The sequence below is a fragment of the Odocoileus virginianus genome, chromosome 5 (assembly GCF_023699985.2).
Source record: "Odocoileus virginianus isolate 20LAN1187 ecotype Illinois chromosome 5, Ovbor_1.2, whole genome shotgun sequence".
NCBI lineage: Eukaryota > Metazoa > Chordata > Mammalia > Artiodactyla > Cervidae > Odocoileus > Odocoileus virginianus.
The window spans coordinates 42571929-42815579 of NC_069678.1; the positions used below are offsets into that span (position 1 = coordinate 42571929).

General features: G+C 37.3%; 1 protein-coding gene, 1 long non-coding RNA gene and 1 other non-coding gene across 13 annotated transcripts; all 3 read right to left on the minus strand.

Annotated features, from left to right (window-relative positions):
* Window positions 1–30598: 30598 nt before the first annotated feature.
* Window positions 30599–37407, minus strand: LOC139035204 (uncharacterized). The gene is made up of 2 exons (XR_011487812.1): window positions 37102–37407; window positions 30599–34230 (listed from the first exon to the last, which is right to left on the minus strand). It is a non-coding gene; the product is annotated as an uncharacterized lncRNA (long non-coding RNA).
* An 18967-nt stretch (window positions 37408–56374) lies between these two features.
* PRKACB (protein kinase cAMP-activated catalytic subunit beta) lies at window positions 56375–208751 on the minus strand. Of its 11 annotated transcripts, none has more exons than XM_070467829.1 (12): window positions 208280–208751; window positions 113327–113350; window positions 111633–111656; window positions 106330–106391; window positions 104114–104242; window positions 91326–91424; window positions 90246–90328; window positions 86929–87055; window positions 85920–86015; window positions 82517–82639; window positions 68306–68470; window positions 56375–59652 (listed from the first exon to the last, which is right to left on the minus strand). In XM_070467829.1, exons 1-12 carry the CDS (start codon window positions 208323–208325, stop codon window positions 59527–59529), a joined length of 1104 nt encoding a protein of 367 aa, XP_070323930.1. In that variant the 5' UTR covers window positions 208326–208751; the 3' UTR covers window positions 56375–59526. The 11 variants fall into 11 exon arrangements, with proteins under 11 accessions (XP_070323930.1, XP_020746932.1, XP_020746933.1 ...); XM_020891273.2 differs by lacking the exon at window positions 208280–208751 and adding an exon at window positions 121805–121921; XM_020891274.2 differs by lacking the exon at window positions 208280–208751 and adding an exon at window positions 121219–121547.
* A 20625-nt stretch (window positions 208752–229376) lies between these two features.
* On the minus strand, window positions 229377–229448 carry TRNAC-ACA (transfer RNA cysteine (anticodon ACA)). Its single transcript has one exon. It is a non-coding gene; the product is annotated as a tRNA-Cys (tRNA).
* Window positions 229449–243651: the final 14203 nt, after the last annotated feature.

The window sequence follows — 243651 nt, forward strand, 5'->3', positions numbered from 1 at the left end:
ATCAGAAAGCAACACAGATACTCGGAGGAAAACTAAAAAATGGAAGGAGTTTTTTGTATTCGCACTTCCGGAGGTTGGGGGTCCCAGCACTTTTCGTCCTCCCTCTCCCACCCTTCGCCCTCACCCCCCCCCCCCAGGCCCCCCAACACAATTCTTTTCCTCCACGCCTTTTCTTAGCAGCTGCGAAGAGAGCGTGAGGAGGGCTGTGTCGGATGTGGTGGGCGCAGTGAAACAGGGGAGCCTGCTGTGAAGGACTTCCTTGAAAGAGCTGATAATAAATCTTTACTAAATATGGAAATAAGTGAAACCAAAAGAAGAACCTACGGACTGGAAGAATGGAGGGGGAAGGAAAAGGCAAGTAGCACAGATGCAAAGACTGAAGGAGGTAACGATTAGGTTAGAGACCATATGAGAAAGTTGTATCCAAAAAATTAAAATGAAAAGAAAAAAAAAAGCAAAATCAGGGATCTTTTTTTAAAAGCCAGATAGACCTAGAATCTTGCTGTTGTCACTTTGGGGCTAGTTCTGTGACCTTAGGTGAGTTGTTTAACCTCCCCAAGCCTCTTTTTCATCTTTAAATTTTAAATAATAACAATTCTTACTATGAATAATGAATCATTCCTATCTTGTCATGTGGCTGTGCAGATTAAAAGACGTAAGAAGCATTTAGTATAATGCCTGGCATATAATGAACACTCAATTAAACATTATAATTGAACCCTTATGATATACCAGGTACTATGTGTCTGTGTGGGTGCTTAGTTGCTAGGTCGTGTCAAACTCCTTCTGTCCCCATGGACTGTAGCCGGTCAGTCTCCTCTGTCCATGGGACTTTCCAGGCAAGAATACTGGAGTGGGTTGCCATTTCCTACTCTAGGGGAGCTTCCTGACCCACATCTCCTGCATTGCAGGCTAATTCTTTACCACTGAGCCACCAGGGAAGTTCCTAAAGCTAAGTATAAATAATATTATTAATAGATTAATTAATTAAATTAATTATTAATCGTTAATTATTAATATTGTTTGGAGAAAATCCTTTTGTGTTTGTATCAAAAGATTAATTGGCGCAGAAGTACTAGCTAGGAGGCTGTGACAATATTCTAAGTTATAGGTGATGAGGGTTTGAACTAGTGATAAAAAAGGAAGCAAATATGAGACACCTCAGGGGGCAAATGGACAGAATGGTACAATCAACTGGATTCAGGAATGAGGAGGAGTAGGAGACAAAGATGGTTGTCCTTTCTAGATTAAGTGGATGATGTCATTCACATAAGTAGGTACAACTGATGGAATAACAGGTTTTGGAAGAAGATGACTGGTTTTGGACACGTATAACTGGAGGCTTTCTGTGTCTCAATGACAAAGTGGCAGTTGGATGCGTGACTTTGGACATCATGTGTAGAAACAGAACTCTGAGACTTAGTTGAAGATCATGTGGAGAGGAAAAGGGCAGCGGAGGGGGGGAGGGGGAGGGGAGGAGCGAGACTGTGACACCAGGCAGGAACTGGGGGAGGGGAAAGGGAAAGAGGCAGGAAAGAGAAGTGAGGAGGAGCTTGTCAAAGGCCACTGGACTTGCAGATCAAGATCTCTTGGGATGAAAGTACCTCCAGGATTTGGTTTGGAAATTCAGCAGAGTGATTTTGCTTGTTCCAGTGATTGTAGGTAGGGACCTACTGGATTGTAGTTGTTTGGGAAAATGACACTGGATATCTTGCAATGCCCAGGATAGTCCTGCCCAGCAAAGAACTATCCCACATCCTGTGAGAATTGACTGCCCCACTGTTCGTTCGTGTAGATGAAAAACCTGTTTATATTTATGTGAGTCTAGAATCTATTTTATATATAAACATAAACTGTTTTTCACATAGTGAAATGACAGTGCCATTCCTGGAATTAGAATCAGCAATACAGTTCATTTTGTGCTATCCATTTCATGGTGATTCTACAGATGGATGCAAGCATCTGACTGCTTCATTGGTTCTTTTAGTTTAGGGATACCTGAGCAGTTCCATATTGAATCACACGTTTACATTTTCCTTTCAGTATCTGAACTTTTAAAAAACTACCGTAGCTTATGACTTCCCCTTCACAATGTTAGACGATATTAACCCATATTTCTTGTTAAAGGGTGCATTAGGTTTGACAAGGCTGTGAACCATTTTTTCAGTTAACAGATATCTTTTGAGTGACTGCTATGTACTAGGCATCATTCTATTAATAGATACTTGAGATACATCAATAAGTAAAACATAAAAAGTTTACTGCCTTATGGAACTTACATTCTAATGTGTGTGGGGGAGAGACAGACAATAATTGATAAATGTAAACTAAATAAGTAAATTCTATATATTAGAAAGGAGAAGGCAATGGCAACCCACTCCAGTACTCTTGCCTGGGAAGTCCCATGGACGGAGGAGCCTGGTAGGCTGCAGTCCATGGGGTCGCGAAGAGTGGGACACGACTGAGCAACTTCACTTTCACTTTTCACTTTCATACATTGGAGAAGGAAATGGCAACCCACTCCAGTGTTCTTGCCTGGAGAGTCCCAGGGACAGGAGCCTGGTGGGCTGCCGTCTATGGGGTCGCACCCAGTCAGACACGACTGAAGTGACTTAGCAGAATATATTAGAAAGTGACAAATGTTATTAAAAAATAAGCAGGATAAAGGCCTTGGGGCTTCCCAGGTGGTTCTAGTGGTAAAGAACCCACCTGCCAATGCAGGAGACATAAGAGACTTGGGTTTGATCCCTGGGTCTGGAAGATCCCCGGGAGGAGGACATGGTAACCCACTCCAGTATTCTTGCTGAGAGAATCCCATGGACAGAGGAGCCCCGTGGACTACAGGCCATAGAGTCACAGTGTCAGACATGACTGAAGTGACCTAGCATGCACACACACAAAGGAGATTGAGAATACAGGAGAGAATGTGGGTTGAAATGTTAAGTATAGTAAATTTTATTGAGAAGGTGACTTTCAAAGGAAGAATGGGCACTGGTAAAAGAGAGGCCTTGTGGATTTTTGAGGGAAAAACATTTCAGGGAGAGAGAACAGTTAGGCATAAAGATAGGAATACCTGACCAACTTACCTGCCTCCTGCAAAACCTGTATACAGGTCAAGAAGCAACAGCTAGAACTGGACATGGAACAATTGACTGGTTCAAAATTGGGAAGAGTACATCAGGCTGTATACTGTCACCCTGCTTGCTTAATTTTTATGTAGAATACATCATGAGAAATGCAGGACTGGATGAAGCACAAGCTGGAATCAAGATTGCTGGGAGAACTATCAATAACTTCAGATATGCAGATGATACTAGTCTTAAGGCAGAAAGAGAAGAGGAACTAAAGAGCCTCTTGATGAAGGTGGAAGAGAAGAGTGAAAAAAAAACTGGTTTAAAAAACTAAAAATGTTTAGAAAACATTCAGAAAACTAAGATCATGGCATCTGGTCCTGTTACTTCATGCAAATAAATGGAGAAACAATGGAAACAGTGACAGACTTTATTTTCTTGGCCTCCAAAATAACTGTAGATGGTGACTGCAACCATGAAATTAAAAGACACTTGCTCCTTGGAAGAAAAACTATGACAAACCTAGACAGCATGTTAAAAAGCAGAGATATTACTTTGCCAACAAAGGTCCATCTTGTCAAACCTATGGTTTTTCCAGTAGTCATGTATTGGTGTGAGAGTTGGATCATAAAGAAAGCTGAGCACTGAATAACTGATACTTTTAAACTGTGGTGCTGGAGAAGGCTCTTGAGAGTCCATTGGACTGCAAGGGGCTCAAACCAGTCAATCCTAAAGGAATCAGTCCTAAATATTCATTGGAAGGACTGATGCTGAAGCTGAAACTCCAATACTTTGGCCACTTGATGCGAAGAGCCAACTCGTTTGAAAAGACCCTGATGCTGGGAAAGACTGAAGGCAGGAGGAGAAGGGGCAACAACAGAGGATGAGATGATTGGATGGCATCACCGACTCAATGGACATGAGTTTGAGCAAACTCCAGGAGACTGTGAGAGATAGGGAGGCCTGGCAATCTGTAGTCCATGGGGTTGCAAAGAGTCAGATACCACTGAGTGACTGAACAACAACAGGGTGTGTATGTGTCTGGAGTTTTCAAGACATAGCAAGGATGCCAGTGTGGCTGGGTTAGAGAGAGTTGAGGGTGAGAAGCAGGAACTGAGGATGACCACTGAGTTGGAACAGGGGATGTAGGGCGGAGGACTTTACAAGCCCTTTGCCTTTCATGCTGAATGAAATGGGGAGCTACTGTAGACTTTTGCGTGGAACAATAATATGGTCAGGCATATTTTTAAAGGATTGCTCTGGCTTCTCTCGCTAGGATAAATCACAGAACAATGGTGGATAGGCCAGAAGCTATTGCAGTAATGGAGGCAAGAAGTAATAGTGACTTGAACCAGAGTGGTAGCAATGAAAAGTGATGTGAGCGAGGACTCATGAATTCCAGGACACTGTAGAAGAGTTTCAGGGATAGGGGAAGTTGGAAGATGGAGACAGATTAGGGGATGTTTGGAGCCTTGTCGTAATGAGACTTCAGGTGGGAACTGGGAGTCTGCTCTAGGCTTAGGGACAGGAGACAGCTGTGTTTATAGAGTGAAGTGAAGAAGCTGCTAGAACCAGAAACATGGGAATTCAGAACAGAGGGGATAATCAATAGACTAACATTCCACAGAAGATGGAACTAAGTTGTTTATTCTTGGAAGGAAGGTGGAACATTTCTTCCCCTAAGAAAGGAAAGAAAGGACAATGGAATTATTCAGAAAGATTCTAAAGAAAGAAATGTTAAAATTTTTATTCTTTATGAAAGCAAAAATTAAAAGAATGTGGTAAAAATTAAAAGAATCAGAAATTAATAATAGAAAGTAAAAATTCCCAATAAATCCATTCCTAGAATAATTTATATTAAATGTTTGGTATGTTTTCTACATTTTTTTCTTCTAAGCATATGATTTCTCTTTTTTTGAAGGTGACCTTTTCCTCTCTGCCTGGATTACTGTAGGATTTTTTCTTCAATCCTTGAAGTTTTAGAAGAAAGCTTTTATTAAATTTTCTTGGAATGTGGTGAGCCCTTTTAAAGTGTAATTTCAAGATCTCCTTTATTTCAGAAAATTCTTCTATTATGTAAATTTTTACAGTTCCATTTATTCATTCACATCTTCAAAGACAAGAGTCATTCATATGCCAGTTCTCCACTGTCTGTTGTCCACATCTTTCATCTTTTTGGTGATTACTTTCTTTCTAAATCATATTCTGCTAAATTCTGTGTGATTTTTTTTTTCATTAACTTATCCTCCAAGTTCAATTTTCTTCAGTTTAAGTTTACTTCTTGGTTTTTTAGTGTGATTTTCAGTGACGCATCTGATGCTATTTTGGAGGGCTTTTTAAAAAAAATCTTTGAATGAAGTCAGTGAGATCTAAATTATTGCTCAAAAATAAAGTGAGTCATTGTCTTGCCCCCTCTCCCTGTTTACCTGTGAATCATCCACTTAAAAAGCAAACTAGAATATAGAATGTTGATGGCTTATAATCTTTGATTAGCCATTCAGTGATGGATCAGCTGAACAGCAAGAAAATATACTGTGGATGACAAAGAAAGAGAGGCAGAGAAAGATAAAGGGGAATTTACTTTTTTTTTTCTACCTATTACCTACATTTTTAAACAAAGTATTCAAGTGACTTGTAATAATACAAAAAGTAATTTTAAAAATTATTTAACATCCAAATGTAAATAAAACATCAACACCAAAGAAGAAACAAAAATACAGTTAGGTAGATGCAGCATCCTACAAAGTTATTAAAAATTAAGTTATGACCAAATCTTTAAGTTTTCTGGCAACCAAAGCAAGAAAAAATCATCCACATAATTAAATATATGATTCCCATTGACTCTAAAAGAAAACCAGTAAGTCAGTGAGATGGAAATATTTTGTCACACTAAGTTCTGAAAAAAAAAATCAAATGGGGCAGTGTTCCTAATGACTTTGATTAGTAAATACAACCGTGTCACTCTTTAAGACATTTCTTGTAGCATTGCTTAATGAAAACTGAAAACCTGGCATCTAAAATAGTCCAGAGAAAATAAATCCCAGTGGCTCTAAGACAACATAACCCAAGCTTGTTGAAAGATATTCCTCTTTGGAGGAATAAATGGTCTTCCTGGACTGAATTGTGTCCTTGTGAAAGGTATGTTGAAATCCTAATCCCCAGCATCACAGAATGTAATTTATTTGGAAATAGAGTAATCTCAGGTATAATTAGGTAAGATGAAGTCATCCTGGAGTAGGAGGAGGTCCCTACTTCTGTAAGACTGGTGTTCTCATAAGAAGTAAGACACAGAGAAAGGCCTTCCTGAGTGGCTCATTGGTAGAGAATCTGTCTGTCAATGCAGGAGACTTGGGCTTGATCTCTCGGTCAGAAAGATCTCCTGGAGGAGGGCATGGCAACCTACTCCAGTATTCTTCTCTGGAGAATCCCATGACAGAGGAGCCTGGTGGGCTACAGTCCATGGCGTTGCAAAGAGTCGGACATGACTGAGCGACTCAACATCCAAAGCAAGACATAGAGAAGGAGAGACTAGGTGAAGAACACAGAGACACAGAGGGAAAGGGCATGCTGAAGATGGGAGTTGTGCTGCCTCAAGCCAAGGACCATCTAGGGCTTCAAGAAGCTGGGAGGGGCAAGGCAGGAAACTCCGCTAGACCCTCCAAAGAGAACTTGACTCTGTCACAACTTGATATCAGACTCTTGGCCTCCAGATTGTTTTCATAAAGTTTGTGGTCCTTTATTATGACAGCCTTAAGAAACTAATACAGATAAACTGTATTCTTTCAACAATATCTTATTTATCTTATTGAAGTATAATTGATTTACATTGTGTTAATTTTTGCTGTACAGCAAAGTATTTGTTATACATGTATATAGATATTCTTTTTCCCATTCCTTTCCATTATGGTTTATTGTTATTGTTGTTCAGTCTCTAAGTCATGTCTGACTCTTCGCAGCACACCAGGCCTCCCTATCCATCACCAACTCCCGGAGTTCATCAATCCAACCATCTCATCCTGTGTCCCACTCTTCTCCTTTTACCAGCATCAGGGTCTTTTCCAATGAGTTGGCTATTCATATCAGGTGACCAAAGTATTGGAGCTTCATTTTCAACATCAGTCTTACCAATGAGTATTCAGGGTTGCTTCCCTTAGGATTGACTGGTTTGATATTCTTGCTGTCCAAGGGACTCTCAAGAGTCTTCTCCAGCACCATAATTTAAAAGCATTAATTCTTCAGCGCTCAGCCTTCTTTATGGTCCAACTCTCACATCCATTCATGACTACTGGAAAGACAATTGCTTTGACTATACAGACATTTTTCAGCAAAGTGATGCCTTTGCTTTTTAATAATGCAGTCTAGGTTTGTCATAGCCTTCCTTCCAAGAAGCAAGTGTCTTCTAATTTCATGGCTGCAGTCACCATCTGCAGTGATTTTGGAGCCCAAGAAGAGAAAATCTGTTGCTGCTTCCACTTTTTCCCTTTCTATTTGCCATGAAGTGATGGAACCAGATGCCATGATCTTAGTTTTTTGAATGTTGAGTTTTAAGGCAGCATTTTCACTCTCCTCTTTCACCCTCATCAAGAGGCTCTTTAGTTCCTCTTCACTTTCTGCCATTAGAATGGTAACATCTGCATATCTGAGGTTGTTGATATTTCTCCCAACAATCTTGATTCCAGTTTGTAACTCATCTAGCCTGGCATTTCACGTGATATACTCTGCATATTAAATAAGCAGGGTGACTATATACGGCCTTGTCATACTCCTTTCCCAATTTTGAACCAGTCATTTGTTCCATGTAAGGTGCTAACTGTTGCTTATTGACCCGCATACGGGATCTCAGGACACAGGTAAGATCATCTGGTATTCCTGTCTCTGTAATAATTTTTCATGGTTTTTTTTGTGATCAACACAGTCAAAGGCTTTAGCGTAGTCAATGAAACAGACATGAATATTTTTCTGGAATTCCCTTGCTTTTTCTATGATCCAACTGATGTTTACAGTTTGATTGCAAACAGATCTGGTTCCTCTGCTTTTTCTAAGCCTAGCTTGTATATCTGAAAATTTTCAATTCAAGTACTGCCGAAACCTAGCGTGAAGAATTTCTAACATAACCTTACTAGCATGGGAAGTAAGTGCAATTGCCCAGTACCTTGAACATTCTTTAGCACTGCCCTTCTTTAGAATTGGGATGAAAACTGAACTTTTCCAGACCTGTGGCCACCACTGGTTTTTCCAAGTTCCTGACATACTGAGTGCAGCATTTTAACACCATTATCTTGTAGTTTTTTAAATTGTTCAGCTGGAATTCTATCACTTCCACTAGCTTTACTGATAGTAATGCTTCCTAAGGCTCACTTGACTTCACTTCCAGGATGTCTGGTCTAGGTGAGTGACCACACCATTGTGGTTATCCAGGTCATCAACACCTGTTTTGTACAGTTCTTCTATGCATTCTTGCTGCATCTTCTCCTGCCTCTGTTAAGTCTTTACTGTTTCTGTCCTTTGTCATGTCCATCCTTGCATGAAATGTTCCTTTGATATCTCCAGTTTTCTTGAAGAGATCTCTAGTCTTTCCCATTCTATTGTTTTCTCTATTCTTTGCATTATTCATGGAAGAAGGCCTTCTTATCTCTCCTTGCTTTTCTCTGGATCTCTGCATTCATTGGGTATATCTTTCCCTTTGTCCTTTGCTTTTTTCTTCTCTTCTTTTCTCAGCTGTTTGTAGAGCCTCCTCAGACAACCGCTTTGCCTTCTTGCATTTCTTTTCTTTGGGATGGTTTGTTCACTGACTCTTGTACAATGTTCCCTCTGTCCATAGTTCTTCAGGCACTCTGTCTACCAGATCTAATCCCTTGAATCTATTCATCATCTCCACTATATAATCATGAGGGATTTGATTTAGGTCATACCTGAATGGCCTACTGGTTTCCCCACTTTCTTTACTTTTAGCCTGAATTTTGCTATAAGGGGCTGATGCTAGCTTATTATAGGATATTGAATATAGATCCATGTACTATGAAGTAGGATCTTGTTTTTTATGCATCCTGTATATAATAGTTTGCATCTGCTAATGCCGAACTCCCAGTCTATTCTTCCCTCACCCACACTCCCACCCTTGACAACCACAAATCTGTTTTCTCTGTGAATCTGATTGTTTTGTGAAAGTGGAAGTGTTAGTTACTCAGTCCCTTCTGACTCTTTGCAACCCCATGGACTGCAGCCCGACAGGCTCCTCTGTCCATGGAATTCTCTAGGCAAGAATACTGGAGTGGGTTGCCATTTCCTTATCCAGGGGATCTTCCTATCCAGGGATTGAACCTGGATCTCCCACATTGCCGGCAGACTCTTTACCAACTGAGCCATCATGGAAGCTTGTTTTGTAGATAAGTTCAACAATAATTGTTTTGTAGATAGATTGTTTTGTAGATAAGTTCAACAGTGGTTTATAAATGTTAATTCTCTCAATCAAGTTTTGGTATACGTTGTTGTGTGGCCAGACCACTCAGGATGGCTGTTCTCTTGCTCTTGTATATTCTGCTCGACAGGTTCCTACTTTACCTATGCCCTACTCACAAGACTGACCTTTCCTCTCAGTCATGGAGCCTAATCAGTACATGTTATACACTTGCTCCTGGCCCCAGATGGTAACTGTTCTAATCTTTAGATTAGAACTATCTCCACATTGATAGTTCATCAAAGTGCAGTGAAGGGTGTGTTCCTCTGCAGGTTTCCCTGGTAACCAGTGAGCCAGCCTATAATTGGTAACTTCTCTCCCCTGCCACTTCAGACATGTAAGATCCGCTATCCATGAAACCACTGACGTCTCTGTTGCTGACTCTAGGCTCTTTGTTTGGTCTTGAAGCCGGGCAAGTAGAAGAATTGCAGGCCTGCAGGGTAAAGCCCAGCAGTTGGACAGTTGAGGGTTTGATAAGGGACTAATATAGTTTTTGTGTGCTGATACTGAGAATGGATCCATATACTTTAAATGAAAACCCCTTAAATATGTGTCAGCGAAATATTCCTTGTGAACATTGCCATACCTAAGATTTACATCTGTAATGCTGGCCGTCACACCTGCAGGAAATACCCAGTGTATACATGAAAACAAGTCCAGCAGCTTTTGTTTATAACAGTGTGGGATCTGTTTTGTCACATGAAATCAAAGATGATTGCTATGATTTAGTCTAGAAAGTTTACAAAAGAGGTGATACCTGTCCCTCACTGCAAGAATTGGACTGACACATGATTACAAGCCAGAAATCAGTTTTTTTAAAATGCAGGTTAATTTCAGTACAGTTGGTAAGCCAGGATTTATAACAATGAGTAGATAGCAGCTCTGCTATCTGTTGAAACTACCCGTAATCATTGAAACTCATCACTGGCATACAGTCTCACATTCTCTATAGTAGGAAGGACATATATACAGATTTTCCAAAAATTGTCTTCCTTCCTTCCTTCATTTCTTCCCATCCAGAGAATTTTATTCCCAGGCAGATGGTATTAAGAAACCAAAGTTTGTACAATTTCACCCTTATCCAAAGGTCAAGCTTCTGGACATTCTCCAAAACACAGCAGCTGTCTAGAAATATGAAAAGGAGGAGGTAGATCTCTGAGAAATAATTACAGATCCCTGAATTAAAATTGTGATATTTGCGGTAGAACGATGGGTAACTGGAGACAGACTCAGCAACAGGGGCAAGACACACTAAACAGCAGACATAGGGTGACACTGATTTACCTGCAATAATGAGCACTGGACAGTGAGAGCTGGGTCCAGAGCGAATGGGGTATCTAGGGGCAGGGAAGGATCCAATGGTACATTTCTTACATTTGAAGGTATATGCAATTACAAATAATAAAAATATTAAGTTAAAATATGCGGAGGAGTTCTCTTACTCTGAAGTGCTGAACATGAGTGATAAAATATATGTCATTGTTTTTAAAGTGAGTGTGCTTAAAATGTTAAAATAAATTATAATGGAAATTAAAATGTGAAGATGGAGAAAGAGACTATATAAAGTATCTATCATATTTTTAAAAGAACAAAACAAAACTTCTAAAAATGAAAAATGAAATGATTAAAATTAAAAGGCTAATGGAAGAATTAACAGCAAAGGCTCCTGCAACTGAAGAGAGAATACGAGGGGGCTGGTAAGTATAGATTGGAGGACATTTCACAGAATGCAGCACAGAGAGATAATTGCTGGATAATTGCTAGGAAGAGATGTTAAGAATTATGGAGGATAGACTGAGAAAGTTCAGTATGCCTCTAACAGAATTTTCAAGAGGAGATAATAGAGGAAAAGACAAGGCAATATGTGAAGACACATCAATGAGACATTTTTACAATTGATGAAAGATAGTAACCACAGATTCTAACACCCAAAGGATCCCCAGTGAGATAAATTTAAGCAGACATATACACACCTAAACACACTGTTGTAAAACTTTAGAATGTCTAAGACAAAGTGAAGATATTAAAATTAGTTAAAGAAAAAATACAGATTACCAGTAAAGAAATGACAATAAGACAGCTGAATTCTCAGCAACAGAAGTGGAAAAGACAAGACTGTAGGAAAATATTTTAAATGTCCTGAGGGATAGCATCACTCATATAGAATTATTTCCCTAGTGGTTCAGATGATAAAGAAAGTACCCGTAATGAAGGAGACCTGAGTTCAATCCTTGGGTTGGGAAGATCCCCTGGAGAAGGGAATGGTAACCCATTCCAGTATTCTTGCCTGGAGAACTCTATGGACAGAGGAGCCTGGTGGGCTACAGTCCATGGGGTTGCAAAGAATCGGACATGACTAAGCGACTAACAGTTTCACTTTCACTTCACCCCTTAAAACTATAGGCCAGATTAAGTTAGATTATGCTATGGTAACAAACTAACTCTGAAACCTCTGTGGCTTAACACGGAAGTTTCTGGCTCACATTATGCATCCAGTATAGGTCAGAGGACTTTCTGCTCCACACTCTCAGGGCCTCAGGCATGACATATGAGATCATTCATTTCAGGAGGGAAAGAGGGACATTGAGGAGCACAGGTTCTATCTGCTTTTGTCCGGAAGTGAAACACGTCACTTCTAGTCACAGTGCTTTGGTCAGAATGAGTCTCAAAGTCCCAAAGTAACTGCAAGAGATTGATAAACGAGAATTCTGTGGATACTTGATAAATACTAATTTTCTCTGCCACAACTATTTTTCAAACTGGTGATGAAATAGAAGTGGTTTAGAAAAACAAACACTGAGAAAGTTTAACATCACTGAACTCTTAATAAAGGAATCTCTTAGGACATCTTCAAGAAGGAAAACAATCTGAAAAAGTCTGAGCCAAAAAACTGAAGTTAGTAAAGGAAAAAGTCAAATTGTTGGGTAAATATAAAGGCTAAATAAAATTTAAGGTACTCTGGAAGAAGATCAAGGGTAATAGACATTTGTCTTGTCAGATGATGAGATGTATTACAAAGGTATTGTGCTGAAGACACTGTGATATAAGCATCAGTTCAGTTCAGTTCAGTTCAGTTGCTCAGTCGTGTCTGACTCTTTGCGACCCCATGAACAGCAGCACGCCAGGCCTCCCTGTCCATCACCAACTCCCAGAGTTTACTCAAACCCATGCCCATCAAGTCGGTGATGCCATCCAGCCATCTCATCCTCTGTCATCCCCTTCTCTTCCTGCCCCCAATCCCTCCCAGCATCAGGGTCTTTTCCAATGAGTCAGCTCTTCGCATGAGGTGGCCAAAGTACTGGAGTTTCAGCTTCAGCATCAGTCCTTCCAATGAACACCCAGGACTGATCTCCTTTAGGATGGACTGGTTGGATCTCCTTGCAGTCCAAGGGACTCTCAAGAGTCTCCTCCAACACCACAGTTCAAAAGCATCAACTTTTCGACGCTCAGCTTTCTTCACAGTCCAACTCTCACATCCATACATGACCACTGGAAAAACCATAGCCTTGACCAGACGGACCTTTGTTGGCAAAGTAATGTCTCTGCTTTTTAATATGCTATCTAGGTTGGTCATCACTTTCCTTCCAAGGAGTAAGCGTCTTTTAATTTCATGGTGATATAAGCATAGGGAGAGATAAATGGACCCAAAGTATATTAGAAAGCCCTGAAACAGACCTGGCATGTGAGAGAACTTAATATATAATGGAAGTGGCCTTGCAGATAAGCGTAATTGGCATTGTGACAATTGGTTATCCACTTGGGGGAAAAATGCAATGCACTTGGATCTTTGCCTCACTTCATGTCAAAAAACATCTCCTTCAGGTGGATTGAAGACATAAATATGAAAGGAAAAAACACCTTAAAAGTTTTAATTTATAATGTAGGAGACTTTATGCCAGCAGGATAAAAATTTTCTTAGAAAAACACAAAAATATAATTTATAAAGAAAAATATTGCCTGGATGGGAGGGGAGTTTGGGGGACAATGGATATATGTATATGTATGGCTGAGTTCCTTTGCTGTCCACCTGAAACTATCACAACATTGTTAATTGGCTATACTCCAATATAAAAAGTTTTAAAAATAAAATTAAAATATTGAAGAAATTTTAATTAGTTTTATTAATTAGATACTTAGCTGTATCCGAACATACTATAAATGAGAAAATACTTGCAGCATATTTAACTGACAAAGTAGTAATATCCAGAAGAAGAAAGAATATACAAATCTCAAGAAAAAAGCTCACAGTCAAATGATAAAAACAGGCATTTCACAGAAGAGGAAACCCATATGGCCAAAAATATTAAAATATGCAGCCTCAATATTAGAAAAATAGAAATTCAAATCCTGAGTTGCAGTTTCATCCCCAATGGGTTGGCAAAATTTTAATAGTTTGAAGAAGTGTGTTGTGAAGTGTGGAACAGTCAGAACTCTTATTTTGCTGGAGTATAAATTAGTCTGATTATTTTGGAAAATAATTAGACATTATCATATAAAGTGAAAGATCCATAAACTGGTATTCAGCAGTTTAACATCTAGGCTTATATTGTGGTAGACAGAATCTAACACCCTCCACCCCAGGATATCTGTCCACATCCTCATCCCCAGAACCTGTGAATATGTTAGGTCACACGGCAAAGGAGAATTAAGTTTGCAGATACAATTAAGTTTGCCAGTCAGTTGATATTAAAATAAGGACATTATCCTAGATTATCCAGGTGAGCCCAATAATCACAAGGAAACTTAACAGTGGAAGATGAGTCAAACCAGAAGAAAGTGACCAGCCACTGTGGACTTTGAAGGGTCTGTAAGCCAAGGAATGTGAGCAGTCTCTAGAGGCTAGAAAAGTCTAGAACTTCCAGAAAGTATGTAGCCCTGCTTTTATCCCAGAGAGACCCATTTCAGATTTCTGACCTCCAGATCATTAGGGTAATACATTTCTGTTGTTCTAAGCCACTGAACATCTAAATTTGAGATAATTTATTACTATAGCAATAGGAAACTGTTACAGTAGGCTAGAGTAACTTTTGCACAATGGCAGCAGGAGATAGATGGCAAATTTTATATAGCAGCATTGTTCAAAGTCATGAATGATTGAAAATAATCCATATCTTCATGGTTAGGAGAGTAGATCCATAAATACTGTGGAGTAATATATATCAGTGAAATGAGTAAACCACAGGCATATGGATCAACATGATATTGAGTGAAAAAGCACATGACAGACAGATACATAAGTTAGAATGTCATTTATATAAAATTTAAAAAATTAAAAGTCCAATATGTTGCTTAAATATTCATAGTAAAATACGTACTGTCTAAATAAAAGCAAAGGAATTATTAAATACAATTCAGTGTTAATGGTTGACTCTGTTGGTGAAGGTGGGACTTGCAGATTGGTGAAGAACATACACTTCATCACTCAGGCTTTTGTAACAAAATACCATAAACTGGGTAGCTTATAAACAACATACATTTATTTTTCACAGTTCTGGAGGCTGGAAGTTCAAGTTCAGTGTGCTGGCAAATTTGGTATCTTGTTTATAGGCAGCCATCTTTTTGCTATGTTCTCACATGGCAGAAGAGACAGGAAGCCTCTTTACAAGTACTCTAATCCCTTCCAGGAGGGTTTACCATCATGACCTAATCACCTTCCGAAGGGCCTACCTTCCATATACCATCACTTTGGGAGTTAGGATTTCAACATATGAATTTTGCAGAAGGGACACAAACATTCAGACCATAGCAGGCACGTGGGAGCTTCAGTGGCACTGGCAGTGTTCTAGAATACTGATTTCACTGGGTTTGTCATGATGCCTTGTAACACACATTTTGTATATATTGGTTTGTAAGCACTGAGTATTTACTATATTAAGAAATAGACAGGAGTAAAAAATTCCTAAGTATGACAGAATGTAGATTTTGTCCTATGGTGCTTGAAATAATTAACTGAGGTGTTTGAGGCATTACAATTTGCTTGATGCTCAAGTGAGTATTAGAAATACTACTTTTACATAAACTAAGTAAGTGGGAGTTTTGTGGCTCATGTGGCTTAACTGGCAGCTGATTTTTGTCCACAGGGTCACAGCCAAGAAGTCGAGTGAAGGTGACCAGTTCACAGAGAGAACTTGGAGACCAAACAGCCTTCCTAGCACCAACCCCACCCCTAATTACTGGTCAACCCTAATGCGTGCTTGCTCTGTCCAGGCTCTGTTCTAAACACGTACAGTTCACACAGCTACTGTATTTTTTTCCACACGGCTACTCCTTGAAGTAGGTACTATTATTATTTCTATTTTACAGATGGTCAAAATGAGACCCACAGATACCCTGCTCAAGACTACCCAGCTAGGAAGTGGCAGAAACTTGTTTCAAACACAGACAGTTTGAGTCCAGAGCCTATACTCTTATTCACCACTGTATACTGCATCTCAGTTGTTCCTCAACTTTATTGTCATAAGATTTACACTGAGGCAAGATCCCCTGGAGGAGGGCATGGCAATCCACTCCAATATTCTTGCCTGGAGAATTCCATGGACAGAGGAGCCTGGTGGGCTTCAGTCCATGGGATCACAAAGAGTTGGACATGACCAAAATGATTTAGCACACACACACCATGCACTAAATTAAAATGCCACTTCTTGTGACATAGTTGCTCTGAAGTGGTCTTGAAATGAGCACTGGAATTTGCATTGTCAGATGGCGCTTAAACATTTACCACTAGTTTGACTTCTGTCCAATTTACCCTCCCACAAACACGATCATACTTCTGTACTTAAAATTCTCCCTGGCATCAGGACTCCAGTTCAACCCTCCTGGCTTAGCATACAGGCCCTTCATTCTCTGGCCCCTGACCATCCTTTTTGGGTCACAACCATTCCCTTAACCCTTTCTTTAGTTCCACAGACCCTCTTGCAAAACTGCATGTATTTCATGTGTCTGTTCCTCAGGCATGCTGCTTTGTCTGCCCAGAAACACTCTTCCAACATCTTGACCTAGCTAACTCCTACCCATCCTTCCAATTTCTGAAACTGCATTTCATACCTTTGCCGAATATCGATTTAGAAGCCTCCCCTCTCCTCTACCATAATACTCCATGGTTTCTGAAATATCCTATAAATATTTCATGGTGGTAATGGCACTACTTTGTAAACTTTAGTGTACTCAGATGTTTCTCCTTTAAGACTGTAATAATAGTAATAAATGTCACTTATGGAAGTTAGAGGCAATTCACATATTATTTCTCTTTCTTGACCCAACTCAATTTTCAGCTGCATCTGAAGGTTGAGGAACTGAGGCTTAGAGAGTAAGGTAGCAAATTGGTAGTCAGATCATGATCATGGCAGTATCACACTCACACCTGGTTCTGCAATGTCTTTGAGTCTTTCTCTCCAGGCATGAGTGCTGACACCTTCCTGGTTAGATGAAGGGGAATGGATGCATGGCCTGGGTTGCCATAGATGCAGGTTTAGAAGAAAGAAGTGAGTGAAAGTTGCTCAGTCATGTCCAATTCTTTGTAACCCCATGGACTACAGAGTCCCTGGAATTCTCTAGGCCAGAATACCAGAGTGGGCAGCCTTTCCCCTCTCCAGGAGATCCTCCCAACCCAGAGATTGAACCCAGGTCTCCCGCATTGCAGACAGGTTCTTTACCAACTGAGCCACAATGGAAGCCCTAGAAGAAAGAAAAAGGAAAGAAAAACAAAGCCAAATCTGAAGTCAGAGTGTGAAGGCTCTTGCTTAGTTTCCATGTCTGCCTCTTCCTAGATGCTAAGATAGGCGAGTTCCCAAATGCTGAGCATGTCCACAGGCTATTAGTATGGCAAGCAGGCTTCTCTGACTGGGAAGAACTTAGCGCTAGAGGCTGCAGATCAACGGGGAGGCCAGAAAGCGTCTTAACCCAGAGGCAGAGTGCCATTAGTGCTAGTTTTCTTTGCAGAAGAATTGTGATGTCATGCAGTCTTTATCTTAGTTCCTCAGATGGGGAAATAGTGATTTGCTATCTCTGCCTGCAGCTGTGACCAGAGATTGATGTGGGCTTGGTCTCAGGGCCGGAGCTTGCACATCGCCTGCCTTTTGGTTTGTGTCCAAGGCTGCTGCTATCTGAAAATAGAAGCTGACACTGCCTCTGACTCAGTCTCTTTCACCTCATGTTCTTTCTGGTTCATTTGTCCTAAAAGTATCGACCCGTCTAATTCCTTGCTATGTGTCAGATTTGCAAACTTTGAGAGTTATTACAGAGAGATTTAAACTTTCTTTAATTCATTCCTGGAAGTTGGGTGTCCTGTGAATCAAAGGAAATATGTATCTTTTTTATGTTACCTCACTAATGATAGACAAGGTCATGGGGCATTCTTCATGGTGCATCTTTTGAATAAAGTAACGGTGTTTGTTAAAGCCACTACCTTGGGGTCCATCCCACCTCAGTTAGCGGGGAGTGAGGGTCTGCCTCTGGATTAACCTTCTCAGCTCTCTGTGACTTGCTGAGCCCTCTTAAAGGCTCCTCTGTACCCTCTCTCCTTTAATGTCTTCCCTTTAAGCAACTTTAACGAGGACTTCTCCACGCCCATCTGATCAGAAGTGGTAAGGCAGCAATTTTCTCAGCACCTGCACCAGCTCCCTCTGTGTTCTAGGCAGTCGGGCCCTCTTCTCCATTCTGCACCTCTAGAGAGAAGCCATGAGTAGGCTTCTGCTTCCCCATCTCCCACCCATCTTCCTCCCCATCAGACTGTGAGACTTAAGCAGAGATGACTGCTTTCAGCTCATTTTGTATTTTCATCAACTGGTTAGGCTCTCTGCATTTAATTCCCTGTGATGCAAACTCTCTTCATTGTATGTAACTAAGTCTGTCTGTTTCTCCTGACACTTTGAGGTTTACATCATCCTAGATCTACCACCATCTACTGGCTGGGTAACCCTGAGCGCATCACTTTGCTTTCTAAACTGCAGCTCTGTCCTGTATGTGGACGCCCTTGAGCTTGCTCTCCTCAACCTCTCCCTGTGGTCCCCAGACTCATGACAGGTGTGGGAACTCGGAGTCCAGGAGCCAATGATTCCCACTGCTCTGACACAGGTCCCCGTAGTTGTAGACGGCAGTACTCCTCCTAGAGATGTTCATGACCATGTTCTTGGAGGCCACCTGAAGGCAGCCTCTTGGAGTCTGTCTCCTTTTACCTGGGCCTGGTCTTAGGGAGCTGATGCTGGGCCTTCATTTAACTGGATGTACCTTGGAGGGTAGGGGAAGAGCTACCCAGATTGTAAATCATTGATCAACTGTCTTTCTCCACAACAAGCAGGAACTCTCCCACCCCATATCTGGGACTGAGGCTGCTCTTCTTCCCAGAAGTGCTCAGGGTTATGCCTCATTATTTCAAAATTATGTTTCAGAAACCCTAACACACTGGGGCCCTTGGGTGGAATTTTCTTAAAACATTCCCGGGCTCTACCACTGAGTCTGAATCAGTAGATCCGGAGTAAGGCCTGGGAATCTATACATTTTTAAAAGCAACAAACCTAATTTTATGATCAAACAGATTTGGGAAGGACAAGCAGAGCTCTTCCTGCGTAGTTCTCTTTGTTTAACTTTTCCTTTCCGAAGGGGGTCACTGGGCAACTCCTTTTCTGCAGCATAAATGACCAGCCCTCCCCAGGTATGCTTAGCAGACAGGTGTGTCCAAGTCCCTCCCCAGCTTTTACCCAAGTCAGTTACTTTTATTTTTAACACAAGTCTATGATGGAACGGTCTTCCTAAGTATGAGAGATCTAGGTTTTGTTGGTCCTGAAGCTTATAATTTAGAGATACTCTTGAAGGAAAGAAAGATTAAAGTATGAATGCAACATTCAAGATAGCCTTGGAAGAGCCTTCTGCCTGTGAAAAACCTGAAAGTTTAAACTTTATCACCTGTACAGCCGCTCTGCCTCTGAAGGGGCTTCCTCCTTCTGGAGCAGATCAAAAGGGCACTGTTACTCGAATCGTCTATGAGTTCCACATATATTACTAGATGAATTTGTGGAAATTTAGAGGGGGGAGCCTACAGAAATAGTTTTGGCCCAGAAGAGTCTGGAACTGAGTTCTTAACCACAGCACAGTGGCCGAGGCTTAGTTGGTGTTTACTTGTTGTTATTCCGTTTCTTTGAAGTTGGAGAAACGGTAACACGGCTCCTTACCACCCACCTCCCATTACTTTTTGGCCTCCCACCATTTTCCTCCTTGCTTCTCCTCTTCAACCACACTGGTCATCCTTGAGTAAATCTGGCTCACTCTTGCCCTGGGGCCTCTGCGTTTGAGGTTCCTCTTCCTGATATGGTGTCTCCATGTTACAGAAAAAGACACGTGGGTTCAGAAAAACTCAGCACTTTGACCACGTGATTAAAGCCCATGAAAACATCCATAACATTTTTCCAAGGGTCTCATTCTTTTTTTTTTAATTGAAGGATAGTTAATTTACAACTCTTAGTTGTATGAGTATTTACAAATATTAGTTTCAGGTGTACAAATTACTGATTCAACATTTTTATAGATTACACTTGATTTAAAGGTATTATAAAATATTGGCTATGTTCCTGTGCTGTACAATATATCCTTATAGTTATTTACTTATACACAATACTTTGTACCTATCCTATATTGTCCTTCCAATTCTCTCTCCCCACTGGTAACCACTAGTTGGTTCTCTGTACCTGTGAGTCTGTTTCTATTGTTATATCATTTGTTTCTTTTTTTAGATCTGACATATAAGTGAGATCTCACATCTTTCTCTATCTGACTTACTTCACTGAAGCATTAATACCTTGTAGGTCCATCCATGTTGTTGCAAATGACAGAATTTCATTCTTTTAATGGCTGAGCGGTATTCCATAGTCACATTCCATATATGTTATGCATCTTCTTAATCCACTCATCTGTTGATAGAAACTTAGGTTGCTCCCGTATCTTGGCTACTATAAGTAATCCTCTATAAACATTGGGATCCATATATTATATATTGAAATTATAGTATTTTTAATATATTTGATAAATAAAATTTATTATTAAAATAATTTTACCAGTTTCTTTTTACTTTTTTGGTATGGCTAAGAGAAAACAAATGATGTAGGTAGCTCACATTTCTAGCTTGAATTATATTTACAGTTTATATCAGACAGCATTAGTCTACACTGTCCGGACTCTCCTTAAAAACTTTTCTTATCTTGTCTACTGCTCAGTTCAGTTCTCATTCACTCACATCCAACTCAACTGCACTGGCTTCCTTGCTATTCTTCAAACATAGGAATCTATCAGGCATCCTCCTGCCTCAGGGCCTTTGCCCTTGCTAGCTCCACTCTTAGAAAATCTTCCCTCGAATATTTGGATGATTTGTTCTTTAACCTTCTCTGGACTTTATTCAAATTTCACCTTTCCAATGAAGCCTTATCTGACCACCCTGCTGAAATTAAATTCCTCATGCACCTCCACTCCTGTATTCACTGAGCCCTTCCCCTAATTTATTTTCTTCCATAGCATTTGTCACCATGTAACCCACTTCAGTATTTTTGCTTGGAAAATCCCATGGACAGAGGAGCCTGGCAGGCTATAGTCCATGAGGTCGCACAGAGTCAGACAAGACTGAAGTGACTTAGCAAGCACGCAGCACACCATAGCATATATTTTTTTGCATGTGTTTTGTTTATTAACTAATTGACCCTCTAGAATCATGCAGGTGGGGAATCTTATTAAAGCTGTACTCCTAGCATCGAGAACTATGCTTAGAACATAGTAGGTACTCAACAAATATTTGGTGACTGAAATGCTGAATGAGTTTTAATCAACCACTTAATTATACAGGCCAAGAACTGAGGACAAGTGGCTTTCTCAGGGTCTCATGGAGAGTTAAGCGCAGAGTGGAAGCACCCTCTAGATCAAATGCTAATGACCAGAAGTGCGGGTGCCACCACCTCGATCCCAGCCCTTTCCTTGCATTTGTGTTACTTCACTGGACTCTGCCCACCATTCATGCCCACCATTCATGCCACTTTTAGGACTTGTGCTTGCGAGAAGGATCTACTCCAGAAAAAATATTTTACCTGTTAGTAAATCCAGGAGATAACCTCTGACATTCTCTTTTACTTCAAGGATAAACCTTTGAGGTTTTTTTTTTTTTCCTAGACAGGAATTATATTTCTATGTGGATCTGTGAAAACTAGTGACATTTTACCAGGAAAAAAATTGCTAGAAGGAAGTCATTACCTTTGATAATAGGGTCAGCTTTCTGAATTTGCAGATGAGGAACCTGTGGATGCAGAGGGTGGCTGTGCTGCGCTATTTTATGTGAGGAACTTGAGCATCTCAGGAAATTTTGGTGTATGCAAGCATCCTGCAACCAACCCCCTGTGGATACTGACGGGCAATTCTCTAACGATTTGTTATAACCTGAAGAGTTTAGACTGGTTCATTTATTTGACTAACCAGTGCATATTTATGGATATGTGCCAGGCATCATTTTAGGCCCTAGGTACAGATAAATGTGACATGATCTTGAAGGAGTTAATAGTCTATTGTATATGGGGGCAGGGGAGGAGGCAGAGGGCAAGATAAATGAACAAATACAGGATGTGTTAGTTTTTATAGCTGCTATAACAAATGACCACAAACTTAGAGGCTTAAAATAATACCCATTTGTTCTCTTACAGTTCTGGAGATCAGAAATCCAAAATGAATCTTGTTTGGCTAAAATCAAGGTGCCAGAAGGCTACATTCTTCTAGAGGGTCTAGGGAACTATCTGTTTTCTTGCCTTTTTTTTAGGTTTTAATGGCCGCCTGTCTTCCTGGCTTGTGGTCCCTTCCTCTATCTTCAGAGCACATCACTTCAATGTCTGCTTCCGTGGGCACATCACCTTCTCCCTTCGCTCTGACTCCTCCTAGGTCCCTCTTCTATGGTCTCTATGATGATAACCAGGTAACCCAGGAAATCTAGATAATTCAGGAAAAACTCCTCATCTCAAGATCCTTAACTTAATCACATGTGCAAAGTCCCATTTGCTGTATAAGTAACATTTATAGGCCCTTGGGATTAGGACCTTGACATTTTGGAGGTAACATTATTCAGTGTATACCACAGAGGACGATGTGACAAGGGTCACAGTGGAGTTAAGTAGAAGATTCTGTGTAAATATAAATGAGACTGCAGGCAGGATGTGGAGGAGAAGTGGGATGGCTTTATAAAGTAAGTGACGTTTTAACTGAGGCTTACATGGTGGCAACGGATGGGTGGTATGTATGATGAATAGAGGAATGCACAAGAGAAAGGAGGTTTAAATGAAGATAATTTTTGCAATAACTATCTATCACTATGTAACAAATCACTCTGAAACTTGCCAGCTTACAGTAGCAAGTGTCTGGGATCTCACATACTTTCTGAGGGTCATGAATCTGGATGCTCTGCATTATGGTGTCTCGTGAGGTTGCTCTTAAGTGTCGGCAGGGACTCTGGTCATCTGAAGGGGCTGGAGAAGTCGTCTTCAAGGTCGCTCACGTGACTGTCAGCAGGAGGTTTCAGTCCCTCAGGAGGCTGAGGCCACTCCACAGAGTTACTCACGTGACACAGCAGCTGTCTTCCTGGAGGGCAAGTAATCCAAGAGAAAAGACAGTTCAAGACAGAAGCCTTAGTCATTATAACTGAATTTCAGAAGTTGTTAGATTATCATCATTCTACCATTCTATGGATCACTCAGACCAACTCTGGTACAATGTGGGAGAAAACTACCCAAGGTCATGAACACCAGGAGGTGGGGATCATGAGGACCATCTTGAAGTCTGGATTGTGCAATCTTCTTGAGATGATAACAGCTTCTCATTGCTCGAATGTTCGACAATCATGAAGGATTGGTGGGGATGAGGCTGACGTGGGAAGGGAGGGTTAGAGCATGGCAGACCTATACCCTTGGCCAAGAGTTTGGAGATAATCCTTTTATTGATAGGGAGTTATTGCAGGGGCTTAGAGAAGTGACGTGATCAAATTGCTTTTTAGAATGATCATGTGTGTGGTAAGTATGTATGGAAGGTGAAGCAGAGAGCAAATAAATTAGAGAGTAGGAGTGGCTAAGAAGTTATTGCAATAGTGCAGGAGAGAGGAGAGGAGGCTTCATATAAGGCAAAAATATGGAAGAGCCAAGGATGATGGATTCAAGGCATATCAGGAAGTGAAATATTAGGGAGGCAGAGGGTCAGGGAAGGCCTCAGGGTGACTCTTAGGCTGCTGGTTTTCAAGATGCGTGTGAATGAAAGTGAAGTCTCTCAGTCGTGTCCGACTCTTTGTGACCCCATAGACTGTGGCCCACCAAGCTCCTCTGTCCCTGGGATTCTGCATGGTAACATATGCATAACATAGGTTATGCATAGGTAACCAAGATGCATAGGTAACATTAAAATACTATAGAAAGAAGGATATGGTTGACATGAGAGTCAAAAAGAGTTAAGATGCCTATATTTGAATGTACTGAATCCGAGCTGCCTGTAGGACTTACAGGTGTAAAGATAGCTGATGGCTGGTTAGGAGTAAACCTTGTTTAAACTAACTACAGTGAGCCCTTCTGGGCATTTTCCAAGAGAAAGTGTATTCTGGCCAGAGGAGCGCTCTTCTCACTCTGAGTTGGTGTTACATCCTAAACTAAACTGAAGGTCACTTTTTAGATACCATCCTCATAAGGTCATCATCCCTTGTAACTACCAGTGTTTTTATTGCCTGCTGTATATCACACTCTATGCTATGCACCTTGTGTTCTTTATTTTATCTTCACACCAAGATGAATGTTACGGGGATATGTAACGTTATCATGGGCTTCCCTGTTGGCTAGGCAGTGAAAATCTGCCTGTCAATGCAGGAGACACAGGTTCAATCCCTAGGTTGTGAAGATCCCCTGGAGGAGGAATTGGCAACCCACTCCAGTATTCTTGCTTGGGAAATCCCAATGGACTGGTGGGCTATAGTCCATGGGGTCACAAAAGAGTCAGACACAGCTTAGAGCCTAAACAACGACAACAATGTTATTATTTCCTTTTAATAGATGAGGAAGCAGGTGCAACTATTATCCCATTTTTTTCAGACGTGGAATGTACATTGTACAATATACAATTCATTGTGAATATGTAACATCGGTTTGAGGTTATGTAGTGAGTACTGATGGATGCAGGTCTCAAATTGAGATCTTTTGATTGCAGACCTTGTGCCTTTAATTGAACAGCCACCTACACGGTGCTTTCTAGAGTCAGCGACACTTTCAAGCAGGGTGGGGTTAGGGAGTGATGATTTACCACCCGCCATACGAGAGATAGCAAATAAGGAAAGCAGGGGCAAAGTCCACAGAGCAGTGCTGTGGAGGAAAGGTCAGATGCCCTCTTCCTGTTCAACATGGAGAGATTTTGGCCTATTGACAATGTTTGCTAGCTCTTTCTTGGGACTGTCTTCCAATTTTTTTTTTGTTTTTTGCTATATCTGAAAAAATTGTGAGGAATTGCTTTCATTCATTGTTTAAAAATTGTTCATTTTCTGGAAAGTATAGCATCCTGCGTTAGCCAGATGGCCTTTGGATGCAGAGGGAGTTTAACCACAGCACATTTTTCATTAGAAAAGAGATAGGGGAGTGGGTGGATGAAGGATGTCAGACAGATTATGTCTTTTCCTTAAAGAAGGTTCCCATAACAGCAGATAAATTGGTCTGGAAATAGCTTCCGAGCCATTTCTTTATGTAAAACTCAGATTAAAAAAGAAAAAAAAAAACGTTCTCACATCTAAGATTGTACTGTGACATTTAAGAAGAGATAAAGGGACTGGTGGTCGTGCTCAGCTTTGCAAATGGCTCCTAGACTCTTCCCTGTCCTAGAGAAGAGCTGACCCCAGACCTGCTTCTCACGGATCAGGGTGTGAGAGCACAGGCTCTCACTGACTGGCAGGAAAAGTGCCACAGCTTCTCTGCAGCCGTCTGGAATTTCCCTCGAGAAAGCAGAAGACAAGGCTAAATATAGACTTTCACCTTGAAATGCATTAAAGGTAATAAAACAGGGCATGGTGGGTTATGACAGGTTCCTTTGCCATGCTCCCACTTCACATTTTCTGTGAGTTTCCAAGCAACAAGCTTATTGAAACTAGAGAAGTAGGGAAGTGAGCAATGAGTTCAGAGAACTCAGCCACAGAAATGCCCAGACAACTCTGGACATCAGAGAACTGCTTTTCCTGTCTCCCTGACCTGACAGACCCCCCACCCCACCCCTGCACAGTATACCCAGAACCTGGTGAAGCCAGCACACAGTAGCTGTTCAGTTAGGACTCAGGCCTTTGCCTTTATTGACACCTGACCACACATCAGACCTTTCTGTGTTTATCTAGCAGGCATCAGTGTTAGTAGGAATATGGGTTCTATCCTAATTTCTTTTGATATTTGTTAGGTAAACAAAGCAACTCAGAATCTGGGGGAGCCCTAAGTCATTATTCAAACTCTAGAACACAGCTCTCCCAGTTGTATTTAGCCCATACACCTTAACAGAATTTCTAGTTCTAGTTTTGGTTTCAAAATATTAGCACTTAAGTAAAATTGATTTAATTAAAACCTAAAACGGGGACCTCTGTATTGATGGTGGTTGACTTCACCTTCCAATGCAGGGGGTGTGGGTTCGAACCCTGGGCAGGGAACTAAGATCCCACCCACATGCCTCACAGCCATAAAACCAAAACATACAACAGTAGCAATAGTGTAACAAATTCAATAAAAATGTTAAAAATGGTCCACATCCAAAAAAAATGTTTAAAAACCAACTTAAAACATCACTGAGTTTTCTAACTAATTTAACACACAATGATTTTTTCCTTCTCATTTTTATTTTTCGGTGCAATGAAATAAAACTATGTAACTTCTCTGGTCCAAGTTAAGAATTAATATGGTGTTTATGTGCCTGTCCATACACTTCTTTGCATGAACATTGTAAAGATGCACAATTTCACACAAATGGGCTAAGGAAAGTGAAAACCATGGAAAGACTGCTTAACAGGAAATGAAGCCACACCCCAGGAGGCCCACGGTAATGAAGTCAGTGCTGAATATATGAAGATTTATATGACATGTTAACAGATTATTACCACAAATTATATTACTAAGTCAGTCATGGGAAATTGGTTCAGGGCCAGAAGGAAGTCAGTCTATGAACAAATTCAGCCTTTGGGTTGAAGCTTTTCCACCTGCCACAATCACAGAAACCTTTCAGCCCTGTAGAGTCGGTGCCTACTGGACATAAGATCAGGACATTAGTCAGTGTTGACTGCGTGAGACCTTAGGAAAAATTTTATGTTCCTAAGGGGCATGACTGGCCCCTATAATTATCTTTCTAATTTTACTGTTAGAAACTATGCCTGTTGGAGAAGTAATATTACTGAAATAGACATTGTCTGAGAAGTTTCCAGAGAACTAAAATTTTGTAAATGTATTTTTGGCTGGCCTCTGACGTGTTTGATGTTCTCCTCCTTTTCAGGGACACATGCAGCTATCTATAGGGAGAGGAAGTGCCCCAGGCCCATATGTGATAGGAGGACTCAGATTGGGGCTAGGTGCTTCTGAGGTACAAATGGAACCAGCTTAGTAGCCCCAGCACCTGACTCTGACTGTAGTTTAACTTTTACCTTTGCCTCCAGTTGTCATCTTGTTAGTCTGTCCAATAATAATGATTCCAACTGATGGGCTTCCTTCTTCTTCCTTCTTCCACATCCTCTATCAGTTTTCTCAGATCTATTCCTTGATCTGGTGCTTGTGTCAAATACCATCTTTGTAACTGACTTCTGCTCAGCCCAGGATCGCTCTCACAATACACCCCTGGGTGCTGCTTCAGGGGGCTCCAGGCCCCTGCCCTGTGAGGTCCATCTCAGTGTATCAGGAAGACCTCAACCAGCTCCTGGGTTTCTTTCAAGACTTTTTTTTCAGATTAGTTTGGGTTCATAGCAAAATTGAGAGAGAGGCACAGAGATTTTTCATATACGTTCCTGACGTAGCCTCCCCCAACATCAACATCCCCTGCCAGAAGGTACTTTTGCTATGACTGGTAAATCTGCACTGACACATCATAATCACTCAAAGTCCACGGTTTCCATTAAGGTTAACTCTTCGTGTTGTACAGTCTCCAAGTTCAGAAAAATGTATAATGACATGTTTCATATAGTGTTTTCATTGCCCTAAAAATTTGCTGTGATTCACCTATTCATCCCTCTCTTTCCATTCATCCCTCCCAGCCCCTTAGCCTATTGTCTGGATGTATTTTGATTTATTTATCCATTCATCTACTGAAATAACATCTTGGTTATTTCCAAGTTTGGGCAATTATGAGAAAAGCTGCCATAAACCTCCATATGCAGCTTTTTGTGTAAATATAAGTGTTCAGTTTCCTTGGGTAAATATCAAGGAGCACAACTGCTGGATCATGTGGTAAGAGTGGGCTTCCCTGGTGGGCTCAGATGGTAAAGGATCTGCCTGAAACGTAGGAGGCCCGGGTTTGATCCCTGGGTCAGGAAGATGTCCTGGAGAAGGGAATGGCTACCCACTCCAGTATTCTTGCCTGGAGAATTCCATGGACAGAGGAGCCTGGCAGACTATGGTCCATGGGGTTGCAAAGAGTCAGACATGACTGAATGACTAACACTATGTTTAGTTTTGTAAGAAACTGCCAATCTGTGTTCCAAATGGCCATACATTTTACATTCCCACCAGCAATGTGTGAGAGTTACTGTTGCTCCATCTCATCACCAGCATTTTTTGCCAGTGTTGTGGATTTTGGTCATTTTTCTACATGTATCGTGGAATCTCATTGTGTTTTTAATTTGCACTTCGCTGATGACATGTGATATTTCCTGCAAAAATTAACTCTTTCAAGGCTTGAGATACAGAGCAAGAAACTCCCAGCCTCGTCCAAACCCTGTGGATCTGTCTTTCACCTAAGAAAATTTTGTATTCCAATAATAGACCTGTTCTCCTGAATAATGGCATTGACAGGAAGTGAGCACACATAGACCTCATCTTGTGATGGAAGCCCAGCGTGACACTCTTGGTCATGATTACAGATAGTGTGAACAGTAGCCAGTGCCTTTCTATTTCCCCACCATTTGTCAGCCTGGAGCTGCTTCTTTCCAAGGAAACAGTTCTACACTGATATGATTGACGTCCTTCTGCAGGGTTCCTCTGGGGGCCTTCATAGTAACTGTGTCACTTCAATGTGATATCAACATTTTCTGAAATGTGGACAGTCTGCTGAGAATGGTCTTCATTCTTGCAGTAGGTGTGGCAAAGGCTTCGTACGGTTAATTGCCATGTGTGTATCTTATTTGGTGAGTCTTGTTAGATCTTTGGCCCATTTTCCCTGGTTTGTTTACTTCCTTATTGTTGGGTTTTAAGGGCTCTTTGTAGATTTCGGATAACAGTTCATTATCAGATATATGTTTTATAAGATATATTCCCTGTCTTTTGGTCATCTCATTCTCTTGACATTTTCTTTCGCAGAATGGGTTTTTGATTTTTAACGAAGTCCAGCTTATCAATTATTTCTTTAATGGAGCATGATTTGTATCTGGAAAGTCATCACTTTACCCAAAGTCATCTAGATTTTCTCCTATGTTATTTTCTAGAATTTCATAGTTTTGTGTTTTACACATTTGATCTGTCTCTTCAAAGAAAGTGTGTGTGTGTGTGTGTGTGTTTAGTATGCCTTGCAGTTTTTTTTTGATACCTGGGCCTGATGTACCAGTTAAAAGAAACTTCTGTAAATGGGAGTATGGCAGTGAGGTGTGGGAAGAGATGGAGTGTTCTATAGTCTTGTCTTGTCTTTAGGACTCAGTCTCTCGGTGAGCCTGTGCCTCTGGACTTTGAACTTCACAAGTATTTTTCTCCATGCTTTGGTGGGACAGGATGGGATGGAGTTGAGTATACCCCGTCCTCAAGTCCAGTTAGGCTCATGATAAGACCTCAGCGAGTTTGCTCTGGTTAACTAGTTTCCCCTGTATCCAATCTCCTGATTGGCCTTATTAAGAACAGCTGTGCTCTGACGTAGTTCAACATGGTTCCTTTTGCCTCTCCCCTGCAGGAAGCCTGAAGAAGTTTTTCTCCAACGTTTGCTGTGAGAACCTGCTCAAGTTCTAGAAGGTAAAACTCTCAAAAGTTTGGGGCTACCCCTAAGACTTGGTCCCCTGTAGTTTTTAACTATAAGATTTGTCCACATTGAGCCTTCTTTAATTCATTGAGTACATTTCAGGTTTTCCTATCCCGTCACTGGTTCCCACGGTGGCTTCTGCTCAAGAATCTCTGCTCAGGTAAGCTGTAACTCGCTTTATTTGCTGTCTGTCTCCCCATTATTAGAAGCAGTGGTTTGTTCTGTGTTCTCCCTGTCTTATGAATCCAAGAGAGTTGCTTATTTTTCAGTCCATTCAGTTTTTTTGTTGCTGTTGCTTTTTGGCTGTGCTCTGTGGCCTGTGGAACGATTGAACTGGGGCCTCCTGCAGTAGAAGCACCGAGTCTTAACTGCTGGACCACTGGGGAAGTCCCACTTAGCTTTTAACTTGTTAGTCCTTAGTGGTGATTGTAAGGTCCTTATATTCAGGACTGAAAATGGTATTTGTGGGTTTCTTGCCCCAGCTGGAGGGATTTATGAATCTCCAGGCTACCTGGGTCCCAGCCAAGACATACTAGGTGTTATAAGCTTTTCCATTCAGGCCTAGGAGAAATATTTGCCTGCAGGAGAGTCTTCCTGCTCAGAAAATAAGATGGGATCCTGCCTGAGATAAGACCTGTGGATATACAGCAGTCTCTTGGGATCTGTTAAGGACTGGTTCTAGGACTCCCTGCAGATGTGAAAAATCTGAGGATACACAAGTTCCTTATATAAAATGGCATATAGCACACATATTAAATCATCTCTAGATTACTTATACCCGATGCAATGTAAATACTATTGTAAATAGTTGTAAATACAACGTAAATGCTGTGGAAGGCAGCTATGCTAACTATTATTACTACTAGCACCTCTGTAAATGCTACATATAAATAAATCATTGCTAGAGTGCAGAAAATTCAGGGTTTGCTTTCTGAAACTTTGTAGAATTTAATTAAAAATTTTTCTTTTGTCCTGGTTGAATTTGTGGATGTGGAACCTGTGGATAGAGAGAGCTGATTGTACAATGTAGGCCAGAGAGTGAATGCTCACATGGCCAGTCAAAAATCCCGGGAGCCTTGAGAATTAAAGTCACATTCCCAGAAATAACACCTAGAGTCCCCAGGTTTGTCATTTATATCCACTTTGCCTGCGTAGGTCCTTTTAATCCTTTTGAAATTTCACTGTAGGCTTCTTGGCTGACAGAGTAATCTGCTGCTTGGGTGTGTGGGCTCATGTTACCCACTCTGTTCAGATGCTTCCTTTATTGTCATGAATATGCTGACCAGGAGGATGTGGGCCCAATTTCACTGCCTACTCCTTTTCTATTTTTTTCCAGGAAAAAATGGAAAAATGGTTACTTATTGTGGTAAAATATGTAGAGCACAAAAGGTATCATTGTAATCATCTAATGGCATTAAGTACGTTAATTCACACTGTTGTATAATCTTCACCACTATCCATCTTCAGAATTTTTTCCTTTTCCCAAATGGAAACTCCATACGAATTAAACACTAACTTCTCATTCCTCCCACCCCCAGCTCCTGGCAACCACCATTCTGATTTCTGTCTCTGTGAATTCACTGCTATAGGTAACTCATATGGGTGGAATCATACCGTATTTGTCATTTTGTGACTGACCTATTCAACTTAGCATAATGTTTTCAAGGTTCATCCAAGTTATAGCATGTGTCAGAATTTCCTTTCTACCACATTTTGTTAAACCATTCACCCCTCATTGAACATTTAGGTCACTTCCACTTTTTAGCTACTCTACATAAAGCTCTATGAACATGGATATACAAATATGTTCACATTTATGATTTCAGTTATTTTCTGTATATACCCAGAATTGGAACTGCTGGACTGTATGGTAACTTTTATTTTTTCTGAGGAATTGTCATGCTATTTCCCTCAATGGCTATCCCATTTTACCTTGTACCCCACAGCAGTTTCTCCACATTCCTACCGATTCATTCTTTCTTTCTTTCTTTCTCTCTCTCCCTCCCTTTCTTTCTTTCTCTCTCTCTCTCCTTCCCTCCCTTCCTTAATGGTACTAGCCCTCCTAAGGGGTATCTCACTGTGGTTTTGATTTGCATTTTCCTCATGATTAGTTATATTCTGCATCCTTAATGTGCTTATTGACCATTTGTATATCTTTGGAGAAATGTCCATTCAAGTCTTTTGTCTATTTTCTAATGAGTTCGTTGGTTTTTGAGTTGGGTCAGAAGCCTGATTTTTTTTTTTTTTTTTAATGGTCTTAAAAAAAAGAAAAGAAAGTGAAGTCGCTCAGTTGTGTCTGATTCTTTGCAACTCCATGGACTGTAGCCCACCAGGCTTCTCCATCCATGGGATTTTCCAGGCAAGAGTACTGGAGTGGGGTGCCATTTCCTTCGCCAGGGGATCTTCCCAACCCAGGGATTGAACCCAGGTCTCCCGCATCGTAGGCAGATGCTTTACCATCTGAGCCAAATATTAAATAGTAGTTACCAAATAAATATTTTTTAAAATACTGTGAAAAAACTATGAAGGCCAAATTCCGTTAGCCAGGGGGCTCTTGCCCAAGTACTGCCTGGTCACTGCCTTGGCTTTAGGTGTGGATGGCTCTGAGGGGCATTGTCCAGAAAGCAAAGCCTGGTGAGAAGGACTAAATGGAGAGCATTCACTGTTTATAACATGTTGTGTTTTCCATCTGAGCCACCTGGGAAGCCCTCCCTGGGTTGGGAAGATCCCCTGGAGGATGGCATGGCAACCTACTTCAGTATTCTTGCCTGGAGAATCCCCATGGACAGAGGAACCTGGCGGGCTACAACCTGGTGGGCTGTAAAGAGTTGGACACGACTGAACAGCTAAGCACAGCACAGCACAGTGTTTTCCAAAGCCCCATGTCTTGCTTTTTATTACCAAAGCTGAAATCCATATGCCTCACCTGTGCTCACCATGGCAATGAAAGCAAATAATATATTTAACTTGATTTAATAAAGGGCTTTACCTGGTGAGGAGTCAGAGAAAGCTTCTCATCAACTGAATGGGAAGTATTAAAGATCTTTGTTCCATTGTACAACTTTCCACTGAAGAATATTCCTTTATAAAACATGTATTGATTCACTGACTGTTTACAGGAAGAGAAAATGGCACATTTATATGAAAGTATATTAAATGAGATAACTCAAGGAGACAGCAACTGACCAACACTGACCTCTTCCAGTACTGCTGGGAAAGGTGCTGTAAGTGGACTCAGCGGAACTGACCTGGACCAGAAGGTCCTAGGACTGATTTCTCTCCCTGCTACTGTCTTGCTGTCTGACCTGCCTCACTGACTTCTATTTCTTCCCAGATAAGATGGGCTTAATAACCCCTCCTTGGAGAGGTTTTTGGAAGGTATGAAAGTCCTTTTAAGTGGAAGTGCTCTTTAGACCTAATGTTCTATGCAAACTGTCCTTTTTCCACATCCTCCTAGTCCTGGGAACAAGCTTGGGAGTGGGGAATGCTTGACCTAAAATATGATCTGAGCCTCCTTGAGAGTTAACACTGAGCACCATTGCCCTGGACCTTGCCCCTTGAAGGTCAATCAGGTTTTTTTTCTGCTGTTATCATTATTGTCCTTGACATTTTCCACTTGGCAGCTAGCATGCGTCCTCCTGACCAGCTGGGAGCTACAGCCATCCCTCTGTATCACACCTTGGCAAAGGCACTGCTGGGGGCAGCCAGGGTGGCCCCAGTCATCAGCGACCTACCCCAGGACAAGTCCAGTACTTGCTCTTAAAACTCCTTCCCACCCCTGCTCAGGGCTCAGAGGTACCTCCCCACAAGCGAGCACAGTTGTCCAGGTCAGTCTTTAAAGACAGAAAGCCTTCTCACAGATCCTAAGAATACACTTGAGGACCTCCAGGAATCTTTGGGTCAGTGGAGGGAGCAGTGTTCTTGGAGACCCAGTGATGGAGGCATGGCCTTTCCACACCTCCAGACCCTCCCCGCTTCCAGGCTGTGCTAGGACAGAGCTAATGTCTGGGTCACCTTGGTTAAGTTCATCAGCATCTTGAGTTTCAATGTCCCGTTCTATAAAGTTAGAGTGGTAATATTTATCTATTCAATATGATCAGAGGGCTAAAAGAGACAGCAAACTTAAAGTGACTGGTATTTGGAGTAAGCTTAAAAGAGTTAGTTCTTCAACTTAGAGGTGAAGAAAAGTACCAGGGGCAGAGCTGAGAGGCATTTTCCAGGTACATGCCTGAGGAGCAGCCTGTCCATTCTTCATCTCCAAGGAGTTGGGGTCCAAGCACTGGGCATCCTCCTGCCACCCAGTGAGTCTCCTGTCCTTGGTGATTTCCTGGGGCGTGGGAAGGCTGTAGCAGCTAGAGTCAGTGTCCTATAGGCCCATCCTCTGTCCTCCTTCACCACTTCTCCTGGGAGGCTTAGGAGCCCTGATACAAACACAGTTCCTGGGGGTCTGCCCGATGGCCAGATTGTCCCAGAATGGGTAGGAAGATTGGGCTCCTCGCTGTGTGCTTCTCTACAAATGACCACAGCTGTCATTATTCAGGGCTGAGCCTGTGGAGAAAATCGTGTAACTGCAGATTAGGGCCATGACAAATTCATGGTTTTCAAAATCCACCCTTAACAATCCTTTTGTCACAGGTCAGCTCCTTCTCCTGTGTTCCCTCAGCTGCTCTTCCAAACCTTAATCCTTGCCCACAGGTCTCCTGACTTACCTCTGCCCTCACCCTCTTTGCACATGCACTGGCCTCCGCTATTCCAGGAAAACCAGTGTGATAGATGCCACCTTCGCGTTCTCAGCCTGCATCTTCAAAGTTGTCCATCTGGCAGCAGTCCCTCCCTCCTCCTCTCCAGCCTAAAGAGACAGGAGGCCTTGCCTTCTACTCAAGGGCACTCCTTCTGTAGTGAACTTGTGGTCTTTCTTTTCTCTGTGTCCCTTCTTCTGGCCAAGAAGCCCAGTTACCTTTTGGAACCCTCCTCTTCCTTTCTTTGTTCACGTGGTTGAGTTGGCATTGACCCCACCTCAATTCCAGAGAGGACATGTAACTAATTTAGAGCCAATCAAAACACTCCAACTTTTTGGCCACAGAAATAGGTCAGAGTGAGCACATAAATGAAACCTGGGCCCCTCAGAATCAGTCCAGAGCCACTGAGATGTAGTTTATTTTACTGAGCCCATCAAGCTTATGGGTCATATAATGATGGAGATAGGGCACCATATTTGCTACTACTTGGGTGCAGACTGCTTGAGAAAAGTGGAACTGGGAAGGGGAGAGGGAGGGAGAGGGAGATGCCTGACAACATTTTGTTGAGTCTTTGGAGGCAGCCATGCCTGGATTTTTTTCAGTTACATGAATTAGTTCTCTTTTTTTCTTAAGTGGGTCGAGTTACTGGCACTTTCAACTAAAGAGGCCTGAAAGAAAACACCCTCCCTTTTAAACCCTAATGTCACTAGAAAAGGATCATATCTCTGTGTTGTTCATTCCAGCACTTAGGGTAGTGCCTGGCACATAAATCAGTACTCAGTAAATATTTTATTAAATAATATTAACTAACACTACCTGTAACTAGGGTTGACGATCCCTTCTCTTCACCTCACCTCAATCTTTCTTTATCATTTCCCTTCCTGTGTTTGGAGCCTCTCCCTTCCTCAGACATTGTAAATGTTCATGTCCCCTTAATCCTAAAAATAAAACCAAGCACATAACAACAAAATAAAAAAATCTTCCTTCCTTATGGCATTTCTTTCTAGCACCCTGACCTACTTTTCCATCTCATCTGAGCTCTTCAGAAACATATTCTTAACTCACAGCAACCTGGCTTCTGTCCGAACTCTTTCAACAATGTCATGCTTATCAGTGACATGAGAGAATGTAGTCAAGACTCTGTAGCCCCTCATATCTGCATAGCCGGCTGATCCCCCTTCTTTCTAGGAGGCAGGGTGTCCCTCAGAATCCCACTCTTCCCACTGAATCTCAGCTCACGGCTCTTCCTTTTGCCTGAAAGCTCTGCTTGAATTCTGGCCTTCCGTCACAGCATCTGAAATTTCCTTCCTGCCTTGGAATTGCCATGGCACAAGCTTTCTCCTTGGCCTTTGTATTTTCCCCCAGGTGGCAAAGTAGGTCAGGCCTCAGTTGTCCAGTGTGTTCGAGGCCCACACTCATGTCACATACTGACCCTCAGACTTATGCCAAGTCTTATACAACAGCTGGCACTCTCAGCTCAATCATTTTCAGGGGCCAGTCTTCTAGGTCAGCCCTTTAGGTATTGAACTGGGAGTGTTCTTTGCCACCTCTTGGATTAGGTTAGAGCAAAGTTTCATTTTATTCAGGTTATTGTACTATTACCTAAGGCAATAGCCAGAACAACAACCACCAAAGGCCATTTCAGGAGTGAAAGGAAGTGCCTTGTCTCCCTGATCCAGGAATCCCTCTGAAGGTTAATCCTGGCTGATTCTGATGACCTAACAGATAGTGGAGGAGTCCAGGTGTCTAAGTCAAAAAGCGTGACTTTGTCTATACAACAAGTAAATGTGCACAAATGAATAATTTATAAAGGCTTAAGAGGTAAATGATCTCTGTTCATCCTGCTGGCTTTGGAAAACCACCACATCCTCCCGTGGCTCCATCTCTTTCATTTATCCATTCAGCAAATATTTGGCAAGAGTCTACCGCCTGCAAGGGGTTTATTACCCATATAAAGACAAAAATCATGCAGATAAATAGCTTTAATAAAATGTGCTATTAAATTTCCAATAGGTCTCCTTCTGTTAAAGGCCACATGGAGACTTAAGTCAACAAGCGTGAAGTACTCATTTAAACTGGTAAACCAGGTCATCTCATTCCATGATGACTAAACTTGGTTCCATATCAGAGTCTAGAGTCATAGTTTGGGGTGGACCCTGGAGTTTTGAACAATGCTCCAGAGTGATACTAATGCGCCCCTAAGTTTATCATGGATCCATTTCACCCTTTGCCTTCAGAACTGGACTTGATATCTAGGGGGTCATTTAATGGTATCTCCTTCTTGAAAATGGGTCATTTCTTGATTCTCTGGGCTTCCCAGGTGGTGTGGTGGTAAAGAATCCGCTTCCCAATGCAGGAGGCATAAGAGATGGAGGTTTGAGTCCTAGGTAGGGAAGATTCCCTGGAGTAGGAAATAGGAACTCACTCCAGTATTCTTGCCTGGAAAAGCCCATGGACAAGGAGCCTGGTGGGCTACAGACCACGGGGTCACAAAGGGGTTGGACACAACACTCACACTCCCTCACTTGATTCTCGAACCGTACTTCCTTTGGCTCTCTCCTGTCCCCTTTTCTCAGCCTTTTCCCCTGCTATTTCCTTTCTACGAGCCACATGTTAGCTTTCTATGACTGTCAAAACCTCGAACTTAGTGTTTTGAAATAAAACAGATTCATTATTTTACCGTTCTGTAGGTTAGAAGGCCGATGTGGGTTTCTGTGGGCTGAGACCAAAATAGCAGCAGGGCTGCGTTTCTCTCTGGAGATTCTAGGAGAGGATCCACTTCCTTGCCTTTTGAGCTTCTAGCCGGCTGGTGGCCCTTCTCCATCTTCAAAGTCTGTAATGGCTGGTGGAGCCTTTCTCACGACATGTTGTTCTGACCATGCATCTGTAGTCACATCTCTGTTTCCGGTTCTCCTCCTTCCTTCCTGTTCCACTTTAAGGGGCTCCTCCCTTCCTCTGTCTTCAAAGCCAGCCACTTCTCACACTGTGTCACTCTGACCTCCTCTTCTGTTTCCTGCTTCCACTTTGAGAGATTTCTGTTATTATGTTGGGCCCACATGGGTAATCTACAGTACTCTATTTTAAGGTCTGCGGGTGTGCAGCCTTCTGAGGGTTTGGATGTGGATGTCTTTGGGGGAGGGCATCACTCTGCGGCTGCAGGGCCCTTCGTTGTTGTTGTTTATCCTCTCTTTGCAACTTTCAGAGGCTAAACAGGCCACGTGAGTGAGTGAGGCAGGACAGAGAGACAGAGTGAACTGGATGTCCCTTTTAAATGGGCAGCAGCTAATCCACTCAGGCCATTTGTTGCTATGTGATAATGTGGTCCCAGAGTTGCCAGATCTTCTGATTTTTTTTTAATCTGGAATTTTAGATTTCCTTTCTTTGTTATATCCTCCAACCTTTAAATGTTGGCTAAGAGTTTAAATATTTAAAGGTATCATACAAGCCAAACCAAACACATCTGCTGATGTATGCAGCCTCGAGCTGTCCATCTGTAGCCTCTGCCCTGTGCGTTATCACCGGAAACAATCTCACTGAGCCCAAGGATTCACCGCCCCCCACACTATGTGAATGACCCCCAAACCTCTGAGTCCATCCAGACCTCTCTGGTAGGCTGAGAACAGCATCTACGACTGCACTCCCCAGGGCCATACCCGCTCATGAGCTCCCTGGAAAAATCTGCTTCTCAAGCTTGAAACCTAGGGGTCCCTTACTTTCTGATTCAATGGCCCCATAATTCATTCCACCTTTGCACTTTACAGGGGTCCTTGACTGTCCCTTTGCTGGATATTGTCACACTCTTTATACTAATTCTGTAGGTTTCATTCTTCATCCTGACCTGATTGCAGCCTAAGCTCTAAAAGGCAACAGGCCACCTGAACTTTCACATCTACTTAATATCCTCAGTGCTTTCCAGTATCCCACAGGATGTAGTCCAGAGTCCTCAGTATGGTCTTCCATGCCTGTCATGATAAGAGCCTGCATTATCTCTCCAACCTCCTCTCTCACCGCTTCCTCATTTCTGGCTGGGATTCCTGTATTACAGAACAGTCACTGTAGCCCTTCTGTACTTGACGTGGTATAACATCTGCTCATCCCTTGGCCTGAGGTGCCCTTCCCCACTGATAGACCTGGAAAGCTACTCATCCTTAAACCCAAGCTCAGGTCTTGCTCTGTGAGATGTTCCCTCTTCCCCCTCTGCCTTTTCACAGCCCTTCCTTGCAGCTCTCACTGCTTTGCTTATGCATTTTTTATTGAACTTGTCTCATGTGACTTCAAGAATTTATTCACACATACGTCTCCCATCTTTGTGTCATATCATCTTTGTGTCACGAGTACTTAACCCCGGGCCTCACAACAGAGGTGCCTAATAATATTTCTGAATGAACGAATGAATGAAGGAGCCATGCTAGACAGATGGCATCTGTCCTATTTATAATCAAAATTACCCCCAAGGAGTTGTAATTCTTTGATGAGTTTCTCATTTCTCCCTTCAAATAAGTTTCTATCTTCCGCCAGCTGCAGAAGCTCTTTGAATGATTTAAAATGCAGAATTCAAAATTGGCTGCCAAGAAATGCCACTTCATTTCCTTTCTAAAATAACATTTTCCCCCGTGACCCAGACGTAACAACAACCCTTGGCTAATGTTTCATATAAAGGGGATTTTTCTGGTAAAAGGAGGGTTAAGGGGAGTGAATTTTAGTTTTTCTCATTTCCTTGGTCTTCTGTAGGTATTCCTATCCAGGTGTGAAGACTCTTTCCTGTCTAGATGTGCAGGGGAAAGCCACGCCAGGTCAGGTATTTAATCCTGCAGTGATGCCACCTCAGGAAGTGCCAGGGACCTGTGAACCTTACAGCCTCCTGCAATATAGTCATAGATCTGGGCAAGAATGACAATTTACAAGGTGTTTCTCTATCAGACAGGGAGCAGATTAGTTTTCTAAAAATGGAAGGAGCAGGCACAAAGTGGCACTTGTCGTCTCGGGGAGCCTGGCCAGCAAACCTTGTAGACTGACTGGAAGAGCTGGGTTGAATCAGCCTTAAGGGCAGTCTCACAGTCACTTACCATTGGCCCAAGTGTAGCAGGGCAGACTCCAGGGGCAAAAGTGAACATTCAGCTCCTGGACCCACATCGCTTTTCAGTTAGTTACCAGACAGATTGCCTGGTAAAGACTGCAGGGAGAAATATCAATAACCTCAGATATGCAGATGACAACACCCTTATGACAGAAAGTGAAGAGAAACTAAAGAGCCTCTTGATGAAAGTGAAAGAGGAGAGTGAAAAAGTTGGCTTAAAACTCAACATTCAAAAAACTAAGATCATGACATCTGGTCCCATCACTTCAGGGCAAATAGAAAGTGAAAAACAATGGAAACAGTGACAGTCTTTATTTTGGGGCTCTCCAAAATCACTGTAGATGGTGAGTGCAGCCATGAAATTAAAAGATGCTTGCTCCTTGGAAGAAAAACTATGACCAACCTAGACAGCAAATTAAAAGCAGAGACATTGCTGACAAAGGTCCGTCTAGTCCAAGCTGTGGTTTTTCCAGTAGTCATGTATGGATGTGAGAGTTGGACCATAAAGAAAGCTGAGCACCGAAGAATTGTTGCTTTTGCACTGTGGTGTTAGGGAAGACTCTTGAGAGTCCCTTGAACAGCAAGGAGATCCAACCAGTCCATCCTTAAGGAAATCAGTCCTGACTATTCATTGGAAGGAGTGATGCTGAAGCTGACACTCCAATACCTTGACCACCTGATGCAAAGAACTGACTCACTGGAAAAGACCCTGATGCTGGGAAAGATTGAAGGCAGGAGGAGAAGGGGTCGACAGAGGTTGTGTTGGTTGGATGGCATCACCGACTTGATGGACATGAGTTTGAGTAAGCTCTGGGGCTTGGTGATGGACAGGGAAGCCTGGAATGTTGCAGTCCTTGGGGTCGCAAAGAGTTGGACATGACTGAGCAACTGAACTGAACCAGAGAGCACTCACTGTTTTGTTGTTTGAGGTTTTCCTCTTCTTCTGTCTCCCTGGTGTATCAGGGCCCCCTGCTCCTTGAGGGAAAGGCACAAGAGGAAAAAGAATTAACAGCCACTGCACACCTAACGCAAACTAAGAAGTGCATTAGATGCTTTAGAGGCTTTCTTCTTTTAACATATTTTAATTTTATTTGTATTGTTAAATCTCCATTTTACAAGTGAGGAGACAGGACAGGTGAGGCCTAGCAACTTGCTCAATTCTACACAACCAGGAGATGGTAGGGCTGAGGTTTATTCCCAGTAGGTGTTAAAGCCCATACTCATTCCACTTATGATACTGCTGATACAGGAAAATAGTTGTAAAGTCTAATTTTTGTGCTTATGTACCAGAAACTGCAGCTTATGTTAGCTCATCCAGTTTCTGGTCTTAACGGACTAATATGTCCAAAGTATTCTCAGGCCAATATTCGGGCAATCAATCAACACACGTTCTGTAAAGAGGCTACCCTATTGATCCAAAGAGGCTTAAGACTCAACCCTAACCTGTCAGTACTTACAGGCTGTCTGAAGAGATGAAGAAAGTAAAGAGTAACACAAGAGCACTGTCGTAGCATAGGAACTGTGGCAAGTAAGCATGTCAGCAACTCTGGATCTTTCTACTGTGACACTCACAATGTGTGATACATTCCCCTGGGTGTTTGTGGGGTCATAGCTGTCACATCTCCTCTTTTGCCCACTTAAACTGTGTTCAGTTGCTCAGTCATGTCTGACTCTTTGCGACCCCAAGGACTGCAGCACCTCAGGCTTTCCTGTCCATCACCAAGCCCTGGAGCTTGCTCAAACTCATGTCCATCAAGTTGGCAATGCCATCCAACCATCTCATCCTCTGTTGTCCCCTTCTCCTCCTGCCTTCACTATTTCCTAGCATCAGGGTCTTTTCCAGTGAGTCAGTTCTTTACATCAGGTGGCCAAAGTATTGGAGTGTCAGCTTCAGCATCAGTCCTTTCAATGAATATTTAGGACTGATTTCCTTTAGGATGGACTGGTTGGATCTCCTTGCAGTCCAAGGGACTCTCAAGAGTCTTCTCCAACACCACAATTCAAAAGCATCAATTCTTCAGTGCTCAGCGTTCTTTATGGTCCAACTCTCACATCCATACATGACTACTGGAAAAACCACATCTTTGACTAGATGGATATTTGTCAGCAAAGTAATGTCTCTGCTTTTTAATATGCTGTCTAGGTTGGTCATAGTTTTTCTTCCAAGGAGCAAGTGTCTTTTAATTTCATGGTTGCAGTCACCATCTGCAGTGATTTTGGAGGCCAAGAAAATAAAGTCTGTCACTGTTTCCATTGTTTCCCCATCTATTTGGCATGAAGTGTTGGGAGCAGATGCCACAATCTTAGTTTTTTGAATGTTAAATTCAATGTAATGTAAAGTGTGTTAGACTGCATATAATTGCAAGGATTTTGTCAAAGAGATCACTGCAATCAAAAGGGATCTTTGACATTTTAATTATTAGTAACTAAATATCAGTTGCCATCTCACAACGAATGACAGGACAGCCTTGTGTGTGGAGCTACTGAGCTCAAGCATCACTGCAAGTATTGCCAACTGTCTCATGTGGACCAAACACACTGTGAGATGAGAGGAGGGGGCCCTTGATGGGGCTGAAGCAGACTAGGGTGTCTTGTAGGAAATTGCAGATGCTATAGACTCAAGTCTATCATTGTTCCTGACATGTGGAGACTCACAAATGAGCTGAACTGAAAAATGCAGGGCAACAATGCCAAAGACCTGCAAATGCTGGCCAGTCACACCCAAGGTCCAGCACAAGGCACGACCTCCTTCCTTCAATGCAGACACACAGGTAACCCCCTGCCTCCCTCCCTGTAGCTTCATTAACTCAGTGAATCAGGCAGACTGAATTTTCTAAAGGAACTGCATGACTTATCAGACTGGACTATGTTTTTAATTGAATAACATGAAAACTCATTTCTCCCTTAGCTAGAGAATAGGGGCCAGAGGCAGGGTGGAGTGGCAGGAGGTCATATTAAAAAGGGATAAAGTAAAGGAGCTACATATTCTCTGCCCTGAGTGGAGTGTGAAATAAATTTTGTGACTTTGTAGCACTTATATTGATTGCTATTTGCTGGTTTTTCAATTTTAGATATTCTCTTATACTACCCCATGGCCGTTTTCTCCCTTTTCATTGTAATTTCTGAGAGTTAATAACACTATCTTTAGTTTTTCTATCAGTACCTTTATGCAACTTCAGATCACATGCTTAAATCTCCCTCTCTTGTCCCATCTACTTTCAGTGATGCCCCACGTTTCTATCATATAAGGTAAGGGCACTTCACATCTTCCACATTCTAATTTCTGTCATTTGGATAATTAACGTTTATCTTCTGTAACTGTATTTGAGTCTTATTATACATTATATATGTGCTTTCCTGGTGGCTCAGATGGTAAAGCGTCTGCCTGCAATGCGGGAGACCTGGGTTCGATCCCTGGGTTGGGAAGATCTCCTGGAGAAGGCAATGGCAGCCCACTCCAGTATTCTTGCCTGGAGAATCCCATGGACAGAGGAGCCTGGTAGGCTGTAGTCCACGGGGTCGCAAAGAGTCAGACATGACTGAGCGACTTCACTCACTCACTTCACTATACATTATATATAGGTTGATCAAAATAGTCAAGAATCAAAAATAAAGTTGTTACTTTGAGTATGAAATACATTCCACTCCAGGGCCATGTCAATATCATGATGCCAGCACCTTCAGGGTCACAGCTGCCATTGTAACAAATTAAGTTTAGCACCTACTACACACCACGGTTGCATAATGGCTTTCTAAATAACACAGATTTATAGCTTTGGGAGTCAGAAGTCCTCCGTGAGTCTCCTTGGGCTAAAATCAAGGTGTCAGCAATGCTGGTTTCTCCTGGAGGCTCTAAGGGAGAAAATTTGTTTCCCTACCTTTTCTAGCTACTAAAGGTCACTGAAATTCCTTGGCTGGTGGTACCTTCCTCCATTTTCAAAGCAGTATTTCTCTGGTCCTTCTTCATTCACCACATTTCTCTCTGACCATAGCCCATAAAAGTCCTCTGTTACTAAAGACTTATATGATTTGATTGGGCTTACCTGGATAATCCAGAATAATCTGCCCATCTCAAATTCCATAATTTTAATCACATGTGCACAATCCCTTCTGCTCTGTAAGGTAAGATGAGCACAGCTTCCAGAGATTAGAGCATGGACATAATTGAGGAGTTCCTGTCCTGCCTACCACCCAAAATGAAGTGTTCCTGATGTTGAGAAAAAATGGATTCTATCTTTTAGACCTCATCAGTTGCTCAAAATTCACACCACATTTTTAATGTGCTTCATTTGTGGATTGCAATTTTCTTACTTAGGTTTTTTATTATTTTTAGTAGAGACTTTATTAGAAGAAGTACATTTTCTCCTTACCAAATCCTTAATAATACCTACCTATTTTTTTCTGTTTTATGTATTATTAATTATCTGAGTCTTTAATTTTTTTTTTAAGATTGAAGTGTGATTGAATCTTTTTTTCCCTTTTTTAAAAACCAGTTATTTTTTGAGCTCACCTGATTCTTGTTCTAGTTTGGACCAGTTGCTCTCTAGGCCTACTGTTTTGTCTTCACCTTGGGTTTCTTGTCCTTGAATTCTTGGTGAAGCCCACTACTTCTTATACTCTACATCTTCATTTTTGTTGTTTTTCACTCTAATTCCCAAGGAACTTCTCATGAAACAATGAATGGAAGAGAACGTCTCTGAGTTCTTATACGTGAAAAATGACCTCTCTGAATCTTTTACATTGCTTTGTTGTATTCACTTGTATTCTCTTGATTCTGATTTCTAATATAATTTGGCTTTCTAAAAAAAAAATTATCATTTATATTTTTTCTGTGAATTATTTGTATTTTTTCTTCAAAATTTTAGTTGGATTATCTTTTGCTAGAGCTCTATGTATATGTAGTGAAGATTAATCCTTTGTAATAAATACTGCAAAATTTTCTTCCAGAATAAGTTATTAAAAATATTTATGTGGATTTTTTTATTTCATATATTTAGAATTTATCTTTTAAATTTATAGTGTTCAATCTCTCATGGCTTCAGCATTTGGGGTTTTGTTTAGGAAGACTTATGTATTCCAAGTTATACAAATTTTCTGATTTTTTTCTAATAAATATGTACTTTTATTGTTTATATTTACTTTTAATCCATCTTGAATTTGATTCTGTTTCTAATAATTTGTTAAAAATTTCAAACAAATCAATACCATTTAGATATTCAGTTTATCATTTTCCCCCACTGTTTTGAAATACAATCTGCATTAGATTATTAGCTTGTATGTTTTTAGGACTAGTTTCTGAACTCTTCTTTTGTGTTGATCTGGTCCCTCAGCTGTACTGTGTTAATTTCGATAGTTTTAAATTCTAGATACTCAGGACAACTTAACCTCTCCTGTTATTTTACTGAATCATCTTAATGAATTGTATGTGTGTAATCTTATAAAATCTTGAGAATAAGGTTGGCAAACCCCATAAAAATTATCTAGGATTTTGATTGGATAACATTGAATTTATAGATTAACTTGAAGAAATCTCACAATATTGACTTTAAAACTTTTTTTTTAATTGGAGGAAATTTGCTTTACAATGTCGTGTTGGTTTTGGCAGTGGTCTTGAGGAACCTATTTGCGGGGAGATGCAGATATAGAGAATGGACTTGTGGACACAGTGGGGGAAGGAAAGAGTGAATGGAGTGAACGGAGAAAGTAACATTGACAAATATACACTACCATATGTAAAATACAATATTGACTTCTGCTAAAAAATCATTCTGACACTTGTTAAAATGGTAATGAAGACTTTATTCAGGACTACTGCAATAGGTGTCAAGACTATCACAAAACGGGAGAGAGATCAGGTTCAATTCTAAGTACAACAAAGACAAGTGAAGATAAAAGTCAATGAGCAGAGCGAGGGATGTCAGCGGATGAAAAATTATTAAGAAGAAACACTGAGGGAGAAGGGGTTCTTGTAAACTGGTTTAACAGGATTCTTGCTCCAGGAAGGTAATAGTGATAAGATATCAAGCATTGGTTGGGGGGAGTTTCTCTAAACTGACTTTGCAAGTTTCATCTAAAGCAGGGCAAAGCAGGTTGAAGACAGGTACCAACTATAAGGCTGAGTGAAAAAGGGCACAGAGGAGAAGGTCTAAAATTTGATCAGAGAGGGAGTTTTTGTCACTTGTTCTCTCCAGAAGCATAATGGTTCTCTATATTACTCAAATTACATACTATGTACTTCTAAAAAGATTCAGCTTTCTTTAATCAGATCTCACTCATTTTTTGTTATATTTATTCTTTAGTATGATATAGTTTTTGTTAATATTGTGAGGTTTTAAAAATTACATTTCCTAATTTTTATTTGAGTCATTTGGGAAAACCTGATTTCTGTAGGTTGATTCTGTGTTTAGTCATTTTACACTTCTCTTTTATTGAGTTTAGTCATTTTTCAATTCATTGTCTTAAATTTTAAGCATGTTTTTCCACTCACAGTTCAGTTCAGTCTGACTCAGTCGTGTCTGACTCTTTGCGACCCCATGGACAGCACCCCGCCAGGCCTCCCCATCCATCACCAACTCCCGGAGCCTACACAGTCTCCTGTCCACTGAGTCAGTGATACTATTCAACCATCTTATTCTCTGTTGTCCCCTTCTCCTCCCGCCATCAGTCTTTCCCAGCATCAGGTCAGAAATAAAGGACAATAAAGGACAGAAATGGTGTGGACCTCACAGAAGCAGAAGATAAAAAGAGGTGGCAAGAATACACAGAACTATACAAAAAAGATCTTCATTGATATCTTTTAGGATGGACTGGTTTGATCTCCTTGCAGTCCAAGAGAATCTCAAGAGGCTTTTCCAACACCATAGTTCAAAAGCATTAATTCTTCGGTGTTCAGCTTTCTTTATAATCCAGCTCTCACATCCAAACATGACTACTGGAGAACCATAGCTTTGACTAGATGGCCCTTTGTTGGCAAAGTAATGTCTACTTTTTAATATGCTGTCTAGGTTGGCTATAGTTTTTCTTCTAAGGAGCAAGCATCTTTTAATTTCATGGCTGCAGTCACCAGCTACAGTGATTTTGGAGCCCCCCAAAAATAAAGTCTGTCACTGTTGCCATTGTTTTCCCATCTGTTTGCCATGACATGATGGGACAAGATGCCATGATCTTAGTTTTCTGAATATTTGAGTTTTAAGCCAACTTTTTCACTCTCCTCTTTCACTTTCATCAAGAGGCTCTTTAGTTCTTCTTCACTTTCTGCCATAAGGGTGGTGTCATCTGCATATCTGAGGTTATTGATATTTCTCCCGGCATTCTTGGTTCCAGCTTGTGCTTTATTCAGCCCAGCATTTTGCATGATGTACTCTGCATGTAAGTTAAATAAGCAGGGTGACAATATAGAGCCTTGACATACTCCTTCTCTATTTGGAATCAGTCTGTTGTTCCATGTCCAGTTCTAACTATTGCTTCTTGACCTGCATGCATATTTCTCAGGAGGCAGGTAAGGTGTTGTGGTATTCCCATCTCTTTAAGAATTTTCCACAGTTTGTTGTGATCCACACAGTCAAAGGCTTTGGCATAGTCAATAAAGCAGAAGTAGATATTTTTCTGGAACTCTCTTGCTTTTTCAATGATCCAATGGATGTTGGCAATTTGATCTCTGGTTCCTCTGCCTTTTCTAAATCCAGCTTGAACATCTGGAAGTTCATTGTTCACATAATGTTGAAGCCTGGCTTGGAGAATTTTGAGCGTTACTTTGCTGGCGTGTGAGATGAGTGCAATTTTGCTGTAGTTTGAGCATTCTTTGGGATTGCCTTTCTTAGGGATTGGAGTGAAAACTGACCTTTTCCAGTCCTGTAGCCACTGCTGAGTTTTTCAGATTTGCTGGCATGTTGAGTGCAGCACTTTCACAGCATCATCTGTTAGGATTTGAAATAGCTCAACTGGAATTCCATCACCTCCACTAGCTTTGTTCGTAGTGATGCTTCCTAAGGTCCACTTGACTTTGCATTCTAGAATGTCTGGCTCTAGGTGAGTAATCACACCACTGTGATTATCTGCGTCATGAATTTCAACTTTAGTGTCAATAGTTAAACCTCTGTTTATTTTTTTGGTATTGTTTTGTTAAGGTCTCAAGAAAAGGTTGAATAATATAATAATAAGGTTGTTCTTCACTTAAATGTAAGTGCTTCCACTATTTCACTGTTAACTAAATTGTTTTGTGATAGGTTTTTTGTAGTTACACTATCATGCCACTACAGCTTCCTTCTGTTCATAATTTATTAATACTAAGATTTTTTTTTAAATTTTAAAATTAGGTGTGAATGCTAATGTAGTGAATTATAATAATAGAATAATTGATTTACTGAGGTTGATCTTCCTTTGAATTATTGGAGAAAAACCTATTTGAGTGTTTTTCAAAGTGTACTTAGAAATTGCTTGTGGCTTAAAAGGAAAGATCTATGATATCTGATTCATATTCATTTCACAAATTTTCCTTTTATCTATTAATGCTTACTAAGATATTTGCTAATTTCTTTGCTCATTATTGCTTCTTATACCCATCCACTCCTCCTGGATTTACTTTCTTTCTTACTGAAGTACTTAAAAAATACTTGTCAGTGAGGGACTGAGTGGTTAGTTCTGACTTTGAAGATGTCTTCTCTGTTTTTCCTTCTCTTCAAGGATAGCTTAGCTTGAAATGGAAGTCTAGACTGACAGATACTTATTCTCAGCTCTTGAAGATATTACTCTGTGATCTTCCAGCATGTATACTGGCTAATAAAAAAAAGTCTGTCTAATTGCCTTTTTTGTAGGTTATTTTTCTTTCTGTTTACTCTGAAGATTTTCTCCTATGCTTTGATGCCCTATGGTTTTCTCTGTTGCTTAGCGTCAATTTGCTTTTATTTACCTTTCTTGATGTACTTATCAATCTAAAAACTCATGTTTCTTCAATTGTAGAAAATTCTGTCACTGTTGCTATGACAATTGAATCTTTATTACTTTCCCTTTGATGTATTTTGGATCTTTTCATTTTAATCCTATAATTCCTTTAAACTTTTATGTACTTTTATCTCTCTGTGCCACATTCTGAGTTATTCATTCAGTTTTACCTTCCTGTTTTCAAATTCTTTCTTCAGCAGTGTGTAGATTACTATGTAATGATCTTCTGTTCCTCTCCTCAATGGAGATACATATATATATATTTTAATGAAAGTTTTTCTTTATTTAGGTATATTTATGTTGCACAATATTTTATAAGTTATAGATGTCCAACATAGTGATTCCCAATTTTAAAGGTAATACTTCATTTATTGCTACAAAATATTGTGTGTTTTAAAATATGTCCTTAAGGTATTTATTTTGTACATAATAGTTTGTACCTCTTATCCCCTACATTTTCCCCTCCCGTCTTTCCACTGGTAAACACTACGTTTGTTCTCTATGAGTCTGTTTCTTTTTTTTATATTCACTACGTTGTTGTAGATTCCATGTAAGTATGCTGTGTTAGGTCACTTCAGGGGTGTTCTGCTTTGTGTGACCCCATGGACTGCAGCCCTCCCGGCTCCTCCGCCCATGAGGACTCTCCAGGCAAGAACACTGGGGTGGGTTCCATGCCCTCCTCCAGGGGATCTTCACAACCAAGGGGTCTAACCTCTGTCTCCTGTGTCTCCTGCATTGTGTGCAGGTTCCTTACCTGCTGAACCATTGAAGAAGCCCTTTTGTATTACAGTTTTTTTTTTCTTCTGGATACACACCCAGGAGTAGAATTGCTAGATCATATGGCAGCCTTGCTTTTAGTTTTTTAAGGAACGTCCATACTATTTTTCATGATGGCTGCATCAGTTTAGATTCCCACCAACTGTGTATGAGTGTTCCCTTTTCTCCACATCCCCTCCAGCATTTGTTGTTTATAGACTTTTTGAGGTTAGCCATTCTGCCTGGTATGAGGTGATACTTCACTGTGGTTCTAATTTGTATTTCTCTAATAATTTGTGATATTGAGCATCTTTTCTTGTGCCTGTATTTGTATGCCTTCTTTGGAAAAATGTCTGTTTAGGTCCTTTGCCCAGTTTTGATTGGGTTGTTTGTTTTTTTAATGTGGCCTAAGGCTGCATACTCTCTGCTGACCCTAGTGGGCAATAAAACTCCATCGGCCATCCTAGAGCTTCAGGCTAGTCTAATGTTCCCATGAGCCACCCTGACATTAGCTCCTTCTCATACCAGGTTTTGAGCTTCCTCTTTTTTTCTAGCACCGTGTTGTTTCCTTTATTTTTTTTTTTTTGAAATTGTCTCTAGTTTTACATTTCTGAGGTTCATCCACATTAAGGTTTATAGCTCTAGTTTATTCATTTTATCTCCTGTATAGAACTCAACCCTGTGGAGTTATGTCTATTTATTTGTTCATTCTCATTTTGGTGGATACTTGGATTATTTTCAAATTTTTGCTGTCACAAGTATTGTTGCAATGATTTTTTAAATACATATCTCCTACAGGACAAATGAGTTTCTCTAGGCTCTATTGTATGAGTGAAACGGGCTCACAGAGCACGCGTATGGGCAATTTTACTAGATTTTTCTGGGTTTGCTATCCAAAATGGTTGACTAGTTCATATCTCCAATGGCAGTGTATGAGAATTTTGATTGCTCCACATCTTTGCTACAATTATATGTTAAGCTTTCTAGTTTTTGCCCAACTGATATGCATGTGGTAGTCTTACTGTGGTTTTAGCCATTACATTCTTAACACTTTATGACAGTATGCCTGCTACATGTATCTTTTCCTGCATAACAAATTATCTTAAGATTTAGCCTCTTATTTAGAGTTTTTTTTTTTTTTTTAAAGCAACCCGCTTATTAAGTACAGATGTTTCATGGGTCACAAATTCAAACAGATAAGAGCAGAAATGGTTTGTCTAGCCATTAAGATGTCTGGGGCATTAACTGGGAATATTATACAGCTGGAAGCATTTCCACAGAGGTGCTGGTACCACCTGAAAGCATCTTTGCTGGGAAGGGACACAGACCTCGCTTCTCAATGGAAAGAATGTCAAAGGGTTTTTGACCATGTTTAGAATAGCTGTCACCCAATACAGGTGCTGTTTGGTCATTTTCTCTAAAATAACATTCAGTTAACAGGGTGTAGTTTGTTTTAAATAATACTTTATGTGTTATTGTTAAATTTCATGTTTTTATAGAAAGATATTAATGTTTCCAAAAAGCTTATTGAAGGATAAAAATAGTGATGAAAATAACAAAATAAGTACTTTGTATTACTTTTAATATCTTAAATGATGAGGTAGATTTCAGTGAGAATATTAATTGTGTATTGGAACAAGTAGATCTTTGAGTATGATGGTTTCCTAAATTATAATTGTGGCAAAGCTGTGGGACAATCAAAATGAGAAGAGGGAAGACTCATATATCTCTGAAAATAGAATTTTGTGGGATTGGTCAGTTCTTTGCCCCTAGCCAGTGATGTTGTTCACTAGGATAATTTCTTAAGTGGTATGGTACCAGTGAAATTTTTATGCCTGTCATTCTGGTAGACCTATAAAGTTTTTCCACAATGCACAATATAATTATTTTCCATACAAATTTTTTGGTTTTTGTGGTGAAGGTGTAGAACAGATTTTAGTGAATATCAGCTTTTTTCCCTTTCTGACCCATACGTCTTTCTTCTGAGCACTACACCTCCCCCAACCCATGTAATTCTAGTGAGGCTGTTGTCATGTATATCCCCTTACTTGGGCACAGAGGCAGGTTCTGACCCAGGCAGGGCCACTAGCCCCATTCAGGTATTGACGTAATTCACGAGAGACCTTCTCCTTCATCAAGGACTATGGACTCTTCTGAAAGTGCAAGCCTAGAGTGCTGGTGGTTTTATTTTCTGCCGCATGGAGAGTGTCTCCTGAAACTGAAGTCAGTTCTCAGGGAAGCAGGGTTAAGAGGTGGAGTGAGAGAGAGGCGAGTTGCAATGATATATAGTTTGATCTTATATTGTGACAAAAACCCATCCTTGGACTTCCTGGTTCTGTGAGTCCACTGCTTCCCTTTTTTGTTGAAGCTACTTTGCATTGAGTGGTGTGTCACTTGCTGAGAGAGCCTTGACTAGTATCAATTCCCAAAGTATAAAAGCAAGATTCAGTCTTCCCCCTTATAGCAAAAATTGTACTAAGCATACTAAATTAAGAATTGTGCAAAATCAGCCCCAAATAAATGACAAGTATGTAGTATGAAGGGAAAGCAAGAGAAAACAATTGGTGGCATACTATCTAGAACAATGTAGGTAAAGCCACTGACGAGAGATTTTACACTGGGCTTTCAGTGTTGAATTGTACGGGAAGGAAAAAGGTTCAGCAGCCTTTTCATTTATCCCAGAGAAGAAAACTTTTATTTGGTTAGTGATTATTTTCTTAGCCACAGTATAGATAGATATGAGGTTATCTGCAGATCAGTAAGTGACAAAGAAGAACATTGCTACTTGAATGAAAAAGGCTTTTTTCTAGATGCTGGTAACCATGTTTATTCATGGAGAATGTTCTGCACTTGACTATGTGTTTCTTGACTTTGACAGTTATTGCAGAAAATAGTGAAAAATTTAACAACGGAGCTTATGGTCACCGAGTATGAGTTTTTAGCATACTGTATGAAGAAACGGGCAGCAAAGACAAGAGTTTTTTTCTCCACATGACAATGATGTTGGCTGTTAAAAGGAAGGGTGCTTCTTGGCTTGGGAAATGAGGAATGAGATGAAGACATTTCTTCATGACAATGATACTGCTGCTGATGCCATTTCAGTGACATCAGATGGCTTGCTCAAAAGTATTATTTTCAGTCCTAAAAGGAATGGATCAGGATTTCTTAAGAAAGCTGAACTCTGATGGAACTGGCTTAATTGCTAGGAGTAAGTGTCATAATATTTGAATTTTTAAAATGGATAAAGATATTAATGCTCTGACATGGGGCATGCTATTTTTGAAGAATTACTCCATCATTATAAAGAATGCAAGCAATTCAGTGAAGTGCAAAGGAGAAGTTATAAAATCACCCCAGATTCCACACCATTAGTACCATGCTAGGCTTTCCTCTATGTGCAAACAGAAATAGAAGCCTAGAGACCCACTGAGGTACTAACTAGACAGCACTTATTTAATAAAAATTATATCATACTTTTTAATAGAACATCTCCAATTTAATTTTACTTATATTATAAAATCCAATTTAGTAGAAGAAACTGAAATGAAAATAAACGTTACTGGATTCAACACAAGAAGTTGAAGTAAAAATGAAAGCTGCTGATAAATGTTCTTTCCCCACAAAATAATTACAAAATTATAAAAAGAATCATTGAGAAGTTAGAGTCATTATCTTATATTACCACATGCACTAGTTTTAGACTATTAGTTGACTTCCTGCCGTAAAAGATAAGGAAATGACCAGTCTTACTTCCTTTTCCTACCTTCCAATTTTGTTAGCTATCTTTTTCTAATTTTGCTAAGGTTTAAAGCATTTACATCTGGTTCTGTAACTTTAATTCCCATTCTTGTGTGTGTGGTTAGTATGACAAATAGATTCAGTGTTCACCATGGGTTTTGTCTCTCTGCTTCCTCATTACTGAGTTCTTTTTCAAAGACCCAGTTGGATGTGAAGGGGCCATAGGTTTTCTTTTAATTACTCAAAGAGACTTACCTTGTGCCTTTAAATTAAATGCAACTTGGTTGGGTATACTACTATTGGCTCACATTGTCTTTCACTTAGAACTTCATACCATTGCTGTCTTTTGGCACCAAGTAATACTAAGGAGATATCTGAGATAGTCAGATTCTGCCATCACCTTGAGGGTCTTAATTTTATGCATAAAAATTTTAATCCTTGTAGTTCAAAACCTTCACTGGACTATGGTTTGGTGTTGAAAGCTGTGTGTCAATTTTTCCTGGAAAGACATTTTTTTTCACACACTATTTCATTTATAGTTTCTTAATTCAAGGATGCCAATTGTGGATTATCTTTGTTCACAGTGTCCATGACCACCTGTGAATTTTAATATCATTTACATTTAGTATCATTATCTCACTGTAATAGAAATCTTACCTATTAGTACATCTGTGGCTTTATCCCCCTTACCACTGTGTATTTTCATCTTTTTTGTCTGTGGAGATGTTTGAGTGCAATCTATTAATGTATCTTCAAAGATATTTGAAAATGTATTCTATCATTTATATGTGGAAAGTAAGCAAGCAATCATTTATAAGCTGGAAAAGGCAAGGAAACTTAGAGCCTCTAGAAAGGAATACAAGCCTGCCAATGCTTTGATTTTTCATCTAGAGAGACTCACTTCGTATGTCAGCTGTAAGATAATAAATTTGTGTCATTTTAAATCACAAATTTTGCGGTAATTTGTTACAGGAGCCAAGGAAAAACTAACATGTTAAAGTAATCACTGGTTGTGAGTATTACTACCCCATCAATAATCAGACAATGAACCAACTGGGTTTCTCTCACCAACTCTTTATCCCCATCCCACTTTCCTTTTGGCTGTTGCATTAACATCAGCATTAAGAGATAAGCAAAGAGGAGAGAGAAAAAGTTCACTTAAAACTCAACACTCAGAAAACTAAGATCATGGCACCTGGTCCTATCACTTGATGAGATGGGGAAACAATGGAAACAGTGACAGACTTTATTTTCTTGGCCTCCAAAATCACTGGGGATAGTAACTGCAGCCATGAACTTAAAAGACGCTTGCTCCTTGGAAGAAAAGCTATGACAAATCTGGATAGTGTATGAAAAAGCAGAGACATTACTTTGATGACATAGGTCCGTTTAGTCAAAGCTATGGTTTTTCCAGTAGTCATGTATGGATGTGAGTTGGACTATAAAGAAAGCTTAGCACTGAAGAATTGATGCTCTTGAACTGTGGTGTTGGAAAAGACTCTTGAGAGTCCCTTGGACTGCAAGGAGATCCAACGAGTCCATCCTAAAGGAAATCAGTCCTGAATATTCATTGGAAGGACTGATGCTGAAGCTGAAACTCCAATACTTTGGCCACCTGATGTGAAGAACTGACTCTGAAAAGACCCTGATGCTGGAAAAGATTGAAGGTGGGAGAAGGGGACGACAGATGATGAGAGGGTTGGATGGCATCACGAACTCAATGGACAGAAGTTTAAGTAAACTCCGGGAGTTGGTGATGGACAGGGAGGCCTGGTGTGCTGCAGTCCTGGGGTTGCAGAGTCGGATATGACTGAGAGACTGAACTGAACTGAAATACTCTAAACTCAATGAGTCTGGTGTGTTCAACTTTATGTTGTATCATTAAGAGGATAGTTTGATGCCAAGGGTAAGTCAGACCAGGAGTTATGGTTTCAGTCACCACCCTCACTCTACCTACTGTTTCCTAATATCCTAGGGAATAATAGAAACAAGCAGCAGGTGAAGTGAGGTCTGTGACCAGTGTTTGTTTTTTTCTTTTTGGTTTATGGTGAGTCTTGATGTTATTTAGTCACTCAGCTGTGTCTGACTCCTTGCGACCCCATGGACTGTAGCCTGCCAGGCCCCTCTGTCCATGGGATTCTTCAGGCTAGAATACTGGAGTGGGTTGCCATTTCCTTCTCCACAGGATCTTCCCAACCCAGAAACTGAACTTGCTCCGTGGCGTCTCCTGCGTTGCAGATGGCTTCTTTACCACTGAGCCCTGGGGGAAGCCAGTATTAGCCAAGTATAAAGCATTATGAAGGGAGACGACCGGAAGCCATTCACCGAGGGAGTACACTCACTGGGTGTACTCATTTGTTAGGACTGCTTTTACAAAGTACTACAGACTGGGTGGTTAAACAACAGAAATTTATTGCCTCACATTCTTGGAGGCTAGAAATCCAAGACCAAGGTGTCAGCAGGGTTGGCTTCTTTTGAGGCCTTTCTCTCTGACTTGTAGATGGTCCTCTTCCTCTTATGTTCTCACATGGTCTTCCCTCAGTTTGTGTGTTCTCTCTGTCCTAACCTACTCTCATAAAGACACAGTCTTATTGGATTAGGGCCCAACCATGTGACCTAATTTTACCTTAATTATCCCTATAAAGGGCCTACCTTCAAATATGATATTCTGAGGTACTGTGGGTTAGGACTTCAACATAGGAATTCTGGTAGGACACAATTCAGCCCTTGTCAGAAGGCATATAGAAAATGTTCAGCAAAGCTAAACTGAAAGTATTTAACTTCATATCCAATATTTGCAAGAGAAAAGTTGAGGGAATTTCAAATGATGATAGCTCTGGAGTGAAGATATGCCCAGATCTTTAGAACCAGTTACATACAGAAATGAGGAAACTAGAATTTACACAAGCTTAACAATGATAAAATGAAGAAGTCACTGGTTATAAAATGCATCAATGTTTATAAACTTTTGTAGTAACAAAACAAAAAATGGTAAGTTATTAATTACCTAAAAAGGTATTTCTTGAGGTAAATGACAACTATAGTAATACACATTAATCAACCTGGCTTAAACCAGAAGAGGTAATGGTGAAGCTCAAAAACACCTCTAAAGAAAAAAAAATATAAATTCATAGTTCACTATTACAAAGTTAGGATGAGGGCTCTTCTAGTGTTAATCTTTAAAATATGAATATTTTCAAACATTATTTTATAAGTAATTTAGACTAATAGTATCAGGAAAAAGTAGAAACACTTTAGAGACTATGGAATAAATCTAGCAGTTTCTCAGTAAACACCCAGTTAGAATAGGCTAGTGGCCATTTGACCGTCTATTGCTCTGTTCTCAACCAAATACATAAGAACTAGGAATCCATAAGCATCTGAAGTATACACAGAAAATAAATCAGGAAATAAGGGTACTAAATAGAATCCAAGACTCAAATTGTTTAATCCTTTCAAGATATTTTAATTTTGCAGTTATTAATTAAAAAACACAGTTGTTTTCAGCATTTCCTAGCTACAGGAGTGCATAGGAAATTCCATTCTAAATAAAGAAGTAATTAATTAATGAAATAACAACACACCTTAACATTTTACATTGATAGGTTACAGTTTACAAGGTGCTTTCACATACATTATTTCATTTGATTCTTCAACAAGCAGAAAAAACAGTAGGAAAGAAAAATGATTTTTTCAGGTTTACAATGAGTATTTTCAGGCCAATGGGCACTCACCACAGGAACGTATCAGAACAAGACAGCAATGCCCACAAGCCACAATATCATTTTGGTAGGCTGACAGTTTGATATCAATTGGATATTTAGCATCAGTGAAGGAGGAAGGAATCAGAACAGAGATGAGGTTCTCATGATATTCAAAGAACTGTAAGAACACTGTAAGAATTAAGGAGAAGAAAGATGCCCTAGAATATCACCTTACTGAGACTTACTTCAAAGCATGTTATCCCCTCAGAATGTCAAATAAAAAGAGTCTCATCACAACATGGGGAAGTTAGAAGGGACCTTAGAAACTGCCTACTGGAACTCGTCCATTTCACAGATAAGAGAACTGAGGCCAAGATCACTGCTGATAGTGACAGACAAGGCTTGACACTCAGGTGCCTTGACTTCAGTCTATGGCTCCTTTCCCAGCAATGTCATCTCCTTATTATTTCTTCGGTTTCAAATAATGTAATCTGAGATTAAATACTGATTCATTCCACTTATTTCTTATTCAAGTTTTTTAAATCTTATTTTTGGCTAAATTGTGGCTGAAACTGGGAGTTTTATATAATTCTAAGATATTCTATTCAGTGTATTTGAGTGGTTGGAAATAGACTCCCTTGATGGACTGGGACAAAGCTTGCTGATGTCCTTCAGATGGGAAGTTAAACGGAATGGCTAAATAGCCCTCAAAGCCAATGCATGCCTAGGGTCATCCACCCAGGCAGATTTTATGGCAAACTGTGCCAGGCAGTAGTAATTTCATGATTTTCTTTTTTCTTTTTTTTTTAGAATTCATAGAACTCTTTTTAATTACTGAAAACTAAAAATGCAGTAATCAAATTGTCACCCTTATGATTTACCTAAATTATGTAATAATTTTACAATAATATACAACATAGGTACCATAGCATTTATAGCATACATAGTGAATACATGATCAGCATGTTCTTGGGTCTAAATGAAATACAAAAAACCTAAAATATTTTATACAAATGATGTTTTAGATTTATTAACATGATATACTGTTACATAAAATTTGCTACAGCAAAGTATTTCATATTTTCCTTGCACATTTTAAATATAAGTGGACCAACAAATCAGTATCAGCCTTAAGTGACATGACCATGCAGAAACGCTTGACAACCAAAAGATGCACAGACTGACGCAGAGAACATCTCAGAGAGATTTCTTCAGCATCTTCAAAGGTCTCACAAAGGTGTGGTACACACGAAGATAAGTAGAATCAGTGACCTACCTGCACCGGTAATGAAGCTGAGTGTTTATACACATTAAGATCAGTTTGATTAAACACAACTCATATGCATGTAAATTGATCATAAAAATGAACACAGTTTATTTTCAACAATTTTGGTGTGTTGTTTTAAGATAGGTCACTGACACACAGAAATAAAACCAAAGAAATTTAAAAGCAAAGAAAAAAATATTAAAAAATTGAGTTAAGCCATGGATTCTCAACAAACAGTGAACGAAATGGACAAAAGTGTTTGAAATTTCCACATGATAGCAATGTTATTAAGTCAGCTGGCAAGAAAAAAAAGTATATTAAAAAAACAAGTACTAAAATTGTATTTGCATGATCATAATTCCATTTACTGAAAGAAGCTAGAAATGATGACATATCTAAAAATACCACACCTCAAAATTAAAATACAGTTGTGGCAGTTTTATAAACTTGTCCCCTTTCCTCATTGCTGAGGTGCAGGACGGAAGCTGAAGTCGCAGCAGTGCCTCCATCTCAGGCTGACACATACAGTTCACCGGCATAGTTACCTGGCAACAAATTTTGTTCTTAACTGTGACAAAACAAAGCAAAGCAAACAAACCAAATACCTCTACACAAAAGCGCCTCTATGTCGTTTACAAGAGTCAAGCCATTTGTTTGGCTTAGATGAGTATTTGTTCACATCAACGTTCTTTTTAGTTCATTTCTCTTCCTTTAAAAAGTTAATAATGGGGACTTTTTGAGAAACTTAAAAATTTGTCTTTTTCATTTAGTAATGTTCTATTAAAATACTGTCTAAAATCCTTATGGAAAGTTAAAGTTTATAAATCTTAGAACTCTACTCTTGATACCTACATAAATGCTGGTACCAAGTGAGAGAATCTGGATGATTATGATCCATGTTATTAGCTTTTCCTGCAAGTGAGACACAATTGTCACACTGCACAGGTTGGTCACTTATTTACTCAAGGGGAGGATGACAGAAAAGGCAGTGAAGTGAGAAAGAGCTTCTGATCTGTATGAATCCAAACTGCTGGGTCTAGCTACTCTGCATTAGTGAGTTCTAGGAAAGTTAATGTTTTATTTGTGTAAATATCCTCGGTGAAAAGACATTCTATCTTTAAAAACTGTCCAGCATTTTGGCAACAACTGAGTATGAGCTATTCAAAGTAAAAATAATTATTAGAAAGCATATCCTCAAGCAACTGACCAACACAAATGTTGGTTAAGAGTTACTAAAAGCAACATTTATCCTTCCCTTCCAAAGTCACATAGCCGTAACACTGCCCATTTGAAACACCAAGAAAATAAAATGAGCACTATTTGCAGAAAAATTAATGGAAATGAAACAGGACGGAATGGATGTGGAAGAAGAGAAGAATGATGACCCAAAGGGAAGCGGGAGGGTGTCTAGTTCTGTGTTATGGCACAGACAATGCTCGCTTAGCGGTGCCTTGTTACAGAGGTGGATGCAGAGTGCACACATGGATGACGGGAACAGAGACCTCACTCAGTCGCTGGAATGAAGGAACTCGGTAACTGCTTTGACAAGGACGGTCTCGGCTCTGCCTTATCTCTTAACAGAGTGCAAAGACTGAGTGTGAGCTCCCATGTCATCTTGTTGCTCTAAAATTCACAAAATTCTTTCCCACATTTTTCTGTTATAGAGACACGGATATCTTCTTCTTCATAGTCATCAAAGTTGCTGGTATCTCCAGAGCCTCTGAACTTTGGTATGAATGGAGCTTCAACCTGTAATTGAGAAACAGAGAAAACAAGAGTGATATTATGATTTATTATAAAAAATATATATTTGGCCTTAGTGTCAGTTCCTGGCACAAAGCCTTTGGATCTCCTGAGTTGAGCATGGCAAATGTGTCTTTTGTTATGTTAATGAGGTGTCTTTGGGAAAGCCCATAGGTAACTTAAGTAGGGTGGCTGGTTGCCAGGGTACCCAACACTGTGATTAGAAGGTTGGAAATTTCAGTTCACTACCTGACCTGGGGAAGGAAAACATCAAGGTTGTATATTGTCACCCTACTTATTTAACTTATATGCAGAGTACATCATGCAAATGCCAGGCTGGATGAAGCATAAGCTGGAATCAAGATTGCTGGGAGAAATATCAACAACTTCAGATATGCAGATGACACCACCCTTATGGAAGAAAGGGAAGAGGAACTAAAAAGCCTCTTGATGAAGATGAAAGAGGAGAGTGAAAAAGCTGGCTTAAAACTCAACATTCAGGAAACTAAGATCATGGCATCTGGTCCCATCACTTCATGGCAAGTAGATGGGGAAGCAGTGGAAACAGTGACAGACTTCATTTTCTTGGGCTTCAAAATCACTGTGTATGCTGACTGCAGCCATGAAATTAAAAGATGCTTGCTCCTTGGAAGAAAAGCTATGACAAACCTGGATAGCATATGAAAAAGCAGAGACATTACTTTGATGACATAGGTCTGTCTAGTCAAAGCTATGGTTTTTCCAGTAGTCACGTATTGATGTGAGAGCTGGACCATAAAGAAGGCTGAGTGCTTGAAGAACGGATGCTTTCAAACTGTGGTGCTGGAGAAGGCTCTTGAGAGTCCCTTGGACAGCAAGGAGATCAAACCAGTTAATTCTAGAAGAAATCAACCCTGAATATTCATTGGAAGGACTGATGCTGATTGCAGTCCTTGGGGTTGTAAACAGTCGGACACGACTGGGCGACTAATACCACAACCTGATCTCAGAGGGAAGAAGGGCTGGAGACTGAGTTCAATCAGACTCCCCTGGTGGCTCAGTGGTCAACAATTTGTCTGCCAATACATGGGACACAGGACACACTGGTTCGATCCATGGGTTGAAAGGATCTACTGGAGGAGGAAATGGCAACCCCTTCCAGTGTTCTTGCCTGGGAAATCTCATGGACAGAGGAGTCTGGAGGGCTATAGTCTTTGGGGTCGCAAAGAGTCAGACATGACTGAGCAACTGAACATTCACACCAAAGGGTAGTAATTGAGTCAATCATGCCTATATAATGAGGCCTTCATGAAACCCCAAAAGGAAAGAGTTTGGGTTTTGGAGAGCTTCTGGGGTGGTGAATCAGTGGGGATTTGGGGAGAATGGCATGCCTGGAGAGAGCAGGAAACTAGGATCCCCTTTCTACACACCTTGCCCTAGGCCTCTCTTCCATCTGGCTATTCTTGAATTACACCATTTATAATAAACTGGTCAATCCAGTAAGCAATGTTTTCTCAGTTCTGTGAGCCAGTTTAGCAAGTTAATCGAACCCCAAGGTTTTGGGGGGAATCTTGATCTATAGCTTGTTAGTCAGAAGCACAAACTGGACTTGCAGTTGGTATCTCCAGACAGGAAGTGTCAGAAGTGAGTTAATTGCTCGGTTGCATGGAAAAAGAGGAAAAAGAAATGCCTGAGAATTTCCAGACACTAAGGAAAATAAATCCTTATTATTACTAACGCAGTGGCAATCTTTAAATGCCTTTAAGTCCCTAAATGATAACAACATTAAAAGAAGAAACAAACTATAGGTTTGCTATTAATCTCAACATCTTCATTCAAAGTATGGTACAGGCCAACAAACTTGAGATTTCTAGGATAATTCACTGCTGCCATCAAAATGCTGGTAATTAAGGTTACAAAAGATGAGATGGTTGGATGGCATCACCGACTTGATGGACGTGAGTTTGAGCAAGCTCTGGGAGTTGGTGATGGACAGGGAGGCCTGGCATGTTGCAGTTAATGGGGTTGCAAAGAGTCGGACATGATTGAGCAACTGAAATGAACTGAAAGTTACAGAACTCCAGCTTTCCTTTATCAGTTTATTTCTGAAGTCTATTTTTCGGTTCTCCTTTCCTTAATTCCTCCCTGTCTAGGTTATTTTTTTTTTATTCCCAAGATTATTTTGTTTAAAATATCTGGCTATCAAAACTTTCTGGGAAATTTGAAAAAAAAAAAAAGTCTTTTAGAATTACAAAATTGTTAAATTCTGAACATTTTTTCCAGTCCAGAGCTGTTTCTAATATTTATACCAGTGATTTACAACGAGTTTTGATTAATATGCCTTTACTAAAACATCTTTGAGTATATATCACCAATAAATGTAGTTTTTTATTTATAAATAATTTACACACATGGCTAAATTATTACAAGATACACACAAACAAGACATCTAAAAAAATAAGGTAAAAAATAAGTAGGAATAGGAAGTCTAATTGGTTGCCTTGTGTGCCCTGTATGGGGGCCTGCAGGTCTGCACCACACAGAACAATGAGCTAGGCAGACAGTAGCTTCATGTCTAGCCAGGCAGTAATTTAGGATTACAGCTATTGAGCCAATCATCTCTAGAAAATGACTGTACAGTGTGAGCTGTCCAGGCCATTTTCTTCCATTTCTGTCTTTCTGCCAGATGACTTTGACTATTTTGTTGTTCATGAGCACTTGGTCAAAGAATAAAGACTATGAAAACTATTCAAATTTACTATCATTTTTGCACTTATCTACACACTTATCAGGGACATGATACTAAAACAAATGGCTATTTTTAAAGTACTGAATTATTTCTATTCGTAAATTATCCAGAGATTCCCAAGTTCATTTCTGTTAATCATCAAGATTTACTATCAATCAATTTGCCCAATACAATAACCTGTTATACTGTGCTACTTCTCAGCAGATAAGCTGTTTAACCTAGATAAATTAAGCTCTTTGGAAAGGGCTCATCATTTAGATGAGCAGTAGCAATTCTACCCATTTTAAGAGTAACTGTTTAAAATACATGATATGCATAGAATAGTAAATATTGGCTAAGTAACAGGAGAAATGTTTATTTCTAAATATGTTTTAAAATATTCAAAATACATCATAAATTTTTAAAATATTAATAAGGACAAACCTCAAGGAAATCTAATTAATTCATCTAAATATAGCATTAATTAACAATACTATAACAATAAAGATAGTATAGTGATAATTACAAAGGGATATAAATGATTTTACAGGAAAATATAAAATTCAAATATTAATAAGAGGCAAAAATTTAAGAGGCCAATATCCACAGAATTAATTTGTTTTCATTTCCAAGGTATAAATATAATTCCTATCTTTCTTAAATTTCCCGAAGAAACATGGAAAATTTCCAACCTAATTTTATGAATCTATATAATTTCAACTCCAGAAAAACAAAAACTACAGGTTGATAAAATTTAAGACTATAGAAGTAAAAATCCTAAATGAAGCTTTAGCAAATTAATTTCAGGCAGATATTAAAATAATAATACCCTATGATTGAAGGATATTCATTTCAGGAATGTTAGGATATCTCACCAATATAACTCTTTACACTAACATGTCAAAGAAGATAAAATACAATATACTGGCAGTCTGGGATATTTCCTTAACCTGATCAAGAATACTTATCCAAGACAAATGGCTATATCTTATCTGGTGGTAAAGCATAAAAAGCATTCCCATTCAAAAGAGAACAAGATAACAGTGTTCAGCAGGCCCACTATTTTAAAATGTTATTCTAGACATTCTGGCATACACAAATAAAACAAAATGGAAATAAAAGATACTAAAAAGAAGACAAATGACAAATGACACCTTTACCCATTGTGATGATCTTCCAGTAAAATCTAAGGAAACCAATAGCAGAATTTACTTATTAAGGTGGCCAATCATAATAAACATAGAAATGTTTTCTCCCCCATACTCTTAATGGGAAAGAAACATACTCACAGTAGCAACCAAAATATAAATTTAAGGAAAAACTTTAAGAAAGAAATTGGACTTGTATGAGGTAAGGGATTTCTAAAACTACCAATTAACAGAAAATATTTGAATAACTGCACAAATATAACATGTTCATTATGAAGAATTTTCAAGATTTTGGTTTTCTTTTAATTAATACACATAATCCCAATTAAGATCCCCCAATACAACATAAACATTTGGGAAGACCAACAAAACAGAGGAATTACTGCTTACTGGGTACATAGTTTCAGTTCTAGAGGAGCAGGTTCTGGAGATGGATGGTGGTGATGGTGGCACAACAGCATGAATGTACTTAACGTCCCTGAACAGAACACTTGCATTTGGTTAACATATTAAATCTTATGTTATGTGTACTTTACTACAATAAAACTGGAGAAAACTGAGATATGTGTTTTTTATAAATATTTATACAAATTCCACAAATTAAATATATAAGTATTTTGAAATTGAAAAAAATCACATTTTAAACCTACATAAAATGATGTGGTGGTTCCCTGATGGCTCAATGAGTAAAGCATCTTCCTGCAATGCAGGAGCAGCAGGAGACTCGGGTTTGATCCCTGTGTGGGGAAGATCCCCTGGAGGAGGGAATGGCAACCCACTCCAGTGTGCCTAAAAAGTCCCATGGACAGAGAAGCCTGGCAGGCTACATAGTTCATAGGGTTGCAAAGAGTTGGACGTGACTAAGTATGCATGTACAGTCTGAAGTTGAGAGGAAAATGAAGGCCTGGAGGAAGCAGATTTACTATTGAAGGTAGTTACTAAAGTCATGGGAATGGACTATAGTGAGGAAAAGCACAGAAATAAAAGGAAGAAATATGCCAACTGTTAATAGAGGTACTGTCTGAATGATGGGATTATGATGATTTAAAATCTATTTACTTAACAAATTACCTCATGACAACTGAATGAAACACACCTCAACCAGCAAGAAAAATAGAGCCAATCTATTTAATTTTTCTCTCCAAACTATTTTCTTTTGCATTCACTATTTTAACCTAAATGTTGAGGATGAGAAATCTGATGCTTTAAAGCAGTTAAGTAATTTGCTTGAGATCTCACTCTTAATGGTTGGCTGATCTGGGATTCAAATCAATGTCCACCTAACCTGAGTTCACACACTTTCTACTGCCTTCTGAGGCAGTCTTCCTACTCTGAAAATGCTCAAAGTATAAAATTTAAGCAGAGAATATGTAAAAATCTATGAATATCTTAAGAAGCAATGTACTGATTTCTGGTTTGGGCTTTATTTTAATCTCTCTCTTTAGTGGCTAAGTCATGTCCAATTCTTGCGTCCCCATGGACTGTAGCCTGCCAGGCTCCTCTGTCCATGGGATTCTCCAGGCAGGAATACTGGAGTGGGTTGCCATGTTAAAAGGTCTTTAACGAACAAAGCTAGTGGAAGTGATGGAATTCCAGTTGAGCTATTTCAAATCCTAAAACATGATGCTGTGAAAGTGCTACACTCAATATGTCAGCAAATTTGGAAAACTCTGCAATGGACACAGGACTGGAAAAGGTCAGTTTTCATTCCAATCCCTAAGAAAGGCAATGCCAAAGAATGCTCAAACTACTGCACAATTGCACTCATCTGCCACACTAGTAAAGTAATGCTCAAAATTCTCCAAGCCAGGCTTCAGCAATATGTGAACTGAGAACATACAGATGTTCAAGCTGGTTTTAGAAAAGGCAGAGGAACCAGAGATCAAATTGCCAACATCTGCTGGATCATCAGAAAAGCAACAGAGTTCCAGAAAAACATCTGTTTCTGCTTTATTGACTATGCCAAAGCCTTTGTGTGGATCACAATAAACTGTGGAAAATTCTTCAAGAGGTGGGAATACCAGACCACCTGACCTGCCTCTTGAGAAACCTGTTTGCAGGTCAGGAAGCAACATTAGAACTGGACATGGAACAACAGACTGGTTCCAAATAGGAAAAGGAGGATGTCAAGGCTGTATATTGTCACCCTGCTTATTTAACTTATATGCAGAGTACATCATGAGAAATGCTGGGCTGGATGAAGCACAAGCTGGAATCGAGACTGCTGGGAGAAACATAAATAATCTCAGATATGCAGATGACACCACCCTTATGGCAGAAAGTGAAGAGGAACTGAAAAGCCTCTTGATGAAAGTGAAAGAGGAGAGTGAAAAAGTTGGCTTAAAGCTCAACATTCAGAAAAATAAGATCATGGCATCTGGTCCCATCACTTCATGGCAAATAGATGGGGAAACAGTGGCTGACTTTATTTTTTTGCTCCAAAATCACTGCAGATGGTGACTGCAGCCATGAATTTAAAAGACGCTTACTCCTTGGAAGGAAGGTTATGACCAATCTAGACAGCATATTACAAAGCAGACACATTCCTTTGCCAACAAAGGTCCGTCTAGTCAAGATTATGGTTTTTCCAGTGGTCATGTATGGATGTGAGAGTTGGACTATAAAGAAAGCTGAGTGCCGAAGAATTGATGTTATTTGAACTGTGGTGTTGGAGAAGACTCTTGAGAGTCCATTAGACTGCAAGGGGTCCAACCAGTCCATCCTAAAGGAGATCAGTCCTGAGTATTCATTGGAAGGAGTGATGTTGAAGCTGAAACTCCAATACTTAGGCCACCTGATGCAAAGAACTGACTCATCTGTAAAGACCCTGATGCTGGGAAAGATTAAGGGCAGGAGGAGAAGGGGACAACAGAGGATGAGATGGTTGGATGGCATTACCAACTCAATGGACATGAATGTGGGTAAACTCCAGGAGTTGGTGATGGACAGGGAGGCCTGGTGTGCTATGGTTCACATGGGGTCGCAGAGTCGGACACGACTGAGTGACTGAACTAAACTGAACTGAAAGGGCTAATGTGATCCTGGAACTGGGAATTTGAAGAACCCAGAATTAAATACGTTGTTGTTATTTAGTCACTAAGTCCAGTCCAACTTTTTTCAATCCCAAGGACTGTGGCCCCCCGAGGGTCAATAGTCCATGGGATTTCCCAGGCAAGAATACTGAAGTGAGCTGCCATTTTCTTCTCCAGGGGATGTTCCCAACCCAGGGATTAAACCTGTGTCTTCTGCATTGACAGGTGGATTCTTTTACCCCTGAGCCACCATGGAAGCTAATATAGATGTGATTTAACAGCTCAAACAATTTAAAGCATTTAACCTTTCTAAGCTGATTTTCTTATCAGTAAATTGGGGAAAATGGCATCACCTATCCCATAAAATTACTTCAAAGATTAAAATGAGACATTACAGTGTTGCTTTTATAAATGTTAAAGCACTACATTGGTGCTAGGAAATTTAGGGGAAATATGGTATGTCTATTTATTCCTGGAGGAGGAAATGGCAACTTACTCCAGTATCCTTGCCTGGAAAATCCCAGGGACAGAGGAGACTGGAGTCCATGAGGTGGTAAAGAGTCAGACATGACAGAGCATGAAAACACAATATTTATTCACTACATCTAAAATCTATTTTAAGTTGCTCTGGACTGTGTTCTTGACTACATAACACATTCAGTTGAGATAATAATGCTAACAGCAATGTTTCATGAATTTAATGGTTAGAGAGTATCTGAATCCCTCTTTGAGATACAAAGGCTGTACTGGATTCACATTGCTTTGGTCTTGCTATGTTTTCTATCTGCTGAATTAAAAATTTTTTTAAGTGTTAAAAAAAACCTTTTATAAGACTATAAATTAGAAAAATGACTATTTACAATTAGAGCATTTACATTTTTTTCCCATGGAAATTCACTCATATGGCTTCATAGCATTATTAGATATGGTAAATTTTGGAGACATTAGATGTTTTGGTTTTATAGGGAAAAAAAGAAAAAATTAACATATTCAAGATGAAAACACTTCATATGAATTATCTTTAACTGGGCATTTAAGAAGGAAAAGGAGAGATAAAGGTAATTCAGCATAGCAAAAGTTTTTCTTAAATGTCTAAATTTATCCCAAAGGTAAAGTAGTGATGATTGAAAAATATCTTAATGAATCCAACAATTAAATGTTACTAAATCTGGCTGTGTGCCAATTCTGGGTAGGTGAGTATATTTGTTTACATATTGTCTTACTAATGTGATTTTACATCATTTTGAAGTGCAAATTATTAGGACACTAATATGTACTTGCCATGGCATTATGAAAAATAAAAGGTATGGGTAGGAAAAATTTAACAAAGAAAATATTTCCAATTTATGATCTATACAGACATACACTTTCCCTTGTATGAAGGAGAAAACTCATTTAAATTGTGAGCTATAAGGTTCTTTGTTGTTTAGTCGCTAAGTCATATCTGACTCTTTTGCAACCCCAATGGACCGTACTTGGCTAATTTCCTTTATCCATGGGATTTCCCAGGCAAGAACATTGGAGTGGACTGCCATTTCCTTCTCCAGGGATCTTCCTGACCCAGGGATCAAACCCACGTCTCCTGCATTAGCAGGCATATTTTTTACCACTGAGCCACCAAGGAAGCCCTAAAAGGTTCTTTAAGTCTTGCGCAAGATTAATTCAAAAGGTAAAAAACATTAAAAGTTTGTGCCAAGTTGAAGATACCTCTACTACATATAATTTAAATAGTAACTTGAAAAGCTTTTAAATTAAAGAAAGAACAGGCTCACCTTTCTCTGGTAAATAGCAATCCAATCTGTTGTGGCAAACCACTTGTGAGTTTTTATATCACTCACACCATTCTTTAGATTTCCAAACCGCTTTGTTAAGTCTACCTGCAGTAGGTTCCTTAGAAGGTCCTTGAGATCTGAACTGAAGTGAGAAGGGAATCGAACCTGCAAAACAGAGCATGTGATAAGACACACATTCTAAGATTCAAGACATCTCTGAAAGGTATTTTTTTAAATGTGATAGATCATTATATAAACATAAATATGCAGTGCTGACTTTCAAATACTTTTAACTACATACTTCAGTCTCCACAGTAGTCTTTAAAAAAGATAATTATTTAAGTGAATGAATTAAAACTGTTCTCTTAAGATCTTGCTTTGGTCATAAACTTTGGAGCTACTATTGATGTGGCAGAGAATTGGACTTGACGAAGTGACTAACACTTTCACCTTCACTCCAGAAAAATGGACCCCTCTCCAGAAAAATGTGCATAATTATAGAACTTTTCCAGCAATGTCAGGTTTACCCATCTTCAAGAGAGACCCCTTGGATCCCATATTATAAACTTTTGCCTTAGAAACAAATTTAAACGTGTAATTTAAATAGAAAAAGCAGCATATGAAAGATATCAGTATGCACATTTTTTAAAGAGATGATCAAAAAAGCAGTCTAAAAATGATTATAAAAACCCACACTGCCTTTCATAGCATAGGAAACCACTTTTCTTTCACTAGTGGGTGACTTTTAAGTATAATTCTGCTATTATGCAATAGTACAAAAATGATTTAGGTTGGTTTAAAAGAAGTTTCCACTTTCTATATTGTGAAGATTTTATAATTAGTTGATTGGCCTCCAGCCTTAAAAACAAAGAAAAAAACTCCAAATAAGTTAAGATGTTATATACCAGGTAATCAATAAAACAAAGTACCAGTCATTGGAGACCTAGGTCTACTTTCTGTTTTGTTTAAACACTCTTCTCTAACTCTCTATTCCAACCTAACTCCCAGTTCTCACCCTATTAATATGAGTACTGAAAAATTAAAATGGGCACTATTAAGGGATGATTTTAGAATGAATAGCTACATCTATGCCTCCTTACTATTTTCTTTCATTATTACCTTTTCTCCATTGTCCTATGAAACTGTGTTCACTCATTTCCACTGCCCTCTTCCCCATCAAACACACAGGTATGTATGCATATAGCTACATGTGTGTGAGCACGTGCACTTTCATTTTAATCCCATTTTCCTGTTGTGTGCCCAATTTCATGCTCCCACCTTCACTAAACATGAACACCATTCTCTGGATTATCATGGCCTTAACTTCAAACTGACCATAAACCTTGAAGAAATGCTTTAAAGGGTTAATAGATACATCTCTGAACCAGCATTCTTTCTTTGGTTCTCTACAAGTGCCACCGGCACCTGCAATTTGCATTGTGTACCATGACATAACCTCAGGTGATCTTCACCATGCACTCATTCATTTAACTCTGCTGCAGTATTCGTGCATGTATGTCTCACTCAGACTGAATTTCCGGAGGGAAGATACTGTGTCATTTTTGTGTTTGTAGTTCTAGGATTTATTAGATCACTTCAAATAAGACAGTTCACCCATCTGACAATAGTGTATTGAGTACTTACTATGTGCCAGGTACTATTCTAGGTGCTGGATGCACAAACAGTGAATGAAAACAAGTCTCTGATTTCTTGGCACTTACATCCTAGTTCAATATGACATTCTTGATAAATACAGTATTAACTATATTCTATTAATAAATACAGAGACCACAAGTCTTTTCTATACATCTGAGAACAGACTTGTGGACTCTGGGAGAAGGCGAGGGTGGGATGTTTCAAGAGAACAGCATTGAAACATGTATATTATCTAGGGTGAAACAGATCACCAGCCCAGGTTGGGTGCATGAGACAAGTGCTCGGGCCTGGTGCACTGGGAAGACCCAGAGGGATCGGGTGGAGAGGGAGGTGGGAGGGGGGACCGGGATGGGGAATACATGTAAATCCATGGCTAATTCATTTCAATGTATGACAAAAACTACTGTAATGATGTAAAGTAATTAGTCTCCAACTAATAAAAATAAATGGAAAAAAAAAAGAATTATAATTTTCTCCAGAAAAAAAATAAATAAATAAAATAAATAAATAAATACAGAGAAACTAAGATTCAGAGACATTATATACCTTACCCAGTCATCGCACCAGAAAGCAGCAGAACTAGACTCGAAATGTAGTCTTACAATTCCCAGCCACATGAATTTTACTCTTTATTACACTTCAAACGTATAGAACTTCTTAATTTATATTCTGACTTTGAAAAAGTTCAACGTACTTGACATAGATTCTTATGTTTTCAAAGCAGAAGTTAAAACAGGATGCAGAGCTAGAAATTTATGGCAACACTAGGCTCATCATCATAGTCTTTTGACTGCTACTCACAGCTATTCTGTAAATAAACGTTTCTCAAAGTGTGGTTCCAGGGATCACTTTCATCCACTAGGAAGCAGAGGAAAACAATGCAGATGCCTGGGGCTTACTTCAAAGGTGATAATGGTACTGACCTGAAAATCTGAGCTGCTGTCTCTAAACAATCCATCTACACATGAAAGTTTGGGAAACACTATTTGCAATGCTATTTACTACGTTAAGCAGAAGTTGCTTTTTTTTTTTTTTCCTGCTAGTGACAGATCAAAAAACAATTTTAGTATAAATAATAAACTAAAATCACCATCATAACAGAGGAAAACTAGTACTTGTCTCAAGTAACCAAAGACTATTTGAAAGTTGAAGGTTTGGCGTCAACTCATATTAGCGACTAAAAACCTCATTTCTGCAAAGCTTGTATTAGTACAGATTATAAGAGGTTATATGTTCAAAAAAAAAAAAAAAAAGACATGTGAACTACCACCCTCTCTAGTTCCTACTTTTGACACAACGGCTTCTTAGGCACTGTGCCAAATACTTTACACGCACTGGCTCATAAAATCCAAAATATAACAGCTAAGTAAGTATGATTGCCCCCATTTTATACCTGATGCAATTAAGACCTATAAGGATTAAGCAATTTGCTCCAGATTACAGAGATAGTAAGTGGGGGAGCTATAATAGCAAACCAGGACTCTGACTTCAGGATATATACTTTAACTTCAGGTTACTGTCAGGAACCTTATAAAAGACTGAAATTTTATCTTAAAAGTATGCACATTTCTTTATCCTACTTGGAGCAAACTAGAGAATACAAGGTATTCAAAGACACATCATCCACTTTAAAAATACCACAATTATTTATAAAATGATTATATTCTAATTTTGTTTTGATTCTTAAGAAATAACTTATTTGAAGTAGACTTCCAGGACTTCCCTGGTGGCTCAGACGGTAAAACATCTGTCTACAATGCGGGAGACCTGGGTTCGATCCCTGCGTCGGGAAGATTCCCTGGAGAAGGAAATGGCAACCCACTCCAGTACTCTTGCCTAGAAAATCCCATGGACGGAGGAGCCTGGTGTCCATGGGGCCGCAAGGAGTTAGGCAGGACTGAGCGACTTCACTTTCTTTCACTATCTTCATTTAGAATAGAGGTTTCATGAACTGTTTAATGTAATGTGTCAGTTATTCTCCCCTTCATGAAGTTCAGAATGATAGTGATGTACTACAAATAAACCTTTTGAATTCAGGTAATATGCAATGAAGTGGATAAAGAATACAGACACCTAAATAAAATAGTTCCTTACTTGGAATGCAAATACAGTGATGGTCTTGAATTAGTTAATGAATATGTTTGTTTGTTTAATCCTCAGAACAGTGTTTCTCAAGTGGGAAGTAGTGGTAGAGGGTTGTGATGGTAGATATCAGAATCATTTGGGAAACTGAAATTCTATACGTGTCCTCCTCACTTCCACATCACACCTTCTTTTCCCCCAGAGATTATGATAGGTAGCCCACACTCCCATAGTAAGCCATATTAATGATGGGTATTTGTCATATCCTTAAAATATACTAGATGGGAAATAATGAGAATGATTGTGAAAATATTGTTTTCTATGATTGTTCTGAAATGTAATCAGAAATGTAGGTACTTTGTTTACTGAACGTTCCAAAGAGCTATGTTGATTTACTAGCTGAAATTAGCAAAAAACAGAAAATAAATGAAACATCCAGTCCCATCACTTCATGGCAAATAGATGGAGAAACAGTGGAAAACAGTGGCTGCCTTTATATTTTTGGGCTCCAAAATCACTGCAGATGGTGACTGCAGCCATGAAATTAAAAATGCTTACTCCTTGGAAAGTTATGACCAACCTAGACAGCATATTAAGAAGCAGAGACATTACTTTGCCAACAAAGGCCCGACAAGCCAAGGCTATGGTTTTTCCAGTGGTCATGTATACATGTGAGAGTTGGACTATAAAGAAAGCTGAGCATCAAAGAATTGATGCTTTTGAACTGTGGTGTTGGAGAAGACTCTTGAGAGTCCCTTGGACTGCAAGGACATCCAACCAGTCCATCCTAAAGGAGAAGGACTGATCTGATTGGAAGGACTGATGTTGAAGTTGAAACTTAAAGACTTTGGCCACCTGATGCAAAGAGCTGACTGATATGAAAAGACCCTGATGCTCGGAAAAATGGAGGGTAGGAGAAGGGGACGACAGAGGATGAGATAGTTGGATGGCATCACCGACTCGAGGAACATGGGTTTGGGTGAACGCTGGGAGTTGGTGATGGACAATGGAGGCCTGGCATGCTGTGGTTCATGGGGTCGCAAAGAGTCGGACACGACTGAGTGACTGAATTGAACTGACTGATGTTTTAAATGGAAGACTTTTATTTATAGTATGTTAACCTGGAAACAGCAAAGACTTCTATAATGGGAAAAACAATGAACTCTTCCTTCAAAACTTTATCAAATTCTAATATGCATTGTTTCTTTAACTATTATCAATTCTAACATATGTAGATATAGAAAGTAAAGTCAGAACTCTAGAATACTGCAGCTAGATGGAGTTTAATTTAGTCTAAACCTTCATTTTAAAGATAAGGAACCTGTTTTTTAAAAAAATAAAAATAAGGAACCTGAGCTCCAGTGAGACTATCAACTCAGCTTCATTGTTGGGAAAATAACTTCATTCTCCTGACTCCTACATCTTTCTTCAGGCCAGAATAGCACAAAATATGTGATAGGGCAAATAATGTGAAAGCAGCTGTAAAGATTTGGAAAAGAGACAGTCTAACCCCATTAAACCAGTAGATCTAAGTGATAAGGTTATTGGAAACTGGGATTATTTAACACGAAAGAGGGCTTTGTGCAGTATGTGCTCCTTAAAGTGTTTGTTGGATGTTTATCCTCTAATATTTCCTGTTTAGGATTCTTTTTCAACCTTTAGAGACCAAGTTCAGAGAAGGTAATGGCACCCCACTCCAGTACTCTTGCCTGGAGAATCCCATAGATGGAGAAGCCTGGTAGGCTGCAGTCCATGGGGTCGCTAAGAGTCGGACACGACTGAGCAACTTCACTTTCACTTTTCACTTTCATGCATTGGAGAAGGAAATGGCAACCCACTCCAGTGTTCTTGCCTGGAGAATCCCAGGGAAGGGGGAGCCTGGTGGGCTGCCATCTATGGGGTCGCACAGAGTTGGACACGACTGAAGTGACTTAGCAGCAGCAGCAGAGACCAAGTTACTTCTGAGTTTCCTAATGATATATTCTTAAGAATAAATCTACTTCTGTAGTGAGGTATACACACATAAGCTTTCAATACATGATGTGCATGAAAAACATCTGAAATAATTTTAAAAATATACATATAATTGGAATACACAGAAGACCAACTGAAATGGTATCTTTCAGAGTGGGCATCTATTTCATGAAAGCTTCATGAAGGCAGAGGCCATAACTGATTTGCTGTATCTAGCACTGGTCATATATGATGAGGTTAATAAATATACAACAAATACATGGACTTAAATTCAACGAACACTGATTCAATATCTATATGCTAGGCACAGATGCGCTTGGGATATAGTAGAAAAACCAAAGTAAGACAAAGATTCCTGCCTCCACAATGTTCACATTCTAGTGAGAAAGAAACTTAGCAACAAACGTGACCCTCTAAAAATGTTGTCATCCATCATTCCTGGCAAAATCTTTCTTCGTAAGGTCTTTAATTTTTTACTCTGAAGAAAATGGGGGTCACTGCAAGGTTCTGAAAGGAGTAACAAGATCTGACAATGTTTTTTAAAGTACTCTAGTGACTCAAAAGACAGCAGTATCAGTGGAGGTGGTAAGAAGTAGCTGAATTCTGTGCATATTCTAAAGATAGAGGCAATATGGTTTTCCTATGCATCAAATATGGTTTGAGAACGTTGGGGTGTTTTGGTCTGTGTAGCTGAAATTAACTGCAAGGATGATGCTGCCATCAAATGAGATGGGAAAGATGGTGGGAGGAACAGATTTGCTAAGGAAAACAAAAATCTGTCAGTTTTAGACAGGTTGAATTTGATATATTTATTAGACCTCTGAGTGGAGATCTCAGGAAGTTGGATGCAAAACTATGCAACTTATGAGTCACGTATAGCTAGTATTAAGCTTCCCCGGTGGCTCAGATGGTCTGCCTGCAATGTGGGAGACCTGGGTTCGATCCCTGCATTGGGAAGATCCCCTGGAGAAGGAAATGGCAACCCACTCCAGTATTCTTGCCTGGAAAATTCCATGGATGCAGGAGCCTGGTAGGCTACAGTTCATGGGGTTGCAAAAGAGTCAGACACGACTGAGCAACTTCACTATCTTTCTTATAGCTAGTATTAAAAGTTATACAGAGGATGTGACCACCAATGAAAGATGTGCAAAAAAAGAAGATCAAGCTAAAGAGATTTAGAAGGAAAGATGAGTAGGGGTAGTGATATATGTACACATACAGCTGATTCAGGTTGTTGTACAGCAGAAAGTAACACATTGTAAAGCAATTATACTCCCATTAAAATAAATTTAAAAAATTAAAAGAATGAGGATATAAATCCAAGCATTCTAGTATCTCCTTTTTAAAGAGTTTCATGAGAATTATATGTTTTTTAAGCCAATTTAAAAAAAAAGGAAACATGAGTAATTCAGGAAGAAAGCTAAGATCATGAAGAGTCACTGAAGCCAAATGAAGGAGTAATGAAAAAACCACTGAACTAGATTCTATTTCCTGCTTTGCCACTAACTAGCTTTTATCTTGGAGAAGGAAATGGCAACCCACTCCAGTATTCTTGCCTAGAGAATCCTGTGGATGGAGGACCCTGGTGGGCTGCTGTCCATAGGGTCGCACAGAGTCGGACACGACTGAAGCAAGTTAGCAGCAGCAGCAGCTTTTATCTTTGGGCTATTCGGAGCCCTGATTTACCTACATATAGGATAAGGGAGTTAAACTAAATAAAATGGAACATTCTTGTCATCTCAAGAATTCTACTAAGCTATTTCTTTTGTAGAAAGAATACCTGGGTTCCAATCCCAACTCCAGTTCTTTATACTTTAGGCAAACTTCTACCTTTCTGATAAGTGAGATAACCTCACTTATCTCATCTGTAAAATGATAAAAGTATATTTCATCTGGCAGGTGCGAAAAGAAAATAGGTAACTTTTATGAAACTTCCGGCCATTCTGTACATCTTGTGAGATCTTAGTTCCCTGAACAGGAATTGAACCTGGGTCTACGGCAGTGATGGAGAAGGACATGGCAACCCACTCCAGTATTCTTGCCTAGGAAATGCCATGGACAGAGGAGCGTGGTGGGCTACAGTCCATGTGATCACAGAGTCAGAATGAGTGAGAGACTGAGACTACGGCAGTGAAATACCAAGTCCTACCCAGCGGACTGCCAGGGAATTCCCTATGAAACTGGCCTAGTATCTTAGAGGCACTAATTCAATACATGTTTCATTTTAGAATAATATCTTAATGATCTGAAGCTGAATTTCCAATTCAAAAAAGGAACCTAGAAGTCAGCAATATTTATCATTATGTTTCCAGACTACTCAAGGACAAAGTGTACTAGAAAAGTCACTGCAGAGAAAAATAAGTTCCTCTTTTCTTTTCTCATGCTCCACCTTTTAAAATTGTACAACAAACAAATTCTCTTCTTAAGGCACTTAAATTTGATAGAGTGAGGAAGAAAATAGACAACTAAAGCATTGTTTTATAAGGACAAAATTGTGAATATAGCTGATACCTTCTTAAACAACTTTGTAAATTTATATTACACAATATGTTAAAATAACTATGAAATTAAGTTTGAACTGAGCAAACAACTGAATATTTGTTCAGTTGTAACATCAATTATAAAGTCTTGTGCATTTTGGTTTTAGGAATAACTATTACCTTCTAAAAATTTAGGAGGAAGTTATATCTAAGAAGAAAATCAGTGCATGTTGTTATAGTATCCATCCAATCTGGATGATTTAAATTCACTCTTTTTTAATTTTAGAAACAAAGAAAGACAAGAGTCAAATTTGTCTACTTTTAGCTTAATCACAGAAATTACAAAGTTGATCTCTGATTGAAGAGGAGAAAATTTTTACTGCTATTCTTCTGCAGTTATGGAGGAAAAGACTGTTCAACTAGTAACATTTTATCCTGCATCAGGATAAATTTACTGGGCTTAAATGACTCAAAAGAGTTTGTACACAGTCAATAATCTGTCAACTTCTGTCCACATTGCACACCGGGATAAATTTTAAGAAATTCTCTCTCTAAATTAGTATAGCTCTAAGAAATCTATGATCCTAGTTAAAAAATTATCTACAAACACTGAGCATTAGTTAACTTAGTTAACATTAATTAACTTTTCAGAACACATAACTTTTCATACATACTTTCTAGCAGATATGGTGCTAAGGTCCACACTATCTCATAGGACTCAGTCTCATAGGACTGGATCTATATATATAAGAAGAAACATCTAGGATATTAACAAAATACTTATATCAGTACCATGATTGTGGGCTCTCTGATCTGTTCTCACCTATGCAGAAACAGTGCATAGATATAATGAATTCAGATGGTTGCAGAAGGCTATTATCCACCCCATCCTCAATCCATGTTCTGCAAAACAAGTTGCAATCATTTGCCCATTGCCATAGGACTCTTAAGGTAAGGACTATCTCACAGCAGGTATTAAGAAGAATTTTAAATGTCCACAGCAAGGTGTTAAAAAACTGCCCTGGATTTTATGCATATAGTATAACTGCTTTTGTATTTTATGAAAATGACTATTGAGTACTATAAGTGTCTTTGACTGTAGCCATGGCCAAATAGAAAATGGCATTTTAATTTCTCAAAAAAGTATTAGCAGTGGGGCCTTTGAAAAAGTGTAGTGGTATATCTGCACATGTGTATTTTATTTAGGAATATACAGAAAAGAGATAATATAGCAGGCTTGAGACTACCCTTGAGGAAGGCCTGGCAGCAAGTTTGGCCCTTGGCAGGTATCTGGGAATTGGAATGGTCACAGTTTCAGAAACTGAAAAGAAACTTCCCTAAGTGACACGAGTGGCTCACTGCACCTAGATTTACTACAAACAACATGGCTTATGCTGAACATTTGCTTTTGTTGTGGGTATCTCAGATTCTGGTATGTGCCAGATAGAAGATGTATATCTGATCCCAATAAAATCCTTGGGCCTTGAGTTTTTACTGTACTTCCCTGGTAGACAACATTTTATCTGTGTTGCCAAAATTCATTGCTGGAGAAATAAAGTTTGCCTTTTGACCCCTTTGGACAAGGACTCCTGAAAGTTTACGCTGGTTTCCTCTGGACATTACTGTAAATGCCTTCTCCCTTTGCTGATTTCACTTTATAAACTTTCTTGTGAGACACCTTACAATGGAGGTACTTACTACAATGTAAGGTATTCATTCCCTGAGTATCACAATATGCTGAACTTTGTGAATCTTCCTAGTCAATCACCTAACCTGGGGGTCTTGGGGACCCTAGGCACAAAAGGGAATAGTCATTTGGCTGCTAATCAATCATACTTCACTTCATGTGAATGTGGAAGGCCCTTCATGAAAAAACATTAACTGATTCTTTTTGATCATTCTGTGTATACTTAGGTTTATAACTTGATATTTTGTATAGTGTCTTCTTGTACATATTTGGTGGTCATTAAAAATGGAGTAAAATTTCAGGAGCTAAAAATTTCTTTTTAATTACATAAATCAAAAATTCTTGGTTTCCACACAGCTATTACTTGCTTGCCACCTTATTTGCAAATATCATTTTTCAGTACAATGTTAACCTTTGCATTTCTAAGAGTAATGAAGCCAGATAGAGTTGCTGTGGAAACCATTACTGATTCTTGTTATAGAGTATATAGCACTGAGGTATTAAATTTAAAGACTATATACAGAAACTCAGCATATGTATTGCTAGGATGAGGCATAGTCAATGTGGGAATTATAAGAGTTTTCTGTTAACTAGGCATTTCTAAACCTGAATCTTAATACGGTATGAATAATTTGACATTTAAATACCACCTACTCTGTTTTTTATTAAAGGCAAAATATGTGTAGGAGAGAATCTAACAAGCTGATTGATCATCTTTCTGTGCATTGAAAAGTATCAGTTTGAGCTAAAATACTGTAAATAGAGAAAGAATGTAACAATCTAATGCTCAAATGTACACATGTTAATGAACTAATCACTTTATTAAACTTATTTATTTGAACTTTGATAAGTCAATGATACCTATAATCTTTATATTAATAACATGGTTTCAGAAGATATACTCAACATAAAATACTGTTGCATAAAATAACACGTTTTTGAAAAAATCAGAAAAATTCTGAATGAAAAGTATGTTTTTAAATATTTGACTACACTAAAACCATTAAGAAATTTTAAATACAAATATACGATCTGTAAGACCAAAACTGGATTATCAAAGACATGAACAATTAAAAAATTTGAAAACAAGTTAGTCTCCAATTTGACTTGTAGCTGCTAAACAGAGAGACAATAATGCTTTATAATGTGGATGGAGACAACTTCTAGTTTGAATCTGAGTGCCTTAACAGGTGGTTTTAGTGGAAAATGTGAACATGATTTCATATTTACATAATACAGATCCTAGGGATCACTCAATAATAATGTTTTATTTTCATGAATTCTACTTTAGATGAGAAAAGATAATAAGAAATGAAAACAACTCTATATCCATTATGGGGAGAGATAATCTGGCACCTTTAGTTAAAAACAGCAGTATTAAAAAAAAAAAACAGCAGTATACCAAACACCTTATCATATCTAATAAAAAAGAAAAAAGAGTCAGATATTGTGATATAAAATTTTATGTTCCTATTCTTCTAAGATGACCAGGATTTAAACTGTTATAATTTTAGAATATATGCAGATTTAAATTTTACGCTAACATTGGATCCTAAATGTTAAAGTTTGATGTGAACATATTCACAAATAGCCAAAAAAAATTTTACACAGTGTACAATGTTTGACAAATAGAGGCCTATTTACATAGATGAAGATACACTTGTTTTAATGAAAGTAGTTTTCCTAAGTGAATAAAATTTAGTTATGACAATAGCATCCTGTCAGAAAATTTGACTCCTCCTATGAAGTTTCCCTGGAGGCTCCGATGGTAAAAAATCTGCCTGCAATGCAGGAGACCTGGGTTCGATCTCTGGGTTGGGAAGATCCCCTGGAGAAGGGAATGGCTACCCACTCCAATATTCTTGCCTAGAGAATTCCATGGACAAAGGAGCCTGACAGGCTACAGTCCATGGGGTTGCAGAGTCAGACACGACTGAGCCACTTTCACTATGAAGCTAAGGATGTTTAAGCAATATAGTAAAGATTCAGGAACTTTGTAATTAACTATAATTAAATTATTTGGAAATATTACTATAATTTCTGCACTCTTAGTCTTTGTATTAGTAAAATACACTTCTCCCATTCAGTTATTTAAAAGTATTTTAGTATATGGCCGTTGGTCTTTATTTTTTCTTGAGATGTTACATAATTACTTCTCAAATTCTTAAAAAAATAAATCACTGCTTTTTGTCTATTAATTTTTCTTGACTTTTTGTTTGTTAATCTCAAAAGTTCTTTTGACTTTTAGTTTTCTGTTGGGTAAAAGCAATTACAAAGATAAGAAATCGGAAGCCTAGAGATCTACAAGTGTAGCAAGGACAGCAGTAACACGTAATTACCTAAATATTTCATTCTGCCTTTCTGTATTACTTTAGTGTAAATCTTTCAATACCTAGCTTAAATATCTCTAAGAGGTATTCATTTTTCACCTTTGACATAGTTTAAGTATGTGCTCTTTAGTACGTCCCCTAGTTTGTGAACACTGCCACAACGTAGAACTTTCCCTCTTAAAATGCAGTAAAACAGAACTGAAAATCTTGTGATCTCTGTAGACTGCATATACACTATGACATATGGAACAATACTGTGTTGAGATGTGGGTTCTAGGTGACTGGAGAGACTCATTCTATTTGTGTCTTATCCCTAAAGCCTAGCTATACAGTATCCATAATTTAAATTTGAGACTTGGTAAAATAAGATAAATTACATTATGAATAATCAGGGTACCTTTTGAATAGCTGATATTATGAATTTTAAGTTCATGAATAATAAGGGTCAACTTTCATATTAAATATAGAGGATGAATCTGGTTGAGATACAAAGTAACAGATTTTTTTTTCCTATCACTTTTCAGATTCTTTAAGAGTTTGATCAGATTTATTTCTGCTTTGATGTTGTTGTTATTTAGTCACTTAGATATGTCTAACTCTTTGAAACCCCATGGACTGTAGCCCACCAGGCTCCTCTGTCCATGTGATTTCCCAGGAAAGAATACTGGAGTGGGTAGCCATCCCCTTCTCCAGGGGATCTTCCCGGCCCAGGGATTAGAACCAGGGTCTCCAGCACTGCAGGCAGATTCTTTACCATCTAAGCCACCAGGGAAGTTTAGAAAGCCACAACATACAAAACAGTCAATTGAATCACATCTCAAGGTAATGTCATGTCAAGATTGATGTTATGTGATCAAAAGCAAGCAAGCAAACGAACAAAAACTAATAGAGCATACCACATGGAGGAATAAGAAAAAGGAGGAAACTCTTCCTTCCCATGAATTCTGTCATAAATGTATAGAAGGTCTTCCAGGAATTTTTGAAAGTCTAGTTTCTTTTCTTCATGATGAGAAGAATCAGGCTCATCTCTACTTAAACTGACAGCAGTATTTTTAAAAAGGACCAGAGGTATGAGTTAAGAGTCTATGGCTGACTTTAAACAAAATATTCTTGAAAAACAAAATTAGGAATTATAAATGCAAAAGAAGAAAGGTTAGTATAGTTTTTCAAAATGTAAGATACTCCAACTTATATCTACTCATATTCAAGAAAAACTAATGTCATTTCCACATTTGCTAAAGATCAATGGCAATTACAATCATATTAATGTGAAAAACCATTAACATCATTTCTGTGAATTCTCATCTTAAAAGGCTTATCTAGTCTATAATTGGGGCTTCCCAGGTGGATCGAGTGGTAAAGAACCCGCCTGCCACTGCAGGAGACATAAGAGACACAGGTTTGATGCCTGGGTCCAGAAGATCCTCTGGAGAAGGGCATGGCAACCTACTCCAGTATTCTTGCCTGGAGAATTCCATGGGCAAGAGGAGCCTGGAGGGCTACAGTCCATGGGGTCGCAGAGTTGGACACGACTGAAATGATGTAGCACACACATTTTATAATTATTTTCAATTTTGTGTTGTTTGACATAATTTAAACAAGTCTCTCCTAAAAAAGCAAGGGCATATAAAGACAGCCCCTAAAACTTCTCTCCAAGCAGATATCAACATGAAGTAACTAACAATTTTTATTTATTTGAAGAAAGATAGAAGAACTATGGCTATGATCCTGTATTTTACAAGTGATAATAATGATGGAAATTGCTTTATTATTTTGTTAATGTTTGTAAAATTGCCCATTTTTACCTAAAAGACGTCAATGATTCAATATTTACTGTATCTTAAATGAGTGCTAGATATAAGGGCAAAGTCCTTGGATATTTTGATATTTTTCCCAATTTAGGGTAATATCCAGATGATATCAAATAGTTTCAATCTATAACGCTTAAAACTCATGTAGAGAGATAATCAGTAATTAAGGAATAATAAAATGTATTACTTACCTTTCCAGAAACAATTTTTTCATAAATCTGAATTGGTTGGTCTGCAAAGAATGGGGGGTAGCCAGCCGCCATTTCATAGATTAACACTCCTAATGCCCACCAATCCACTGCCTTATTGTAGCCCTAAGATAAACCAACACCAAATGGCAATCATTACTTAATTCACTCAGAGGAGAATGAAGTCAAAGTATTCCAAAATGATCTTCAAGCATATGAAATTTTTAAAAAGGCAGTTGCTGAGCAGTTATTCAGGATAAAATAAAAAAGAAAATATATTATGTCAGATTTGAATTAAACAAAGGGGAGGGTTTCCAGATATTGAAACTGAATATTAAGAAATACTATTAAATCTTCTTCCTAAAATCATTAAGAATATTAGAGACAATAAAATATGCCCTGTTTAATTGGGATAATTTAGTTTTTGTTCAACAATAGGAAGGGAATTGGATGAAATTACCTCTTAAAGCCCAAATTATTGTGTAATATTATGAATCAGATTTTCTAGAGAATACTTAGGAAAGGTCAAAAGTTTTGAAATGAAAGAGTAGATATTGTACTTCATGATAAATGCTTAAGCTGACTTCAAAATATATTGATGGGTTTAGGAAGGCGAATATATTAGGGATAATCCCATCAGATCTTATTAAAACTAAAAGCTTAATGTGGAACCTAATGAATATAAATATTTAAGTAAACTATCCATCCACTGTTTTTGTTTCTCATCTCTAAAAGGTATACAGGAAAGATAACTAATTCATGGAGCTTTATGGGGACTACATCAAGTGAAAGGAAATAATGAATATACAAGTGTGTTATAAACCAAATGTACAATTCTAAGGTTATTCTTAATTGGGTTTTTTTTTTCATGTTAAACTTACTAAAATTAAGATCTAGAAGTATTGATAAGAAAATAAAAAAGATGTTTATATAATATTTGATAATCAGTGTCAATTGGCACAAAAGATCATGGGGGGAAAAAAAACAATACAACTTTATCATGGAGAGAAATGAACTGAATTCTTGCCAGATCTTTTGGTCTATCCACTTAATTACCTTCACCATTCTCTCTATTCCAACTTTTCATTAAAATTTTAGCTTTACAAATAATTTTATTTTCAAATTACTGGTTAAATATAATGATATAGAGATTCTATTTTTCATTTCCTGCTTCTATATGTTTTTAAAGAGAGAGAGACTAGTAAAATAGGGATAACACTTTTGTTTTGCTAATAGGAATGGGCATCAACTATGCTTTTCTTTTAATGCAACTCGCTAATAATATATTTACAATGTTTTTTGCTATAACGAAAGCATATAATGTTAAAATAGATCCTTTTACCAAGTTCTGATTTCTATGTTTTAGATTGTGTGCTAATGTTTATAATAAGTATGCCAGATGCTTTTAATATCCTAGTTAAAGATAATTAAATCAATAAGAAAAACTAAATTATAATAGATAAATGGGCAAAGGACATGAACTAATGACTCATACATACACATAAAGAAATACCAAATGGCCATTAAGCATTAAAAAATCTAACAATCAAAGTCATGAGACTTAAAATAATTTGATATCAGTTACTATCTATCAAATTAATACTGATCTTTTAAAACAAGAATACCCAATGCTGGAGAAAGTGTGGTGAAACAGATACTCCTCAAACACTGCTGAGAAGTGTAAAATGTTACAATCTTTTTGGAAAGTCCTTTGGCAATATGTATTGAAAAACCTTAAAATGTTTATATCCTCTGACCCTGTAATTTCACTTCTAGGAATCTATCCTAAAAATAATTTAAAATATAGAAAAAAGCTTTATGGACAAAGACATTTATCACAGTCATTTACAAAAGAAAAAAAGGAAACAAGTTGAATATTCAACAACAGAAAAGCAATTAAATTACATTTGCAGGCTAATTATTACTCAAGTGAGAAAAGCTGAATACAAAATTGTACAGTCACTGAAACATGCATGTTTCAGGGCATGCACGTTTCATGAAAATGTTTTTTAAAAAGGCTAGCTCTGGGTAGTGAGATTGAAAGTTTTTCAATTCTTTATAGTTTTCTATATTTCCCAAGTTTCAGACAATGAATATCTATTTCTATACACGCGCGCGCGCGCACACACACACACACACACACACACACACACACCTTTCTTCAAGTTTTGGTGCTTACAGTGGCAACACATTATCTGTTAAATGTACTTAAAGTGAAGAAATGTTAGTGGCAATGATATTTAATCATAAAAGATTAAAAGTTATAGATGATTTAAATTATGAAAGATAGTGAAAGGAAAGCTGAAAGAATTAATTCTCTTATTCTAACACTTCTGTAGTATGCCAAGTTTCAATTATTCAGAGGGTAGTTAATCAGTGTATAAATATCAATGCATATATCTTATCCTTTTCTCTCTCCTGGCTTCTGTCTGAGCCATTACTATCAGTTCCTCCTTTCTAGCTTTTACTGCCAAGATATGGAAGTAGAAAGGAAAATGAAAGTTAAACTACCCTTTTAGAAACGATTAAAAACTTCTCTCACCACATTTTCACTGTTTAGAAAAAGTAGAACTGTCTTCAATAAGATTATAACTATTTAATTGCTATAATGTTTGTTTTTTTTTTAATTTATTTTTATTAGTTGGAGGCTAATTACTTTACAATATTGTAGTGGTTTTTGCCATACAATGACATGAATCAGCCATGGATTTACATGTGTTCCCCATCCTGTACCCTCCTTCCACCTCCCTCCCCACCCCGTCACTCTGGGTCATCCCAATGCACCAGCCCTGAGCACTTGTCTCATGTATCCAACCTGGGCTGGCGATCTGTTTCACACTTGATAGTATACTTGTTTCAGTGTTTTTATTTTTAAACTAAAACTTTAAAAAGTAATTCACATACTTTTTTTTCACTTAAGTGGTAAAATTGAAACAACATGTTAGGGGAGTGCAAACTCCTCCTTTCTGTCTCTTCTCAACAAAAATTTGAAGCAATAGACGTTAAAGTTCTCGTTCTAACTACCTAACAAAAGGAAGAATAGACAACTAGTGCATATATATCATCTTTAATTTGCCTCTTGGTGTAACCCAGAGCAAGAACTCTCTGCCCTCCTGTTACTGAGAATAATTATGAAAAGGCTATGCTTCTGGTTTCAAAACATGGATCTAGAGGCCATATTTATTTAAACTAATTCTCTCAGCTCTAGAGTTAAAATCAATAACTTATGAGATTAGTGGCAGACTCTAAATAATTGATTTTTAGTAATTATGCACAAATATTTAAATTCATATTTAGATTAAATAAACATGTAAAATTAGATCATAACTTTTTTTTTAAAAATAAAAGTCCACAGTGATGCATGCCTTATATTTTTACTTCTTACATAATGATACTATAAATATACCTTGCTGAGAATTATTTCTGGAGCCAAATATTCTGGAGTGCCACATAATGTCCAAGTTCTGCCTTTAACTCTTTTGGCAAACCCAAAGTCTGTGACCTATAAAAGACAAAAAGCCTGTAAACATTTGTTATTTCATAATAAATGTATTTACTGTACCTAAGTGGAAAGTTAAAAATCAGGGTTAAAATTAACACCTTGAAAAAAAATTAAGTCAATGTAATTGAGACTAATCCATGAAGGCCACTATTTAGTGAATAAAGATTAAAGCAACACCAATGTGGAAAACCATTCCCTGACTCAAAGAAACAAATGAACCAAAAAGAAGTTTCAATAAAAATGAAGCAGTGCTAGAAGTGGTCCTGAAGTCCAACACTGTCTTCTGCCCTTAATTATACATCAGAAGTTGCAAAAGCATCATTGGGAGAATCCTAATAACTGTGTAAAAAGGAGTGCCCCTGATGCACTGACAGGAGAAACGGAAAGGAAACACTGCCACCAGTCCAGAATTGGTAGCTGGGGCTCCTCTGGTAACTGCACTGTAGAGTTAAAAAGCACAGAGTCTCAGGACAAGCTGATGGGATTTAAATTATGCTCTACCTATGTGACCTTGCAGTATCTTAGTTTCATTAATCTTAAAATGAGAATAACAATAGTATTTACATTCATACTGTTATCAAAATTAAAAGAGGTGACACATGTAAGACACTTAGAACGATGCCTGGCACTAAATGAGTACTCACAAATTTAGCTATTCTTTCTTTATGCGGGAGCCTGTGCACAACCTGTGCACAGTTCACAACTAGAGGAGATATAAACAGGTGCTATCTTTGATGGAACTTTTTGTCTCTGTAATAGCAACAGAACTGTTAGCTCAATTTAAAGTATTAGGAAGAACTGTCTCCCTCAAAGGGAAAAAAAAAATCCAATTTTGGTAGTTGTGGTTAAATATATATAACTTCTTACCTAGTATGTTCTCAAATAAATTACACATAATGTGTTCAAGTCATACCTGGATATAACCTTGGTGGTCAATTAAGAGATTTTCAGGTTTTAGATCTCTGTAGATGAGGTCTAGTGAATGGAGGTACTCGAATGTTAGCACTATCTGAGCTGCATAGAACCGTGCATGGGGTTCACTACAAAGAAACAAAACATTGATTTTTGGTAAAATGGGTTAACATATAGTAACTAGTAGATTACACAAAAAATAACATGAGGTAGAGGCATTTTGGGAGCAAAAAGATACTTTTTTTCTTTTAAACATATGTAAAGAATCTTGTTAGTATCCAAATATTTTAAAATCAATAAATCATCTTCAAATAATGCTTTTATACACTTAGTGAGCAGCATATGCTGAAGAAAAACTTTAACTCTCACATTGTCATTGTAATTTAAATTATTGTTGGCCATATTAGAAGATACTAGGAATGCCTGAAAAGCACCAGTTAGATTGTCTATCAGGGCCATTGCTGTTGTTGATAAGCTCCATATACCTTTCCCATAAATTTCTAGTACTTAAAGAATTTCTACTTTTATCTGCAGATTTAAGCCATTATACCCATGCTGTTACTATTACAAAAGGGATATATGCTCATTATAGAAAAAAAGTCATAAAATATTAATGAAGAATAAAGATACCAATAACCTCATTCAGAAACCAGATTCAATCCTGGTGTTTGAATTTCCAAATCTTTCACTATACATGTTTCTACAAATATCTAAACATAGGTATAATCTGTATATTTACATAAATACACACAATTCTGGATGCATAGATTAGATTAACTGATTTGCTGGTGTTGTTTAGTCACTGTTTAGTCACTCAGTCATGTCCAACTATTTTGCAACTCCATGGACTACAATCCACCAGGCTTCTCTGTCCATGGGGTTTTCCAGGCATGAATACTGGCGTGGGTTGCCATTTCTTCCTCCAGGGGATCTTCCTGACCCGGGGGTTGAACTGATGTGTGTGTGTGTGAAAGTTGCTCAGTCGTGTCCAACTCTTTGCGACCCCATGGATTATATACTCCAGGCCAGAATACTGGAGTGGGTAGCCTTTCCCTTCTCCAGGGGATCTTCCCAACCCAGAGTTCGAATCGGGGTCTCCTGAATTGCAGGCAGATTCTTTACCAACTGAGCTATCAGAGAAGTCTCCTGCATTGGCAGGTGAGTTCTTAACCACCGAGCTGCCAGGGAAGTACAGATTAATTGACAGATTAGGGTAATCTTGATGCCACATTCTAAGTATTATTCCAAAAGGATGTACTGATTTTCTAGTTTGAGTTTCTGGTTCATCTTCATTTGAATTCTGCTAATCTTCCTAGTATATTGCAATGACTTTCAGATTTGTGTCCTCAATGAACAACCTTAACTATGAATAGAATTTCCCTCAAGATGGTTCATATGAGTTTGATTTGGTAGCACCAGAAATAGGAATTCTAAAAAAAAAGATTGTATATGCTGTTCCTTTTGCTTGTCATGTACTACATTTCCAAGGTCCTAGCCTGATACATACCAAGTGCCCAGCAACTATTTGTTAAATGAATGAATGAATGAATGAATATGAGAAGAAAAACTCTTCTGTGGCAATATTTTATAATATCCTTCCATTTCCAGCCCTATCACAACACTGTAACAAGCTACAACACATGTCTTATGACAAGGAATTAGAATACTGTAAAGGAGACTGGAAGACTCACCCTGGTCATTGAAACATTTATCCCTAATTCTGGAAACATTTGACCTAGGAAGTCCCTTCCTATTTTCTTTATATGCCTGTTTGTATAAGATGTACTTTTATCTTATATTTATCATAATAAACATAAGATGCACTCAGCATTTTATATTTATGTCCACATTAATGTTTGATTGGAGGTACACAAACATTACATAGACCTTTAATCAAATTGTTGAATGGTAAGAGCAAAATATTCTATAAGGATAATATAATGCTGTAGCAGCTTTAAGTCTAGACAGCTACTATCTAAGTAGAGAATCATAATGACTTCATTGATTCTGATTAATGCTATGCTCAACAATAATTCAGTCCTGTCTCAAAGTTTCTAAGGCTGGAGTTAACAACCTTTCAAGTGTATAAATAATGTGTGAAAGGTTAGAAAGATAGTGTCTCTTTGTGAATTATGCCAACCACTTGCTTTCCTCTTAGTATCAAGTATTAAAGAAAGAAGAGTGTGGGGAGTTGCAAAGAAAGGAAGTAGTCACAGAAAATGGATAAAATATTTTTTGAAGACAGGCTTAGGTATGGTAATTCAGTGTTAAACTTTAAATTATCATAGGGCAATTGTGGAATGCCTGGACAAGGAGCGTAAGACAGGACAACAGGGAATTAAAACAAAAATCATTAAATAGAAGTTACTCTGCATTAGCTCAGTGCTGGACACATACTGGATGCCCTATACATTAGGTTAACAAGTGAATTGCAGTTTAGGCCTTAGGAAACTAAAATAACTCTCATATTGGCCTATTATGATGGTAATCTCATGGTAATCTCAATTCATATTTTTATAATATGAATTGAATTATCATCTTCAGTCATCTGAATTCATACTAGTGTTTTAATTATATCAATATATAGTATATTGAGTGAAGTGAAACTTGCTCTTGGTTTTAGCCTAATTCTAAAAGTGATTATTAATGAACAGTAGGAGCTTACAAAGTATTATGCACAGGTAAAGCTAACAGAATCTAAAAACTATTTTAATAACTGTGATCTTATTAGCAATAACTTAATGATAAGTTACTGCTTTTTTAAAAAATTACATACATATGTTTAAAACATACATATGTTTATGTACATTCCTATGTTTGTTACATATTTATACATATAGATATGTATAAGTTACATATGTATGTTTAAAACTCAACATGGCAACATTAGGAGAATAAATTTGTGCAAAACGAACTTTCATAATTTTACCACCATGATACCATGATTATCTTTTCTATATATTTATTAATATATTTCTTACTTGTCTTCATACTTACATAAACCTCTTCCCTCAGAGATATATCACTAATATTTATTCACTAAATACTAGTTTAAATTCAATTAATTTTTACAGTATCTGGAAATTCTTCAAATAATGGGCCCTCATGATCCTACTAATGCTAGAATATTTACACTGCCATGATGGTGTTTTTAGTTAGTGTTTAGATGGTGTTTTAACTTTTAAAACTCAGTAATGTTTGTATAGCTAAAATACTGTTAATTTAAATGAAATAAATTTTTAGCATTGACAAAAGCTTATTTGGTTTAAGACAAACACATAGCATATAAGTACTTGAGAAGCATAAAGTATTAGTTACCTGAACCTTCCAATTCTTCTTAGATGTGAAAACATTTCACCACCAGGAACATATTCCATAACCATGTATAAATTAGAATTATCCTATGAACAAGTAAAAAGAATAAATAGATCAAAACTATGAAACCTAGATTATTTCTCATGAAAATATTTTAAGATGACACCATGTGCAATTAGAAAAAGACAAATTAAAAATCTGATAGATTACTAACATCAGGAAATAGAGAATAAATGGAACATGCTCTAACTTTTCTACACTGGTGCACTGATTTTTTTTTCCTGGTACTCTCGCCACATATTGGTCTGGGATTTTTCTGTTGCTACTCTTATAGGAGATCCTCTACTCTTGAACAATTAAATACTGTGGTAATGACTTAATGCTATAGTGTAAGCAAAAGTTTGAAAATAATTTGAAAAAGAATATTTACATTTGTGCACTAAATAAGGTCAGAGAGATTAATAATTTTGAACATCATTCTAAATACACAGGTCTTCATTTGATTTAATGAATAAAAGAAGACAAAGGAGAAAGGTTAAAGTGTTCCATATTAATCCACTGGTAGAGAGATGCCAAGAATCACCTCAAATAGCTGAAAAGCTGCCAACTTAAAGGATAAATCTTTTGCAACTTTATAAGGTGTTTGAGCAGAGGGCCAAAGACTATTTTGCTTCAAATAAATGAAGAAGCTAGAACACAAATTACAAGTAAAAGAAGACAGTGAGACTGCAGCAGAAAAGGTTCAAGAGGAGAAGCTATGTGGGTGTATCCATTTGTATGAGTGTAAGATGTGCTTAATAAGATGTCACTATGAATTTTAATAAACTGAAATACTTGATCTTATAATACCATTTCATGAAAAATTACACATTATCTTTAACAATTTCCTCAAGAACAATCAAAACCTTTTAAAATGTCAGCTAAGTTCTTAAGAACAACAGGACTTACATAAAATCTAAATATATTATTTTTTTGTTTATCCGTATTTCCAGCTTTATCATATAGATTAGAATCCTATTATAGCTTCATATTTAAAAAAATTTCAAGTTGAAAATATTTTATTTGGATAGAAGTAAAATTTACCTTAAAAGCATATTCCAGTCGAACAAGAAAAGGAAAATTCACTGCCTGTAATATTCTTTTCTCATTCAAAGTATGCTCTATTTGCTTCAGTTTAACAACCTATAATTGAGAGGAAAAGATATATTTAATGTATTTGCACAAAATTTAAAAGTTGCTATAATTTAAAAAATGTATTTATTTTAGTTGGAGACTAATTACAACACTGTGGTGGTTTTTGCCATACATCTACATGAATACAGGTCTGGGACAACTCAGAAGGATGGGATGGGGAGGGAGGGGGGAGGGTGTTTCAGGAAAAGTTGCTATAATTTTAAAAGAAAAAAGTTTTCCATATAATAATGAACTTGCATAAGCAGAATTGCCAATTTAGATACAGATAATAACAACTACCAATGAGACTTATCAGATTCAAATGAAATACCTAACAGAGGTTTAAAATTTAGTCTTCAGAATGTCAAATACTATTTTCAGTCAAGAAGCAAGAGCTATGAAGAAAGAGGTTCATAATAAATTACCTAAAAAGTTAATATTTGACAATACTTGGGTCTTAATGACTTATTGGCCAATAAAAGAAGTGGCACAAATAGCTGTAATAAGTAGGTATTGATTTTAAATCTTGAGAAGATAAGCAAGAAAATTAAAGATTAAGGAAAAGTCAATGATTTTTAAAAAGTGGGTAAAAATGAACAATCTGTTAATATCATTATATCTGAATAAATACAAAAACAAATTCTAAAACTTCGATTTGCACAGCCACAAAACATTGAAAAAAATGACTGTCTTTGTAACAAATAGGTCATTTAGGATTGATCAATTGATCAATTCTACTGGATAGTCTACTCAATCAGGTACATAGCAGGGAAAGCAACTTATCATGACCTCATGAAGACTGTAATTTTATAACACAAGAGGTTCTATTCTGAATTTAAGAAAAAAGGTGACTTTAGGGAAACATAAATTGTCTTGTATATGTATAAGTCATTAGGCAGTGGCATTTTTTTCTTGATAGAGGCTTATTTTCAGTGTGGGGTAGTGACAGAACTCAAGAAGTTAAACATTAATAAGAAAGGTAATTAAAGGGCTTCCCTGGTGGTCCAGTGGTTAAGAATCTGCCTTGCAATGCAGGAGACACACTATGATCCCTGGTCCAGGAAGATTGCACATGCCTCGGAGCAACTAATCACATGCACCACAACTCTAGAGCCTGTGTTCCAAAATGAGAAGTCACTGCAATGGGAAGCCCATGCATCACAACTAGACAGTAGGCCCCAAATACTACAACTAGAGAAAGCCTGAGTGCAGCAACAAAGACCCAGCACAGCCAAAAATAAAAAATTCTTTAAAATCTTTGTATAAAAAAAAGGTAATCAAAAAAAAAAAAAGGTAATCAAAGACACTGTCCATTATTAGGATATAAAATTACAGTATAAAAATAATGCTGAGTAAAGAATAATTGACTGAGAGTCAGAAGACCTGTGTTTTAATCTAGACCTTCTATTCAACAAGCTTTGTGATGCTGGAGATATTGCAACTTGCTGGTTTTTTCTATCTGAAAACATGAAGTGGCTGAATCACTATTAGTCCATACTTATTACAATAAATTATATAACATTAGCTGGAGAACTATCATTGCTTTGTGTTTACTTTTTATTCATAGACTGCTTTTATTTTTTTTTAAAGCAGTTTCAGGTTTACAGCAGAATCAAACACAAAGTACAAGATTTCCCATGTATCTTTTGCCCCCACACATGCCTAGCGTCCCCTATTATCAACATTCTTCACCAGAGAGGACATTTGCTACAATCAATGAACCTATACTGACCCATTATTATCCTCATTAATTTGATCAGGGTTCACTCTTGGTGTTGTGCATTCTATGGGTTTTAAAAAATGTGTTATGACATGTAACCACCATTATAATATACAAAGTAGTTTCTCTGGTTTTGATATCAGGGTGATGCTGGCCTCATTCAAAGAAGTCACAAGCATTCCCTCCTCTGCAATTTTTTGGAATAGTGTGAGAAGGATGGATGAAAACTCTTATTTAAATATTTGGTAGAATTCATCTGTGAAGACATCTGGTCCTGAATTTTTGTTTGTTGGAAGTTGGTTGTTTTTTTTTTTTTTTTTTTTACTGATTCATTACTGGTAATTGGTATGTTCATATTTTCTATTTCTTCCTATTTCAAGCTTGAGAGAGTGTACTTTTCTAGGAAATATCCATTTCTTCTAGTTTGTCCATTTTATTAGCATAGTAATCTCTTGTGATACTATGTATTTCTGTGGTGTCAGTTGTAACTTCTTTTTCATTTCTGATTTTATTTGAGTCCTCTCTCTTTTTTACTTGATGAGTCTGGTTAAAGGTTCTTATTAATTTTGTTTTTCTTTTAAAGAACCAGCTCTTGGTTTCAGTAATCTTTTCTACTATGTTTGTTTTTTTTAGTCTCTATTTCATTTATTTCTGTTCTGATCTTTATGATTTCTTTCCTTCTTCTAAGTTTGGGATTTGTTTATTTTTCTTTTTCTGGTTCCTTTAGGTGTAAGATTAGGTTGTCTGAAATTTTTTTCTTGTTTCCTGAGGCAGGCTTGTATCATTATAAACTTCCTTCTTAGAAATGCTTCTGCTGTGTCCCACAGATTCTGGGTCATTGTGTTTCATTTTCATTGTTTCCAGGTATTTTCTCATTTCCACTTTGATTTCTTCAGTGACCCAGTGGTTGTTTAGTAGCACCCTGTTTAGCTTCCATGTTGTTTGCACTTTTTTTTGTAGTTGATTTCTCATTTCATATAATTGTAGTCAGAAAAGGTGCTTGATATGATTTCAACATTCTTATACTTATTAATATTTGTTTTGTAGCCTAGCATTAATCTATCCTGGAGAATTTCCATGTGCGCTTGAAAAGAATGTGTATTCTGTTAGTTTGGGGTGAAATTTTTCATATATAGGCATTAAATTCATCCAGTATAATGTATCAGTTCACACCAGTGTTTCTTTACTGATTTTGTCTCAATCCATTGAGTGATATAAGTGAGATATTAAAGTCCCTACTCATTTGTAAGAATAAACAATTTATTTTCCTTCCTTAAAAAAAAAATAAAGTCCCTACTATTAATATGCTATAATCAATTTCTTCCTTTATGTTTGTTAATATTTGCTATATGTATTTGGCTGCTCCTATGGTTGCTCAGTCACTCAGTCATGTCTGACTCCACAACCCCATGGACTGCAGTCCACCAGGCTCCTCTGTCCAAGGGATTTCCCAGGCAAGAATCCTGGAGTTGGTTGCCATTACCTTCTCCACTCCTATGGTAGGTGCATATACATTTATAATTGTCATTACTTCTTGTTGGATTAACCCCCTTTATCATTATGTAATTCCCTCTTTGCCTCTTATTATAGTCATTGTTTTATAGTCTATTTTGTCTTAATATAAATATTCCTATTCCAGCTTTCTTTTCATTTCCATTTGCATGGCATATTTTTTTTTACCACCTCTTCACTTACAGTCTGTGTGTGTCTTTAGATTTTTTTTTTTTTTATACTATCTATAGTCATTTTATTTTATTTTTTTAAAATTTTTATTAGTTGGAGGCTAATTACTTTACATCATTACAGTAGTTTTTGTTATACATTGATATGAATTAGCCCTGGATTTACATGTATTCCCCATCCCAGTCCCCCCTCCCACCTCCCTCTCCACCCGATCCCTCTGGGTCTTCCCAGTGCACCAGGCCCGAGCACTTGTCTCATGTACCCAACCTGAGCTGGTTATCCGTTTCACCCTAGATAATATACATGTTTCAATGCTGTTCTCCTGAAACATCCCACCCTCTCCTTCTCCCAGAGTCCACAAGTCTGTTCCATACATCTGAGTCTCTTTTTCTGTTTTGCATATAGGGTTATCGTTACCATCTTTCTAAAGTCCATATATATGTGTTAGTATATTGTAATGGTCTTTATCTTTAGATTTATAGTGAGTCTCTTGTAGGCAATATATACATAGGTTTTATTTTCTCTTTTAATCCATTCAGCTTTCAGTCCATTTACACTTAAAGTAATTATTCAGTCCATTTACACTTAAAGTAATTATCGATAGGTATGTACTTATTGCCATTTGGGTAACTGTTTTCAGGTTTTATTTTGTTCCTTTCTTCTTTTGCTCACTTCCCTTGTGATTTGATATCTATCTTTAATGTTATATTTGGATTCTTTCCTCTTTTTTGTGTGTATGTATTATAGATTTTTGGCCTGTGGATACAAGTAGGTTTATATATAGCAATCTCTCTCTCTCTCTCTCTCTCTCTATATATATATATATATATATATATATATCAGTTCAGTTCAGTCGCTCAGTAGAATGCATTAAAATTTAAGAGATATATATGGTTATTTAAATCGATCATCTCTTAAATTTTAATGCATTCTAATAATCCCACATTTTTACTTCCCCCTGCTAAACATTAAATGTTTTTAGATGCCACAAAAGACCTATTAAAACTAATAAATTATTTCAGTAAGTTTTCACAATATAAAATATATAAGAATATTTTGTGTTTTAATACTAAACTAAAAAACTATCACAAAGAGTAATTAAAACAGTCCCACTTACAATTGCATCAAAAAAAGTAAAACACCCAGATAAATCTAATCAAGGAGATAAAAACCTGTACCTGGAAAACGAAAACACATTGATGAAATAAATTACAAATGACACAAACAAATGGGAAGACACACTGTGCTCATGGATTGGAAGACTTAATATTGTTAAAATGGCCATACTACCCACAGTAATTTACAGATTCAATGGAATCTCTTATCAAAATACCACATGAAAAAATGTTCAACATCAGTAATTATCAGGGATATGCAAATCATAATCACAATGAGCTAATACCATATACCTATTAGAATGGCTATTATCAAAAAAGACACAAATAACAACCGTTGGCAAGGACATGGAGAAAATGGAACCCTCCTGTACTGTGGGTGGGAAGGTAAATTGGTAAAATCACTATGGAAAACAATAATGGGGTTCCTCAAAAAATTAGAACTATTACATGATCCAGCAATTCCACTTCAGAGTATTTTTCTAAAGAACACAAAAACACTAATTCAAAAAGATATATGCACCTCTATGCTAACTGCAGTGTTATTTATAATAGCCAAAATATGGAAGTAACCTAAATGTCCATTAATGGATGGACTGTTAAAGAAGATGGAATACAATGGGATTGTAGAGCCATAAGAAAAGAAGGAAATCTTGCAACTGGTGACAACACAGGTGGACTGAGAGGGTATGAGGGTATGATGCTAAGTAAAGTAAGTCAGACAGACAAAGACAAGTACCGTCATGATGTCTCATATGCTGAATCTAAAACACAAATGAGCAAACACAACAAAACAAACAGACTCATAGATAGAGAGAACTCAGAGTGAGGGGGTTGATGGGTGAGTGATACAGGTAAGGGAGATTAAGACATACAAACTTTAAGGGCTTACAGAAGAAAGAGTTATGAAATAAATGAGTCACAGGCATAAAACACACCATAGGTAATATGTGCTCATTGTGCCGTGCTGAGTTGGTCAATCATGTCCAGATCTTTGCGACCTCATGGACTGTAGCCCACCAGGCTCCTCTGTCCATGGGATGTTCCAGGCAATAATACTGGAGTGGGTTATCATTTCCTCCTCTGGGGGATCTTTCTGAGCCAGGGATTGAACCTGTGTCTCCTGCATTGGCAGGTGGATTCTTTACCATCCAGCCACCTATAATCAATAATATTATGATAACTTTGTGCAGTGACAGAGGGTAATTAGATTTGTTGTAGTGATCATTTTATAATGTATACAAATATCAAATCATTATGTTGTACACCTGTAACTAATATAGTATTTTGGGTCTATTATGCTTCAAACAAACAGATTTGAAACATTTTGCTGTTGTGCTAGCAATACAAGTATACTAGTCACTTATCCTTTCTCAGATCCAATTATCTCATCTTATCTCATCTAGATAATCAGGTTAAGAACTAGTTGAAATAGATCTCTAAGAGCTCCATGCTCAGATTGTACAAATCAGGAGAAGTTCAAGGATGATTTAAAGCTTGGACAAGAGTACACAGGGAAAGCATACAGAACATGAAATAGGAAGAGTGGATAGTCCAGAGATTGAGATCAGTAATCTTGACAGATAAGACAGAAGAAAAAAAATAGAACAAAATATGAAAAAGCACATGAAAAAGAAGAGCCCAGAGAGAAAACAGTATAATCAGGAGCATGGGGTTCCAGAAGTCCAGGGACAAGACAGTTTTAAGAGAGCAGTCTGTGCAGCCATAGGCTCTAAAAAAAGTCACATAAGATGAGCAAAAGGAGTCCACTGGACTTGGTGATTAAGTCACTGGATTGGTGACCCATGGTAGTGGTATTTCAGTAGAGTAGCAAGAAGTAGGAGATAAACAAGGAGGCAGCTAAACTGTTGTGGGTTAAAGATTAAAAGGAAGTGGGTTAGTGGGCAGGGTGATTAAACTATTTTTTCAAGAAGCATAGCTAAAAAAGATATGTGAAAGAGGGCAGTAGACAAAGATGCACAAATGTGTGTTCAGTTCAGTTCAGTCGTTCTGTCGTGTCCGACTCTTTGCAACCCCATGAATTGCAGCATGCCAGGCCTCCCTGTCCATCACCAACTCCTGTGTGTATGAGTGTATTTAATTTTAGAGACTTAAGTCATTACTCCTTTTCATGTTAGAGGTTAGTTTTGTTCTTATTTTAAAGTAGAGATTGGGCTGAAACCTCAAACTAGTCTAATGTTGTGCTGTCCAACATGGTAGCCAATAGCCACATGAGGTTATTTAGCACTTGAAAGGTGCCAAGTTGAAGGAAATGTACTGTTAGCGTAAAATAAGCATCAGATTTTGGAACTTGATATGAAAAAAAGAATACGAAATGCCTTAGTAATTTCTATGTTAATTACATATGGCAATGATAGTATTTTAGATACCTCGGGCTAAATAAAGTTCTATTAATTAAGTTAATTTTTACTTTTTTAAAAATGGAGCTACTAAAAAACTTAAAATGACATATATGCCTCATATTGTATTTCTATTGAATACTACTAGTTTTATACACCATCTATAACCCTGATTACTGTTTCCTCCACATTTTCCTATCTATACTCCAATAAGCCAAAATGTCATTCTTGGGTACATAATGTCTGTAAGATAACAAATAAAGATTTGCCATTTTTCTTTTACTTTCCTTCAATCATGATTGCTAGAAAAACAGAAGCTTAATATTTAAAGCATGAATAATTCAGACACTCTGATTCATTTGTGCGTGCTCAGTCATGTCCAACTCTTTGCAATCCCATGGACTGTGGTCCACCAGGCTCCTCTGTCCATGGAATTTTCCAGGCAATAATACTGCAGAGGGTTGCTATTTCCTACTCCAGGGGATCTTCCTGTACTAGGATCAAACCAACATCTCCTGCATCTCAGGCAGATTCTTTACCACTTAGCCACCTGGGAAGCCCTCTAATTCATTAGGCAGTAGCAATATATTATAAATATTTAAATTTTATTTTTAATTAATTTTTTAAGCTATAACTGATATATAACATTATTAGTTTGACATGTACAATAGATTTGATATTTGTTATAGTATGCAGGTTTTCAAATTTTTCCCTGCTTAACTTACATTTTAAATTAAACAACTCAATCATGTTAAATAACAAAGCTTCAACTGTCAATTAAAATAAGCCATAAAATAAAATAAATCACTAAATTTCTGTTACCTCAATCTAAGGATCAAGTAATTGGTCCCTGAATTTCTCCACAAGACAAAATGTAATAGAGATGCTTGTTCTTTACATATAGAATTCAGTATTTTGTTAGAAAATGTATACAAACCTATTGTGTATAAATTATTATTGAAATAATAATGTATCCCTGTGGGGAAATTAACAAGATGGCACCAGTCAGGCTCTCTCACCCCATGCTCTCTAGCCTTCTCGCCCTGTGATCTGTAAACAATGACTTTGCACCAGTAAGTAACAGCTGAGATCACTTATAGCACAGCTCAAGCATGCTTGGTCACCAGCAATTTTGTGCGGTATGCCTGTATGAGCTTCACATGAAAGCCCTGGCTGCTGCTGCTTTGGGGCTACACCGGGGGAGCATCATGATTATGTTATGTGAGATTATGTTCTGGCTACGTTATGGCTACATTATGGTTATGTTGTGGTTTGTGCTATAACTACTGCTTCAGCCAGAGGAGAGGCTGTGTTATGACTGCTCTGTGAGCCAGGAGAGAATAAATGTGTCTGCAATTCTTACAGCTCCTCGTGTCTTCTTCCAGCCTCTTAGCTCAAACCTTGCCTACCCCTGAGTTCAGTGAACACTGTGAACAGGATCAGCAATACAATCCCCATACACTAAAACTATTATCTTTGTGTGTCATATAGTCACAATAAATAGGAATGCAAATTAAATGTGACAATAAAATCATCTGAAGGTGTCAGTTAAGTTCAGTCACTCAGTCGTGTCCGACTCTTTGTGACCCCATGGACTGCAGCACACCAGGCCTCCCTGTCCAACTCCCGGAGCTTACTCAAACTCATGTCCATTGAGTTGGTAATGCCATCCAACCATCTCATCTTCTGTCGACCCCTTCTCCTCCTGCCTTCAATCCTTCCCAGCATCAGGGTCCTTTCAAATGAGTTAGTTCTTTGCATCAGGTAGCTAGAGTATCAGAGTTTCAGCTTCAGCATCAGTCCTTCCAATGAATATTCAGGACTGATTTCCTTTAGGATGAACTAGTTGAATCTCCTTACAGTCCAAGGGACTCTCAAGAGTCTTCTCCAAAACTACAGTTCAAAAGCATCAATTCCTCAGTGCTCAGCTTTCTTTATAGTCCAACTCTCACATCCATACATGACTACTGGAAAAACCACAGCTTTGACTAGATGGACCTTTGTCAGCAAAGTAATGTCTCCGCTTTTTAATATGCTGTCTAGGTTGGTCATAGCTTTTCACCCAAGGAGTAAGTGTCTTTTAATTTCTTGGCTGCAGTCACCATCTGCAGTGATTCTGGAGCCCAAAAAATAAAGCCTGTCACTGTTTCTACTGTTTCCCCATTTATTTGCCATGAAGTGATGAGACCAGATGCCATAATCTTAGTTTTCAGGATATTGATTTTTAAGACAACTTTTCCACTTTCCTCTTTCACTTTCATCAAGAGGCTGTTTAGTTCTTCTTCACTTTCTGCCATAAGGGTGGTGTCATCTGCATATCTGAGGTTATTGATATTTTTCCCTGCAATCATAATTCCAGCTTGTTGCTTTATCCAGCCCAGCGTTTCTCATGAAGTACTCTGCATACAAGTTAAATAAGCAGGGTGACAATATACAGCTTTGAGATACTCCTTTCCTGATTTGGAAGCAGCCTGTTGTTCCATGTCCAGTTCTAACTGTTGCTTCTTGACCTGCATACAGATTTCTCAGGAGGCATGGAAAGTGGTCTGGTATACCCATCTCTAAGAATTTTCCACAGTTTGTTGTGATCCACACAGTCAAAGGCTTTGGCTTTAGTCATTAAAGCAGAAGTAGATATTTTTCTGGAACTCTCTTGCTTTTTCAATGTTCCAATGGATGTTGGCAATTTGGTCTCTGGTTCCTCTGCCTTTTCTAAATCCAGTTTGAATATCTGGAAGTTCACAGTTCATGTACTATTGAAGCCTGGTGTCAATGTAAGTCATTCTGTTGTATGTGTTTAATAATCCAGCTGATAAAACTGAAATTTACCCTTCAGGTAAGTAACAATGAATACACTAATATCATTGCTTTAGATTCCATATATAAACAATATCATGTAATATTTCTTTCTTTCTTTGACTTATTTCACTAGTATGATAATCTCTAGGTCCATCCTAGACTTAGATGCTACAAATGGCATTATTTCATTACTTTTATGGCTGAGTAAATATCCCATCATGTACATATACACCACATCTTTATCTATTCATCTGCTGATGGACATTTAGGTTGCTTCCATTTCTTGGCTACTGTAAATAGTGTTGCAAAGAACACTGGGGTGCATCTGCTTTTTCAAATTATGGTTTCCTCTAGATATATACCCAGAAGTAGGATTGCAGGATCATATGGAATCTCCATTTTTAGCTTTTTCAAGAACCTTAATACTGTTCTACACATAATGGCTGCATCAACAATGTAGCAGGATTCTTTTTCTCCACATCTTCTCTAGCATTTATTATTTGTAGGCTTTTGATTATGGTCATTCTGACCAGTGTGAGGTGATAGCTCATTGTGGTTTTTATTTGCATTTCTCTAATACATAATTATAAATACTGAGTATCCTTTCACATGCCTATTGGCCCTCTCTATGTCTTCTTTTGAGAAATATCTATTTACATTTCCAACCATATTTTTTGTGTGGTTTTTATTTTTATTTTTTTCATTTATTTTTATTAGTTGGAGGCTAATTACTTCACAACATTGCAGTGGGTTTTGTCATACATTGACATGAATCAGCCATGGAGTTACATGTATTCCCCATCCCGGTCCCCCCTCCCACCTCCCTCTCCACCCGATTCCTCTGGGTCTTCCCAGTGCACCAGGCCTGAGCACTTGTCTCATGCATCCAACCTGGGCTGGTGATCTGTTTCACTATAGATAATATACACGCTGTTCTCTTGAAACATCCCACCCTCGCCTTCTCCCAGAGTCCACAAGTCTGTTCTGTACATCTGTGTCTCTTTTTCTGTTTTGCATATAGGGTTATCATCAGCATCTTTCTAAATTCCATATATATGTGTTAGTATGCTGTAATGTTCTTTATCTTTCTGGCTTACTTCACTCTGTACAATGGGCTCCAGTTTCACCCATCTCATTAGAACTCATTCAAATGAATTCTTTTTAATGGCTGAGTAATATTCCATGGTGTATATGTACCACAGCTTCCTCATCCATTCTTCTGCTGTTGGGCATCTAGGTTGCTTCCATGTCCTGGCTATTATAAACAGTGCTGTGATGAACACTGGGGTGCATGTGTCTCTTTCAGATCTGGTTTCCTCAGTGTGTATGCCCAGAAGTGGTATTGCTGGGTCATATGGCAGTTCTATTTCCAGTTTTTTTTTTTAAGAAATCTCCACACTGTTCTCCATAGTGGCTGTACTAGTTTGCACATTCCCACCAACAGTGTAAGAGGGTTCCATTTTCTCCACACCCTCTCCAGTATTTATTGCTTGTAGACTTTTGGATATCAGCCATCCTGACTGGCATGTAATGGTACCTCATTGTGGTTTTGATGTGCATTTCTCTGATAATGAGTGATGTTGAGCATCTTTTCATGTGTTTGTTAGCCATCTGTATGTCTTCTTTAGAGAAATGTCTGTTTAGTTCTTTGGCCCATTTTTTGATTGGGTCATTTATTTTTCTGGAATTGAGCTTCAGGAGTTGCTTGTGTATTTTTGAGATTAATCCTTTGTCTGTTGCTTCATTTGCTATTATTTTCTCCCAATCTGAGGGCTGTCTTTTCATCTTACTTATAGTTTCCTTTGTTGTGCAAAAGCTTTTAAGTTTCATTAGATCCCATTTGTTTATGCTTGAGAAAGAAGAATGGAACTGGAGGAATCAACCTGCCTGACTTCAGACTCTACTACAAAGCCACAGTCATCAAGACAGTATGGTACCGGCACAAAGACAGAAATATAGATCAATGGAACAGAATAGAAAGCCCAGAGATAAATCCACGAACCTATGGACACCTCATCTTCGACAAAGAAGGCAAAGATATACAATGGAAAAAAGACAACCTCTTTAACAAGTGGTGCTGGGAAAACTGGTCAACCACTTGTAAAAGAATGAAACTAGAACACTTTCTAACACCATACACAAAAATAAACTCAAAATGGATTAAAGATCTAAATGTAAGACCAGAAACTATAAAACTCCTAGAGGAGAACATAGGCAAAACACTCTCCGACATGAATCACAGCAGGATCCTCTATGACCCACCTCCCAGAATATTGGAAATAAAAGCATTTTCACCCATTTTTGATGGGATTTTATATATATATATATACTGAGCTGTATAAACTATTTGTATATTTTGGAAATTAATCTTTTGGCAGTCAAACATCATTTGCAAATATTTTCTACCACTCTGTAGGTTGTCTTTTTATTTTGTTTATGGTTTCCTTTGCTGTACAAAAGCCTTAAATAAGTCCCAATTGTTTATTTTTGTTTTTATTTCCAATACTCCAAGAGATGGAGCCAAAAAATATTAATGTAATTTATGTTAAAGAGTGTTCTGCCTAGATATTATCATACTAAGTGAAGTAGGCAAGATAAAGACAAATATCACATTATATCACTTACTTGTGAAATCTGAAAACATAATACAAATGAATTTATCTACAAAACAGAAATAGGCTCACAGACAGAAAGCAAATAGAAAACAAACTTACGGTTACCAAAATGGAAAGCTGGGTGATAAACTGGGAGTTTGGTATTAAAAAATACACACTAATATATATAAAAGAGATTACCAACAAGAACCTGTATAGTATAAGAAACTATACTCAGTATCTTCTAATAACCTGTAATGGAAAAGAATGTAAAAAAGAAAAAAATATATATATAACATATAAAACTGAATCACTATGCTGTATACCTGAAGTTAACACAACATTGTAACAACACTGTATTTCAATTTAAAATTTAAAAATTTTTTAAAAAGTTCCAAAAGCAAATCAGACTAATGAAAACACTAACCTTCTGCTTATCTAAGATCTTCATGGCATAATACTGTTCAGTGGCTTTGTGTTTCACCAACATAACTCTTCCAAATGAACCTGTTCCAAGTGTTTTTTTCCTTTCAAAATCTTCCAGCCCAGCATTATTCTAAATATACAGGAAAAAATAAACTTTATAATTAGTAATATTCATAAGAATAATATGATAACTATAATAGACTTAATAATGTATTATCAGAATAGGTAATTTATAACTACCCATTTAAAAACAATACAAAAAGACTATAGAAATTCCAGTTTATTGATTCTGTTTTTCCCTTTGAATAAGAAAGGATCTTACATTTGAAGAGAGACTTATATCATAAACAAAGAGTAATAGTAATGTGAGGAAATAAGATCCTCAGTTGAAATATCAAAGGTCACATTCCAATATGAATTTATAGTACTGGACTTATAATAAAGTAGATCTTTATTTTAATAATTACAAAGTGACCAGAAGTATGCAATCATGGAAGCCACACAGGGAATTTGCAAAAAAATTGTAATGAATAGATAACCTGAGGATCAGTCATTTCACCAGTTACCTCTGAAGAAAGCAGTCTTACTTCATTTCTATCCTTATATAAACTAGATAATAACAGTATGAGAGATCCAAATAATTTTCTCTCTCTGATGTGATAATAACCCTGTATTACCTTAAAAAGTAACAATAAGGTAAAGAGAATTCCTCACTTCCACAAAGATAACCAAAAGTTGGAATCCCAGAACAATAATGAGTCTTTTTTTCTCCTTGAATAGATGCTTTGTTACAAGCAAAATGTCTTTGTTTGGCTTTAACTATAGCAAAGAAGCAAAAATTGGAGGCATCAATATACTGAATTTGTTGCTGCCACAACAGAATGAAGATTACAGGGAACAAATTACGTGCTTAATAGCATCAAATAGCAATTGCTGACCCATTTGTTTAATAGGTTTTCATTATAAACATCTTCATGAAAATCTTGGAAAAAATAATTCCAAGGACCAGTCTGTATAGCATTAAGCTTAAAAAACTTATGATGCAATATGGTTCTTTTATAAGTAAGGAATTTGAATTGCTACTGGAATTCACTGTAGTTGGACTTAATCTTTTGCAAATCAAACCTTGCCTTTGCTCAGAGCTTCTTAGTAAATCATTAAGGAGAAAGCAAGTGCCTCTAAGTTTTTATTTATAAAACTTGTATTCATTCCTTTTTTCATAATTTTAAATTGCCATGAGATTCTGTATCAATACAGAAGGAAAAAGTCCTTATAATTCTGTTTGAATTAATTGATTTTATGGATTAATATTTAATTTTTGGTTTTATCAACAATGGATTGAAATGTTTAATAAAATTCTCAAATTAATAATGAAAATAAACATTATTCATAGACAACAGAATGTCTCTTTCTGCCAATCATTGCTTTTCATACAAATATGACATCTTCCTCACCTCCCTTAAAGTTTCAAATTAGACAGTGTCTAACTGCTTTTAATCATCAGAGTGACTGTGTTTTAAATTATGACTCATGCTCTACATCTTGGTAATGATAGCATCTTCTTAAAACATAACATTTTATTTAGAATTAAATATTTTTTAGTGAAAAAAATATTTGAAAAGGATATTTATGCTAGGAAAAAAGCTTTTAAAATGCTACTAAAGGTCATTAATTATTTATAAAAATAAATTCAAAATAAGCTTTTGGCAAGTATAGATGGTTCTTCTTATAAACAGTTTTTAGATATTAATTAAGATCTAAAGTATTTAAATTATATAGAACTTAACCCATCAAAACATTTATGAAAGAATCCTTGTGTACTTGGCATGTTGTCAATAGCCAAGTATTTGTGATTAAGAATTTGAAACTATACAATATGATCCCTACTGCCATAATTAATAAAGATAATAAATATTCTATCAAAGACATAAATCAAAATTACTATCAGAAACTATAAACAGTTTGTAGGAACCTGGAACTAGTATCAAAATGTACCATCAGGTATTATATTGGAATTAGTTCCTTTTCCAATTTAGGTATACATAAAATTAGTAATGAATCAAAACCTAATGTTATGACAAAATTCTTACATTCAGCTTATAATTATTGATGCTACTTGGAAATTAAGCTTTCCAAAGTAGTAAGTTATTTAGGCAAATATCATGATTTTACTTAAAGCGAGATTTTAAATTACAGAAAATTTTAAATGTTCCTTACCGGAGCAGGATTTTCCCATTTTTTTAAAAAGTCTTCTTTGGCTTTGGCTAGAAACTCTTTCACTGAAAATATATTAAAAAAAAATTGACTTGTAAGAATATTTGTACTACATATAAAAATATATTACACATAAGTATACTTGCTTAAAAAACACAGACTTAGGTCAACTATGTTTGTCATGAAACATGTATTCACAACTATGGTATACTAGAGAGCTATTCAGTTTCTTTAAAGAAGCAGCAAACATTTTCTCAAGTTTCTAAGAATATCTAATTCTGTTCTATATGGAGGTCACTTTTATAATAATCTAATAATAAAAATATGGTTCCTGAAAACATACCTGAAAGTAATGAAAAATATTAGAAATGAATACAAGGCAAAATACTTATTGTAAAAAAAAGGCACCAGATATTAACAGAGACTTTAAACATAAGAAGTGAAAACATCTATAGAATGTGAATATATTGATTTATGGAATTTCAAAATAATTGACTTTGATAAAGGGCTGTTTTCAGGCATAAGGATTTACATTATTAGATTTGTATCCTCTCTACTAAAGGTAGAGAGAAAGGGGGAAAACCACAGACTAACACAAAGAATAGCCACAAAGACTTGAAAACAAAACAACCAAAAAAACCCAAACAGCTTAAAAATCTCATTCTAAATTGGGAGCAAAACTAAATGCCTGAATGCTTAATTCATAATGTAAACTAAAGTAAAGTAATTCAAAATCAGATGGTTATATAGTGATCAATAATAGTCACATTATTTTATTGAGCTGTGGTTTGAAGCTTTAGATTTGCTAAATGATGAAACTTAAAAGAACTGTTTTTCATAGTCTTCCCACAAAGCTATTAACAGTGACTTCTGTTTAAAAAACAACTTCAGGGTTTTAGAAACAAATAGAAAAAAATTCCAGAGATATAAAATGGCATTACCAAAATTTATTATTATCCCCATAGTTAAGTTTGAGATAAAAACATAACTACAAAAGAAGTAAATCTTTTAGTCTTTCTAGAAAAATAGTCTTTCAAGAAAATAGGATTTAAATAGTGTTTAAACAGTAAAAGGCAAAAAAGTGGCACACCGGCATTTATTTCAGAAGTTATAAGAATGATGAGAAGGATGATAAAAAGACAAAATTAAAAGTTCAAATGAGGGGTTCACAAATAATTTAATAAGATCATCTACTGATACAGTAGTATTAAATTACTATTTAAGTAAGATATTTAAGATATACATTCCCCTGATGAAGTACCTTTGGCAAAACACTGTTAATCAAGAGGCCTGTTGGCATTTCCTTTGAGATTTCAAAATTGTGTTGAGAGGCACCAAAAGCAACATTAGTTTTTTTAGAAATAGTGTGCATTTCTAAAGATAGTATTTTACTACTTTGTATAAACTGTCACTTGTATTTTGTTATAAAATACTCTCAAAATGCCTATTTTAGAAAATGAGAAAAATAATTTTTGAAATTAGAATCTTTCCACTGTAGAAAAATCTCATTCACCAAAACAATGAATCAGATAATTGCACCTAATTATGCAAATATGATCTAATTTCTCCCAGGGGTGGATTTGGGGTGTGGAAAATTATTACATTTTCTTTGAGTTTAGGAAGGTTCAAGTCATCCTACTTCTAAAACTTAATGTACTAGTTGCAATGGAAGAACAGTGGTTTTAAAAAATTTTTCCTTTTTTTCTTTTTTGCATAAAACAGATATATCTGCACATGGCATTGACTTGGAAATGACAGCTACAAAATAAGTTAAAAACATAATTTATTGCTAAATGTAACTGTGGCTTTTAAGAAACAACTTGTGATTCCCAAAATATACCCCTGATTTCTTTTGAAAAATATTTTTAGTTATCTTCTATCTATAGAACTTTTTGCATATCAAATTGCAGTATAAACTCTCCAGATGCCTGCATGAGTATAGATAATTTGGAGACATGGAAGAAAATCAGGAAAATAAAAAAGAATCCCTAACATCCTGTTTCAGCTTCTCCTGTCACTTTTTGCTAATTGGATCTTGAGTTTAAAAAAAGTAACTGGTCAAAGGAAGGACTGGCAGTATTTGCCAAAGATGGTAAGATGAAGGAAAATGTCCTTTTTCCTGCTTGGTGAATAAACTAAAGAAGAAATTTTAAGTACTGCTTAATTTCATGCACTAACAGGCTATTCAGGAAAATCTTTGAAATACTCTGTACTCATCAATGTTCCGAGTTTATTGTCAAGTAATACTGTAGAAAGTAAATAATCCTCATAAAGGCCTTATATGAGAATTATCAGAAACTACATGAATTTTACAAATTATTTCAACATATAAAGAGATTACCTTTTAGAGTAAGGATAAACCTTAATTACAATGTCATTAGATAGTTCCACGAAGAAAATCTTGTTCCTTAAATACTTTTTGTCATATAAGTATGTATATACACATACACAAATCTCTAGTTTATATGTGCACTATTTAGATGCAAAGATGACATAGTTAACTCTTTGTAAAAGTATTAGTTAACCAAAATATATATTTTATAAATATAAACAAAAAATATTTCACAACATGCTAGATTAGGAATAATGCTAAAACAATATGTAATTTAGAACCACATGCATTTCTTTTGTGTTTTATTATTTTTTAACAGCGGTAAACTTAACTTTCTAAATGTTTTTCTCCAGTTATTTTTAAAGCTTATATCCACTGATGGTGTGTGTGTGCTAAGTCACTTCATCGTTCGGACTGTTTGCGAACCTATGGACTGCAAGCAGCCTGCCAGGTTCCTCTGTCCATGAGACTTTACAGGCAAGAATACTGGAGAGTGACAGTCACTCAGTCCTGTCCGACTCTTTGCGACCCCATGGACTATAAAGTCCATGGAATTCTTCACGCCAGAATACTGGAGTGGGTAGCCTTTCCCTTCTCCAGGGGATCTTCCCAACTCAGGGATTGAACCCTGGACTCCTGCATTGCAGGCAGACTCTTTACCAGCTGAGCCACGAGGGAAGACCAAGAATACTGGAGTGGGCAGCCTATCCCTTCTCCGGGGGATACTGGAGTGGGTTGCCATTTCCTACCCCAAAGGATTTTCTCAACCCCTAGGATCAAACCCAAGTCTCCTGTGTCTCCTGGTATTGGGAGGCGGATTCTTTACCATTAGCTCCACCTGGGAAGCTCTCACATGTGTTGAGCTCCAAAGCCTGTGGCTGTAGCAGGATATCACAATGATTTAATTAAGTTTAAATGTAGATATTGGAGAAGGAAATGGCAACCCACTCCAGTATTCTTGCCTGGAGAATGCCATGGACGGAGGAGCCTGGTGGGCTACCGTCCACGGGGTCACAAAAAGTCGGACAGGACTGAGAGACTTCACTTTCACTTTCTTTATGGCTTAAGGGCTTCCCAGGCAGCGCAGTAGTAAAGACTGCATAGTAGAGACTCTGCCTGCCAATACAGGATACACAAGAGACGTGTGTTCAATCCCTGGGTTGGAAAGATCCTTTGGAGGTGGGCATGGCAACCCACTCCAGTATTCTTACCTGGAGAATGCTAAGTACAAAGAAGCCTGGAGGGCTAAGGTCCATAAGGTCACAAAGAGTCAGACACAACTGAAGTGACTTAACATGACATATATATGCATTGTAAAATTGGTTCTAATACTTCTTAGGAATCATAAGTACCTATTTAAAAACACAGTGTTTCCTAACTCTCCTTAGGAAAAATAATCTTGACAAAGGATTTTTCTGCAAATATATTTTGTTCTGTGTGCTGTGCTTAGTCGGGTCTGACTCTGCTTCCCCATAGACAGTAGCCAGCCAGGCTCCTCTGTCCAAGGGGATTCTCTAGGCAAGAATACTGGAGTGGGCTGCCATGCCCTCCTCTAGGGGATCTTCCCAATCCAGAGATTGAATCCAATCCTCTTGCATTGCAGGCGATTCTTTATGGTCTGAGCCACCAGAGAAGCCCAAGAATACTGGAGTAGGTAGCCTATCCCTTCTCCAGGGGAACTTCCTGACCCAGGAATCGAACTGGGGCCTCTTGCATTGCAGGTGGATTTTTTACCACCTGACCTACCTGGGAATTGTCAATAATGGAGCAAGGTAGGTGCTAAAAAAATGAAGACACCAAAAATTAACTCAATTTCTTCCCAGAAGTATATACTTCAATTATATTTATTTTCCAAATAAAGTTTTTCTCTTCAGTTTAAGAAGTGAGCATACCAAATGAATCTATATGTTCACCTAGGGTTGATTTGTAGAAATATTTACCCCTATTCATGAGATGAAGAAAGTGATAATTTTTATGAACATCCACAAGTACATTAAAAAAACTTAATTCTTACCACCCTCAAAGTATTTTTCAATATATTTATACAAAAGATATTGTTAAAAATTTGAGTTCATTTTAAACATTAGGAAAATTTATTAAAAACTTAAGTATGGAATATTCCATGTGATTAAAATCAAGTATGAAATATTTTATGTTATTCAGATAATTCTGCAATGTTTCACTAATTATAAGTAGTATATTTATGTATTAGGCAGTTTTTGGTTCTGTGTTGCTGCTAGATTCTAGATTGCTATCCATTATAAAAAGAGCATGTTGTTACAGTATGCCATTATGCAACATTTAAAGGAGGTTATCATTCATGTTTTATAAGAAAGGTTTGGAAATCTATTATGGTAAAAATTACAACTACTCCAGATATTGAATTCTCCAGTTTCCTTTGTAATGAGATAAATGTCACCTCCCTCTTTTATAGTAAAAAGACAATTTTATTTAACTTCTTTTAATGGATGTCAGAAAATAGAAGAGAAACAGAAAATAGGACAAAATAGAATATAAACTTCCTAGGGTAAATACCCAATTAAAATATTAGCTGTTTTTTTTTTTTTCCAAAATTTACAATAGCATAATTTTTCTCCAAAAACCTTTCATTAACCTGGGCTATTTAAGTGGTATGTGCTTATCAGCTTTGTGCTACTTGCTAAATAAAGTGTGCCATGCACACTATTTCACAGCACTATATGTTGTTTCTAAAATATCATATAAGAAACTATAATATAGATCATTTCTGTAGATAAAACAACATAAAACTAAATAAGCCATTTCTTTCATCAACTAAAATATTTTATTAATTCAGAATATTTTTTAACTCAGTTAATATTTATTAACTCAGAAATAATTATTAACTCAGAATATTTTATAAAAATATAACTTTATGAGGAGCATAACAACTTGCAAACTACCAAATAAAAAGTCTTGAAAGGTAACATTTATCTTATTAAAAGTAATTGCCTACCAGATACTTCTGAAGACGTGCAAGCTTGTATCCAAAAAATAAACAATGATTAAATGACACAGGACAGCATATTAGCATGAAATCACCTATACACATTTTCACAGAATATTTTGTACAGAATAAAGCATTAATGTAGGAACAATTATTTGACTGAATATATTCAAATAGAATATTTAGGATTAAATGGTAAGGAAATAAAATCAGTAATTACTGTTCAGTGCCAACATCAATACTAATTTTCTAATTTTCCTTAAGATCACAGCTAAAAGTTTAACTCCTCATAGCAATAGCACTAATAATACTAAACTTAAATATACATCCTATAACTACTGCAGTGCTGTCTCTGGACTTTTGTTCTTTATTCAAAACTTTACTGTAGGAAAAGACACTCTGAATTGTAATACTTCAATAAGTCCCTTCTGAGAGACAAATAATGTCTTCCACACAAACAGTGTCTTTACTGGTGCTATTTTAACCATCTTCTTAACGTTTGTAGAACATTGTTCAATGGTACCAGAAACTGAGTTACAACTGGGGAACACAATAAAGCATAAACATATTGCTACTATTAAGGGGATGAGAAGCTAAAGGGGAGACAGATGAACCACCATAATGGAATGTGACAAGGATTACAACTAAGAAATCTATAGGTGCTATTCTAGTGCAAAAGAGGAAATTCTTGGGTAGTAAGTTAAGTCATAAAAGATGATGTGGCATTTGTGCTGAATCTTGAAAGGATAAAGAGCTCCTCTGGCAGATAAAGTTGAGGAGAAGGATAGGCTGGGATGATCTTGAATAAAGCATGGAAGAATGAGCATGCTTTACTCAGGAAATGGCAACAGACTTGAGGACAGGGTAAAGGCGTACAGAAGCAGTGGGAGGTGAATGCATAGCAAGGAAGTGCCCAGTCAGGCAGGTAGCTACTCCCCACAGCAACACTTTACAATGCGTGGGAAGGAACAGGAATAAACTAGTATTCACAATTGCTATACTCTACTTCTGGGAAACAGGAGTAAAATAACTTCCTAAAGAATGAGGGGAACCAGAGAGAGTAAAGAGGAATACCAGTGAAGATTGCAGGTCTGAATATTTTAAATCTTGATGGCATACATATAGGGGATAAGAGAAGGAGCTGTCCCTCTAAAATTTTCTACTAGGGAAAGACTAAGTATTTGGTACTATAAGCAGTTGTTTCTTACTAGTATCTTTTTTGTAATAAGTTAAAAATTTTTTTACTGAGCAAATTATAGTTCATGGATCTCCCTCCCTAATCTCTTTGTAATTAAATTATTTCCATTTTCATTCTTTACCTAAATAAAAGCATTATTCTATTTGAGTTATTCAGTGTATGTCAGAAAGCACAAAATAGGATAGGAATTAAGGTAAATTACCTATGAAAATACCAAGTTCTATCAACAAATAACAGTACAATCCCTTTCAAAACTTTGAGGAAGTATAAATCAAGTAAACTCTAATAGTTTGCCTTTTACCATCACTACTTCAGACACCCACCTCTTTAGAGATCTGTATCTGTTAGTATCTGTTATTTTTAAGTATACCCCCCCACACATACATGCTGTACAAGAATTTTCAGTAAGCTAATTTATAAAATATTCTAGTCACAAAATACCTCACAAAAATCTAACTTAGAGCAATAAACCAACAGAATTATTCTTTAAAAATTGGATTCCTACCAGATGCTTCTGATGATTTGCGTGCTTGATCAAAAAGAATAAATTGAACAGATTAAATAACACATAAAATAACATATACACAAGAAGTTGTCAATCCATGTATGTTCATTAGATATTCACATATAGGAACAGAATGAAAAACACATATTCAAAAATGTTTTATGTAATGGTTACAATTAATTCTTTGGATACATATTTTTAAAAACCAGTTAAAACCCTACTCTGGAAATGTATTAATGAAATAACCATATTTCTATCCTTTTAATTTGAAAAGCAACTGTGTTCACTTTGCTGAAGAGACACTTTTGCTTCACCATATTCAAACATGTTTATTCAAAGCAAATTCACTGTAACCTTAAAATGAGTGGATATAAAAAACAACTTTAACTACTACAACTGTATTTGTGCAGGTCAGTAGATGAGACCATGCCTACTTTTGTTTTCTAAGACATTAATTAGTCTTGCACAAAGTCACACATGGATGGGTGGTTGGAAATTTAATAGGCAATAAAAGCTATACTTTGTGTTGCAATACTAACTTTTACTGTTCTGTCCTCTCCTTATGATTTTTATTAGTTAATTCTTTATCAAGTCTTGGTTACAAGTGAACATTATAATTGACTAACTCTTTCACTACACGGCTAAAACATTTTAAAACTTTCAGTGAGACATATATAAATGATCAAATTATAGAAACACACACTAACTTACTTGACTAGTATCTATCTATCAATCATGGACAGATGAATACACTAGGAATCCACACAGTATACTAATTCACTACTACTCACACACATATGCCTTCTCTCCCAACTTTCTATCTAGGAATGCTGTGGATTTTCTAATCATCCAAGCCATGTTTGACTGAAGATGTTCCTGATATGATTTTGTATTAATAAATATGACTAAATTTATACTCATAAAACAAATGACCCAGAAAATTTTTGAAATGCTCTTTGAAATGCACTTTATTTGCTTAACTGTTCACTGAGGCTTTTTCTAAGAGGATATTATACCTACCACAATCATATGCTAAAGATTTTATATTTGGTTCTGAATTCAAATATTTTGTTTTGTTGCTAGACAGTATAGAGCTAGGAGTGGATCCCTAGATGATATGGTATGCACGTTTGCAACTAAACTAAATAATAAATGGCTCAATAAACAGTTGTGCCAGTTTATATTACCACCATATTCTTGATGACCCATACCTCAACAAAATACGTTACTGTTTTTTCTTTCTAATTTTTGATAATCTAGTGAGTGTGAAAGTATAACTGCTTGTTAAAGATTATAGATAAATATCTCTCAGCAGAAGTTTATAATTTTTCTCTTAAAGGTCTTATTATTCTTTTATTAGATTTATTCCTAGGGTCTTTAGAGCTCTGGTTGCTATTGTAAAAAGGAGATTTTTTTTTTTAATTACCATTTGTTTGTTGCAGATGTATAACACATAATTGATGTTTATATACTGGTCTTATTACATGGCAGACTCTCTTATCAATTCTAAAATAACATTGGTAGAAGTTCTTGAACTATGTAGATAATCACATATCTATGAATAATGATACTTTGGTTTCCTCCAACATTTTCTTGTCTTACTGTGCAGGTTATGAGTCACAGTGCAATACTGTACAGACAATGAGCATCCTATTCCTGTTACTAACTTCAGAGAACATGTTTCTAACTGATTTCTTTCCCATACTTTACTTATAAAGTTATACTAGAATACACGGACTTAAGAAATTAAGAATATATCCTCTTTAATTCTTTGAAAAGTTTTGTACAAGATCAAAATTTTTGTTCTTTTTGAACCTGACTATAAAACTGTCCAGTCCTAATTTTGTTAAGTTTTTATTTTAACTATGATTAAATTTTAAATAGGTACAGTTGTAACCAATTTTTAAAAAAGTCTCCATGAACTAACCTTTGGCTCTGATGAATCTTTATTTTCTATTCCACTGATTTTTGCTCATGTCTTTATTAGTTTTTTTCTTCTTTTGATTAACCATGCTGTGTTTTCCCTAACTTGTTTACTTGCACACTTATATCATAAATATCTTGCCCTTTTCCTAATATACACACTTAAAAATTTGTCTCTAAATCCAGCTGCACTCTACAAGTTCTGACACATAACTGAATTTTAAGTTTATGAGTTATTTCTTGACCTGTGTGTTACTGGAATTTTTTAAATCCCTAAATACAACATTTGTGTTTACTTATTTAATTAGTCTTTTATTATTGATTAAACTTAACTGCTTTGCAGTCAGAGACCACAGTGAAAGAAAAAGTGAAAGTGTTAGTCACTTAGGATTGTCCACCCCACTGAGACCCTATGAACTGTAGCCCACCAGGCTCCTCTCCCTATGGAATCCTACAGGCAAGAATACTGCAGTGGGTTGCTATTCCCTTCTCCAGGGGATCTTCCTGACCCAGGGACTACACCCAGGTCTCCTGCACTGCAGGCAGATTCTTTACCATCTGAACCACAGGGAAGGCTGAGAACAAAGCCTACATCTCAATTCTTTAAAGTATTTCAACTTTATGTAGTCAAATTTTGTAAGTGTTCTAAATATTTCTGTGTATTCTCCAATTACTGGGTGACAATTCTTTATATATATCTATAAATATTACACAGTTATAATTTTTCCTTCTAAATGGGTCAATTTTATGTATTTTGAAGCTCTGTGGGAGATATATATAATTTTTTCCTATTTCTTTTTTATGTGATTATTAATTTTGAATAGTAGTCTGAATGTGAAAATTCTATTCTCTGACATTCTTGGTAGGATCTAAGGCTGTAGTACCTGCTGACTACCTTTGGCTGTAGATTGTGTGTGTGTGTGTGTTGTGTGTTGTGTATCTACTTTGATTTTGGATTGTGAGTTCAAAGTTTAGTTGGCCTTTATCTGTGAGAAAATCACAGGGTTTGATTTGAGGATATGTTTTGTATTAGTTTCTGCCTGGCATCTGATAGATGTTACCAGCTTGACACTGTCACTATAAGGTATTTTATTTAAAATTATTAAACCACACAATTAATACAGATTAAAACATGAAATCTACTGGAGGAAAAGTAGTTGATTACAAACTCTGAGGAGAAGAATCCCATACACATGCACACACAGCCCTCCCTGTTCCCCAGGAACCCAAGCCAGGAAATGCAAGCTTCCGTATTCTCACCCTGTGTCAGAGGAGACATTTTATTTTTGTCTATGCTTTCACTGAGGTTATGATCCTTTGTGGATCCTGGCTTTATATAGGAATCTAAGATATCACAAGTTGAATGGATCAAAGAACTCATCTTCTGTCTCTGTGAGGCTATTTAAAACAAAAGCCCTTTGGTCACCAAGGTATAAAAATTTCCTCAGGGTAGTCAAAGTATGCTCTCCCTTATAGCTCTGATTTTTCACTCACCATTTGACTTTTTGCACACTATTATATTCTTGTAAGTTCAGGTATTCATTGAAAGGGATGCTTGTTACATTTTATTTAGTACTTACGTCTATGTGCTCTTGTATCTTTGTCAATTTTTGGTCTAGAAGAATTTTCAAATTATCAAGTCTCCAATTTATGAAATTTTTTCTTTATAAGACAAACCATGTGTTACATTGTAAGATGCAGAGAGACCTGGATATTTTTGGAATTCATTATTTTTATCCATGTAATTCAAAACTTCCATCAGGATATATTCAGGTGCTGGTGTTTTTGTTAAACTTTGTCAACAAACAATGAGCTCCAAGTTATACATTTAGGTTTTTCTTCAACTAAGTTTTCCTAAATCCTAATTTTTATTATTGTTTCTGTTCTAGTCATCATTATCTGTTCTGAGGGAATGCTATCCATTCAATTTGTAGAGTTTCCTACTTTATCTAACATACTTTTCACCTCAAAATTTTTATCATATACATTTTCCCTACATTCTGTAAGTTTTATCAAGTTAGTTCTTTATGTCATTAATTCACCTTTTTGCAGTGATTATTTCACTCTTTACTGCTTCTAATGCAGTTTCATATTCTACAAATGCCAGGTTCATTTTCTTATAATCTTCTCTTACCATATCATTATTGTTCCTTTTCTATTTCTGCCTCTCACCCAGCTCTTCTCTCATGCTGGTCTCATTTCATCTTTTCATCTTTCACATCTTATTTTATAGAGTCCATGTGCACTTGAAATTTTTAAGAAGTCCACATTGATGCTATAATAAGTTATTATTTTAAACCCTCCCCACAAACATTTTCTAAACATAAGGTCATTCTCTTCCTCTCAAAGGCTATGAACTTATCCTTGAGCATTATCTCTTTTATAGGCTGCGCATTGTTGCATTTCTTATTTATTCATTCATGAACAATGAGAAGTCTTTCAAAACTTTACAAATGCTCCCCCCCAAAAATGTTGGATCCTCCCATCTCCTATTTGGGTATGTTAAAATCAACTTTTCAGATCTTTTAGTTGATACATATACATATTAATATTATCATTTAAATAATCCAGTAACTTTCAAAAATGGGATGGAGCCAGGACTGTATGGTTCTTTACTGGTAGTGGTGCCCACGGCATCAGGTAAGAGCCCTGTTACACCTGGAAGAAGAAAAGTCACTTTTCTCAACTTGAGATCAACAAATTTATAGTTGTCCCACTATTAACTGTTTTAGAATGAAAGAAATCAGCAGTGTTGGATCTTTCACTCCTCTCTCCCACAGTCTTTCTTTTTAAAAGCCTTATCCACTCAAGTTAATAAGGGTGAAACTATTTTTATTTCTTTTCCATGAAGGCAAGCCACTCAAAATAAAACTGCTACACTTTGGTGTCTGATCTTCAATCTAATACTGTATATTTCCAGGCAAGTACCCTTCTTTAACTCCACTGATATACTGTTTCCCCAGTACTGTGTTCTTAAATTTTCAATCTAGAAAGTATAAATCTAAAAAGGGGAATTAATCAAATGCTTTTGCTCAAATCTGTAACTTTCCTGTAATTCAAAGCATAGCAAAAAATTTTTTTTTCAGAGATTTGTCCTCAGCTACAGCAGGGCAAACAGTTTTTATTTGAGATTTTGGTATCATGATGCTAGTTATGTTCCAATAAGCACATGAACCAAAAAAATCAAAACACGGGACAGATATTCTTCACCGATAATGTAATAAAAGTGTTCAAATATGTAAAAAATGGATAACTTTTAATCATTAATTTATTGCACATGAATTTAAAAATTCATTGCTATGTTTGGGGTACCAAGGTAACAGCTGGAAACACACGGATGAACACTGCACTGTCCCTAACTTAAGAAGTTCAAAGGACGGATATTGGAAATAGATATGCAAGTACATAAATTCAGTATAATACAAGTCATTGTTTTAGTTTATAAGTTTACTTTGAGAGTACAGAGAATCATCTAACTCTAGAGAATCAATAATGGAGGCACTGAAAAGCACAGCTGGTTTTCAGAATTTTTATGATAAAAGATATAAATATGGGAAGGTAGCAAGGAATAATACATAGTATAATATAACTGGATCTGAATTTTATGAGAGTGATGCAGATAAAGTTAGAAAGGCAGGCCACTGATCTTGTATGCCCCACTAAGGAGTTTAGCCTTTATTGGGGAGACAATAAGGAGTAACTGAAAATGTTGGACTAAGAAATGGGCATATCTGCAACTTTAAAATGGCAGCATGGAAAATGGTCTGGAGAGAGATAAAATTGGAAGTTGAGACCAGTGAAGTTGTTACTGCAATAAGATTGAAAATATACAGAGTTTCTGATCTAAAGGCATTCTCAGTGTCAGTGATAATAGAGAAAATTGAGTGATTTTTGAGACATTTCTAATGTAGAACCAACAGAAATTAACGGCTGAGAGCAGATCTGGGGAGTAAGAAGCATGTTCAGAGTGACTACAAGGTTTCTATTTAAGTTCCTACATGGGAGTGGGATCATTAACAAAAATCAGAATGAATGAAACAAAGGAGCAGATCCATGGGATGGAAAGAGAAAATGCACTTCTGCACTGAACATTCAGGTAACTACTGAAGATGCTGGCATGGATGGCAGCTTTCAGAGAGAACGCAGCATTAAAAGAGGGCCAAAGATAGATTCCCAGAGAAAACTATTCCTCCCCACAAAGCTGATATTTAATAGACAAGGAAGGAGAAGAGAAGTCACTTTTTAACTAGAAAAGTACCACATACACATAAATATCACACATATATATAGCTAAAGACTGAGGTAATAGGTCTGGCACTTGCTTATTTTTACAAATAAAACCACACTTCACTTGAAATTTTTCATATTTTGAAATGGCTAAGGCATTTAACCACTTATGATATGAACAAAATTAACTGAAATTGGACAAGTCTGAAAAAGTCAGAATGTTTAGCTGTCAATATTATAGTTCCTGAGGTAGAAAAGGCTATAAAGGCAGACCAATATGATCAAGTATATCAAACTATCTGAAAAATCCATAGCTTTCTTGAAAGAAAAGTCAAGCAATAGAGAAGCAGGAACAATTTTCTTCAGCTAAAACCAACATCCAATTGTAAAACTTCTAAAACACTGTCAAAGAGAAAAACACACTGCCTGGACTCAAAGAAATCCATTATTTTAAGTATGATAACCAGGTATATTCAGTTTTGATTGATATCTAAGAAGTCCTAAGAAATGTTAACATGTTGCTTTTGTAATATCAGCCCAAATTTAACACACTACATCTAACAGAAAAATAACAGGATAATAATTACAATTAATTCTTAATATGTTGCATGTAAAAATGTTCTTTTAATGTCTAATATCACTTTATAAATAAATACCTAATAGCATTGAAGAGGTGTATATTATACAGCAGCAAGATAAAAAAAAATGTTTATTTGCAACAATAAGGTGGTCTCCAATTATGGAAGAAAAGGTTCACTTATTTTGAATTCTACCGCTATACAGCAAAAATACATCTCTCTCAGGTTCTGAATGCCAATCCAAATGTTTAAGTATAAATTATAGATGGTTATGAATAACCATATACTACCTTTCCTAATCATGCATCTGATTCAAAGGTTAACTTAATAAACATCCTCTTTTTTAGCTAAGCAAAAAGATGCTAACGAATTATGCTCTAAGCAAATATTACTCACTCTAACAACAGAGCATCTATTTTTAGCTGCAGGTTTGGCTTAAAGTGAACAGCTTTTACCCTCTGATAAACTGCAGTATATACTATAGTATATTTTCTCAAAAAACATTTTTTAGAAATGTTTAGGAAAAAATAAATCATGTTAAAAAACAAAAAAGAAATTATCCCCAAAGTACTTATTCTAACAAGTTATTTTGCCAAAAATCATCCTAAAAATTTTAACCAAGCCTCCAAAACCAAAAGGCATATATTTATTTCATCACTAAATCCCTATTTCTCAATGAATTACAGTTAAAAGCAACCAATAAATCAATAAAATTTTGGCAACATCTTATTCAAGATTGAGTATTTTTTATATAACCAAAAGGAAATTGATAAAAATTAATATTAGAATAACAAAGCCAATAAATGGAAAGTTTAATTATTTTCAAGATTAGATACTAAAAAAAAATTCCTTTTACCATAGTGGATCTTTTACTCACTAATTTATAACACAATTAATAACATATTAATGAATATAATAAACCATAAGATAGACTACAAACTGATTCCTGGTATTGACTATTAATAGTGGTATTAATTGTTCACAGTTCTTAATGGATTTAAAAGGCAAATTACTATAAGCCCTAAAAGCAAAAGCATCAAGAGAAAATGTAACTCACTGTAGCTCTGGCTTTACAATTACCCCTCTAAAAAACATTTTTTTTCCCCTTACAGTTAAATATTTTTTAAAAATACAAAGTTACAGAGTCTCAGAGAGCATACTTACCACTCATGATGAAAATCAACCTTTCCAAAACATATTGCTCAAAACAACAATCCAACAGCAAAGGGAGTTATGCTAATCTCTAGAGGTAGAAGAACCGATGGTGTAAACACATACACTAGAGCATGCAGCACAGAGAAAATGAAAAGAGCTTTCTTTTGTTTTAAAAAGAAAAGCCTCTAGAAGCAAAGCTTAACTGTTCAGTGCGAGATATCACTAGTAAACATGAGATTAATGCCAAAGATGTGTATAACTAGATTTGATTTCTTTCAAGCTATTCTAGCCTCCTTCATATACCACTAGAACAACTCAAAATGGCAGGGAGAAAATGTTCGAACCAGGATGTATAAGATGTTCTCAATTATATCAGCATGAGTTGTTACCACGGCAACATTAGACCAGAATTATCGGTTCACTTGTAACCAAGGAGTAGCTTTTCTAAAGCTTTAATCAACCAAGACAAATAAAATCCCTTTTATTTTAGAGCCACATGATTTAAAAATTACAACGTTTCTTAAATTTAAGCACTCCTCCACCCTTTTTACATTTCAAAGATTTTTTTAAATTGCTGTTTTCTTCAAATACTCACACAATCCCATGTTGAACCTGGCAAGGAACAAACAGCAGAATGATTGCACCTAAACGTCTTTCAATTACACCAGCTCTTACTGCTAGCTGTGGACCTCACTGATATTAAAATGCTGTGTGCTGTTGCTAGTGACTATTGGCGATGAATCTTATTGCCCAGATCGCTGATAGCTTTCATTTTTCATGAGCCAGAAAGCTATACTGCAGCACAAATGTTAACCATTTAAACATTCTGTATTATGGAAAAGACAAAATATAATATATATATCTTCACTATTAAAGGAAAATTGTAAAGCAACTTATTTATAAACTTCCATTAAATTCAGCATCAGAGTCAGATGCTGCTTATGTGGTTTTCAAAAGAGGAGAGTACACAAAAAAGTTACTGAAAATTACTGTTGAAGTATAAAATCCCTTACATTAAACAGGATTAAGATAACAGATTGTACAGCAAGGTGGATGGTATGGTTAAAAACTGTTCTGATTTCCAGAGACTGAAAATTTGTACCAAAATGGTGCAAAGGATCTATAGAATGGTTCCTTTTTAAGTGAACATGCCATTTTAAAAGTTGCCAGGGAGACAGGACTTCCAGTGATGACAGAATAGGTAAGTAAGCAAATCTTCTAAGCAATAATTATGAAGTTGGACAAAATTATCCAAAGCAATAACTTCACGGTCCTGGACACCTAATAATCACAAACAACAATCTGAGAAGCATTTCTTCATGAAAAGCTGCTAAATTCTGCAGGAGGACGGTGGAAGTCTGTGGTGTTCTTATTTAGTGCTGCTCCTGTTCCTCCACAGCTCAGTCAGAGCAGGGTGTGGCTCCATGACAAGCAGGAGCTTTATTGCCAGAGACGGTTGACATGATTTGGAGAAGAAGCCAAAAAAACCCATATAAGTGATTCTGTCTATTAAAAAAAAAAAAAAAAGCAAACTGTAGGGAATGAACAGGGAAAGTATCCAGCTTTGCTAGTCTGAAATTGTGGCCTTAGTAGGGGTGACGAGTAGACAGATGGTCTAGCAGAAAACTGAATATAAAAAAACATAAATGAGAGAGGCAAAGAAGGCCCAGATAAGCTCTTCGTATATCCCAGGTTGGCAAGGAAACTATTCCATAGGAGAGATCCGAGAGGGCCCAAAGGGAAGTCTAAGCTGATACAGACTTGAAAGTACACTAACCTAAGCTTTAAAACTCACTGCATAAGACTTGAAAACTGCCTGAACATTGAATATGCTCTTCAACACACAAACAGCCCCATCAGCATAGACTGGATCACAGTATTTGTGCACAACCTCTGATTAATCACTGAATAATAACTAAGCTATGCAGACACAGTGTAATCCTTAGTACAGAAATCAGCAGCCAGACAACATGGCGGAAACAGTCCATAGATTAAAACCAAGAAAGATATTAAAACAAAACAGTATAAATAAAAACAATCCTCAAGTAAGAAAAAACAATCAGAGTGCAGAGCTGCTATGAAATATTATTTTAAAAAGTCAAAATTTTGACAAAAACCTTATGTAACCCATAATGAAGGAAAAAGAAAATGTCTCTGAATGGGTGCAGATATAGGATTTAGCAGATAAGACTTCAAAACAGCTATTATGTCAAAAGAATAAAAGGAAATTTTTTTGAAGAATTAAAGGAAAATATGATGGCAATGACACAACAAAGAGAATTGCAATGTAGAAAGGGAAACTATTTAAATTATAAAAATTATAGACTTAGAAAGTACAATAACTCAAACTTTAAAACTCACTCCTTAAGCCCACGAGCAGATTGAGGTCAAAAGACTCAGACTCAGAGTCAGAAGTTGAAGATAAATCAATAGAAGTCATCCAGTCTGAAGAATACAGAGAACAAAAAAATATGGAAAAAAAAAAAATGAACAGAGTCTCAGAACCCTGTAGGATATAAAGGGTATCAGCATACATGTAATAAGAAGCTTACAAGGAGAGAGACAAAGGGCAAAGAAAAAATATTTGCAGAAATAATGGTTGACAATGTCCCAGTCTGTTGAAAAACATTAACCTTTAATTCAACAAGTTCAACCAATGCCAAGTTTGGTAAGCACAAAGAAATTCATACAGAGACACCTCATATTCAAGTTGTTAAAAGACAAAGACAAAGAAAATATCTTGAAAGCAGCAAGATAAAATGACTAATCATATTCAAGGGAAAAGCAATATGATTAATGATGACTTCTTCACAAAAATAAGAGAGGTCGGAAGGCAGTGGAATACATATTCAAGGTGCTAAAAGAAAAAAACTTTTTACAATTCTCTATTCAGTAACACTAGTCTACAAAAACAAAGGTGAAATAAAGATATTTCCAGATAAACAACAACTGAAGATACGTGTTATTAGCAGAAATACTTAAGGAAGTTGTCCCAGATGAAAGGAGAAGACACTGGACAATACTCAAATTGACAGGAAGAAATAAAGAGTACTAGAAATGGTAAATATATAAGTAAAAAACTATATAAACACATTTATCTTTCTTGTCTTAATTTCTTAAAAGATCTTACAATTGTATGAAGCAATCACTGTAACACTGCATTTCTAGGTTCATAAAAATATAAATGCAACATGTGAAAATAATAACGCAAAGTTGGAGAAGGAATGGAGCTATACTGGATCAAGGTAACTATATTTTACTAGAATAAGTCAATACTATAGCTCCACAAAATGGAGCTATATTGCATCAAAGTAGCTATATTTTATTTGGAGAAGGAAATGATAACCCACTCCAGTATTCTTGCCTGGAGAATCCGATGGACAGAGGAGCTTGGCAGGCTACAGTCTATGGGGTCATAAGAGCTGGACACGACTGAGCGACTAAGCATAGCACACAGCTATATTTTACTAGAATTAAGTCAATATTTTACTAGAATTAGTCACATACAATATTGGAGAAGAAATGGAGCTATATTGCATCAAAGTAGCTACATTTTACTAGAATTAAGCCAAGTAAGTAGATTCTAATAAGACAAAATGCATAATTTGACCCCTAAATCAACTATTAAGAAAATGTCTTTTTAAAATATAGTTTAAAAATCAAAGAGGAATTAAAATGGCCTCCTACAAGTATCTGTTTAACCCAAAAGAAGGAAGAGAGGAACAACAATACAAAAAGCCTAAGACATGTAGAAAACAAACAACACAATGGAAGATGTAAGTCCAACCATATCAATAACTACATTAAATGTGAATGGAATAAACAGATCAAAGGCAAAAATTATCAGACTGTATAAATAACATATATATGCTGTCTACAATGGTCACACTAGATTTTAATATAAAACCAGGATGAAGGTAGGAGAGAAAAAGATATACCATATAAAGAGTAACCATAAGATAGATGGAATACCTGTATCAGTATCAGACAAAATAGACTTCAAGATAAGAAATATTACTAAAGTAAAAAAAAAAAAAAGGAAATTTCATAATAAAGGGCTAATAATTCTGGGAGATTTAACAATTAAAAAGGTATATGCACTGAAAAGAGTCTCCAAAATGCTGAAACAAAAATGACAGAATTGAAAGGAGAACTGAGTAATTCAACAATTACAGTTGAAAATTTCAACATTCTCTCAATAATTCATGGAAAAAAGAGAATCAATTACAAATAATGTAATTAAAATGACATTTGTAAAACACAGCATCTAACATCAGCAGAATACATTCTTTTCAGGTAGACATGAAAATTCAACATTTAATCATATGCTAAGCAATATAACAAATCTCAAAATAATTGGAAAGGAAAATATGATCTTTTATTATAGCAGAATTAAATTAGGAATCAACAACAGAGAGTAACTTTGGAAATACCAACATTGGATTTAAATAACAAAGAAATATTAAAGGAAATAAAAAATACATACACACATATATATGTATATATATATATGTTTGGAATTAGAAAATATTTTGAACTGAATGGAAAAAACCTACAAGAAATCAACATGCTTAGGATGTAGATAAAGCATGGCTTAAAAGGAAATTCACAACTTTAAGCCCCTGTATTAAAAAAAAAGAAAGGTCTCAAATCAACTTAATTTAAGCTTCCACTTTAAGAAATTTAGAATGAGCAAATTAAACCAAAGCCAAAAAGATTACACCAGAATTCAATGAAATGGAACAAAAAAACAATAGAGAAAATGAAGAGACCAAAAATCTTACTGATAAACTTTTACCTAGACTGACCCAAATAAAGACAAAAGAAAACAAGACAAAATACTTAATTACCAAAGTCAGGAATAAAAAGATGACATCACCACTGATGCCAGAGAAATTAAAAGGATTATAAGAGGATACTATAAACAACTCCATCAAACTATATAATTTAGACAAACTGAACAAATTCACAGAAAGAAACAAATTACCAAAACTAACTCAAGAAGAAATAGAAAATATAAAAATACCCAGAAACAAATAAAAATACTGTCAGTAATTAAAATTTTTCCCACAAAGAAAAGCTCAGGTCTAGAGGCTTTACTGGGGAATTCTATGAAACATTCAGAGCTATAATACCAACCTGACACAAACTTTTTAGAATATAAAGGAGAATCTAAAACCTCCCAACTTACTCTAAGAGACCTGATGCCCAAACTAGACAAAGATCAAAAGAAAAATACTTAAAAAGATATTGATTCTTCCAATCCATGAACACAGTATATTTCTCCATCTGTTTGTGTCCTCTTTGATTTCTTTCATCAGTGTTTTATAGTTTTCTATGTATAGGTCTTTTGTTTCTTTAGGTAGATATACTCCTAAGTATTTTATTCTTTTTGTTGCAATGGTGAATGGTATTGTTTCCTTAATTTCTCTGTTTTCTCATTGTTAGTGTATAGGAATGCAAGGGATTTCTGTGTGTTAATTTTATATCCTGCAACTTTACTGTATTCATTGATTAGCTCAGGCCTGGTACACTGCGAAGACCCAGAGGGATCGGGTGGAGAGGGAGGTGGGAGGGGAGACCGGGATGGGGAATACATGTAAATCCATGGCTAATTCATTTCAATGTATGACAAAAACCACTGCAATGATGTAAAGTAATTAGCCTCCAACTAATAAAAATAAATGGAAAAAAAAAGATATTGAAAAAAAAGATAATAAAGGTATACAAATAGACAAGGAAGAAAGAAAACTGTCTTTTTTGTGGATAACATGAGTCTATAAGTATAAAATTCTTTAGCCTCTATAAAGAACTAATAAACAAGGTAATCAATATCACAGGATATAATATATAAAAATCAATAACATTTTAATATACTAGGAACAAATAATCCAAAAATGAAATTAAAAGAACAATGACATTCACAATGGTATTAACAGAAAAAAACTATTCAGGAATCCCTTTAACATGACTTGTTCACTAAAAAATAAAAAAGAAAACATTTCACAGAAATTAAAGAACTTCTAAATAAATAGAGAGTTATTTCATTTTCATGGGTTGTAAGACTCAGTATTTTTAAGAGAGGATTCTCCACAAATTAATCCACAGATTGAATGAAATGTCTATGAAAATCCCAGCAGGTCTTTAGTAACTGACAGGCTGACATTAAAATTTATATGCAAATATAAAGGACCCAGAATGGACAAAAAATTTTGGAAAAACAAAGCTTGAGGACCTACACTTCTTGATTTCAAAACATTCTTTAAAATTACAGTAACCAAGACAGTGATATCAGCATAGCACAGATACATATTGATCACTTGGAAAACATTGAAAATTCAAAAGTGAATCCCTCTGTTTATGGTCAATTGACTTTTGAAAAAAGGTACCAAGATGACTAATGGAGAAAAAAGTATTTTAAACAAATGATGTAAAAATTGGATATCTATATGAGTAAAAAAAAGAAAAATAAAAACAAAACCCAAACTCCACTCCATACCTCACACCATATACAAAACAACTCAAAAAATGAATTTCCAAATGAAAGCATAGAAAAAATATCCCTATTACCTTGGGTCAGATAAAGATTTCTTAATATTTGATAACAACAGTACCATCAAGAGAAAACATTATAAACTGGACTTCATTAAAACTACAAACTTAGTTTTCCGCTGATGCCCTAGTGGTTAAGAATCTGCATTGCAATGCAGGGGCTGTGGATTCGATCCTGGGTCAGGGAACTGCATCCCACATGCCTCAGAGCAACTAAGCCTGTGCACCACGAGAGAGTCCATGTACCACAACAGAAGATCCTGCATGCCACAACTAAGAACCCAGCAGCCAAATAGATAAATATATAAATTTTTTAAAAAAAGAAGTTAAGACATGCCACCAATGAGGAGAAAACAACTGCAAGTTATCTATTGGGCAAAGAACTTGTGTTCAGAATTAATAAAGAACTTTAAAGACTTGAAAATAGGAAAAAATACCCTCAATTGGGCAACAGATTTGAAAACATATTTTTCCAAAGTAGATACACGAATGGTTTATAAGAACATGAAAAAATGCTCATTATCATGAATCATTAGAGAAATACAAACTGAAACCATAATTAACTGCTAATTCACACACAATAGAATGGCTAAAATAAAAATGACTGATGATAACAAGTGTTATTAATAATAATGTGAAGAAACTGTGACCCTCCTAACATTGTTGATGGGAGTATGAAATATTAAGCTCCTTAGAAAAATAATTCAGAATCTTCTTAAAAAGATAAACATAAACTTACCAAATAACCCAGTAATGCTTCTCCTAGATATCAACACAAGAGGAATGAAAGCATATGTCCACACAGTCTTGCATGAAGATAGATACAGCAACATTATCCAAATAAACCCCAAACTGAAAACAGTCCTAATGTTCATCAGTGCTGAACACATAAACAGAAATGTTATATCCATACAACATAGTATCTTAAATAAAAAGGAACCAACTATTGATATATTCCATAACATGGATGAACCTCAAAAGCATTATTACAAGTTCAAGAAACCAGAAACAATAGATTATATATACTGCCTAATTCCATTTTTATAAAACAGTCAGAAGAGGAAATCCATGAAAGTGAAAGTCGCTCAGTTGTGTCTGACTCTTTGGGACCCCATGGACTACACAGTCCATGGAATTCTCCAGGCCAGAACACTGGAGTGGATAGCCCTTCCCTTCTCCAGGGGATCTTCTAACCCAGGGATCAAACCCACGTCTCTCACATTGCAGGCAGATTCCTTACCAGCTGAGCCACAAGGGAAGCCCAAGAATACTGGAAGGGGTAAACTATCCCTTCTCCAGCAGATCTTCCTGACCTAGGAATTGAAGTAGGGTCTCCTGCATTGCAGGTGGATTCTTAACCAACTGAGCTATGAGGGAAGCCCATGATCAGTGTTTGTCTGAGGCTGAGCTGAAAGTGCGATTGACTGCAAAAGAGTACAAAAGAACTGTTGGCAGTAATGAAAATGTTCAAAAGCTGAATTGTAATGATGGCTGCACAACTGTATAAGTTTACTAATAAACTCTTAAAATGAGTGAGTCTTATGGCATGTAAATTATATTTCTATATTTTTAAAAAAAGTTGTCAAGTGCTTCTGTACCTAAGTAGAGACAGTCTGAAGCAGATCTACTTTGCTATGAGAAGAATCTCTTCAGTGGAGAATTTATTTACTTAAATTTAAGGCTGGTTGGCATCCATTACCTTGGGAGAATGACCTAACAAAACCCTTTGGAGCTTGGTAAAGGCTGTTCCTCTCAATACCCTACGGTAAAGAGAGCTAAGGAAAGAGAAGGAAGGTAAACAGGTCTGCATTAAAAATATAACAGGAATTTGAAAAGGAGGGTTTAAAACCCAGACCCCATTCTTTCTAAGGTTCAGAATTATCAGAAATTCTTCCATCAATTTTAGTGACAGTATCTGTGGCCCATGAGTAAGAAGGCACACTAAAAAAGCTTTATCAAAGAAGAAAGGAGTATCTGGTGATTTAGGCTCACATTATGGACCCTGTAGGCCACATTAAAGTGCCTATGGAGGACAGGAAGGTAAAACAACACAAGTAGTGAAATAGTGAAGGCTAGAGCAAATAAGACAGTATACATCCTGACTCAAGAGAACAGTTTTCAGCACTGCCCATTTGTTCTCATATGGGAACAAGAGGGACTGAAATCAGTTTTTCAAACGATTCAAGAATATCAAAGTCCAGGTATTCATCTAAAATATCTTATTTTAAATCAACATTTTATATTTATATAAAAAATGGTGTCACATTCAATTATTTTAAAATGCCATGAGGACTAAACAAACAAATCTGTGAGCTACATCTGGGTCAGACAACCAGTTTGCTATCCCTGGAAAGATGTTCAGGAAGGGAAGACAGACTTTAGTATGTGTAGGGATGAGTCAAAAGCACCTTCTCACACATTCAACCTGGCATGAAGCCAGGATGACTAAGCATGTAAGTATAAATTAAAGTATATAAAATTAAATAAGTATAAAGTATACCCAGAAACTAAATCTGGGTATAAGCCTTGAATGAATATAACACTGCAAGGGGGTGATGATCCTTCCATTAAGAGTCAGTGTCTCAAACAGATGGCTAATAAACACATGGAAAGATCCTCAACTTCGCTCATTAGTCAGTTCAGTCCAGTTCAGTTTAGTCGCTCAGTTGCGTCCCACTCTTTGCGACCCCATGAATCACTGCATGCCAGGTCTCCCTGTCCATCACAAACTTCCGGAGTTTACTCAAACTCATGCCCATCGAGTCGGTGATGCCATCCAGCCATCTCATCCTCTGTTGTCCCCTTCTCCTCCTCAGGGTCTTTTCCAATGAGTCAACTCTTCGCATCAGGTGGCCAAAGTATTGGAGTTTCAGCTTCAGCATCAGTCCTTCTAATGAATACCCAGGACTTATCTCCTTTAGGATGGACTGGTTGGATCTCCTTGCAGTCCAAGGGACTCTCAAGTGTCTTCTCCAACACCACAGTTCAAAACCATCAATTTTTCTGCACTCAGCTTTCTTCACAGTCCAACTCTCATACCCATACATGACCACTGGAAAAACCATAGCCTTGACCAGACAGACCTTTGTTGACAAAGTAATGTCTCTGCTTTATAATATGCTATCTAGGTTGGTCATAACTTTCCTTCCAAGGAGTAAGTGCAAATCAAAACTACAATGAGATACCACCTCAAACCAGTCAGAACGTCTACAAATAAATGCTGGAGAGGATGCAAAGAAAAGGGAACACTTGCATGTCTGGTGGGAATGTAAACTGAAACAGCCACTATGGAAGATGGTATGGAGATTCCTTAAAAAGCTAGGAATAAAACCACCATATGACCCAGCAATCCCACTCCTAGGCTTATACCCTGAGGAAACCAAAATTGAAAAAGACACATATACCCCAGTGTTCATTGCAGCACTATTTACAACAGCTAGAACACGGAAGCAACCTAGATGTCCATTGACAGATGAATGGATAAAAAGGCTGTGGTACATATATAACTCAGCCATCAAAAGGAACACATATGAGTCAGTTCTAACGAGGTGGATGAACCTACAGCCTATTACACAGAGTGAAGTAAGTCAGAAAGAGAAAGATAAATATCGTATACTGACATATATATGGAATCTAGAAAGATGGTACTGATGAACCTATTTGCAGGGCAGCTATGGAGATACAAACATACAGAACAGACTTCTGGACCCGGGGGGGGGGGGGTGGGGTGGGGAAGAACAGAGTGGGATGAATGGAGAAAGTAGCATGGAAACATACACTCTACCATATGTAAAATAGATAACCAGTGGGAATTTGCTGTATGACTCAGGGAAATCAAACTGGGGCTCTATGACAACCTAGAGGCATGGAATGGAATGGGAAGTGAGAAGGAGTTTCAAGAGGAAGGGGACATATGTATACCTATGGCTGATTCATGTTGATGTATGGCAGAAACCAACATAATATTGTAAAGCAATTATCCTTCAATGAAAAATACATAAAATAAAGAAAAAATTAGTATCTCATTAATTATACTCCAATAAAAATTAATTTAAAAAATTTAAAAGGAATGAGTATAAGGATTTCTTAATGATTGTAGTAAAATAACAATAAAACTTAAAATATTAAAAAAAGAATCAGTGTCTCCACAAAGAGATATCATCCCATTGAGAATTCTCTCTATAAGTATCAGGGCATCGCATCAAGAGCAAGGATATGTCAAATTCTTGGGACCAGTTTAAACCATGAAAATATGCAGCAGTGGCAAAATCAAAAGCAGCAGTATTCTGTTCTTCATAATATGCATTATGTCTCTGCAACTGAAAGAAAAATTCAGACAGAAATCTTTGCTATAAGATCCAAACCGTTTTTCTTATAAGCTTACAGAAAGATTTTACAGAACAGTGATTAAGAGTATGGGCCCTGGATTCAGACTGTCTGGGTTCAGATTTTATCTTGTTAGTTATGTTACCTTGAGAAAATTACTTTACCTCAATGTGTTTCATTCTCTTCATCTGTAAGATGTTAATAATAATAGAATCTATTTTATCAGTTTTTTAAAAAGCATTACATAAACTAATATATGCAATGTGCTTAGAACGATGCCTGACAGATAGTAAATAAATGCTGCATGTGATAATGTATATGACAATATTCCACCCTGGAAATGTGGGAGTGGAGTGGCATGAATCACTGCTATTTTGCATGATCAGAACTAGAAAATATACTGTATAATACTACTGAATCTCCAACCCAAGCAGATTATCATATGTTGATTACCAAAGATAATGCTCTATTCAACAACTAAAATATATCTATCAGACCATTTGCTAATAATTGACCAATTTTGAAAAGGAGGAAAATTTTTGATAAACACTAACATAAAGAAGAAAATAAAGCACACCATGCTTTATTATACTGTGCCAGAAAATTATACTACAGAATTTAAATATGTCTTCTCTGAATACTGAAAAAAAAATTATTTATTTTGTCATTTAGCATTTAAAAAGATTTTTAATTGAAAGATTATTGTTTTACAGAATTTTGTGGTTTTCTGTCATACATCAACAAAAATGAGCCATGGGTACACTCATGTCCCCTCTCTCCTGATCCTCCCTCCCATCTCCCTCCTCATCCCAACCTTCAGCCTGTCACAGAGTCCCTGTTTGAGTGCCCTAAGTCATTCGGCAAATTCCCACAGGCTATTTTACATATGGTATTGTAAACTTCCATGTTACTCCCTCCCATATCTCTCCTTCTTCCTCCTCCCCTGCCCTCATGTCCATGGTCTGTTCTCTATGTCTGTTTCTCCACTGTTGCCCTGAAAATAAGTTCATTAGTACCATCTTTCTAGATTCCATATATATGTCAGTATACGATATTTATCTTTCTGACTTACTTCACTCTGTGTAATAGGCTCTAGGTTCATCCACCTAGTTAGAACTAACTCAAATGTGTTCCTTTTGATGGCTGAGTAAGTACTTCATTGTATATATATGTACCACAGCTTTTTTATCCATTCATCTGTCAATGGACATCTGGGTTGCTTCCATGTTCTAGCTGTTGTAAATAGTGCTGCAATGAACACTGGGGTATATGTGTCTTTTTCAATTTTGGTTTCCTCAGGGTATAAGCCTAGGAGTGGGACTGCTGGGTCATATGGTGGTTTTATTCCTAGCTTTTTAAGGAATCTCCATACTGTCTTCCATAGTGGCTGTTTCAGTTTACATTCCCACCAGACATGCAAGTGTTCCTTTTTCTTTGCATCCTCTCCAGCATTTATTGTTTGTAGACGTTTTGATGATGGCCATTCTGACTGGTTTGAGGTGGTATCTCATTGTAGTTTTGATTTGCATTTCTCTAATAATGAGTGATGTTGAGCATCTTTTCATGTGCTTGTTAGTTATCTGCAGGTCTTTGGAGAAATGTTTCTTCAGATCCCTTTCCCACTGCTTCATTGGGTTGTTTGCTTTTCTGGTATTGAGTTGCATGAGTTGCATTAAGTTGTATATTTTGGAAATTAATTGTCAGTTGTTTCCTTTCCTATTATTTTCTCCCATAATGAGGGTTGTCTTTTCACCTTGTTTGTAGTTTCCTTTGCTTTGCAAAAGCTTTTAAGTTTAATTAGGTCCCACTTGTTTATTTTTGTTTTTATTTCCATTACCCTAGAAGGTGGATCATAGAAGATCCTGCTTTGATTTATGTAATCGAGTGTTCTACCTGTGTTTTCCTCTAAGAGTTTTATAGTTTCTGGTCTCACCTGTAGGTCTTTAATCCATTTTGAGTTTATCTTTGTGTGTGGTGTTAGGTAGTGTTCTAATTTCATTCTTTTGCACATAGCTGTCCAGTTTTCCCAGCACCACATACTGAAGATGCTGTCTTTGCCTCATTGCCTATTCTTGTCTTCTTTGTCAAAAATAAGGTACCCAGAGGTGCGTGGGTTTATCTCTGGGTTCTCTATCTTTTTCCATTGGTCTATATATCTGTTTTTGTGCCAGTACCATACCGTCTTGATGACTATAGCTTTGTAGTATAGTCCAAAGTCAGGAAAGTTGATTCCTCCAGCTCCATTCTTCTTTCTCAAGACTGCTTTGGCTATTCGGGGTCTTTTGTGTTTCCATGTGAATTGTGAAATTTTTTTGTTCTAGTTCTGTGAAAAATGCCATTGGCAATTTGATAGGGATCACGCTGAATCTGTAGACTGCATTTGGTAGTATAGTCATTTTCACAATGATGATTCTTCCTACCTAGGAGCATGGAATATCTCTCCATCTGTTTATGCCATCTTTGATTTCTTTCATCAGTGTCTTGTACTTTTCTGTATACAGGTCTTTTGTCTCCTTAGGTAGGTTTATTCCTAGGTATTTTATTCTTTTTGTTGCAATGGTGAATGGATTGATTCCTTAATTTCTCTTTCTGATTTTTCATTGTTAGTATATAGGAATGCAAGTGATTTCTGTGCATTGCCCTTGTATCATGTGACTTTGCTGAATTCACTGATTAGTTCTAGTAATTTTCTGATAGTTTCTGTTGGGTTTCTATTTATAGTATCATGTCATCTGCAAACAGAGTTTTACTTCCTCTTTTCTGATATGGACTCCCTTTTCTTTCTTTTTCTTCTCTAATTGCTATAGCTAGGACTTCCAAAACTATGTTGAATAATAGTGGTGAGAGTGGACACCCTTGTCTTGTTTCTGATCTCAGAGGGAATGCTTTCAGTTTTTCACCATTGAGAATAAGGTTTGCTGTGGGCGTTTCATATATGGCCTTACTGTGTTGAGGTAGGTTCCTTCTATGCCCATTTTTTGAAGAGTTCTAATCATAAATGGATGCTGAATTTTGTCAAAGGCCTTTCCTGCATCTATTGAGATGATCATATGGTTTTTATCTTTCAACTTACTAATATGGTGTATCACCTTGATTGATTTGTGTATATTGAAGAATCCTTGCATCCCTGGAATAAACTTGACTTTATCATGGTGTATGAGCTTTTTAATGTGTCACTGAATTCTCCTTGCTAGAATTTTGTTGAGGATTTTTACGTCTATGTTCATCAGGGATATTGGCCTGCAGTTTTCTTTTTTTGTGCTGTCTTTGTCTGGTTTGGTATCACAGTGATGGTGGCCCCAAGGAATGAATTTGGAAGTGTTCCTTCCTCTGCAATTTTTTGGAAGAGTTTCAGAAAAATATGCACTAGCTCTTCTCTAAATGTTTGATAGAATTCCCCTGGGAAGCCATCTGGCCCTGGGCTTTTGTTTTTGGGAGATTTTTGATCACTGTTTTGATTTCAGTGTTTGTAACTGGGTTGTTCATAATTTCTATCTCCTTCCCAGTTCAGTCTTGGGAGGCTGACCTCTTCTAAGAATATGTCCATTTCCTCTAGATTATCCTCTAGGTTGTCTCATATTCTCTTATGGTCCATTGTATTTCTGTGTTTTCTGATGTAACCTCTCCTTTTTCTAATTTTCTAATTTTCAAAATTTCTAATTTTGTTGATTTGATCTTTCTCCTCTTTTTTTTTCTTGATGGATCTGGCTAGTGGTTTGTCAATTTTGTTTATCTTCTCAAAGAAACAGTTTTTTAGTTCTATTAATCTTTGCTATCTGTTAATCTTAGGTATTCATTTTTTTCCCATTTATTTCTGCTCTAATCTTTATAATTTCTTTCCTTTTGTTGATTTTGGGATTTTTTTGTTCTTCTTTTTCCAACTGCTTTAGATGTAGAGTTAGGTTGTCTATTTGATGCTTTTCTTGTTTCTTAATGAATTACTGTATCGCTATATACTTCCCTCTTAGAACTGCTTTTGCTGAATCCCATAAGTTTTGGGTCATTGTGTTTTCATTGTCATTTGTTTCTAGGAATCTTTTGATTTCCTTTCTTATATCTTCAGTAACTTTTAGTAATGTATCGTTTAATCTCCATGAGTTTGTATTTTTTGAAGTTTTTTTTTTTTTCATGTAGTTGATATCTAGTCTCATGGCATTGTGGTCAGAGAAGATACTTGATAAAATTTCAATTTTCTTAAATTTATTGAGGATTGATTTGTGGCCCAAGATGCGGTCTATCCTGGAGAATGCTCCATGTGCACTTCAGAAGAAAGTGTATTCTTCTGCATTTGGATGGAAAGTCCTGAAGATATCTATTAGGTCCATATGGTCTAATGTTTCATTTAAGGTTTCTGTTTCCTTATTGATTCTTTGTTTTGATGATCTGTCCAATGATGTAAGTGGGGTGTTAAAGTCCACTACTATTATTGTGTTACTGTTGATTTCCCCTCTTATGCCTGTTAGTGTTTGCCTTATGTATTGAGGTGCTCCTATGTTGGCTGCATAAATATTTACAATTGTTATGTCTTCTTCTTGGACTAACCCCTTGATCATTATGTAGTGTCCTTCTTTGTCTCTTATAATATTCTTTATTTTAAAGTCTGTTTTGTCTGAAATAAGGATTGTCACTTCTCTTGGTTTCCATTCACATGTAATCTTTTCTATCCTTTTACTTTCAGTCTGTACGTGTCTCTAGTTCTGAAGTGGGTCTCCAGTAGGCAGCATATATATATGGGTCTTGTTTTTGTATCCAGTCAGTCTATATCTTTGGTTGGTGCATTTAATCTGTTTACATTTAAGATAATTATTGATATATATATTACTATTGGCATTTTCTTGATTGTTTTGGGTTTGCTTTTGTAGTTCTTTCCTTTCTCTTGTGTTTACTGGCTATGTAAGTCCCTTTAGTAAATGTTGCAAGGCTGTTTGGCGGTGCTGAGTCTTCTTAACTTTTGCTTGTCTGCAAAGCTTTTGATTTCTCCATCAATTTTGAACGAGATCTTTGCCAGGTATAGTAATCTTGGTGGTAGATTTTTCTCTTTCAATACTTTAAATATAGCTTGCCATTCCCTTCTGGCCTGAAGAGTTTCTGCTGAAAGATCCACTGTTAATTGTATGGGTTTTCCCTTGTATGTTACTTGTTGCTTTTCCTTTGCTGCTTTTAATAATCTTTCTTTGCATTTAGCACTTTTTAAAATAAACTTCAAACGTTTTATTTTGTATTGGGATGCAGCCGACTTGAAACAAATTTAATTCTGAAAGAATACAGTACATGTGTGTCTGGGACAGAATTTAATACAAAAGTCTTAAAATGGTTATAACAGTTCTCTACATTTGTTCTGTAAAATATAAATATAATGATATGCACAAAGATTTAGCTACAAATATGTTTATCACAGCAGTTTTTTATAAAACAGCAAAAAATTAAAAAGTCTAGATGGCCAGTGATTGTTTAAATTGTGGTACATCCTTAAGACTGAATACAAAAAAGCCACTTGTACTATAGAACAAATCTCTATGATAAGGCAAAATGTTATGACATATTGTATCAAGAGATTCAAATTTGCAGTGGAAAGCTGTGTACCTGTGCAGTATTCGTGCCTGGAGAATCCCAGGGATGGGGGAGCCTGGTGGGCTGCCGTCTATGGGGTTGCACAGAGTTGGACATGACTGAAGTGACTTAGCAGATGCACAAAACAGATATACTCAGAACAAGGTTATCTTTTGGTGGGATTGCATGTGATTTTTTTACTTTGTTTTTTTCTAAAGTTTGCAAATTTTCTTCAATGAAGGCATAATATTTGTAATCAGATTAAAATGTTGTTAGGGAAAAAGTGTTTCTCAAACTTTAATGTGCATATGAATCAGCTGGGTAATCTTGTTAAAGTTCAGATTCTGACTCACTAGATCTAGACCTGGGCCTGATTTTTAACAGGCTCCTGGGTGATGCTAATGCTACTAGACTGGGATGAAACTTGAGCAAGACACTATATAACAGTATATACTCAGTCTTTCTTCTCTAACCATGTAGATTACAAAGATCACAATAGAACAAATTTTTAGAGAAAGCTTGTTACTGTACGACTGTAGTGATATTTAATGTTGGTCTAACAAACAATTCAACATTAACTAAGAAATATGCTGGCAATACAAAAACAAACAGAGAAAACAGGGGAGAGAGGTAACTTAAGGACTAATTTAATATAGTTTTAATACTATAAAATAAAGCATAACAGAAGTAAGTATAGATGTTATAGAACACAGGAAGAGATCATGAATTCTAAAAAGGATAAAGGTCAGAGGAACAGAATGCTTCAGTGATTTTGTTACAGAGATAGTACGTGAGCAGAGGCTTAAAGTAGGATATATCCCATCATTGGCAGTAGTAGGAAAAGGAAATTCCAGGTAGAAGAAACAACTTACATTGTTTTTATAATGGGATTCCATTGTCTATTTGTTATCATGTTCACATAGTGGCCAAAAGTATTAGCTCTGCATAGCTAATTATTAAGAGAAATGCAAAACTCGAAACCACACAAAGCTATCATCTCACACCTCACAGAATAGCTATCATCCAAAATGTACAAATAACAAATGTTGGAGAGGATGTGGAGAAAAGGAAAGTTTCGTAAACCGTAAACTGCAATGTAAATTGGTACAGCCACTAGGGGGAACAGTAATTACCATATGATCCAGCAATTACACTCTAGGGTATATATATCCAAAAAAATTTAAAAAATGAAAACAATAATTCAAAAAATACATGCACCCCAACCTTCAGAGCAGCACTATTTACAATAGCCAAGACATGTAAGCAACCCAAATGTCCATCAATAGACAATTGGAAGGTATGGTATATAGATGTATGTATATGTGTGTGTGAATGTGTATGTGTGTGTGTGTATATATATATGTATGTGTATGTGTGTATATAAATATATATATAAATATACACATACATAATACTCAGCTACTAAAAGTAATGAAATGCTGCCATTTTCAGTAATGTGGATGGCCTTAGAGAATATTATGCTTAGTGAAATCAGTTCAGTTCAGCTTAGTTCAGTCCCTCAGTCATGTCTGACTCTTTGCGACCCCATGAATCACAGCACACCAGGCCTCCCTGTCCACTACCAACTCCCAGAGTTTACCCAAACCTATGCCCATCGAGTCGGTGATGCCATCCAGCCATCTCATCCTCTGTTGTCCCCTTCTCCTCCTGCCCCCAATCCCTCCCAGCATCAGGGTCTTTTCCAATGAGTCAACTCTTCTCATGAGGTGGCCATAGTATTGGAGTTTCAGCTTAACCATCAGTCCTTCTAATGAACACCCAGAACTGATCTCCTTTAGGATGGACTGGTTGGATCTTCTTGCAGTCCAAGGGACTCAAGTGTCTTCTCCAACACTATGGTTCAAAGCATCAATTTTTTGGTGCTCAGCTTTCTTCACAGTCCAACTCTCATACCCATACATGACCACTGGAAAAACCGTAGCCTTGACCAGACGGACCTTTGTTGGCAAAGCAATGTCTCTGCTTTTTAATATGCTGTCTAGGTTGGTCTAACTCCTTCCAAGGAGTAAGCGTCTTTTAATTTCATGGCTGCAGTCATCATCCACAGTGATTTTGGAGCCCCATAAAATAAAGTCTGACACTGTTTCCACTGTCTCCCCATCTATTTCCCATGAGGTGATGGGACCAGACGCCATGATCTTAGTTTTCTGAATGTTAAGCTTTAAGCCAACTTTTTCACTCTTCTTTCACTTTCATTAAGAGGCTTTTTAGTTCCTCTTTGTTAGAGCAAGACAAATATGACTCACGGACAGAAACAGACTCACAGACATAGAAAAGCAATTCACAGACATTGAAAATAAACTTGTGGTTACCAAAGTGGAGAGGGAAAGGGTGAGGCACAAATTAAGGATATGAGATTAACATATGCAAATTATTATATATAAAGTACAGAAGCAACACAGATTTAATGTACAGCACAGGGAATTATACCGATTATCTTGATAATGCAATAGAATCTGCAAAGAGCTAAAGCAGTTATAATAGACCAGTTTAGGCAGTTTTAACTTTCCAAAGCTCATACAGTCTTTAAGGCAGTTTACTCCCATGCTTCAGTGCAGGGGTCCCCAACCTCCAGGATCTAATGCATGATGATCTGAGGTGGAGCTGATGTAATAATAATAGAAATAAAGTGCACAGTCAGTGTAATGCACTTCAATCATCCTTCCCCCAGTCTGTGGAAGAACTGTCTTCCCTGGTGCCCAAAAGGTTGGAGACCTCTGCTTCAGTGTACTATATCTGTATCTTGTAACTTCTAAGCTAAAAGACCTTCCACATTATCTTTTCATCTATGTTTTTCATTTTCAATATTCTACTGCTTCTTGGTAGTAATTAATTTTTTGAGGATTTGAAATATTATAGCCTGCAAACTAGGATATGGGAAAAATAAGATTGAGTTATTACCCTCAAAAAAAGAGGAGAAAGAGCAAACATACAGACAACATAATAGTCTACGCACAATGAAATAGTAGCTTAAAAATGTATAAGTAACTTTCTGTGGGAGTTTAGCACTAAAGAAGAAATTAGCATTAAGGAGAAGACAGAGACTTCCAAGTATATTGAAGAATGAATTCTGAGACTCAGAGGAGGAAAAGATGATTGCAGCCATGAAATTAAAAGACGCTTACTCCTTAGAAGGAAAATTATGACCAACCTGAACAGCATATTAAAAAGCAGAGACATTACCTTGCCAACAAAGGTCCATCTAGTCAGGCTATGGTTTTTCCAGTAGTCACATATGGATGTGAGAGTTGGACTATAAAGAAAGCTGAGCGCTGAAGAATTGATGCTTTTGAATTGTGGTGCTGGAGAAGACTCTTGAGAGTCCCTTGGACTGCAAATTAATCCAACCAGTTCATCCTAAAGGAGATCAGTCCTGAATGTTCATTGGAAGGACTGATGTTGAAGCTGAAACTCCAATACTTTGGCCACCTGATGCAAACAGCTGATTCATTTGAAAAGACCCTGATGCTGGGAAAGATTGAGGGCAGAAGGGGAAGGGGACGACAGAGCTTGAGATGGTTGGATGGCATCACCAACTCAACGGACATGAGTTTGGGTAAACTCTGGGAGTTGGTGATGGAAAGGGAGGCCTGGAGTGTTGCGGTTCATGGAGTCACAAAGAGTCGGACACGACTGAGTGACTGAACTGAACTGAATTGAACTTAGCTCTGATTCTATCTGAAAAAAAGTCCATATACAAAATTGCTCATTTGTTCAATACAGTATTTCAATCTAAACTTCACTAATATGGATTTGTATCTGCCAGAGAAATAACCCATCAATTCACAGGAAAGAATAGGTAAAGTATTTGATGGTATTCATCTATTCAGTGCTTAAACTGTTGCAATTAGACATTAAATATATAAAGTCCAACATTTAAAATGTGCAAAACTCCCATCAAGTTCAGCATTGTGTAACTCAACACACCATTTATGATCAAAGAAAGATTTAGAAGCTAACTATAACAAATTTTCTAGAAAGAAAACTCAATGGAATGTCAATATTCCCTTTAGTTCTGAGTCAGAATAGAAAGAATTCCTTCATGTTTTTGTTTTGAACTTCATGTACTTATATGTTCATGGAATCAGCTGTTAAATATTTATGTTATCAAACAGGAATTCCTGTTACTTTAGTAGTAAAAGATAAAATACATTTTAGGCACCTGGAAACCACTATATGGCCTTTATTTTGTGTTTCTTCTTAAATTTAATATCACTGAAGAATAAAGAAACTTGTATTAAATTTGTTACATTTCATATATGCTTAAATTGACCATTATAATCTTTACTCAATAGCTCAGAAATCTAGTTTTTTATAAAATTAAATGCCGTTTCTGTGCTCATCTTATTTCCTAAATAGCACTTTTGAAACAAGCATACTCAGCTTATCAGCAGGAGATATTACATTCCTTTTTCTTATCAAACAAGTCATGCAAGTAAACTGTTCTAAGTAGCACGAAGAATGCAGTCTGCATGAAAACTTCATACTGTCAAAGTTTCTTCCATAACTCACACTATAAATGAATACAAATTTGTGTTTCCACCACAAAAAATAAACCTTGGAATTTTGAAACAGAAGGATTCCTCTGTTTCTGTTGTATCCTTATTTTCTCCTCTACAATAAAACATTTCATAATAGGAAACCAGAACTCCATGCTTACCATAATCATCACTATATATATACAATTATTTTGTCTATGATATTCTGGGATATGAAAGAGAAAGTGAACGAATGCTTGATTAATGAACATTCAGTCACTCTTTAAGTATTTCTTATATCACATCTATTATTTGAATGGCTACAAAGTCAGTACTTAATTTCACTGTGCACTATGATCCTATTAATTTATTTTGTGACATCACAATAAAGGAAAGTGTTAACAGCATTTTATTTGCTTCTCCAAAAGAAATCATAGTTCCTGATATTACCTTCAACTGTTAGATTTTAAAATGTGTCTCAGAAAATGTTACAAGCCCCACAGACTTTTTTAAATGTTGAGGGTACAGCTCAAACACAACTTTTCATTATTAAAAGCCCATGCCATTCATTATTTGTGACACATATACTAAATACCCTCTATTGTAGAAATAGGGGTTAGTGTACTAATCCAATATTGTCCTCATTCCTCAATGAATGTTTAATTAAAAGATCCCTGAAATGCATAAAAATGATTTCCAAAAGGCCTTAGGAGACTGCAATTTAACAGAATAGGGCAAGTAGAATGAACAGCAAACTTTTGTTGCTTGGTAAATTTTAATAACGTACTCCTATTTCAATATTTAACAGTTCATTACCTTGAAGATATTTGCAATTTCTCATCAACTTGCTACATAGTAAGGATTAATTATAAATAATCAAAACCTCTAGAAGGAAAAGGAAATGTACAAATACACGTTTTTTACTTTCTCCCTAATATAACTTATAGGTAAAAAAAATTCTGATGTGATTAAAAAAAATTCAAATAAGCTTCTGTGGAACTATGAAGCTACTATATAAACAAAGGTGTCAATTCTACAAGCCATTCTTGTTCTGTTGTTGCTGTTTGAGCTGAGTTTTCCTTCTTAACTGCTATGGAGTATATAAACAGAGGCAAAACCTAGTGCTGTTTGGTGATCAAACACACTAAAAAGTACCAAGAGTAATTCTATTGTTCCTTTAATCAGAGTGACAAAAATACTTTGAGGAAGGTCCAAGGTGAGATGTGGAATGGCAGCACTGGTATTGTTTACAAGTGAAATGTATCCTTTAAAAATTGCATGTCACAAAAAAATCATTATGTATCACCATTTCAGCCAAGCTCAAGTCGAAACATTTTACCATGTCTGGAAAGAATGTGATGCGTGCATAAGTAAGTACCACCCCACTATAAGAAAGCTTCTGATACTTTAAATGTTTTAAATGTTTAAGATTTCACACAGAATAATCATAGTATGCTTTCATATTATAAATCCTGCTTGTTAAACTAAGATAACTTCTACACATGCATTTAAAAATAAAATATGGCAAACATAATAAAAATTTAATTATAAATTCAAGAGTTCTTTTACCCCTTTTGAATTTTAAGGCTTATAAATGTATGACATTTAAAAAAATAAACTGATTACCTCTCTTAAATGTAGGCATTTCACTTTTACATAAAAACAAAAAAATAAAAACAAAACCATAATACACACTAGAAATTAAGAATCTTGTGGAAAATTTCCCCACTGCTGATACTCAGTTTAACTGACTGTATTTCAAACAAAACCATGAGCTATGTGATTCAGCTCAATTTATAATCAAGTTTTTGTGGATTTTTTTCAACTTTACCTTGCAAAATATGTTTGTGCAAATTACAAAAAAGACAACAACAACAAAATACCTCCATAGTTCTCTGATTCTAAAACTGCAATTAGTATTTTATCTTCTAGTTACAATGTATCATCAAAAAACAAAAACAAAACTTACTTGATTTGTCCCATAAGGCAGTATGTTCAGAGAAATGAAGGCTGTCATTTTCCAGAGTTGTTTTCTGATCATGTGCAGTACCTTTGGAGTGTCTATGAAATAATCGGCTCGCAAAACCTTCCAATTTCTGAAGAGCAGTAGTACCTGTATACTGGTTACAGGGTACTTCTCTATAAGCGGCCATTCATGTGTATTTACACTTAACTTATAGTAACTGAAAATATTTCCAGAAGGAGCTCAACAACTACTTACACAGAAGCTAAGAGCTATGCATGTGTCAAACTTCCTGTTTGCAGGGTATTCAAACCACTACTGCTGTTCTGTTTCCTGTTAATATAAAACAGCACATTACTGAGCCTTGCTTAGCAAAACTGTTCAACTAGAGATGAAGATTTTAAAGACTTGCAATATCATCCTTAAAAGGTCTATGTTTTGAGTGTTTTAATACTAATACACAGGTTAATGAGAACATTAATTATAAAGCTTTAAATATAAATAATAAGCTGAAAAAATTTTTAAAAAGGAAAACGATTTACACATGCATTACAACCCTATACGAATAACTGAAGGTCAAACCACTCTCCAAATGTAATAAGTTTAAAAGGTTGTGTTCTTTTTTTCCCAGCAAAGCAGCTAATATAGACTAGGATAGACTTTATAGATCCTTATAAACAGTTAACTTTTCATTGAAAACCTGTATGGAACAGATATTACAAAACACTTAAAAAACAAACATAACTTTTAATGAAAAAAATGTGAACTATAATTTAAAAAAACTCAACATTGCTAATTCACTGACTTAAATCTAATACATACAGAAACTACAAAAACTTAGTATTGCTTACCAAACATAATTTGCTGACAAGTGCACATCTGCAGTACATTTTAAAACATTCTATAATTTGAAAAAATATTAAGATTTAAAGTATATAAAATCAGCCACAGTGAGAGGTTTCAGTTGAAAGGAAAAAAATCATTCTAGCTGACTGAAATATATTAATTTTTAGACTTGACACTGAGGGTTGCTGCTTACCTGATCTCTGATTTAGGGATCTCACTTTGAAACAGCAACTTTAGTTAAAAGTAAACTGTCCATATGCACAAAAAAGTAACCTGTGACATTTAAAAATGATTCTGGGTACTTGCCTTGTGACACTTTTATTAAAGGATGATAAGGAGGGAGGAAGGAGAGAAAGGAAAGAAAGATCTTTTAAAAAAATCTAATGAGAGATGGGAGGGAGATTCAAGAGGAAGGGGATATGTGTATACCTATGGCTGATTCATGTCGAGGTTTGACAGAAAACAACAAAATTCTGTAAAGCAATTATCCTTCAATTAAAAAAAATAAATTATAAAAAAGTAATCTATCAAAAAAATCTTATGATTTCCTGCCTACTGCTTAACAAACAAAATAAATAGAAACAATAATGACAAGCAGAATAAAAAGGAATAATAATATTTAATCAAATTAGGATACCACACACACACACACACACACACACACACACACAAAGGAAACATTGACCAATTCGTTTTGCCAAATACGAGCTTATTTGTGTACATTTTATTTTGTGCAATAAAATTAGTATCAAGCTAAACAAACAGGCAACAGTATCTACAAGACAAAACTTCTTAAACTGCAGCCTTTTGAGAAATGTGTGTATATAATAATAGATAACTTCTTTATTAACAACAGACTTTACACAAAACACACCCTCAGCAGGTGTCTCCAGTGTTTAATAAACACCTATAGAGCATGAGCTGGTTTTTTACAGGCGTAAAGTGGATAAAATTCCTGAATCTTTCACTTGCTTTCTTGGGATAAATTCTATTCATCCTCAAGGCTCAGCAAAAGTGCCACCTCTTCATGGAAAGTTTCCCACAAATTTCCTGGAAAAATAAACTGCTCTCTCTGCTATTTCCAATAATCTTGGAATTTTATTTTTAAAATTTGTTTACAAATTTATCTCTCAAATTGTGCAATGCACATATTACATAATAAATATACATATAAAAGTATTCATTCATTTTTAATAAGTTAAAGGTCTAAGTAAAATCAAACACTTGAAAATATTTTATTTATGATAGGATCATATTTGTAAATTATCCAACCACCACCTAGTTGCTCATATATAGAGACAACAGCAATGGAAGTAATGTCATTTAACTTTCTATTTAATCTGTTACAAAATTTTATTTATTCTTTGAGTTTCATTTTTATTAGTGCAATTGTGGATTTCTAAAATAACTTATTTTCCCTGCTTCCAGCCACTCCTTGCAATCACTCATCTCTGACATATGAACCTCCCCAAAATATTACATTCACAGTATTCCCTTGCCAAAAGTACAAGCTAATTCTAACATTTCAGCCCAAAATACTTGTTTTTAACACAACATGTCTAGCTAGACTTATATCCAACATTGCTGGAGTTCCCCACAAATATTCCAGATTTGTAAATATAACACTCAGGTTAGTTTACTTAAAGCAATGTATAAACTTTATAACAAAATTACCATAGGAAGGAGGGGGAGGAGGTGGAGGAAGCAAAGAAGGGAGTAATCTTCAACACTTTAAAATTTATCCTTTTTCTTTAGTAAAACTCTTTTTTATCTGTTACAAAGTCCTTATAGAAAGTAAAATCTTTAGTGCCTACAGCAGTATTTCTATATATGGTAATGTGAATAGGAAGCTGTTGTTATATAAGTACTTAGGCAATTTGATTCTTACTACAAAGAACTCTACTGTCATCTACTGCTAGAAAGAAATAACTACAGCTTTAACTAAAACTGAATTTCTTCATAATTCAAATTAATCTTAAGTATTTTGCTTGTTACCCTGACTGATAGTATTTTCATAACCTGAATTTGTGCTAAGATGTCTAGCCATGTACCCAAACTTGCTATAACAACATATCTTATATTCTATTAACAGTTTAAATAATGTATGATAATAAATTATACCAGGGCTTCCCTGGTAGCTCAGATGGTAAAGAATCTGCCTGCACTGCAGGAGACCTGGGTTTGATCCCTGGGTCGGGAAGATCTCCTGGAGAAGAGAATGGCAAACCACTCCAGCATTCTCGCCTGGAGAATCCCATGGACAGACCATGGGGTCACAAAGAGTCTGACAAGACTAAGCGACTAACACTTTCACTTTCACTATGATAATAAAACTAGAGAGTAATCAACCTAGAAGTTATAAAATCTTTATTATTCATTCTGCATTAATTCTAAAATTCATAATAATTTTCAGAGTTGAATCTCTGATTGCCATATCACAAAATATTGCTTTATTTCTGATGTTTAATAATAGTAATGATGATAGCTTACATTTCCAAAAACATTTTACAACATATAAAATGGTTTCCACTGATTTCAAAAGAAGCAAGCAGAACAGGTATTATTATCCTTAAGATTAGAAAACAAACTTATAAATATTAAGTGACTTGCCAAGTCACCTATGTCTTCTGCCTCCTAGATCAAGCCTCCTTTGTACTGACAATAATGATTCCCACAGTAAAGACTTCTTTACAAGGGTAGGGAAGTGGAGATTAATGGCTGGCAGGAGATGGAAATGGTTTCCAGAGTCTGAGATTCTGCTACAAGAAAATGTTTATTCAGATGGTTACCTTACAGCCGTGCAATTTCACTGTCCACATTTATGTTTATAATCATGTTGGGGCCAAGTAGAACTATATACTAGTTTGAAGGTTAAATTAAAAACAACAACAAACAAACACGGAAGCATATTTGATTGTAAATAATATATCTGCTACAGGCAGACGGCAAATGATATGACCATGACCCCTGCTATACAAATAAAGGTTTTAGAGTAATAGTTTTGCCTTTTCCAAAATGGATTCATACCTTTTATAAGTGAATTCAACTATTTAAGACTGGCTGATTTAATTTAGCACAACATAAAAACAGTTTCATCCATGTTGTGTTTTTCAATAGCTTTTTTTAATTGTATTTATTATTTTTATTAGTATTTATTCAATACTAATTTTTTATTGACTAGTACCCCACTGCTCCACTGTATGGATTTACCACAATTTATATATCCATTTACAACAAATTGCCTTTGCACCTTTGTCAATAATCAGTTAACCATAACTGCGTAGGTCTATTCTAGACTTTCTACATTGTTCTACTGATATATGTGTCAGTTCTTTCATCAGTGGTGTACTGTGTTGGGTACCATATCTTTTAATTAAGTCTTCAAACTGATTGAATGAATCTTTCAACATGTTTTTTTTTTTAGTAAACTGTTCTGGCTATTATAGTTTCTTAACCTCTCTATTTAAATTTTAAAGGTTTGTCCATGTCTACAAAAATAATCTTGCTAGGACTTAACTGAGATTGTTTATTGAGAGAAATGATAACAATAGCTTGAGTCTTTCAATACATGATCATATCATATCTCATTTTTCGGGGCCTTTGATTTCTATCATCAGTGTTTTATATTTTTCAGCATACAGATCCTGTACATATTTTGTCAGTCTTATACTTAAGTACTTACTGCTCCTTAATTGGAGCTATTTTAAGTGGTACTTTGAAAGATGTTTGCAATTGTTCATTGCTAGTATACAGAAATATGACTTATTTTTCTATGCTAACCTTGTGTACTGGAACCTGGCTAAATTCACTTATTAAGCTTTAGGAATCTTTTCCTTTTTCTAGATTGTTTGAGATTTTCTATGTAGAAAATTGTTATCTTTTAACAGATACAGTTTGTTTTATTTTTCCTTTTTAATTCCTTTGCTATTTACTTTTCTTGCCATACTGCACTGGCGAGGACTTCCAGGAACACATTAAACAAGGGGTAAGACTAAACATTCTTGCCTTATTCCCAATCTTAGGAACAAAGGGTTCAGTTTCTTATCACTGATTTTGATGTCAACTGTAGAAATTTTTTGTAGATGCTCCATACTGAGATAAAGAACTTCACTTGTATTCCTAGTTAGCTGAGTGCTTTATAGAAAAAGGATGAATTTTATCAAATACTTTTTCACATTTGTTGATTTGATCAGATGGCTTTAGTCTCCTTTAGTCTGCTAATATGGTGGATCACAGTTACTAATTTTCAAATATTAAACCAGACTTGAATTCCCAAGATAAACACCTCTTGGTCTTGGTGTACTATTCTTTTTCTAAATTGCTGAATTCAATTTACTAATATTTTATTAAAGATTGGTATATGTTTACAAGATATATTGTTTTGAAGTTTTATTTTTATGTACAGTTTTTGCATGATTTTGATATCAGATTAAGAAAGGCTGCATAAAATAGAGGATTCTTTTTTAAATTTTTATTATCTTTTTCTATTTGAAGGATAATTGATTTACAGAATGTAACTGTTTTCTGCCAAGTATCAACATGAATCAGCCATAGATTTACATATGTCCCCTCCCTCTTGACTTCCCTCCCCCCTCCTACCCCATCGCACCCCTCTAGACTGTTACAGAGTCCCTATTTGAGCTCTCTGAGCCAGACAGCAAACTCCGGTTAGCTGTTTTATTCATGGTATTGTAAGTTTCTATGTTATTCTCTCCCTACATCTCACCCTCTTCTTCCTCCCCTCTTCCCCAAGTCCATAAGTCTGTTCTCTCTGTCTGTTTCTCCACTGCTGTGCTACAAATAAATTCATCAGTTCCATCTTACCAGATTCCATATATATGCATTAGCATATGACATTTATCTTTTTCTTTCTGACTTACTTCACCCCTGTACAATAGGCTATAGGTTCATCCATCTCATTAGAACTGACTCAAATGTGTTCCTTTTTATGGCTGAGTAATATGTAGCACGGTTTCTTTATCCATTTACCTGTCAATGGACATCTACGTTGTTTCCATGTTCTACCTACTGTAAACAGTGATGCTCAACATCACTCAGTATTAGCCAAGTATTCTTTTATTTTCTGGAGATAATTGGAGGGGTCTGATATCATCTCCTCCTAAAATTTTTGGTAGCATTTGTCAGGAAAACTATCTAGGCCAGTAGTTTGTTTATAAGTCACTCAGTTGTGTCTGACTTTTTTCAACTCCATGGCCTGCAGCATGCCAGGCTTCTCTGTCCATCACCAACTCCTAGAGCTTGTTCAAACTCATGTCCATTGAGTCAGTGATGCCATCCCACCATCTCATCATCTGTCATCCCCTTCGCCTCCTGCCTTCAATCTTTCCCAGCATTAGGGTCTTTACAAATGAGTCAGTTCTTCCCATCAGGTGGCCAAAATACTGGAGTTTCAGCTTCAGCATCAGTCCTTCCAATGAATAAAGACTGATTTCCTTTAGGATGGACTGGTTTGATCTCCTTGCAGTCCAAGGGACTCTCAAGTGTCTTCTCCGACACCACAGTTCAAAAGCATCAACTCTTTGGTGCTCAGCTTTCTTTATAATCTAACTTTCATATCTGTACATGACTACAGGAAAAACAATAGCTTTGACCAGACGGACCTTTGTTGGCAAAGTAATGTCTCTGCTTTTTAATATGCTGTCTAGGTTGGTCATAGCTTTTCTCCTAAGGAGCAAGTCTCTTTTAATTTCATGGTTGCAGTCACCATATGAAGTGATTTTGGAGCCCAAGAAAATAAAGTCTGTCACAGTTGACCCTGTTTCCCCCATCTATTTGCCATGAAGTGATGGGACTGGATGCCATGATCTTAGTTTTATGAATGTTGAATTTTAAGCCAGCTTTTTCACTCTCCTCTTTCACTTTCATCAAGAGGCTCTCTAGTTCTTCTTCACTTTCTGCCATTAACGGTGGTGTCATTTGCGTATCTGAGGATATTGATATTTCCCCCGGCAATCTTGATTCCAGCTTGTGCTGCATGCAGCCTGGCATTTCACATGATGTGCTCTGCATGTAAGTTAAATAAGCAGGGTGACAATATACAGCATTGACATACTCCTTTGCCAATTTGGAATCAGTCTGTTGTTACATGTCCATTTTTAACTGTTGCTTCTTGACCTGCATACAGATTTCTCAGGCGGCAGGTAAGGTGGTCTGGTATTCCCATCTTTTTCAGAATTTCCCACAGTTTGTTGTGACCCACACAGTCAAAGGCTTTGGCATAATCAATAAAGTAGATGTTTTTCTGGAATTCTCTTGCTTTTTCAATGATCCAATGGATGTTGGCAATTTTCTGGTTCCTCTGCCTTTTCTAAATCCAACTTGAACACCTGGAAGTTCATGGTTCATGTACTATTGAAATCTGGCTTAGAGAATTTTGAGCATTGCTTTCCTAGTGTGTGAGATGAGTGCAATTGTATGGTAGTTTGAGCATTCTTTGGCATTGCCTTTCTTTGGGATTAGAATGAAAACTGACCTTTTCCAGTCCTGTGGCCACTGCTGAGTTTTCCAAATTGGCTGGCATTATTGAGTGCAGCACTTCCACAGCATCATAGCTCAACTGGAATTCCTTCGCCTCCACTAGCTTTGTTCATAGTGATGCTTCCTAAGGCCCACTTGACTTCACATTCCAGGATGTCTGGCTTTAGGTAAGTGATCACACCATCGTGGTTATCTGGGTCATGAAGATCTTTTTTGTATAGTTCTTTTACCACCTCTTCTTAATATCTTCTGTTTCTGTTAGCTCTATACCATTTCTGTTCTTTATTGTGCCCATCTTTGCATGAAATGCTCTCTTGGTATCTCTAATTTTCTTGAAGAGATCTCTAGTCTTTCCCATTCTATTATTTTCCTCTATTTCTTTGCACTGATCACTGAGGAAGGCTTTCTTATCTCTCCTTGTTCTTCTTTGGAACTCTGCATTCAAATGGATATATCTTTCCTTTTCTCCTTTGCCTTTCACTTCTCTTCTCAGCTATTTGTAAGACAACCATTTTGCCTTTTTGCATTTCTTTCTCTTGGGGATGGTCTTGATCACTGCTTCCTGTACCATGTCACCGACCTCTGTTTCCATAGTTCTTCAGGCACTCTGTCTATCAGATCTAATCCATTGAATCTATTTGTCACTTCCACTGCATAATCATAAGGGATTTGATTTAGGTCATACCTGAATGGTCTAGTGGTGTTCATTACTTTCTTCAATTTAAGTCTGAATTTTGCAATAAAGAGTTCATGATCTGAGCCACAGAAGCTCCTGGTCTTATTTTTGCTGACTGTATGGAGGTTTTCCGTCTTTGGCTGCAAAGAATATAGTCAATCTGATTTCGGTATTGGTCATCTGGTAACGTCCATGTGTAGAGCCTTCTCTTGTGTTATTGGAACAGGGTATTTGCTACGACCAGTGCATTCTCTTGCAAAACTCTGTTAGCCTCTGCTCTGCTTCCTTTTGTACTCCAAGACCAAACTTGCCTGTTACTCCAAGTGCCTGTACTCCAGGTATCTCTTGACTTTGACTTTTGCAATCCAGTCGCCTATAATGAAAAGGACATCTTTTTTGGGTGCTACTTCTAGGAGGTCTTGTAGGTCTTCATAGAACCATTCAACTTCAGCTTCTTCAGCATTACTGGTTGGGGCACAGACTTGGATTACTGTGATATTGAATGGATAGCATACTATTCTGTTTTCTATTTCATCTTTAGTGAATATTGGTAGTTTGTGTCTTTCAATAAATGGTCTATTTCAGCTAAGTTGTCAAACTCACATGAATAAAGTTGTTTCCAAAATCCCATTAGTTAGTTAGTGTGAGTTGCTCAGTCATGCTCAACCCTTTGTGACCCCAAGGACTGCAGCCCATAAGGCTCCTCTGTCCATGAGATTTTCCAGGCAAGGATACTGGAGTGGGTTGCCATTTCCTTCTCCAGGGGATCTTCCCAACCCAGGAATCGAACCTAGGTCTCCTGCAGTGCAGGCAGATTCTTTACCGACTGAGCTACAAGGGAAGCCCTTATTGGACTTTAAATGTCTGTTGCATATGTAGTTATTTCCCCCTTTTATTCACGACATTGGTAATTTGCCTTCTTTTTGCTAGTTTGGCTAAAGGATTTTAAGTTTTCATTTTTCCAAAGAACCACCTTTTGTTTTCATTGATTTTTCTCTATGATTTTTTCCAATGTCGTTAAATCCTGCTCTTATCTTTTCCCCTTGGCTTTATTTTGTTCTTTTTTCTAGTTTCATATTGTGAAAGTTTAGATCATTTCCCTGTGAACAAGGATTTAGGTACATCTAACAAATTCTGACACACTGTATTTTCATTTTCATTCAGTCCAAAAATATTTTCTAATTTCCCTTAAGACTTTATTTTGACCATGAATTATTTAGAAGTGCTGTTTAAATTAACAAGTATCTGAGATTTTCCTGATATCTTTGTTATTGATTTCTAGTTAGTCTCATTATGGTCAAAGAAAATATTTTGTATCATTTTTAATTGTTTTAAATGCTTAAGGTTTGTCTTATGATCCAGGATATGGTCTCTGATGGTGAATGTTCCATATATATTTGAAAAATGTCTTCTACTGTTGCTAAGTAGAATATACTACAAATGTCAATTAAAATCAATTTGGTTGATGGTATTGTTCAGGTGTTCTATATCTTTCTGGATTTTCTGTTTAATTGTTGTATGGATTACTTAGAGATGATTATAGAAGTCTTCAACTTTGTATATTTTGCTATATCTCTTCAGCTATATAGTTTTTGCTTCATGTATACTGAAGCTGTTATTAGGTTAAATTATATTTAAGATTGTTCTGTCATTTTACTGAACTGGCATTTTTTAGCATTATAAATGTTCCTCTTTAATCCTGGATAATCTGTATTCTGAAGTTGACCTTGTATGATATTAATACAGCACTACAAGCCTTCATTTGATAGTGTTTGGATGGCCCATCTCTTTCCTCACCCCTAATTATCAGTATATTTAAAGTAGACGTCTTTTACACTGCACATAGCTGGGTCTTGTTTAGACCATTTATGTTTAATGTAATTATTGGTATAAGTAAATCTGGGTCTATTATTTTGTTATTTTTCATTTGTCCCCTATTCTTTAAAAAAAAACTTTAATAAATATAACATAAACTGCAAATATTTGAAGTGTAGAATTTGATTTTATACATAAATATAACTGTGAAACTATCACCATGTCAAGAACACAAATATATCTTTTCTCAGGCCTCTTTTTGATCTCTCCCTCCTGCCATTCCAAATCTTCAGGCAACTGATATTTTCTTATAACACAGATAATTTACATTCCAAGACTTTTATATAAAATGGGACTTTTGTTAAAATAAACTTACTGTAGAATATTTTTAGATTTACATAAAAATTGCAAAGATACGAGTACAGAGAGGTATCATATACCCGATACCAGTGTCCATTATTATTAACATCTTACATTAACATGGTAGATTTGTACAGTTAATAAACCAATATTAATACCTTATTGTTACTGAAGTCCAAAGTTTACTCAGATTTCTTTTTTCAGTTTTTACCTAATGTCCTCTTCCTGTTCCAGGATCTCCTCTAGGATACCACATTACATTTAGTGTTCAAGTCTCCTTAGGCACTTCTTGGCTGTGATGATTTCTCAAACTCTCCTTGCTTTGATGACCTTGACAATTTTCAGGAGTTTTGGTCAGGTATCTTGTAGAGTATACCTCTGCTGGTTATTTGTGTGATTTTTTTTTATGATTAGCTAGGGTTATGGATTATTAAGAAGAGGACAACAGAAGCAAAGTTCCATTTATATCATAACAAATACTATCAACAAGGCTTATCACTGTGGATGCTGACCTGGCTGCACTGATCACCTGGCTGAAGTAGCTCTTATCAGGTGACTTCACTGTATAATTACTTTTCCCCCTTTCTTTCCAGACTGTACTCTTTGAAATAAACTCACTATGCCCGGGGCACACTTCAAGAATAGGGAGTTATACTATCAAGAATAGGGAGTTATACTATCTCATTCAAGGCATGGTGAAATTCTTCTGCCTGAGAAATGTATCTCTTCTCCCTATTTACTTATTCAATCACTTATTAACATCAACAAGAACTCATGGATATTTATTCTATACTTTGGGCCCTAATCCAATGCTACATTATTTTGTTGCTCAAATTACTCAAGCTTTGAGCACTGGAAACTCAATTGCCTCTATGTCTTTTGATACATAATTGTGTGTGCATACACACACGTGCATGCATGTGTGCATGTGCATGCATTTGAGCACTTACTTATTTTCTACCACTATAAAATTCTGCTGCTGCTGCTAAGTAGCTATAAAATGGGCCATGCTCATTTTCTGTAGTTACTGCTCCAGTCCCCAAATCAGTCATTTCTCCAATAAGCCCTACTTCTTTTATTGGAGAATAGTATTAGAAATAAAGACTTTCAAACTAGGTGTGCTTACTGCTACTGGGGTGTTGTTGCTTCCAGACCCTCTTAGCTGTGAAAAAGAGAAATGTATGTAAATACTAACATGTATGTATATCCAGTTCTATAAATATTTCTATATGTAACCATCTACATCTAAAGTAAGAGAAACATAAATTTTTCCTGGTACTGATAACTCTAATTCATTATTCTATAATTCATTTTAGCTTCCTCCTTTCTTACCTGAAAACTCCCACTCCAATAGTGAGAAACTTGGCTTCCACCATCTGCTATCCATTTACTTACTTGTTTAATTTTGGTATACACACATGACAACACCAGCATTGTGAATCTGATCCAGTTAAACACTTTATCCCCATGGGAAACAACTTTATCAACTAGAGTACACTACTATGTAATTTCGACAGTAACTGTAATTTAGACAGTTCCTATCGACCTATCTTCAGCCTCATTGATACTTTCCTCTTTTTTGTCCAATCTGTTGATGAACTCATCAAAACATTTATTTCTGTTACAGTATATATATATATATTTTACTTTTACCTTTTTTTTTTGATTCCTAAGATTTGCTCTCATGAGTTTTACACTCTCATGCAAGTCCATACTCAGCCTCCAGAAACTTAACAATATTATCATTTAAATGTTCCTAATGATGTATGGCTCCAGTGGCTTCTGCTCTCAACTTTGTAAGCTCATCTTTGCTGCAAGTCTCTGGACTGGCCTCACTCCAGATTTCAGGTTGGTGGCAGTCCTTGTAAGATCAAGAATGATGGTTCAGGGGTTAAGACTCATGCTTCCACTACAGGGGGCACAGGTTTGATCCCTGGTTGAGGAACTAAGATCTCACATGCCATGTGGCCCAACAATAAATAAATAAATAAATAAATAATAAAAGCTCTTTAAAAATAAAAAAAATAAATAAACAATAAATAAATAAAAGCTCTTTAAAAATTAAAAAAAAAAAAGCAGTGATGACTTCTAGCTTTGTTATACCACCAGAGCTGAAACTAGAAGTCTCTTTCCTTCCTCTTTTATTCCTGTTTCCTTGTTCCTGCATTCTTTTTTACTTGAATACTTCACATTTGTATAGTTGGGGGGGTTTTGGTGTTGTTCTAGAGATTACAATATACATACTTCACTTCTCATAGTCTACTTAGATTGAAATTTTACTTCCAGTGAAATTTATGAGACTTATAAACATTTGGTTTCCTTTAAATTCTTCCTTTATATTGCAATTGTCATGTTTATACATCAACATACATTGGAGATCCCATAAGACATTACAATTTATTACAATTTTTTATTGCAACCATCATATTTTAATCAACCCAAGAGAAAAACAGTCTGTTACATTTATCCAGATATTTACCATTTCTGTTGCGCTCTGTCCTTTCATGAACTTCCAAATTTTTCTCTGATATCATTTCTCTTCTGCCTGAATAACTTCCTCTACTATCTCTTTTAGAGCAAAACTTCTGGTGAAAAATTATCCTTGGTTTTAGTAATTTAATTACGATGTATTTGGGTGTGATTTTCTTGAGCTTCTTAAATTTGTAAGTTATGTTTTGCCAAATTTGGGGAATTTTAAGACATATTTCTTCATTTTTTTCTGCATTAATCTTTTTCCTCTCCTACTATAATTTTAATGTGTCAATGAAAAAATTTTGCCTGCCATCTCAGTACACAAAGGATATTGCAGCCATCAAGCCGCCAGTGAGCCCTGAGGAAACTCAGGACAGAAACAGGATGCCTGCCACCAAGCCATGAGCCACTATAACCCCTCTCCAGTGGTGAACCCTGAGAAGAAGCACAGGACCCAGATAGCTGAGGTGTATATCAAAGGAATGATTCAATAGGTCCAGACTTTTCACCTTCACATACATAGAAAAGCACTACATCATTAACTAGAGATGCCTGGTTTTCTTTAATTAACAGTAATCTTTTGATGTCCCTACTGCCTGGTCTTTGTTGCAAAAACTCTTATATGTCCTGGCTCCTCCCTTACCTCTTCGGAGCAGTCTCTCAGAACTATCTGAGAGGCTTGTCCCAGATTTAAGTCCTCAGTTTTGTCTGCCAAATAACACATAATTCTTAACTTTTAGGTTGTGCATATCTTTTAGTCAACAAATGACATGTATATTAGATATTTTTATATTGTCCGACAGTTTCTAAAGCTCTGTTCTTTTAAATTATTGATTTTCTGTTATTTACATTTTAAAAATTCTTCAGACCTTCTATACTAATTCTCTGTCATCTCATTCTCTCTCAGAGCTTTAGGCAGCTGTACAGTTACTGCTGTTCTCACCACTGCCACAGGAGTGCAGTGTTACTTAGAGACAGGATATGGAAGAAAAAAATTTTCCTCACGGGTTACTTCCTGAAAAAGCTTCATTTCTGGGATGCACACTACCTTAAATCTAAACAGTGATATGTGAGAGGAAACAGAAAGACAATGCCCTACTGTATCTTTCTTCAAATTTAGGTTTCCATTCTCATCTGCTTACTACTATTTACTATTCAAAATCTTCCCATAACTACACCACATGTTATGTTCAATGATTTTAGGTGTACACAGTAGGATAGACAGGGTTATATATGCTTATACCACTTTAACTGGAACTAGCAAGCAATTTCACCACTTTTCATTTTAATAGTAATTTATAAATAAAAAATGTAAAGGATACAATTGAACTTTCAATATGCTCCACCTTGATCAGTGTAAAATTAACAAATATATCCTCTAAATAAACCCACAATAATGCTGAAGTATTTTGCTATTATACTTCATGTGACAAAAAAGTTAAATGCACACATTTCTTTGAAAAATATAACATATAAAATTTAAAAATTACTAATAACAAAGATGGTACCATCATTAATATGGAATTGACTTACATGCCTGGAAAACTGATACATTTTCAAGTATATAAACAAAATTTCTGGAGAAAAGACAATCTCTTTAGCAAGTGGTGCTGGGAAAGCTGGTCAACCACTTGTAAAAGAATGAAACTAGAACACTTTCTAACACCACACAAAAATAAACTTAAAATGTATTAAAGATCTAACTAAACATTAAGACCAGAAACTATAAAACTCCTAGAGGAAAACATAGGCAAAACACTCTCTGACATAAATCACAGAAGGATCCTCTATGACCCACCTCCCAGACTAATGGAAATAAAAGCAAAATAAAGAAGTGGGACCTAATTAAACTTAAAAGCTTTTGCATAACGAAGGAAACTATAAGCAAGGTGAAAAGACAGCCTTCAGAATGGGAGAAAATAATAGCAAATGAAACAACTGACCAAGAATTAATCTCAAAAATATACAAGCAACCCCTGCAGCTCAATTCCAGAAAAATAAACGACCCAATCAAAAAATGGGCCAAAGAACTAAACAGACATTTCTCCAAGGACGACATACAGATGGCTAACAAACACATGAAAAGATGCTCAACATCACTCATTATCAGAGAAATGCAAATCAAAACCACAATGAGGTACCATCTCACACCGGTCAGAATGGCCGCCATCACAAAGTCTACAAACAATAAATGCTGCAGAGGTTGTAAAGAAAAGGGAACCCTCTTACACTGTTGGTGGGAATGCAAACTAGTACAGCAGCTATGGAGAACAGTGTGGAGATTCCTTAAAAAACTGGAAAGAGAACTGCCCTATGACCCAGCAATACCACTGCTGGGTATACACACTGAGGACACCAGAATTGAAAGAGACATGTGTACCCCAGTGCTCATCGCAGCACTGTTTATGATAGCCAGGACATGGAAGCAATCTAGATGCCCATCAGCAGACGGATGGATAAGAAAGCTGTGGTACATTTACACAGTGGAATATTACTCAGCCATTAAAAAGAATACATTTGAATCACTTCTAATGAGGTGGATGAAACTGGAGCCTATTATACAGAGTGAAGTAAGTCAGAAAGAAAAACACCAATACAGTATACTAACACATATATATGGAATTTAGAAAGATGGTAACGATAACCCTACATGCAGGACAGAAAAAGAGACACAGATGTATAGAACAGTCTACTGGACTCTGTGGGAGAGGGCGAGGGTGGGATGATCTGAGAGAATAGCACTGAAACATGTATATTATCATATGTGAAACGGATCGCCAGTCCAGGTTTGATGCATGAGGCAAGTGCTCAGGGCTGGTGCACTGGGATGACCCAGAGGGATGGGATGGGGAGGGAGGTAGGAGCGGGGTTCAGGATGGGGAACACATGTACACCCATGGCTGATTTATGTCAATGTATGGCAAAAACCACTACAATATTGTAAAGTAATTAGCCTCCAATTAAAATAAATTTTAAAAATAAGCAAAAAATAAATTAATAAATAAATTAATAAACAATAAATAAACAAAATAAACATGGTCATACTCCATAGTTTCATTCTTAAGCTACCCATAACACCTAAAGATAACACATAAATCTCAATGTAAAACAATCTGCTGCTGCCGCTGCCAAGTCACATCAGTCGTGTCTGACTCTGTGCGACCCCGAGAGACGGCAGCCCACCAGGCTCCCCCATCCCTCGGATTCTCCAGGCAAGAACACTGGAGTAGGTTGACACTTCCTTCTCCAACGCATGAAAGTGAAAAGTGAAAGTGAAGTCACTCGGTCGTGTCCGACTCTTGGCGGCCTCATGGACCGCAGCCTCCCAGGCTCCTCCATCCATGGGAGTTTCCAAGCAAGAGTAGTGGAGTGGGGTGCCAGGACCTTCTCCGGTATAACAATTTAAAGAAGTTTATAATCTTGCTAAATGGTAAGCAATAAGATAAATTAGTATAAGACACAAAGATAGTATTTTACTAATCCACATCAAATGAGGATTTGATTCCACATTTGAATCAACAATCCACATTATATGAATCTTGTATAGTAATGTAAGAACATATAATTGCTCAAAAAACATGTTTTACACTGTTTTACAATGTAAAAAAGTTGTTTTACATTGAAAGAGAAATATTCTATAATTTCTTTTTCAAGACTTTAAACTACTTTATTCAGAAGTTTAGTCTAGAATACACTGTCCAATATGGTAGTCAAAACAAGTGGCTGTCGAAATTAAAATTCACCAAAATTCAACAAAATTGAACTCTATTTTTCAATTACACTAGTTATACATCAAATGCTGAATAGCCATATTTGGTTAGTGGTTGCCTTTTAAATAATGTAGATATAGAACGTTTTCATCATCCAAGAAAGTTCTATTAGACAGAACTGGGCAATAGAAACAGTCAGAATTTTATGGAGGCACAGTTTCCTGACATATCCATAGGCCAGAACTCTGTAAGCCCTTACTAGTTTACGCTTATGGTGAAAAGAATTTTAAACTATTATGTTTTAAACATAAACTTATGTTTGAATTTCCCATTGGAATTATTTTCAGGACTTACCGCACGTTATGATATATTTGAACCTCTGATTCCATCAAGCCATATGTTTGAGTTCAAGGGTTGACTTATTAAATGACTTATTAAATAATTAAATAAATTATTAAATGACATTAAATCACTTAAATTTTATAATAGAATTTTATAATTGATCTTCCTCAACTAACTAGGGTTACACCCCAATAAACCCACTGTAAGCTGAAAATGCATTCAATACACTTACCCTACCAAACCATAGCTTAGTCTAGCCTACCTTAAAGGTGCTCAGAACACTTATATTTACTTAGAGTTAAGCAAAACCATCTAACACAAAGCCTACTATATAATGAAGTATTGAATATCTCAGGTAATTTCTTGAGTACAGTATTGAAAGTAAAAAACAGAATGGTTATTTGGACACAAAATAGATGTAAGTGCATCAGTTGTTTTCCTTCACAATGGTGTGGCTGACTGGGAGCTGCAGCTTGCTGGTGGTCAGCATGATGACAGAGTATTGTATTCACATGTGTATTTGCATATTGCCAGGCTGGGAAAACATGAAAACTTTTAAGTACAGTTTCTAATGAATGCTTTTGCACCATCATAAAGCTGAAAAACTATTAAGTCAAACTATCATAAGTCAGGGGGGCCATCTGTACTAGAAATAAAAACAAACATAATAACAAAACGTATTTGATTAAATACCCAGGATCAAACGATATAGGAAAAAAGATGTTGAAAGTTGTATTATCTGTGCTGATTATCCACTTAATCACTGAATAACCATAAACATCTTGATAATATTAAACAAAATCGCTGATAGATATTACTTTTTGTAAGAGTTTTGAATAGAATATTTGAAGAGAATACTATAGATGGAAAGAACTATGGAGACTGGGATTAGTTATTTCTATGAATTAACTGACTCCTTTCACATTGAGTATTTTAAAGAACCTAGGATTTGTTATGCTTGCTGAGAGATGGGTTTATGACATTTTAAACTAGCCAGTTTTTTCTACAATTCTTGGTTTCCTCTTCTGCAAAACAAGATCATTAATACCTTACCTGACTATATCATTGGTTTTATGTATGACTCAAATAAGATGATGTAAGTGAAATGGCTTTGTGATTTTATAAAAATACAGACTGGTATTACATTAACATATTTGGCTAATAATATATGGCAATTATTTACTTATATCAGATTAAGGAAGGTCAAAGTATATTTTAGTATCATCTTTTAATGTCTAGATGCTGGAAGCATTCAAACACCAAAATGTGCAAGTAAGATTTTTTTTGAAACTATTGTATTGTAATATTGTAATTGCAGAAAATAAAGAGAAATTAAAGAACCTCTTGATGAGAGCAAAAGAGGAGAGTGAAAAAAGTCAGCTTAAAACTCAACATTCAAAAAACTAAGATCATGGAATCTAGTCCCATCACTTCAAGGCAAATAAATGGGGAAACAATGGACTATTTTCTTGGGCTCCAAAATCACTGCAGATAGTCTGCAGCCATGAAATTCGAAGATGCTTGCTTCTTGGAAGGAAAACTATAACAAACCTAGACAGCATATCAAGAAGCAGAGACATTACTTTGCCAACAAAGGTCTGTCTAGTCAAAGCTATGGTTTTTCCAGTAGTCATGTAGAGATGTGAGAGTTGGACAATAAAAGAAGGCAGAGTGCTGAAGAACTGATGCTCTCAAAATGTTGTGCTAGAGAAGACTCTTAAGAGTCCCTTGGACAGCAAGGAGATCAAACCAGTCAATACTAAAAGAAATCAACCCTGAATACTCATTGGAAGGACTAACGCTGAAGTTGAAGCTCTAATGCTTGGCCGGCTTATTGGAAAAGACCCTGATGCTGGGAAAGATTTGAAGGCAAAAAGAGAATGGTGGCAAAAGATGAGATGGTTGGATAGCATCACTGGTTCAGTGGACATAAGTCTGAACAAACTCCAGGACATACTGGAGTACAGGGAAGCCTGGCATGCTGCATGCAACCTATGGGGGTCGCAAAGATTTGGATATGATTTATCAACTGAACAACAACAAATAAGAAAGCGATTGGTGTGCCATAGCAGTCAATTTATGCAGTCTTGACAGAACACTGTAGGTCTGACTAGACAGTTCAATGACATCAAGACAATCAGTTCAGTTCAGTTGCTCAGTCGCGTCTGACTCTTTGCGACCCCATGAACTGCAGCACGCCAGGCCTCCCCATCAGTCACCAACTCCAGGAGTTTACTCAAACTCATTTCCATTGAGTCAGTGATGCCATCCAACTATCTCATCCTCTGTCGTCCCCTTCTCCTCCTGCCTTCAATCTTTCTCAACATCAGGGTCTTTTCAAATGAGTCAGCTCTTCGCATCAGGTGGCCAAAGTATTGGAGTTCAGCTTCAACATCAGTTATCCCAAAGAACAACCAGGACTGATCTCCTTTAGGACGGACTGGTTGGATCTCCTTGCAGTCCAAGGGACTCACAAGAGTCTTCTCCAACACCACAGTTAAGCATCAACTCTTCAGCGCTCAGCTTTCTTTATGGTCTAACTCTCACATCCATACAGTACAGGAAAACCATAGCTTTGACTAGACGATCCTTTGTTGGCAAAGTAATTGCTCTTAAAATATGAGAGGTGTTGGTTTTCTGTGTCCCATACTGTCTAATACATCTTATATATCAAGACTCCTTTTTAAAATCATGATTTTTAGAAGGTAAGGCACCTATATTATGAAAATAATTTTAATGAAAAATAGATTAGATTCGGAACAGTCCTGGGCAAAGCCTTTTGTTTGCATAATAAAAAACTTTGCAAATCAGTTTTCTTAAAATAAAAACTCCCAGTGAATATATATTTATCTTTAATGCAATTCTATGATATAAAAATAGGAAATTTTATGTTTTATTCAAAACACAAAATGCTTTCACTGAAAGCACTTTGAAAACTAATAAATCTCCAGATAAAAAAAGTCAATACAGATAATTCAATGTGCTATTAAAATATCTTCAAGAGTCAGAGTCCAACAGGGACTAAATTTGCTGCATATGGCTATTAAATATAAGAAAAACAAAAAGAAAAAAATGCAAAATTTTCATTTATATCACAGTTAGATACAGTAAATTAGTAATATATGAGGGACAATTAAACATTTATGACAAATGACTGTTCTTGAAGAATTTTTAACAAAATAACTCTAATGATACACTAATCCAAACACGTTTGTGAAATAACTTCTGACATACCAAGGAACTCCAGCCACTCAATCTGTATTGAAGACATTATAGCAAATATAAAGTTTGATAATTTTAGAACTCTAACACCCCTGACCATTAGTATGTTCAATTTAAGGGGCTTTAAAGGACTAAGGAAATTTTAAAGCTCCACAAAGAAAGGAGTTTTTTTAGAAAGGTAAGTTCAGTGTATACTAGGTATTGAGGAAAATGCAATGGAATACATGAAATTTGAGAAGAGTCTTGTAGAACAGGTAGAATTTAGATAGGCCAGAAAAAGTAAAAAGTATAATTCAAGAAGATAAAAATATATGAATAAAGGCAAGAATGACATGCTATATTCTCCCCATTCACTCTCTTTTTCACATTAAGAAATGTGAAAAAGAAAGTAAGAGAAGAAATGTCAGAATAACATGACTTTTTTTGCATTGTAAGATCTGAAGTATTATTAAAAGGAGAAAGTTGAGGGAAGATGGAAAAAGAGTACATCAGGCAGAAGGAACAATGAATATTTTGAAAGAAAAATGAGGCAGAAACAGTATAGCTACTGGGCTGAGAATGGACTGTGAAACAGTCTAAGTTGAGGTTAAGAGTAAATGCAGAGAAAACCACTGAGACTACTGCTAACAGTCCAAATAAGAGATGGTAGCCACTTGAACTGAGATACTGGTGGGAGAGAGAAAAATGGACAAATTTTATATATATTTTGGAGTAATAGGGGGATTTGCTGATAGATGGAATGAATAAAAGGAAGTTGTCAAAAAATATTACCTATGTTTTTGGCTTGAGTATCAGGGTAAAGAGTGATGCCAATTACTAAGAGGAGGAAGGGTGAAGAAGGAAGAGGCTGGACAAATGTTCTAATAAAGAAAGATTTTGTTAAACACATTTATTAGACATCAAATTGGAGATTACAAAAAGAGAGCAGGATATGAGTCTAGAACATATCATTGTTTTCTAAGTTTTATTTTACCTACAGCATATCTGTTATCAACTGTTCTACATTTCTGGTTATTCAGGGAAATAAAGAACAGCTTAATTTTAACTACTAAATAAGTCCTCCTTTCAGGGTGACTGTGAGTCTGATGTGCATTCCCAAGGTCAGTCTCTCTGTACTTCCTCTTCTCTCCAAACTCCCAACATCTTAGATCTGATTCTCATAATATTTATCATATTATAAGACAGGACTCCATGTCATTCCCAAGGAAAACAAACTCAAATTGACTTCCCATGGCCTAAAAAATCCAAACTCCTAGCATATTAATCCAGGACCTTTGGGAATCTTCAACAGACCTCCATTTAGCTCCATTTTACCAGTTTATATCTCAACAATAATAGTACTAAATTAACAGCCATTTCTTAAGAACATTTCTTTCCTGTTCCTTAACTCTATGCCTTTGCATAAACAATCTCCCATTTTGGTTCAAAAACCATACTTGAAAGTTAACAGACTTGTAATATGCAAAAATCCCCTCCTCTCCCCCAATCTCTCCTATCTATTGCCTGGAAACTAAATATGCTACAATACATGGCTAAAGAAATGCTGCAGGTAAAGTTAAGGTTACTAATGAATCCCTTTAAAATAGATCCTGGTGGATTATCTAGATGGGCCCAATCTAATCACATATGCTTCTTGAGAGTGGAGAACTTTCTCCAGCTTGAAGCAGAAAAGAGCCCAGGCAAGAAATTGTCAGATTCCATGGATGAAAATGATTCACTGCACCACTTCTGGCTCTAAAATATTAGGGTCCATGTGTAAAGACGAGAGAGAGACCTCTAGGAGATGAGGGCAGTCCCAAGGTGACACAGAGCAAAGAAACAGAGACCTTGATCCTATAATCACTAGGAACTGAATTCTGCCAAAATATGAATGAGCTTGGAAGTGGATTCTTGCCCTGAAACCCCAGATAAGAGCCTGTCAGAATTCCGACTTATAGAATCATGAGATAATAAATGGGTATTGCTTTTAACTTCTAAATTTATGGTAATTTGTTATGGCAGCAATAGAAAATACCAGATCTAAATGTAATGAGGTGACAAGGATGGCAAAAGTGGGATTCTATTTCCAGAGTACTAAACTATATGAAGTATGAAAATATAAAATTTCTAATCATGGTTGACACAGCCACTCTCTGCCTCTAGCCCTTTAGTTCTTCATGGTGATTAGCACTTTACCATTGACCACTACTTACACATTATCCAAGATAATGTACAGGCAGCCCCATATCTAAATTTCCACCTGAGGACTTTCTAAATACCTGGAACAGAAATAAAGAAGATGAAAATTATCCTCTGAACTCCCACCACCACTATACAAATGGAGTCACTCTTCTCACCCACATGAGTGTCCTCATCAATGTACACAAGGGCCAGCTCCAGGCCTCAGGTACCTGCCAGCCAGCATGGTAGGTCTGGCTCCACAGAACAGGGAGTGAATGCAGGGAGCTACCCGCTCAGAGAGCAACACCGCAAATGTCCGCCCAGAAAAATACAGTTCACCTTCACCTAGAATTACTATGATGGAAGCCCAGTTAATACTTGAAAACCTCATTCTTGAGGGAATGTGTGACAAAGCATTCTGGATATGAAAAGCAGTTACAGTATAGTTTTTAAGTCACTAAGATGTGCTTGACTCTTTTGAGATCTCATGGACTAGCCTGCCAGGCTCTTCTGTCCATAGCATTTCCAAAGAGAGATACTGGAATGGATCATCATTTCCTTCTCCAGGGGATCTTCCCAACCCTGGGATAGAACTGTGTCTCCTGCATTAGCACGCAGATTCTCTACCAGTGAGCCACCTGGGAAGCCCCAAGAATAGTAGCACTATTATGAAATTTCAGAATGTACAGAAAAACCAGTAGTCCAAATAAATCAACCTAGAAGTTTTATTTATGTAAGATGATTTTCTCCCAGCAAATTCTCAGCTGTTACTTAAAGTCTATTTAAATGTTACTTCCTCTATTCTGGCTCCTAAAATGTATTAACATCCACATTATTGTACTCACACATTGTACAATAATTATATGCTTATACTTCTCTTTTTTGAGCTTCTTCCATAATTTTCTACTTCTAGAATCTAACACAATAGTAACCACATAAAAAAACATTTAATAAATGTTTTTGAATTGATTAAATTTTTATAGCACCATAGTTCTTTGGGAGATAATTTTAGGTTTCTCAAGTCAAAGATGAGTTGTACAAGGAAATGCATGTGTGCATGCTAATTTGCTTCAGTCAAGTCCGACTCTTTGCGACCGTATGGACTGTGGCCAACTAGGCTCCTCTGTCTATGGGATTCTCCAGGCCAGAATATTGGAGTGGGTTGCCATGCCCTCCTCCAGGGGATCTTTCTGACCCAGGGATCAAACGTGGGTCGCTTATGTCTCCTGCATTTGCAGGAAGGTTCTTTATCACTAGTGCCACTTGAGAAGCCCTGTACATGGAAATAGACGGCCTTCATTAGGCTACAGTACATCACATGTATTTCTATGCTATTTCCACTATCTTCAATTTCTCTATTTTAAAAAAATATTGGATATAAAACTGTAAGAAAATACAAAATTTACTGTCTAGGATACTTTGGAATCTATTTACTTATAAATTATATAAAATATGTAATATATTCTGAATGTTGTAAAACTGTTGATAACATGTTAACTTCTTAGTATGTTAGGTATTGTTCTTAAGCATTTTATATCAAATAACATTTATTCCTCACAACTCACCTCTAAGTGAGTCTTATTATCTAACTTCTCAGAGGTACAGAGAGGTAAAGTATGTTGTAAAAAGTGGCAAGACTTCAATCTTCCATATTAATTCTTACTTCCTACCTTTCCCCGGGAAGAATATCATACTTTAAAAAAATGAATTACATTTTTAAATTTTAAGGCTTTACCAAAATCTTTTGGAATAAATGAAAGTAGACTTTAGAGTCATAAAACCTAGTGTGTAAAATACCAAGATTTCATTAACACACACGTTTTTCCTTTTAAAACTTTGATAAGGGATTACTGAATGTGACATTAGTTTCTCTATAAGAACTTAGCAGCAATTTCAGCAACTTTGATTTCTCTCTCATTCTCCAAATATTTTTCTTATTTTGACCATGAGAAACTTCTAACAAACTTGATACATTTTAATATCAATGGAAAAGCAATAGTAGTTGTAAATATATAATGTTAGAGGAAATAACCCAACACATCATCATGTCGTACCCTATTTCAACAAGCTCTGACGTTTTAGAATTAAGAAATAAACATTAGCCTAAGGCACAAGAACCACATTACAGCTTAACTAGACTACAACTGAAATCTCTGAGTCCCCAAATAGATGATCTGATGCCAGCCACAGCAGAAACAGATGACACTAAATTCATAGCACTATAAGATATGTAGTCAGCCAGAAGGTGGCAGAATGAGGCCACTTATGCTTCACATACAAATCCAGAAAAATCTTTTGTTGTCATTATGTTAGGTTTTAACAGTACACAAAAATCACAATTTTAGATCCTTATATAAGTAAGAATTTTATGTACTAGATATATGCAAAAGAATTATTTCATCTATAGAAAGCAAACTATAAATTTCCCACATAGACAACCATATTAGAAATGAATCCTCATTCTCCCCCCTTAATAGGTTTTCCCTTTTTTCACACTATGAAGCCCTCCAAAGTAACCCATGCTTCCCCTGTGGCTCAGCTGGTAAAGAATCTGCCTGCAATGTGGGAAACCTGGGTTCAATCCCTGGGTTGGGAAGATCCCCTGGAGAAGGGAAAGGCCACCCACTCCAGGATTCTGGCCTGGAGAGTTCTATGGACTGTATAGTCCACGCGGTCGCAAAGAGTCAGACACGACTGAGCGACTTCCACTTTCAAAGTCACCCATATTATTCCAATATCACATCTGAATTCACTAACAATCTGATGAAGAACTACTACTAAATGTTTTATTATGTAATATATTTAATTTCATAAGTTCAATCATAGTTACTAATAGCTGCTAAGAAATGGAATATTTCCTGCATCAGTAAGCAAGGATGTCACAGTAATCAATGCTTGCAGGCCTCCAGTGTGGCCTGGTGAGCCCTGGGGGCACTCAGGAAGGAGAATAATACCTGTGATCTTGCAGCCTTCAGACTTCAGGCACTCCCTATGGTGAGCCCCAAGGAAGCTCGGGATGTGAAAAAGATAGGACATTGGCCCCAGGTTAGCTGAGATACATATAAAAGGAATAATTTTAGTGAGCCCAAACTCTTGAATCTTCCCATACATAGAAAAGTCCTAAATTCTTTAACTTAGGATATCTGTTTTTTTTTAATTAACAACAATCTTTTGATGCTCAGACTACCTGCCCTTTGTTGTAAAACTTTTATATAATCTGGCTCCTCCCCTTGCCTCCTCAGAGCAGTTCCCTCAGGGTTACTTGAGATGCTTTCTCCCAGGCTTGAAATCCTAAAAATTCCCACCAAATAAAACATAACTCTCAACTTTTAGGTTATGACTATTTTTAAGTCAACGTGGAAAAGTGAAATCTTCTGTAAAATCTCATATAACTTCAAATAAAAGTTGTTTTTACACTGGGTTTTTAAAATGGGGTTTAAGCACTATGGTTTAACATATGGCAGGTTAACCACATTATTCTTCATATTGTATTTGAATGTTCACAAAGGGCTTCCTAAGTGAAGCCGGTGGTAAACAATCCACCTGCTACTGCAGAAGACACAAAAGATATGGATACAATCCCTGGGTTGGGAAGAGCCCCTAGAGTAGGAAATGGAAACCTGCTCCAGTATTCTTGCCTTGGAAATCCCATGGACAGAGGAGCCTGGCAGCCTACAGTCCGTGGGGCTGCAGAGAGTCCGACACAACTGAGCAACAAAACACACATGCAATAGATTGTTTACCTTTGCATTCATGGTACTTATCGTAGGACCTAGAACACATAAGCAGGGTATCAAGGAGAAAAGAGAAGGCTAAAAGCAATGAAGCAGATACCTAATATATCAATCTGTTCTCTTTATTTTTCCATCAGGTGACCAGCCCTCAAACAGAATACAAAACAATAGGTGCTAATTGCTCTCAATTAAGGACTAGGCTATTTACAAACTAACAGATTATAAAACCAAATATGTTAACATTAGCCAATTTACATCAGAGATAGATGCTGAAGGGTCAGGGAGACAACTGTAGTGGATTAAGTTGTGAGACAGGCAACATCATTTAGGTGAAGAGGTGTTTTACCCTCACCTCAAATCAAATAAGGTGCTTCTAGGGAACCACTCAAAGATTTGACACTCTCAAGAGTTGACAGTAGTATTGGAGAAGGCAATAGCAAACCACTCCAGTACTCTTGCCTGGAACATTCTATGGACGGCGGAGCCTGGTGGGCTGCTGTCTATGGGGTCACACAGAGTCGGACATGACTGAAGCGACTTAGCAGCAGCAGGGGCTGTTATAGGGGACTCACCAAATGTATCAAATGTAGATACTTAATGGTGGATGAAGCCACCTAAGCCCAGTGGCAGACTAAAGACTTGTCAGAACTCCATTTGCAATGGCAGGGAAAACGCATCTCTGTCCTTTGGATCTCAGAAAAAGGAAGGTGGGGAAGGCAGTCGTAAGTGGTCAAGCAGAGGAAAGGCATTCCCTCATAAAGGTAACTGTTAGGGAAAGTACACTGACTGAAACCACCCACCCTGGCCAGACACCATAGTAACCATTTGCATGAGTTGTTTTACAACACGAGGTCCTGCTAAGAAACATGGAACTGATAAGCCACCACCAACCAGAAGAGTTCAGGAAAGGTCAAAAGGTGACACCACATGTCCAACCACCTCCCAGAATCCTTCTCGCTGGGATCCATCTTGGTGGAGCAATGCGTGCGTTACCAGGAAGGGCTCTGAGTCAGAATGATAGGCCAAAGACAACTCAGAAACTATTCCCATCACCATAAAACCTGAGACTGCGACCAGAGCAGTCTCAGCAGTTCTCCTGGGTTCACTTCCCTACTGCTGTCTGCTTGGCATCCCTTCCCAATAAAATCTTTCGCATTGTCAGCACATGTGTCTCCTTGGACAATTCATTTCCGAGTGTTAGACAAGAGCCCACTTCCAGGCCCGGGAAGGGGTCCCCCTTCCTGCAATAGAACTAAAACCCAAGATCCACAGCAGGTATACTATGAAGCTGCTGCTGCTGCTAATTCACATCAGTCGTGTCCGACTCTGTGCAACCCCACAGATGGCAGCCCACTAGGCTCCCCCCGTCCCTGGGATTCTCCAGGCAACAACACTGGAGTGGGTTGCCATTTCCTTCTCCAATGCATGAAAGTGAAGTCACTCAGTCATATCAGACTCTTCACGACCCCATGGACTGCAGCCCACCACGCTCCTCCATCCATAGAATTTTCCAGGCAAGAGTACTGGAGGGGGTTGCCATTGTTTTCTCCAATACTGTGAAGCTAAAGAAGCTTAAAATTCAGAAACCCTCAGGTGCAGGGAAAATTCTAACACCCTGGGAGAGACTCTAGTATTGTATTCACAAAAATATATGATTTTGTAAAATTTGCAAAGATATTTTAACTACAATCTGTTCAAACTGTTCTTTTCATTCCAACCATCCCTCTTTTACACTTCCTATTATGTCAGGAATGGCTGCAAGCATTTTAGAGACTTTGCTAAAGTAAAACTGAGATAGGAATATGTCATTCTAGCTGCAATTGGGAAGAAATTTGAGAATTTTTCAATAAAAAAAGAAATTAAAGACTCATGATTTGAACATATTTGAAAAGTACCTTGGTTTTTTTAATCTTGAAATTAATGTATTTTTAAAAAAAGATAAAACAGGTAAAGCATAATGGAATATACAAACATAATAGAAGATGAAAAAGACCTTTGAATAAACAAAAATTCTTATTTAGAAAGGTAAATCATAAAAATTTTCTAGATCAAGCGAAAGAACTAAATTATTTTTTTAATTCTAAGTAAAATAATGAATAGGCACGTGAATTATTTCATAATCAAGTTAACAAAGAGAATGAAATATTTTTAAGTTTCTTGCTGATTTGACACAAAATTCTAACACTGATGGAGATACATAAAACTCCCAATAGCCAGTACCATGAGGACATGAAAGAAAAAATGATGAATGAACACTGTTAGTTCAAACTTAAAATTACTGCCAAGAAAACCTGAAGTTTCCTGAAATCTTACAGCTCATATACAAAAGAAATGTCAGCCACCAGTATATGGTGATGGTGCTTCTTCAATCAGAAGACATAGATATGGGAACCACTGGAACAGAGCTGAGAAGGGCAGACCTCACCATTTACTTCACTGAATCTAAGACTACCATTGTGAGACTCATCATTATTTTATGTGCCACTGAGAAAGAAAGTGGAACAATCAAATTACAACATTATGCTCTGTTACAATTTTTATATTTCTTTAAGATAAGAGGCAAAAAAAGGAAGTTATTATTTTTGTTTAGGTATTTAATCTTGGTTATCTGTAAGACACATGTTCTTGCTAAAAAATGTATGCAGGGAAGAACAAGACTGGAACCCAGGAGATCTTGTGGGAGTATATTCTTATAATTCCCATACTGAGTGGTGAAAAGGCTCGGATACTTCACAATCCAATATAGGAAACACTATCAAGGTCTCAATAACTCAAGAATGATGGTCTGAACTACAATTCTGAACAACTATCCTGAAACAGAACCCCTTCTATTTTATATGTTGGCAGAAGGAATAACAATGAAGGTGCTGTGAAGATGTTACATATATATATATATTATATTTATATTAACATATATAAATATAATATAAATATATATATAAGTATATATATATATTTACACATACACACACCCATCCCAATTTCTAGACAGAATAACAAGGACAGTAACAGCTACTTATAAATACCACCTTGCGCTGCTATGTGTATGTATATGTGTGTGTGCATATACCTAACACATCAATATCTTTCTCCCCTTTCCTTAGTAATTTTATGTAAGTTATGATAGAGGTGGTGGACTTAACAATGTAGCACAGGGCAGCAGAAAATTATGGTGATATCATGGCTAACTGAGATGAGTATCATCCAGAGACTGACACAAGGATTGATGGAATTTTGACTCTCTCCCTCCTAAGAAGAAAACCATAGTTTTGACTAGATGGACCTTTGTTGGCAAAGTAACATTAAATTAGATGTACCATACTGCAATTGCCATTATGTATGGGAATGTCAGTAGAAGGGTATATGTACGGTGATAAACAGCAAAGTGGACTGTATTACATGTTGCAAACTGGCTCATGTAACATCCTCTCCATTCAGGCAAGACTGAAAAGCTATAAAGTGTATGAGCTTTTTTCTATCTTTCATTTATAATTGTAGGAGGCGGTAGCCCACCAAGCTTCTCCATCCATGGAGTTTTCTAGGCAAGAGTACTAGAGTGAGTTGCCATTTCCTTCTTCAGATAAAATGTATGAGCTTTTTTCTATCTTCCATTTATAACAGTAGGAGAGGTTGAAAAGCTATAAAACATACCTCCTGGACTTCCTATTTCTAAAGTTTGGGATGCAAATAACATTTTTCCTACTAAATGTCCTTCTAAGATATTTGGAAGGTAGAAATGGAACCCTTTTTTGCATTTTTCTGATGGCAAGCATGGTCATGAAAATAAGGTTTCCCAGAAGCAGTGATTCAATGACATCCAGCTTCTGCCCATGAAAAAAATCCTATCAACACTATACCATATAAAAAGACAGGGAGAAAGATAAAATCTAATAGTATCATTTGAGGTCCTGGATACTGTAATACCTAAAGCCAGATTATCATCTGAACTTTCAAATTACTTTAGAATATTCTCTGTTTCAATAAGTTTGAATTGGTTTCTGCTTCTTGCAATTGAAAGACACTCATTTAATACATATTCTGAAAATAAGTATAATTTTTAGATTATCCCACTTCTTAGAAAAATCAACAATTTTCTATATATAAACTCATTTTAACAGCAGCTTGGTAATGAGAAGCAAGTTTCCAACTTCCTGAACTGAAAAAGTGAATAATGTTACAGTGATTTGAAAAACACTATCATATTTTATAAGAAAGATTATTGCTGAATAAAAAATATAGGAGGATGGCGAGTGTGTCACGTGTGGCTGTAAATGTTCAAAGTATTATAATATGGATAATGGCCCCTGCCAATAAAATACCATGATCCCTAAATTTCCTCTGTTTCCAGAAAGAATCCTAGGTTTTCCTACTGTGGTAAATGGAAAAGGTCAGTTTTCATTCCAATTCCTAAGAAAGGCAATGCCAAAGAAAGCTCAACTACCACACAAATGCAGTCATCTCACATGCCAGTAAAGTGATGCTTAAAATTCTCTAAGCCAGGCTTCAGCAATACGTGAACCGTGAACTTCCAGATGTTCAAACTGGTTTTAGAAAAGGCAGAGGAACCAGAGATCAAATTGCCAATATCCGCTGGATCAATGAAAAAGCAAGGGAGTTCCAGAAAAACATCTATTTCTGCTTTATTGACTATGCCAAAGCCTTTGTGTGGATCACAATAAACTGTGGAAAATTCTGAAAGAGATGGGAATACCAGACCACCTGACCTACCTCTTGAGAAATCTGTATGCAGGTCAGCAAGCAACAGTTAGAACTGGACATGGAACAACAGACTGGTTCCAAATAGGAAAAGGAGTACGTCAAGTCTGTATATTGTCACCCTGATTATTTAACTTATATGCAGAGTACATCATGAGAAACGCTGGGCTGGAGGAAGCACAAGCTGGAATGAAGATTGCCGGGAGAAATATCAATAACCTCAGATATGCAGATGACACCACCCTTATGGCAGAAAGTGAAGAAGAACTAAAGAGCCGCTTGATGAAAGTGAAAGAGGAGGGTGAAAAAGTTGGCTTAAAGCTCAACATTCAGAAAACTAAGATCATGGCATCCGGTCCCATCACTTTATGGCAAAGAGATGGGGAAACAGTGGCTGACTTTATTTTGGGGGGCTCCAAAATCGCTGCAGATGGTGATTGCAGCCAGGAAATTAAAAGATGCTTACTCCTTGGAAGGAAAGTTATGACCAACCTAGACAGCATATTAAAAAGCAGAGACATAACTTTGTCAACAAAGGTCCATCTAGTCAAGGCTATGGTTTTTCCAGTGGTCATGTATGGATGTGAGAGTTGGACTGTAAAGAAAGCTGAGCACAGAAGAAATGATGCTTTTGAACTGTGGTGTTGGAGAAGATTCTTTGAGAGTCCCTTGGACTTCAAGGAGATCCAACCAGTCCATCCTAAAGGAGATGAGTCCTGGGTGTTCACTGGAGGGACTGATGCTGAAGCTGAAACTCCAATACTTTGGCCACCTGATGCGAAGAGCTGACTTATTTGAAAAGACCCTGATGTTGGGAAAGATTGAGGGCAGGAGAAGGGGACAACAGAGGATGAGATAGTTGGATGGCATTACCAACTCAATGGACATGGGTTTGGATGGACTCTGGGAGTTGGTGATAGACAGGGAGGCCTGGAGTGCTGCGGTTCATGGGGTCACAAAGAGTCGACACGACTGAGCGACTGAACTGAACTGAAATGATGTTCTGTTCCAAAACTCATTGACCTTGACGGTAAGCTGTTGCTCTGCTCCTGCTCCTGCTCCTCTTCCTCAGGTCACCTGTGTTTGGGCTTGCAGGGTTATCACTGCCACTTCTCACACTTTTTTTTCACTTTTATATTTTCAATATTTTTCTACAGCTCTACAATACCCAATTAAAAAGAAGGATGCTGTTTTATATTTGTTTCTTAGATTTAGTTCTCTCCTCATCCTTATTTCTGCTATTCAGAAATGTTGTTGTTCAGTTGTTGTGTCCAACTCTTTGTGACCTCATGGACTGTAGCATACCAGGCTCCTGTCGTCCACTATCTCCAGGAATTTGCTCAAATTCATGTCCATTGAGTTGGTGATACTATCCAACCATCTCATCCTCCGCCACCTTCTTCTCCTCTCCTCAATCTTTCCTAGAATCAGGGTCTTTTCCAATGAGTCAGCTCTTCACATCAAAAGGCCTAAGTATTGGAGCTTCAGCATCAGTTCTTCCAATAAATATTCAGGGTTGATTTCCTTTAGTATTGACTGGTTTGATCTCCCTGCAGTCCAGTGAATTCTCAAGAGTCTTAAAGCATCAGTTCTTCAGCACTCAGCCTTCATTATGGTCCAACTCTCACATCCCTACATGACGACGGCAAAAACCATAGTTTTGACTATCCAGAAACACTGCTATTTATATTTTAGAATATTTTAAGTCCATTTTTTCTGCTTATACTGTAAAAAAATTACACTATTTTGAATGTAGTATTTATTTAGAAATTAGATTATATACAGTACTAAAGGCCCTCCTGCGGAGAAGGCAATGACACCCCACTCCAGTACTCTTGCCTGGAAAATCCCATGGACGGGGGAGCCTGGTAAGCTGCAGTCCATGGGATCACACGACTGAGCGATTTCACTTTCACTTTTCACTTTCATGCATTGGAGAAGGAAATGGCAACTCACTCCAGTGTTCTTGCATGGAGAAACCCAGGGATGGGGGAGCCTGGTAGGCTGCCATCTATGGGGTCGCACAGAGTTGGACACAACTGGAGCGACTTAGCAGCAGCAACAAAGGCCCTCCTGATTACTACCCTGTCCTGATTCTCCTGCTCTGCTCCCTAGAAGCAACCACTATTCTAAATTTGCTTGCAGCCTTAAATTTTCTTTTTTTATATATATTTTTACTATGTAATTTCCACAAATATCATATATACTAATTTTTAATATACCTGAGTGGTATCATGATCTCCATATCTTTTTGCAAGTTACTTATTTCAAATGCATCATATTTTACTTAGCTGTTTCTCTATTGATGCCTTTAGGTTATTCAGTTTCCATTGTTACAAAGAAAGTATAAGGACCATTTGTGTTCTTTCCTCTTCCCTCTCCTCTATCTTCCTCTCCCTCTCATCTCTTCCCTCTGTTTCTCATTTTACTTCTCCTAATAAAAGACATGCTATACCTCTGGTCTTAATTTTTTCCACAATCCTTCAAGCAAGTGTTTGCCTACCATCTTAGGTTACAATGTTTATAAAGTCCCCAGCTAGTAATAATTGTTAACAGTTTTAGTGAGATATAACTTACATACCATAAATTAACAAGTACTAAGTGTACAATTCAGTGGGGTTTCAAAGTAAATTTATAGTTGTACAACCAACTCCACTACTACATTTGAGATATCCATCACCCCAAAAGGAACCTCATGCCCATTTGCAGTCATTCTCCATTTCCACCACAAGCCCTGAGCAACCACTATTCTACTTTCTATCACTATAGATTTTTTTCACTTTCATATAAATGAAATTACACAATGCACAGTCTTTTGTGTCTCACTTCCTCCACCTAGCATAATGTTTTTGAGGTTCATCCATGTAGTAGCATGTAATACTTTGTTAAGTTTTATTGCTGAATAGTATTCCATTGTACAGATACACCACATTCTGTTTCACCAATTGTTTCCGCTTCATGGCTATTATCGCTGCTATGAGCATTCATGCACAAGTTGTTGTGTAAACATATGTTTTTAAATCTCCTGGATAGATTTCTAAGAGTAAAAACTGCTGGGTATGGTAATTTGGTGCTTAACATTTTGAGAAACTGACAGTTTCCAAAATGGCTGCACCATCTACATTTCCACTGGAAGTATATGATGGTCCAGTTTCTTCACACTTTTGCCAATACTTGTCTTTATTAAAAATACAAATTTATTTTTGCACATGTGTAAGTGTTTCCATCAAGAAGATACCTAAAAGTGGAATTCCTGGATTACTGTTTATACCCATTTTCAGTTTTAATAGAACCATATCATCTCAGGAGGGGCTAGCTCAATTTACATTCAACATGCTTGCTGTACATAATACTGTACATAATACCTGTTCATCTCTGCTAATCTGATGAATGAAAAACAACATCTCATTTTAAATCACACTTCACTGATTATTACTGAAGTCAAATACCTTTCATATGTCAATACCTGATTTCATCTTCAGTAATGTACCTATTCATATCCTTTACTGTATTTTTCTTTCATTTATATTTTATATCTTTTTGTTGACTTATAAAATGATTTTTATTCTGGATATTAATCCTGTCAGTTTTATGCGTTAAAAATATTTCCTCTCAATCTCTTAAGAAATTTAGAGTACCATCTTTCAGAGTTCTATGCAAAACATTTCTCCCAACTATTATCAATTACAGTCTTATGCTCCTTGATTCCTGTGACTAAGAACTTAACTACCCATGCTAAGAGTACATTTCATTGTTTCCCTGGGAGTCCTAGGAAATATGCAAACAAATAAGACCTCTAGCTGCCTTTCCTGGGAGGACAAATGAATTAGGCTACCTTTGCACATGTACTAGTCAGGTTGTTAAAAAAACCAAAAGCAAACAACAACATAAAAAACTGATATTAGTATTTTAAGGGGAAAAAAAAAAGGAATTCATTAAATGGGTAGAGTATAGAATGGTTAGGAAAACAACATCAGATTAAGGCGGCACCAAAGGAGGTAAGCCACAATTGAGGAGCAATGCATTTAAGACCCCCTTCATGGATCACAGCTGGGTTATGGCAAAGGGCTTGCACAACTCAGTGAAACTATGAGCCATGCCATGCAAGGCCACCTAAGACGGGTCATAGTGAAGAGTTCTGAGAAAATGTGGTCCACTGAAGGAGGAAAAGGCAACCCACTCCAATATTCTTGCCTGGAGAACCCCACGGACGGTATGAAAAGGCAGAAAGATATGACACTGGAAGATGGGCCCCCCAGGTCAGAAGGTATCCAATATGCTACTGGGGAAGAGCGGACAGCAATTACTAATAGCTCCAGAAAGAGTGAAGTGGCTGGGCCAAAGCAGAAATGATGCTCAATCGCGGCTGCATCTGGTGGTGAAAGTAAAGTCCGATGCTGTAAAGAACGACATTGCATAGAACCTGGAACGTCAGGTCCATGAATCAAGGTAACTGGATGTGGTCAAGCAGGAGAGGGCACAGCTGAACATCAGCACCTTAGGAATCAGCGAACGGAAGTAAGCAGCAACGGGTGGTCTAACCCAGATGGCCAGCACATCTACTACTGTGGGCAAGGGGCCCTTAGGAGAAGCAGAGAGACCGCATAGTCAACAAAAGGGTCCAAAATGCAATCTTTAGGTACAATCTCAAAAATGATGTAATTCCAGCTGAGCTATTTAGACTCCTAAAAGATGATACTGTTAAAGTGCTGCGCTCAATATGTCAGCAAATTTGGAAAACTCAACAGTGGCCACAGGACTGGAAAAGGTCAGTTTTTCATTCCAATCCCATAGAAGGAAAATGCCAAAGAATGCTCAAACTACTGCACAATTGCACTCATTTCACATGCTAGCAAGGTTATGTTTAAAATCCTTCAAGCTAGGCTTCAGTAATGTATGAACTGAGAACTTCCAGATGTACAAACTGGGTTTCGAAGAGGCAGAGGGACCAAAGATCAAATTGCCAACATTTGCTGGATCATGGAGAAAGCAAGGGAATTCCAGAAAAATATCTACTTCTACTTCATTGACTATATTAGAGACTTTGACTGTGTGGATCACAACAAACTACAGAAAATTCTTGAAGAGATGGGAAAACCAGACCACTTTACTTGTCTCCTGAGAAACCTGCATGCAGGTCAAGAAGCAACAGTTAGAATCGAACACAGAACTGACAGGCTCAAAACTGGGAAAGCTGTATAGCAAGGCTGTATATTGTCAATCTACTTATTTAACTTATAAGCAGAGTATATGGGTCCAAAATGCCAGGCTAGATGAAGCACAAGTTAGAATCAAGATTGCCGGGAGAAATGTTAACAACCACAGATATGCAGATACCACTCTAATGGCAGAAAACGCAGAGTAACTAAAGAGCCTCTTGATGAGGGTGAAAGAGGAGAGTGAAAACGCTGGCTTGAAACTCAACATTAAAAAAAAAAAACTAAGCTCATGGTATCCAGCCTCATCACTTCATGGAAAATAAAAGGAGAAAAAAGTGGAAGCAATGACAGATTTTATTTTCTTGGGCTCCAAAATCCCTGCAGGTGGTGGCTGCAGCCATGAAATTAAAAGACTCTTGCTCCTTGGAAGGAAAGCTATGACAAACCTAGACGGTATATTAAAAACCAGAGACATCACTTTGCTGACAAAGGTCTGTATATTCAAAGCTATGGTTTTTCCAGTAGTCATATACAGATGTGAAAAAGGCTGAGCACCGAAGAATTGATGCTTTCAAACTGTGGTATTGGAGAGTACTCTTGAGAGTCTCTTGGACTGCAACGAGATCAAACCACTCAATCCTAAAGAAGTCAACCCTGAATATTCATTGGAAGGACTGTTGCTGAAGCTGAAGCTCCAACACTTTGGCCGCCTGATGCAAAGAGCTGACTCACTGGAAAACACCCTGATGGTAGCAAAGACTGAAGGCAAAAAGAGAAGGGGACAGCAGAGGATGAGATGGTTAGATAGCATCACAGACCAATGGACATATCTGAGCAAAGTCCAGGTAACAGTGGAGGACAGAGGAGCCTGGTGTGTTACAGTCCTTGAGGCTGCAAAGAGTCAAGCACAACTCTGTGACTGAATAACAACAAGAAGCACTGAATATACTGGCTATTATGAAACAGACACTCAGCCTCCAATCTGATGGCAATGCCATCAGTGGATATTCACTGCTACACCACTATATTCTCAATTCTGCAAAATAAATCTCCATTTGATCTTCTGTTTTTGAGTCAAGCTCACAAGACTCACTTGCAATATTAGTTTCGTGTTAAGACACTGCTTCTAATATAACAAGTAAACCAGGCCTGAAGTTCAAGTAAAAGTGAAAGTGGCTCAGTCATGTCTGACTCTTTGCGACCCCATGGATTACACAGTCCATGGAATTCTCCAGGCCATAATACTGGAGTGGGTGGCCTTTCCCTTCTGTAGAGGATCTTCCCACCCCAGGAATCGAACCAGGGTTTCCTGCATTACAGGCGGATTCAAGTACAAAGATATAATTATTTCAAGGAACATAATTAGTCTTCTCTACCACCCAGCAGAAGTATTTTGATGGCTATCTCTCCAATCTTATATTAGAAATAAATACAAAATAAAAACTATAAGCAGCAGTTGGCACATCATTCTATAGGATTGGTAGATATTTTTTACAGTAATTTTTAGATATATCAAGATTGTTATGACTATATTTAAAATAGGCATCATCTGTCAGAAAAAAATATTGCCAGTTTATCCTCTTCTGTCTGTTAAGAAACTGTATTCATCTATTCACCAAGTATTTCCTGAGTCTCTACTATGTGCTGAGCATATCACCATGTGATAGATTTCAGTCAACAGCATTACCGCCATTATAATTTAGTGGGGAAAACTGTACTATTAAAAAAAAAATGGCATGATTCTATGAAAATATATAACAGGAGACCTCAATCTAGTGTGGGAAGATCAGAGAACATCTTCCTGAAAGCATAATTGAAATAAAACATGAAGGATGTGATAAAGAGTTAATAAGGTGAAACGAAAAGAGAAAAAAAAACTTTCAGACAAGAAACAGTATGGGTAATGGTCTTATAAAAGAAAAATATGGAAGAAATGAAGAACCCCAGGGTTAGTAGAAGGAAAGAAATCTTAAAAATTAGGGCAGAAATAAATGCAAAAGAAACTAAAGAGACCACAGCAAAAATCAACAAAGTTAAAAGCTGGTTTTTTGAAAAAATAAACAAAATTGACAAATCGTTAGCAAGACTCATTAAGAAACAAAGGGAGAAGAACCAAATTAACAAAATTAGAAATGACAATGGAGAGATCACAACAGACAACACTGAAATACAAAGGATCATAAGAGACTACTACCAGCAGCTCTATGCCAATAAAATGGACAACTTGGAAGAAATGGACAAGTTCTTAGAGAAGTATAACTCCAAAACTGAACCAGGAAGAAATAGAAGATCTTAACAAACCCATCACAAGCAAGGAAATCGAAACTGTAATCAGAAATCTTACAGCAAACAAAAGCCCAGGACCAGATGGCTTCACAGCTGAATTCTACCAAAAATTTAGAGAAGAGCTAACACCTATCTTACTCAAACTCTTCCAGAAAATTGCAGAAGAAGGTAAACTTCCAAACTCATTCTATGAGGCCACCATCACCCTAATTCCAAAACCAGACAAAGATGCCACACAAAAAGAAAACTACAGGCCAATATCAATGATGAACATAGATGCAAAAATCCTTAACAAAATTCCAGCAAACAGAATCCAACAACATATTAAGAAAATCATACACCATGACCAAGTGGGCTTTATCCCAGGAATGCAAGGATTCTTTAATATCTGCAAGTCAATCAATGTGATACACCACATTAACAAATTGAAAGATAAAAACCATATGATTATCTCAATAGATGCAGAAAAAGCCTTTGACAAAATTCAACATCCATTTATGATTAAAACTCTCCAGAAAGCAGGAATAGAAGGAACACACCTCAACATAATAAAAGCTATATATGACAAATCCACAGCAAGCATCACCCTCAATGGTGAAAAATTGAAAGCATTTCCCCTGAAATCAGGAACAAGACAAGGGTGCCCACTCTCACCACTACTATTCAACATAGTTTTGGAAGTGTTGGCCACAGCAATCAGGGCAGAAAAAGAAGTAAAAGGAATCCAGATAGGAAAAGAAGAAGTGAAACTCTCTCTGTTTGCAGATGACATGATCCTCTACATAGAAAACCCTAAAGACTCTACCAGAAAATTACTAGAGCTAATCAACGAATACAGTCAAGTTGCAGGATATAAAATTAACACACAGAAATCTCTTGCATTCCTATACACTAACAATGAGAAAACAGAAAGAGAAATTAAGGAAACAATACCATTCACCATTGCAACAAAAAGAATAAAATACTTAGGAGTATATCTACCTAAAGAAACAAAAGATCTATACATAGAAAACTATAAAACATTGATGAAAGAAATCAAAGAGGACACAAACAGATGGAGAAATATACCGTGTTCATGGATTGGAAGAATCAATATTGTCAAAATGGCTATACTACCCAAAGCAATCTCTAAATTCAATGCAATCCCCATCAAACTACCAACGGTATTTTTCACAGAACTAGAACAAATAATTTCACAATTTGTATGGAAATACAAAAAAACCTCGAATAGCCAAATAACCTTGAGAAAGAAGAATGGAACTGGAGGAATCAACCTGCCTGACTTCAGACTATACTACAAAGCCACAGTCATCAAGACAGTATGGTACTGGCACAAAGACAGAAATATAGATCAATGGAACAGAATAGAAAGCCCAGAGATAAATCCACGAACCTATGGTCACCTTATCTTTGACAAAGGAGGCAAGGATATACAATGGAAAAAAGAAAACCTCTTTAACAAGTGGTGCTGGGAAAACTGGTCAACCACCTGTAAAAGAATGAAACTAGAACACTTTCTAACACCATACACAAAAATAAACTCAAAATGGATTAAAGATCTAAATGTAAGACCAGAAACTATAAAACTCCTAGAGGAGAACACAGGCAAAACACTCTCTGACATAAATCACAGCAGGATCCTCTATGACCCACATCCCAGAATTTTAGAAACAAAAGCAAAAATAAACAAATGGGACCTAATGAAACTTAAAAGCTTTTGCACAACAAAGGAAACTATAAGCAAGGTGAAAAGACAGCCTTCAGATTGGGAGAAAATAATAGCAAACGAAGCAACAGACAAAGGATTAATCTCAAAAATATACAAGCAACTCCTCCAGCTCAACTCCAGGAAAATAAATGACCAAATCAAAAACTGGGCCAAAGAACTAAACAGACATTTCTCCAAGGAAGACATACAGATGGCTAACAAACACATGAAAAGATGCTCAACATCACTCATTATCACAGAAATGCAAATCAAAACCACAATGAGGTACCATTACACGCCAGTCAGGATGGCTGCTATCCAAAAGTCTACAAGCAATAAATGCTGGAGAGGGTGTGGAGAAAAGGGAACCCTCTTACACTGTTGGTGTGAATGCAAATTAGTACAGCCACTATGGAAAACAGTGTGGAGGTTTCTTAAAAAGCTGGAAATAGAACTGCCATATGACCCAGCAATCCCACTGCTGGGCATACACACCGAGGAAACCAGATCTGAAAGAGACACGTGCACCCCAATGTTCAACGCAGCACTGTTTATAATAGCCAGGACATGGAAGCAACCTAGATGCCCATCAGCAGACGAATGGATGAGGAAGCTGTGGTACATATACACCATGGAATATTACTCAGCCATTAAAAAGAATTCATTTGAATCACTTCTAATGAGATGGATGAAACTGGAGCCCATTATACAGAGCGAAGTAAACCAGAAAGATAAAGACCATTACAGTATACTAACACATATATATGGACTTTAGAAAGATGGTAATGATAACCCTATATGCAAAACAGAAAAAGAGACTCAGATGTATAGAACAGACTTGTGGACTCTGGGAGAAGGCTAGGGTGGGATGTTTCAAGAGAACAGCATCGAAACATGTATATTATCTAGGGTGAAACAGATCACCAGCCCAGGTTGGGTGCATGAGACAAGTGCTCGGGCCTGGTGCACTGGGAAGACCCAGAGGGATCGGGTGAAGAGGGAGGTGGGAGGGGGGACCGGGATGGGGAATACATGTAAATCCATGGCTAATTCATTTCAATGTATGACAAAACCCACTGCAATGATGTAAAGTAATTAGCCTCCAACTAATAAAAATAAATGGAAAAAAAATATAAAATAAAATACAATAAAAAAAAAAAGAAAAATATCAGGGTGACTTTCAGAAATTATAGCTTAAAAAGGGCATTTTTAATTATCAGGAAATCAGTAATTATGTATAGGTACTATTTATATCTTTGGTTAATTCCTTTGAGAGGTTCCTCTGTCCACAGAATTCTCCAGGCAAGAATAATGGAGTGGGCTGTCATTTCCTTCCCTAGGGGATCTTCCCAACTCAGGGATCGAACCCAGGTCTCTTGCATTACAGGCAGCTTCTTTACCATCTGAGACACATACAACTCTCTTTTGAGAAGTTTATATAAAATCAGAAAATGGAAGAAGATATTTGGCACAGTAAATTTCCAATAATCCATACTAATGGGAGATATTAATATAGATAATCTTAAGCAAGAAATAGCAGACAAAATTATTTTGATTTAGTTTTGAATTAACCCAATACATTTTTCCCATAGTAGACTGATTTGTTTTGCTCAAGCTAATTTTTAAAATTATTTGTAATATCTTAATAAACATTAGCTAGCAAAACAATCATTTTGCATTTGGGGCATGCTTCTGAATTCTATAGCTTTGGGTGTTAAAGTCAGTAACAATGCCAAGGTAATCATAGTAATAACAATGTCTTATTGTATCTTAAAATGCACTATAAGAAGTGATAGGAAGGAAGTCAAACAAGATACAAGGGTCAAATTATGACAGGCGTTATATGCCATGCTAAGAATTGATTCTATTGTACATTCAATGGAGTAAAATAAAAATGATTTAAGTAGGGAGCAACCAGATCAGATTTGGGAGATAGCTAAGAAAACTGAGGGATTCCCAGGTGGCACAGTGGCAAAGAATCCACCTGTCAGTGCAGGAGACGCAACAAAAGATGAGGGCTTGATCCCTGGGTCGGGAAGATCCCCTGGAGGAGGAAATGGTGACTCATTCCAGTATTCTTGCCTGGAAAATTCCACGGACAGAGGAGTGTGATGGGCTTCAGTACATACGGTCGCAAAAAATCAGACATGACTGAGCACAAACGCACACATACACATAAGGAAACGAAAGGGAAGGAGACTGATGAAGCAAATATTTTAGATATCCTGGAAAGGGATGATAAAGAACTGAACTAAGATAGGAGTACTATAAGGAGAACTGAGAGGACAAATTACAGACAAGACCCAGTCACCAATGAGAGGTAGGGGGAAAGGAAAATGAAACAATCTAAAATGACTCCCAGATTTCTGGCTTAAATGACTTATTTCTACATTTTCACCAAAATAGGGGGTACAGATTTAGGGGAAAGATAATTTCCTCAACTTGACTTTCCAGGTAACATAGCCAGTAAAAATTAAACATGACTGGGGAACTGAAGAGAGAGATCTATTAGCACAAAGGACTAGGAAGCGGCAGTACCTGAAGTAACTTGAGTGGATGACTCACTGGGGAAACACTACAGAACAGAGAAACTAAAGAAAAAAGGTCAAAAAAAGGATTACTGACGATACTTAGCAAAGCAGGCAGGAACAGAGATCAACCTTAGGATTTGAAGACTAAAAGGAAAGAAAGTAGAAACTGTGAAATCAGCCTATTAACAAGTTTGGTTTTGAAGGAGATTTGAGAAAAATGAGAGAACACAGCATAGAGGGAGAAAGTTTACATTTTCATATTATTTTTCAAATGGAAAAACTTGAATATACATATATATATTTACAGTACAAATACATGTATATATGTACACATATACATACATAAAGGGGAAGAAGAGAGTGGAATTGAATAGTCAAAAATATGAGTAGGTCTTTTAAAGCATGATACCAAAGATAAAAACTGTAAAACATACTTTTGATTACATAAAAATTTAAATTTTTGTAAAGCTGAAAGATAAATAGGAAAAATTTATAGCACAGAGCCAGAAAAAGGTTAATAATGATAATAAAGACACTTAAATATTTCAACTGAAATATAAGCACAGGTTACTCATTAAAAGTACAAAAATCACTAAAAAACATAAAGTTCAACTTTTGCTGGCAATAAAATCAACTTAAAAGTATGAGATGCTATTGCATGCTGAGTAACTAAAGATCTAAAAGTAACATTTTTATATTTCAATGAAACAAACCCTCATGTTTTTGTACATTTATGAGCATAGAAAACATGTATCAGGAGTCTTAAAAAATAAATCTACAACAATACTAGTCTCAACACTTTTCAAAAAAGAATGAAAACAACTTAAATGCCCAACAACAGGAGCCTTTTTAAAAAGATAGTACATAATCATACAATGGAACACAAGTATTTTGCTAAAATAAAAAAGGAAAGAAAAGCCAAAGGTTGTTGAGATTGTAGAACATGAAAAAGCTCATACAATGCTGATAGCAATGCAATTTGGCACCACAACTTCAGGAAACTATTAACCATATCTACTAAAGCTGAATTCTACAACTAAGTATATACTCAATAGAAATTCATACATATGTTCACCAGAATACATGTACCAGAATGTTCAGAGGAGCACCATTATAATAGCCTTCAAATAGAAACTTAACATATAGGAACAACAGAATGAGTAAATTGTGATATACTCAAACAATAGAATACAATACAGTCAAGAGAATGGACAGTTTCTAACTATACTCAACACTAGGGATGAATCAGACACAAAAGACTACCCACTGTATGAATACATTTATCAAGTCACCAGAACTAATCAATGCTATTGGAAGTAGGGAGAATGGTTACTATTGAAGAGTTAAAAAATTAGTGCTATAAATGGTATTATTTTAATAAATTTAACATATTGAATGTTAAAAATTCCCTACAGAATAACATCTGACCATATGGGAAAATTCATAACCTAAAAATGAAAAAAGTACAATGTATACTACAGATGGAAGGTTCAGTTCAGTTGCTCAGTCGCGTCCAACTCTGCGACCTCATGAATTACAGCACACCAGGCCTCCCTGTCCATCACCAACTCCCAAAGTCTACCTAAACCCATGTCCATCGAGTCGATGATGCATTCCAGCCATCTCATCCTTTGTCGCCCCCTTCTCCTCCTGCCTCCAATCCTTCCCAGCATTAGGGTCTTTTCCAATGAGTCGACTCTTCGCATAAGGTGGCCAAAATAGGTAATGGTTAAAATTGCAGGTTCTAAAGACTATTTGGGCTTCCCAAGTGGCACTAATGGTAAGGAACCCATCTGCCAATGCAGGAGATGTAAGAGATGAGGGTTCAATCCCTGAGTCAGGCAGATCGCCTGGAGGACGGCACAGCAATCCACTTCAGTATTCTTGTCTGGAAAATCCCATGGACAGAGGAGCCTGGCAGGCTACATAGGATTATTAAGTCAGACACAGCTGAAGTGACTGAGCAGGCAAAGACTACTTGAATTTGAATCCCAGTTTATATGCTATTGGGCAAATTACTTAACTGCTTCAGTTTCTTCACCTACAAATGGTGTTACTGAAATTACAGACCACATTAGGCTGTGAAGTGGAGCAAATAAAATAAATGGGATTAAAGCACTTATGATAGTGTCTGGTACATTATAAGTGCTACACTATTATTATTACCCCCAAATAAGAATTACTCCCCCAAAAGTAGTAATATCTTCAGGCAACTTTCTGAAACCCTCCTTCTCACATCTAGGAATCTAGAGAGATTTCTCTCTTTTATTAAACAATAGTTACTTTATGAATTATGCAGACTAAAGTTCCTTGTTTTTAGATAGATTAAATTTCTGTTAGAATTCAATACTGAATTCCTGTTAGAATTTCAGTGAATTCAAAAGAGGTTCTATACTAGGTAACTCCCTTGCCATGTAAAAAGTGCTAAATTTTATGCTCAAATATAGTAACTAATCTCACTATCAGTTTTCTGGTTCAATCTTTCTCTGCCTTTTATTTTGAGACTCCTGTTTATTTTTTTAAATTTACTTTAAAGATAACATGGTTCATGTAAATGCCTTCTATAGCAAAATACTTGAAATCTTTAGTTGTGGTAACAGCAAGGAGGGCTGGTGGGGCTGATGTTGAGGAGGTTCAAGAATGATTAATAAATAAATGAAGATTGACAATAAAATAGAAAGTTCCATTTCTAGCTTAGGAAAATGAAAAGCTTCCCCCACCCTCCACCTCAGGGTTAAAAAAGAAAAAGATGTCTGAGATAAATCTGGCTAGGGTACAGTCTTCAGATACTCAAACACTAATCTAGGTGTTGCTGTGAAGGTATTTTGTAGATGTGATGAAAAGTCCATAATCAGGTCACTTCAAGTAAAGAAGATTATCCTAGATAAACTGAGTGAGTCTGATTCAATCAACTGAAAGGGCTTAGAAGAGCGGAACTGAAGCCTCCCTGAAGTGTCTGTGGACTGCAGCTTCAGCCTATATCTGAGAGTTCCAGCATGCTCTTCCTGACAATCTACCCCATGGATTTCAGACTTGCCCAGCCAGCCCCCAACTTGCAATATAGCTCTTAATATATAGCCTATTGACAGTGTTTCTCTGGTGGAACCCTGGCTGACATAGGACTGAGTTTTCTAGCACTGGTAAGATTATTATGAAAGAGATAACTAAAGCATTTACAAATTTTTAATGAAGTAGCCAATATGGCATGGTGGTTAAGAACACAGACTCAAGAGCCACACTGCCTAGGTTCAAATTCCAGCTTGACTACTTACTATCCATGTGACTTTGGACAAATTACTTAGCCTCTCTGTGCCTAAATTTCCTCTTGTATAATAGCAATCACAGTTGCCATTAAGATTAAATGGGTTATTATACATACACACACACACACATATATATATATATTAAGTGGGTTCAGTTCCGTTCAGTCGCTCAGTTGTGTCCAACTCTTTGCAATCCCATGGCCAGGCCTCCCTGTCCATCACCAACTCCCAGAGTTTACTCAAACTTAGGTCCACTGAGTTGGTGATGCCATCCAACCATCTCATCCTGTATCCTCCCCCTCTCCTCCCACCTTCAATCTTTCCCAGCATCAGGGTCTTTTCAAATGAGTCAGTTCTTCACATCAGATGGCCAAAGTACTGAAGTTTCAGCTTCAGCAGCAATCCTTCCAATGAATATTCAGGAATGATTTCCTTTAAGACAGACTGGTTGTATCTCCTTACAGTTCAAGGGACTCTCAAGAGTCTTCTCTAACACCACAGTTCAAAAGCATCAGTTCTTCGGCACTCAGCTTTCTCTATAAGTCCAACTCTCACATCCATACCTGACTACTGGAAAAACCATAGCTTTGACTAGACAGACCTCTGTTGGCAAATTAATATCCCTGCTTTTTAATATGCTGTCTAGGTTGGTCCAAGGAGCTAGCGTCTTTTAATTTCATAGCTGCAGTCACCATCTGCAGTGATTTTGGAGCCCCCCAAAATGAAGTCTGTCACTGTTTCCATTGTTATTATACATCTTTGTTGTTCATTCGCTAAGCCATGTCTGACTCTTGGTGACCCCATGGACTGCAGCACACCAAGCTTCTCTGTCCTTCATTGTCTCTCAGAGTTTGATCAAACTGATGTCCATTGAGTGGGTGACGTATCTAACCATCTCATTCTCTGCCACCCTCTTCTCCCTTTGTGTGTGTATATGTGTATATATATATATATTTTACAGTGCATGTCAACAACAGTACCTGGCACATAGGAAAAGCTAGGTAATAGTCTAAAAAGGTGTTATGGTAGGGAGATAGAACTTCTAGGGGCTTTTTGGATTCTAGGACAGCTTCAGATGTACAATTTTTGAAAGAAAATTATCATTACCACATTAGGGTATGATAGGGATTATGAGTAGAAGACCTAAAACAAAATGAGTAAGTTTGGATTGCACACAGCTCTGTCATTCAACTTTGCAACCTTGTTAAATTTCTATAAGCCTTAATTTTCTTACTGAAAAAAAGGGATAACAATAATAGTATTTACTACCAGGGTTATGGTGAGAAATAAATGATATAAGATATTCATGTAATTTTTAAAGTTTTAATGGATAATGCTAAAATTTCCCACTGAATTTTTATATTTTTTTATTCTTGATGATCCTGAGGTTATGAATATAAGTCAGATCCTTACCATTTAATATAACATTACTCCAGTAGATTAATTTGCCGTTTCTGGTTGTCCATTTTCAGACTTGTCAAAAAATGTGCCCAATCATAAACACAGTGATTAAGGATTTTCCTTCAAAGACTATAGCTACTATATATCGATTATCCTTTAGGTGCTAAGAAAAACACATTATATACAACTTCTAAATCTCACAGTTCAGCACTATCTCCATTTTGCAGATTAGGAAAGATTTTGAAAGTACCTGTGTGAAATTATATGAATATGCTGTAACATCTATTATTATTTCTTTCAGAATACTTTTATTACTTTCTAGATCTCAGTGTGATCAAGACACCAAGTTTAATAATACTCAGTGCTCAGGCAAGTAACCTCTGATCACATAAGTAGCTAGCTTCTAAATTCTCACTTTTCAGTTAATTTTTGAAAGGGGGAGGGGAATAATTCAATTCCTTTCTCAACTAGATAAATTTAAATGAGTTGTTAATAAAAGCTATATTTCCATAGCGAAAGATAATACATTCCCATTTAACTATGCAAGTATGAATATTTTTAAATTCAAGAAGAGATACATATTTAAACTGAAATATATTTTAACCAACAGAATACATAAACCAACATGATCTCACTTTGGCTATACACTATTAATTGGAAACGCATGTCACTAGAGTACATTTAATTTATTGTCTTTTTATCTGAAAAGTACATTGCTAAAATTTTTTGCTAAGATTTTTAACACTGTAAATATGTTTCTCATATTTAATATTACAAATAAAACTAGGCTATTGTAATTCATTTAATATATGCTTATTTAGTATGTAGATACTCCAATTTTCTAACTTAGTATCTATATTCACTTAATATATACATTCCCACCCTACCCTGCCTTAGACATTTACTTGAAAGATTGTTACCCGAGACCCACTTCATCCTATCCTTTCTTTGATAACCATCTATTTTTTTAGCTGATCCCCTTTAATATCTCAACCCCAACAATCTTCAGACTTTACTAAGGTGTCCAATCCCTTTCAGTATACTTCATACCCTAAGATCCTTTTTCCTCCTTAAAAAGCATAAATCCCAAGGTCAAGCATTATGCTCAACTCCTTGCACACACTTTCAGCCACTTGCCCCTCTCTCATTTTAAGACTTTTTAATGTTTTTGTGTTGTTCTATGCTGATTTACTTACAGGCAGACCAAATTTTCAAACGTGCTGTATTCCAAAAGCTGGATTGCAATAAGCATAGGCTACATTCTCTGTATCATAACAAAGTAAGTATAATACAACAATAAGAGAAAAGAGAACACTATTTCTTTTTTTTATTATTCTGGCTTCAGGTTTTACCCAACACTCATTCTAAGTATCTACCTGGCAACTGAAAGGGCCACACGTACCATAAGTCATAGGTTAGTTTACTTTGGTAGGTTAGAGATGAAAAAGAAAGGGAATAGAATGTAGTCAAAAAGAAAAACAGAAAGTTAAAGAAAAGGGGGTGCACATTTTTAAAACAAATGAGGAGACAGGCTGAATACAAAAGAGAAGAATACACAGTAGCATGACATTCCTACAAAAGCAAGATGGGAATGATATCCAAAGTAATGGCAGAGGGACTGACCTTACAGAGCAAGATATATAATGTAGTGATTTTTAAAAATGTGTCAAACATTCTTTGAACTCCTTCCATCAAAGGGTGGAATCTAATACATTTTTTTCAAATAGGATTCATCAAAGTGAATCACTTTGAATGAACAGAATGTAGAAGAAGTGAGTGCAGCAAGAGAATTCCAGGAAAACATCTACTTCTGCTTCACTGAGTATGCAAAAGCCTTTGACTGTGTGGATCACAACAAGCTGAAAATTCTTAAAGAGATGGGAATTCCAGACCACCTTACCTGTCTCCTGAAAAACCTGTATGTAGACTAAGAAGCAACAGTTAGAACTGGACATGGAACAATGGTCTGGTTCAAAACTGGGTAAGGAATACGCCAAGGGTGTATAATGTCACCCTGCTTATTCAACTTATATGCAGAGTACATCATGTGAAATGCTGGACTGGATGAAGCACAAGCTGGAATCAGGACTGCCAGGAGAAATATCAATAACCTCAGATATGTAGATGATACCACACTAATGGCAGAAAGCAAAGAGGAACTAAAGAGCTTCTTGATGAAGGTGAAGGAGAGTGAAAAAGCTGGCTTGAAACTCAACATTCAAAATACTAAGATCATGGAAGCTGGTCCCATAACTTCATGGCAAATAGATGGGGGGAAAGTGGAAGCAGTGACAGATATTATTTTCTTGGGCTTCAAAATCACTTTGGACCATGACTGCAGCCATGAGATTAAAAGATGCTTGCTTTTGGAAGGAAAGCTATGACAAATCTAGATAGTGTATTATAAAGCAAAGACATGACTTTGCTGACAAAGGCCCCTATAGTAAAAGCTATGGTTTTTCCAGCAGTCACATACGAATGTGAAGAAGGAGGCAGAGCACCAAAAGCGATGTTTTCCAACTGTGGTGTTGGAGAAGACTTGTGAGAGTCCCTTGAACTGCAAAGATATCAAACCAGTCAATCCTAAAGGAAATCAGTCCTGAATATTCATTGGAAGGATTGATGCTGAAGCTGAAGCTCCAATATGTTGGCCACCTAATGTGATGAGCTAACTCACTGGAAAGGGCCCTGATGCTGGGAAAGATTGAAGGCGGGAGGAGAAGGGTGACAACAGAGGATGAGATTGTTGGATGGCATCACCGACTCAATGGACATGATTTTGAGTAAACTCTGGGAGATAGTGAAGGACAGGGAAGCCTCGTGAGCTGCAGTTCACGGGGTCGCAAAGAATCAGACATGACTTAGTGGATGAAAAACAACAAAGCAGAAATGACGCTGCTTAACTTCTAAGGCTAGGTCATAAAAAGGGGATAGAGTTTCCACCTGGCTCTCTCTCACTTGGAACTCAATCACCATGTTATGAGAAAGTCCAAACCATGTGAAAGGCCATGTGTAGATAGTCCAGCTGAAAATCTCAGTTAAGGTTCCAACTACCTACAGCCAACACAACAAGGAGACGCCTAAATGAGCAAGTCTTTAAGTGATCATAGGACCCAGCCTCGGAGAAGGCAATGGCACCCCACTCCAGTACTCTTGCCTGGAAAATCCCATGGACGGAGGAACCTGGTAGATTGCAGTCCATGGGGTCGCGAAGAATTGGACATGACTGAGCAACTTCACTTTCACTTTTCACTTTTATGCATTGGAGAAGGAAATGGCAACCCACTCCAGTGTTCTTGCCTGGAGAATCCCAGGGATGGGATCGCACAGAGTCGGACGCAACTGAAGTGACTTAGCAGCAGCATCAGGCCCCAGTCTTTGAGGTGAGCTATTTAAGTTTCTGTCAAACAGAGCAGAGATGAGATGTTCTTGCAAAACTCTGTCCAAAATGCACTTTCCTAAGCAAAATAAATGTTGTCATTCCTTTCAATTACTAAATGTAGAGAGAGATATGTGATGTAGCTATAGATAAATGGAATAGACAACTCTTCTATTACAACAGAATGACACAATAGATTAAAATATAGGATATCTTTAAAAAATTAAATGCCAACCTTTGGATAAACAAAATGTGTGTGCATGTGCATATGTGCATGAGATAGAATACTATTCAGCCTTAAAGAAGAATGAAATTCTGGTACTTCTATAAGACAGAACCTTGAAAACATCACACTAAATCAAATTAAGTCAGACATAAAAGGAGAAGCACTGTATGGTTCCACTTTTATGGAGTATCTAATGTAAATTCATAGAGAAAATACTATAGAAGTTACCAATGGTTGGTGGGAGGAGGGAATGTTTGGAATAATTAGAAAGTTCTGGAAATGGATAAAAATATATTTGTACATATACAGGATATTTGGATGTCTGATATAAAGAAGTTGAAGGGGTTTTTATCTGATACCTTTTATTTTCTTTGTAAAGTGCATGAGGCAAGCTCACTGCTTAGCATGAGAGAGATAAAGGGAATTTCAGAAGTGTAAAGAGAATGAAATAGGAATCATAATGAATGGGAGACAGAGTTAATCAGAGAAATGTAAAACTGTCAAGTCAGGTTGACAGCCCATTTGAGGTTGAATGTATAGTGCCCCTTCCATGTGGTTTTCTCCAGCAGTGATTAGCTCCTCGCTCAAGACAGCTAAGTTTATCAGTTAAGACTTTTGTAAGAAAGATGTGATAAAAAGACAAATGTACAGAGGATTTCAGCGACCACATAATCTAAACTGGTCAAGAAAAAATGAAGCAAGAGGTTCTGATGAAGAATGATCATACAGGGAACATTTAAAAAGCAAACATCAAGGAGAGGACATTGTAATCAGAGGATGACATGCTTACAACAGTGATTCTTGAGCAGTTAGGCTGATAAGGTTGTTGATGAGACTGGCTGTCTAAAATGAAAAAAAAGAGGATAAGAGATAATGTGGACAAGGAACTAAGATGCAATGGTAATGGATGAGTCATCACACAGAAGTTTAAGCCATCAAGGAAGAATACAGGGCTTACAGTATAAAGATTGTGAGCCAGGGCCCAAGTTTTGAGTTTTCTGTTTTCTTTTTTTTTTTTTCAGACTGTGGTGGGCCTTTCTTTGTTGCTTTGCTTGGACTTTCTCTAGCTGCAGGGAGTGTGGGCTACTCTTCATTATGGTGCGCCGGCTTCTCACTGCGGAGGCTTTTCCTGTTGCAGAGCACAGGCTCTAGGAGCAGGGACTTCAGCAGTGGTATCACAAGGGCTCAGCAGTGTGGTGCACAGGCTTAGCTGCTCCGCAGTGTGTGGAATCTTCCCAGACCAGGGATCGAACCCATGTTCCCGGCACTGGCAGGCCAGGAACTGTGCCAGCAGGGAAGTCCCTGAAGTTTTTGATGAATGAAGGCAAGTGAGCGAGAGATTTGTAAATGATAGCAACAAGGATGAGGAACACAGTGGTGCAGCTGAATGGTATAGGCCTTGTCTTGGTCTGTGTGGGCTGCTATAACAAAATACCATAGGCTGGGTGACTCATAAACAAGATATATTTATTTCTCATGGTTCTGAAGGCTGGAAATGCAAAATCCGACCGGCAGATTTGAGGTCTGATAACAGCCCACTTCCTCACTGACAGCCATATTCTCCTTGTTAACCTCATATCAGAAGTGGCAAGGTAATTCTCTCAGGGGTTTTTATAACCCCATTCATCAAGCTCTGCCCTCATGACCTAATCAACTCTCCAAGATTTCATCTTCAAATACCAGTAACTCGGAATTTAGGATTTCAACACATGAACTTGGGGGATACACAAACATTCAGTCCTCAAATGAGTGGGGTTTTATTTAGGAGGTTGGGATTGTAACAGTTTTTCTTAATCTAATGTCTTCCTAACTGAAACCTAAGATTAATCTCTCCCTTCCAATTAAAAGTGATATAATTTTGACATATCAGTTCAGTTGCTCAGCTGTGTCCGACTCTTTGCGACCCCATGGACTGCAGCACACCAGGCTTCCCTGTCCATCACCAACTCCCGGAGCTTACTCAAACTCATGTCCACTGAGTCAGTGATGCCATCCAACCATCTCACCCTCTGTCATCCCTTTCTCCTCCTGCCTTCAATCTTTCCCAGCATCAGGGTCTTTTCAAATGAGTCAATTCTTTGCATCAGGTGGCCAAAGTATTGGAGTTTCAGCTTCAGCATCATTCCTTCCAATGAATATTCAGGACTGATTTCATTTAGGATGGATTGGTTGGATCTCCCTGCAGTCCAAGGGACTCTCGAGAGTCTCCTCCAACACCACAGTTCAAAAGTATCAATTCTTCAGTGCTCAGCTTTCTTCATAGTCTAACTCTCATATCCATACCTGAATACTGGAAAAACCATAGCCTTGACTAGACAGACCTTTGTCAACAAATGTCTCTGCTTTTAAATATGCTGTCTAGGTTGGTCATAACTTTTCTTCTAAGAAGTGTCTTTTACCCTCATGGCTGCAGTCACCATCTGCAGTAACTGTGGAGCCCCCCAAAATAAAGTCTCTCACTGTTTCCACTGTTTCCCCATCCATTTGCCATGAAGTCATGGGACCAGATGCCATAATCTTAGTTTTCTGAATGTTGAATTTTAGGCCAATTTTTTCACTCTCCTCTTTCATTTTCATCAAGAGGCTCTTTAATTCCTCTTTGCTTTCTGCCATAAGGGTGGTGTCATCTGCATACCTGAGGTTATTGATATTTCTCCTGGCAATCTTGATTATATTTGACATATAAGTGTCAAATAAACTACTATGTGCTAAGAAGAATAAAAAGAGGTTCCCTGGTGGCTGGGATGGTAAAGAGTCCTCTTGCAATTAGGGACACCTGGTTTTGATATCTTGCTTAAGAAGATGGATGAGGGTATGGCAACCCACTCCAGGTCACCTTCTTATCAAGTGAATCAACTACTAGGCGCAAACTGTAAATATATTACAGAGAAAGCACCTGCTGACTGGGGAGGAGGAGAGTAAACACTTCTAGAAGAAGCTTAAATTTTTTTATCTACTTAATTATTCATAATTTTAGTTTCCACTAAGAGCTGGGAACTGTGTCAAATCTGAGGGATTATAATATTAAACAAGGAGGAGAGGTGGGAAGAATTAGGAGATTGAGATTAACATATACACACTATTGATACTATGAGTAAAAGAGACAACTGATGAGAACACACTGCATAACACAGGGAAACTACTCCGGTGACCTGAATGCGAAGGAAACCCTAAGAAGACATGTGCACGTGTAGAGCTGATCACTGTGCTGCGCAGCAGAAACCAACACAACACTGCAGAGCAGTGCACTCAAATAAAAACTAAAAACCAAAGACACTAAACGAGGTAGATGTGGGCTCTGCCTTTACAGATTACAATGTGTAATAGGAGAAGGAGCTGAGAAATCAATGTTAGTATAAATGCCACAGTTACAGATGTAAACGTCTCCAAAGTGGGCTCAAAACCAATTTATATTAGAGTCTGTTTCCCAAGATGATCTCAGAAATTCTATATTCATTCCCATATAAACGCCTATGTTGCATTTTCACCCTAGTATCAATCTCAACATTTCTCCAATGGCTCAGCAGGGCAAGAATCCACCTGCAATGCAGGAACACAGGAGACGCAGGTTCAATCCCTGAGTTAGAAAGATCCCCTGCAGTAGGAAATGGCAACCCACTGTAGTATTCTTGCCTGAGAAATGGCGCCATGGACACAGGAGCCTGGCAGGCTACACTCTAAAGGGTCGCAAAGAGTCAAACACAACTGAGCAACTGAGCACATAAGCACCAGTCTCAGGAACCTGTGTATCACTTACACATTTTACCATAAACGTCTGAATGTATCCATCTCCCAGCTTAAGGAGAGAAACCAAGGCTTACTTTTTTTCTTGTATTTGCATTATGGACTAGCACAATGCCTGGTACAAAATAGGCACTTACTAAGTACTGACTGAGAATAACTAAAGGATTGAATTAATGACAAATGACTGCTCTGTCTCTGTGTCACTCTATCAGTTGAACTATAGATTATTTAGTAACTCAAGACTATAGCCTAAAGAGGGACTCATATTCTTCCCCAGTATAACCTTTCATGGCTTCTATACATCTAGCAAGCTGAGCTAGGATAAGAGGAGCTAAATTATAAACAGAACTGAATCTTGCAAAAGAAGCTAAGTAACATCTGTACAAACACGTTCTCTCAATTTTGTGGCTCACATACCACAGTGGTCTGCTGATGCTCTGTGGTCTTCTACTCAAATAAGTGGTACAGAAATTGAATACTCATTTTATTAAGTAGGACCCCAAAATAATGAGATCTCAACCTAATATCTTTAATTTTTTGAGTCAAGGTCCAGATGGATATTACAGATTTGCCAAGGACTTACAGGTTTAGATTCAACAGTTGTTTTACTAGAAAACAAAAGTTTGAAGAGTCATTGAAAAGTTAACATTATATGAACAGTAGGCAACAGGGAATACAACCTTAAACCATGGCCATAAAGCCTTGGACTTTATACCTTTTAATAGCAAGTCAGCTAAAGATAGAGCATTTAAATTGGATTTTGTGAGGCAGTCTTAATGTCAAATGTGCGACTGCATCAGCCCTCACTGTGAACTGTTAACTAGTTCATTTCTCTAAAGGAGTCCCAAATTTAGTTCAGGAAACTATCCACATAGATACAGAACATTACTGAATCTAATTTATATTATAATCAAAAAGTGAAAAACCAACTTATTACTACAGGAAATACTCTATACTGTACTTCCAACAAAATTCTTCTGTTTGCATATTTACTTATTTAAAGTTTTCACTATACTATGAGCTACAAGAAGGCAACTCTTTATCTCCTTCATGACCCCCCCAAAATAAAAATATACATAAATGAATAGATGAATTATAATACACTAAAATAAAAAAATTTAAGCTATATCTCCATTTCTACTTAAGCAATTTAAGTTACACCTCCATATTAGGGGAAATAATTTATTATTTGCATTATGGTAATAAACCTCAATATTAACAAGAAAGAGGTCTACTTATTAATATTGATGAGCATTTTTGAAGCTGTAAGGGACTGAAAGTACAAAATCTACAAAAAAAGAAAGAAAAAAAGAGTAAAAAACAGCATCAATGTTTTCCAGCAGTTTTTAAGTTTCTAAAGATACTAGCTGAATTTATAAGAACAAATGCTTTTACCTTTAAACATAATCAGCTAAATATATTTATTCTCTAAGCAAAGTTTATGAAGGTTTCACTGTACTTCTTTTATTGCCGTACAACTAGCTTTTATAAGTTTTGAGGAATAGCTCCTAAGTTCTAGTGTTTTAAATTCAGGAGAACAATTTTCTCTACCTATACTATTTGGTTTATATACTTCAATCATGTAGACCTATTACAGAATAAAGAGTTTCAGGTTTGTTTTGTTTTTTTAGTTTATCCTCAAACAATAGACGTTCAATTCTCTTGATCCTATTAGCTGTCCCTGATTTTAACTTTTCCCCACTTCTGCTATACACAAAACATCATAACTACACATAACATGCTAAGGGTTTTTCACTAAGAATAGAATGTTTTATGTCTTGTTTCCAATCTACTCCTCTGATGACCAATATTTAGATGGTCTCTTTACCTACAGTAGAACATGAGAATCTCTTCAAAGATCAATACAGTGATTCAAAATTTGTTTCTTAGGCCGAAATTCAGAAACGATAAGTACAGATCAAAAATCTCCCCTAAAAATATTACTGTGTATTTGCTTACACTGAAGCTCATTTGCCAATTCTCTACCCACATAATTTTGTGATAGTCTTTAATTCTCAAGTCTTGCTACTCTAAAAATAAACCTTCTTTCTTTTAATAAATATATATGGAAATCACTGAACTATAAGGCTGGAAAAGACCACAGCCTCTTTATTAAACTCGTCCTTCTTAATTTTACAGTACAGCTTGGAGGTATTAAAACACTTATCTAAAGTGAGCTAAGGGAAAGCATTAGAAAATAGAATTTAGATTTTTCTTATTCTGAGTTCACACTCCTACTATTAAATCACACTTTAACTTTTTAATGTCTATTTTAAAGATCTCTAGGAAAAGAATATTGATACTTAGTACAATATATGTTGTTACAATATTTTACATGTTTTTCTACTACTCCACATGACTCTACAAAGCTCAATAGCTTACAGGATGCATACTTTAATTATGAAAGTAACACATTTTATCTGACTTTAATTTTGTTTCTTTAAAAGTTACACTGTTCTCATCAGTGCTCTGGCTTTTACTTTTTTCAAAACAAACCAAAAAAGCTAAACTTTTAGTGGCTACAGTTCTTAATTTATAGAAGCTATGTCAGATGTCATACATAGTTCTATAGATTCTAAATAGCTGGCCTGAGAAGGGGAGCAAACTGAGATGCAATGTGGAAAAGAGCCTCTGATCATCCAAGGTCATTTTTCCCCCACAGTTGAGAGAATTATAGACAACCCATATATGAAATAACCAATCAGATATCATTTCTCAGAAATTCCATAGGCACCCTAAGTTCAACACCCCCCACAAAAAATCTGTTCCTTTCCTTATATTCACTTCCTGACTCCATTACTGGCATCACAACCCACCCACCAAGGCAAAGAAGCTAAAAACTTGGGAGTTATTCCCAATCCCTCCTTTACCTCATTTCCCAAATGCAATCAGTAAAGCATAATCTGTTCATTTTTCGTTTCCAAATTTCTTACATTTTAGGTCCTTCCTGTATCCCTACCTTTACCATCTTGATCCAGACCCTCAAAGTCCCTCACTTGAGAGAGGGAGTCTTCTAATAGATTTCCTGCCTCCACTTCATTTGTTCCATAATGACATCTTCACATCACCACCTAAGTAATCTCTCTAAAACCCAAATTTTATCGTATCTTTCTCTTATTTCAGAGTCCACAATAGCTTTGATAGTTTTATCCCATAGGATGAAATTTAGACTCTGCATTTTATGGTCTCTGTCCAATTCTTGAGTCTCATCTTTCATTGTACAATCTCCCCTCTTCCCTACCACCAACCCCGTCCTTTTTAGTCATAATGAACAACTTACTTTCTTCCTGGCATATGTCATGCTGTTTCAACCCTCTGCATCTTTGCTCACTCTGTGCGTTCCCTCTTCTCAGAACACACTTCTTCCTGTAAATCTACTGTTGAGCATTTACCATTTTCAATGCTCAACCCAGGGCTCACCTCTTCTTTGAAGTCCTTTCTGGACTTCATCCCCCACCTCAGTGGAAATGACTATACTTTCTACTGGTTCCCCCAATGAACTTAAGAAGCCATTTGTAATAGGTTTTTTTTTTTTTTTTAATTATTATTAAGTTGTTGACATGTCTGTCTCCCTCTTCTGAAATACGGGTGTTCTGCAGCAGGTACTGGGTCCTATTCAATCTTTATTCCCACAGACTTGCATAAAGTCTGTCATGTCTTAGGAGCTCAATATGCTAGAATGAATAAATGAAAGCATGAATGAATGAACAAGGAAAAGAAAAATAGAAGATACTCTTGAAGGAATATTTTTTAAATTAAGAAAAATACTCAATATAATATTGTACTGACCTAGGTATATTTAACTCCCATAATTCCATATTTTCCTATTTAACGTAGTTTTTTTCTTTTTTTTCCCCATTAAAAACCTAAGATTTGTTCCTTTGAGGAAATTTGGACATAAATGTGTACTAGCATTTATTATCACATAAATATACAGACAATTTTATAAACTATACTAATTACTTATTTTATTAATTTAATGGAACATCAGAATTATTTATGGTCAACTCCTGACCATCTGGGCTTCCCAGCTGGGGCTAGTGATAAAGAACCCACCTGCCAATGCAGAGGTAAAAGATGCAGGTTCAATCCCTTTCCACCCCCTGGAGGAGGGCATGGCAACCCATTCCAGTGTTGCCTGGAGAATCCCGTGGACAAAGAAGCCCGGCAGCTACAGTCCACGGGGTCTCAAAGAGTCAGACATGACTGAAGTGACTTAGCATACACTATCTGAAAGAATCTTAATAGCTATATGCTGACTTACCTAGGATCTTTTCATGTGCTGCTTCTGCCACTCAGCCATGGCTTACTTTTCTAAACTAGCTTTCATGGCTCTAATTATCCTGTTGCTGGCAATGAAAAGCAACAATATTCTAAGTGCAGGACACTGAAACCAGGAGAAAATGGTTACTGAACAGGAGGTAATTTTATACTGTAAATAATCTTCACAAAATTGAATCACAGAATCACGGAACTGCATGTGATATTAATAAAATGTATTTATCATCCAAATAGTGTGACTGTTTATTTTGATTTTTTTCTTTATTTTTTAAACTAATGAAGACTATTTCAAAATTCTTCTGCCAATCTATTAAAATGGAATGTTACTAATTTTCCTTTAAAAAAAACTGAAAGTTTAAAGACATGAATAAGATATGAGATCACTAAATTAGTTCTTATTCAAAGCTATAAAAATTTTCATTGAAATATATTCACAGAGATCCAGCATTAAAACTAAAAAATTCTAATTCTAGTAGAGTCCAATAAGGAAATTAACTTTGTACCTAACTCTACAGATTATATACATAATTACTAAACTATAATAATATGTTCACTAGGTTTGTAAATACTTATTCAGAGGAAAAACTGAAGAAATAAGTTAATTTCTGGTATGAGAAAAGATAAATATAGCATTTTGTTCCTCTATGAACACTTGTGAGGATCTACAAATTACAAAGATGATGGAAACATAGGTTGGTGTTTTTATTACATGCTATATTCTAAACTTGGAGAAGGAAATGGCAACCTACTCCAGTATACTTGCCAGAGAATCCCATGGATAAAGGAGCCTGGCAGGCTATAGTCCATGGGGTTGCAAGAGTCGGACACGACTTAGCAACTAAATCACCACCACCACCATGCTCTAAACTATGCTATGCTCTAAACCTGTGCTGTCCAATGTATCAAACACTAACTGCCGCATGTAAGTTAAAAATTCAGTTTCCCAGTTGCCCTGGTTATATTTCAAGTGCTCAACAGCTGCAGGCAGCTAGTGGCAACCACAGAAGACAATGTATATAGGAACATTTCCATCACAGCAGAAAGTCTGATTGGATAGTGCTACTGCAAACCATGGTATAAAATGCAAATTTCCAAATACTTTTAAAATGGCAGTACAAGTTCAAAAAGTAATTTTTCAATTGGCTATTTCACAGAAAGGGAAACTATACATTTATGAATAAGAAGAAAAAATTAAATACAAATATTAATGAAGGTTTAAGTATATAAAATCAATTTTCTAAGGCTTACTTTGAAATTATATCATATTAAATCTGAAAAGACTTTCAAAGTAATTTAATCCTTCATCCTCATTTTACAGAAATTGAATCTAGAAGACAGCACAAGAAAAAAAATAACTTTCATTTAAGATATTTATTATATCCAAATAATCACTATTGAAAACAACCAAAATTTCCTATAATAATACTGACTAAAGTGAAGTCTAAATTATTCTGTGTGCCTCAGAATAAGTTTTCTGTTGCATACAGAGGGTGTCTGAATAGTGGTTAGGATTTCAGGTTCTAAGGTTAACCTGCCTAGTTCAAATGTTACCCTTTCACTGAACTAGCTGTGCAACCTTAGGCAAGTCATTTAGGCTCTCTGAGCCTCCTTTTTCTTATCTATAATATAAAATGGAGAATAACTGAACTATGTTATACAGCTGAAAAGATTAAGAAAATCATGCATGCAAACTTAAGAGAATCAGGCACATAGTAAACCTTTAAAAAATGCTAGTTTTTATGAAATCTGCATTTGGGTTGAACCTTGTCTACTAGTGGGTGACTCTTTAACTTCCATTCATCTTCAAAAGTTCTTAAGACAGAGAAACACTCCGGAAAACATTAAAAAAAAAATCATTGTATGAACACTGGTGGCTCTACCACCTGCAGTCACAGGAGAATGTGCATCCAAACCTCCACCAACATTGTAACCGCAGGCCTCAGCACCATGGTTCTGACAGTGTTACACATAAAGCCAGCAGGCAATGTGTGAGGGGAACGGAAATCCACTGTGTGTGTGTGTGGTTTTTGTTAAAATAAGTGTCATGATTTTTATGTTGGGGACTGTGAATAAAGTGAAAGACAGGATAAGTGAAACAATTTTGAATGACAAGTTTAAAATTTCTCAGAGAATTATATGTTCACTTATTTTTCTAAAATTTATACTTCTGCCTATTAGCTGAGGTTTCAATAACCACATTCAAATTTTGAGACCCCTATATTTATAAGAAGACTCCTATATTTATTTACTATATTTAGGAGAAGGAGACGACAGAGGATGAGATGGTTGGATGGCATCACCGATTCGATGGACATGAGTTTGAACAAGCTCCAGGAGTTGGTGATGGACAGGGAAGCCTGGCATGCTAGAGTCCATGGGGTCACAGAGAGCCGGACACAACTGAGCGACTGAACTGACTAATATTTATGAGAGTAATTTATTTTTAATATACAAAACAAGTAGATATGTAAAAGTAAGAGTTGCTCTTTCATTAAGTTTTATGACATCTCAATACAATTTCCCAGTTTACCACAGTAGAATAAGTACCCAACTTAATGTTGGGCTCCCAGGTGGCACAGTGGTAAAGAATCCGCCTGCTAATGGGGAAGACACAAAGGAGACATGCATTCAATCCCTGGGTCGAGAAGATTGCCTGGAGAAGGAAGCAACCCACTCCAGTATTCTTGCCTGGAAAATTCCATGGACAGAGGAGTCTGGTGGCCTACAGCCCATGGGGTCACAAAGAGTTGGACACGACTGAGCTCAACACAGCAAGCATTGGAGGACAGATTTCAGTACAGTACAACATAAGCACCAGATAGGCCAAGCTAACCAAGACCCTTCTCAAATATTTTTATGCCCCACTTCATTGTTCTGGAATATGTCACCAGTATGAGGTATGGGCCAGACCTCAAATCCTAACTGACCTGATCTTTTTAAAGCATTCCAAGTCAAACATTTTCCTATTGGTAGTTTTCAGAGTTTTAACTTCACATTCCATAATGTTAGCATTTGTCATATTTTGCTTTTCAGTTAACTTTTATATGTACATTTTCTCTCTCACATTAGATAGTAAAACTTCTTGAGCCTTTACTTACAGGGTCTCCATATGAAACTAACACACTTAGCAGACACTTTGAAAATATTTGTGTTACTTGATTAAGTGATGCAGAATGGAGTCAGGGGACCAGATTCAATTCTTTATTCTGATATCACTAACAGTATGACCTCAGCTCCTGCTTCTTCAGAGGTCAAGTTCTCTGGCTTTGAAAAGGAATGATTACATAGGCTGATCTCTAGGACCACTTACATTTCTAAAAGCTTATGCTTTTATGCATTGGTTGAAGTTTCAATTCAGTTCAGTCAGTTCAGTCACTCAGTTGTGTCCAACCCTTTGCCCCATGGACGACAGCATGCCAGGTTTAAATAACTACATTCAAAGTTTGAAAGGCATGTATTGAAGTTTAAATAACTACATTTAAATTTTGAAAGCCATATATTTTCAAAAGTAATTTTTAAAAACTATACAAATCAGTTAGCTATATAATGGTATAAGTTATTCTTTCATTAAATTTTAAGATATATAGATAAAAATGTCTTTGTTCACCATGGTAGACCAGCAGCAACATGTACCTGATAACATTGCTCCGAATGAAATTACAAACTAATCAACTTGTGACATTTCAAATGATTGTCCAGTGAGACATAACTTGCTATTTTCTCTTATCACTTCAGAATATGTATTCAAACTACTATAATGACCTTCAGTTTCCATAAACAAACTTCTATAAAAAGCTGGCTAACATACTTAAGAACTAGGCTGCCACTAACAGTTAAAGCTTATGAAAGAATTTACTCAAACATTTTTAAAGTTTCCATTCTGTTTCCAGTAAATATTCTAAGATTATCTCATAGCTAGGAGCTTCAAATGTCTAGGCGAGAATTTGTTTGATAACCTTAATAATGGAAATATATAGATCACAAAAGAGTCTACTATCACTATTAAAAATATAAACACTGTACAGGCCAGTACTTGTTAATAAAAAATCACTGATATGATTCAATTACCAAGCACACTCTGTAATACATTAGTACACATTTTGTCTTTATGTTAATAGAACTTCAAATTAAAAAGGAAAATGACAAAAGGCAGAAACAATTCCTTACACTTCCCTCATTTTTAATACTTTCTATACAGTTAGTTACTACATTTGTGCAATTATAAGAAAAAAGACCACTGAAGTTCCACCTCTATATTGTTTTTTTAAAATGTCCATCTCACATATTAAAGACATTAAACTTTTCTGGAGCTCCTGAAAATTAACACCAAAACCTTTTTGGTGAAACACAAACCAAATAATTTGACCTAACTATTCATATTAAACAAAATGAATGACTAGATCTTTCCAAATCGATTCTGCTTTACTGATATGGGGGAAGTGAAGTGAAGTGAAAGTCGCTCAGTTATGTCTGACTCTACAACACCATGGACTATCGGTCCATAGAATTCTCCAGGCCAGAATACTGGAGTGGGTAGCCTTTCCCTTCTCCAGGGGATCTTCCCAACCCAGGGATCAAACCCAGGTCTCCAGCATTGCAGGCGGATTCTTTACCAGCTGAGCCCTAAGGAAAGCCCTGATATTGGGGTGGGGGGGAGACTATTTCCTTCATGCTAAATTATGAAATTAACTTAAAACACGTTACAAACACAGAAACATTAAAAGATACTGTTTACACAAATTGGAATAAATCATCAGCTATCCCCTATTCATCTGGCATTGCCTCAAGTGCTTACATGTCATTTACTCCTAGTAACAAAATAAAAACTTGTTATCTGTTTATTCTGAATTACAAGATCTGAGTTGTACTGGGCAAAGGCAAAAACCATCCAGATTTACTGACTGACAAATAGACAGACTGACAGATAAACAAAACAAAACCATATGGCCATACAGTAAAGTGTAGAGTGCCTGCACTTGCAGCTCTCAGAAGAAATCCCCGGAATTCTGGAAGCACTTCAACTCGGAGTAACCTTTAAGTTTTACAGACATTGTAGCAAATTTTTGAATGTTTTCAGAGAAGGCAAACCTGTCCTGCTTTTTTTCTCTAATGGGAAAAGTTGCTGCTCACTCTTACTATATTTTCAACTCCCATCCAGAAGAGATGGAGGATCTCTGAAACCCATTTAGGATTAACCTCATCTGCGGAGAACCAGAGCAGCAATCCCTCACCTGATGATAAAACTGGGTTAGACTCAAGTGATGGAGGGAAAAGAGCCAACACTACCTGTGGCTCCCAAAGCAGGGGACGGGGCCGGGGGGCGGGGAAGGAGCGAGGGCTTGGGATGGTCCAACAGACTTCTTTATCCGGACCATATTTGGGGAAGTGTCTAAGCTTGGGAGTCCCCCCGCTCTAGTGTAAAAGGGAGTCACGGGGTCCTCTCTCCTCCCTCGCCCTCTCCATCCGGCCCTCGACGCTCAGCTCTCGCGCCAGAGCTGGGGGGAGGGGGTGGAGGAGGAAGGCAGCTGGTCCCCAGGGCCCCCTTGAGTGGTTCCCGGCGGCCGCTGAGGCCTGGACCATGCCTGCGGCCTCCGGGCTCCGACCCCGCGCCAGCCCGCCCAGCCGGTCCCCAGACCCGGCCCTTGACTCACCGCTCTCCACCTCGCTGCCTTTCTTGGCGGTCGCCGCGTTCCCCATGACTGGGGCGACGGGAGGAAGGGGTGAGGGAAGGGAAGCGGGGCTGGCACCGTCCCCGCCGCTCCACAGGCTAAGGCAGCTCCCTCTTCTACACCGGTCACAGCAGTCAGTGCTCCCGGCGCTGGCGCCCAGAATGCGGGCGGGAAGACTGGGCGGGTTCTGAAGCCAGGGCTTCAGCGAACTCAGCCCCGGCTGCCACGGCGGTGGCGGTGGCGGTAGCGGTGGCGGTGGCGGTGGCGGCGGCGGGCAGACACTCCCCCTTTCCCCGCCCCGCCCCCCCTGCGCGCCCCCGGGCAGCCGCGCACCCGGGCCCGGGACCCTGTCCCTCTTCACCCGCGGGCGCGCGCGCCGGAAGTGACGTGACGGCCTGGGACGCGGGCGGCGGGCTGAGGGGATCCTCGGCCCGGGATAACACGGGCTGGCACCTCAGCGGCCAACCGGGGTGGGATGTGGTGGCCCGGGCTTACTCTCGGATGCCAGAGATATGGGAGGCGGCGTAGGGACCGTTAGCTTTCAGGAACTTGTCGTCTCAGAGTGGCGTCAGTCGGGAGCGGGGCCGCGGGAGGCCGTAAAGGGGTTCGGGTTGAATTCGTTGTGCCCCGCATCGCGGCGGCTCCTCGGTCAGAAGCTTCCGTGGCCCCACAGCCCCACCGGTCCGAGAGGATCGCACGGTCTGGGAGGAGATGGCATAGGAGGGGAACTCCTTGGTTCTCGCCTCCGGGTTTTGCGGACTGATCAGTATCAGCCAGATACTGGGAACAACCTCGTCCCTAATTGCGATCGTGGTTCGGAGCCTCTCTTTGCGTCCCAGATTCAGGTATTCGCCGAGCCCACCACGTTTTCCTCCCGATTCTTAGGTAGTCCGTCACTATCCCTTTGATGTTTCCCGTGCAACTTGCATCCGCTGTGGTTTTGCGGGATTGCTCTCAGGTTTTGTCAGATAGCCCAGGCGGAAAGAACGGAAAGTATTGTTTCTGCAGAACGTCTGTTGATGTGAGTCATTGTATTTTGCAGCTGTCTGTGTAGATGTCAAAATAAATGCATTCCCAACTGGTAGTGGCGTTTTCCTTAGTATACATCTTAGATGCTTTCTGTTGCATATTTCTTTGAACTTCGCGCTGTGAGCATTTATTCTACTACCAGGCAAGTCCTTACTCTAAATTTAGTTTAAAAAGACTAACTTCTGGAGGCACAAAGGCTACATAAGTTTATTTTGTGTCCCCAAGGCACCAGGCATAGTAGATATTTAGTGGATACTTGTAGATTTCAAAGCCAGCATTGGAAATCTCTCAGAATTTTTAAAAATAGCTTTCACTACTGACTAAAGCAGAGTAGTAACTGTAGAAATTTGTCAGTGAGTTCTTCCCACTATTTCTTATAACTAATTCTGTTAATTTATCAAAGGTTTATATCATGTGCTACATTCCCAGTACTACCATGCAGATAGCAACTCATTGGACCTTTAAGAACTCTATGAGATGGAGTTTTAATATCATGATTTCACTTATGAACAAACTAATGCACAGAGAAGTTAAGCAGTTTGCCCTAGATTACACAACTAGTATATGTGGAAGCAGGGTTTGAACCTCTGTAATGGAGCTCCAAAGTATGACTTTTTATCCATAGTGATATGTGGATGTTATGGTAAATTGCTTTCTCTCCGTTTAAATCCCCTTGACTTGAAAAGATGCATGCATAATGAGTTTATTTCTTGGGGAAATTCATTATATCATTTTCTGGGTTTCCACTAAATTCAAGTAATATAAAAATTGTAGAGAAGGATTTGGAGGAGGTGTAAGGTTTGTGTCAGCATGCAACAATGTTGCAACAATGTCACATCCTTCCAGTCACATTTAGTTTTGTGTTGTGGGTGTGATATTTCACCATACCTACACAGAAAGTTCAGTAAATAGCATTAGAAGTGTGTTAGTTGCTCAGTTGTGTCAGACCCTGCAACCCCATGAACTGTAGCCCTCCAGGCTCCTCTGCCCATGGAGTTCTCCAGGCAAGCATAATGGATTGGATAGCCATTCCCTTCTCCAGGGGATCTTCCTGACCTAGGGACTGAATGCAGATCTCCTACATTGCAGGCAGACTCTTCACCATCTGAGCCACTAGGGAAGCCCCCAAAGAGCATTAAGCCACATACCAAATTAAGAACAGCTTTTCAACATACTTTCTTCTGGAATCCTAGACTACTCATGCTGCCCTCATTGGTGTGAGTTTTTAAATGTATACCCCTTTAGAGACCAGCTTTAATAACAGAGCTGATGGGCTTTCCTGATGACTCAGATGGTAAAGAATCTGCTTGCAATACAGGAGACCAGGGTTCAATCCCTGGGTCAGGAAGATCTCCTGGAGAAGGGAATGGCTTACCCACTCCAGTATTCTTGCCTGGAGGATTCCATGGACAAAGAAGCCTGGCAGGCTATATATAGTTCATGGGCTTGCAAAGAGTAAGACAGGACTCAGCAACTAACACTTTCACTTTAATAATAAAAGAGAGATTATGTGCATAATTTGTCCCTATCCTTAACATAATTTTGAATTCTAGGTCTCTAACAAGGGGGCAGCCATTTGTTTAGCAAATTATCAATTTGCAGAAGAGACTGTTGACAGGGATTACAGAGTTAAAATACCTTGTAACTACATCCTGGAAAGTTAATAAGAAAAAATTCAACTTTAGAAATTTCTCCCTTTCTCTCTCAATTTAACTTTATCATTCATTGGTTAAGAAATTGTTAATTAATAAAAAATGATCCAACAATTGGAAAAATCTTATTTTCTTTTTTCTGTATACTATTATTTCTATTTTTTATATTAATAATAAAAACTGCTATATTACACTGCTACTTTGATTCAGGAAGATTATATGTTGAGTTTAGTTTCATGAATGATTTTCAGTTAGTAAACATTCATGATCATCTAGTTGTAATTATATACAAATTTCTTTTTCACTATTACAGAAAGTTCACTTTAGAAATCCATTGTTTATATAGCATCTAAAAGACTGTTTTAAGAATTGTTGTTGTTTTCTTTTTTACTTGTAGAAGGGGCAGAAATTTCATTAACTGTTATTCTTGAATGATTGGGACTAGCATAGGGCAACTGCTATCCTTTGCCACTAATGCCTTTTCTATAACCTAGACAAGTACAGAGGAAGAACTATATCTTGTTTCCCTAGGAAAGCAGATGCAGAAAGAAGGAAGTGATATGGAGAAAAGACTTTGAGTTACCTTCCATATAATATTTTATCTAAGAACATGCAACACTCTGTTGCAGGGAAAATTGGACCAGTGGTAGTTGCTTTGGAACTAACTATCCTTACATTTTCTAGTACTTTATAAAAATGTTTTCACATGTCATTTTTTATCTGATTCCCACTACAAACCTACATTATATTAGCCACAGTTTACAAATGAGAAAAAAGTTCAAAGAAGTGAAGTAACTAGGCCAAGGTCACTCAGATGGTAAGTAGCAGAGTACTAGATTAGATACCATTACTGTGAGAGACAAATGTAATCTCAATCTCATTAAGATTAGTTTTTATTATCCACATTTTGCAAATGAGAAAACTAAGGCTTAGGAACAAAGAGCCCTCTATTCTTAAGAGTCACCTTTTCAGAAAGGAGTGAGAAAGTGGGGGGAAATTAGTAAATTGTTATTCCTGTTTATTTTGTAGTTTTTACTTAATTATGAACTAGATTTCCAAGACCTTTTAAAGTAAAGCACCCTCAGAAGCAATGTTTGTCAGAAGTACTTGTTTTTCCTTTACAATCACCAGGACAGATAAAGCTGAAATAATTGTTGGAAATATGGCCAGGTCATTTTGTTGTTTTTATATTGTATTTTACATCAAGTAAGTGCAAATGAGAATTTATTTAACCATCATAAAATTATGATTATTTTGAGTGACTTAGCATTAAATCATCTATGAAAAGCATCTAAGGTAACTTGTTATATAATAGGTACAACAACCCAATAAAATGGTGTATTCTTTGCATTTATGTTTCAACAATGATTGTTCAACAAATATGATTAAAGCAAATTTGAAGAGTCTTTATTATATGCAAAACATGATGAGAGGACATCCCTGGTGGTCCAGTGGTTAAGACCCTGCACTCCTAATGCGGGAGGCCTGAGTTCCACCCCTGGTTAGGGAACTAGATCCCACATGCTGCAACTAAAGATCAAAGATCCCAATGCTGCAACTAAGACAAGGTGCAGTGAAATAAATAAATATTAAAAATTTTTCCCTTTATATTAAACATGGTAAGGGTACAAAGATGAATACAATCTGTTCCCTGCCCTCAAGAAGTTTTTGTTTACGGCAAGAAGGACCTGGAAGTAATTATGTAAAATCAGACTAATTAAGACTAATAAATAAATCACCAAGGAGACTGAAAGATAAGTACTATTAAATGATCAAACAGATAGAGAATTTAGAACTGGATTTTGCTCTTAAGCAGGTGGGGAAGATCATCAAAAACTAAGAACAGCAAACTAAGAGCCGAGGCTTATACAACTATCCTTAGATCACACCAGATCAGATGCTGCGGAAGGATGTTGTTAAGAGTCGTAATCTTCCCACCAGGACGTAAGCTATTTTGTCATCACCATGTCAACTCTATCCAGAATGATGTCTGGAAAAAAAAGTGGAGCTCAATAAACATTTGTTGAATGAATGAATAAGTGAATGAATGGTAATCTCAAACTAGATCATACTCATTTGGGGTAAGCTTTTATGTTGAAGAAATGATGCCTTCAAATTATGGTGCTGGAGAAGACTCCTGAGAGTCCCTTGGACAGCAAGGAAATCATACCAGTCTTAAGGGAAATCAACCCTGAATACTCATTGGAAGGACTGATCCTGAAGCTGAAACTCCAGTATTTTGGTCATCTGATGCAAACAGCTGACTCATTAGAAAAGTCCCTGATGCTGGGAGGATTGATGGCAGAAGAAAAGGGCGTCAGAGGATGAGATGGCTGGATGGCATCACTGATGCAATGGACATGAACTTGGGCAAACTTCGGGAGGTGGTGAAGGACAGGAAGGCCTGGTGTGCTGCAGTCCATGGGATCACAAAGTGTCTGACGTGACTGGGCAACTGAACACCACCACCAACTACATGACTTTTAGAGAGTGAGGGCTTTATTCAGTATGTCAGAAAGAAACACTGACAGTAGTTAAAGAAAAGAGTAATATAACTCACATTTTATTGATAAGCTAACTGATAACAGTGTGATGGATATATTGAATGAACTATAGATTGGCAGCAAGCTGAGTCATAAGGCAGCTGTTGTGATAGAAAAATGATTTGAAATCATTGGGTGGTGTAGCAGCAATAGAAGAGAAAGAAAGAACGCATGTGTGACATTTGAATGTAAGAGCAAGAGGATTTAGAAACTGAAAGCTCTTTAGCATAATACGAGTCATGGAAGCCCGATTCTAACTAGCTTAAGGAAAAATAAAATGTATTGCTACAAAGAACTGGAAAGTCTAGATTGGACGTGACTTTAGTATTAGATTCAAGGCTATGTATCTCCACCTATTCACCCTAATTCTGCTTATACATTGAGTGTATTCTGCTAAATAGGCTCTCCTCATATGACAGATTTATATACTTCCAGCTTAGCAACTTAAAGAACAATGCCTTTTCTTTCTCAGTATCCATCTATTACAAATATATTCTACATATTTGTTCTGTATTCACAACCACTCCTGTGAAGAGAGGAGGCAGGATACTATGATTGGCATGGAATGTAAGAAATACATTTTCTGGAAGAAATTGTTGTATAGGGCAGACTAAAGCAATAGATACTCAATATAGTGAAAATAAGAAAAATTTGAAGTTCTCAATCAATCTTCCTTCTTGGGTGACTGGATAACAGATATCAGGAATGCAATAAATGAGATCAAAAATACTCTGGAGGGAACCAAGAGTAGGATAATGGAGACAGAAGATAGGATAAGTGAGGTAGAAGATAAAATGATGGAAATAAATGAAGCAGAGAGGAAAAAAGAAAAAAAGAAAAGAAATGAGGAATGAAGGAGAGAAAACTAGTTTTTAAATCAGTGAGAGATGCATGATTTGGGTCAAACTATGTTTAAGTTGGTTGTTTAGCATCCTTTAATATATGGAGATGATGAATAGTGGGCAAACACAGAGTTAGATCAGTTCAGGAGTCATGAATCAGTGTACAGATAAGAGTCAAAGCCACAGCTCTGAAAGAAATCACATAGAAGATAGAAAGGTGGGGGGAAGAAAGCAACAGGAACAGACAATTATAGAACGGAGAAAAGAGAGGAATGCTAAAAGAATCCTGATGTAAGAGCCTGGAGTGGTCAGACAAGCTGAAACAGAACCAGCAAATATACTTATACAAGTCAAGAAAGAAAGTGGACTATCACTTTGATTGACTGCATACTAGAAATTGACTCTATTTAAAATAAGCAAAACAGAAATCTATTGAAAGAATATACAGTTGCTTGTAGGAAGAAGAAGAAAGCTGAAAAACCAGACTTGCCATCCTCAAGAACCAGGCAGCCCCACAGAGTCCAAATAGTAGTTGTTGCTTGGACATTTTTCCCTGAAATAGCTAATGGAACAACAACAAAAAAATACGCTATTTTCAGTCTTGTTCCTTTCCCATAATTCAGTTTCTAAGGAGAGAATTCAGTTGCCACCTTGGGTTAAATTTCTGCTTCTTCTGCAGAACAAGGCAACTGATTTGCAGTCCCATGAGACTCATTAGTGGAGAAGCAGAAGTTTCTCAGAAACAAAGCAAGATGGAATAGAAATTGAGCACTCAGTAAGACAGCAATATCCATTGCAGAGGATTTATTAAATAGTGTTAATAAAGACAAATGTTTCTCTTCAGTGAGGTGTAATGAACTACCATTTCTCTCCTCCAAAAATATGTGCTGGATTTTGTTTTTAAACAAAAATCATAGACTTTCTTCATTTAAATATACCAGAAATATTTTGTTACCTGATATGGCAGGAAGAATAATGCCCTTCCAAAAGATGTCCATGTCTTAATTCCCAGAATCTGAATATGTTACCTGAAATGGCAAAGGGAAATTAAGGTTGCAGAAGGAATTGAAGTTGATAATTAGCTGGAAAAAAATTCTTACCACTAAAACTCATTATTCTGGACTTTCTCTGTGGGCCCAATGTGGATACAGAGGTAAAAAAGTGAAAGAGGGAAGAAGATGTCAACCAAAAGTCAAGAAATGTGGGCAGCCAATAGAGTTGGTACGAGCAAGATTCTCTCCTAGAAGGACTTCCCTGGTGGTCCAGTGGCTAAGACTCTCCGTTCCCAATGCAGGGGGCCAGAGTTCGACCTCTGGTCAGAGAACTAGATCCTGCAGACCTTAACTAAAGATCCTGTGTGCCTCAACTAACGATACCATGTGCTACAACTAAGACCTAGTGCAGTCAATTAAAAAAAAACAGATTCTCTCCCAGAGTCTCCAGAAAGGAACCCAGTCTTCCTGACACCTTGAGCCCAGTGAGATCAGAGTCAGATTTCTGAACTCTTGAATAATTTTGTGTTGCTTTATATCACCAATTTTATGGTAATTTGTTACAGCAGCAATAAAAAATTAATACACCTGGCACCATTTTAAAATAGAGGGAGTTAGGTTAAAAAATTTGCTAAATTATCCAGACTGAAACCCAGGCTCTAGATTCTAGCTAGTGTTCATTGCACTTCACCCAAGAGTATTAGAAATTCTTACCGCTGAAACTCATTATTTGGAAACACTGATTTCCGGGAAACAGGATAAAGAAGGAAAAGGAAGTTTAATTTCCCCCTAAATGATCCTGTTAAATGCTATTGAATGTCTTATTAAAGAGAAGGAAGTTTAAGTAAAATTTAGTTTTTCTGATCTGGAAGTTTAAGGGGTATTTAAATAACATCTGTGGAATGTGACAGAACCATGGTTGAAAATTAAGGTGATTTTTATTTATTTATTTATTACTTTAAGTCTGGCAATCACTCTTCTCAATATTTCTTTCCAAACATTTTAGCTTATACTATGTAGAAGTTAACTCATTGGAAAAGACCTTAATGCTGGGAAAAATTGAGGGCAAGAGGAGAAAGGGGCGACAGAGGATGTGATGGTTGGTTGTCATCACTGACTCAATAGACATGAGTTTGAGCAAACTCCAGGAGATAGTGAAGGATGGGGAAGCCTGGTGTGCTGCAGTCCATGGGGTTCCATGGGGTTGCAAACAGTCAGACATGACTTAATGACTCAACAACAACAACAGCAACAATGTACTACTTATTTCTCTGAGAAATGTTGACTCTTGTTAAATAAAAGGTGCTATTTGCTTTTTAAGAATAATCATGCAAGTTTAGGAATGGCTAGAGAAAGTGAGCTGATAAGCCTAATTAAGAGAAAATTCAAAAGTCCAGAGTAATCCAAGAGGAGAGGAGAGATAAGAAAGGAAGAATTAGCAAGAAGTCAGAAGATGAGTTTTTATACGGAGTGATACAGACAATGGCAGCTAAAAGGTCTAAATGTGACTCTAAGTTGTTTCCTATTTAACACCTAAGGTAGCCCCCAAATCTTCAACTAGATTTCTGCTACATGAAACAGCTTTGTATTGGTGGTTGCTCTTGACCTTGGAGGGAGAGCAGTGAGCAGTCCTGTAGAGAGATCTTTGTTCCCTGCCCAGGGACTGAACCTGGGTAACCTAGGTGAAAACCAGGTATCCTAGCTGCTAGACCACCAGGCACTAGCAGCAAGGTGGCCCTGTCCCTTTCCCTCATTTGAAAGCAAGAATGTTTCAAGGAGGCAAAAATTGTAAAAACAGGTGTAAAGTTTATAGTTAGAGACACAGTCTAACATGTATGGGAGAGCACACAGAAAGACAAGTTTGTTTATTTATGAGAGAAGCTAGGCAGAAATACACAACCAGAGAGAAAGTGTGTGGGCATCCCCCTTAATAAGGAGTAGCCTCTTAAGTCAGAAGTTAGGCAGAGACACACACCCAGAAAGGAGTGCGGGCGTCCTGAGTGAGAAAGAGCACAGTAAAGAGGCGATCCTTCTAGGTCCTTCTTTACTTTGGGCCCATTATCTTGTTTCTCTCTTCACATCTCACTGGTCTTTGGATCCTCCCCAAAATGCATGCACAGCTTTTTTCTAAGATGGATCCCACTGCAGAGACCTGTGGGTGCATGTCCACACTTCTTACTGGGTGGGGCCCCCTTCCTTTTTGACCCACAAGAAGACTTCCTGTTCATGTGCAGACAGAGAAGTCTTCCTTGACCTCAGGAGTGGGCACCTTACCTCTTTGCTTTAGCAGAACTCAGCTTTTCCCACTAGCTTTGTCCTTGGAGTGTCTGGGTGAGAACAAAGCTTGCATTTTACTCCACTTGACAAAAACCAGGTGTCTAGCCCAGGGGCCCATCTATCTCTTACCTCACTCTGAAGGAAATGATGACAGACAATCTTGCCTTTGACTTAAAAGTATGGTGGAAAAGTGAATAGCCATTAGTTATTTCAGAGCAAGGAACAAAAATTCCTCAGAGACAGGAAGTCAAAGTCAGAGTGGTCCATGAAAACATAAGCCCAGGAGAAGTGTGTACAAAATCATAAGCAGGGCTTTGGATACTAAAATCTACGTAACAGGGATTTAAATCAATATTTTATAGAGAATTAAACAGTTTAACAACCATCACCACCACCATCACTACATCCAACAACAATTATAATCATAACTAAAATGCATAGAATATTCTTTGTGTACCAGGCTCTGCACTAAACCCTGAAAATATATTACTTCATGTAATTCACTAAGAATTCTGCCACAAGAGGGAGCAGGTGTAATCACAGAAGGTCTGCTGAAGCCTTAAAATCTATAGTAGGACTGACGGAAGTTAATGTTCACCCAAAAGCAGTTAGTAAAGACTGGAAGAGGGGACTGCTACTCAAAAGCAAAGATAGCAACACAAAACTTTAAGGAACATGAAAAATCAAGGACACATAACCACAAAGGGATCACAATAGTCTTTCAGTAACTGAACTCAAAGACATGTAGATCTGTGGTTTACCCAATGAAAAATCCAAAATAGCTTGAAGGAATGAGCTACAAGAAAACACAGAAAGACAATTCAACAAAATCACAGAAATATATCAACAAAATGAGAAAATTAAAAAGAGACGCTAAGTCACACACACACACAGAAAGAACTAAACAGAAATTCTGGAGCTGAGAAATTCACTGAATGAACTAAATTCTTTATGCATTTGTCTACTGAAAGACACTTAGACTGTTTCCCTATCTTGGCTATTATAAACAGTGCTACTAAGAACACTGGGGTACATATATCTTTTTGAATTTTAGTGTTTTCTTTTTTTTCAGATATATACCCAGGAGTGAAATTGCTGGATCATATAGTAGTTTTATTTTCAGTTTTTTAAAGAGCCTCCAAACTGTTTACCATAGTTCAGTTCAGTTCAGTCCCTCTGTCCTAACCCACTCTTTGCAACCCCATGGATGGCAGCACGACAGGCCTCCCTGTTCATCACTGACTCCCAGAGCTTGCTCAAACTCAAGTCAAATTGAGTTGGTGATGCGATCCAACCATCTCATCCTCTGTCATCCCTTTCTCCTCCTGCCTTCAATCTTTCCCAGCATCAGGGTTCTTTCAAATGAGTCAATTCTTCCCATCCGGTGGCCAAAGAATTAAAGTTTCAGCTTCAGCATCAATCCTTCCAATGAATATTCAGGACTGATTTCCTCTAGAATGGACTGGTTGGATCTCCTTGCGGTCCAAGAGACTCTCAGTCTTCTCCAACACCACAGTTCAAAAACATCATTTCTTCAGTGCTCAGCCTTCTTTATAGTCCAACTCACATCCACACATGACTACTGGAAAAACCATAGCCTTGACTAGACTGACCTTTGTCAACAAAGTAATATCTCTGCTTTTTAATATTCTGTCTAGGTTGGTCATAACTTTTCTTTCAAGGAGCAAGCATCTTTTCATCTCACGGCTGCAATCACCATCTGCAGTGATTTTGGAGCCCAAGAAAATAGTCTCTCACTGTTTGCACTGTTTCCCCATCTGTTTGCCATGAAGTGATGGGACCGGATGCCATGATCTTAGTTTTCTGAATGTTGAGCTTTAAACCAACTTTTCCACTCTCCTCTTTCATTTTCATCAAGGGGCTCTTTAGTTCTTCTTCACTTTCTGCCATAAGGGTGGTGTCATCTGCATATCTTGATTCCAGCTTGTGCTTCCTCCAGCCCAGTGTTTCTCATGATGTACTCTGCATATAAGTTAAATAAGCAGGGTGACAATATACAGCCTTGATGTATTCCCTTCCCTATTTAGAACCAGTCTGTTGTCTCATGTCCAGTTCTAGCTGATGCTTCTTGATGTGCATACAGTTTTCTCAAGAGACAGGTCAGACAGGTCAGGTCAGTTTATTGTGATCCACACAGTCAAAAGCTTTGGCATAGTCAATAAAGCAGAAGTAAATGTTACTCTGGAACTCTCTTGCTTTTTTGATGATGCCACGGATGTTGGCAATTTGATCTCTGGTTCCCCTGCCTTTTCTAAATCTAGCTTGAACATCTGGAAATCCACGGTTCACGTACTGTTGAAGCCTGGCTTGGAGAATTTTGAGCATTACTTTACTAGCATGTGAAATGAGTGGAATTGTACAGTAGTTTGAGCATTTTTGGCATTGCCATTCTTTGGGATTGGAATGAAAACTGATCTATTCCAGTCCTGTGGCCACTGCTGAGTTTTCCAAATTTGCTGGCATATTGAGTGCAGCACTTTCATAGCATCGTCTTTTAGGATTTGAAATAGCTCAACTGGAATTCCATCACCTCCACTAGTTTTGTTCATAGTGATGCTTCCTAAGGCCCACTTGACTTTGCATTCAGGGTGTCTGGCTCTAGGTGAGTGATCACACCATCGTGATTATCTGGGTCATGAAGGTCTTTTTTGTATAGTTCTTCTGTGTTTTCTTGCCACCTCTTCTTAATATCTTCTGCTTCTGTTAGGTCCATACCATTTCTGTCCTTTATTGAGCCTATCTTTGCATCAAGTTTTCCCTTGGCATCTCTAATTTTCTCAAAGAGATCTCTAGTCTTTCCCATTCTATTGTTTTCCTCTATTTCTTTGCAATGATCACTGAGGAAGACTTTGTCATCTCTCCTTGCTATTCTTTGGAACTCTTCATTCAAATGAGTATATCTTTCCTTTTCTCCTTTGCCTTTCACTTCCCTTCTTTTCATAGCTATTTGTAAGGCCTCCTCAGACAACCATTTTGCCTTTTTGCATTTCTTTTTTTGGGGAGGGTCTTGATTCCTGCCTCCTGTACAATGCCAAGAACCTCTGTCCATAGTTCTTCAGGCACTTTGTCTATCAGATCTAATCCCTTGAATCTACTTGTCACTTCCACTGTATAATCAAAAGGGACTTGATTTAGGTCATACCTGAATGGTCTAGTGGTTTTCCCTGCTTTCTTCAATTTAAGTATGAATTTGGCAATAAGGAGTTCATGGTCTGAGCCACAGTTAGTTTCCCGTCTTGTTTTTGTTGACTGTATAGAGCTTCTCCATCTTTGGCTGCAAAAAATATAATCAATCTGATTTCGGTATTGACCATCTGGTGATGTCCATATGTAGAGTCTTCTCCTGTGTTGTTGGAAGAGGGTTTTTGCTATGACCAGTGCATTCTCTTTGCAAAACCCCCTTAGCCTTTGCTTTGCTTCATTCTGTACTCCAAGGCCAAATTTGCCTGTTATTCCAGGTGTTCTTGACTTCCTACTTTTGCATTCCATTCCCCTATAATGAAAAAGACATCTTTTGTGGGTGTTAGTTCTAGAAGGTCTTGTAGGTCTTCATAGAATTGTTCACCTTCAGCTTCTTCAGCATTACTGGTTGGGGCATAAACTTGGATTACTGTGGTATTGAATGGTTTGCCTTGGAAATGAACAAATATCATTCTGTCATCTTTGAGATTGCATCCAAGTACTGCATTTCAGACTCTTTTGTTGACTATGATGGCTATTCCATTTCTTCTAAGGGATTCTTGCCCACAGTAGTAGATATAATGGTCATCTGAGTTAAATTCACCCTTTCCAGTCCATTTTAGTTCGTTGATTCCTAAAACGTCGATGTTCACTCTTGCCATCTTCTGTTTGACCACTTCCAATTTGCCTTGATTCATGGGCCTAACCTTCCAGGTTCCTATGCAGTATTGTTCCTTGCATCATTGGACTTTGCTTCCATCACCCGTCACATCCACTGCTGGGTGCTGCTTTTGCCTTGGCTCCGGTTCGTCACTCTTCCTAGAGTTATGGCTCCACTCTTCTTCAGTGGCGTACTGGGCACCTACCGACCTGGGGAGTTCTTCTTTGAGTGTCTTATCTTTTTGCCTATTCGTACTGTTCATGGTGTTCTCAAGGCAAGAATACTGAAGTGACTTGCCATTACCTTCTCCAGTAGATCACATTTTGTCAGAACTCTCCACCATGACCACTTCATCTTGGGTGGCCCTACAAGGCATGGCTCATAGTTTCATTGAGTTAGACAAGTCTGTGTTCCATGTGATCAAATTGGTTAGTTTTCTGTGAGTGTTGTTTTCAGTTTACCATAGTAGCTCCTCCAATTCACCAATTCATATTCCTAGCAACGGTATGTTAGGGTTCCCTTTTCTCCACATCCTCATCAACATTTGTTATTTATTATCTTTTTGATGATAGTCCTTCTGATGATGTAAGGTGTTATCTCATTGTGATTTTGGTTGGTAGATGCTTAGTGATACTGAGCATCTTTTCACGTGCCTGTTAGCCATCTATATATCTTCAGAAAAATGTCTGTTCAGGCCTTTTGTTCATTTTTTAGTGAGGTTGTGCAGTTTTTTGTTTGTTTTTGTTTTGGCATTGTACTGTATGAGCTGTTAGCATATTTTGGATATTAACCCCTTATCAATCATGCTGTTTGCAAATATTTTCTTCCATTCAGTAGGTTATCTTTTGTTTTGTTGATGGTTTCCTTTGCTGTGCGAAAGCTTTTTAGTTTAATTAGAACTCATTTGTTTATTTTTGCTTTTATTTCTGCTTTCTTAGGAGAGATATCCAAAATTATTGCCATGATTTATGTCAAAGATATTCAGCTTATGTTTTCTTCAAGGAGTTTTATGATATTCTGGTTTTATATTTAGGTCATTAATCTATTTTGAGTTTACTTTTGTATACAGTGTTAGAAAATGTCCTACTTTTATTTTTTTACATAGAGCTCTCCAGTTTTCCCAGCACCAATTATTGAAGAAACTATCTTTTCCCATTGTGTATGCTTGCCTCTTTTGTTGTAAATTAATAGATCATAAGTGTGTGGATTTATTTCTGGGCTTTATAATCTGATCTATTGATCTATGTTTCTGTTTTTGTACCAGTACCTTAACACTTACCCCAATACACGGATGCACCCCAATGTTCATAGCAACATTGACAATTGCTGAAATGCAGAATCAACCTAAGTGTTTAGCAACAAATGAATAGATAAAGAAGGTGTGGTATATACATACATAAATATTACTCAGCTACAAAAAAAAAATAAATAAAGTTTTGTCATTTGAACAATGTGAATGAACCCGGAGGGTATTATGCTTAATGAAATAAGTCAAAGAAAGACAAATACTAAATGTTATCACTTATGTGGAATCTAAACACTAAACAAATAAGTGAATATAACAAAACAGAAACAGACTGACTGATTTAGAGAACAAACTAGTGGCTACCTGTGGGGGGGTGGGGGGTGAGGGGCAATTTGGAGGTAAGGTGTTGTGGCAAAAACTACTGTGTATAAAATTAATAAACTACAAAGATATATGGTACAGCACAGGGAGTGTAGCCCATAGTTTATAATAACTTTAAATGGAGTATAATCTATTAAAGTATTAAATCATTGTGCTGTACACTAATATAAAACTAATATAATGTAAATCAATAATACTTCAATTTAAAAACTTTTTAAATAAAGAGAAGGGGTGAAAAAATGCTGAAAGGAGTTTTCCAAGCTGAAATGAAAGGAATTTATTAGTAACATGAAACATATGAAAATATGCAATACATTGATAAAGGTAAATATATAGTCAAATTTAGAATACTCTAAGATTGTAATGTGGTATATTAATTCTAGTCTAAGGTTAAAGCTAAGAGGATTAAAAACAACTATAGCTACACAATTTGTTAGTGAATACACAATGTAAAATGTGGTTAACTATGACATCAGAAACAGAAAAGGGGGGGGTGGTAAAAAGGTTAAACTTTCATATGTGATTGAAGTTAGTTGCTATCACTATAAAGCTGTTATAACTATAAGATGTTTTGTGTAAGCTTTATTATAACCAGAGAGCAAAAATCTACAGTAATTCACAAAAGATAAGAAGATAATCAGAGCATACCACTATGGTCAACCATCAATTGACAAAGGAAGGCAGCAAGAGAGGAAAAAAGAAACAAGGAAACTATAAAATAGCCAAAAATAATTAAGATGATGGCCTTAAGTAGTCCTTACCTACCAATAATTACTCTAAATGTAACTGGATTGAATTCTCCATTTGAAAGACATAGAGTAGATGGATGGATTAAAAAGAAAAACAAACCAAGACCCATGTATATGCTGCCTACAAGAGACTCACTTCAGCTTTATGAACACATATGGGTTCAAAGTGAAGTGATAGGAAAGGGTATACCATGGAAATGATACCAAAAGAAAGCCAGGGAAGTTATACTTTTATCAGACAAAATAGACTTTAAGCCAAAAAATAATAACTAGCGACAAAGAAGGTCATTGTATAATGATAACAGGGTCAATTTATCTAGAAAATAAAACAATTATAAACATAATGCACCCAACATAAGAACACTTAAATATATTAAGCAAATGCTACTAACAGATTTGAAGGGAGAAACAGACAACAATGCACGAACTGTAAGGGACTTAAGTATCCACTCTAAACAATGGATAGATCAACCAGACAGAAAATTAACCATGAAATGGTGAAATTGAGCCATATGTGAGACTAGATTGTCCTGACAGACAAAATAGAACATTCTATCCAATAGCAGCAGAATGAACATTCTTCTCAGGTACATGTGGAACATTCTCCAGGATAGATCACGTGATCAATCACAAAACACATCTTAAATTTAAGCAGAGTGAATTTATACCAAGTATTTTTCCTGAGCACAATAGCATGAAACTAGAAATCAATAACAGGATTTGCTGATGAATCGATGGGATGATGTGAGAGGAAGAATGGAACCAAGGAAGACACATAGATTTTTAGACAGAGTAACTCAAAGAATAAAATTTGAAATGTATTAAATGTAGTAAGGCAAGGAAGAGAAGGGAACCTGATTTAGAGGGCAGTGAAAGGAGAGTGGAAATCAAGAGTTTGGTTTTGGGCACATTAAATTTAGAAATACTTTGTCCACCTGGTGCAAAGAACTGACTCATTAGAAAAGACCCTGAGGCTGGGAAAGATTGAAGGCGGGAGAGAAGAGGACAACAGAAGATGAGATTTTTGGATGGCATCACTGACTCAATGGACATGAGTTTGAGTAGCCTCCGGGAGTTGGTGATGGACAGGGAGGCCTGGCGTGCTGCAGTCCATGAGGCTGCAAAGAGTCGGACATGACTGAGCAAGTGAACTGAACTGAACTGAACTGAAATTTAGAAATGACCACTAAACACCCAAGTATACACGTCAAGGAGACAACCAGATACGCACTTCTGGAGCTCACGTGAAAGGTTAGAACAATTACTGCACCTAATGTACAAGTCTTTTACAGGACTTTATCATTACACTTAAGAACCTGGCAAGAGTTCCATGAAACACTTGTGTAGAACACACTTAGGGAGACACCTCACTGCATATTGCATCCGAAATTAATGTCTCCCCTTCAAATTCTGTCAACAGACCAAAATTTGCCCCCCACCCCTCCTCTGTTTTTTCTTTCTTCACCATCTGCTATACTCCTTAGGAAATAAAAAGAATGTTTGTGTCCTGCTTCCTGATGACTCAAGAGGATGCAAGTACTAGGCCTAACAATGGAGTCATGTCTTTCTTGTTGATCAATTCTTCCTCAAAGGAGGCTTGGTCAGGACCAGCATGACACGTATCAGATAGAACAGGGACAAGCAAAAGCAGATACTAAATTTTTTAGAAGAATATAAACCTTCTGAAGACTTACACCTAACCTTGATACATTGATTTATTACCCCCCAGGGTATCTACTAAGATTAAATTCTCATGCCAATACTATTCCCCTGATTCCTCTTTCAATACTTTCATTGTGATTCAGTCATAACTTCACTTTGATAAATACTATTAGAATGTTAGTAGATACTTTATTAAGAAATAATCTAAGAAAATTGGTAACATAGTTAAATACAAACTTTGCTTTACATTCCCAATAAGATTGCTTAAATGATCTTTTCTTATGGTCTAAATCATTGTCTGGAACAAATTCTTATTTATTTACTTTGTATGCTGTGCTCAGTCATTTCAATCATGTCTGACTCTTTGAGACTCTATGGTTCCTCTGTCCATGGGGATCTTCCCAACCCAAGGATCAAACCTGCCTCTCTTACATCTCCTGCATCACAAGCAAATTCTTTACCCTTGAGCCACCTATTTACTTTAGCTCAGATTTTAAATAATTTTCTCTAAAACACCTCCTTATACTTAAGTCACATTATTAAAGTGTGACTTAAAGGAAATTTTTAAGCTTATTATGTTATTCCCTTGCTTAATTACCTAAAGTCTTTTTCTCAGTGATTATAAAATTAATTTCAAATTCCATAGCCTCATTTCAGTTGCTCAGAAATACTAGTTTTTGGTGCTCCACAGGGAAGAAGATCCAAGAGTGATGTATTTTTAAATGACTCCAGACATAGTTACATAAGGGAGGGATTAGAAAAGAACTTTCAGTGGTGGGAACAGCCTGAATGATAAGAAGATCTAACTGGGGTTGGAGTACAAAATGTGGGGCTAGAATATGGAAGAAAGTAACTTGTGTGGGATTCAATTCTAGAGGGCCTGATGGCTTTTATGAGGTATTTTAATGGAATTGAACTGATATTTAAAGAATATCATTTTATGACATCTGGAAAGGAGAGTACATGATAAAACTTCTTTAGGAACATGATTCATACTATAATTTGCAGATTAGATTGGTTCAGAGACAGTACTTTCTTTTTGAAGCTTCCAACTTAGTAAAGCAGAAACACTAAGTAACATTTGTAGTTGATTTAAGGGCATATATCTTTTTTTTTAATTAGTATTGCAGTTCTGATGAAATGAGAAGCCTTACATATAGTCTCATTGAGGGAACACACAGAATATGCAATGAACAATCAACATGTCTTTTTTGGACTCATGCCTTGGTGTATTTTTAAAATAACATTTTCTTTGAAGCTTAAAAATAAGCATAAAGACTGATTTACTCATCCTTTTGGGAGTGTGTGTGTGTGTGTGTGTGTATGTGTGTGTGATACTAGGTTTTGAGGACAATTGCAAAGGCAGGAAGGTTTTGGTTTTAGTTAATGTAGATACTTGTTAAAGTTGACTTGGACAAAATGCTTTTGAAGTTTTTGTTGCAGTATTATGTCAACTACTTTATTTTTTTTTAATTTTTTTATTCCCCCCCCACCCACTGGTGAGTTCCATAAAACATTTTTTTTGTTTTGTTTTCATTTATTTTTATTAGTTGGAGGCTAATTACTTTACAATATTGTAGTGTTTTTTGCCATACATTGACATGAATCATTCATGGATTTACATGTATTCCCCTTCCTGATCCCCCCTCCCACCTCCCTCTCCACCCGATCCCTCTGGGTCTTCCCAGTGCACCAGGCCCAAGCACTTGTCTCATGCATCCAGCCTGGGCTGGTGATCTGTTTCACCCTAGATAATATACATGTTTCGATGCTGTTCTCTCGAAACATCCCACCCTTGCCTTCTCCCACAGAGTCCAAAATTCTGTTCTGTACATCTGTGTCTCTTTTTCTGTTTTGCATATAGGGTTATCGTTACCATCTTTTTAAATTCCATATATGTGCGTTAGTATACTGTATTGGTCTTTATCTTTCTGGCTTACTTCACTCTGTATAATGGACTCTGGTTTCATCCATCTCATTAGAACTGATTCAAATGAATTCTTTTTAATGGCTGAGTAATATTCCATGGTGTATATGTACCACAGCTTCCTTATTCATTCATCTGCTGATGGGCATCTGTTTGATGGGAATGCGAACTAGTACAGCCACTATGGAGAACAGTGTGGAGATTTCTTAAAAAACTGGAATTAGAACTGCCATATGACACAGCAATCCCACTTCTGGGCATACACACCGAGGAAACCAGATCTGAAAGAGACACATGCACCCCAATGTTCATCGCAGCACTGTTTGTAATAGCCAAGGCATGGAAGCAACCTAGATGCCCATCACCTGTCAACTACTTTAGGACAACTTGCATCTTCATAATATTCTCAAAGGCTTTGCTAAAATGATGAAAAATAGTTTTTGAATGAAATAAAATTTCTATATTTTTGGGGCTTAACAGGTCAAGAGTTCAATTAAAGACACATTTATAAGGGGGCTTCCCAGGTAGTGCTAGTGGAAAGGAATCTGCCTGCCAATGCAGGAGATGCAAGAGACCCTGGTTTGATCCCTGGTTTGTGAAGAGCCCTTGGAGTGGGAAGTGGCAACTCACTCCAGTATTCTTGCCTGGAAATTTTCATGGACAGAAGAGCCTGTCAGGCTATAGTCCATTCATGGGGTCACAAAGAGTCAGACAGGACTGAGCACACACACACAATATTTATTAGAAAAAGGAATCAGAGTGAGAATTTTGTGATTTCTTGGACTTGCTGGATCTAATTTCTGAATGCTAAGTTCATTTTTTTTTCAGTTTCTTCAAGAAATAAATTGACAGAATATGTAAGCAATTTATATAGTTTTTTGTTCTTCTAAAAATACCAAAAGTTTCCACTTTTATCTTTTAGATAATATAAGTGGGTTAAATAATTGGGAAAAATAGAAACATAACAATTTCTAGAACAAGAGGATTCTGATAAATCTATTTCTCTAGAAATATCAAGGCAAGGAAAAGTGTTAATATACCAACATATCTGGAATATTATAATTCAATTAGAGAAAAACATTCTCTTTAGAAAGGGCATTATGTATAATTTTTCCATGCAGTGAAAGTGAAAGTCACTCAGTCATGTCCAGCTCTCTGCCACCCCGTTGACTATACAGTCCATGGAATTCTCCAGGCCAGAATTATTAACTAAAAAAAAAAATTCTACAAAATAAAGAAAATGAGGTCTGGTTCATGAATTTTTTTGTTTATGCATCCTCTTAGGATGGTATTACTTCCTCTTAGGAAGCAACTATGTTTCTGGGATAGCAGATGGATGACCATGTGATAGCACATGGATCATGACCTAAAGAACCTTGATAATGTCTGGAAGGCTAGGTAAAGTATTCTACAAAACAAGTCTTTAAAGTCAAAAAGTCATAGGCTATGTCTAGCTCTGGAAATTTCAAAAGTAATTAGAGTCTGCTAAAAGGAGAAAGTGACTGGATAAATGTGCAGATGAGTGGGGCATAGATACGGAGATGCAACTCTAGAGTCAAAGATACAGATTGCTTCCAAGGCCAGTCTTTGTGCTTGATCAGGTGCTCTGCATGTCTATTCCATCAACTGTCTAACCCTCATCTACTTCATCAGTAAAATGGGAGAAATTAGCGCCTGTTTTCTGATACTGTTGAAAAGATTAAAATGGGACAAATCATGCAAAGTGCTTAGCATAACATATGATGCAAAGTAAATGCTAAATAAAAATGTTGGTTACCTTTTGCCAGCATGAAGCAAAGTCGCTCAGTCGTGTCCGACTCTTTGCGACCCCATGGACTGTAGCCTACCAGGCTTCTCCCATAGGATTTTCCAGGCAAGAGTACTGGAGTGGGTTGTCATTTCCTTCTCCAGAGGATCTTCCCCACCCAGGGATCGAACCCGGGTCTCCCGCATTGTAGGCAGACGCTTTACCGTCTGAGCCACCAGGGAAGTCAGCATAGTTACTATGGTTTCTGTATAGCCAGGTTCATTCGGAGAAGAAAAGCCACTATGAATTATACAGAATAAGAGATTTATTATATGGATTATATAGGCCTTACACAAATGCAGAAGCTAGCCAGGAAGTTTATGCCAGCCTAGATGGCCTTTGTACCTGGTGTTGGGACTAAACTCAGTGTAGGTTAGCTGGGCCGGCAGTTGAAGAGAATTGTATGAGAATGGTGTGAGGGCATGGGGGAGAGGAGAATAAGACAAACTACGTCTTGGAAAGATAAATGGAATCCATGATAATAAATTGGATTCCATGAGGATACCTGGAACCTCAATGATGTAAGGCACCTACTGGAAAAGTTGGTGTTCTTTATGGTGGAGTTTCAGACATAACTGGCCCAAGACAGTGAGAAGAGATCTGGGGACAGCTGGAGAAGCGGTAAGCTCCAGAAGTATCCCGCACCAACAAGGTTAACTAGAAGATCAGCAACAATGAGTGTGAGCTTCCGTACTTTCTGACACCCTACATCAAACTTTAGAACACAGAAGTGGCAGCTTAAATTTTTTTCTGTCATATAAATTTTGAGCAAATTGCTTTTGTGACCATTCCTAACCTGGGACTACACAGGAAAGGGTATTATCGGAAAAAACAGATCCAGCTCGACTAAGCTGAAACAGTAAAAACACCACAGGTAACCTCTTGTCTCTTCCCCAGGGGATTGTTCCGACCCAGGGATCAAACCCAAGTCTCCCACATTGCAGCAGATTCTTTACCATCTGAGCCACCAGGGAAATCTGGTATTTTGTGCACACTTCTTTAAAACTATACTTAAACTCTAGAAGACAGCAGAATCAAACACCAATCAAGCATGATGCAAATATCCCCTATTATACAAACCATTTTTACAAAGAAGATGAAAATTCCTCTTATGTATTTTAATAGATTTTGTGCATTTCTCTTCTAGCTGAATCACACATTTCTGTTAGCATATAACTTAAATTCTAAGATATCAGACTATTATTAAAATATCCTATGTTAGTTAGATAAAAGAGTTCCAATGTATGTATGTACCACAACTTCTTTAACCATTCATCTGTTGATGGAACAACTTTGAGGAGATACTCCATGTCCAGGGGCAAAGGAGAAGCACCAACAAGACAGTAGGAGGGGCGAAACTGTGTTTAGAATCAAACCCCAAACCTTCCAGAGACATTGAAAGAAAGAAATTAAGAGGACTCAAACAAACCTTGTGCACACCAGGACGCAGAGACCCCACAGAGACTGAGCCAGAACTGTGTTTGAGAATCTCCTGTGAAAGTATGAGTCAGCAGTGGACTGCTGTGGGGACAGGGACTCTGGGTACAGCAGACCTGGATATGGCATAAGCCCTCTTGGGGGAGGTCTCCTTTAACCCCACAATAGAGCTGCCAGAACTTACACAGGACTGGGAAACAGACTCTTGGAGGGCACAAACAGAACCTTGTGTGCACCAGGACCCAGGAGAAAAGAGCAGCGATCCCAGCAAGAGACTTACTCAGACTTGCCCGTGCATGTACAGGAGTCTGCAGCAGAGGCATGGGTCAGCGGTGGCCTGCTGCAGGGTGGGGGGCACTGAGTGCAGCAGTGTGTGCATGGGACTTTCTGACGGAGGTCACCATTATCTTCATTATCTCCACCATAGTTTGGCCTCAGGTCAAATAATGGGCTGGGAACAAAGTCCCACCCATCAACAGAAAATTGGATTAAAGATTTACTGAGCGCTCCCCACCCATCAGAACAAGACCCAGTTTCCCCTTCAGTAAGTCTTTCCCATCAAGAAGCTTCCATAAGCCTCTTATCCGTCTCCATCAGAGAGCAGACAGAATGAAAACCACGATCACAGAAAACTAACCTCGCTGGTAACATGGGCCACAGCCTCATCTAACTCAATGAAACTATGAGCCATGCCATGTAGGGCCGCCCAAGACAAAGTGGTCACGGTGGAGAGTTCTGACAAAACGTGGTCCATTGGAGATGGGAATGGCAAGTCACTTCAGTATTCTTGCCTTGAGAACACCATGAACAGCATGAAAAGGCAAAAAGATAGGACACTCAGAGAAGAACTCCCCAGGTCGGTAGGTGTCCAATATGCTACTGGAGATCAGTGGAGAAATAACTCCAGAAGGAATGAAGATACGGAGCCAAAGCAAAACAATACCCAGTTGTGGATGTGACTGGCGATAGAAGCTAAGTTCAATGCTGTAAAGAGCAATATTGCATAGGAACCTGGAATGTTAGGTCCATGAATCAAGGCAAATTGGAAGTGGTCAAACAGGAGATGGCAAGAGTGAACATTGATATTTTAGGAATCAGCGAATTAAAATGGACTGGAAAGGGTAAATTGAACTCAGATGACCATTATATCTACTATTGTGGGCAAGAATCCCTTAGAAGAAATGGAATAGCCATCATAGTCAACAGAGTCCGAAATGCAGTACTTGGATGAATCTCAAAAATGACACAATGATCTGTTTGTTTCCAAGGCAAATCATTCAATATGACAGTAATCCAAGTCTATGCCCTGACCAGTAATACTGAAGAAGCTGAAGTTGAATGGTTCTATGAAGACCTGTAAGACATTCTAGAACTAACACCCACAAAAGATGTCTTTTTCATTATAGGGGAATGGAATGCAAAAGTAGGAAGTCAAGAAATACCTGGAATTACAGGCAAATTTGGAACTTGGAGTACAGAATGAAGCAGGGCAAAGGCTGATAGAGTTTTGCCAAGAGAACACACTGGTCATAGCAAACACCCTCGTCTAATGACACAAGAGAAGACTCTACACGTGGACATCACCAGATGGTCAATACCGAAATCAGATTGATTATATTCTTTGCAGCCAAAGGTGGAGAAGCTCTATACAGTCAGCAAAAACAAGACTGGGAGCTGACTGTGGCTCAGACCATGAACTCCTTATTGGCAAATTCATACTTAAATTGAAGAAAGTAGGGAAAGCCCCTAGACCATTCAGGTATGACCTAAATGAAATCCCTTATGATCATACAGTGGAAGTGACAGATTCAAGGGGTTAGATCTGATAGACAGAGTGCCTGATGAACTATGGAGAGATGTTCCTGGCATTGTACAGGAGGCAAGGATCAAGACCATCCCCAAGAAAAAGAAATGCAAAAAGGCAAAATGGTTGTCTGAGGAGGCCTTACAAATAGCTGTGAAAAGAAGAGAAGTGAAAGGCAAAGGAGAAAAGGTAAGATGTACTTATTTGAATGCAGAAATCCAAAGAACAGCAAGGAGAGATAAGAAAGCCTTCCTCAGCGATCAATGCAGAGAAATAGAGGAAAACAATACAGTGGGAAAGACTAGAGATCTCTTCAAGAAAATTAAAGATATCAGGGGAAGATTTCATGCAAAGATGGGCTCAATAAAGGACAGAAATGGTATGGACCTAACAGAAGCAGAAGATATTAAGAAGAGGTGGCAAGAAAACACAGAAGAACTATACAAAAAAGATCTTCATGACCCAGATAATCACGATGACATGATCACTCACCTAGAGCCACACATCCTGGAATGTGAAGTTAAGTGGGCCTTAGGAAGCATCACAACAAAGCTAGTGGAGGTGATGGAATTCCAGTTGACCTATTTCAAATCCTAAAAAATGATGCTGTGAAAGTGCTGCACTCAGTATGCCAGCAAATTTGGAAAACATAGCAGTGGCCACAGCACTGGAAAAGGTCAGTTTTCATTCCAATCCCAAAGAAAGGCAATGCCAAAAATTGCTGAGACTACTGGACAATTGCAGTAATCTCACACACTAGCAAAATAATGCTCAAATTCTCCAAGCCACACTCAACAGTATGTGAACCATGGACTTCCAGATGTTCAAGCTGGATTTAGAAAAGGCAGAGGAACCAGAGATCAAATTGCCAACATCTGTTGGATCATCAAAAAAGCAAGAGAGTTCCAGAAAAACATCTGTTTTATTGACTATGCCAAATCCTTTGACTCTGAAGATCACAACAAACTTGAAAATTCTTAAAGAGATGGGAATACCGGATCACCTTACCTGTCTCCTGAGAAATATGTATGCAGGTCAAGAAACAATAGTTAGAACTGGACATAGAACAACAGACTGGTTCCAAATAGAGAAAGGAGTATGTCAATGCTGTATATTGTCAACCTGCTTATTTAACTTATATGCAGAGTACATCATGTGAAATGATGGGGTGGATGAAGCACAAACTGGAACCAAGGTTGCCGGGAGAAATATCAATAACCTCCGATATACAGATGACACCACTCTTATGGCAGAAAGTGAAGAACTAAAGAGCCTCTTGATGAACTTGAAAGAGGAGAGTGAAAAAGCTGGCATAAAAGTCAATATTCAGAAAACTAAGATCATGGCATCTGGTCCCATCGCTTCATGGCAAATAGATGGGGAAACAGTGGAAACAGTGACTGACTTTGTTTTGAGGGGCTCCAAAATCACTGCAGATGGTGACTACAGCCATGAAATTGAAAGACGCTTGCTCATTGGAAGAAAAGTTATGACCAACCTAGACAGCATATTAAAAAGCAGAGACATTACTTTGCCAACAAAGGTCCATCTAGTTAAATTATGGTTTTTCCAGTGGTAATGTATGTATGTGAGAACTGGAGTATAAAGAATGCTGAGCACTATAGAATTGATGTTTTTGAATTGGGGTGTTTGTGAAGACTTTTGAGAGTACCTTGGACTGCGAGGAGATCCCATCAGTCCATCCTAAAGGAAATCACTCCTGAATATTCATTGGAAGGACTGATGTTGAAGCTGAAACTCCAATACTTTGGCCACATGATGCGAAGAACTGACTGATTTGAAAAGACCCTGATGCTGGGAAAGATTGAAGATGGGAGGAGAAGGGAAAAACAGAGGATGAGATGGCTGGAAGGCATCACTGACTCAATGGACACGAGACTGAATATGCTCCACAAGTTGGTGATGAACAGGGAAGCCTGGCATGCTGCAGTCCATGGGATCCCAAAGAGTTAGACATGACTGAGCAACTAATCTGAACTGAACTGAACTGTCGATCGACATCTAGGTTGCTTCCATTTTCTAGCCATTGTAAATAGTGCTGCAATGAACAATACGATACATGTTTCTTTTTCAGTTTTGGTTTCCTCCGGGTCTTCCCTTGAGCCTCAGCTGGTAAAGAATCCACCTGCAATGCAGCAGACCTGGGTTCGATTCCTGGGTTGGGAAGATCCCTTGGAGAAGAGAAAGGCTACTCACTCCAGTATTCTGGCTTGGAGAATTCCATGGACTATAGAGTTCATGGGGTTGCAAAGAGTCAGACATGACTGAGCAACTTTCATTCACTCACTCCTTGGGGTATATGGCTGGTAGTGGGATTGCTGCATCATACAGTGGTTTTATTTTAGGTTTTTAAGGAACCTCCATACCTTCTTCCATAGTGGCTGTATCAATTTATATTCCCACCAACAGTGCAAGAACATTCCTTTTTCTCCACACCTTCTCCAGCATTTATTGTTTGTAGACTTTTCCATGATGTCCATTTTGACCAGTGCAAGGTGAGATCTCATTGTAGTTTTGATTCGCATTTCTCTGATAATGAGTAATGTTGAGCATCTTTTCATTTGTTTGTTGGCCATCTGTATGTCTTCTCTGAAGAAATGTCTGTCTAGGTCTTCTTCTCCCATTTTTATTGGGTTGTTTGTTTTTCTGGTATTGACCTATATGAGCTGATTCTATATTTTGGAAATTAATCCTTTGTCAATTGTTTCATTTGCTATTATTTGCTCCCATTCTGAGGGTTGTATTTTCACCTTGCTTATAGTTTCTTTTGCTGAGCAAAAGCTTTTAAGTTGAATCAGACCCCACTCATTTACTTTTGTTTTTATTTCCATTACTGTAGGAGGTGGGTCGTAGAGGATCTGTTTTTGATTTATGTCATCAAGTGTTCTGCCTATGTTTTCCTCTGAGTTTCATAGTTTCTAGTCTTATATCTACGTCTTCAATCCATTTTGAGTTTATCTTTGTGTATGGTGTTAGGAAGTATTCTAATTTCATTCTTTTACATGTAGCTGTCCAGTTTTTCCAGCACCATTTATTGAAGAGGCTGTCTTTGCCCCATTGTATATTCTTGCCTCGTTTGTCAAAAATAAGGTACCCAAAGGTGCATGGGTTTATTTCTGGGCTTTCTATCTTGTTCCATTGGTCTATATTTCTGTTTTTGTGCCAGTAGCATACTGTCTTGATGACTGTAGCTTTGTAGTGTAATCTGAAGCCAGGAAGGTTGATTCCTCCAACTCCATTGTTCTTTCTGTAGAATACTTTGGCTATTCGGGGTCTTTTGTGTTTCCATATGAACTGTGAAATTTTTTGTCCTAGTTCTGTGAAAGATGCCATTGGTAATTTGATAGGGGTCACATTGAATCTGTAGATTGAATTTGATAATATAGTCATTTTCACAATATTGATTCTTCCTACCCAGGAACATGGACTATTTGTCCATCTGTTTATGTCAGTCTTTGATTTCTTTCATCAGTCTTATGATTTTCTGTGTACAGTTCTTTTGTCTCCTTAGGTAAGTTTATTCTTAGATATTTAATCCTTTTTGTTGCAATGGTGAATGGGATTGATTCCTTAATTTCTCTTTCTGATTTCTCATTGTTAGTATATAGAAATGCAATTGATTTCCAAGTATTGATTTTGTTTTATGCAACTTTGCTAAATTCACTGGTTGGCTCTAATAATTTTCTGATACTATGTTTAGGGTTTTCCATGAACAGTATCATGTCATCTGCAGACGTGAGCTTTATTTTTTTTCTTATCTGGATTCCTTTTATTTTTTTTTCTTCTCTGATGGCTGTAGCTAGGACTTCCAGAACCATGTTGAATAATAGTGGTGAAAATGAACACTCTTGTCTTGTTCCTAATCTTACGGGGAATGCTTTCAGTTTTTCACCACTGAGAACAATGTTTGCTGTAGGCTTATCATATATTGCCTTTACTATGTTGAGGTAGGTTCCTTCTGTGCCCATTTTTTGAAGAGTTTTAATCACAAATGGGTGCTGAATTTTGTCAAAGGCTTTTTCTGCATGTACTGAGATGATCATATGGTTTTTTATCTTTCAGTTTGTTAATATGATGTATCACATTGATTGATTTGTATATATTGAAGAATCTTTGCCTTCCTGGAATAAACCCAAGTTGATCATGCTGTGTGAGCTTTTTGAGATGTTGCTGAATTTTGTTTGCTAAAATTTTGTTGATGATTTTTGCATCTATGTTCATCAGTGATATTGGCCTGTAGTTTTCATTTTTTGTGTGGTTTTTGTCTTGTTTTGGTATCAGGGTGATGGTGGCCTCATAGAATGAGTTTGGAAGTGTTCCTTCCTCTGCAATTTTTTGAAAGAGTTTTAGAAGGATAGGCATTAGCTCTTCTCTAAATATTTGATAGAATTCTCCTGTGAAGCCATCTGGTCATGTGCTTTTGTTTTTTGGGAGATTTTTTTTTATCAGATCTTTCATTTCAGTGCTTGTAATTGGGCTGTTCATAATTTCAATTTCTTCCTGGTTCAGTCTTGGAAGATTGAACTTTTCTAAGAATCTGTCCATTTCTTCCAGGTTATCCATTTTATTGCCATGTATTTGTTCATAGTAGTCTCTTATCATCCTTTGTATTTCTTCATTGTCTGTTGGAACCTCTCCTTTTTCATTTCTAATTTTGTTGATTTGATTCTTCTTTCTCTCTTTTTTTAATTGATGAGTCTGTTTAAAAGCTTGTCAATTTTGTTTATATTCTCAAAGAACCAGCTTTTAGTTTTACTAATCTTTACTATGATTTCTTTCATTTATTACTGCTTGGATTTTTATGATTTCTTTCTTTCTAGTAATTTTTTTTCTTGTTATTCTTTCCGGTTGTTTTAGGTGTAAAGTTAGGTTGTCTATTTGATATTTTTCTTGTTTCTTGAGGTAGGATTGTATTGCTATAAACTTCCCTCTTAGAACTGCTTTTGTTGCACCCCATAGGTTTTGAGTTGTAATGTTTTCATTGTCATTTGTTTCTAGAAATTTTTTGATTTCCCTTTGATTTCTTCAGTAACCTGTTGGTTATTTAGAAATGTGTTGTTTAATTTCCATATGTTTGTGTTTCTTACAGTTTTTTTCTTGCAATTGATATCTAGACTCATAACATTGTGGTCAAAGAAGATGCTTGATACAATTTCAATTTTTTAAAATTTACTGAGGTTTGATTTGTGACCCAAGATGTGGTCTCTCCTGGAGAATGTTCCATGTGCACTTGATGAAATGTCCCGAAGATATCAATGAGATTCATCTCATCTAATATGCCATTTAAGACTCGTGTTTCCTTATTAATTTTGTGTTTTGATGATATGTCCATTGGTGTGAATGAGGTGTTAAAGTCTCCTATTATGATTGTGTTTTGTCAATTTCTCCTTTTATGTCTGTTAGTGTTTGTTTTATGTATTGAGGTGTTCCTGTATTGGGTGCATATATATTTACAATTGTTCTATCTTCCTCTTGGATTGATCCCTTGATCATTATGTAGTGTCTTTCCTTGTCTCTTGTAATCTTTATTTTAAAGTCTATTTTGTCTGATATGAGGATTGCTACTCCAGCTTTCTTTTGCTTCCCATTTGCATGGAATATATTTTTCTATCCTCTCACTTTCAGTCTGTATGTATCCTTAGGTCTGAAGTGGGTTTCTTGTAGATAGCATATATAGGAGTCTTGTTTTTGCATACATTCACCCAGTCTGTGTCTTTTGGTTGGAATATTTTAATCCATTTACATTTAAAGTAATTATTGAGATATATGTTTCTATTGCCATTTTCTTAATTGTTTGGGGTTGATTTTGTAGATCTTTTTTCCTCTCTTGTATTTCTTGACTATACAAGCCCCTTTAACATTTGTTATAAAGCTGGTTTGGTGGCACTGAATTCTCTTAACTTTTGCTTGTCTGAAAACTTTTTGTTTCTCCATCAATTTTGAATGAAATCCTTGCCAGGTACAGTAATCTTGGTTGTAGATTTTTCCCTTTCAGTACTTTAAATATATCCTGCCATTCCCTTCTGGCCTGCAGAGTTTCTGCTGAAAGATCAGCTGTTAAGCATCTGGAGTTTCCCTTGTATGTTACTTATTGCTTCTCCCTTGCTGCTCTTAATATTCTTTCTTTGGGTTTAGTCTTTGTTAGTTTGATTAGTATGTGTCTTGGTGTGTTTCTCCTGGGGTTTATTTTGTATGGGACTCTTTGTGCCTCTTGGACTTGATTGACTATTTCCTTTCCCATGTTGGGGACATTTTCAACTATAATCTCTTCAAAAATTTTCTCATACCCTTTCTTTTTCTCTTCTTCTTCTGGGACCCCTATAATTCAAATGTTGGTGCATTTGATATTATCCGAGAGGTCTCTGAGACTATCCTCAGTCTTTTTCCTTCTTTTTACTTTATTCTGCTCTCCAGGAGTTATTTCCACAATTTTATCTTCCAATTAACTGATTCGTTCTTCTTCAGGTATGCTGCTACTGATTCCTTCTAGAGTATTTTTAATTTCAGTAATTGTGTTGGTTGTCTCTGTATGTTTATTCTTTAACTCCTTTAGGTCTTTGTTAATTGATTCTTGCATTTTCTCCATTTTATTTTCAAGCTTTTTTGATTATCTTTACCATCATTATTCTGAATTCTTTTAAACGTAGTTTGCCTATTTCCTCTTCATTTATTTGGACATCTATGTTTTTAGTTTTTTTCTTCATTTGTGAGTATTTCTCTCCCTTTTCAATATTTTTTTAAACTTATTGTGTTTGAGATCTCCTTTTCTCAGGCTTCAAGGTTGAATTATTCCTTCCTTGTGGTTTCTGCCCTCCGAATTTTGGACCTCAGATATGCAGATGACACCACTCTTATGGCAGAAAGCAAAGAGGAACTAAAGAGTCTCTTGATGAAAATGAAAGAGGAGAGTGAAAAAAGCTGGCTTAAAACTCAACATTCAGAAAACTAAGATCATGGCATCTGGTCCCATCACTTCGTGGCAAATAGATGGGGAAACTGGAAACAGTGGCAGACTTTATATTTTTGGGTTCCAAAATCACGGCAGATGGTGACTGCAGCCTTGAAATTAAAAAACGTTTACTCCTTGGAAGGAAAGTAACGACCAATCTAGACAGTGTATTAAAAAGCAGAGACTTACTTTGCCAAAAAATGTCCATCTAGTCAAGGCTGTGGTTTTTAAAGTAGTCATGTATGGATGTGAGAGTTGGACTATAAAGACAGCTGAGCAATGAAGAATTGATGCTTTTGAACTGTGGTGTTAGAGAAGACTCTTGAAGTCCCTTGGGTTGCAAGGAGATCCAACCAGTCCATCCTAAAGGAGATCAGTCCTGGGTGTTCATTAGAAAGACTGATGCTGAAGCTGAAGCTCCAATACTTGGGCCGCCTGATGCAAAGAACTGACTGATTTGAAAAGACCCTGATGCTGGGAAAGATTGAAGGCAGGAGAAGGGGACGACAGAGGATGAGATGGCTGGATGGCATCACTGACTCAATGGACATGAGTTTGAGTAAACTCCGGGAGTTGGTGATGGACAGGGAGGCCTCTCACGCTGCAGTCCATGGGGTCAGAAAGAGTTGGACGTGACTGACTGACTGAACTGAACGAACTGAATTTTGGTCCAGTGGTTTGTGTAAGCTTTGGGTACATTGAGATTTGCACTGAGTTTTTTGCTTGTTTTTCCTCTGATGGTCAAGGCTGAGTGAGGTGGTAATCCTGTCTGCTGAAGACTGGGTTTTTGTTTTTGTTTTGTTTGTTGTTTAGATGAGGCATCCTGCACAGAGTGCTACTGGTGGTCAGGCGATGCTGATCTTGAATTCAGATGATTTCCTTTGTGTGGGTTCTTACTGTTTGATACTCCCTAGGTCCATCTTTCAAGGCTATGGTTTTTCCACTGGTCATGTATGGATGTGAGAGTTGGACTGTGAAGAAAGCTGAGCACCGAAAAATTGATGCTTTTGAACTGTAGTGTTGGAGAAGACTCTTGAGAGTCCCTTGGACTGCAAGGAGATCCAACCAGTCCATCCTAAAGGAGATCGGTCCTGGGTGTTTATTGGAAGGACTGGTGCTGAAGCTGAAACTCCAGTACTTTGGCCACCTTATGCGGAGAGTTGACTTACTGGAAAGACCCTGATGCTGGGAGGGATTGGGGGCAGGAGGAGAAGGGGATGACAGAGGATGAGATGGCTCGATGGCATCCCCGACTCGATGGACATGAGTTTGAGTGAACTCTGTGAGCTGGTGATGGACAGGGAGGCCTGGCGTGCTGCAATTCATGGGGTCGCAAAGAGTCAGACACTACTGAGTGACTGTACTGAACTGAACTGAGGGTTAGTTCTTGGGTAATCTAGGATCTTGGAGTCAGTGCTCCTACTCTAAAGGCTCAGGGCTTGACCTCTGGTCAGGAATGAAGATTCCACAAGTGGTTTGTCATGGCATTAAGTGAGATTAAAACAAATACCCAAAAATGAGATACAAAAAAAGAACCCTAGACAAATGACAGTTACACAATCAAGCAAATGATAATTAAAATAATGGTGTACACACATATACACTCATAAGCAAAGTCAAAACAGTCCAACAAAAATAAAGTACAGTAGATTGACCCGGCAAACAAAGGAAATAAAAAATTATATTTATCAGTTAAGAACAAAACTAACTGGAGCACAAACTGTGCAACAAAGCTAAAGCAGGGTGAGCAGCGGGGAATAAAGCAATGAAAACAAAACCAGCTGATATGTTGGGAGGAAAGGAAAGAGAGAATAGACATGTAAAGTTAAATAGAGGTGTATGAAAATTTATACACATTCAAGATTAACTGCAAGGGGAAAGGAACAGTGGGCAAAGCAAACAAAGGAATAAATGTATAAAAAATCTAATAGGTTTAAAAAAATTAAAAATTAAAATTCTAAAAAAGAGTAAATAAAAAAGGAAGAAGAAAGGAAAGGGAAAAAAAGGAAAATTCTACAGAACTCCAAAAACCCAATGTAGAGACAGAAGTTTATAATAACAATAAAAAAATGTGACTGAATATGCACATATACATATACACCCACAAGCAAAGTCAAAACAATCCAACAAAAACAGAGTACAATAGATTGACCTGGCAAACAAAGAAACCAAAAATTATGTCTACCAGTTAATAAAACTAATTAAAACACAAACTATTAAAAAAACTAAAGTAAGGTGCCAATTGGGGAATAAAAACAATGAACATAAAATTAATAAATATGTTGAGAGGAAAGGAAAGAAAGAAAAGAAAGAACAGATATGCAAAGTTAAATAGAGGTAGATAAAGAAGATTTATATACATTAAAGATTAACTGCAAGGAGAAAAGAACAGTAGGAAAAGCAAGCAAAGGAATAAATGTAGAAACATAATAGGTTTAAAAAAGTAAAATTTAAAAAAGGGAAGAGAAGAAAAAAAAAAGGAAAAGGAAAACTCCACACAACTGCAAAAGCCCAACATAGAGGCAGAGGTTTATAACAATAAAAAAAGGTGACAGAAAAAAAGTAAAGAGAGCTCAAAAGTTTAATTAGACTTCATAGTGCCAATAAAGTCAACAACTACAATAGAGCAGGGAAAAAAAGAAAAAGAAAAAAAATCCAAAACAATTTACAGAACAAGTCAAAACGTAAGAATAATAAATGTTTTTCTTGAGTCACTGCTCTCTGAGTCCTTTTCCTCACTAGGAGTCACAGTCCACCTCACCCCCCTAGGATGCCCTCCAGCACTGTGTTGACCTCTGGACCTGCTGTGGGGGCCGCTCAGATTCTAATCTGGTCCTACGCCTGTGTGTTCTTGCCTCCAACGTCCACAGCTATCAGAACTAGTGCGTTTTCTTTTATGGGAGCTCTCAATGTCCTTTTATATATTCCATAGACACGGAGTCTGCCTAGTCGATCGTGTGGGTTTCATCTGCAGCTTGTACAGCTCGTGGGAAGGTTTTGGGTCTTCTTTCTTAGCCACACTGCCCCTGGGTTTCCATTGTGGTTTTATTTCCACCTCTACATGTGGGTCGTCCACTGGGGTTTGCTCCTGAGGCTGCCCTGGAGGACTTGGGTTTGCCCCTGTGAGGGCCAGGTGAGGAGGTGGTGCAGCTGCTTGGGCCACAGTTCTGGCAGCAACAGGTACTCAGGGGGGTTGGCGGCTAGAGGGGCAGGAAATATAGTGCTCTAGAAGGGTATGGCAAACAATATTGGCCAATACGCTCTAGTATTCTTACCTGGAGAACCCCCCTGACCGAAGAGCCTGGCAGGCTACAGTCTACCAGTGTTGCAAAGAGTTGGACACAACCAAAGTGATCCTGTGCACATAGATGCAAGACTATTTTTGCCTGAAGCAGCTCTGGCCCAGTGAGAATTGAGCATGAAGGTGGCACAGTTGCTGATGGCGCCAAGTGTGCAGGGACATGGACTGCCTCCACAGGAGTTATGGCCCTATCAGAATCTGTTTTTGAGCCTCTGTAGCTGGTGATCAGAAGACCTCTTTGGCCAGTCTTTCTCTGAAGCTCCGCCTGTTCAGGGACTTAGAGGGCTCCCTTGCCTGGGGTCCTTCTCTGTTGTTTGGCGCATCAGGCACATAGAGGGGCCCCGGACTGGGTCCTACTCTGTAGATCGGCACATCAGGCACTTAAAGGGGTATCCTGGGTGGGGTCCTGCTCTGTAGTTCAGTGCATCAGGTGTTTGACTGGCCTGCCTCTCTATTGTTCAGCTGCTGATGCTGGCTTGTAGGGAGAAAGAGGCTATGGTGATGGCTCCACCCCCTACAAATGACTCGGCAGTATCTCCTTGCTTCCATGGCTGCCTGGCTTTCCTCCACAGGCATTTCCCACCACAGTCTCCTCCTTCACATCCCCTTGATCCGTCTCTCCACAATCAACAGCAGCCCTTGCCCAGGGATTGCTCCACAATCCCTAAACTCCAGCTCCTAGCTCCTTGCCGCGCCTTCCAGGGGACCTGTGTCCAGGGTATGTATGGCTTCAGCAAGGAGCCATACATGAGGCAAGAAGCCTCATTCCATTTAGGCTGCCACAGGTCAGCTGTTTCACTCTCAGCCTTAAATGTTTCTTCTCTGACTCAGACAATTCCCCTGATGTGGGGATTGGATCCCTGCTTCAGTTCC

Coding starts and splice junctions, on each gene's coding strand:
- PRKACB (XM_020891272.2), bottom strand. CDS start 144,289: ATGGCCGCTTATAGAGAAGTACCCTGTAACCAGTATACAGGTACTACT. Junction 104,243..106,329: donor AATGGGAAAATCCTGCTCCG/GTAAGGAACATT, acceptor CTGTATATTTAG/AATAATGCTGGGCTGGAAGA. Junction 68,471..82,516: donor AAAAAATTGTTTCTGGAAAG/GTAAGTAATACA, acceptor TCTGTTTTGCAG/GTTCGATTCCCTTCTCACTT.